The 288,358-nt window shown below is 45.2% G+C and overlaps 1 protein-coding gene across 2 annotated transcripts; it reads right to left on the reverse strand.

Annotated features, from left to right (window-relative positions):
- Positions 1-20,898: 20,898 nt before the first annotated feature.
- On the reverse strand, positions 20,899-210,282 carry ACSS1 (acyl-CoA synthetase short chain family member 1). Of its 2 annotated transcripts, XM_073557471.1 has the most exons (15): positions 209,716-210,282; positions 194,933-195,029; positions 150,991-151,190; positions 145,067-145,242; positions 137,982-138,134; positions 137,747-137,894; positions 124,370-124,507; positions 119,487-119,579; positions 63,742-63,854; positions 59,526-59,652; positions 55,324-55,451; positions 52,404-52,467; positions 28,058-28,179; positions 25,040-25,229; positions 20,899-22,014 (listed from the first exon to the last, which is right to left on the reverse strand). In XM_073557471.1, exons 1-14 carry the CDS (start codon positions 210,089-210,091, stop codon positions 25,053-25,055), a joined length of 2,112 nt encoding a protein of 703 aa, XP_073413572.1. In that variant the 5' UTR covers positions 210,092-210,282; the 3' UTR covers positions 20,899-22,014; positions 25,040-25,052. The 2 variants fall into 2 exon arrangements, with proteins under 2 accessions (XP_073413572.1, XP_073413571.1); XM_073557470.1 differs by having other exon boundaries at positions 20,899-25,229.
- Between the last annotated feature and the right edge of the window lie 78,076 nt (positions 210,283-288,358).

The raw sequence follows: 288,358 nt of genomic DNA on the forward strand, positions 1-288,358 counted from the left end.
GCAATGAGCGCCTGTACTTATTTTAAACATTCAGTTTGTGCTGAAAGTTTCTTTAAGGCTGTGTGCACAGGTTGCAGATTTTGATGCGGATCCGCAGCGTTTTTGGACTCACGGAATAGCACAAAATCTGCAATGTAGTGCACAAACAATGTTAATCTATGAGAATCCTGAATTTGTTGAGCACATGCTGTGGAAAAATACACGCGGATTTGCAACGTTTTATTTTCCACAGCATCTCAATTCTTTTTGCGGATCTGCGGCGTTTCTGCATCCATTGACTACCACTGAGTCAGGCAAATCCGCAGCAAAACTGCAGGTTTAAAAAGATCTACGGTTTTGCGGCAGAGTAGTCCAATCCGGCTATGCCTGCTACAGTGACCGCATTAGCTGATGATGGGACAGTAATAGTCCTTTCATCTGGCTACTGTGTTTAAGTGTAAAAAAAAAAAAAAAAAGCACATACAGTACACACTCACCATACAGCTAATCTCTGACACCATCGATCACCTGTAAAATAAAACAATAAACCAACAGTATACTCCCTGTTCTGACATAGTCCATTTAATAACGATTGTCCCACAAGATCTCCCATGTAGAGCTGCCATATCGTCAGATGTTACTGTTCTCCAGGAGCCTCCGGTGATACAATGACAGCAGGTATCCTCCCTCAGTGGATCGCTCTGCCGTCAGAGGTCACTGGAGTTCATGCTGTCACTTGCGGCACTGCTGCGTGGAAAGTTCTCATGCAGCAGTGCCGTAAAGTGAGAGCATGAACTCCAGTGAACCCTCAGTGATAACACTGCAGGAGCCATTATCTCCTGTCAGTGTGTCACTGGAGGCCCTGCAGAGCGGTCACATCTCTTGATGTGACAGCTCTGTATGGGAGATCGTTGTGGGACACTCGTTATTAAATGGATTACGTCAGAACATGGAGTATTTCTGTTAGTTTATTTTATTTTTTTACAGGTGATCGAGGGCGTCACAGGAATTAGGAGTACAATAAAGATGGGAAACTGTTTCGTGTTTTATTTCATTAAAATACTTTATTCTGTCTGTGTGTTTATTTAACCCCTTAACAACTCTAGAATTAGTAATGGATAGGTATCTTATTGATGCATCTCCATTACTAAGCCGGGCTTGATGTCACCTTACAATACAAATATTACATCAACCCCCCAACTTTTACCCCATATGCCAACGCTACAGGGCAGTGGGAAGAGAAAGTCTTAGTGCCGGAATTGGCGCATCTTAGAGATGCGCCCTTTCTGGAGCAGTTGTGAGATGGTATTTATAGCCAAGGGGGCCAAGATCCATGGCCCTTTCCTAGGCTATTAATATCAGCCCGCAGCTGTCTGCATAGCCTTTTCTGGCTATAAATTATAGGGGGATCCCACATAATTTTTTTTGGGGGGCCACCCATTTTAATAGCCAGTAAAGGTTATGCCGACCTCTGCGGGCTGATATTAATAGCCTGGGAAGATCCATGGGTAATACCTCCTTCCCAGGCTATAAACATCTGCCCCCAGTTGCTGGCTTTCCCTCTCTGGACTGGAAAATGGACTGGAGCCCAGGCAATTTTTTTTTCCATTTTTTTTCAAATTAAACAGCTATTACGTTTAAGGTCGGGGTCACACTTGCGAGAAACTCGCATGAGTCTCGCACCTCAATACCCAGCACTATAGATAGATATATCTTTCAAAAGATATATTATATTTACCTCTTTATATATCTATCGATAGATATATCTATCAATAAATATATTCTATCCATCTATTTATATACCTATCGATAGATATATAAATAGCTGAGCCCACATCTTTCCCAGCACATGTCAGCTGTTTTGAACAGCTGGCATGTGCCCCTAACAGCCGCGGGTGGATCTCAGACAGTGGCATTTAATGTGATCGCATGTCACTAATCCCGCCCATCAGTGACCTCGTCACATGATCGCGGGCCACCGATGGGTCGGCATGACAACCAGAGGTCTCCAGCAGATCTCTATGGTTGTCAGAGCCAGATTGCTATGAGCACCGCCGGGTGGTCGGCGGTCATAACAAGTGAGCGTTTCTGCTACACGCAGGCGATCTGATCATTGCCTGTGTGCAGCAGAGACGATCGGGGTATTGCAGTTTCTAGTCCCCCCTGGGAGACTATTGAAGCAAGTGAAAAGTGAAAAAAATGTTTGTAAAAATATTAAAAAAAATATAAAAGTTCAAATCACCCCCCATTCGCCCCTTTCAAAATAAAACAATTAAAAACAATAAAATATACACATTTGGTATCGCTGCGTTCAGAATTGCCCGATCTATCAAGCTATAAAAAGAATTAATCCGATCGGTAAACGGCGTAGCGGAAAAAAGATTAGAAGATCATATCTGCACCAAAATTGTATAATTAAAAACATCAGCAGCTCAGCACGCAAAAAATAAGATCTGACCCAGCCCCAGATCACGAAAATTGGAGACGCTATATGTCTGAGAAAATGATGCATGTTTGGTATCTATGAACTCATAATGACCTGGAGAATCACAATGGCAGATCAGTTTTAGCATTTGCTGAACAGGGTTAAAAAAATGTAAAAAAAAAAAAGTTGTGGAATTGCAATTTTTTGTCAATTTCACCGCACTTGGATTTTTCCCCGTTTACGAGTACACAACATTGTAAGACCAGTGGTGTTGTTCAAAAGTACAACTTGTCCCACAAAAAAACAAGCCCTCACATGACCATATCAATGGAAAAATAAAAAAAAGTTATGGCTCTGTCTAGCAAGAAGGGAAACGAAAAAAAAACACAAAAATGTAAAAGGGCAGCGGTGTGACCATTGTCAATTTTATAGCACAGGCGTCGACTCATACTCCTATTAGCTGAGCGTTTTCTCGCTGTTATCAGTGACAGCAGGCGTAGGCTGATGGGAGTAGTACTTTCTCATCAGCCGACACCTGTGACTAGAGGTAAACTTTTTACCGCTTGTCACAGCTGCTCGCTCACGCTGTCATCTGACAGCGTGGGAACCACAGCTCTCTGACAGGTGGTAATGAACTTACCACCAATCAGAGCAACCCATGACAGCGTGGGAAACACCCGATGTTTGGGGTTCCAAACCCGCACAGTAACATGGACTTCCTGAGGTTCACTAGCTGTTCGGTATGGACCCCAAACTTTACTGCTTGGCTCCGTCAATCACTATTTACCATTTTATTTATAAGGCAGAAAATATCAGATGCAGGACAGACGTAGTCCACCTAATCTGACGTAGTACAGTGAATCTGACAAAGTCCATGGAGCATTGTTCTGACACTCTATATACTTTGCCAACAGCCACTTCTGGGTGACCATGCACTTCTCGTGACTTGGCGACTCTAGACTAGATAGATAAATTGATAGATGATTGATAGATATAGAGATAATATATAGATTAATGATGGAGTAGATGGATAAATAATAGATAATAGCTGGATAGATCAAAAAGATGGATAGATGGATGGATAGATAACACCAGTCTGCAAGGGTAAAATTGTTTGAAAAGTAAAAGATGATTTTTATATAGCTTCAATTGCTGAACTCAGTAAAAATATCGAACAAATTCCATCTCATACAGTTTTTTCCACAAACACTGACTCCATAGGCTTTTTCTTTTACCATATTTTGACCCTTTTGCGCGACATTTGGTGGATGATTTTTGTGTCATTAGATTGGTTAGAAATGGGTTTTCATGGTACAAAAGCAGAGAAAAAGGAATTCCTTCCATATTTTTCTCAAGACAGTGCTTTAGTGTATTGCAGTGATGTTTCTGGGCTGATGGAAAAATGTAACAATAAGTACAATGTGATCGAGTTGGAGACTCTTTATTCATCTAAAAAGTCTGAAAGCTGTGCTACTTCATAATGGCAGCCATTATACTTCAGTGCATGTAGGGCATTCTGTGCACTTGAAGGAAAGCTATGAGAATTTAGACTTTATTCTCAAGAAACTTAACTATGAGGCTGTGTGCACACGCTGCGGATTTAGCTGCGGTTCCGCAGCGGATTTGGCCGCTGCGGACCCGCAGCAGTTTTTGCTGCGGTGTACAGTACCATGATTCCCTATGGGAATCAAAAAACGCAATGCAGACGGTGCAGAATTTTCCGCGCGGATTATCTGCGGTTTTCAATCCGCAGAAAGAATTGACATGTCAATTCTTTCTGCGGATTCTGCTGCGGTTTGCCATCTCCTCCATTGAGGAGATGAAAAACCACTGGGCAAAACTGCAGAGCAATCCGCAGGTAAAACCGCAGGTCTTTTGACCTGCGGTTTCACCTGCAGATTTTACAAAATCCGCGCGGATGAATCCGCACCTAATCCGCAGCGTGTGCACACAGCCTAAGGTGTCACGCTCACGCCCTAACTGGTGTGCGTGAGACAGGGGGTTGTGGCCTCACCGTGCTACAAAACAGACTACCCTGGAAGGGGCGTGACTAAGAGCTGCCTTGGTTTTCACTGGAGCCTCTAATGATGAGTTCAGGCTTGTGCGGCAGGCAGCTGCCAAGTGCCACTCCAGGGTGATGTCTGACTGTGGCTGCTGATCCCACTTGGGGAGACGGTACGGGCGACAGGCCCAAGTAGCAGACAGGCAAGAGAGCACAGCGGGCACTTCTGAGACACAGGCAGGCGGACATTGCTTAGATGGGCACGGCTGAGACACTGGCCGGCGGGCACGGCTGAGACACTGGATGGTGTGCAAGGCTGAGACACTGGCAGGCGGGCATGGCTGAGACACAGAGACAGGGGCCAACTTGGAAAGGCACAGGAACAAAGGTAGGAAGGAGTGGTGTATGGAATAGGTAGGGTCCTGTTCACACAGCAGGTGCTGGTACTGATAGGAAGGAAAGGTGTATGGAGGAACAAGTAGAGACCTGTTCACACAGCTGGTGCAGGTACGGGGACTGGCAGGAAGAAATGGAGTATGAAGGAACTGGTTTGGACCTGTTCACACAGTATAACCACAAGGCTGCAGAGAAGACCTGTAGAGCAGCAAGAGGTTCTGCAGCAGCAGAACCAGAACAAAGCAGAACCGCAAGAGTATGGAGCTCAGGCAGAGACGCAAGAGTAGAGAGCAGGCAGAGCCGCAAGAGTACGGCACACAGGCAGAGCTGCAAGAGTGTGGAACACAAGCAGAGCCACAAGAGTGCAGAGCACAAGCAGACAGAGAGGACACAAGGAAAGACAGCAGGGAAAGGAGCCACAAACAAGGAGACTGACAGGGGTAGGACAAAGTTCAGACAAGGTACAGGAACCAAGACACAGAGAGCCGGATATACTGCCACCTGGTGGGCAGAGAGGACACATGAAAGGTAAGGAACGATAGCACAGGGATCAGTATATTCTGCCTCCTGGAGGGCAGTCGGAAGTACAAGGCAAGGTAAAGAACTATAGCACAGGGATCAGGATATTCTGCCTCCTGGTGGGTGGACGGAGAAGTACAAGGCAAGGTAAAGAACTATAGCACAGGGATCAGGATATTCTGCCTCCTGGAGGGCGGACAGAGAGGTACTAGACAGAGCAATGAGCAAGGACACAGACTAGAATATTCTGCCTCCTAGAGGGCGGACAGACAGGCACAGACACAGAACTAGAAATCAAGCCTCCAGAGAAGGCGAAACATAGGACAGGACCTGGCAACTCAGCAGCAAGACACTAACTGAGTTAAGGCTTTGCACAGGCAAGTTCCACTGGATGGAGCTGCCCTAAATTCTAGAGGCCTTTTGGCAATTGGCCAGGGGCACATTAGACAGGCACCCCCTGATTCCATAAGAACCAGAGAGTTCTGGCACCGCCCCCCCTATGCACACAGCCAGGGAGCATGCAGAGAGCAGGCAGGAAGCAAGAGGCACACAGCATGGAGCCAGCCGCAGACAGAACTCACAGTATGGCCTGGAGCAGTGAGTTGGTGTGTGGGGGATGGTCGGCCATGCAGTGATGCCGGAAGGGATGTTACACAAGGATCATGGATGGTCAATATGTGGTGATCTGAAAGTTTTCTCTTTGCTTTTTGGGCAGCAAGGAGGATACACAAAGTACCCATGATTTTTGCGTGAATGGTACAGCTGGGATAGGTATCATCAGTGGAGCCAAAAAATTGGCCAGCGAGAACATCTTTGCAACCTGGACTGAAGAACATAGTTGCATTTAATTTTGTTGATCCCACTAAAGTTCTCCTGCCACCACTCCACATTAAGTTTGTACTGATGAAGTATTTTTTGAAAAGTCTACCGAAAGAAGGAGAGACTTTTAAGTGTACCAAGTTTCATTGACTGTTAGAAGCGAAACTTAATGAAGGCATTTTTGTGGGTTGGGATATTCGGAAACTCATGAAGGATGACGTGTTCAAAACAAAAATGAAAGCTGTTGAGAAAATGGTTTGGAATTCTTTTAACGAAGTTATGAAGGAATTTCTAGGTAACGACAAAGATCCAAAATTTAAGTCCATCTTGGAGAATATGCTGAAAAGTTTCGAAGCCTCGCGTTGTCTGATGAATTTGAAGTTACATTTTTTACATTTCCTTTTGGTATATTTTCCTGAAACCCTTAGTGCTGTTAGTGAAGAGCAAGGAATAAGATTTCATCAGGATATCAATGAGATGGAACAACGATACCAAGGTAGATTGAACGTGAACATAATGGGGGACTATTGCTGGATGCTTCACAGAGAAGATCCCTAGGACTTCCATAACAGAAGGTGCAGAAGATTCACAAGCTTGCAGACTTATAGAGTGACTGATGACTTGTAACTTAAAAGGAATGTGTCAGCAGGTTTTTGCTACCTCACCTGAGAGGAGCATAATGTAGGCAAAGGGAAGCTGAATCCAACGATGTATCACTTAGCTTATTGGGTGCAGGCGATCTGACACAATCAGATTTTTAGGTTTAGAAATGCAGCAGAGCTGAGGAAGTTTACCCCGCCCTCATCAGGCTCTCTATATACAATGTCCATAGACAATAAGGTGCTTATCACAGGAAGGAGCGTTGCTGGACCAGGAGGCACACACTATTGTGAGCAAGCAATGATAAACTCAAGTTGCTAAAACAATCATTGCAAGCAAGCAAGCAAAACCACAGAGCTTGATAAGAGACACATAGCTGATATCTGTGTCTTAACCCCTATCTCATGCTGTCTTCAGATTACATAGCAAAAACCAGATTCCTTTTAAGAACAAACAACCCTTTTAGGTGCAAAACTAGAAGCCTGAATAAATATTGTTGTAAACTATAGTGTTTTTAGCAATTTAGACCGTGTACAGTTTAGTCTGAATTGACACTCTACAATGCAGAGAGACAAACTTAGAATCAGCCCCATAAATACTGCTATTCTGTATGTAGAAGATGATTTCAAATTATAGTAGTTGCAGATTTTATACCATTTCCCTTAAACCTATTTACTTTGCTTCCAAATAAACTAGTCTATATACAGTAAAATTAACATGTGATTGTTTTTGTGTTATATTAATACATCTGTACATGTTCGTTACCCGATCTATCCTTCCGGTATTACAGAACATATGTTTCTTGTATTATATCATTAACATATTATACTTGACATTACAAACACTGTAAAACAGGAATATCTAGTCTGTAAAACAATCCCTGCATAGCAGTCAAACTTTCCATCTATCATCCCACTAGCTCCCTCTCCGTGTTGTGTAGCCTATTAATAGGGGCACAGAGATTTACAAAGAATCATTCCATAAACTTGGAGGGAAAATGAAAACTATTTTAAGTCTTGCTTCAGTAAAGCTTGAAGCCAAAAGAGGGGCAGCATATTGAAAGCTTGTGAAAAAAATGCAGAGTATTGTAGATTAATTGGACATTCATGGTGCTACATAAAGAATAAAAACTCCTGGTGCATGACAACGAAGAAATAATGTCCACGGCAAGCTCTTTATGAAATGCTTATATCAAATTATAGAGGTTCTCAGCACAAATAAATAAAGACCTACCCTTTATCATGATCCAGACCGGGTTTTAAGTCCTGTCTTTCCAAGTTCCCGGTCTGGTCATTCCTCAGCTTCAGTCTGGTTTCAGGTTTGCTATTTAGCTCCCCTGTGTCCTGCAGGCGGTGTCAGCTATAGTCTGCCTTCGGCATGTGTATCTGATTCTGGTATATCCAGATTAGTCCTGCTGTGATCCCTGACCAGTGCTGGCATTAGGGGCAAGCAGACAAGGCAGCTGCCTAGGGCCCCCACTCCGCCAGGAGCCTCCAGCTAGCGGCACATCATGCAGCCGCAATGGGGTCTGTGAGGCAGGGGGGGCCCGCCTGCAGCCAGCGGCGACTCCCCCGCCGCCGCTGCATTGAACTATACAGGCATCTGCCAGTACAGTTCAAAGCAATGATGGAGGAGAGCACGTCAGCTGACGCTCCCTCTCCCATCATTCCCCTCTGCCTCTGACACTCACTGTATGCCAGGCAGTGCAGCCGCTGAGACAGGAGCCGGGAGCAGTGCGGGGCACGAGGAGAGGTGAGGATTGTGTGGTTTTTTTAACCCCTTAACGACCAGGGGTATTTTTGGCTTTGCATTTTCATTTTTCCCTCCCCTTCTTTCCAGAGCCATAACTTTTATATTTTTCCATTTATATGGCCATGTGAGGGCTTATTTTTTGCGGGATGAGTTGTACTTTTAACCCCTTCATGACCCAGCCTATTTTGACCTTAATGACCTGGCCATTTTTTGCAATTCTGACCAGTGTCCCTTTATGAGGTAATAACTCTGGAACGCTTCAACGCATCCTAGCGATTCTGAGATTGTTTTTTCGTGACATATTGGGCTTCATGTTAGTGGTAAATATAGGTCAATAATTTTTGCGTTTATTTGTGAAAAAATCAGAAATTTGGTGAAAATTTTGAAAATTTCGCAATTTTCAAATTTTGAATTTTTATTCTGTTAAACTAGAGAGTTATGTGACACAAAATAGTTACTAAATAACATTTCCCACATGTCTACTTTACATCAGCACAATTTTGGAAGCAAAATATTTTTTTGTTAGGAAGTTATGAGGGTTAAAAGTTGACCAGTGATTTCTCATTTTTACAACAAAATTTACAAAACCATTTTTTTTAGGGACCACCTCACATTTGAACTCACTTTGAGGGGTCTATTTGGCAGAAAATACCCAAAAGTGACACCATTCTAAAAACTGCACCCCTCAAGCTACTCAAAACCACATTCAAGAAGATTATTAACCCTTCAGGTGTTTCACAGCAGCTAAGGCAATGTGGAAGGAAAAAATGGACATTTTAATTTTTCCAACACAAATTTCCTTTCAGCATCAATTTTTTCATTTTCACATGGGCAACAGGATAAAATGGATCATAAAATTTGTTGGGCAATTTCCCCTGAGTACACCGATACCTCATATGTGGTCATAAACCACTGTTTGGACGTACGGCAGGGCTCAGAAGGGAAGGAGCGCCATTTGACTTTTTGAATGGAAAATATGCTGGAATATTTAGCGCTTGCCATGTCGCGTTTGGAGAGTCGCTGTGTGCCTAAACACTGGAGCTCCCCCACAAGTGACCCCATTTTGGAAACTAGACCCCCCAAGGAACTTATCTAGATGCATAGTGATCACTTTGAACCCCCAGGTGCTTCTCAAATTGATCCGTAAAAAAAAAAAGTACTTTTTTTTCACAAAAATTATCTTTTAGCCTCAGTTTTTTCATTTTCACATGGGCAACAGGATAAAATGGATCCTAAAATTTGTTGGGCAATTTCTCCTGAGCACACCAATACCTCATATGTGGTCATAAACCACTGTTTGGGTGCACAGCAGGGCCCGGAAGGGAAGGAGAGCCATTTGACTTTTTGAATGGAAAATTAGCTCCAATCGTTATCGGACACCATGTCGCGTTTGGAGAGCCCCTGTGCACCTAAATATTGGAGCTCCCCCACAAGTGACACCATTTTGGAAACTAGACCCCTTAAGGAACTTATCTAGATGTATAGTGAGCACTTTGAACCCCCAAGTGCCTCACAAAAGTTTATAACATAGAGCAGTGAAAATAAAAATCATTTTTTTTCCCTCAAAAATGATTTTTTAGCACGCTATTTTTTATTTCACAAGGGTAACAGGAGAAATTGGACCCCAAAAGTTGTTGTCCAGATTGTCCTGAGTATGCTGGTACCCCATATGTGGGGGGGCACTGTTTGGGTGCACGGCAGGGCGCAGAAGGGAATGAGCGCCATTTGACTTTTTGAAATGAAAATTAGCTCCAATCGTTAGCGGACACCATGTTGTGTTTGGAGATCCCCTGTGTGCCTAAACTTTGGAGTTCCCCCATAAATGACCCCATTTTGGAAACTAGACCCCCTAAGGAACTTATCTAGATGCATAGTGAGCACTTTGAACCCCCAGGTGATTCACAGAAGTTTATAATGCAGATCAGTGAAAATAAAAAATCTTTTTTTTTTCCTAAAAAAAATTTTTTTAGTCTGCAATTTTTTATTTTCACAAGGGTACCAGGATAAATTGGACCCCAAGAGTTGTTTTCCAGTTTGTCCTGAGTATGCTGGTACCCCATATGTGGGGGCAGCGTCGGACTGGCCCACCGGGGAACCGGAGGATTCTCCGGTGGGCCCTGGCATCTGGTGGGCCCTGGCACCTGCAGGCATACAGGGCCAGCAGTTGCCTAGGGCCCCCGCTGCTCCAGGGGCCCCCAGCCAGTGGTGTGTCGCACACCATGCAGCTGCTATGGGGGCCCCTGCCAGCGGAGCAGCAGCGGGTGTCAGGAGGCAGGAGCCCCTGTCCCCGCTGCTAAAGAGAAATGAATATTCACCGCGAAGCAGTGAATATCATTTCAGGTCTCCACCCCCAGAGGCCCCGCCCCCAGCCCAGTAAGCCGCTCTGCATCTGTAAATCAGGGCCGGCGCCGCCCTCAGTCCTCTCTGCTCCTGGCTCACAGCCAGTGCGCGATGACGTCACTACATCGCGCACCCGCTGTGTGTCTGGCAGAGGGGGCAGCTCCTGACACTGAAGCCGGGATCAGCGTGGGAGCGAGGAGGAGAGGTGAGTATTGTGGTTTTTTTTTTTTTATATCTCTCTCGCTCTCTCTATCTGTCTCTCTCTATCTATCTCTATTTCTCAATATATATCTCTCTCTATCTCTCTTATATCTATCTTTCTATCTCTATCTATTATCTATATCTATCTATCTCTATATCTATCTCTATCTATTATCTATATCTATCGCTCTATCTTTATATCTATCTTTCTATCTCTACATCTATCTCTATATCTATCTATCTCTATATCTTTCTATATATATCTCTATATCTATCTATTATGTCTATCTATCTATCTCTATATCTATCTATCTTACTCTATCTATCTCTATATCTATTATCTCTATATTTATTATCTATCTAGCTACCATCTATATCTATCTATCTTTATCTATATATATCTCTATCTAATATCTATATCTATCTATCTCTATACCTATCTATCTATTTATCTATCCGTTATCTATCTCTATATCTTTTCTCTGTATCTATCTATCTCTATATCTATATCTCTCGCTATCTATCGCTCTATCTCTATATCTATCTTTATATCTATATATCTATCTCTATCTGTCTCTATATCTATCTATTTCTCTCTATATCTATCTCTATATCTCTATAGCTATCTATCTATATATCTCTGTCTATCTCTATATCTATCTATCTTTATCTATTTATCTCTATATCTTTTCTCTGTATCTATCTCTCTATATCTATATCTATCTATCTCTATATATATCTATTATCTCTATATCTATATCTATTTCTCTCTATATCTCTCTCTATATCTATCTATCTATTTATCTCTATCTCTATATCGATCCCTCTGTATATCTATCTATCTTTCTATCTCTATATCTATCTATCTATCTATCTATCTATCTATTTATCTCTATCTATTATCTATATCTATCTCTATCGCTCTATCTCTATATCTATCTTTCTATCTCTACATCTATCTCTATATCTATCTTTCTATCTATATCTATCTATATCTATCTATTATGTCTATCTAGCTATCTCTATTATCTATATCTACCTATCTCTATATCTTTCTATCTTACTCTATCTCTATATCTATCTGTTATCTCTATATTTATTATCTATCTTTATCTATCTATCTCTATCTATATCTATCTCTCTATTTATCGATCTCTGTATCTATCTCTCTATCTACCGCTCTCTCTATCTCTATCTATCTTTATATCTATATCTATCTATCTCTATATCTATTATCTCTATATCTATCTATCTCTATATCTATCTATATATATATATCTGTTTCTCTCTATATCTATCTCTATATCTCTCTCTATAGCTATCTATATATTATCTCTATATCTATCTATCTATCTATTATCTCTATATCTATCTATCTCTATATCTATCTATCTATCTCTATATCTGTTATCTCTATATCCATATCTATCTCTATATCTATCTATCTCTATATCTATCTTTCTATCTAACACTATATCTCTATATCTATCTCTATATCTCATTATCTATCAATCTCTATCTCTCTCTCTTTATCTATCTATCTATTGATCTATCCATCTATCTCTATATCTATCTCTATATCTATCTATCTATTATCTCTATTATCTATATCTATCTATCCATCTATCTAGCTATCTCTATCTATCTCTATATCTCTCTATATCTATCTTTCTAACTCTATATCTATCTATCTCTATACATATCTCTATATCTAGCTATTATCTCTATATCTATCTTTCTATATCTATCTGTCTCTATATCTATCTATCTATCTATCTCTATATCTATTATCTCTATATCTATCTATCTCTATATATCTCTATATCTATTTTTATTTATAGCCATCTATCTATATATATTTATCTCTATATCTATCTATATATGTCTATATTATTATTATTATATCTGTATATCTCTATCTATTATCTATCTCTATCTATTATCTTTCTCTATCTATATATCTATCTATCTCTATATCTTTCTATCTATAGCTATCTATCTCTATATCTATCTATCTATCTATCTATCCATTATCTATTTTCTATCTATCTCTATATCTATCTACCTATCGATCTATCTATCTATATTTCTTTCTATATCTATCTTTATATCTATCTCTATGAATCTTTCTATCTATATCTATCCATTATCTACTTTCTATCCATTATCTACTATCTATCTCTATATCTATCTATTTCTACATCTATCTTTCTATCTATTTCTATCTAACTCTATATCTATATATCTATATAGCATTATTCCCTATGAGGGGGCAGCATTATACCCTATGAGGAGGCAGCATTATACCCTATGAGGAGGCAGCATTATACCCTATGAGGAGGGCAGCATTATTCCCTATGAGGGGATGCATTATTCCCTATGAGGGGGGCAGTATTATACCCTATGAGGGGGGGCAGTATTATACCCTATGAGGGGGGCAGCATTATACCCTATGAGGGGGCAGCATTATTCCCTATGAGGGGATGCATTATTCCCTATGAGGGGGGCAGTATTATACCCTATGAGGAGGCAGCATTATACCCTATGAGGGGGTGCATTATTCCCTATGAGGGGGGCAGTATTATACCCTATGAGGGGGGCAGTATTATACCCTATGAGGGGGTGCATTATACCCTATGAGGGGATGCATTATTCCCTATGAGGGGGGCAGTATTATACCCTATGAGGAGGCAGTATTATACCCTATGAGGGGGGCAGCATTATTCCCTATGAGGGGGGCAGTATTATACCCTATGAGGGGGCAGCATTATACCCTATGAGGGGGCAGCGTTATACCCTATGAGGGGGGCAGTATTATACCCTATGAGGAGGCAGCATTATACCCTATGAGGGGGTGCATTATTCCCTATGAGGGGGGCAGTATTATACCCTATGAGGGGGCAGCATTATACCCTATGAGGCAGCATTATACCCTATGAGGAGGGCAGCATTATTCCCTATGAGGGGGTGCATTATACCCTATGAGGGGGTGCATTATACCCTATGAGGGGGGCAGTATTATACCCTATGAGGGGGCAGCATTATTCCCTATGAGGGGATGCATTATTCCCTATGAGGGGGGCAGTATTATACCCTATGAGGAGGCAGCATTATACCCTATGAGGGGGTGCATTATTCCCTATGAGGGGGGCAGTATTATACCCTATGAGGGGGGCAGTATTATACCCTATGAGGGGGCAGCATTATACCCTATGAGGGGGTGCATTATTCCCTATGAGGGGGTGCATTATTCCCTATGAGGGGGGCAGTATTATACCCTATGAGGGGGGCAGTATTATACCCTATGAGGGGGTGCATTATACCCTATGAGGGGGTGCATTATACCCTATGAGGGGGTGCATTATTCCCTATGAGGGGGGCAGTATTATACCCTATGAGGGGGGCAGTATTATATTCTATGAGATGGCTGCATTATATTCTATGAGATGGCTGCATTATACTATGTGAGGGGGCTGCTTTATATTCTATGAGGGGGCTACCCCAACTCCTGCTACATAATTAAGACATGTACAACCTTATATTATACCCGGATATTAGCGTGTTTTACCGCATAATTGGTGGTCTGGTATTTAACTCTATGCAGCTACATAGTGGGCCCCAAGAATGATTTTCTCTGGTGGGCCCAAGGTGTTCCAGTCCGACGCTGTGTGGGGGGTACCACTGTTTGGGAACACGTCGGGGCTCGGAAGGGAAGTAGTGACATTTTGAAATGCTGACTTTGATGGAATGGTCTGCGGGCGTCATGTTACATTTGCTGAGCCCCTGTGTGCCTAAACAGTAGAAACCCCCAAAAGTGACCCCATTTTGGAAACTAGACCCCCCAAGAAACTTATCTAGATGTATGGTGAGCACCTTGAACCCCCAAGTGCTTCACAGAAGTTTATAACGCAGAGCCGTGAAAATAAAAAATCATTTTTTTCCCTCAAAAAAAATGATTTTTAGCCCGCAATTTTTTTTTTCACAAGGGTAACAGGAGAAATTGGACCCCAAAAATTGCTGTGTAGTTTGTCCTGAGTACGCTGATACCCCATATGTGGGGCATGACCACTGTATGGGCACACGTCAGGGCTCGGAAGGGAAGTAGTGACGTTTTGGTATGCTGACTTTGTTGGAATGGTCTGCGGGCATCATGTTACATTTGCAGAGCCCTTGATGTTCCTAAACTGTGGAAACCCCCCACAAGTGACCCCATTTTGGAAACTAGACCCCATAAGGAACTTGCCTAGATGTGTGGTGAGCACCTTGAACCCCGAAGTGCTTCACAGAAGATTGTAACGCAGAGCCATGAAAATAAAAAATCTTTTTTTTCCTCAAAAAATGAATTTTTAGCTCGCAATTTTTTACTTTCACAAGGTTAACAGGAGAAATTGGACCCCAAAAGTTGTTGTCCAGTTTGTCCTGAGTACGCTGGTACCCCATATGTGGGGGGAAACCACTGTTTGGGCACACGTTGGGTCTCAGCAGGGAAGTAGTGACATTTTGAAATGCTGACTTTGATGGAATGGTCTGCGGGCGTCATGTTACATTTGCTGAGCCCCTGTGTGCCTAAACAGTAGAAACCTCCCACAAGTGACCCCATTTTGGAAACTAGACCCCCCAGGGAACTTATCTAGATGTGTGGTGAGCACCTTGAACCCCCAAGTGCTTCACAGAAGTTTATAACGCAGAGCCGTGAAAATAAAAAATCATTTTTTTCCCTAAAAAAAAAATGATTTTTAGCCCACAATTTTTTTTTTTCACAAGGGTAACAGGATAAATTGGACCCCAAAAGTTGTTGTCCAGTTTGTCCTGAGTACGCTGATACCCCATATGTGTGGGGGAACCATTGTTTGGGCACACGTCAGGGCTCGGAATGGAAGTAGTGACGTTTTGAAATGCAGACTTTGATGGAATAGTCTGCAGTCATCATTACGTTTGCAGAGCCCCTGATGTGCCTAAACAGTGGAAACCCCCCACAAGTGACCCCATTTTGGAAACTAGACCTTCCAAGGAACTTATGTAGATGTGTGGTGAGCACTTTCAACCCCCAAGTGCTTCACAGAAGTTTATAATGCAGAGACATGAAAATGAAAAAAACATTTTTTTTCCACAAAAATAATTTTTTAGCCCCCAATTTTTTATTTTCCCAAGGGTAACAGGAGAAATTAGACCCCAAAAGTTGTTGTGCAATTTTTCCTCAGTACGCTGATACCCCATATGTGGGGGTAAACCACTGTTTGGGCACACGTCGGGGCTTGGAAGGGAGTGAGCACCGTTTGACTTTTTGAACGCAAAATTGGCTGGAATCAAAGGTTGCACCATGTCGTGTTTGGAGACCCCCTGATGTGCCTAAACAGTGGAAACCCCTCAATTCTAACTCCAACCCTAACCCCAACACACCCCTAACCACAGCCCTAACCCCAACACATCCCTAATCCCAACCCTAACCATAACCCTAACACACCCCTAACCCCAACACTAACCATAACACTAACCACAAGCCTAACCCTAACCCTCTTTCCAACCCTAACCCTCTTTCCAACCCTAACCCTAATTCCAACCCTAACCCTCTTTCCAACCCTAACCCTAATTCCAACCCTAACCCTCTTTTCAACCCTAACCCTCTTTCCAACCCTAACCCTCTTTCCAACCCTAACCCTCTTTCCAACCCTAACCCTAACCTTAACCCTCTTTCCAACCCTAACCCTAACCCTGATGGAAAAATAAAAATATTTTCTTTATTTTATTAGTTCTGCCTACCTATGGGGGTGATAATCGGGGGGTTCATTTACTTTTTATTTCATTTTGATCACTGTGAGAGTGATCAAAATGAAATAATGGAATCTGCAGTCGGCAGATTCGGGCGGGCGCACTGCGCATGCGCCCGCCATTTTCTAAGATGGCGGCGCCCATGAACCAGACCCGCCGGACACCGGGAGCGACGGGGGGACTTAGAAGGTGCCGGGGGCGGTCAGAGTGGGTGAGGGGGTTATCGGATGCTGGCGGGGAGCGAAGGGAATGGCAGGGGGGGCAGATGATGACAGCGGCGGCAGATCGCCGCTGTCATTCAGTGGCGGGGGGGCGATCGCCGGTGGGGGGGGCAAATCGGTGTCTCCAGCCATGTCCGATGCTACAGCAGCATCGGGCATGGCTGGATTGTAATATTTCATCAATTTTCATTGATGAAATATTACTATCGCTCTGATTGGCTGTTTCACTTTTAACAGCCAATCAGAGCGATCGTAGCCACGTGGGGGCGAAGCCACGCCCCCTGTGGTGAATTACAAAGCCCCCTGTATCTGCGGGTCAGGTGACCTTTCATTGACCCCGGTCACCCGACCCGCAGGGGGGCTTTGAATTCATGGCACAGGGTATGCGTCATAGGTCGGATTGGCACCGACTTTCATGACGCATACGCTGTGTCACAGGTCGGGAAGGGGTTAAATGACACCATTGGTTTTACCATGTCGTGTACTCGAAAATGGGAAAAAAATTCCAAATGTGGTGAAATTGCAAAAAAAAGTGCAATCCCACACTTGTTTTTTGCTTGGCTTTTTTGCTGGTTCACTAGATGCTAAATCTGACCTGACATTATGATTCTCCAGGTCATTACAAGTTCATTGACACCAAACATGTCTATGTCCTCTTTTATCTAAGTGGTGAAAAAAAATTCCAAAGTTTGCTTAAAAAAAAAAAATGTGCGCAATTTTCCGAGACCCGTAGCGTCTCCATTTTTCATGATCTAGGGTCGGGTGAGGGCTTATTTTTTCTGTGCCGGGCTGACGTTTTTAATGATACCACTTTTGTGCAGATACGTTCTTTTGATCGCCCGTTATTGCATTTTAATGCAATGTCTTGGTGACCAAAAAAACGTAATCCTGGCGTTTTGAATTTTTTTTCTTGCTACGCCGTTTAGCGATCGAGTTAATGCATTTTTTTATTGATAGATCGGGCGATTCTGAACGCGGCGATACCTAATACAGTTGTGGCCAAAAGTATTGACACCCCTGCAATTCTGTCAGATAATACTCAGTTTCTTCCTGAAAATGATTGCAAACACAAATTCTTTGGTATTATTATCTTCATTTAATTTGTCTTAAATGAAAAAACACAAAAGAGAATGAAGAAAAAAGCAAAACATTGATCATTTCACACAAAACTCCAAAAATGGGCCAGACAAAAGTATTGGCACCCTCAGCCTAATACTTGGTTGCACAACCTTTAGCCAAAATAACTGCGACCAACCGCTTCCGGTAACCATCAATGAGTTTCTTACAATGCTCTGCTGGAATTTTAGACCATTCTTCTTTGGCAAACTGCTCCAGGTCCCTGATATTAGAAGGGTGCCTTCTCCAAACTGCCATTTTTAGATCTCTCCACAGGTGTTCTATGGGATTCAGGTCTGGACTCATTGCTGGCCACCTTAGAAGTCTCCAGTGCTTTCTCTCAAACCATTTTATAGTGCTTTTTGAAGTGTGTTTTGGGTCATTGTCCTGCTGGAAGACCCATGACCTCTGAGGGAGACCCAGCTTTCTCACACTGGGCCCTACATTATGCTGCAAAATTTATTGGTAGTCTTCAGACTTCATAATGCCATGCACACAGTCAAGCAGTCCAGTGCCAGAGGCAGCAAAGCAACCCCAAAACATCAGGGAACCTCCGCCATGTTTGACTGTAGGGACCGTGTTCTTTTCTTTGAATGCCTCTTTTTTTCTCCTGTAAACACTATGTTGATGCCTTTGCCCAAAAAGCTCTGCTCACCTGACCAGAGAACATTCTTCCAAAATGTTTAGGCTTTTTCAGGTAAGTTTTGGCAAACTCCAGCCTGGCTTTTTTATGTCTCGGGGTAAGAAGTGGGGTCTCCTACCATACAGTCCCTTTTCATTCAGATGCCGACGGATAGTACGGGTTGACACTGTTGTACCCTCGGACTGCAGGGCAACTTGAACTTGTTTGGATGTTAGTCGAGGTTCTTTATCCAACATCCGCACAATCTTGCGTTGAAATCTCTTGTCAATTTTTCTTTTCCGTCCACATCTAGGGAGGTTAGCCACAGTGCCATGAGCTTTAAACTTCTTGATGACACTGCGCACGGTAGACACAGGAACATTCAGGTCTTTGGAGATGGACTTGTAGCCTTGAGATTGCTCATGCTTCCTCACAATTTGGTTTCTCAAGTCCCCAGACAGTTCTTTAGTCTTCTTTCTTTTCTCCATGCTCAATGTGGTACACACAAGGACACAGGACAGAGGTTGAGTCAACTTTAATCCATGTCAACTGGCTGCAAGTGTGATATAGTTATTGCCAACACCTGTTAGGTGCCACAGGTAAGTTACAGGTGCTGTTAATTATACAAATTAGAGAAGCATCACATGATTTTTTGAACAGTGCCAATACTTTTTTCCACCCTCTTTTTTATGTTTGGTGTGTAATTATATCCAATTTGGCTTTAGGACAATTTGTTTTTTCATATAAGACAAATTAAATGAAGATAATAATAACAAAGAATTTGTGTTTGCAATCATTTTCAGGAAGAAACTGAGTATTATCTGACAAAATTGCAGGGGTGTCAATACTTTTGGCCACAACTGTATATTATGTGCGCTGTGTTATATAATATATGTGGGCTTTGTTATATACTATATGTGGGCTGTGTTATATACTATATGTGGGCTGTGTTATATACTATATGTGAGCTGTGTTATATATGTGGGCTATGTTACAGTATATGCTATATGTGGGCTGTGTTATATACTATATGTGAGCTGTGTTATATAATATATGTGGGCTGTGTTATATACTATATGTGAGCTGTGTTATATACTACTAGATTATGGCCCGATGCTATCGCATCGGGAGGATGCGATAGCATCACACCTCTTTCCATGTTAACCCTCAACACACACACTCCTCTCACCTTTCACCATCTCCACTCACTCTTTCACTCCACATACGACCCCTTCTCTCACTCCGTCTCTCATACTCATGCCGTCATCGCCGCTGCTCCACGATCCCCGACATCTTCCGCCGGCGCCATCCTGGATCCGGACGTTGTCCACGCCGGTGACATGTTCGCGAGTGTTCGCTGACGCCATTTTGGATCCCGACGTCGTCCTCACCGGCGACATGTTCTTGCGGCGACGCCATCTTGAGTATCGCGGGATTTCACCGATCCAAAATAGCATCGCCGCAGGAACATGTCGCCGGCGTGGATGCCGTCGGGATCCAAAATGGCGTCGGCGAAATCTCGCGAGATTTCGCCGGCGCCATTTTGGATCCCGACGTCCTCCATGCCGGCGACATGTTCTTGCGGCGACGCCATCTTGACTATCGCGGGATTTCGCCGATCCAAAATGGCGTCGCCGCAAGAACATGTCGCCGGCGTGGAGGACGTCTGGATCCAGGATGGCGCCGGCGGAAGATGTCGGGGATCGTGGATCAGCGGTGATGACGGCGTGAGTATGAGAGACGAAGTGAGAGAAAGGGTCATATGTGAAGTGAAAGAGTGAGTGGAGATGGTGAAAGGTGAGAGGAGTGTGTGTGTTGAGGGTTAACATGGAAAGAGGTGTGCGGTGATGTCACTGGTTACAACTGGACGGAAGTTGTTACAACCGGAAGCTGCTTAGGGCATTTATTATTATAGATATGTGGGCTGTGTTATATATTATGTGGGCTGTGTTATATAATATATGTGGGCTGTGTTATATACAATGTAGGCTGTGTTATATACTATTGGGGTATACAGTGCCTTGCGAAAGTATTCGGCCCCCTGGAACTTTTCAACCTTTTCCCACATATCATGTTTCAAACATAAAGATACCAAATGTAAATTTTTGATGAAGAATCAACAACAAGTGGGACACAATTGTGAAGTTGAACGAAATTTATTGGTTATTTTAAATTTTTGTGGAAATTCAAAAACTGAAAAGTGGGTCGTGCAATATTATTCGGCCCCTATACTTTCAGTGCAGCAAACTCACTCCAGAAGTTCATTGTGGATCTCTGAATGATTCAATGTTGTCCTAAATGACTAATGATGATAAATATAATCCACCTGTGTGTAACCAAGTCTCCGTATAAATGCACCTGCTCTGTGATAGTCTCAGGGTTCTGTTTGAAGCACAGAGAGCATCATGAAGACCAAGGAACACAACAGGCAGGTCCATGATACTGTGGTGGAGAAGTTTAAACACATAAATAATTACAGTAAATATACTTTATTGTAAATTCATTTTAACTGAACTCTCTGACCTGTCCGTCTGATAGAATACCTCATTTGTTGCAATAAAACAGAAACAAACATCTTATCAGCGTATTGTAAAAAAAATAAAAAGAGAAAACAAAATGATCCCTTCTTGTATCAGAAATAATGTGAACAGGAGGTGTATTTCTCTAACACAATATGAGGATATTCGTTTCTATCCAACCCATGTCACCCTAAATAGTTAGAAGGGGTTGATCTGATTGAATCCTCTTCGTTGCATTGCCCTAGGAAGAGCGAGCTTCATGTTATCACACCAAATGAGTTAATTCCATTAGAAATTCCTCTAAATGTGCATCTTTTATCACACAGCAGCCAAGAAGTATCATTTCTCCTTGCTGAGAAAGACATGCTAAGCATGTCGAGGTGAGGAGACTTAATTATCACACAGTATACACGCTGTGAAGCTGTGGAGACTCCAAGGGTGAACCCACAGGACCGCGACGACGAACCTACCCCCGGGCGAGCAGGCCAGGTGTACCACCCCCTATACAGGGAGTGTTAGGGGCAGGCCCGGAGGAGACTATCGCCACGGAAGCTGGTACTTGGGGACAACTGGAAGAGTAGACAGGCAAACACGGAGCTGGCCGGCAGGCTGGCGAGCACAGGGGAGACGGCTGCAGGACAGAACAGGGAGCAGGCAGGAGGAACAGGAGACGGCAGGAGCGGACCAGGAAGGCACACACGGGAGTTGGCAGGAACGGAGAGGAATGACGGACTCTGGAAGGGAATACAAGATGGAGAGAGGTCAGTGGAGCACACAAGGCGGGAAGGGCACAAGGCTGGGAGTTAGCGAGAGCAAACGCAGGAGCCGGAGGACCCGAGAATCTGTCGTGGGACACAATAGATAATCAGGCACGGGTCTGAAAGAGCAGCTCCCTTTTATAGGGGCAGGACTTCCAGGTCAGACCTCCAGGGTCGCGGGGGCGGAGAGAGGGGCTGAGCCAGACTGTGCTGAGGTCTGGGGGGAGGTGCGCATGCGTCCTGGGCTGGTCAGAGGAGCTGACCACGGGGCAGGACGCAGGAGAGCGGGAGCGCGTGCGCCTGTCACAGAACGCACCGGGAGCGGCGGACAGGCCGCGAAGCAGAGCGCAGGAAAGCCGGAGGGCGCGCGCCTGCCGCGGGAGCGCGCGGGGAGCGGCGGACGCGCGTGGAGTCCGTGGCCAGCGCGGAAGCAGCGGCAGGAGCCGCGGTAGGCATGACACACGCTATTATGAATTATCTTGAATATTTCCAACATTTTTTAATAAATTCATAAATCAGAAATGACCATTGTAGACATCCTCCGGTAATTATTTCACTATTTTGGTTTTACTAACAAAGGTATTGTCACTTTGGGTTTTTTGCAGCAGAGATTTTTACAAAACTAGCAGGGAATGCAGTCGTACTGATTGGTACTGTAGTTGTAAATTAAATGATAGAAAAAGTGTGCGAAGGAGAAACTAATACGAACTTCTAATCACCACCCGACTGCTGTCACAAAACAGAAAAAAATCAATAGCTTCGTTAGTAACTTTACCAATCACTCTGAATTCAGATTTTTCAATTAAAGGACATTTTATCTTCTGGCCATAAGTTCTTTTCTGTTTTAAATGATAATTTATTGACCATTTCCAATATGAAATACAATGTTCATGGTTGAAGGGTTGTGGATATAATTTAATAAAAAATGCTAATATACAGTAGAATCAATATGAACATTGCGCCTTTCACAATTTCATGCGCCAGTCCCTAAGTCTAGGAATTTCCATTTCCAAGTTTGTTCAGCCTCCCATCTCTCTATGTGGGTGACATGCATAAAAATGGTTTCAGTTCAATAGCTAAGCCAGCCTCTTCTATGCAACTCTGAATAAAAACAGTGTAAGGGGCCGTATTATCCTTTGAAGTGAACCAGACAGCCAGCCTCCTTCATCCCGTTCTAACACAGAGAGAAAGGAGCAGCTGAACAAATGTGGAAATCGAGCTTCCTTGGGCATCGGACTGGTTCTGAAATTGTGGCAATAGAACACTATTCATCCTTAAACTAAACTGTAAGTTTTATTATATACATTTAGAAACCAACAACATAACTGTTTTATGTCACTGAACAACTAATTTAGTAAGAAACACTTGTATATCTATAAGCTGAAACACTGTCTTGGTTCCTGAGCTATTGCGTCAATGGTCCAACTGGTCATTGTAAATTGTAATGCTGTAATCTTGCGCCGACATTGCTCTGGTGACAGCTACATTTAATCATTGGCTTCAGTAGCTTTAGCTGCAGCTGTCACAAAGGCACATCATCATTGAAGACCAATCAACAAAGTCTCTCGGAACTAGCGGAGCTGCCACACTGGAATGATGGAGGAATTACAAAGTAAGAAATTGGTTTTAGTTGTAAATCCTGGACAACCCCATTAAAGATTTGTTTAGATGAGCAGATAATAGTTCCAATGATTAACAATGAGATTGTAACTCAAGACGAGCTAATGATGTCAGACAAGAGTTTATATGGGACGAGGATCGTGAATGAAATGGTTGAATAATGATCATAACATTGGACATCTTGAACTATGTTCACATAGATGATCTGAAGATTGTGTGTGTGTGACGCTAGTTACTACTCACGGAAAAGCCATGAGGCAAGATAGTCAAACATTCCAAGGTCAGATACCTAGAGAGCAAGTAGTAAATTAAAGACAAAGGTGAAGTCAGGTCATGTTCCGAGGTCAGAATACCAGAGAAATAGGAGATCAGAGCCAAGGGTCTATTGGATAGTCAGAATGAGGTCCTAGATCAGGCAGCAATAGATCAACAAACTGAGCACAAGAATACAAGGCAAACCACTGAGCAAATGCTACATCTGGCAGAGAGCTGGGACTAACTTCCTAGCTAAGTACCTGGGTAATCACTTGGAACAGGAAACACCTGAAAGCTCAGCACCTGCCAGTCTCAGATTGGATGGCCGAGCTAGCAATCAAAATAGCGACAGCTCAGCACTCCCCTGCACTAGATTGGACGACTAAGCTGTCACTCACTGCATCCCAGACACACTTAGTAGAGGAGTTGTGACAGTGTATTCATCGTTCGAATCCCATAAGTGATACTATTTATGTTGAGTACATGAATTCATAAAGTATTGTACAAACATTTCCCTTGATACTGTACAAAGAGAATTAGAATTAGAGAAGCGAACACTCGTTCCAACGCTCCAACTGATACTGAACCCAATCACTGACAGCCGTACTTATTGAGGAATTACATATCTACTCCATTTTCCTGGTCAAATCGTAGAAAGAGCGAACAATCTCCATTTACATTACAACATTTCAAGAGTTGAACGAGAATGTGTTTGCTCTGCTAAATGATTTCATGCTCGATAAATGCTTTTGGACTCATAGTTCAGTCGCTCAACCCACTCACATTGCACAATCATCATGAAAAATGGATCATCAACGTTAGAATCTGAAGGATTATCGGCCAGTGGAAATACAGCTTAAGTGACAGCTTTCTCCCTCAGGTGTACATGCCTAAGCGCAGTCCTGTGCACAGTCCTAGACTGCATTTGTTATTGCTGATAAGGCACATGACAACTTTATCCTTATGTTCCTGCTTCTAGATTTAGAGACATTAATTTGGCACATTGTACAGAATTCTGTAATAGGTAGCTAATGATCTTATAGATTTTCTGTACCGTACAACTAAAATTCTTTAGTTTATATTTAAAATTGAATCTATATCTCTAATGTTTATTTCCAATGCTAACAGTTATCAACTGGTTATTTGGTGCTCTCTTCTGTCTTGTGTTTCTCATATGCCTCCAGAATTTCATCGATGATGCTTGGATCCTCCAGTGTGGTTATGTCTCCAAGATCTTCTGTGTGGCCAGTAGCAATTTTCCTCAGCACACGCCGCATTATCTTTCCTGAACGTGTTTTTGGAAGTCGCTTCACCATCTGGCGGAGAGAGAGAACATGCATGTTACATATGAATACTAGTCTATTTCATCATACAAAGGCAAACAAAATACCCATCTTCTTCATTTCAGATAAAGAAATGCAAAAACAAACATGGAATAAAGGAAAAAATATTGAGCAAGTTATTTGTTATAGTAAATATTGTTTGGTACTTTCTGTACTTTTTGGACTACAAAACCCACATTTTAGGAAGAATAAAATCTTGCTTAAACATCTTTGCATCCCCTTATAGTCTGAAGTAAGGGGAGCAGGCATTACCAGACTCCCTTGACCACTTCATTAATAATTGGGGAATGCTCTGCCTAGTATATGTTTACTACGAGCTCCATCACGTATATTACTCCATCTGATCACCTACAAGATGAACTGCCTCTCGCCAAATTCTGCAACAAAGCATCTTTGGGAGCTTTCCACCCCAATGGATGACTACACTGTCTTTTCCACGGTAGGCCCTCCTTGTCCCAGCTGCTTCTCCATGGATCTGCATCATCTGCAGCCACAGCCAGTGGAAACAATCCTGCCTAAACTAGTAGACAACTGTACAAGTAGCTGTTTTGAATGGCTACTCTGTGGTTTATAGCTTTATGCCCTCATATACCAGCCTGCAGTGGATGACCAATCAGTCTATAACATATCTTGAAGAAATTTATAGGCAGCATAGGCTTGCCCCTGTGATGGTAGTGCCTGGAGAGCATTGTTGTTAAAGATTCTCCACTGTTGGGTGACAACATATAACCTGCATGTAGCTTTTGTGGCCCTCAACCCAGTAAGAAGTAATAGACCCTACCATGAGCCCATAGCATTAGACGGTCAGATAATTAAGTTGTTTGTGCTGTGTACACCAGCCATTTCCCTGACCCACACACCAATAGTCTACATCAGACGTCTGTCTGAAATGGAGACCATTCCATAAAAGTTATCTATGGAGCTCTCTGCTCTCTAGAGGTAAAGCATTACCAATAGTTCTTTTCAGAGTCTCCCTCTAAAGCCTTTTTCTCTTGGTCTCTTTACAAAAATTCACATTATTGCACCATTCAAACATTTAACCTTGAATTATGAAGTTCTCAAAAAACATAAAACCCACTACCTGACAATCTGATACAGTCATATGTTAAAGTTTGGGCACCCCTATTAATGTTAACCTTTTTTCTTTATAACAATTTTGGTTTTTGCAACAGCTATTTCAGTTTCATATATCTAATAACTGATGGACTCAGTTATATTTCTGGATTCAAATGAGGTTTATTGTACTAACAGAAAATGTGCAATCTGCATTTAAACAAAATTTGACCGGTGCAAAAGTATGGGCACCCTTATCATTTTCTTGATTTGAACACTCCTAACTACTTTTTACTGACTTCCTGAAGCACTAAATTGGTTTTTTAACCTCATTGAGCTTTGAACTTCATAGCCAGGTGTATCAAATCATGAGAAAAGGTATTTAAGGTGGCCACTTGCAAGTAGTTCTCCTATTTGATTCTCCTATGAAGAGTGGCATCATGGGCTCCTCAAAACAACTCTCAAATGATCTGAAAACAAAGATTATTCAACATAGCTTTTCAGGGGAAGGATACAAAAAGTTGTCTCAGAGATTTAACCTGTCAGTTTCCACTGTGAGGAACATAGTAAGGAAATGGAAGAACACAGGTACAGTTCTTGTTAAGCCCAGAAGTGGCAGGCCAAGAAAAATATCAGAAAGGCAGAGAAGAAGAATGGTGAGAACAGTCAAGGACAATCCACAGACCACCTCCAAAGACCTGCAGCATCATCTTGCTGCAGATGGTGTCACTGTGCATCGGTCAACAATACAGCGCACTTTGCACAAGGAGAAGCTGTATGGGAGAGTGATGCGAAAGAAGCCGTTTCTGCAAGCACGCCACAAACAGAGTCGCCTGAGGTATGCAAAAGCACATTTGGACAAGCCAGTTACATTTTGGAAGAAGGTCCTGTGGACTGATGAAACAAAGATTGAGTTATTTGGTCATACAAAAAGGCGTTATGCATGGAGGCTAAAAAACACAGCATTCCAAGAAAAACACTTGCTACCCACAGTAAAATTTGGTGGAGGTTCCATCATGCTTTGGGGCTGTGTGGCCAATGCCGGCACCAGGAATCTTGTTAAAGTTGAGGGTCGCATGGATTCAACTCAGTATCAGCAGATTTTTGACAATAATGTGCAAGAATCAGTGACGAAGTTGAAGTTACGCAGGGGATGGATATTTCAGCAAGACAATGATCCAAAACACCACTCCAAATCTACTCAGGCATTCCTGCAGAGGAACAATTACAATGTTCTGGAAGGGCCATCCCAGTCCCCAGACCTGAATATCATTGAACATCTGTGGGATGATTTGAAGTGAGCTGTCCATGCTCGGCGACCATCAAACTTAACTGAACTGGAATTCTTTTGTAAACAGGAATGGTCACAAATACCTTCATCCAGGATCTCATTATTAGCTACAGGAAGCGACTAGAGGCTGTTATTTTTGCAAAAGGAGGATCTACGAAATATTAATGTCACTTTTATGTTGAGGTGCCCATACTTTTGCACTGGTCAAATTTTGTTTAAATGCAGATTGCACATTTTCTGTTAGTACAATAAAACTCATTTGAATCCAGAAATATAACTGAGTCCATCAGTTATTAGATATATGAAACTGAAATAGCTGTTGCAAAAACCAAAATTGTTATAAAGAAAAAAGGTTAACATTAATAGGGGTGCCCAAACTTTAACATATGACTATAAATCAACATTTCTTAGAATTCTGACCATCTAAACCAGAACTTCCTATGTAAATGTAACTTACCAGGATATGATCAGGTATGGCATACTTTGCTATTTTTGTGGCCACTATGGACTTCAGATCCCCTATTATAGCTTTTTCACTGACTGTAATACCTTCTTTTAATACAACAAAAGCAAATGCAGCTGAAAGAGAATGAGACAAAGGACACATTAATATTTCATTGGCATCAGGGGACTATCTATAGGGGAAACAAGGATAGCCGTTCACCTGGACCCTTGTGTCCCAGGGGCTAACAGGTGACAAGAGAAGAAAGTGAACATATAATCCCTATAAAAACGACTTTTAATTTCATATAATAATAAAAACCACCCGTTCCCAGTGAAAAAATGGCAAATGCCACAATATAGACCTAATCTGAGATGCTGCAAGGCCCTACAATAATCTCAACTGATACCTTCCTAACCGTGGAGGTTGGCACCCTAAGGATCCCTATTTTTTGGCGCCCCCACTCAGCGAGGACTGTCCCTCGCTGCCCTGTCAGTCCCTGATAACACAGGTATGAAAACAATGGCTGATAGTATAGAGATGAATAATAAGAATGCCCTAGAGCTTATGCAGAAATCCCAGACAATTAAGACAAGAAATACCACATCATGACATCAAGGTCCACCATATTAGAAAGCAATGCCTTTAAGATGAGGCATACATAAAGGATAAAAAAGTGGCCACTTATCATTTGTGGAGTCACCCCAACGCGTTTCCCCGCATCAGCGGTTCATCAGGAGGCAAAACAGATGTAGAGAGTGTCCATCGTGTCAGATATCAAGATGAGAAGGCCATCTCATCTTGATATCTGACACGATGGACACTCTCTACATCTGTTTTGCCTCCTGATGAACCGCTGATGCTGGGAAACGCGTTGGGGTGACTCCACAAATGATAAGTGGCCACTTTTTTATCCTTTATGTATGCCTCATCTTAAAGGCATTGCTTTCTAATATGGTGGACCTTGATGTCATGATGTGGTATTTCTTGTCTTAATTGTCTGAGATTTCTGCATAAGCTCTAGGGCACTCTTATTATTCATCTCTATACTATCAGCCATTGTTTTCATACCTGTGTTATCAGGGACTGACAGGGCAGCGAGGGACAGTCCTCGCTGAGTGGGGGCGCCAAAAAATAGGGATCCTTAGGGTGTCAACCTCCACGGTTAGGAAGGTATCAGTTGAGTTTATTGTAGGGCCTTGCAGCATCTCAGATTAGGTCTATATTGTGGCATTTGCCATTTTTTCACTGGGAACGGGTGGTTTTTATTATTATATGAAATTAAAAGTCGTTTTTATAGGGATTATATGTTCACTTTCTGCTATTGATAATTCCTGGAATATTGAATTTTTGCACTAAATTGACAAGAGAAGAAACCAATGTGATAAATAGAGCATGTAGCTTCAAATTACACCCCTATTTGACATACATAATAGCACCTCACAATTAGAACCCTCTAAAAAATTGTGGTAATGCAAGGACAGTTTTCATTACATTATAGAAGTTGCCTCATTCAAAGTCATCATTTTTTAGCTTATAAGGGAATCTGTTTTCAAGAAAGACATCTTTAAATACTTAAAACAGTAAAATGCGTTTACCCTCTTTCTTCACTTTTGGCATTTTCACTTTTTAGTACACTGGTCACTTTTAAAGAGAACCTGTCACCTTCTACATTCTGCCCAATCTTTGGGCAGCATGTATCAGGCACTGGCTGTACAATCACAGATGGGCATGTTTGATTCTTAAACGTTGCCCTGGATTGACAGATCTCTGCATAGGTGCACATATATGGAGATACTTGTCACTCAAGGACAGTGACTGGGGAGAAGATGTAGGGGACCTGCCTGTCCAACTAGTCTACAGTGCGAGAGTCAAACATACCTTGCCTAGATCATACAGCTAGTGCCCGATACATGTTGCCCACAGATCGGCTAGCATGTCTCAGGTTCACTTTAAGTCTCATCAGTCCCATCTTAAAGACCCCCATACCTATTAACCAACCATTGCCTCCCATCTCTTCTACCATAGATGATGTCAGGGAAAAGTAGGATTGGGCATGTAGACTTTCATTGCCTGATTCTTTTGTCTTCCTCAGAGATAAGCTGCTGACTAGAGGTGTCTGACGGTTACTAATAGCCCATTTAGAAAGGTTCATCTAGACTGTTAATGTAGTACAGATCGGCTGTATACAAGGTGATGGTTTGCTGGCTTGATTACACAAGATGACGAAACAGTGATGGGATCAGAACAATCAGTAATACAATGTATGTCATCATGTTATCGGCAACACATGTCCTAATATCAAGGGACGATGTGGCAATGTGCTACCGATAATGACTTTATACATGGATAGAAATCATCGCACCGGTGAATGACTTGTCTTAATTTCTTGTGTGATTGTTAGCCTATTTAGATGGGTCAATCCAGCATTCCTATGTATACTCATTCATTATTGGCTCTTCTTAATGGGCCATTACTCTCCGCACCTCATTTGAAACACATACACTTGGCTGAGCTGAGCACTAATGTACTGTATATAGAGGGATCAGTAAAGATAAATGTCAGGCAACTGAGCATTCGGCCATTAGTTGTCTAATACTAGTGCGTCAGAATAGATAAAACTATTATAGGAGTGATACAGTTATTGGCAAACCAGAAAATATATACCGGTACTTGTTGAGTGTGGAGGAGAGAAGCCCTTTGTTAAGCAAGATTATGAATGAATGGCTGAGACCTAGGCAAAAAAACATTAAAAAAATATTCCACCAAGTTTGTACATCATTAACATTAACCAAAGTAATAAAAGTGAAGCTTTGAAAGTTGTAAATCAAATTTTTCTGGTACATCTCATATAATATACATTTGTCTTTTTGACACAAATGTATATAACATTACTTTGATTTTTCTGGATAATATGGTATCACACGAGTTTTTCCAGCATAACGGAATCACAAAATTAAAATGTGATTGTTGGGCGTTGATCGCCAAGTACAAGGGAGGATCGGCAATTCTGATTAGTTTGTGGCTAAATTCCAAGAGACCGATTAAGACAGACTGAGAAAAAGCAATAAAGTGATGTTGGAAGGTGATCAAAACTGATAACCAGTTTATTGATTATGGACTGTCCCTACTATTAAAACGAATAATCTACAAAAGACTTTGGTCACAAATGACGCTTATCCTCGGCTCTAGCTGCATGATGTCATATATTTACGCAGGAAATTGTAACCTCAACATTCAGAAGAACCTTAAACTTTTATTAAATGATAGACTTCATAGGTCACGGACAACTAGGAGTGCTGCCAATCTTCTAGAAACATATTTTCTTTGTATCACTCAAAGTTTTAAAAACTTTTTATTTGCATGTTGGGATACCCCAATATCAACATCAAAAGACGGGATCTCGAGGTACTGCTACAAAATGGGCGGCACTAACAATAGTTTTGCAGGAGAAAAAAAAATTAAGAAATGCTTGGTGTTTTCTCTCTTCAGCTTAGGTGCATCATTGAAGTGTAAAAGGAGGACCTCGTGAGCAAATGATAGAAAAAGAAAGGGCAGGGACTATGCATTTAGGTGAAGCTTGGGTCACGCTTTGGCTAAAATAAGGCTATTCCTTCCTGAAACTAGCTATATGAAGGAAAGGTAAAAAGAATATAACTGACCTACTTATGGCCCCCATATACATTAGAGCAAAGTCAGCCAACTTCGCCAATTTTGACAAAACCAGTTGATTATCTAATATGACAGGGAGGCCTCATGACTTTCCTCCAACAGGTAATGTTGGAGGAGAGAAGGTTTGGGCAGTTTAATGTTGTCCTCCTAGAGATAAGCCTGGACAACAGTGTCTGGCAGGGGTTTGTCCCACTCTCGAGCTGAGTGCATGTGTATGGGGTAGAGGAGAGGTAGCTGTTGCCCTAATGAGTGGTCATCCAGCAGTTATCTGATGTATATGAACACCTTCAAAAAGTGACACTGTTCAGCTCAGCCAAGATGTGCTAAATTGCCTGTAAGTCATGTATAAAATGTTCTGCTTGGTGCAGTCAAAAACATAGATGGTTTTGCGAGTGGCTGAGAGTATATAAAGGTGTGCTACAGGAGATAAAAATATATTCTAATCTACATTTGGTTTAAAACTACAAATCTGCGTGTTCTTATATGTAACTACATATGACTCTACTCTACTTCAGACTGTGTGGGCCTTTAACTGCATTGTAATTGAACCCCTTCCCGCTGTGGGCAATTTCTTTTATGTGCTTTAGTTTTTCCTCCCCTTCTTCCAAGAGCCACATATTTTTCCAAGATATAGATACAGTAGCCACATGAGGGCTTGTTTTCTGCAGGACAAGTTGTAGATTTGAATGACACCATTCATTTTACTGTGTAATGTACTGAAAAAGTGAAAAAAATACAAGTGAGAAGAAATGATGACGAAACTACAACTTTGCCATTTTTTTGGAGGTAGGTTGATTTCATGGCATGCATTATGCAGTAAAAGTTACCTGGAAGCACGACTCTCCAGGTCAACTCAATTACAGTAATATCATGTATTTTCTCTGGCCTTCAAAAAATTCTGAACTTTTATGCATTTTCGAACTGTAGTTTTGAAAGGAAAGGGGTGGGATTCCACTTTATATCTATATATATAATTGCCTTGTAACGTTTTCATTTCATGTTCTGTCCAGATGTCACTGTATCCCAGAATTCCAAGCAGAGGAAGTTCACTGACCGCCATATAGGGACACCCAAGTGATGGGTGTCTCAATATGGAAACCGCTGCTGGTACCAACCTATTGCGCGGTACCACCAGCGGGACACCGTCGCACCACACACACACACACTCTATACGCCGTACGTACCCTACACACACAAACACACACACTCTCACATACTTTCACTCACACTCTCTTTCACACAGTCACACTCATACACTCAGACTCACACACGCTCAAACACTCACACAGCCTCTTGCGTCGTACCACCAGCGGAACACCATCGCTCTGCGCCTGCATGAATTCCGCGCAGTGAATCATTTAGCTGATCCCGGCGGCAGATGTGCAATGTGTCTACAGGCAGAGTTAGACGGTCACATTAAAGGGGTTTTCCCACAAACGAAAGTTCATTTAAAAATTGTCTGTGTCTGACCGTGTTTGGAGCATACCACATCTCCTGGCCAGGGGAGGAAGCAAAAGACAATACTGACATTACAGCAGGGGACCACAGAGGATTAATTTTGGGAGGTAAAATACTTCACTGACTGTTTTTAAACAATATTTTACCTCACAAAATGTATCCTCTGCGATCTCCTGCTGTAATGTCAGTATTGTCTTTTGCTTCCTCCCCTGCCCAGGAGCTGTGGTATGTTCTGTACATGGTCAGACATAGGGGTGAGAGAGACAGAGCACAGGAGGGAGACAGCTTAAACGGCTCAATCGGGACAGCACATGAGGGGAGAAACCAGCACAGGAAGGAGAGACAGCAGACAAGGGGGGGATAGCACATGGAGTAGACAGGTCAAAGAAGAGACGGGAGAAGTCAGCACACGGCGAAAGAAAGAGTGGACAGGTTTTGCGAGCACATAGGGAGGAGAGATTCTCAACGCTGCAAAGCCTGCCCTCACCGTGACATTACCGCCCTCCCGATGAAATAGCATCGGGCCTCCATCTAGTTAATATATAATATAATAATAATTTTATTTCTATAGCGCCAACATATTCCGCAGCACTTTACATTTTACAGGGGACTTGTACAGACAATAGACATTACAGCATAGCAATTAACACATAGATCAAAACAGATACCAAGAGGCGTGAGGGCCCTACTCGCAAGCTTACAATCTATAAGGAAAAAGGGGAGACACGAAAGGTGGGTGGTAACAATTGCTTTCATTGTTTGAACCAGCCATAGTGTAAGAATCGGGTGTTCCTGTTGCTGCATGAACCGGTTACCAGCCTAAGTATGTAACAGTACAGACACAGAGGGCTATTAAATGCATAAGGCATGTGAGACAATGATGCGAAGAGCCTGGTTATGGTAAAATATTTTGATTGGGTCACACAGTCAAGTACTGGTAGGCCAGTCTGAGCAAATGCATTTTTAGGGCACTCTTAAAACTGTGGGGAATAATCGTATTAACCTGGGTAGTGCATTCCAAAGAATTGGAGCAGCACGCAAAAAGTCTTGGAGACGGGAGTGGGAGGTTCTGATTATGGAAGATGTTAACCTCAGGTCATTAGCAGAACGGAGGGCACGGGTAGGGTGGTAGACTGAGATGAGGGAGGAGATGTAAGGTGGTGCTGAGCCATGGAGAGCTTTGTGGGTGAGGGTAATAAGTTTGTACTGGATTCTGGAGTGGATGGGTAGCCAGTGTAAGGACTGGCACAAAGTAGAGGCATCGGTATAACAATTGGCGAGGAATATGATCTTGGCTGCAGCATCCAAGACAGATTGTAGAGGGGAGAGTTTGGTAAGAGGGAGACCGATTAGTAGAGAGTTACAATAGTCCAGACGAGAATGAATAAGAGAAACAGTAAGAGTTTTTGCAGAGTCGAAAATAAGAAAGGGCCGAATTCTAGAAATGTTTTTGAGATGCAGATAACAAGAGCGAGGCAGTGATCAGATGTGGGGGGTGAATGAAAGCTCGGAATCAAGTAATTATATAATATATTATGATTTTTATTTTTAGTAATATACATAAAAAATATATTTATACTTTACACTGTATTTTTTAGTCTTCACAGGGAACATGACCTTTTAGTCCCCAAATTTGAGAGCTGGTACCCAATACTGTAATACTTAAATATTTAGTGAAAATCATGGTTTTCTATGATGCCAAACCTATGGTTGGACTTCAAACAAGTGCCAAAATGGCGGCGATGAAGGCTTTCAGCAGACCCCTGGCTGTAATGGCAACCCATCAGTCTCCCAAAATTACATTGCATGGTGATGGGGATTTTAATTGGAGTTAGACGCTAAAATCTGTGTTAAATAAAGTTAACCAAGAAGTATCATTTCTCCTTGCGGAGAATGACATGCTAAGCATGTCGAGATGAGGAGACTTAAAGCCGCAATGCTCCTGTGGGAAATATGCAAATTATGCAAATTGTCTCTTCTAGTCCTCTTCCTCTCTGAAGAGACAATTTGCATAATTAGCATATTTCCCAGAGGAGCATTGCGGCTTTAAGTCTCCTAATCTCAACATGCTTAGCATGTCATTCTCCGCAACCAGAAATGATACTTCTTGGATATTGGTCAGACGCCTCTCACAGCCAAACCAGATCTCACACTTTGCACTAACGAGGGGCAGTACCCCGAAACACAGTGTCTGCAAATTGAGATTCTGGCTTGGCTTTTATCCTAAGTCATGTAGCAAGGCTCGTTAAAGGGTCGACATTGACTTTTAGGATTGCTACTTCCAATAGGTGGCACTAGAGTTCTAGTCCTCTTCCTCTCTGAAGAGACAATTTGCATAAATAAAATTAAGAAATACCCTAATTCAAACCTGAAACTCTTCTTGCTGCTTAGAATATGGCCGCTATTGGTAAAAGTAAAAATATGGATCTCCTATTATTTTATATTTTTTGGCATCTGAGAGAAGTAAGTACATACAGTTGTGGCCAAAAGTATTGACACCCCTGCAATTTTGTCAGATAATACTCAGTTTCTTCCTGAAAATGATTGCAAACACAAATTCTTTGGTATTATTATCTTCATTTAATTTGTCTTAAATGAAAAAACACAAAAGAGAATGAAGCAAAAAGCCAAACATTGTTCATTTCACACAAAACTCCAGCCTAATACTTGGTTGCACAACCTTTTTCACACTTCGGTTTTTTGTGTCAGTTAAAATCCGGACAAGCGGATCCGTTCTTAACTGATGTGAACGGATGCCACAGGATCCGTTTTTTGACGGATCCGCAAAATGATAAAATTTAAAGGAACCGCTGGTCGGGAAGGAGAGAGAGAGAGAGAGAGAGAGAATATTTTTTTTTTGTCCGGCACCCAGACAGAATTTCAGGTTAAATCAGTGTCTGAAGGATCCGCCGGCCAAAAAAACGTTGCAAGCTCCGTTTGGAAATCTTTGAGGATGTTGACGGACAGCAACATTATGGCGGATCCGCACAAAAACGGATGCAATGGACGGCAATCCGTCAAGATCCGCCTATAATGAAAGTCAATGGGGAAAAAGACGGATCCGCAAAAAAAAATTGCGAATCCGTTTTTTTCAAAACCTGGCGGACTTTGACTGATTGTAAAAAACGGAAGTGTGAAAGAGGCCTTAACCAAAATAACTGCGACCAACCGCTTCCGGTAACCATCAATGAGTTTCTTACAATGCTCTGCTGGAATTTTAGAAAATTCTTCTTTGGCAAACTGCTCCAGGTCCCTGATATTAGAAGGGTGCCTTCTCCAAACTGCCATTTTTAGATCTCTCCACAGGTGTTCTATGGGATTCAGATCTGGACTCATTGCTGGCCACCTTAGAAGTCTCCAGTGCTTTCTCTCAAACCATTTTCTAGTGCTTTTTGAAGTGTGTTTTGGGTCATTGTCCTGCTGGAAGACCCATGACCTCTGAGGGAGACCCAGCTTTCTCACACTGGGCCCTACATTATGCTGCAAAATTTGTTGGTAGTCTTCTGACTTCATAATGGCATGCACACGGTCAAGCAGTCCAGTGCCAGAGGCAGCAAAGCAACCCCAAAACATCAGGGAACCTCCGCCATGTTTGACTGTAGGGACCGTGTTTTTTTCTTTGAATGCCTCTTTTTTTCTCCTGTAAACTCTATGGTGATGCCTTTGCCCTAAAAGCTCTACTTTTGTCTCATCTAACCAGAGAACATTCTTCCAAAACGTTTTAGGCTTTTTCAGGTAAGTTTTGGCAAACTCCAGTCTGGCTTTTTTATGTCTCGGGGTAAGAAGTGGGGTCTTTCTGGGTCTCCTACCATACAGTCCCTTTTCATTCAGACGCCGACGGATAGTATGGGTTGACACTGTTGTACCCTCGGACTGCAGGGCAACTTGAACTTGTTTGGATGTTAGTCGAGGTTCTTTATCCAAAATCCGCACAATCTTGCGTTGAAATCTCTTGTCAATTTTTCTTTTCCGTTCACATCTAGGGAGGTTAGCCACAGTGCCATGGGCTTTACACTTCTTGATGACACTGCGTACGGTAGACACAGGAACATTCAGGTCTTTGGAGATGGACTTGTAGCCTTGAGATTGCTCATGCTTCCTCACAATTTGGTTTCTCAAGTCCTCAGACAGTTCTTTGGTCTTCTTTCTTTTCTCCATGCTCAATGTTGTACACACAAGGACACAGGACAGCGGTTGAATCAACTTTAATCCATGTCAACTGGCTGCAAGTGTGATTTAGTTATTGCCAACACCTGTTAGGTGCCACAGGTAAGTTACAGGTGCTGTTAATTACACAAATTAGAGATGCATCACATGATTATTCAAACAGTGCCAATAATTTTGTCCACCCTCTTTTTTATGTTTGGTGTGGAATTATATCCAATTTGGCTTTAGGAAAATTCTCTTTGTGTTTTTTCATTTAAGACAAATTAAATGAAGATAATAATACCAAAGAATTTGTGTTTGCAATCATTTTCAGGAACAAACTGAGTATTATCTGACAAAATTGCAGGGGTGTCAATATTTTTGACCACAACTGTAGGTAGTTTTCTCTATTAACAGTGGTTTCTATTGCCTAATGGAGCTGTTCTATAAAGAACATTTATCAATTATCCACAGTACAGATAATAAATATTTGATTTCTGTGAGTCCAACTGCTGGAACCCTGCACCATTGACAAGATTGTGGGTCTCAAAGTTCCGCTATTCATCTCTATGGGAGCACTGGTCACACATGCTTATTACTATTCCCATAGAAGCGCTGTACTGATCTGTTAACACCGATGACTTTGGTACTCACTTCTATTGAGCCTATAAAGTCTCTACAATCGCATTGTCTTATATTATGTACCTAATTCGGTCCATGAGTTTTTGAGGCTCTTCATTGCCTCTTGACCCCAATAATGATGGTCTTGTTCGTGTGGTATTCCTTCTTTTTGTCCTGTGTTACTTTTCTGGCAAGCTTCTTGTCTGTCCAACTGGTTGCTTTTTGGGTAAAGTAGATGTGAATTGAGTCCTAGGACAAAGTCCAGCAGCCATGTTTGTAATCTGTGGTAACTGGACAGGTGGTTAAAAAAACCTCTTTATACTCCCAGCATCTGCGGATCTTCTTTTGATTAGACTGCATGACGCCCCTCATCATGTCGTTGATGAATATCTGACGGTGAGCCGCCAGGTCAGCTAATCAAAAAATGGCTGCAGATGCTGCAATGTAGGAGGCAGTTATCAGGATGCCAGTCTAGCACCCACACATCACTGGCGTGGCCGATGGACCAGGTCCTCCTAACTGATTTGACAAAATCTTTTTCTGGGTCATTTGGTTCTGCTTTTGACTCCTAATCTAACTCCTGGCTTAAAGTGAACCTGTTAGCAGGATTGTGCACAGTAACCTACAGAGAGTGTCAGGTCGGCGCTGTTGTTCTGGTTCGAATGATACCTGGGTGATGAAATCCGTCTTGTGGTTGTTGTTTAATGTTTATTTTCAGTTTTCAGCTGAGATTCTTGTGCTCCGGGGCGGGTCTGTGGGGGTTTTCATGTCGTGCTGTGATTAGGTATTCATATCTATGGCTTCTGATAGGTCACTGATCCCTCACTGACCTGCCCCGTATTTTACATAATGAATATTATATATAACGAAAAAAAATCACCTGCAGCAGGTAAGTGGGGGGGGGGGGGTGGACGCTGCAGCATGATCGCATGTGTAATGTAATTTAATTCTTTTATTTGATGCTATAAATAAATTCATAAAAAAGTCTCAATGGTGCCATCCCTGCGCAGTACCAGCTATCGGCAATCCGATAGATGCTACTGCGCATGCGCCGGCCGCGCCATCTTGCTAGAGAAAAAAAATTACCTCCTCCAAGATCGCCAAGATTTTTATGAATTTATTTATAGCATCAAACAAAATAATTAAATGTAAATTACACATGCGATCATGCTGCAGCGCTAACACCTGCCTGCTGAAGGTGATTTTTTTTTTCAATATATGTAATATTCATTATGTAAACTAGGGGGCAGGTCAGTGAGGGATCAGTGACCTGTCAGCAGTCTGTATTATGAATACCTAATCAGAGCACCACATGTAGACCCCCACAGGGCGCCCCGCAGCACGGGCATATCATTAACTCAAAACTGAAAATAAAGATTAAACAGCAATCACAAAACGGATTTCATCACCCAGGTATCATTTTAATCAGTATAACGACACCGGTCTGACACTGTCTGTAGTTTACTGTGCACAATCCTGCTGACAAGTTCCCTTGAATCTCCCATCTCTCACACTGTTCCTGATCCATATTCCGATTCTGTTCTTCTGAGAAGCCTCTTCTCTGCTATCTCAGCTTAGATACCACTTTAGTTGTACTCTTGGGATTTCCGACCAACAAATTCCATATAACTCTCATAGCACTAGGGATAAATGCCGGAGGAAATACCATACTTGAAGTTTGTTTTGGAAGCTTAGGAACTGTTATGTGAAGTTCTTTGGCAAATATAAAGTGGGGTAGACAAAATTAGCACTCTTTCATTCAACTTGTCTAAGGCTACTTTCACACATCAGGTTTTCGGCGTCAGGCGCGATCCGGCGTCGTGCCGGAATGCCGGATCCGGCAAATGTTTTGTAAAACCTGAAGTGCCGGATCCGGTTTTCTGCCGGATCCGTCTTGTTCTTGACAGACAAAACCGGATCCGTCTCATCCGGTTCATCCGTTTTTCTATCCGTTTTTCTATCCGTTTTTCTATCCGTTTTTCGACGGATTACGCCGGATCCGGTTTTTAAAATTGACCCTTGTGGCCTTCCGAACGGGATTGGCTACTGGAAAACTAGATATAGCATGTTCCTACAGCCCTTCTTTGACAGGTTGTAGAGAAGAAAGTGTAGGTTGGAGAGAAGAGCAAGTTACTGGCGAAGATGGATGTTGTCATTGGAAATATTACCACTAGAAGTTCTGTGACGGTTTCAGGGACAATTTTCCACTATACTTTATGTCACCTCAAGGCAGAGTACACTGGGATGACAGAGTGTGAAAGATTTGTGCCCTAAACTTGTGTACCTTCTGGACCAACAGTATATACCTTTGCCAACCAAAGTTGGCTATCTTGTCATGGTCTTACTATTTTTAGCTTTAGGCCACAGGTGTGTACCTGGTTGTGTTTTATGCAAAGTATTTCACCTTTTAACAAAAGTTGTGTACATTGATAGGAAATCACCAACAATAAACACAACTTTTTAGGTGAAATACTTTGCTTCAAACACAACCAGGAACACAACTGTGGCAAAAAGCTAAAATTTACCCACAGTTATATACCTGGTTTTGAATACCTTTTTACCTTTGAAATACCCTGTATTTAACCTTTTTTTAAAACATAGTTCGCCGCAGAAAGAAATGACAGACAACCATTGTGAAACGATAATTTAACTTTTATTTAAATTTTTTTTTTTTTTATGTTTTTAAAGTGCAAAAAACTTTTTTAATAAAGGTTTTAAACCCAATGGGCATTTTTATTACAACAAAAAAACATTATAAATCTGTGTACTGTGGGGTGGAAATACTGCTGGAGGGGCTGCGGGACACTTCGACACTGGGTGTGTGGAGAGAGGACTGGGATCGTGGTGGGGAAGGAACAGTTAGAGGTGAAGGTGTGGAAAAAGCTACAGAATGGGTGGACATGTGGGAGGCAGAAGAGGTGGTGGGCGGTGGAGTGGAGGGTTGGGCAGGGACTGTAGGAGCAGATGATGTTGATGGAAAGTTGTATGGGGAAGGAGTTTGGTACGGGGAAGGAGTTTGGTACGGGGAAGGAGTTTGGTACGGGGCAGGTTGCTGGAAGTGGGGAGATGTCTGGTACTGGTGAGGTTGCTGGTATGTAATAGGAGGGGGAGGATGGAAAGTGGCTGGAGGGGGTGCAGATGTAATAGGAGGGGGAGGATGGAAAGTGGCTGGAGGGGGTGCAGGTGGAGGAACTACAGTGGTGGGAGGTGGAGGTTGGGAGGTAACCTGCTGTAGAGCACCGTGGCACGAATGCATTACATGCATCTGCTGGGTAGGAGATAGTGTTGCCATGCGCTCCACAACAGACCTGAAAAAGGTGTGGTTTGGCGATGATCTTGCTTCTGAATGCATGGTTTGCAGAAGTGTCTTCACCTCCAGAATGCTGGAGTTGATCTGCTGAAAGCCTGCGGAGATTTGCTCTGACAAGACTTTGAGACAGTTCTGGAAAGATGCATTCAGATGCAATAACTCTTGCGCATAACTCTTTTCCTGACCCCTCTGCCGCTGCCGCCCAGTACCCGCAGGTGTACTAGAGGCGGCAGGGGCAGAAGGGTGGGGTAAAGGGAAAGCGATCTCCTCACCAGCAGCTTCATGTAATGTAGGCGGCCACGATGCTCCTGTGCTGGTGGATGGGACAGATGGGTCGAATGTGTGGGAAGGCTGGGAAGGTGCAGATGTACCGGGGCGGTCGAAGTGTCCCTCGGTGCCGGTCTCCTCAGGGATCGCCTCAGAAGGGTCCAATCGTGCAGGCTCCCGAGTGCTGCTCACCGTGCTGTGTAATAAAGAGAAAAAAAAACAATTAAAATACTGACATGGTATGGCCCTGGCTGAAAAAAAAAAGTTACATCTAACATTTTTTTCACATGTGGTGTGTAATATTTACCTTCTGGTGAGCATTGTTTCCCGGAGGAACGACAGGGCTTGTGCGTACTTGTACTTGCTCCTGCGTCCTCCAGATCCACTCGGGGCCCGCATCTCTTTATTGAACTCCTTCTTGAAACGATCCCTCACAGACCGCCACCGATTCACAATTCTGTTCCCTGAAACGAGAAAGGAGTGGTTAGTATACAACATCAGTGTTTCACAAACTCCAGTCCTCATGGTCCCCAGGGGTCATGTTTTCAGGATTTCCATAGTAAATAGAAATCCTGAACACATGATCCGTGGGGACCACGAGGACTGGAGTTCGGGAAACACTGGTTTACATCAAGCAACCGGTACTGTATATACTTACGCTCTTTAATCTGGGCCCGAGCTTCGAGGTCCTCCCAGCGGCCCACAAGGAGAGAACAGATTTCCTCCCAGAGTCGTCGGGTAATGATCAGGTCAGCGTGGCGGCGGTCAGGCATATTCCAGAGCGGCTCCCTTTCTCTGACGAGATCGATGAGGCGGTCCACATCAATCCCTCCATCCTCACCGTCAGAGTCGGGAGCACGCTGTGAAGGCTGTTAAAGAAAAAGACAAAAATAACATAATTAGCCTCCACAAAAGAAATGAAATAAAAAGTGCAAAAAAACAAAGCAAAAATATTTATACTTACACGCTGGTGACCGCCGCGTTGCTGTCGCCGACGACCCTGGGAGGCACTGCGAGGACCTCTTGGCCGATCACTAGATTGGGAAGACTAGAGAAGAAAACAAAAAATGTTATGTCTTTGGATGTAGGCATTTGTTTGCTGTGTGTGGTCTGCAGAACATTGTTTTCTATGTGTTGTGTGTAGTGTGATGTTGTGTTTCTGCGTTTGATGCAAAAAACTTACCAATTGTGAGCCCACTCCAGGTGTCTGTCCACCCCTTCCTTCTTCTTCTGGGAGCTCCTCTTCATCTTGTGATTCCTGTTTTGAAATAAAAGGCAATGAATAGACATATATTACAGGGAAGATGGATTTTGGAAATAAAAACTTACCGTCAAACGCTGACGATGCGAGGGAGGGCTCCCAGAAGAAGATGTGCTGTCCTGTTGATGGCCAGACTCCATGGCTGTGGGTATTGCTGCTGCCAGTGATGCCATTTCTGCTGCTGCTGCTGCATCTCTTTGGCGGCTGTTGAATAAAGAGAAACAAAGGGCCAATGAATATCTTGATATTCCATGGCCCTAGTTTGGAGGAATGGGGGATTTGATAATTACCGTCTCTCATCTGCTTCTGGACTCCCCTCCCGTTCAGCATGCTGCTCCATTTGGGGTGGTGCTGATGGTGCTGCTGCTGCAGATGTCTGCTGCCTTCTCCTGCTCCTGGTTCTTGGCTTGGGTGGCATGTTGGGTGTGGCTGAGGGTCCCATTGTCTTGCTTTTATATATCTCCTGTGGGCAGAGCTACTGAGCATGCTCAGACCAAAAAAACCGGATCCGGCGCATTGCGGCGCTCATAGGCTTTCATTGTGTGAAAAAGCCGGACGCGCCGGATCCGGCGGGTACGGCTTTTTCGCCGGAGACAAAAAACGTTACAGTAGACGTTTTTTCCAGACGCCGGATCGCGACACATTGCGACACATTGCCGGATCCGGAGAAAACCGGATGAAACGCATGGCCATCCGGCGCGATCCGGCGCAAATGCAAGTCAATGGGGGGGAAACCGGATCCGGCATTGTATTTCGCAGGATGCGGTTTCTGTCAAAAGCGCCGGATCGCGCCTGACGGCGAAAACCTGATGTGTGAAAGAGGCCTTATTGAAGGACACATTCCAGGCTTGTAAGTCACCATCATTCTCCAATACAGTGTGGCATACTGGCCTGCCATTCTCAGCTGCAATCATGAGTCCTTAGAGCAATAAACTCTGTGCTAATGGCAGAAAACTATCCACTGTGTAAAGTAAATGGACTGAGCAGTAAATGTGGGTAAATTGTTCAACACAAGGATGATTTAGATGAAAGATTAACAGACTTCTCACCTCAACAAATGCTGATTTCTTAGGCGCGCGCACACACAATTCCTGTTTTAAAAATATATTTTTGTGCATGTTATATGTTATAGGGGTTTTCCTAGATTAGAAAAAAGGGTTTACTTGTTTTCTATAAACAGTGCCACATGTAACCATGGTCTGTGTCTGGTATTGCAGCTCACCTCCAGTAAGGTTTATGAGGCTAAACATAGTGCAAGACAAAAAAAAGTTGGTGCTGTTCATGAAAGAAAAAAAAAATATTTTTCCTAGTCCTGGAGAATCCTCATACGAGGGGCTGCTGATAAGTCTTTGGCTTTGTGTTTTTTTTTGTTTCTATGGTAACAAATGTGCATGGTGGCTCAGTGGTTAGCACTGCAGCCTTGCAACGCTGGAGTCCTGGGTCTGAATACCACCAAGGACAACACCTGCAAGGAGTTTGTATGTTCTCCCGTGTTTGAGTGGGTTTCCTCCCACACTCCAAAGACATACTGATTGGGAATTTAGATTGTGAGCCCCATCGGGGACAGTGATGATAATTTGTGCAAACTATAAAGCGCTGCAGAATATATTAGTGCTATATAAAGATTATTATTATCACATGAAAGCTTTATGCATTTAATATATGTTTTTCAAAATTTTGCGTTTTTAGCTTATGGCAACAGTGTTCTACACACACGGGAAAACAAAATGGCGGAGTCTAATGCGATATTCACAGCAAATGAGAGCAGAGGAGTGATAAAATTCTTGTTTATGCCAGGAAAGTCCACGATGCATATTCATGATGGTATGTCGCAGACATTGGGAGATCAATGCCCTTCATATTCTACAGTTATCTGTCACCCCATTTTTCGAGTATCAGCTGCCGGCACCGCCATCAAGGGCTTATCTACAGCATTCGGTAATGCAGAGCAGAATACTGCAGTGCGCAGGCGCCAGACCAGGTCAGAGAGGTCCGGCGCCTGCGCACTGCAGTACTTTACCCTCAACAGGGCAGGTAAAGTACGCCTGCGCCGGAGCTGCGACGGGAAGCACAGAAGAGGACGTCACCGCTACAAGATGGGAGGCGTCGGACCGCAACACCCATCGGACCAAGACCGGATTACAACCCCGGTGAGTACAATATAACTCATTTTTCTTATCTTTCAGGTTACATCGAGGGCTTATCTACAGCATTACAGAATGCTATAGATAAGCCCCTAATGGCAGTGCCAGGGCTAAAATGGGGTGACAGATTCCCTTTAAGAACCGGGTTGCCAAATTTAAAACGGGCCACTTCAGCACCAACCATGAGGAACGTCCTGGACGACCTAGAGTGGCTGTTGTTCCGAAGATCGTCAATGCTGTGCACAACCTCATACAGGAGAATTGGCGAATTTCAGCTAAAGCAATAGCAGACATCATGGGGAATTCCTGTGAACGTGTTTGTGTAATTATCCATGAACATTTGAACATGAAGAAGCTATCTGCAAAGTGGGCCCCAAATGTTTGACAACAGATCAGAAAAACATGCGAGTGAGAACTTCCCGGTCCATTTGTCAGCATTTCCAGACTGATAAGAACTTCCTGGATCGACTGGTCACTATGGACGAGACCTGGATTTATTTGTATGACCCTGAAACCAAGGAGCAGTCAAAAGAGTGGAGGCACAGTGGTTCTCTCCCCATCCCTACTCCAAATCTCCCCACACATTAAATAACACCCATATCCCCACTCCAAATCCCCCACACACATTACGTATCCCCCCATCCCCACTCTAATTCTCCCCACACATTAAATAACACCACCATCCCTACTCCAAATCTCCCCCACACATTAAATAACACCCCATCCCCACTCCAAATCTCCCCACACATTAAATAACACCCCCATCCCCACTCCAAATCCCCCACACACATTAAATAACACCCCATCCCCACTCCAAATCTCCCCACACATTAAATAACACCACCATCCCTACTCCAAATCTCCCCCACACATTAAATAACACCCCATCCCCACTCCAAATCTCCCCACACATTAAATAACACCCCCATACCCACTCCAAATCCCCCCCACACACATTAAGTAACCCCCCATCCCCACTCCAAATCCCCCCTTAATCTTCAGTGGTTTCTTCAGCTCCAGAGTGGAGCACACTTACCACCGATGCTCTTCGCACTTCTGGGCACAGGCAAGTTACATCAGCAGCGTGATCACATGATCTGATCACGCTGCTGTCGTCACTGTGACTCGGTGGTACAGATGAGAATACAATTGATCCCTGGGAGCCAGTGTGGGGAGGAGGGCCCCCGAAGAGTGTCCGGGCCGGAACCAGGGGGACCGCCATCTAGGTTCCTAAGGAAACTGTACCCGGGGGGCGGAGGCAGAAGGTGGACGGCTGAGAGTGACAGAACAGCAAGGGGAGGGGCGAGTATAAAAGGGGCAGGGAGCGCGCAGGGGAGTGAGTTAGCAGAACGGCAGACAAGGAGCAAGAGACTGTGGGGGCGTGAGGGAGCCAGGGCGACAAACAGTGACCAGAGAGGACGCCAACAGCAGTGGGAAGATTTACAGCGGCCTTCGGGTAGGAGACGTCGAGCTTACCGACGAGACTGCCACTTCACTCCGATCTGGAGTCACGACCTGCCCACGGTCGTCCGCGGTGTTGCCGCTGTGCTCCAGCCCGTTGCGGCCTGTCCGCTGCCTCTCGCAGCCCTGCTGCCTCACTTCAGCCTGTGGTTGCGGCCTGCCCGCAGCCACCCGCGGACGCTGCCGCTCTGCTTCAGCCCGCAGCTGTGGCCTGTCCATCACCACCCGCAGCCGCCATCACCCCCGCTGCAGTCGGCAGTTGGGGCCTGCTCCTCGCCAACAGAGAAACTCTTTGCCCAGCCCCAGGGCGTGCACACGGAATATCAACTGCCACTCCTAGTAACTGTGACACGCCCCTGCTTGGGGACTGGAGTCTCCCCTCCTGGAACCCCACTGTCTTTACAGGGGGGTCATCTCATCAAAAGACTCACCCAGGGCCTGTTGTGCCCCAACCCCTCCTGGAACCCCGCTGTCTTTACAGGGGGTCACCTCATCAAAGGACTCAACCAGGGCCTGTTGTGCCCCGACCCCTCCTGGGTGCTGGGGCGCCCGAAGACTACGCCAGATCTTCAGCAGCTGTGCCCAGCGGCTTCGACGCCAAAGCAGCTTCTTCAGAGACGCCGAGGAACGTCAGAACGGAAAAGTGACACTATAGTAACTAAGGACCTGTAGTCGGCTACACCGCAGCCCTATAGTAACCGGCCTTTGCCGGGTTAGTCGTGTTCTCTTTTATAGTGTTTGGTTGTACTGAGTCCCTGCGAGGACAATTGCTGTTAATTTGTTTTGGTTGCTTAGAATAGCCCTAGCGGCTCCCATTTATAAAAGTTGCTTTCCAAGGTACACCTCAGTCTCGCGTCTTGTCACTGCATCCTGCGTACCTGCTGTTACCACACCAGCACCCTGCAGCTTCTCTGTGTCGGCAGTCAGCTTGACAGCCGACACAGAGAACAGCCAACTCCCAGTCTGGGAGGCGGCAGAATGCAGCCGCTGGGGGAGACACTGTGAACCGCCGCATTAAGTAGCCCAACTACTCCCAACTGCCAGCTGCGCCCGGGGCACATGCCCCGAATGCCCCCCTAGATAAGCCTCTGCACAGTGCACAAGCGACCAAGGCAAAACTGGCAGAGCTGGACTTCCAGCTGGTTGCCAACCCACCTTAATCACCAGATCTAGCTCCCTCTGACTATCATCTGTTTCCAAACCTGAAGAAACACCTCATCGGTACCAAATTTTACACCATTTCTGATGCCATGGCTGTTACGGATGCCTGGTTTGAGGCACAACCGAAATCCTTCTTTTTGCAAGGCTTACAGAACTTGGAATACCAATGTCTGATGTAAACATCAGTGGAGAGTATGTGGAATAAATGTAAAGTTTCATCTTCCTATCTCATTTCTTTCTGAGTAAAGCCAAAGACTTATCAGCAGCCCCTTGTAATGCTGTAATATCTCACCCCCCCCTTAATAACCACCAATGAAACCTTTTATAGTGGCAATCGAGGCAGCTATGGCTCTCTGAATGCAGCAACTTTGATGTGAAAAATGCAGAAAAAAAATCTAAAATCTATGCTACTTAGTCTAGAACAAAGTTATCTTGTTAGCTCATAGTAAACTGCAGAAAAAAATCCTAAGTTAATGAATAAATTATGTGTATGCCAAAATAATGCCACTGGAAAACACAACTTGTCCCATAAAAAACAAGCCACGGGGCTCTTGAAATACGACAATGAAAACAGCAAAAATCGGGGATTTTCTTTAAGGTCCAAACCATATTGAATGAAGTGCCTAATAAGAGAGCCATTGGTGAGATTGTTTGGAAAGTACGATTATATTCTGATTTCTTGCTATCAATGCTCTAGTATTTCCCTCCATTTCATTTGCCAAGTGGTCAGAAAGCTGTGAATAACAGCTTCCAAAGACGTAGATGTGATAATCATTTATGGCAGTAAATCTGAGGTAGACAGCGGGGTTATAGACCATGGCTGCTCTACTTTTATGAGGGTTACTCATTAACTTAGTCTTCGGTAAGGCGTTTCCATTAATCAGCGCCCTACATAACCCCCTATATGAGTCCTGCTAAGAACTCTTTGAACTGTCCTTGAGATGACTTCAGTAGGCCGTGTCTAACATTTCATACATGTTTTGACTGACAAAGTTATGCCAAGTTGATAAGTGGAGTGTTAAGCGAGGTAGGACATTGAGGAGTTCATGTCTGTCGTCACCTTCAGAGCGGTGCTTTGTGTAAGGAATAAAAGAATATTGCTGCCAACGCTCCGGCCTTAGCTTTGTTTTTGCTTATTGCTTTCTTTAACAATTAAATGAAGGTTGAGGGTGGATAACACTAAATTATAGGGCACCAGTCAAATTCCTGTGCCGGTTTTATTTTTCTTGAGACTGTCAAAAATGACAAGTGGATACCATTCCTTCCTTGTTTAGTTTTTGGAGAAGTTTTTTTTTTTTTGTTTATGGTTTTGAAGAGTTTTTCAAGCATTTTTGAGCGATTTTGTTCAGTCGTTTTTTGGATTGGATCTGCTCCAAAAGACTCTTCGAAAAAATTCCTTGTGTACATATCCTTAAACTGCCCTATGACTATGTAGACTTTTTTCAGGGATTCCAGCAATATATTTCTTGTTTTATGGAACTGCATAAAGTTGGGGAAGATCAGCTTATATACAGAAGCTTGCTGAATGCTAATGAACCATGACCAGTCTAGTGAAGCATTTATTCACTGAGATTAGTTAGGGTTCATAGGCTGCAGTCATGACCGTGAGCATGATTTACAGTCCCCACACTGTCAGTGTCTTCACAGTTTGCGGCTTCTCCTGCCACCTACCCTATCACAGTTCTGCTCTGCAGTGGACTTGCCAAGATGTCTGCTTTTGGATTGGAAAGCTATTAGAAGATTCAGGATGAACACAAATGTTGAAACCCGGGTGTACAGGGGCTGATAATCATGTCCACAGGGCTTGAGTCCAGCTACTGAACCCTGACTCATATCAGTAGGTGCCTCACCAGACTAGTCCTTATTCAATAGAAAACACATCATAACAGTATACACAGATTAGTTACTAGAAAAAAACTTTTTGCCAGTGAGAGTGATTAATGAGTAGAACACGCTGCCATGAGAGGTGGTGAGTTCTCCTTCAATGGAAGTCTTCAAACAGAGGCTGGACAGACATCTGTCTGAGATGGTTTAGTGAATTCTGCATTGCTGCATTGAGCAGGCGGTTGGACACAATGACCTTGAAGGTCACTTCCAACTCTAACATTCTAGGATTCTATGATTCTAGAGAGGTGCTGCATATAAATGTTTTTACTTTTTTCCTAAAATATGTGCAGTTGCATAAAACAAAAAACACAAACCTGGAATATCTGAAAACAGGTTGTGGGAGACAGTTTAATTGCATGTTCATGCTAAGTTTTACCACAATACCACAAGCATTGACTGAGGAGTTGAAAAGTTTTCTCAGCAATGGCCACTACACAGTAAATGCAGTTGTGCTGATCTGCTCCATACACTGTTTTGGCCTGGTACGTGCCCGTGCCCGTTGGGATAGTTGCCAGGAGAGGCACCAGCTAACTTCTCTGTCATAGATACGGTATGTATATACAGGGCTGGTGGAATTAATGACTCTAGGGGTATCATATCATTATGTAGGCTCCGGTATTTGTAGCCACTGCTATGGAAGCATCATTGGCCTGTAGCTGGCACATACTATGGGGCATCTGTAGCTTACCTTTGGGGACTTGGAGGCCAGAAAAATTGTTTCATGTGTAAAACTTGACATTCATCTTTTACTAGCAGACAGGGGCACAACGATCGTGGTCGCAGATAGCGTGACTGGAACCGGGCCCATGGGGGTGGGAGGCCCGCTGTCGCAAGCACAAACTCAACTGAAGTGTATTCCAGCACAAGGCACCCGCCGAGTTCGTGTGCTGAAATACATGCTGCCAGCCAATCACAGGCCAGCAGCTGACATCATCGTGCACGTGACTGGGGGCACATGGCAGTGATGTCATGCGCTCCCATCACTTGCACGCTGAAGTCAGCTGCTGGCAGTGGGGGAGCAGAAGGAAGATGAGTATAATCATTTATTTTTTTTTCTATGCATTAAAGAACAGTGGCAGAAAGGGAGACATATATACCAGAATGGGGGAAAACATACACCAGGAAGGAGGATATATATTTATAACAGGATGGGGAACATGTATATACCAGGATGGGGGATATAAATACCAGTATGGGGAATATATATCAGGATGTAGGGACCTAGGATACGGGACATATATACCAGGATGGGGAGCATATATACCAGGAAGGAGCCCAGGATGTGGGACATTACTACATAATGGGAAGGGGGGCAACTTGTATGTCCTTATAGAATTTAGAAGAAGCTGGATGCGAAACGCGCGTCAGGGTGAGGAGAGAAGTGTCATCACGGTGTTTCTGCTGCCTTCACCTGCAACCTGCTTTCCCTGGTAATGTGACCAGATTTCATTATACCTATGTTATAAGGATATATAGCGCTACATGGAGGACTTGATTCCATCATTAATTTGTAATGTGAATATATAGTGCTATATTGTGGACATGTTTCTATTGCACATATGTAATATGGATATATAGTGCCACGTTTTGGATTTGTTATTATTGGATATATGGAATGTGACTATATAGCGCTTTATTGTTAATCTAGTTTGGGATTATTATTACTAGTGGTGATGTATTAGCTGCAGGATACTTAAACACGTGTTGCACATCCCTCCTAGTTTGGGTGCTTTTTTGATGTTTTAATTTTTGTTGTTATTTTTAATTATGAATAAAATATTATGTGGTTTTAATTAAATTTCTGGAACTCTTCTTTTGGCAATGGTTTATGTAGGTCTGAATTCAGGTAAATAATGGGAAGGGGGGGCAACTTGTTTATCCTTTTAGAATTTAGAAAGTCAAAAAAACGGGGGGGGGGGGGGCACACAGGTCCAAATTTTTACAACGGGGCCTGTAGGCCTCTAGTAATGCCACTGCTAGGACAGCAATCAGGGTGCATCTGGATGGTTGCTTTAGAAGAAATACAAAAAAACTGATTGTTCTTTAATATTCATCGATATTACGATTGTCCCTTAATATTCAATTATTTCAAACACAAAGAAGTCCAGTGAAAAGTGATTTGGCACTTAGACCTGTGCTCAGTCTCCTGCTCCAACTGCCATCATGCATCTTATTGTGTGAACCCTACTTAGTTACCTAATTCACCACATCTAAGATTTATACTTATCCAAGACAGGGCCTTCCAAAAACACAACCAAATCCACACTGCCGACTACACACCATCTCAAACGTTCAGATTCTGGTACACGCCTTCAACTGGGTTACAAAATGTTTTGGGAACTGGTCACCTGGTTTATGCTGCCCTATCAGAGTATAACATAATGTCTGAGACCCTGATTCTATTTCTAGAGTAATTAGTAGAGGAGATTAATATCCACTACGTGTGCATAGTGCTGATGCCTCAATATTCATGAGCAAAGGCTCCACCCACTCATCTCTAATCTGTGATTGACAGCTGTCTCCCAATGTGCAGTATTGGGAGAAAACTGGCAACCAGTGGCAATGGTGGGAGCTGCAGCTTATGCATACCAAAACTCCAGTGCTGCCGAAAATAAATAGGAATTTTATGAGAGCGGCTACATGGGAAAAAGTAGAAGATACAACCAATGAGGGTCTCTTTCACTACTTAATTTTGCCCTCCGATAAAGCAGCATAATCCTGGTGACCGGTTCCCTTTAATAAAGACATTCTGACTTATAAATTAGCATCAGAATTATGAAATAGTCACCGCATTAATAGCATTTAATGAACCTGTAAGGTACAAATTGTACGCTGAAATAAAAAACTATAACATAGCAATAAAACATTATTATAGGATAGACTCCTCCATGTTCTATGTCCAGGTTAGTAGGAAATGATAGTAAATTACATTTTTATTAACCTACAAAAATTAGGATAATCAGGACATTGTACCTTCTCCTTTGATGTCATGCGGAAAACCAATGACAGCAGTTTCTGGAACATCTGGATGTTCATCCTAAAAGTGAAATGGGTGAATAAAATTCCATTAGTGCCACATATTAATAAAGAGGTTTTTTTAGGTAAGGAATAGGATATGGCTATGTCCTGTATGGTTTTTGCCATGTGTTTGGCATTGGAATTCTTTTGATAAAGCATATTACCAGATGTCTCATCATTCCTTTATAGAAATATCAATGCCATATTTAATACATACAGGAAGCCATAGCTATAACTACCAGGGTTGCTGGCTTTGCAGCTGCTATGCCTAAGGTCTACACTCAGATGTGAAGCAGTTTGTGAATACATTGGATGTTGGAAGCAAAGATTAGAAGACATTGGAAAAGACAACATTTTACAGAAATTATGGCCATAGGGCCATAATGCAGAAGGCACAACGAGTCAACATCTGGCCTTCTATTTACGACTTTATCAATATGTGCCTTACAAAACTATAATCTACCATGTTGTTAAAAAGTATCTTATATAGGAAGGTGTCATTAATGACTATGAGTAGCTGTGTGTGTCCATGCACCAGCAATGTGCATCTGTCCCCACTCACACTTTATAGTAAAGATATCGAAACCAGCAATATGCATGTCTCCACTTACACTTTCTAGTGAAGATATAGAAACCAGCAATGTACATCTGTCCCCACTCACACTTTATAGTAAAGATATAGAAACCAGCAATGTACGTCTGTCCCCATTCACACTTTATAGTAAAGATATAGAAACCAGCAATGTACATCTGTCCCCGCTCACATTTTATAATAAAGCTATGGAAACCAGCAATGTACGTCTGTCCCCACTCACACTTTATAGTAACGTTATAGAAACCAGCAATGTACATCTGTCCCCACTCACACTTCATAGTAAAGATATAGAAACCAGCAATGTACGTCTGTCCCCACTCACACTTTATAGTAAAGATATAGAAGCCAGCAATGTACATCTGTCCCCACTCACACTTCATGGTAAAGATATAGAAACCAGCAATGTACATCTGTCCTTGCTCACACTTCATGGTAAAGATATAGATCCCAGCAATGTGCATCTGTCCCCACTCACACTTTATAGTATAGAGCTAGAAACCAGCAATGTACATCTGTCCCCACTCACACTTTATAGTAAGGATATAGAAACCTGCAATGTACATCTGTCCCCACTCACACTTTAAAGTAAAGAGATAGAAACCAGCAATGTATGTCTGTCCCCACTCACACTTTATAGTAAAGATATAGAAGCCAGCAATGTACATCTGTCCCCACTCACACTTCATGGTAAAGATATAGAAACCAGCAATGTACATCTGTCCTTGCTCACACTTCATGGTAAAGATATAGATCCCAGCAATGTGCATCTGTCCCCACTCACACTTTATAGTATAGAGCTAGAAACCAGCAATGTACGTCTGTCCCCACTCACACTTTAAAGAGATAGAAACCAGCAATGTACATATGTCCCCACTCACACTTTATAGTAAAGAGATAGAAACCAGCAATGTACATCTGTCCCCCTCACACTTTATAGTAAAGCGATAGAAACCAGCAATGTACATCTGTCCCCACTCACACTTTATAGTAAAGAGATAGAAACCAGCAATATGCATCTGTCCCTACTCACACTTTATCGTAAAGCGATAGAAACCAGCAATGTACATCTGTCCCCACTCACACTTTAAAGTAAAGAGATAGAAACCAGCAATGCATGTCTGTCCCCACTCACATTTTATAGTAAAGAGATAGAAACCAGCAATGTACGTCTGTCCCCACTCACACTTTAAAGAGATAGAAACCAGCAATGTACATATGTCCCCACTCACACTTTATAGTAAAGAGATAGAAACCAGCAATGTACATCTGTCCCCACTCACACTTTATAGTAAAGCGATAGAAACCAGCAATGTATATCTGTCCCCACTCACACTTTATAGTAAAGAGATAGAAACCAGCAATGTACGTCTGTACCAGGGTTAACTAGTTAACTCTGTAGATATCAAATTGTATTGATCATTATGTAATATATTCATGGCACCACAGTTCAGGTCACATGTGCCATTTCCCGTGAGGAAAGATAAGGCAAGGTTACTCTTATCAATTAGACTTATATCTTCCTGTCACAATAATGCGGTGACCTTGATGCTTTGGAAAATGTACGCCCTTACTTGACGCAGTCTATGCACGCAGAGTGTGATACCTGTTCTGGCATCAATGACTAAGCTATAATATTATATATATATATATATATATATATATACACAGTATATATATATATATATATATATCAGACAGAGCAGAGCCATTATCCTCCACCATGGTAAGGCCAAGGTAAGGTTCTGCTTACATCTGCTTTATGGTGTTCATGTATAACAGACACCACATTGCAGTACCGGATTTTACTAAAAAATTGAGTTCTCCACAATCTGATTTTTTTCAGCTTCCGTTTTGCTGGATTACAGAAGGCGGAGAATGGGTTTAAGACTATATTCACCCAGCCATCACCTGTCCCACTGCTTAGCCCTGCGGGTCGATGCACCCGTGTGACTTTGTGTGAGGCCTAGTCGGCTGGAGGTGCCGAAGAGGCCTTTGAAAAGGCTGCACCAGTGATCAAATGAAAAAATACAACCGGACTGGAGCAGGGTTGCGCTGGTTTATTTTGCGTCACCTATGTTTATTATGCTTTGTGATCAGGATAGACTTCAGGGAATAATAATGCACAGTCTACATTGAATACATTTGATACAAATCAAATTTTCCAGCCTAATTCAAGCAAATCTGCCGAATTGAATGTTGGCAAAAGAGCTCATCGACATTTACCATTTTTAACTATTGTTTTAAGAAATAATTTTGCCAAAAAAAAAAAAACATACATACCAATGCATCTTCAATCTCTGCAGTGCCAAGTCTGTGCCCACTGATGTTTATGACATCATCCATTCGACCTGTTATCTGATAGTGGCCTTCATTTGACCTATAAGCTCCATCACCAGTAAAATAATAGCCTGAAACAGGTAGGTAAAATGTTATGTAAAGTGCATGAAATATACAAGTTATATTGTAATCACAGTTATGTAGAATAGAGAAGTGAGAAAGAATACACTGAAAATCTGCTAAATTATTTAGACTGCTGCTTCATAAGCCAGCCATAAACAAAAGCTCCCTTAAGTAAAGTGCACCATATTTTTGGAAAATCACGGACTATCGGAGGACCATAAAATTCAATCAATATCTGCTATAAGGTGGAGTAAGTATCCACTACAATTTACACCATTTTTGGCATAAAATTGTAGTAAATCTAATGGACTGTTTTGAGTCCCACACACATTTTTTTTAGAAACAACACAAACCAGCAAGAAGTCTAACATACCGTACTTCCACAACGTGGGTGTGTGCCAAAGTTTCTGTTTTTAGGCTCTAGTATCCTTGGTAATTACACAATAAACGATACAAGCTGCATATATTATTCAGTATATCTCTTAGACCTACAGAGGCTGTTGTTCTTACTTCAAATACATATCAGAATGGCCGTGTAATCCTGAATATTAAATGGATCTAGCTAAGTGAGAGAGTTCATAAGTCCAAGTGTATTGTAAGTTGGTGCAAGATTGGTCACTCTTTACATGGAAACACTAGGTACAAATAGTACTATCGGTATAGCCGTAGTCCACAAGTTCAGTTTTTGGGTACCAAATAACTGCAGAATTGATCATTTTTATAAACATTATTAATATGAAATGAGATGATGATGTATTTCAAGTATTATGGAATTAATTGCACTATAGAGAGTAAAATAAATATAAAATATAAAATCAGGAAGGTCCAGGAGATGTCTTAGCCATGGAGAATAAAAGTACTTATGAATTCCTACATTTTGACTCTGGGAACAAGGGGCTTGTTAAAGTTGGTGTTCACGCACAAAGAGTTTTTTGATGAGTCTTTTGAAGCGGGTCCACTCCAAAAGAAGCACGAAAAACCACTTGAAAGACACTTCTTACTCATTTCTATTATGAAAACACTTTTTCGTCTACTTCATGCTTTATAAAATGTGTGGTGGGAGAAAAGAGACTGTATGATTCAATAAAGTGTAAAACATGCTTTAGGAAAAAAATCCCTTGAAGTGGCGCTCGAAAAATGTTTCAAATCCAGGAAACGAAAATCTGCTACAAAAACTGCCCAAAGGAGCATTTCCTGAAGCTATTTCCATTTAACTCTTTTTTTTTTTACTACTTTTTATTTTATACCTAAGGGTATATGAACTAAACTTCTGCGATCATTTTTTTCATTGGTTTTTCAGGCAAAGACATGTGCACATGCGCTAAGGCCTATTTCACACTTCAGTTTTTTGTTTCAGTTAAAATCCGCCAAAAAGGCGGAAAGTGGATCCGTTCCTAACTGATGTGAACGGATGCCACCGGATCCGTTTTTTTTGACGGATCCGCAGAATGAAGAATTTTAAAGGAATCGCTGCCCGGGAAGGAGAGAGAGAGAGAGAGCGAGAAAAAAAACATTGCAGGGTCCATCCAGGCATGTCGGCGGACGCAAAAAATTTGGCAAAAAAACGGATCCAACGGATGGCCATCCGTCAAGATCCGCCGGTAATGCAACTCAATGGGGAAAAAAACGGATCCGCCAAAAAAAAATGGCGGATCTGTTTTTTTAAAAAACCGGCGGATTTTGACTGATGGTCAAAAACGGAAGTGTGAAACAGGCCTAAGGCTGATAAGCTTGTGGGAAAAATTCCCCATTTACAATTTTCCTCTGTCACTTTCCAAATGATTTTTTATCTACATTCACTATATTGCACTGCAAAAAATGAAAATATCCTAATAATCATCTCACAAACTACAACAATGGTGCAGATGGGTGGGTCCTTATTGGGTGAAAGACTATAACCTGGCATAATTTAATTCTAGTGTTGATTGCAATAAAGTGTTCTTATAAATGATCATCCTGGTAAATGTGGCTGCTCTAATATAAATTCAGTGTAGGCGTTCTACATTACTACCATAACACATCCGCAGAACATCTACAAGTCAAAAAGATGCAGCAGGGCATCTACAGTATGTACGTACAAAACTAGCAACTTAATACGCACAATTATTATTTGTGGAAGAAATTACGATAGTAATGTTTCCTAAACACAGAATTTATTTTCGAGAGTAGAGACTATTTTATGAATGGCTGTCTCCAACATTATCAGTAATTTCTGACTTACATTCTTATCAAACATGACTATGCTGTTCTCACGAATAACAGAGCAGCGGAATGTCAATTATGATACAAACTCAGCAGATTAACCTTTAACCAGAACAATAATCTTCTGATGTTATTACATAAGAACCACATACTTCCAATGAATGATTTAATGTGTTTGTGACAGTAAATGAAACACTTGCCTAACGTATAAGATACAAGTTCTTTGGTCTTTGTACAGCTACAAAAAAGAAGACTTTTGTCATAAAAATGATATTTAGGACGTGTTGTGTTGCAGAAAATGTTCTCTTCTTTATTGGGGTGTCTACAGAACCTTGAAAAGAAAGAGGGATGGAATGGAAAGGATACTCCCATCCTATGTAGAAAGTACAGGCTATTAAATGATCTTTTTTAGTAGTCAGATGTGAGGGCTCTTTTCCAGAGTTGCGTTGTGGCCTTTAACATATCTTGTGAGAATCCTGAGAAATCGTATAGACCATATTGTGTACTGAGGGGCAGAATGATAGACTTACAGACTGCGTGGGTCTCCAGTTAGTGGCAAGAAGGCCGAGGATTTATTTCATATTACAGTATATACTCGTGTATAAGTCGAGGCACCTAATTTTGCCACAAAAAACTGGGAAACGTATTGACTCAAGTATAAATGGGTATGAATTGTCTCCTCATCACTATCCTTGTATGCATGGCTCCTCATCCTTATCCTTGCAAGCATGGCTCCTTACCCCTGTCCTGCTATGCATGGCTCCTTATTCCTATCCTTGCATGCATGGCTCGCTATCTCAATCCTTGTCTGCAGGGCTCCTCATCCTTATCCTTGTATGCATGGCTCCTTGTACCTGTGCTTGTATGCATGGTTCCTCATCCCTGTGTTGGTATGCATAGCTCCTCATCCCTATCCTTGTTTGCATGGCTCCTTGTCCCTGTCCTTGTATGCATGGTTCCTCATCCCTGTGTTGGTATGCATAGCTCCTCATCCCTATCCTTGTATGCATGCTTCCTTGTCTCTGTCCTTCTATGCATGGTTCCTCATCCCCGTCCTTGTCTGCATGGTTCCTCATCCCTATCCTTGACTGCATGGCCCCCCCATGAGAAAAGCATACAAAAAAAACTCCTACTTACCTTCCCTGCGTGACCTCGCAGCATCTCCTTCCAGCGCCAGCAGCTCCTGAGGCCGAGCGATCATGTGTCCCCGCTCACTAGGATAATGAATATCACATGAATATCACATGATCGCCCGGCCGCAGGAGCTGCTGGTGCTAGAACAAGATGGTGCGAGGGTGCGCAGGGAAGGTAAGTAGGAGTTTTTTTGGTTTTTTTTTCACAGCAGCTGGAAGCCAGCGTCTGCGGCTGTAACTGTGCGCACTATAAGAGAAATGGATATTCATTGCCAGTGCAGTGTATTAATTCCACTTTAGCAGTGGGCACAGTTACAGCCACAGCCGCCGGCTTCTGCCTCCTGTGACCCGCTGCTCCCCCTCCCCCGCCGGCTTCTGGGTCAATGACTCATGTATAAGCCTTGGGGCGCATTTTCAGTCCTAAAAAATGTGCTGAAAAATTCGGCTTTTACATGAATATATACGGTATTATGTATTTGCTTTGCTGTCTATGAAGATAATACATCTTGTAACAGCAAGTATTGAACCTAATTCACTGTGTGGGGGTAAAGATACTTTTTGTGCAAACACCTTCCAAGAAGATGTTAATGTCAAGACTCAAGAGCAAATGTTTTCACAATACATTTACTATATCATGTTATACAAAAACATTTTATTGATTTCAGTATTGATCAAAGGTTTGGACAAAATATGCAGTATATGAGAGACACTAAAAATATATTTAACATACAAAACTGCACTTATTACCTGGATATGTCTTGAAATAAGCATCAATAAATCTCTGGTGGTCTCCATATATGGTTCGGGCCATACCAGGCCAAGGTTGGGCAATACAGAGTGCACCAGACACATCACCGCCTTCAATGACCTTGCCCTGTAACAGAAATGAAATGTGTTACAACTGATCAACCTCTATGATTGCATCTCATCTACTTGAAAATGTTACACTATGACCAAAAATGATTATGATGGCAAAAGATAAAAATTGTCTAACCATAAATATTATATAAATTCATTTAGATACCAACAGAAATATAATAATTGTCATGGGGCCCATTCCACACTACATTACATGATGATTCATGCCCAAAATAACATGGTTAAAGGGGCTTAACCCTGAACAAAGTACGTTTTAATTTATAGATCTTCAAATAATTATAAGTTCCACAATTGGATGTGTTAAAAAATGTTCCTGTGCTGAGATAATCCTATAAATGTGCCCCTATGCGAGATCCAGCTTTTTTTTGTAAAACCGGATCCGGCGAAATGCAATGCCGGATCTGGTTTTTCCCCATTGACTTGTATTAGTGCCGAATCGTGCCGGATGGCATTGCAGTTCGTCCATTTTTTGCCGGATCCGGCTATTTGACTCATTCCGGCGTCTGGAAAAAACAGCTACTGTAACGTTTTTTGTCTCCGGCGAAAAAGACGGAAGTGCCGGATCCGACGCTTCCGGCTTTTTGCCACAATGAAAGTCTATGGGCGCCAGAATGCGCCGGATCCAGAAAAAGACGGATCCAGCCACCGGATCCGCTTTTTGAAGTCTGCGCATGCTCTGATCCAATTGGCCAGCCCCCAGGAAACAGATATAACCTGCTAGACGGATCCGGCAGAATAAAGGATCCGTTTCTACAGTTGTCCAAAATTTACGCCGGATGTGTTTTTTCTAAAAATAGCCGGATCCTGCCTGACAGCAAAAAACTGATGTGTGAAAGTAGCCTTAGGGATCACCGCTGCTGGTTTCTGTAAGGAAAAACATTTCTCTTAGTCCTTAAAATCTTTTTTCAACTCACAAAAAGAATAAGCTATGATCCCATGCTGTCCTGTCTGTAGGGCCGGCAAAAAAGGCAGGTAGACAAGGCATCTGCATAGGGCCCCGCACCTCCAGGGAACCCAGCCAGTGGCCACCATGGGGCCCGTGACTAAGGGGGACCTGGCGTCAGTGCCACCCCCCGCATTCAACTTATCAGCATCATAGATGCCGATACAGTTAAAAGTAATGATGGAGGTGAGAGAGTCAGATGACACTCCCTTATACTCTATGAGGGGGTGCATGATACTCTGATGTGGCTGCATTATATTCTATGAGAGGGGCCTGCATTATACTCTATTTATGACTATGGGGTGCATACTACTATATGTACTATATGAGGGCTGCATTATACTCTCTCAAGGACTATGGGTAGTGAATTATTCTATATGTACTACTTGGGACCTACATTATACTGTATCGAGGACTTTGGGGAATGCATTATACTATATGAATAACTATGGGGTGCATTATACTATGAGGAGTGCATTGTATTATATGGAGGACTATGGGCGTGCATTATACAATATGGATGACTATGGGATGCATTATACTATATGTGGGAGTGCATTATCCTACAGGGAGGATATGTGGAGTGTATTAAAGTATAGGGATGGATATGGGGCACATTAAACTATATGAAGGACTATGGGGCAGATTGTACTGTATGGAGGACTATTGTGGTGTGCATTATACAGTATGGAGGACTATGGGATATACAGTCATATGTTAAAGTTTGGGCACCCCTATTAATGTTAACTTTTTTTCTTTATGGCAATTTTGGTTTTTGCAACAGCTATTTCAGTTTCATATATCTAATAACTGATGGACTCAGTTATATTTCTGGATTCAAATGAGGTTTATTGTACTAACAGAAAATGTGCAATCTGCATTTAAACAAAATTTGACCGGTGCAAAAATATGGGCACCCTTATCATTTTCTTGATTTGAACACTCCTAACTACTTTTTACTGACTTCCTGAAGCACTAAATTGGTTATGTAACCTCATTGAGCTTTGAACTTCATAGCCAGGTGTATCAAATCATGAGAAAAGGTATTTAAGGTGGTCACTTGCAAGTAGTTCTCCTATTTGATTCTCCTATGAAGAGTGGCATCATGGGCTCCTCAAAACAACTCTCAAATGATCTGAAAACAAAGATTATTCAACATAGCTTTTCAGGGGAAGGATACAAAAAGTTGTCTCAGAGATTTAACCTGTCAGTTTCCACTGTGAGGAACATAGTAAGGAAATGGAAGAACACAGGTACAGTTCTTGCTAAGCCTAGAAGTGGCAGGCCAAGAAAAATATCAGAAAGGCAGGGAAGAAGAATGGTGAGAACAGTCAAGGACAATCCACAGACCACCTCCAAAGACTTGCAGCATCATCTTGCTGCAGATGGTGTCACTATGTAACAGTCAACAATACAGCGCACTTTGCACAAGGAGAAGCTGTATGGGAGAGTGATGCAAAAGAAGCCGTTTCTGCAAGCACGCCACAAACAGAGTCGCCTGAGGTATGCAAAAGCACATTTGGACAAGCCAGTTACATTTTGGAAGAAGGTCCTGTGGACTGATGAAACAAAGATTGAGTTGTTTGGTCATACAAAAGGCGTTATGCATGGAGGCTAAAAAACACAGCATTCCAAGAAAAACACTTGCTACCCACAGTAAAATTTGGAGGAGGTTCCATCATGCTTTGGGGCTGTGTGGCCAATGCCGGCACCGGGAATCTTGTTATAGTTGAGGGTCGAATGGATTCAACTCAGTATCAGCAGATTCTTGACAATAATGTGCAAGAATCAGTGACGAAGTTGAATTTACGCAGGGGATGGATATTTCAGCAAGACAATGATCCAAAACACCGCTCCAAATCTACTCAGGCATTCATGCAGAGGAACAATTACAATGTTCTGGAATGGCCATCCCAGTCCCCAGACCTTAATATCATTGAACATCTGTGGGATGATTTGAAGCGGGCTGTCCATGCTCGGCGACCATCAAACTTAACTGAACTGGAATTGTTTTGTAAACAGGTATGGTCACAAATACCTTCATCCAGGATCCAAGAACTCATTAATAGCTACAGGAAGCGACTAGAGGCTGTTATTTTTGCAAAAGGAGGATCTACGAAATATTAATGTCACTTTTATGTCGAGGTGCCCATACTTTTGCACTGGTCAAATTTTGTTAAAATGCAGATTGCACATTTTCTGTTAGTACAATAAACCTCATTTGAATCCAGAAATATAACTGAGTCCATCAGTTATTAGATATATGAAACTGAAATAGCTGTTGGAAAAACCAAAATTGTTATAAAGAAAAGAGGTTAACATTAATAGGGGTGCCCAAACTTTAACATATGACTGTATTATACTATGTGGAGGACTATGAGATGCATTATACTATGTGGAGGACTATGGGGTGCATTATACTAAATAAGCAAAACGCTGCCTATTCATTGAGTGATTGGATTGTTTATGTCGGAACAAAAATTATTGTTCTCAGCAGCACATCGCCCGGTGAAAACTGCAGATATGCTGCTGATAACATGATAGTATATGGGAACAGATTGATCTACTTGTGATCGTTCTGTGCCCCTTATTCGTCCTCAGCCGGTGTAAAGAGGCTAGGAAACAAGAGTCAAATGACTTCAATATTGTCGATCACGCTCATTTAACAGCCTGAACAGCCTGCATGTAAATATAACCAAACTATATTTCTGTGTGATGGTGCAATTTGTTAGCATTTGGGGCCCCACTTTAAACTTTTGCCTAGGGCACCACTTTGTCTAAAATCGGCCCTGCCTGTCTGTATCCTCTCTTTTGCTTCCTCCCCTGCCCAGGAGCTGTAATATGATCAGGCCATGTCCCTGTACGGCCACACACAGAACACAGCAGGGGCACATTTATAAGATTATCTCAGCACAGGAACAATTTTTTAACACATCCAATTGTGGAAATTATTATTATTGTAAGATCTATTAAGTAAAATGATCTTGGTTTCTCGAACAACCCCTAGAGACATCTCCTTGAAGGCCAGTCTGCTGCATTAGGGATTAGGATAAGAGGAGCACGAAAAAAAGGAAACAAAAAACAGAACATCTAAAAAAAAGTTATATTTGTCACTGATAGTCTTGAAGACACATCACTTACATTTTCATTTAGAAGTGTAGGTCTTATCCCAAAAAAAGGTCTCATAGCCATTGCTGGGATGATCTCTGCATCATGCTCTGAAGGACGAGGTGAAATACAGATCCCACCAGTTTCTGTAAAATGATGAAGATGACTATTATTTGTTAATTTACTTATTTATTTCTCATGATGATGATCCCATTAACATTACAATGTGAAGATATGGTATATTCAATCTTACTACAGGACAGCTGATAACCAACTAGCAGTATTGTAGGAAAATATACCAACCCTAAAGTAAGGGTATGTGCACACGTTTACAATTTGCATAAGAAAATTCTGCTGTAAATGCTAATGTGTTGGCAGGAAAAGCAGTGTTTTTGATGCGCTTTTCCCATTTAATATATTTGGGTGAAATCTGCAGCAAAAATGATGAAAGAATTGACATGCTGCAGATTTAAACCTGCAAGGAAAAAATAAGCGCATGTGCACGAGACTTCAAGAATCTCATTTACATTGCTGGTACTAGGAAATCCTGCAGGCTATGTGACAAAGCTACGCAGAAAATAACACAGCAAAACTCAATGTGTGCGCAGACGCTAACTCTTCTTTAAAGTGAACAACGAAAGTGGTATCTAAGCTGAGATAGCAGAGAAGAGGCTTCTCAGAACAGAATCAGAATATGGATCAAGAACAGTGTGAGAGTTGGGAGATTAAAGCAGGATTGTGCTCAGTAACCTATCGACAGTGTCAGGTTCGCGCCGTTATACTGATTAAAATTATTCCCTGGTTCATGAAATCCGTCTTGTGGTTCTTGTTTAATCTTGATTTTCAGTTTTCAGTTAATGATATGTTCGTGCTCTGGGGCGACCTGTAGGGGGGTCTTTAGGTGGTGCTCTGCTTAGGCATTCATCTAGCTGCTACTGCGCAGGCGGCGCCATCTTGGAGGAGGCATTTTTTTAATGAATTTACTTATCATCAAATAAAACAATTTAATATACAGTACACATGTGATCATGCTGCAGTGCCGCCGCCGCCACATGCCTGCTGTAGGTGATTTTTGAAAAAAAAAATTTAATACAATATATACACTACCATTCAAAAGTTTGGGGTCTCCCAGACAATTTTGTGTTTTCCATGAAAACTCATACTTTTATTAATCAAATGAGTTGCCAAATGAATTTAAAATCTAGTCCAGACATTGAAAATGTTCGAAAAAAAGATTTTTATTTGAAATAATAATTTTCTCCTTCAAACTTTGCTTTTGTCAAAGAATGCTCCCTTTGCAGCAATTACAGTCTTGCAGACCTTTGGCATTATAGCAGTTAATTTGCTGAGGTAATCTGGAGAAATTTAACCCCATGCTTCCAGAAACCCCTCCCACAAGTTGGTTTGGCTTGATGGGCACTTTTTGCGCACCATTAGGTCAAGCTGCTCCCACAATAGCTCAATGGGGTTGAGATCTGGTGACTGCGCTGGCCACTTCTTAACAGATAGAATACCAGCTGCCTGCTTCTTCCCTAAATAGTTCTTGCATAATTTGGAGGTGTGCTTTGGGTCATTGTTCTGTTGTAGTATGAAATTGGCTCCAATCAAGCGCTGTCCACAGGGTATGGCATGGCATTGCAAAATGGAGTGATAGCCTTCCTTATTCAAAATCCCTTTTACCTTGTTCAAATCTCTCACTTTACCAGCACCAAAGCAACCCCAGACCATCACAATACCTCCACCATGCTTGACAGATGGCGTCCGGCACTCTTCCAGCATCTCTTCAGTTGTTCTGCGTCTCACAAATGTTCTTCTGTGTGATCCAAGCACCTCAAACTTGGATTCGTCTGTCCATAACACTTTTTACCAATCTTCCTCTGTGCAATGTCTGTGTTCCGTTGGCAATTTTTATCTTTTCCTTTTATTAGCCCGTTTCAGATATGGCTTTTTCTTTGCCACTCTGCCCTGAAGGCCAGCATCCCGGAGTCGCCTCTTCACTGTAGACTTTGACAATGGAGCTTTGCGTGTAACATTTAATGAAGCTGCTAGTTGAGGACCTTGTGAGGCGTCGATTTCTCAAACTTCAGACTCTAATGTACTTGTCTTGTTGCTCAGTTGTGCAGCGAGGCCTCCCATTTCGCTTTCTACTCTGGTTAAAGCCTGTTTGTGCTCTCCTCTGAAGGGAGTAGTACACACAGTTGTAGAAAATTTTCATTTTCTTAGCAATTTCTCACATGGAATAGCCTTCATTTGTAAGAACAAGAGTAGACAGTCAAGTTTCACATGAAAGTTATTTTTTTCTGGCCATTTTGAGAGTTTAATGGAACCAATAAATGTAATGCTCCAGATTCTCAACTAGCTCAAAGGAAGGTCAGGTTTATAGCTTCTCTAATCAGCCAAATTGTTTTCAGCTGTGCTAATATACTTGCACAAGGGTTTTCAAGGGTATTCTAACCATTGTGGTGTAGTGACCACTGTGTCCGCTAGGGGGCGCTGTGTGGGTGTCCCAGGAGGGAGGATGAGTGGTAGGATGCTGAATGATCATTATGTATCCCAAGGTAGGTGGCCTTGGGATGGAAGCTTGAATATGTGTGTTGATCAGCAGAGGTACTGCTGAGCTTTCATTACACTGTGTCAGGGAGAGCTTTCCAGGTAGCTGGTGAGATGGGCGGAACCAGCTACCTACAAACCCACCTAGGGGCGGTGTCTAGAACACCATAGTAAAGTATATGTGTGAATGATTGAAAGACCTATGATGAGGTCACACGAGTGAATGCTTGGACCCAGTTGGTCCGTATGAAAGGTCTCGTCTGGGCTGACGTGAGACCGAATGAGGAAGATGTGGCTGCCTTCCTAACAGCATGTGTGGACGCTGTGTTTAATGGCTGCAAGTGCCTGAGAGTTCCCAGGAGAGGGAATGGACATTTGCAGTGTGGTGAAGCAACCATGAGGTAACCCGGTCACGGGGTGAGGTAGGGACCCTGCGTATTGGACATTGCATAACCTGTGTGACTACAGGGTTAACAGAGTGGAGCTCTGTCATGGACACTTTGCTGTTGATATGAACTTTCTGTTGCTGATTCATGGTTTACGATGCTTAATAAACCGCATGGACTGCTGGAGTTATATGGGAAACCCGTGCCGCACCTGGTTATTTGGCGTCCTAGCGAGTGTCCCCTACCTTAATAACAAGCGCTACCTTACACCATCCATTAGCCTTCTTACACAGTTAGCAAACACAAAGTACCATAAGAACACTGGAGTGATGGTTGTTGGAAATGGGCTTCTATACACCTATGAAGATATTGCATTACAAACCAGACGTTTGCAGCTAGAATAGTCATTTACCACATTAACAATGTATAGAGTGTATTTCTGAATCATTTAATGTTAGCTTCATTGGAAAAAACTGCTTTTCTTTCAAAAATAAGGAAATATCTAAGTGACCCTAAACTTTTGAACGGTAGTGTATATTATTCATTATGTAAACTAGGAGGCAGGTCAGTGAGGGATCAGTGACCTGTCAGCAGGCTGCACTATGAATACCTAATCAGAGCACCACATGAAGACCCCCACAGGCCGCCCCGGAGCACAAGCATATCATTAACTCAAAACTGAAAATACAGATTAAATAACAACCACAAGACAGATTTCATCACCCAGGTATCATTTTAATCAGTATAACGGTGTCAACCTGACTCTTGTAGGTTACTGAGCACAATCATGCTGACAGGCAACCTTGATTTCGAGATGCTATTAAAATGACCCCTTCTATAACAATGACAATTTGAATTGCATCTTCGCTAAGTTTTTCAGCTTTACCAAGTTCTTAAAGGGTTTTTTATGCTATTTGGTCAGGAGTGCATGGCTCCTTGGCCTCCCAGCTTCCTTCTTGCTGGGGAAGGCAGTGCGCTTCTAATGACTGAGTGATTACAAGAGTGAAAAAAGGAAAGAGGCTGCCTATGATAGACTGCAGAGGTGGCCAATAACCCAGGTAGCAAGCAGTAAACTATAGAATTAAAAAAATTATCTGTTCTCAATGTTACCCATTTTACAAGATAAAGAAACCCCTTTATTCTGACACTCCAGTCTGTAATAAACAATTTTAGGATGCATATACTCACACTTCATATGCCCTCAGGCTACCATTCCCTAGGTATCAATTTCTAAATAACTAGTGGCTGGCTTATTAATGTTTATTCTCATCTTTATACCACTGATTTTACAGTTTTATGTAAAAATATAACGTTTCACAATTGTGTCTCTTGTGACGCCAATACAATTTTCTGATCCTCAGGGAAAAGAAGGACATTTTACTATTGGAAGTTGGTCACTCATATCTGCATTTATAAAAAAAAAAAAAAATTATCATGTATTCGATGTTACCTTTAGCACCAAATTAACAGATAAAGAGCTAAAAAAATTAATAAGCTAAAAAAATTAATAAACAAAAAAAAGTCTGAAGTAATGAAAAATTAAGTTACAATCATACAGAGGTGCTTTTTTTGCAAGGCTTTTAGATCAGATTCTGCTTCACAATCCACATGAAAACATTAAAAATAATCTTTAATTTTTAATCTAATTGATTTCAGTTAAAAATTCCCATCTATTTCTTTTCAGAGTGGAAAAAAAGCAGCATGTCAATGCTTTGGGCGATTTAGCCTGGGAAACAATACAAATTTTCTGAATGAAATAAGTAACAACTGAAAAAAATATGTAAGGCTGGAATCACACCAGCATCTGACAGCCGATGCGAGAAGTCAGAGGTCATATACAAATGACCCTCGGCTCCTGCTCTGCTGTGAGCATGATCCAAGTGTCATACTACTGTGTTCCGATCCTCTCGGATCTCTGATCCGTCAGTCACGGTCTATCGATATGGCAGCTGAATTAGGGCTCCGATTATTTTTTTGATAATCTCTATTTCCATGCAATTCAAGAGTTGTTACTAAGTGAGAGCAATCTAGTTGCTATATGGGCATGGCTTTCATGGTGGGTAGGTCAGAGATGGGCGGGACGCCAACCCACCATATCTCCACCTCCATGGTGTGGCTGGAGGGGTTAAATGTCTGGGCAGTTTTTTTTTCTCTGCCTATGTGTGTGGAGGAAAACAAGCCTCCGGATTTCTAGCTCCTACGAGGGCTGCCATATGTGTTGTCCCAGGGGATCTGGGCAGGACTGTATATGAACTGTTTATTTTCATTTGAGCCTGTTACCATTTTTTTTTTGTTTTTTTGTTTATGAGGTAATAAACCACCAAGAGACTTTAACCACCCGTGTGCCTGAGTCTACCTCGAAGAGCTGCTAAGCCTGTCAACCCCTCACAATATATACAGTGGGGAAAAAAAGTATTTAGTCAGCCACCAATTGTGCAAGTTCTCCCACTTAGAAAGATGAGAGAGGCCTGTAATTGACATCATAGGTAGACCACAAGTATGAGAGTCAAACTGAGAAAACAAATCCAGAAAATCATCTTGTCTAATTTTACAAGATTTATTTTGCAAATTATAGTGGAAAATAAGTATTTGGTCATTAACAAAAGTTCATCTCAATATTTTGTTATATATCCTTTGTTGGCAATGACAGAGGTCCATTCCTCTATGCAGGTCTCTTCTAGAGCAGTGATGTTTTGGGTATGTCGCTGGGCAACACGGACTTTCAAATCCCTCCAAAGGTATTCTATGGGGTTGAGATCTGGAGACTGGCTAGGCAACTCCAGGACCTTCATATGCATGATGTTGCCACCCCCATGCTTCACAGTAGGTTTGGTGTTCTTTGGATGCAACTCAGCATTCTGTCTCCTCCAAACACAATGAGATTTGTTTCTACCAAACAGTTCTACTTTGGTTTCATGAGACCATATGACATTCTCCCAATACTCTTCTGGATAATCCAAATGCTCTCTAGCAAACTTCAGACAGGCTCAGACGTGTACTGGCTTAAGCAGGGGGAAACGTCTGGCACTGCAGGATCTGAGTCCCTGGCGGTGTAGTGTGTTACTGATGGTAAGTGGTTACGGTAGTCCTCGCTCTATGCAGGTCATTCACTAGATCCCCCCGTGTGGTTATGGGATTTTTTGCTCACCGTTCGTATGATCATTTTGACCCCACGGGGTGAGATCTTGCGTGGAATCCCAGATCGAGGGAGATTATCAGTGGTCTTGTATGTCTTCCATTTTTTTATTATTGCTCCCATAGTTGATTTCATCACACCACGAAGCTTGCCTATTGCAGATTCAGTCTTCCCAACCTGGTGCAGGGCTACAATTTTGTTTCTGGTGTCCTTTGACAACTATTTTGTCTTCACCATGGAGTTAGGAGTGTGACTGTTTGAGGTTGTGGACAGGTGTCTTTTATACTGATAACAAGTTCAAACAGGTGCCATTACTACAGGTAATGACTGGAGGACAGAAGAGCCTCTTAAAGATGTTACAGGTCTGTGAAAGCGAGAAATCTTGCATGTTTTTAAGGTGACCAAATTCTTATTTTTCACCATAATTTGCAAAATAAATCTTGCCAAATCAGATAAGGTGATTTTCTGGTTTGTTTTCTCATTTTGATTCTCATAGTTGTGGTCTACCTATGATGTCAATTACAGGCCTCTCTCATCTTTTTAAGTGGGAGAACTTGCACAATTGGTGGCTGACTAAATACTTTTTACCCCACTGTATATAGAAACTGCAGTTCTAGTCTTAATTTAGAATTTGACAGGTGTATAAACTTAAAAAGAGGGGTTACTCAAGCTGGTTATTAACCAGAGCTCAGAGCATTGTTTGCAAGAAAAGCGTAAGGATATAATTACTTCCAGGACTTACGAATATACCCCTCATAAAAGTAATCTAGTTTGTTCAATTCAATATAGTCCCCAGTTTAATATGATTAAATCTTTGATTCTCAAAAATCTCCTGATCTTATATGAGGATGACATTCTTTCCCAAATCCTTTCATCTGGGTGTAATGTATTAGCTAAGAAAGCCGCTACAATAGGTAACATAATTTCTCCTAGTTTTTTTCAACCCTAAGGGAAAACAGCCCACTTGGTTGCATTATCCTGGATTTTATAAATGTGGTTCATCTAAGTGCAGTACTTGTGCACACTCTATTACAACTTCAGTTTTTTCTGACAGTGAAAATAAATCACAGCACAAAATACAACAGTACATTAATTGCAATACTAACAATGTTATTTATTTGATTATATGTTCAGAATGTAATTTGCTTTATGTGGAGTGTACTACCCGCAATTTGAAAAACAAAATTTCAGAACACATTACTGACATTATTTCTCTTAATAGTCTCAACCGAATGATGTCTTCTGCGTCTAGGCACTTTGTGTCCCACCATCAAAGTAACATTTCTGCACTTAAAGTCATTGGCATAGAGAGGGTTACTATGTCTCCATGAGGAGGAGATGTAAAGAGAAGCTTAATGACTCGTGAAGCCTTCTGGATACTTTGTTTTGGAATCTGCCATCCCGGTGGGCTTGAATGCGTGCTCCGAAATTATGTACCATTAGTAGAACTTATGTTAATGGTGTCATTTAATGTAATTTGTTGTTATTATATTTATACATTTTGTATGAATTGTTATGTTTTGTCATATCGTGGTTGTTCTCACATATGTTGTGATTTTAATCAGTGTTTGTCACATAACCTTTTGACTGATTTTCATTGGTCTTGGTGTAGTTAAATACTTGCCATTTCATCTATAGTATAGCTTTGACAAAGAACACTTAGTGCATTTGAAACGCGTAGCTGCTATACGCTGCTATTTAGTCATGTGAACTTGCCTTTAGTAGTCTGGTTTTATATGCAAGTAAATAAATCAATTTTTTTGGACTATTTGGAAGCTGGAACAATCTCTCTTTTTAACTATTGCAAATTCAGTCCTCCCTGCCTTGTGCAGGGCTACAATTTTGTTTCTGGTGTCCTTTGACAGCTCTTTTGTCTTCACCATAGTGGAGTTTGGAGTGTGACTGTTTAAGATTGTGGACAGGTGTCTTTTAGGGTACAGTTACACCTAGCGATGCACCAGCGATCCCGACCAGCGATATGACGCGGTCAGGATCGCTGGTGGTCGCTAGTGAGCTGCCACACAGGCAGATCTCACCAGCGACATCGCTGGGGACGGGGGTCGCTACTTACCTGTCAGACGCGGCGATCCTGACGTCCTCCCGCCCGGCTCCACGCGTCGCTCATCGGCGCCACAGGAAGCGCCGCAGGAAGTGGCCGACGAGGAATGGTCCAGCAGCTTCTCGCGCGATCAGCGATAACCAGCGGGGGAGACGGTCGGAGGTAAGTATCACATGCAGCGATATCGCTAGCAATATCGCTGCAACGTCACAAAATCGGAGACTTTACAGCAATATTGCTAGCGATATCGCAGTGTGTAACGGGGGCTTTATACTGATAACAAGCTCAAACAGGTGCCATTACTAAAGGTAAAAGTGGAAGACAAAAAAGCCTCTTAAAGAAGAAGCTACAGGTGAGAGCAAGAAATCTTGCATGTTTTTAGGTGACCAAATTCTTATTTTCCACCATAATTTGCAAAATATTTATTGCCAAATCAGACAAGATGATTTTCTGGTTTGTTTTCTCATTTTGACTCTCATAGTTGTCGTCTACCTATGATGTCAATTACAGGCCTCTCTCATCTTTTTAAGTGGGAGAACTTGCACAATTGGTGGCTGACTAAATACTTTTTACCCCACTGTATATAGAAACTGCAGTGATAGTTCTAGTCTTAATTTAGAATTTGACAGGTGTATAAACTTAAAAAGAGGGGTTACTCAAGCTGGTTATTAACCAGAGCTCAGAGCATTGTCTGCAAGAAAAGCATAAGGATTTAATTACTTCCAGGACTTACGAATATACCCCTCATAAAAGTAATCTAGTTTGTTCAATTCAATATAGCCCCTAGTTTAATATGATTAAATCATAGATTTTCAAAAATCTCCTGATCTTTTTAAGTGGGAGAACTTGCACAATTGGTGGCTAACTGGCTAACTAAATACTTTTTTTCCCCACTGTATATACATACACACACATACGCACACACACAGTATATATATATATATATATATATATATATATATATATATACACAGTACAGACCAAAAGTTTGGACACACCTCATTCAAAGAGTTTTCATGACTATGAAAGCTGTAGATTCATTTTGAAGACATCAAAACTATGAATTAACACATGTGGAATTATATGATTAACAAAAAAGTGTGAAACAGCTGAAAATATGTCTTATATTCTAGGTTCTTCAAAGTAGCCACCTTTTGCTTTGATTACTGCTTTGCACACTCTTGGCATTCTCTTGATGAGCTTGAAGAGGTAGTCACCGGAAATGGTTTTCACTTCACAGGTGTGCCCTGTCAGGTTTAATAAGTGGGATTTCTTGCCTTATAAATGGGGTTGGGACCATCAGTTGTGTTGTGCAGAAGTCTGGTGTATACACAGCTGATAGATCTACTGAATAGACTGTTAGAATTTGTATTATGGCAAGTATAAAACAGCTAAGTAAAGAAAAATGAGTGGCCATCATTAATTTAAGAAATGAAGGTCAGTCAGTCCGAAACATTGGGAAAACTTTGAAAGTGTCCCCAAGTGCAGTGGCAGAAGCCATCAAGCGCTACAAAGAAACTGGCTCACATGAGGACCGCCCCAGGAAAGGAAGACCAAGAGTCACCTCTGCTGCGGAGGATAAGTTCATCCTAGTCACCAGCCTCAGAAATCACAGGTTAACAGCAGCTCAGATTAGAGACCAGCTCAATGCCACACAGAGTTCTAGCAGCAGACACATCTCTACACCAACTGTTAAGAGGAGACTTTGTGCAGGAGGCCTTCATGGTAAAATAGCTGCTAGGAAACCACTGCTAAGGACAGGCAACAAGCAGAAGAGACTTGTTTGGGCTAAAGAACACTAGGAAAGGACATTAGACCAGTGGAAATCTGTGCTTTGGTCTGATGAGTCCAAAATTGAGATCTTTGATTCCAACGACCGTGTCTTTGTGCGACGCAGAAAAGGTGAACGGATGGACTCTACATGCCTTGTTTCCACCGTGAAGCATGGAGTAGGAGGTGTGATGGTGTAGGGGTGCTTTGCTGGTGACACTGTTGGGGATTAATTCAAAATTGAGGGCATACTGAACCAGCATGGCAACCACAGCATCTTGCAGCGGCATGCTATTCCATCCGGTTTGTGTTTAGTTGGACCATCATTTATTTTTCAACAGGACAATGACCCAAAACACACCTCCAGGCTGTGTAAGGGCTATTTGACCAAGAGGGAGAGTGATGGGGTGCTATGCCAGATGACCTGGCCTCCACAGTCACCAGACCTGAACACAATCGAGATGGTTTGGGGTGAGCTGGACCGCAGAGTGAAGGCAAAAGGGCCAACAAGTGCTAAGCATTTCTGGGAACTCCTTCATGACTATTGGAAGACCATTTCCGGTGACTACCTCTTGAAGCTCATCAAGAGAATGCCAAGAGTGTGCAAAGCAGTAATCAAAGAAAAAGGTGGCTACTTTGAAGAACCTAGAATATAAGACATATTTTCAGTTGTTTCACACTTTTTTGTTAATTATATAATTCCACATGTGTTAATTCATAGTTTTGATGACTTCAGAGTGAATCTACAATTTTCATAGTCATGAAAATAAAGAAAACTCTTCGAATGAGAAGGTGTGTCCAAACTTTTGGTCTGTACTGTATATGTATATAATGGGTACGGAAAGTATTCAGACCCCTTTAAATTTTTCACTTTTTGTTTCATTGCAGCCATTTGGTAAATTCAAAAAAGTTGACTGTTTTTTTCTCATTATGTACTCTCTGCACCCCATCTAGACTGAAAAAAACTGAAATGTAGAAATTTTTGCTAATTTATTAAAAAAGAAAAACTGAAATATCACATGGTCATAAGTATTCCGACCCTTTGCTCAGACACTCATATTTAACTCACATGCTGTCCATTTCCTTGTCATCCTCCTTGAGATGATTCTTCTCCTTCATTGGGACCCAGCTTTATTTAATTAAACTGATATGACTTGATTTGTAAAGGCGCACACCTGTCTATATAAGACCTCACAGCTCACAGTGCATGTCAGACCAAATGAGAATCATGAGGTCAAAGGAACTGGCCAAGGAGTTCAGAGACAGAATTGTATTAAGGCACAGTTGGGCCTTTATGGCAGAGAGGCCTGATGGAAGCCTCTCCTCAATGCCAGAAAAATGAAAACCTGCATAGAGTTTTCTAAAAAACACATGACGGACTCCCAGACTATGAGAAATAAGAGTCTCTGGTCTGATGAGACGAAGATAGAACATGTGGTGATAATTCTAAGTGGTATGTGTGGAGAAAACCAGGCACTACTCATCACCTGCCCAATACAATCCCAACAGTGAAACATGGTGGTGGCAGCATTATGCTATGGGGGTGTTTTTCAGGTGCAGGGACAGGATGACTGATTGCAATTGAAAGAAACATGAATGCAGCCAAGAACAGAAATATCCTGGATGAAAACCTCTTTCAGAGTGCTCTGGACCTCAGACTTGGTCGAAGATTCACCTTCCAACAAGACAATGACTCTAAGCACATAGCTAAAATAACAAAGGAGTGGCTTCAGAACAACTCTGTGACCATTCTTGACTGGCCAAGCCAGAGCCCTGACCTAAACCCAATTGAGCATCTCTGGAGAGACCGACCTGACAGAACTGGAGAAAATCTGCAAGGAAGAATGGCAGAGGATCCCCAAATCTAGGTGTGAAAAACTTTTTGCATCATTCCCAAGAAGTCTCATGGCTGTACTAGCTCAAAAGGGGCTTCTACTCAATACTGAGCAAAGGGTCTGAATACTTATGACCATGTGATATTTCAGTTTTTCTTTCTTAGTAAATTTGCAAAAATTTCTACATTTCTGTTTTTTTTACAGTCAAGATGGGGTGCAGAGTGTACATTAATGAGAGAAAAAATGAACTTTTTTGAATTTACCAAATGACTGAATGAAAAAATGAGTGAAGAATTTAAAGGGGTCTGAATACTTTCCATACCCAATGTGTGTGTATATATATATATATATATATATATATATATATATATATATATAGTGGGGAAAAAAAGTATTTAGTCAGTCAGCAATAGTGCAAGTTCCACCACTTAAAAAGATGAGAGGCGTCTGTAATTTACATCATAGGTAGACCTCAACTATGGGAGACAAACTGAGAAAAAAAAAATCCAGAAAATCACATTGTCTGTTTTTTTTTCATTTTATTTGCATATTATGGTGGAAAATAAGTATTTGGTCAGAAACAAAATTTCATCTCAATACTTTGTGATATATCCTTTGTTGGCAATGACAGAGGTCAAACGTTTTCTGTAAGTCTTCACAAGGTTGCCACACACTGTTGTTGGTATGTTGGCCCATTCCTCCATGCAGATCTCCTCTAGAGCAGTGATGTTTTTGGCTTTTCGCTTGGCAACACGGACTTTCAACTCCCTCCAAAGGTTTTCTATAGGGTTGAGATCTGGAGACTGGCTAGGCCACTCCAGGACCTTGAAATGCTTCTTACGAAGCCACTCCTTTGTTGCCCTGGCGGTGTGCTTTGGATCATTGTCATGTTGAAAGACCCAGCCACGTTTCATCTTCAATGCCCTTGCTGATGGAAGGAGGTTTGCACTCAAAATCTCACGATACATGGCCCCATTCATTCTTTCATGTACCCGGATCAGTCGTCCTGGCCCCTTTGCAGAGAAACAGCCCCAAAGCATGATGTTTCCACCACCATGCTTTACAGTAGGTATGGTGTTTGATGGATGCAACTCAGTATTCTTTTTCCTCCAAACAAGACAAGTTGTGTTTCTACCAAACAGTTCCAGTTTGGTTTCATCAGACCATAGGACATTCTCCCAAAACTCCTCTGGATCATCCAAATGCTCTCTAGCAATCTTCAGACGGGCCCGGACATGTACAGGCTTAAGAAGTGGGACACGTCTGGCACTGCAGGATCTGAGTCCATGGTGGCGTAGTGTGTTACTTATGGTAGGCCTTGTTACATTGGTCCCAGCTCTCTGCAGTTCATTCACTAGGTCCCCCCGCGTGGTTCTGGGATTTTTGCTCACCGTTCTTGTGATCATTCTGACCCCACGGGGTGGGATTTTGCGTGGAGCACCAGATCGAGGGAGATTATCAGTGGTCTTGTATGTCTTCCATTTTCTAATTATTGCTCCCACAGTTGATTTCTTCACTCCAAGCTGGTTGGCTATTGCAGATTCAGTCTTCCCAGCCTGGTGCAGGGCTACAATTTTGTTTCTGGTGTCCTTTGACAGCTCTTTGGTCTTCACCATAGTGGAGTTTGGAGTCAGACTGTTTGAAGGTGTGCACAGGTGTCTTTTTATACTGATAACAAGTTTAAACAGGTGCCATTACTACAGGTAATGAGTGGAGGAAAGAGGAGACTCTTAAAGAAGAAGTTACAGGTCTGTGAGAGCCAGAAATCTTGATTGCTTGTTTCTGACCAAATACTTATTTTCCACCATAATATGCAAATAACATGAAAAAAAAACAGACAATGTGATTTTCTGGATTTTTTTTTCTCAGTTTGTCTCCCATAGTTGAGGTCTACCTATGATGTAAATTACAGACGCCTCTCATCTTTTTAAGTGGTGGAACTTGCACTATTGCTGACTGACTAAATACTTTTTTTCCCCACTGTATATATATATATAAAAAGGAAAAAAATAGGCAGCACTCAAATTAAATGTGAAAAAAGTGGATACTTTACTGATCCACAGATGGCAAAGTTTCAACGGTGACCCGTCTTTGTCAAGCCAAAGCTTGACAAAGACGGGTCACCGTTGAAACGTTGCCATCTGAGGATCAGTAAAGTATCCACTTTTTTCACATTTAATTTGAGTGCTGCCTACTTTTTTTCCTTTTGTCATTTTGACTGTTTGGACACTGCTGAATAGGTTTTGCACCTGCTGTATTATTTTGGTAGTGCTGACCTTTTTTCTTGATTTATACATATATATACATACTGTATATACATGCAAAGTATATACAGGTGCTTCTCAATAGATTAGGATATCATCAAAAAGTTAAGTTATTTCAGTTCTTCAATACAAAAAGTGAAACACATATATTACATAGAGTCATTACACACAGAATGATCTATTTCAAGTGTTTATTTCTGTTAATGTTGATGATTATGGCTTACAGCCAATGAAAACCCAAAAGTCATTATCTCCAAGGCTTCCTAAGTATTTAAAAAGGCCTCTTAGTCTGTTTCAGTAGGCTCCACAATCATGGGGAAGACTGCTGATTTGACAAATGTCTAGAAGGCAGTCATTGACACACTCCACAAAGAGGGTAAGCCACAAAAAGTCATTGCTAAAGAAGCTGGCTGTTCACAGAGTGCTGTATCCAAGCATATTAATGGAAAGTTGAGTGGAAGGAAAAAGTGTGATAGAAAAAGGTGCACAAGCAACAGGGATAACCGCAGCCTTGACAGGATTGTTAAGAAAAGGCCATTCAAAAATTTGGGGGAGATTCACAAGGAGTGGACTGCTGCTTCAAGAGCCACCACACGCAGACGTATCCAGGACATGGCTATAAGTGTTGCATTCCTTGTGTCAAGCCACTCATGACCAATAGACAACCCCAGAAGCGTCTTACCTGGGCCAAGAAGAAAAAGAACTGGACTGTTACTCAGTGGTCCAAGATGTTGTTTTCAAATGAAAGTGAATTTTGCATTTCATTTGGAAATCAAGGTCCCAGAGTCTGGAGGAAGAGTGGAGAGACACACAATCCAAGCTGCTGGAGGTCTAGTATGAAGCTTCCACAATCAGTGATGGTTTGGGGAGCCATGTCATCTGCTGGTGTAGGTCCACTGTGTTTTATCAAGACCAAAGTCAGCACAGCCGTCTACCAGGAAATTTTAGAGCACTTCATGCTTCCCTCTGCCAACAAGCTTTTTGGAGATGGAAATTTCATTCTCCAGCAGGACTTGGCACCTGTCCACACTGCCAAAAGTAACAATTCCTGGTTTAAAAACAACAGTATCACTGTGTTTGATTGGCCAGCAAACTCCCCTGACCTTAACCACATAGAGAATCTATGGAGTACTGTCAAGAGGAAGATGAGAGACACCAGACCCAACAATGCAGACGAGCTGAAGGCTGCTATCAAATCAACCTGGGCTTCCATAACACCTCAGCAGTGCCACAGGCTGATCGCCTCCATGCCACGCCGCATTGATGCAGTAACTGATGCAAAAGGAGCCGCGACCAAGTATTGAGTGCATTTACTGAACATACATTTCAGTAGGCCAACCTTTCGGATTTTAAAATAATTTTTCAAGCAAGCTGGTATTACACAATATTCTAATTTACTGAGATAATGACTTTTGGGTTTTCATTGGCTGTAAGCCATAATCATCAACATTAACAGAAATAAACACTTGAAATAGATCACTCTGTAATGACTCCATATTATATATGAGTTTCACTTTTTGTATTGAAGAATTGAAATAAATTAACTTTTTGATGATATTCTAACTTTGTGAGAATCATCACTTGTGTGTGTATACACGCACACACACAGTATATATACAGTATGTATATATACACTCACTGGCCACTTTATTAGGTACACCTGTCCAACTGTGTGTTAAGACTTAATTTCTAATCAGCCAATCACATGGCGGCAACTCAGTGCATTTAGGCATGTAGACATGGTCAAGACAATCTCCTGCAGTTCAAACCGAGCATCAGTATGGGGAAGAAAGGTGATTTGAGTGCCTTTGAACGTGGCATGATTGTTGGTGCCAGAAGGGCTGGTCTGAGAATTTCAGAAACTGCTGATCTACTGGGATTTTCACGCACAACCATCTCTAGGGTTTACAGAGAATGGTCCGAAAAAGAAAAAAAATCCAGTAAGCGGCAGTTCTGTGGCCAGAAATGCCATGTTGATGCCAGAGGTCAGAGGAGAATGGGCAGACTGGTTCGAGCTGATAGAAAGGCAACAGTGACTCAAATTGCCACCCGTTACAACCAAGGTAGGCAGAAGAGCATCTCTGAACGCACAGTGCGTCGAACTTTGAGGCAGATGGGGTACAGCAGCAGAAGACCACACTGGGTACCACTCCTCTCAGCTAAGAACAGGAAACTGAAGCTACAATTTGCACAAGCTCATCGAAATTGGACAGTAGAAGATTGGAAAAACGTTGCCTGGTCTGATGAGTCTCGATTTCTGCTGCGACATTCGGATGGTAGGGTCAGAATTTGGCGTAAACAACATGAAAGCATGGATCCATCCTGCCTTGTATCAACGGTTCAGGCTGGTGGTGGTGGTGTCATGGTGTGGGGAATTTTTTCTGGGCACTCTTTGGGCCCCTTGGTACCAATTGAGCATCGTTGCAACGCCACAGCCTACCTGAGTATTGTTGCTGACCATGTCCATCCCTTTATGACCACAATGTACCCAACATCTGATGGCTACTTTCAGCAGGATAATGCGCCATGTCATAAAGCTCGAATCATCTCAGATTGGTTTCTTGAACATGACAATGAGTTTACTGTACTCAAATGGCCTCCTCAGTCACCAGATCTCAATCCAATAGAGCATCTTTGGGATGTGGTGGAACGGGAGATTCGCATCAGGGATGTGCAGCCGACAAATCTGCGCCAACTGTGTGATGCCATCATGTCAATATGGTCCAAAATCTCTGAGGAATGCTTCCAGCACCTTGTTGAATCTCTGCCACGAAGAATTGAGGCAGTTCTGAAGGCAAAAGGGGGTCCAACCCCTTACTAGCATGGTGTACCTAATAAAGTGGCCAGTGAGTGTATATGTGTGTGTGTGTGTCATTAGAAAATAGTTGATTTCCTGTAATAGTATTTCCAGGATTAGTGCCATGTCCAAGGCTTTGTCTTAGTCACAAATGAAATCACAAATCTCTCAGCCCTTTTATTAAGGAAAAAAAATGCACTGTTATATTGTAAGCAGCCATTTTTAACAATTAACTATGCCTCAGCAAAATGAACTCATTTATCCAGAGAAAGAATTATCCTCTGCCTTATCAGTAAAGAAGCAAAGTGAATATATAAAGAGCTTTAGGGCACCAAATTACTTTTATTACTCAGTATTAGGCTATGCTGCCCATTATCTGCATCCTGAGATTATGCCGTTGGTACCACCACAAATCTTAATCATTCTCATTCTGGATAGATCCGAATTAGATGCGTTCAGAGATTTTCAGCTGCAGGATCTAATTTAATTGGACCCTTAAATATTTGCTTTGGCCAAATAGCCAATATGACTGTGAGGAATAGAAACTAACAGAGTTTACAGATAGGAATGTGATGTTTGCAGCTAAAATTCATCGGGATCCACGAGGACCACTTAACAAATTAAAAAGATATTACACAAATCTCTGCAAATTAATTTGACTAAGTACATGCAAATGAGACCCCACTAATTACCGTAACTTAATCGCTTCAAATCTCCTTAAATGAAGCTCAACTGTAATTGGTACAGTAGGTCTCTTGGAAGGCAGCGATGCTTAATACGCATGAGGCTTATCCCTCTGCAATGACAATTAACCCCTTCTGGACAAATGTGGGTGACATTGCATTATGGGAACAAAAAAAATAATATCAGTCACAAAATCTGTCTCCTTCATTTCACGAGCAGCATAATTGGTGAGACAATTGTCCTTTTAGAATTGTGTTTATTTTATTCCTTGGTTTTTTATTGTTTTGTGTATTTTTTTTAAAGAAATCTAATAAATTACCGTAACCTGTTTTATAAATAAAAAAAATTACATTATTTTTGGACACTAATTGGTCTTTTATAACTTGCTTTGTTGAATAATCATTATATCTACTAACGATTACTGGAAAATGCACGTACCTGTAGAAAAGGAGTGCAAAAGTTGGAGGTACAGTCGTGGCTCCATGACCTATGATATGTGCAATACAGCTCTCCACCTGTCACTCGTCATTCACAGTATGTTGGTCAACCTTCCAGTACGAGGGCTTAGATGAGACTTCAACCCCCCTTCTTTCACTACACCACCCTTAGGATATGTTCACACAATAAAGACTTGTTGACAAAATTTCTGGAACTAAAAATGATTCCATGTCTGGAATGGGGTTGTTTCTGGGGTTAGGTCCTGAGCTTTGGGACGTGGGGGCATCATTAGTGTTGCATGCTTACATGTCCTTGTAGTGATTTATGTAAGGAGGTTTGTTCCCCATTAGTTTTTTTTTTATGCAGAACAGTAAGGCCAGGTTCACATAGCGTTAATGCAGTCCATTCGACGCATAGCGTTGGCGGACTGCGTTAACGCTACTGTCATATTGTGATCACGTTACCGATCATGCTAGCGCAGCTTCTCTATCTGCGCTAGCTGTGACGGACCCCCGAATGCTGCAGACCGCGTGCGAGGGTCCGTCCCAGCATGACGGCACATCGCTAACGCATGTCGATTTTGACATGCGTTAGCGATGCGCCACATTATGGCATTCTATGATAGCGTTAACAGATGCGCTACATTGCGTTAATGCCGCAATGTAACGCAATCCGTTTAACGGACTGCCATAATGTTATGTGAACCCAGACTAAGTAGTGTACAGGTTAGAGCCAACCACACAGCATGATGTAACAGTGAAGACTCCATGCTGGGAACAGAAAGATGATCAATTGGCTAGAGGGACTTGGTGATAGAGAGCTGGAGTCAAGAGTGAGGCTACCAACTGGGGCAACCTAAGAGGGGAAAACGACTATTGAGAGCAGGAAGTGCATGCACATCAGAGATAGGTTAAGGCCAGGACTTGCTTGGTTCTCAAAAAAGAGATTTATTGGGAAAGGGCAAGTGCCAAATGAAAGAGTGAGACATCCCTTTCCTGTAGAAGCTGGAGATGGAGATTATGATTTGGCATTGTTTTCTAGATCATGTAGCACCTCATATGTAAAGGGTGAATATTACCTTATAGCAGACCTAGGCAAAATGCAGTCTGCGGGCCACATCCAACTCTCTGGCTATTCCAGTCCAGCCCACAGACCTAGACAACTAAAAGGCTGAAAACCGTGGTCCATGGGCTGCGCCATGTCCTCCCCCACCCTGATATGACTGATATCTGGATCTTCAGGTGGAAGACATCTGCTGACTGCCAGAAGAGCGGTAGCAGAGAGTATGTGTTGTTTTTTGTAAAATACATATATATATACCATTCAAAAAAAAAAAGGGAACACTTCAACATAGGATGTGGTATTTTAGTGTTCCCTTTATTTTTTTGAGCATTATATGTATGTTGGGACTCATACTCTATATAGAGGGCCTATGTTGGAGCGCACAATGTATATAGGGTGCTATGTGGGGTCTCATACTGTATATAGGGGACTTTGTGTGGGCTCATACAGTATGTGAGGGGCTCCTACTGAATTTAGGGGTGGTATGTGGGGACTCATACTGTATATGGGAAGTCTACATGAGGGCTCAAAGTATATATAGGGGCTATGTGGGGTCTCATACTGCATATAGGAAGACTGTGTGGGGGCTAATTTTCTATAGAGCCGGGCTATATGGGGACTCAAACTGTATCTAGGGGGCTGTGTGGGGGTTCATACTGTATATAGGGAGCTGTGTGGGAGCTTATTCTGTATATAGGGGGCTGTATGCAGACTCGTACAATATATAGGGGGATGTCAGCAAACTTAATTATGCTCAACATTAAGTGATACAATTAATATAAAAGAATAATTATAGTTAATATTAATATTTAGCACAATTAATTTCAGCCTATTGGTTCAGCCCTTCGTGTTCACGGTTTCTCACGTGGCCCCTCAGGAAAATTAATTTCCCACCCCTGCCTTATATGATTGCTACTTCCAATAGATGGCATTAGAGTTCCTGTTCTTTTCCTCTGTCAAGAAGATATTTGCATATATTATTTCCCAGGAAGCATTTCATGATCTTTATGTCTGGAGTCACGCTACCGTAGAAAACGGGTGAGTGCTATGTGAGAAAACATCACATAGCACTCGGCCCAGTGTTACTCTATGAGGCAGCTCACATCAGCGTTTATTTTCTTAGCTGTATTCGGCGTGCGTTTAAAATCACAGCATGCTGCGATTGTCACCGAGACTCGACCAAGACTCGCCAATGCAAGCCTATGGGTAAGAGAAAAAACTGCACAGCACTCGGACCATGCAAGCGCTGTCTGATTTTTACGCACCAGTGTCTTTTGAAAAGCCGGCAATTCATGTACCGCATACAGTAAAATCACAGAGCGATAGGCTAGAATATAATAATATATACACATAAAATACATAGATAAATAGATGTCAGTGATATATATATATATATATATATATATACAAATTTCCTTTTCACCTCCCCACTGGGGGTGGTCTTTGTTGTCCTTTCTCATTCTCGGGTCCTCTACCAGAGGCCTGGGAGTTTGAAGGTTCTGTGCAGGATCATAGTTGCTCCCAGCATTGCGTTTTTCTGGACAGAAAGTTTAGATGTTGCTCCTGGGATCTGTTGTAGCCATTCTTCCAAATTAGGGGTCAGTGCTCCAAGTGCTCCTGTCACCACTGGAATCACTGGTGCCTTCACCTTCCACATCTTCTCCAGTTTTCCTTTGAGGCCCTGGTATTTCTCCAGCTTCTCATATTCCTTCTTTCTGATGTTGCTGTCACTTGGCACTGCCACATCTATTATCATTGCTGTCTTAATAATAATAATAATAATCTTTATTTATATAGCGCCAACATATTCCGCAGCGCTTTACAGTTGAACAGTTTCAAACACAAGTCATAAGTAGCAACGTTAACAATACAATAATTAAAGCGAAATAAGACGACCCTGCTTGTGGAGCTTACAATCTACAATGAGGTGGGGGAGATACAAAGCATAGGTTTGTATTTACAATGATGTATTTACAATGACGGTCCAGCCATCTTCAGGGGGTGGGGGTTAGATGGAGATAGTGAATGGGCTACACACACACAAACATAACATGACTTTGATTACTGAATGTGATAGGCCGCTCTGAACAAATGCGTTTTGAGCGAGCGCCTAAAACTATGCAAATTGTGGATGATCCTAATATCTTGGGGTAGAGCATTCCAGAGGATTGGCGCAGCACGGGAGAAGTCTTGGAGTCGGGAGTGGGAGGTACGGATTAGGGCAGAGGTTAGTCGAAAGTCATTTGCAGAGCGCAGCGGTCGGTTAGGCCGATAGACAGAAATGAGGGAGGAGATGTAAGGGGGTGCCGCACTGTGGAGAGCTTTGTGGGTGAGAACAAGTACTTTGAATTGTACCCTGTAATGAATTGGCAGCCAGTGTAACGCCTGGCGAAGAGCGGACGCGTCTGAGTAACGATTAGCCAGATGGACAACCCTGGCTGCTGCATTAAGGATAGACTGGAGAGGGGAGAGTCGAGTGAGAGGGAGGCCAATTAATAGAGCATTACAGTAGTCCAGGCAGGAGTGGATCAGGGCGACAGTGAGAGTTTTTGTTGTTTCCATGGTGAGAAAAGGGCGGATTCTAGAGATGTTCTTTAGGTGTAAGCGGCATGAGCGGGCTAGAGATTGTATATGGGAGGTGAAGGAGAGATCGGAGTCGAACATAACACCCAGACAGCGTGCCTGCTGTCGGGGTGTTATTATGGTGCCACCCACAGAGAGGGAAATGTCAGATTTAGGGAGGTTAGTAGATGGTGGGAGCAGAAGAAGTTCAGTTTTGGAGAGGTTGAGTTTCAGATAGAGAGCAGACATGATGTTGGAGACTGCAGACAGACAGTCAGTGGCATTCTGTAGTACAGCGGAGGTAAGGTCAGGGGATGATGTGTACAGTTGTGTGTCATCAGCATAAAGATGGTACTGAAAGCCAAATCTGCTGATGGTCTGTCCAATTGGGGCCATATAGAGAGAGAAGAGAAGGGGGCCAAGGACTGAGCCCTGAGGTACCCCAACAGTGAGAGGAAGAGGAGATGAAGTGGAGCCAGAAAACAGAACACTGAAGGAGCGGTCGGAAAGATAGGAGGAGAACCAGGAAAGAGCAGTGTCCTTAATGCCTAGTGACTGGAGCCTAGAGAGTAGGAGAGGATGGTCAACAGTGTCGAAAGCTGCAGAAAGGTCGAGAAGAATGAGCAGAGAGTGGTCACCATTACGTTTTGCTGTCAGAAGGTCATTGGTCACTTTGATGAGTGTAGTTTCTGTCGAATGTAGTTTCTGTCTTCTGATCCTTGTCTACTATGACAATGACTGGTTAGTTAGCCAACACCTGCTTATCCATCTGGAGCTTGGAGTCCCTCAGGATTTTTGCCTTTTCATTCTCCACTTTTTCTGGGGACTCCCACCTGGACTTAGGGGGACTTAGCCCATATGCTGTGCAGATGCTCCTGTACACAATTCCCGCTACTTGGTTGTGGCATTTGGTATACGCTGTTCCTGCTTGCATTTTGCATCCTGCCACTATGTGTTAGACGGTTACTGAAGTTTCTTTGCATAGTCTGCACCTTGGGTCTTGTCTTGTGTGGTAAATTACTGCTTCTATGGATCTGGTACTTAGTGCTTGTTCTTGTGCCGCCATGACTAGTGCCTCTGAGCTGTCTCAGAGTCCAGCTTTCTCCAGCCATTGGTAGCACTTCTCCCTGTCAGCCACCTCCATTATCTGTCGATGGTACATCCCATGCAGTGGCTTGTCTTGCCATGGAGCTTCATTTTCCTGTTCTTCATTCCAGATCTGTTGTTGTTGCTGCCCTAGTCTTTCTCTCAGCTTCTCATCTATTGGTGCCATTTTTCTGATGTATTCCTGGATTCTCCTTGTTTCATCCGTGATGGTGGCTTGGATACTTATCAAGCCTCGACCACCCTCTTTTCTGTTGGTATACAATCTTTGGGTGCTAGACTTACGTCTCCATGCATTGTGAGGAGCTTTCATGTTTTCACATCTGTAGCTTCCATCTCTTCTCTTGTCCAGCACACAATGCCAGCAGGGTATCTGATAACTGGCAGGACATATGTATTGATGGGGTGGATTGTATTCTTCCCATTGAGCTGGCTCTTCAGGACCTGTCTTACCTTTTGATGGTATTTAAATGTTAATGCTTTCCTTGCCTCCTCATCATGGTTACAGTATCCATGTGGGATGCCAAGGTACTTGTAGCATGTCTGTACATCTGCTATGTGCCCTGCTGGTAATTTCACTCCATAAGTCTTAACTACCTTGCCTCTCTTTATTACCGACTGACCACACTTCTCCAGTCCGAAGGCCATCCCGATGTCTTTGCTGTAGATTCTTGTCAGGTAGATCAGTGAATTGATTTCTGGTTTGTTTTTCACATACAGCTTGATGTCATCCATGTAGACGAGGTGGCTGATGGTGCTTCCACTCTTGAACTTGTATCCATAGCCAAACTCTGCAATTATCTGACTGAGGGGGTTCAAGCCTATGCAGAACAGCAATGGGGACAGTGCATCACCTTGGTATATGCTGCATTTGATGGCCACTTGTGCTAGTTGTCTTGAGTTGACTTCCAATGTTGTTCTCTATTGCCCCATTGAGTTTCTAAGGAAGGTTCTTAATTTCCTGTTGACATTGTAGAGAGCCAAGCATTCACAGATCCATGTGTGTGGCATTGAGTCATAGGCTTCCCAGGCTGTGCTGAGATTGGTCTGTCTGGATCTTGAGTCTTGAGCGACTGCTCTATCTACTAGGAGCTGGTGTTAGAGCCTCTGGTGTCAGTCTCAAAGTCATTCAGAGCTGAATTCATGTACTGGTTTATATGGTTCTGTAGCTTGGTGGCTATGATGCCTGACAGGAGTTTCCATGTTGTTGTAAGGCAGGTTATTGGGCAGTAGTTGGATAGAACTGTTCCTCTGTGAGGATCCTTCATGATCAGCACTCTTCTTCCTTGTGTTAGCCAAGCTGGGTGGTGGCCTGCTTCTAGCAGTGGGTTAATCTGCTTTGCCATGCGTTCATGTACTGCTGTTAATTTCTTTAGCCAGTAGGTGTGGATCATGTCTGGGTCTGCCAGCTCTTCATGTTCTTGACCCGCTGTTGGATGTCTGCTTCTGTAATGGTGACTGGTTCTTGCTCTAGGTGGTTGCTGTGCTTCATTCTCAGATTTTGCAGCCACATTGCACTGGTGTTGTGTGTTTTTTCCTTCTCCCATAGGTTCCTCCAGTATTGTTCAATCTATGCTATTGGTGGAGTTCTAGCCTTTGTGCTGTTACTCTGTAGTTGGGAGTACACCTTGGACGATTCTTTGGAGAAGAGGGCATTTATCTTTTTGGCCTCAGCTTCTCTAGTGTATCTCCCTAGTCTTGCAGCGAGTGCTGTGAGCCTTTGTTTATCAGTCTCTAGGACTTCAGTTGGGGTCATGCCTTTGTACTTGTCCAGCTTGATGTTATTCTTGATCTTTACACCCTTCTGTATTTCTGTTAGTTGGCTGACTTCCCTTCGTGTCACCTTGATCTTTGTCTCCAATCTTCTTTTCCAAGGGGGGCACATACTTCTGTTGTTCTTGCTGGTTGTATAGCCAAGCATTTCCATGATTGCTGAGGCAGTAGCATAGATCAGTCCATTAGTTTGAGTTATGGTGGTGGTAGGTATTGATGCAAGTGCTCCATTGACATCTTCTAGCATACTGTCTGGTGGTGTTTCTTTGCTGAACCTTGGCATTCGATCTCTGGTATTGATGGTATTTAGTTTATCTAGGATCTTCTTTTTCAGATCAGCTAAGGTGCTCTCTAGTTGCAGTGTTGGATCAGGATCTTCAGGGGGTTGCACATGTTCTTCCAGGTTTTCATGTGGGGTGGATCTGCAGTGCAGTTGATCCATCTCAATTTGTGATAATAGCTTTCTCTTTATGATATTGAAACGTTGGATGACTAGTTGTTTCTCAGTCAGTGGACATGCAGGTCTCCTATCCATCCAGAGTTTTCTCATACGCTTCAAATATCCTCTCTCATGGATACTGCCCCCCCAGGCTAAAAACATCAGCTCTATCTGCCCCAATTCTGGCACTTAGCCTCGCTCTTCCCACTTGCCCTGTAGTGTTGGCATCAGGTGACATTAATCCTCGAGGTTAGTAATGGAGAGGCGTCAATAAGACGCCCCCATTACTAACCACATAGTTACATTGTATGAAAACACAGACACCCAGAATAAAGTCCTTTAATTGAAAGAATGACACAGACTCCTTTAATAAATCTTAATTAAACCATACTTACGATCTCGCCCATTCCACAGATGCCCTTGTCATCTGCAAAAGAGTTAAAAATAGAAAACAATAATATTCCTCACCTCAGAGACGCTGCTAAACCATTTGCCCCACGACGAGTCTAGCTCTGCTACATCTAGATGGCAGGCTACATGGCTGCAACTTGTGCTCAGTGTCTCCCTGTGATCTCCTATTCCCTGTTTGAGGGCACCGCGAGTGTGAGAAAGATCTCCTGCTTGTGGTGCTGTCAGACAGGTCCTGCGAGTTTGTAAGAGGGTCACGGCCTAGCCCTGTAAATGTTGTTGCTACTAGTTACCTGTATATGATTGCCATATTTGTATGTGTCATGTATATATATAATTGTGACGTATTTACATATCTGTGTATTATATGTAAGTTAGGGACAGTGCAGTTAGGAAAAAGGCCACTAGATGGGGGCACTGAGTACACTGCACAGGAAAGCATAGTTGTAGGACACTTAAGAAGTTAATTGTTGGAGTGGTAGCTGGGGAATAAGGTAGACAGATTTCCTGGTTAAGTCAGTCGGGGTAGACCCCTGGTGCTGCTCAGATGGTTCTGTTCCTGAGCTGTTTAGCTGCCACACGAAGTGTGAAGTGGAGTATGGTATCTTCAGCAATGTGATAAAGAAGTCAGTGGAGGAGTAACTGAGGAAGTGTCAGCAGAAGTCTGTGTGCTGAAGAAATATTCGAGTGGTCCACCAGGGAGTGCTCGGGCAGGATAACCAAAAGGAGGTGGACGACCTAGTAAATGATTATTTCCGGGTCTGGACAGAAGTCAGTTCCAGGGAGATAGGTCGAAGTGTCGTTTTCACTGGCCTCCTCGTCCCTTTGTAACTTTGTGGTCCATTCTGGTGTAGCTGAAGAAGCTCTGAAGAAGCTAGGGAAAGCTGAAGAAAATGTATTGCTGGTACCGTATCAAGTGTGCTAAAGGTGTATTGGATGTGCTGTGTCCTGAAGAGAATAAATCTTTATTGTTTGAAGTTACCCTGGGCTCTGTCTCCAGTCCTGTGAACTCCAGGAAGAATGTGGGACGCACCAGGGAAGAAGCAGCGAACAGCACCGTGAATACGATTTGTGCTGAAGTGTCTACCCCCCGACGATGGTTTTACAAGTTCACAGCCACTAAACTCACTTAACCTATGTGAAGTCAGCGAGAGTGCCATGGGAAAATTTCTCACAGCGCTTGCACTGATGTCAGAAAGGTGAAGTGAGTGCACCAAGCGTCTGTGCTTGGTTTGAACAGTTAATTTATGTTGACAGTTTCCCATTAATGCCTTCCACAATCTGTTCAGTATTAATTATATTTCGGCTTCTAATGGCCCCATGCCCTTATATAATAACTTTCACTGTATGCTGAGGTGTTATGAAGTATCAAGTTAAAGAGAATCTGTCGGTAGGTTCAACCCTCCTAAATCATCTATATAGACATATAGGTCATAGAAAGTTGAATTAAATTGAGCCTTAATTTTTGCGATCTGATGTCTTTTGCCAGAGAAATTCACGTTTTCCTTAATATGTAAATGATCTGATAAGATTTATGGGACAGACATAGATCTCCCTGAGAATCTGCCTCCAGAGCTAATTAAAATGAAAGAGGGCGATACCAGTGAGACATGTAATGACTGACAGTCTGCTTTCCTGATGTACATGTCTCACACTGCTAATACCTCATTTCATCTACACTCACTGGCCACTTTATTAGGTACACCTGTCCAACTGTGTGTTAAGACTTAATTTCTAATCAGCCAATCACATGGCGGCAACTCAGTGCATTTAGGCATGTAGACATGGTCAAGACAATCTCCTGCAGTTCAAACCGAGCATCAGTATGGGGAAGAAAGGTGATTTGAGTGCCTTTGAACGTGGCATGATTGTTGGTGCCAGAAGGGCTGGTCTGAGTATTTCAGAAACTGCTGATCTCCTGGGATTTTCACGCACAACCATCTCTAGGGTTTACAGAGAATGGTCCGAAAAAGAAAAAAAATCCAGTGAGCGGCAGTTCTGTGGCCGGAAATGCCTTGTTGATGCCAGAGTTCAGAGGAGAATGGGCAGACTGGTTCGAGCTGATAGAAAGGCAACAGTGACTCAAATTGCCACCCGTTACAACCAAGGTAGGCAGAAGAGCATCTCTGAATGCACAGTGCGTCGAACTTTGAGGCAGATGGGCTACAGCAGCAGAAGACCACACTGGGTACCACTCCTCTCAGCTATGAACAGGAAACTGAGGCTACAATTTGCACAAGCTCATCGAAATTGGACAGTAGAAGATTGGAAAAACGTTGCCTGGTCTGATGAGTCTCGATTTCTGCTGCGACATTCGGATGGTAGGGTCAGAATTTGGCGTAAACAACATGAAAGCATGGATCCATCCTGCCTTGTATCAACGGTTCAGGCTGGTGGTGGTGGTGTCATGGTGTGGGGAATTTTTTCTTGGCACTCTTTGGGCCCCTTGGTACCAATTGAGCATCGTTGCAACGCCACAGCCTACCTGAGTATTGTTGCTGACCATGTCCATCCCTTTATGACCACAATGTACCCAACATCTGATGGCTACTTTCAGCAGGATAATGCGCCATGTCATAAAGCTCGAATCATCTCAGATTGGTTTCTTGAACATGACAATGAGTTCACTGTACTCAAATGGCCTCCTCAGTCACCAGATCTCAATCCAATAGAGCATCTTTGGGATGTGGTGGAACGGGAGATTCGCATCAGGGATGTGCAGCCGACAAATCTGCGCCAACTGTGTGATGCCATCATGTCAATATGGTCCAAAATCTCTGAGGAATGCTTCCAGCACCTTGTTGAATCTCTGCCACGAAGAATTGAGGCAGTTCTGAAGGCAAAAGGGGGTCCAACCCGTTACTAGCATGGTGTACCTAATAAAGTGGCCAGTGAGTGTATAATAATCTCTGCAGGCAAATTCTCAGGGTTATCTATGTCCATAGATCTTTACAGCTCATTTACATATAAGAAAAAAGTGTATTTCTTTGGAATAAAACATCGGATCGCATATATCAAAGTGTAATTTTATTCGATTTTCTATGACTTACATGCCCGCATAGATGGCTTGGGAGGGTTGATCCTCCCGACAGATTCCCTCTAATTTGTCCTCACATTTCTCCTTACATACACTGAATACCATTCAAAGCCATACACCATATCACCATATCACATTATCTTATTGCGTCTCTATCCAAACTATACTTTCCGATTCAGAGCACACATTGTATCCATGGCTGCTTCTGTTACACTGAAACATATTTTATTTGCTAAGATAACCGTTTTTAAAACTTCTATTTGTACATGAAAACGTAGAAAGCTCTACCTTGCTTGACATGCTACAATGATTTTCCTACGCACTGACGGAAGCAGTGTATGCATTATTCTTATCTTTTGTCAGAATAATAAACTTTTCACTTTCCTTATATCTACAGGGTACACACATTCTCATCACCTGACTTCTCTAAGTCAATATGGTTGGACCATAAACCTGATAAATAAATGGATTATTGTCATGACTAGAGTGACTTTGGTCGGATCGGGTTTCGTGAAACCCGACTGAAACAAAATTTGAGCCGGATGAAACTGGTCCGACTAGGGCAAAAAAAAGTCGGAGTTTCGTCCGAAACCCGACCCCAATGTAAGTCAATGTGGAATAAAAGTCAGCATTGAGTGGATGAATGTCATCCGCTCAATGCCGACTTTTATTCCCCATTGACTTGCATTGGGGTCGGGTTTCGGACGAAACTCCGACTTTTTTTACCCTAGTCAGACCAGTTTCATCCGACTCAAATTTTGTTTCAGTCGGGTTTCACGAAACCCGATCCGACCAAAGTCACTCAACTCTAGTCATGACACATCCTGTATAATGTAACGGCTCCAATACAGATTAGATGAAAACATGCTGACGAACGATCTCTCATTGGTCCATGATCCCAAACACATCACAGACTACAACGGCTAATATTGTCACTGCTGTTCATTGGTTGACAAAATTCAGGATGACCGACTGCTGTTGTGAATAATTACAAACGTTCATTATCAAAATTAACATTTTCATTTCTATGTTATATGATTTACATTACATTATCGTTAGCACCTAATCTTATGTATAAGGCTGCTTTTACACTTGCCGTGCTTTTGCGGGCCATTTTTGCAGCCCAAATAGATTTCTATGGGGCCGCAAAAACAGGCCGTAAAAATATGTCGGATCGCCGTACGGCCATGAGGGCCATATTTACGGCTGTGAAAAAATATGGAGCCTGCTAGATATTTTTCACGGCTTACGTACACAGACCCTATTGAAATCAATGGGGCCGCAAAAACAACGGAAGCTTGCCCAGTGTGTTGATTTTGCGGTACACTGTGAAGACCGTATTTGCAGAACGCGATATTTTTACTAGGACACTCCCATGTACTTCCTGTTTATCACTTCGAAGGCAGAAATTTGAGAAGTTTTAGCGGCAGACCGTGAAAATTACAGCAATACGGCCCGCAAAAACGGGCCACAAAAAACATGGCAAGTGTTAAAGAAGCCTAATGGTGGATGTGTCCTTCTGTCCGAAGCCAGGATGAGCGGCTCCTGCCCAATGTGGCGTCGGAGTGAGCGCATGCACATACCACACTATGGCACCATTTTATTGAAGACGCTGAGTATGCGAATTCGCAGACACAGTGTCATCCACCAAATGGTGTCAAAGATTTAGGTATTGCACGCGCTAGCTCCGGCGCCATTTTATTGGAGACATCTACTACAATGTCAACATAGCAGTGCAAATGCGCCGGCCATCGTCATTATCCCTATGTTGACATTGTAGTACATTACTTCAATAAAATGGCACCGGAGTCGACACGCACGCATACCACGATCTCCAGCAACATTTTATTGAAGACACTGTATACATGTACTAAATAAAAATGCTCACCACTTAGGTGTAGAACGTGTTCAATAGTGGTAATATAATGACTTCTAATAGGTCCTAGTAGGTCCTAGTCATGGTGTAAAGGCACCGTCTCACTAAGCGATCTCGGTAGCGAGATCGCTGCTGAGTCACAACTTTTGTGACGTAACAGCGATCTCACCAGCGAGATTGCGGTGTGTGACAGCGATCAGCGAGTGGCCCCCCTGCCGGTATCGCTGGAAGAAACCTCTGGACATTTCTTTGGTCGCTGGTCTCCCGCTGGCCAGCACGCATCGCTGTGTGTGACAGGCGGGAGACCAGCGATCAGGTGTAAAAAATAATAAAAAAAATAAAAAATATAGTTATTCTCACCTTCCGACGTTGCGTTCAGCCATCCTGCCTCTCTCCACGCTCCGGTCCCAGTGCTCCTTTGCACGAATGACCGCGAGACTTTGTTATCCCTCGAGACCGTGACATCTCGCGGTCGTTCTCGCAAAGGCTCACTGGGACCGGAGTGTGGAGAGAGGCAGGATGGCTGAACGGGATGTCGGAAGGTGAGAATAACTATATTTTTTATTTTGATTCTATTTTTTACAGCGATGGCCAGCGATGCCGGGCGCTCGGCATCCCTGCGCTGATCGCTGGTGAAGCGGTCTGTGTGACAGCTCACCAGCGATCACATAGCGACTTACTAGCGATCCTGACACCTTGATATCGGTGTCGGGATCGCTGGTAAGTCGCTTAGTGTGACGGGGTCTTTAGTTTACAGAGGTTTCTGAACTAATTTCTTCATTATGTTGCTGAAGTATGACCTTCAGATTAATGCTGCAAAATAAGCATTTGCTTTATGGCTACTGAATTGGGACGCAGACATACATTTATCCAGCTGATAGATCACTAAAGAACACATGTTTTTGTACTTTAGAAGATTAAAAATGTAAGAGTCATCAAACTTATGGGAATAGACAGGATTTATCCCTCCCCGAGAGGAGGAGATTGGGACAACAAATCTTAAAAAAAGAAACCAAGTGGATTTTTTTTTGCAAACCAAGAATCTGAAGGGGCTTAACAAACAACTTACCTTTTCTTACTTCCTGTAGTGATAGATGTTTACTAGGATCTATTACCATTAGGGAGAGCCGACGTCGAGTGGGGGTGCCAATGCGCAGGTTAATAGGGTGCCAACCTCCGCGTTAGGTAGTTTCAGAATAGTGTAGGGGCACGATAGGGAAATGTCTAGATCACATTCTTTTCTGTCCCATTCCAAGGGATCTGTCGTGTTACCAGTAGATTATATACCTCTCGTCACGCTCCGTGTTTTTTCAATCTTATCCCCATTTATCAGTGTGAAACTTATCCACGTCGACATTACTCTGTGTGGATACTCTGTTGCAATCGTCATTGGTATGTAAGGATTGTTTGTTTTGGTTATAATATAATGTTACTAGGTGGCCTGCACAAAGTCCTTAGGGCTATTGACAAGATTGTTTATTTTCTTGTTAAATACGTCTGTTACAAGGAGTAAAAATACGTCTTTTACAAGGAGTAATCATGCTGCAGTTTGACATGACACCATTGCGAGGCTCTGATTTTCTGGGTGAAGTTGGTGAAGTTGGTGTTTTATCCGCCACGTTACAAGTATTGAGCAACATGTATTGAGCAACATAGCACTCATGTCACTGCATCGCACTCCCGACCGGATGTGATGTAAGCGGCTATTACCGTATGTGACGTCTGTGTTCCACCCTGTACTTCCTGCGCTCCACAATCTGGAAGTTCGGCGCATGTGGTCCAAAGACCGGAAACAGGCTGCTTTTTTCAGAGTGCGACCATTTAAAGAGGCAACAAGGAACTATACAGGTAGCTAAACGGCGTAACGAGAAAAAAAGTCAAAACGCCAGAATTAGTTGGTTTTTTTCATCGCAACATTTCATTAAAATGCAATAACCGGCTATCAAAAGATCATATCTGCACCATAATATCATTAAAAATGTCAGCTCGGCATGCAAAAAATAAGCCCTCACCCAACCCGTGATCACGAAAAATGGAGAAGCTACTGGTATTGGAAAATGGCGCAATTTTTATTTTTTTAATTTTGAATCCATCTTGATCTATCTGGTTGACATAATTGTTCATGCAGCCACCTTCGAGCTTCATCTACAAAGACTACGACAAGTGCTGACCCGTCTACAGGTCACGGTGTGAAGTTGAAGCCCCAAAAGTGTCATTTGTTTCAGACAGAAATTGAATATCTAGGGCACATGGTGCCTTAGTGTGGAGTCATCCCGACTGGAAGTAAAATGGTAGCTGTAAAGAACTAGCCACTCCCATGGACTCTTCAAGAGCTGCGAATCTTCCTGGAACTAACAGTATATTATCGACGTTACATCTCAAAGTTTGCTAAGATAGTTCAATATGATTGTCCATTCATTTTATATACGGCGGAATTCTTCACAGATTGGGAGCAGTGCTGGCCCAGGAGCAGGGGGGACAGGAAAAAGTAATAGCGTACTGCAGTCGGTCTTTGAGAAACTCCTAATGAAACTAAGATAACTACAGTTCCTTTAAGCTGGAGATGTTGGCGCTCATCTGGGCCATGACTGAGAAGCTTGCCGAATACCTCATTGGAGCACAGGTCTTGGTTCGGACTTAGAATACTCCTTTGGCTCATCTGCAAAGTGCGAACCTGAGGGCACAGAAAGAGGTGGGTCGCCCGAATGGCGAAGTTTAATTATTTCATCAAGTACCATTCCAGCAAAGAGAATGCAAATGCTGATTTCGCAACCCACAAGGGTCAGTCCAGCGGACAGCACCACAAATACCAACAATGGCATGGAAAAAGGGAGAGGAAGGCCCTAACAGTAGTGAACAAGGGATGGGGCACCTCCTAACACAGTCTGTGCGTATCCCTAAGCTCCCATAATGCCATATTCAGGCCCTTCCATGCGCTGCGTCACGTGCCTAGTTCCTAGCTGTCACCTCACTAAACCCTGACTACTGCACTGGCAAGCGAGGATGTTAGCTTCACCACTGCAGATGGTGTAAACACAGGGGGTAGTGACAAGCACGAGACAGACAAGGAAAGAGAACAACGAAAACTTAGCTCATGCCTCTGCTGCAACGCTCCACAGCAGAGCATAAGGAACCAGGACCTCCAACTCCACCGAAGCAGCTGATACACTGCTAGCACCAGAGAGCTCCCAAATCCTAGGTTGGTTTTCAGAGACAAACTCTATTACAAACAGTCAGATGATGCATCATGTGACTATTTAAAGGATGGTGGAAGTGGTCACCATCTCCATCAGCTAACCAGCAACATAGCAGCTGCCAGCAAGGAAATTGACATTAACCCTTGCTGATCCAAAAGTAAAAATCATGTTTAAATTAAAGCAGAACCAGAGCTGTCATGACTCCAAAAAATGAGTTGTAACAGCTGATGCTTTGTCTCTGTCACGATACCCGGGTATTACTGCTGTTGGGAAGCAGTAAGGGAGTTGAACAAAGCACCGGGTAACTAACCAGGTAACGAATAGGACCTTAACCATGTGACAAAGTAGGAGGTGGTCAGGGGCAGAGCCAGACGCCGGGGTGCAGAGGCTACGATAAACACAGGAGAATAATCAAAACAAGCTAAGATCAGAACCAGGAGATCACGAGGTACCAATGGGGTGAGACAGGGGATTGTCAAAAGGGAAGCCAGAGGTCAAAAGCCAGAACGAGCAGTGCGGTACAATAGCGACAAACTGTAACGGCGTAACAATAGCCAAGCCAGGAAGTCAGAACCGGAGAAGACAATAGTACCAAAACGTGAGACAGAGAACAGAGTGAGCGGACAGACCAGGTCATACACGGGAGGCAATCAAGCAATGCAGTATACAAGCACACCAGGGAGTCAGACACACAATCAGAATAACAGTATAGCTGACAGGGACTCCTAGTCTGGAATGAGTATAAATACCCCTCCCAGATCCCAAGGGAGGCCAGCAAAAGTTAAACCTGAGAGAGCAGGACATTAACCATGTCCTATACCTTAACAGTCTCAAGTCACCCTCCCCATTTCCTACAGAGAGGTGGATGAAGAAGAAGAGACGGAGATATCGGACTTACGCAAAGTGAAACCTGTGGCCTCCATAGGCAAAATTAATGGAGTAACAGCAGGCCAGATGGTGTTGCTCAGAAGACAAAGGCGGAATGGGTGCAGTTTCAAGCCGGATGATCAAGAGCTGGCTACTTGAAGGGGAATGGCCTTCAGTGATGGCTCGGGGCAAATTGTCCTCAGATGGCTGGAAGATTCTGCATCAGTGGGAAAGACTCCATGTTAAAGATGGCATAATGTACCGGACAGTGTATTTGTCATCAGAGAGAGAAAAGAAATGGCAAGTCGAGATCCTTAGCAGCCTAGCTCGGAGTGTGGCTAAAAAGGGCCATTTGAAAAGTGCTCACTTCGGTTCAGAGAAAACATACAAATGGATTCAACGATTTGTGCACTGTCCTCAGCTGAAGCAGATCATCAGATAAGTCTGCCAGTAATGCAGAGCTTGCGAGCTGGCGAAGACACCGGACCAGAGGGCTCTGACTCAAGTTATCCGGTCAAATGCACCCCTGAAGATCTTGATGATCGATTGTCTACTTGACTGGCCTGCAAAAGGAGGACTCCAGTCCTTTTTAGTAATGACAGATAATTTTTCAAAGTTTGTGGTGGCAGTAACGAACCGTAAGCAAACTGCAGAGACAGTGGCTAGGGTCCTGTGTAGACACTTAATTCAGATATATGGATGTCTGAGGGAAACTCACTCTCACCAAGGAGCATGCTTTTAAGCATAAATCATGAAAAAGCTCTATGAGATCTATGGGATTCAGAGGTCCCAAACAACACTGTGTCACCCACAGGGAAATGGCGACTGTGAGCAATTTAATCGAACTTTGCTGCAGATGCTTTAAACCCTGGAAGGAGACAAGAAATTGTGGTGGCCAGATTATTTGCCTGAACTGTACTGGGCCTACAATAACCGAATGCATAGCACTACTGGTTACACTCTATACATTTTACTATTTGGACAGTCGGGAACAGAAGTGTCTGTACTTAAAATGAGTTAAGTGTTAAGGATTAATGACAGTTTACTGTATTGTTGGAAATTTGTGATTTAATAAATGATCTGGCCAGTAGAGGGCAGCAGCAAGAATCCGGAATTGAAGCGTGAGGGTTTTGTTGGTTGGCAAGAATCGAAGGAGAGTCCGGATGGAAGTGAAGCTGCGGATCCTTGGAGAAGGTCTGGATAGGACGGTGTGACTCTGGATCTGTTGTTGGTGACTCTGGAACGTGTTGTTTGGCTTGACATGAGTCGACTCGGTGAGGACAACCAAGTACACAGCAGCTTGGGCTAGGCCACATGAGGCGTTATCTCTAAGGACTTAGGGGAGCCCTGAATTGGAGAGATCGGCAATCCCTAAAGCTACAGTATGTGCACATGATGCATTTTGATGTGTTTTCGCAGCATTTTTTTCTGGGCAGAAATGGTCCAGAAACGTAATGGAATCCTTATACAAGGCAATTCAATGACAATTCTGAAGTGTTGCACACATGATCAGTAAATTTCCGTGCGTATTTGCCGTGCATTTTTCTCTGCAGCATGTCAATTCTGTGTGCGTTTCTGCAACATTTCTGCACCCATTGACTTCAACTGAGTCAGTCAAATCTGCAGCAAAAACGCAGGTATAAAAATGTTTGTGGATTTTCTGAGTTTTTGTTTTGCATTTAACCAGCTTCCTATAAGGTTTCCCATGCTGTCATCTGTGTGACAGCATGGGAAACACCGGTGTGGTGGATCTTATCGCGGTAACCCTACTGCCGGTAAGACCATTGGTCAGAGCGATGCGGGGTAACGCTGTCAGATGTCAGCGTAACCCCACAGCTATGATTGTGACCTGTAGGCGTGGGCTGATGAGACTACTGCGCACATTAGGCTATGTCTGATGTCTCTGATAACAGTGACAGCAGGAGCTGCTGATTTAGACTTTGTCTCATCTGCCGGCGCCTGTGCTCACACTTAAAAAACAAACAAACTATAATTACATACAAATTCACATAAAAATAAGAAAAACATTATACTCACCTAACACCAACTCCCTGATGCCCTCGTCTCCTAGAAATAATGTAAAATAATAAACATATACTCACCTGTCCGCCGTAGTCCAGGTAATCCCAAGTGTCCCACAGCAATCTCACGTGTAAAACAGTCACATCAGGATATGTGACCGCTCTACCCAGCCGCCAGCGATACACTGACAGTAGGTAATTGCTCCCGCAGTGTATCACTGAGCTACTGTGAGAGTTCACTGGAGTTCATCAGCTCCAGTGCTCTCACTTACGGCACCGCTGCGTTAGAACTTTCCCACACAGCAGTGGTGCCGTAAGGGAGATTACCGGAGCTGATCAACTAAAGAACTCTCACAGCAGCTCAGTGATACACTGCGGGAGCCATTGCCTCCTGTCAGTGTATTGCCAGCTGTCTTTGAGAGCAGTCACTGATGTGACTGCTCTCAAAGTGATCAGAATCATCATGGGACATTATGGATTATTGTGACGACTCCTGGAGTGGACCCTCTGGGTCGTGACACCAACCCTCCCAGGGCGAGCTGACCTAGTGAAGACCACCCCCTATACAGGGAGTGTCAGGGGCAAGCCCCAGGGGGTGAGGCACCACGACTGCTGGCACCAGGCGGCCGGCTCACAGGAGACACGAGTGGGTGAGAGTGTCTGCAGGAACGTGTAAAGTGTGGACACGGGAACACGTGGTATACAGAGACTTCGTCCGGGTGTGAGTGAAGCAGGAAGCGTGCAAGGAGCACGTCAGAGCACTGAGTCAGGCAGCAGGTGTGCCAGGAGGTGTAACAGAGTAAGAGACTGAGTACAGGATCAGAGTGTGTGCCCGGAGGCACAACTGAGTATAAGACAGAGCACGGAATCAGAGTGTGTGCCAGGAGGCACAACCGAGTACGAGACAGAACACAGGGTCAGAGCATGTGCCAGGAGGCACAACCGAGTACGAGACAGAACACAGGGTCAGAGCGTGTGCCAGGAGGCACAACCAAGTACAAAGCAGAGTGCAGATTCAGAGCGTGTGCCAAGAGGCACAACAGAGTGCAAGGCAGAGGACCTGAGTACAGCGCACAGCCAGGCAGGGACACGGCAGACCAAGCCAGGAAGCACAACAATAATCAGGCATCTCCCCTAGGGGGAGGTCGTCAGATATAGCACATGACTACTACTGGTTCCGGGTCAGGAACTAGCCAGAAAGCACATGACCACTACATGTTCCGGGTCAGGTCCTCCATTACCATAGAGAGGACCGAGCCCTATACAGCACTGACAGGAGCGCGCAAGCGCAAACGTGACATGTAGGAGGAGGCCCGGGGACGAGAGCTGCGCGTGCGCACCCTACGGGACCCCCGGAGTGACCGCAGCTCCGGAAGAGATGACGTCGGGACCGAGGTCCCGCCCCCAGGTGAGCACGGCGTGACAGTACCCCCCCTTTACGCCCCCTCTTTCTAAAACTGGAGAGGAACTTAGACAAAATCTGGGGTGCGTGGATATTCTCCCTGGGTTCCCATGACCTCTCCTCGGGGCCAAAACCCTTCCAATCGACCAGGAACATGGTTCTCCCTCTTACCTTCTTCATGGCCAAAATGTCATTCACCTCAAACTCATCCCCCAAGCCAACAGGCTGGGGTGTGTGGCCTGGAGAAGGATGAAATCGGTTAAGAACCACAGGTTTTAGGAGAGACACATGGAAGGAATTGGGAATACGGAGTGAAGGAGGCAGCTTCAATTTGTAAGCAACATCATTAATCCGCCTGAGGACCTCAAAAGGACCAATGTAACAGGGACCCAGTTTGTAAGATGGTACCTTAAGGCGGACGTATTTGGTGGAGAGCCACACCTTGTCACCAGGGAGAAATGGAGGAACGTCCAGGCGCCTCTTGTCAGCATGTAATTTCATTCTGTCCCGTGCTTTCTCGAGAGCGGTTTTGGTCTCCTGCCATACCCTGGAGAACTCCACAGACTGAGAATCGGCAGCAGGTACCCCCGAGACAGGAAGTACCGGTAGAGGCACATTGAGATGCTGTCCAAAGACGATGAAGAAAGGAGACTTGGTAGACGATTCACTGGAGTGATTATTGTAGGCGAACTCAGCCCAAGGAAGTAGACCGACCCAGTCATTCTGATGAGCATTAGAAAAATGCCGGAGATAGGATGTAAGGATCTGGTTGGTACGTTCCACCTGCCCATTGGTTTGGGGGTGATAGGCGGAAGAGAAATCCAATGACACTTTCATGAGTCCGCATAGAGCTCTCCAGAACCGGGAGGTGAATTGGACCCCTCTATCCGACACGATGTGCTGGGGGAAGCCGTGAATCCTGAAGATATGGGAAATGAAGATCTTCGCCAAGTCAGGAGCAGAGGGTAGTCCGGGAAGAGGAATGAAGTGAGCCATCTTTGAAAATCGGTCTACAACCACCAAGACCACAGTACAACTGGAAGAACAAGGCAGATCAGTAATGAAATCCATGGCTATGTGCTGCCATGGAGCCGACGGAATGGGAAGCGGGAACAGAAGACCGGAGGGTGGTTGTCTGGGTATCTTGTTCTGGGCACAGGACGGGCAAGATGCTACAAAGTCTTTAACATCCTGGGAGAGTGAAGGCCACCAATAATGGCGAGAGATTAAGTCCAAAGTCTTTTTGACACCAACGTGGCCGGCAATCTTGGACGAATGTCCCCAATTTAGCACTCGTTTTCGGTTATTCTCAGCCACAAAGGTTCTTCCCGGAGGTAACGTGGTTAACTTGACAGGAGCCACAGTAATTACTTTGGATAAATCAATGATATGAGAGGGTTCTTCCTCTGCATCAGAAATCGGTTAAGAACCACAGGTTTTAGGAGAGACACATGGAAGGAATTGGGAATACGGAGTGAAGGAGGCAGCTTCAATTTGTAAGCAACATCATTAATCCGCCTGAGGACCTCAAAAGGACCAATGTAACAGGGACCCAGTTTGTAAGATGGTACCTTAAGGCGGACGTATTTGGTGGAGAGCCACACCTTGTCACCAGGGAGAAATGGAGGAACGTCCAGGCGCCTCTTGTCAGCATGTAATTTCATTCTGTCCCGTGCTTTCTCGAGAGCGGTTTTGGTCTCCTGCCATACCCTGGAGAACTCCACAGACTGAGAATCGGCAGCAGGTACCCCCGAGACAGGAAGTACCGGTAGAGGCACATTGAGATGCTGTCCAAAGACGATGAAGAAAGGAGAATCATAGAATCATAGAATCATAGAATCGTAGAGTTGGAAGGGACCTCCTGGGCCATCTGGTCCAACCCCCTGCTCAAAGCAGGATTCGCTAAATCATCCCAGTCAGATGTCTGTCCAGCCTCTGTTTGAAGACTTCCATTGAAGGAGAACTCACCACTTCTCGTGGCAGCCTGTTCCACTCATTGATCACTCTAACTGTCAAAAAGTTTTTTCTAATATCTAATCTGTGTCTCTTCCCATTCAGTTTCATCCCATTGCTTCTAGTCTTTCCTTGTGCAAATGAGAATAAAGTTGATCCTTCTACAATGTGACAGCCCTTTAGATATTTGTAGACAGCTATTAAGTCTCCTCTCAGTCTTCTCTTTTGCAAACTAAACATTCCCAAATCCTGCAACCTTTCCTCATAAGACAGGGTTTGCAGACCGGTCACCATTCTGGTCGCTCTTTTCTGAACTTGCTCCAGTTTGTTGATGTCTTTTTTAAAATGTGGTGCCCAAAACTGGACACAATATTCCAGATGAGGTCTGACCAAAGAGGAGTAGAGGGAAATAATGACTTCACGTGATCTAGACTGTATGCTTCTGTTAATACATCCTAGAATTGCATTTGCCTTTTTTGCTGCTGCATCACACTGTTGACTCATATTCAGTCTGTGATCTATTAGTATACCCAAGTCTTTTTCACATGTGCTGTCACTTAGCCCTATTCCTCCCATTCTATATATGCTTTTTTCATTTTTATTGCCCAGATGTAGACTTGGTAGACGATTCACTGGAGTGATTATTGTAGGCGAACTCAGCCCAAGGAAGTAGACCGACCCAGTCATTCTGATGAGCATTAGAAAAATGCCGGAGATAGGATGTAAGGATCTGGTTGGTACGTTCCACCTGCCCATTGGTTTGGGGGTGATAGGCGGAAGAGAAATCCAATGACACTTTCATGAGTCCGCATAGAGCTCTCCAGAACCGGGAGGTGAATTGGACCCCTCTATCCGACACGATGTGCTGGGGGAAGCCGTGAATCCTGAAGATATGGGAAATGAAGATCTTCGCCAAGTCAGGAGCAGAGGGTAGTCCGGGAAGAGGAATGAAGTGAGCCATCTTTGAAAATCGGTCTACAACCACCAAGACCACAGTACAACTGGAAGAACAAGGCAGATCAGTAATGAAATCCATGGCTATGTGCTGCCATGGAGCCGACGGAATGGGAAGCGGGAACAGAAGACCGGAGGGTGGTTGTCTGGGTATCTTGTTCTGGGCACAGGACGGGCAAGATGCTACAAAGTCTTTAACATCCTGGGAGAGTGAAGGCCACCAATAATGGCGAGAGATTAAGTCCAAAGTCTTTTTGACACCAACGTGGCCGGCAATCTTGGACGAATGTCCCCAATTTAGCACTCGTTTTCGGTTATTCTCAGCCACAAAGGTTCTTCCCGGAGGTAACGTGGTTAACTTGACAGGAGCCACAGTAATTACTTTGGATAAATCAATGATATGAGAGGGTTCTTCCTCTGCATCAGACGACAGGAATGATCTTGACAACGCATCTGCTCTAACGTTCTTATCGCCGGGCCGAAAATGTAGCTCAAAGTCAAAGCGGGCGAAGAATAGGGGCCACCTGGCTTGCCGAGGATTGAGCCTCTGTGCGGACTGGATGTACGCCAGGTTCTTATGGTCTGTGAAGATCTTGAATGGATGTATGGCACCCTCCAGTAAGTACCTCCACTCCTCCAAGGCCAACTTAATGGCCAATAGCTCTTTGTCGCCAATGGAGTAGTTCTGCTCAGTGGAGGAAAATACTTTAGAAAAGAAGCCACAGGTGACAAAACGTCCAGAAGAGGATTTCTGCAGAAGGACGGCGCCAGCCCCAGTAGAGGATGCGTCTACCTCGAGAGTGAAAGGTCTACTAACCTCAGGTCGGTGAAGCGCCGGAGCAGCGGCGAAGGCTTGTTTCAACGACTGGAAGGCCTCTTCAGCCTCAGAGGGCCAAGCCTTTGGGTTAGCTCCCTTGCAGATAAGGGACGAGATGGGGCGAACCAACGAGGAAAAATGAGGAACGAACTGTCGGTAGTAGTTCGCAAAACCAAGGAAGCGTTGGATTGCCTTCACCCCATGGGGCTGTGGCCAATCGAGGACGGCGGACACTTTTGCCGGATCCATGCATAGACCTGATTCTGAGATAATGTACCCCAAGAATGGCAGGGACGTTTGCTCGAAGGCACATTTCTCGAGCTTGGCATAAAGGCGGTTCTCCCTCAGGCGCTGGAGGACTTGACGCACGTTCTTTCTGTGGGCGGAGAGGTCTGGAGAAAAAACGAGGATGTCATCCAGATAGACTACCACGCAGGAGTACAGCATATCCCGGAAGACGTCATTCACGAACTCCTGGAAAACCGCTGAGGCATTGCAGAGGCCGAAGGGCATGACCAAGTACTCGTAGTGACCGTCTCTGGTGTTAAAGGCGGTCTTCCACTCATCCCTGGAACGAATGCGGATCAAGTTGTAGGCCCCACGAAGATCCAGTTTGGTGAAAATTCGAGCTCCTCTAAGTCGGTCAAAGAGCTCCGGAATCAATGGCAATGGGTACTTGTTCTTGACCGTGATATTGTTCAGGCCTCGGTAGTCTATGCAAGGACGGAGGGAGCCGTCCTTCTTTTTTACAAAGAAAAATCCCGCTCCCGCGGGCGAGGAGGACTTACGGATGAAACCTCTAGCAAGGTTCTCCTGGATATAGTCAGACATAGCTTGGGTCTCAGCAGGGGATAGCGGGTATATCCTACCCCTGGGTGGCGTAGAACCAGGAATGAGGTCAATCGGACAGTCATATGGCCGATGGGGGGGCAGAGTCTCGGCCTCCTTCTTGTCGAAAACATCTGCAAAGGACCAGTAAGCCGACGGCAGACCTGTAGGTGCCGGGGATGGACCGGCAGAGTTCATCAGACGGACGGGCAACAGGCACTTCTCCTGACAGAACGGTCCCCACCGGAGTATCTCGCCCGACCGCCAGTCCAGGGTTGGCTCATGAGTCCGTAGCCAAGGGAGGCCTAGAAGAAGTGCGTGAGACATGGTGGACAAGACGAGGAAGGAGATCTTCTCCAGGTGCAGGGCTCCGATCTGCAGCTCGATCTCTTCGGTGGCCTGGGTAACGGACTCCAGCACGGACGTACTATTGACCGAAACAATCGACCGAGGAGTCTCCAGGGATCTGACAGGAATCCGGTATTTTTTAACCGCCTCGAGTGTGATAAAATTCCCCTCCGCGCCAGAATCCAGGAAAGCCTCCTCAGAATAACGCTTGGCACCGAGATTCAATAATACGGACACGAGCAGGGGAGGAGAGGAATCACGTACACCTAGGGAGGCCTCTCCTATCAACCCTAGGCGGAGAAGTTTCCCGGCTTCTTGGAGCAGGAACGGAGGAGGTGAGAGGAGCTCCTCTCTCTGGCTAATTCACGGGCACGTTCCTGAAACCACAGGTCGATGCGTGTCGCCAGTGAGATCAGATCCTCTAAAGAGGTGGGAGTATCCCGACCTGCCAGTACGTCTTTGATCCGACTGGACAGGCCACGCCAAAAGATCCCTACGAGAGCCTCGTTGTTCCAACCGAGTTCGGAGGCCAAGGTACGAAAACGAATGGCATACTGTCCTACCGGTAGCGTACCCTGATGGAGGTTAAAGAGGGACTCGGTGATAGAGGCCAGCCGACCCGGCTCGTCGAACACCTTGCGGAAGGTGTCCAAAAAGGTGGAAAGCCGAGAGACGAGTGGGTCATTGCGCTCCCAGAGGGGGTTCACCCATGCTAATGCCTCCCCCTCTAAGTGTGAAACAATAAAGGCAATTTGGGCGCGCTCAGTGGGATAGTGCTGCGGCAAAAGCTCAAAATGTAACCGGCATTGGTTCAGAAATCCTCGACAAAACTTAGGGTCCCCGCTATATCGGGGTGGCTTGCCGAGGCGCGGCATCGGGTGCGGGGCCGAGGACTGGGCAGAAACGGATTGTATGGCCGACAAACGAGACTCCATGGATTTCAAAAAGACCATAATCCTGGTCTGACTCTCCCGTAGGAACACCAGTTCCTTTTGGATGGAGGTGGTGGCACCAGCGGGGTCCATGGCCTGATTATACTGTGACGACTCCTGGAGTGGACCCTCTGGGTCGTGACACCAACCCTCCCAGGGTGAGCTGACCTAGTGAAGACCACCCCCTATACAGGGAGTGTCAGGGGCAAGCCCCAGGGGGTGAGGCACCACGACTGCTGGCACCAGGCGGCCGGCTCACAGGAGACACGAGTGGGTGAGAGTGTCTGCAGGAACGTGTAAAGTGTGGACACGGGAACACGTGGTATACAGAGACTTCGTTCGTCCGGGTGTGAGTGAAGCAGGAAGCGTGCAAGGAGCACGTCAGAGCACTGAGTCAGGCAGCAGGTGTGCCAGGAGGTGTAACAGAGTAAGAGACTGAGTACAGGATCAGAGTGTGTGCCCGGAGGCACAACTGAGTATAAGACAGAGCACGGAATCAGAGTGTGTGCCAGGAGGCACGACTGAGTATAAGACAGAGTACAGGGTAAGAGCGTGTGCCAGGAGGCACAACCGAGTATGAGACAGAGTACAGTGTCAGAGCATGTGCCAGGAGGCACAACCGAGTACGAGACAGAACACAGGGTCAGAGCGTGTGCCAGGAGGCACAACCAAGTACAAAGCAGAGTGCAGATTCAGAGCATGTGCCAAGAGGCACAACAGAGTGCAAAGCAGAGGACCTGAGTACAGCGCACAGCCAGGCAGGGACACGGCAGACCAAGCCAGGAAGCACAACAATAATCAGGCACCTCCCCTAGGGGGAGGTCGTCTGATATAGCACATGACTACTACTGGTTCCGGGTCAGGAACTAGCCAGAAAGCACATGACCACTACAGGTTCCGGGTCAGGTCCTCCATTACCATAGAGAGGACCGAGCCCTATACAGCACTGACAGGAGCGCGCAAGCGCAAACGTGACATGTAGGAGGAGGCCCGGGGACGAGAGCTGCGCGTGCGCACCCTACGGGACCCCCGGAGTGACCGCAGCTCCGGAAGAGATGACGTCGGGACCGAGGTCCCGCCCCCAGGTGAGCACGGCGTGACAGTTATCTTCTCTGCGGACAGGTGAGGAATATTGTGGTTTATTATTTTATTTTTGTTGCAGGAGACGTTGGTTTCGATGGATTAGGCATTCGGTAGGTATGATTTAATTAAGATTCAATAAAGGTGTCTGTGTCATTATTTCAAATAAAGGACTTTATTCTGGGTACCTGTTTTTATACATTATCACTTTGGGATTAGTAATGGGGGAGTCTTATAGACGCCTCTCCATTGCTAACCTGTGGGCTTGATGTCACATGACAATACAAAGGTGACATCAACCCCACAAATATGAACCCCACTTGCCACCGCTAACTTATAGATGCGCCTTTTCTGGGGCGGTTGGGGGCTGAGGTTTTTAGTCTGGGAGTAGCCAATATCCACGTCCCCTTCCTAGGCTATTAATATCAGCCCACAGCTGTTTGCATAGCTATTGCTGGTTATTAATTATAGGGGTACCCCATGTCATTTTTGGGGGGTCACCCATTTTAATAGCCAGTAAAGGCTAAATATACAGCAGTGAGCTGATATTAATTACCTTGGAAGCTCCATGGGTATTACCCCCTTCCTAGGCTACAAACATCTGCCCCATCCGTCGGCTTTCCCTCTGCTGGTTATTAAAATTACGTGGGAGCCCACGCCATTTTTTTTTCATTTTTTTCTTAAAATTAAAAGTTGCTGTCTGGTTACAGCCTATGTACGTTTGTTCTGTTAAGGCTCCAACATAGACTGGTGACAATGTATGTAGGTTTGTGCATATTTGTGTGTGAGTTTGTGTTTACTTATCAGCTTAGTAATGAGGGTGTCAGCGAAAGAGTTGGAAGCAATAGCTTCTAAACGAACGATTGGCCGAACTATTGTTTACCAAAAAACCATCTGTTGTGTAGGGTGCTCCTTATTCCCCTCTCCCAAGCATTATATATAGTTTATCTGTATAGGGGGAAGGCTCAAAGAGATAACTGTCAGCCGACAGCTATTCAATGTGTATGACCATGTCTTATTCCTGTATGTGTCAGATCAAATGTCATGTGCCTGTAACAGCCGCGGGTGGATCGAAACTCCACCTGCAGCTGTTGACTAGTTAAATCCTGGTGTCAATCTCCGCACTTGCACTTTTTTTTTGCAATTTCAATGCACCTGAAATTTTTTTCCTTTTTTCCACCAGTACACTATATGATAAAATCATTGATGCCATTCAAAAGTATAACTCGTCCAAAAAGCAAGCCCTTATATGGCTGTATTGACGTAAAAATAAAAAATATTGCTCTTGGAAGACGGTGAGGAAAAAATGAAAAAAAAATGGAAAATGGCCATGGCGTGAAGAGGTTAAGAGATGTTTGCAAGAAGCATAGAAAATACCAAGAAGAATTATTTGAAAAACTAAAGATATTAAAAACAATTGTCGCTGCAATAAAAAAAATTATCTGTGCTTTATGTAAATTCTTGCGTCTAATATAACATATGATAATAGATGCTACGTTACAATTTTAGCCATATGGAAAGAATACTCCGTAGTGGAAAATTCCTGTACTTGAGAAGATATTTGAGTAGGCATGTGAACTTCACAGACCAGCGATAAAGTAACAAGATTATTCTATATGGGGCTTGGGCATGTTAATTATCTACAGGGTGATGCTATAGCATTAGAGTAAGCACAGACGCAGGCCCATTTAAGACTGCTTTCACAATGCGTTTTGCAGTTTCGCCTATGTAAATCTCCTGCAGAAGTCAGATTATAACATTATAACATGATCTTTATTTGTAAAACAAAATAATATGATGCCACACAATACACTTTTTTTGTTGAATATCTCTGTTAGGAGTAGCTCAGCTAACTGTGCTATTTCATACAGTAAAACATAAGATATATGGACTTATAGCAGCCAACACTCTTTTGGCCTCCATTAGCCGCCAGTAGCTTTCTCGAAGCAAAAAGGAAACAGATCATGCAAAAGACAATGCAAAATCACCTTAACAAGAATCTAGGGCTCCATGTTGTCCAACACTCATTAATTCAAGAATGAAGGGATCATCATAAAACTTTTCCTTAGCAAATCATTCACCATTACGTCAATGTCCTTTGTGGTTTGTCCCCCACCCCAACAATAATCCTGAATTAATTATTTACATGCAGTCTAGAAGATGAAAGAAGCTGGGGTTTTTTTTATGCTCACTTATATAGCGCCATCATATGCCATAGCGCTTTACAGATATTATCAGTGTTCCCATTGGGGCTCACAATCTAAATTCCCTGTCAGTATATCTTTGGAATGTTGGAAGAAACTGGATGAAATCTGCACAAGCATGAGTAGAAAATATAAACTTCTTGCAGATGTTGGCCATGGTGGGATTTGAACCCAGGACACCAGCGCTGCAAAGCAACAGTGCAATTGGTCCAACAACTAGAATACCACACTACATACAGTGGGGAAAAAAAAAGTATTTAGTCAGTCAGCAATAGTGCAAGTTCCACCACTTAAAAAGATGAGAGGCGTCTGTAATTTACATCATAGGTAGACCTCAACTATGGGAGACAAACTGAGAAAAAAAAATCCAGAAAATCACATTGTCTGTTTTTTTTTTCATTTTATTTGCATATTATGGTGGAAAATAAGTATTTGGTCAGAAACAAAATTTCATCTCAATACTTTGTGATATATCCTTTGTTGGCAATGACAGAGGTCAAACGTTTTCTGTAAGTCTTCACAAGGTTGCCACACACTGTTGTTGGTATGTTGGCCCATTCCTCCATGCAGATCTCCTCTAGAGCAGTGATGTTTTTGGCTTTTCGCTTGGCAACACGGACTTTCAACTCCCTCCAAAGGTTTTCTATAGGGTTGAGATCTGGAGACTGGCTAGGCCACTCCAGGACCTTGAAATGCTTCTTACGAAGCCACTCCTTCGTTGCCCTGGCGGTGTGCTTTGGATCATTGTCATGTTGAAAGACCCAGCCACGTTTCATCTTCAATGCCCTTGCTGATGGAAGGAGGTTTGCACTCAAAATCTCACGATACATGGCCCCATTCATTCTTTCATGTACCCGGATCAGTCGTCCTGGCCCCTTTGCAGAGAAACAGCCCCAAAGCATGATGTTTCCACCACCATGCTTTACAGTAGGTATGGTGTTTGATGGATGCAACTCAGTATTCTTTTTCCTCCAAACACGACAAGTTGTGTTTCTACCAAACAGTTCCAGTTTGGTTTCATCAGACCATAGGACATTCTCCCAAAACTCCTCTGGATCATCCAAATGCTCTCTAGCAAACTTCAGACGGGCCCGGACATGTACAGGCTTAAGCAGTGGGACACGTCTGGCACTGCAGGATCTGAGTCCATGGTGGCGTAGTGTGTTACTTATGGTAGGCCTTGTTACATTGGTCCCAGCTCTCTGCAGTTCATTCACTAGGTCCCACTGCGTGGTTCTGGGATTTTTGCTCACCGTTCTTGTGATCATTCTGACCCCACGGGGTGGGATTTTGCGTGGAGCACCAGATCGAGGGAGATTATCAGTGGTCTTGTATGTCTTCCATTTTCTAATTATTGCTCCCACAGTTGATTTCTTCACTCCAAGCTGGTTGGCTATTGCAGATTCAGTCTTCCCAGCCTGGTGCAGGGCTACAATTTTGTTTCTGGTGTCCTTTGACAGCTCTTTGGTCTTCACCATAGTGGAGTTTGGAGTCAGACTGTTTGAGGGTGTGCACAGGTGTCTTTTTATACTGATAACAAGTTTAAACAGGTGCCATTACTACAGGTAATGAGTGGAGGAAAGAGGAGACTCTTAAAGAAGAAGTTACAGGTCTGTGAGAGCCAGAAATCTTGATTGCTTGTTTCTGACCAAATACTTATTTTCCACCATAATATGCAAATAAAATGAAAAAAAAACAGACAATGTGATTTTCTGGATTTTTTTTTCTCAATTTGTCTCCCATAGTTGAGGTCTACCTATGATGTAAATTACAGACGCCTCTCATCTTTTTAAGTGGTGGAACTTGCACTATTGCTGACTGACTAAATACTTTTTTTCCCCACTGTATCTGCATAATCCTACGCTTACATTAGTGGGATACATTTATAACCACCGAACCACCGTCCTGCAGATGGCAGTTGTCCCATTCGACTAGAATGCCGCTGCACATTTAGTTCAACCCTACGCTTACATTAGTGGGATACATTTTATTGTGCTGCTTTTCTTTTAATCTTCTTTTATATATATATATAAACTGTTGGATAGTGATTTACGGTAATTATTGAGATAAATTACAGACATTTATATTTGGAGAACTAACTGCAGAAACCTTCAGTTTTTATTCAAGTCCTTGACTGAAACAAGCAAAGGTGACCACAGGTATGGATCCACTTGCACTTAGAGGTAGAGAATGAAAAAACTAACTTAGGGTAGCCAAGTGGGAGGATGGTCAAAGATAGCATCTTCAGCCAAGGAGCAGAAGGTGTATGGTGCTCCCCTAAGTTTGTTTTTTCATTCTCTAGGTCTAAATGCAAGTGGATCCATACCTGTGGTCACCTTTGCTTGTTTCAAAGACTTGAATAAAAACTGAAGGTTGCTACAGCTAGTTCTCCGAATATAAATGTCTGTAATTTATTTAATTATTATTATTATTTATTTATATAGTACCATTGATTCCATGGTGCTGTACATGAGAAGGGGTTACATACAAATTATAGATATCACTTACAGTAAAAAAAACTAACAATAACAGACTGATATAGAAGTGAGAAGACCCTGCCCTTGCAGGTTTACATTCTACAGGGTGGTGGGTAAGGAGACAGTAGGTTGGGAGGTTGAAGCAGCTCCGGTGTTGGTGATGCGGTAGCTCCAGTAGTGGTGAGGAGGCAGTGGGGTCATTGCAGGCTATAAGCTTTGTTGAAGAGGTGGGTTTTCAGGTTCCTTCTGGAGGATCCGAATGTGGTTGATAGTCGGACGTGTTGGGTCACAGAATTCCAGAGGATGGGGGATATTCGAGAGAAGTCTTGGAGACGATTAGCGAGTAAGTGTGGAGTATGGAGGAGAGAAGGAGGTCTTTGGAGGAATGGAGATTACGTGTGGGAAGACATTGGGAGATTAGTTCAGAGATATATGGAGGAGACAGGTTAAGGATAGCTTTGTAGATCAGTATTAGTAATTTGAACTGGATACACTGTGTGAATGGGAGACGGTGAAGAGATTTGCAGAGGGGAGAAGTGTAGGAGTAGAGAGGAGAGAGATGAATTAATCGGGCAGCAGAGTGAAGGATGGACTGGAGAGGTGCGAGAGTGTTAGCAGGGAGGCCACGGAAAAGTATGTTGCAGTAGTCGAGGCGGGAGATGACGAGGGCATACACAAGCATTTTAGTAGATTGAGGGTTGAGGGAAGGATGGATTCTGGAAACATTTTTGAGCTGGAGGCGACAGGAGGTGGAAAGAGCTTGGATGTGCGGTTTGAAGGACAGTGCAGAGTCAAGGGTTACTCCCAGGCAGAGGATTTCCGGTACGGGGGAAAGCGTACTGTCGTTAATTGTGATAGATAGATCTGGTAAGGAAGAACTGTGACATGGAGGAAAGATGATGAGTTCAGATTTGTCCACATTGAGTTTGAGGAAACGAGATTAGAAGAAGGAGTATATGGCTGATAGACACTCCGGGATTCTGGACAGCAGACAGATGACGTCTGGGCCAGAGGGGTAGATCTGAGTGTCATCAGCATAAAGCTGGTGCTGGAATCCAGAGGACTTTATGAGTTGTCCCAGGCAAGTGTATAGATTGAGAAGAGTAGGGGTCCTAGAACAGAGCCTTGGGGGACTCCAACAGAGAGAGGGTGGGATAAAAAGGTAGTGTGGGAGTGGGAGACGCTGAATTTGTGGTTGGAAAGGTATGAGGAGATCCAGGATATGGCAAGGTCTTTGATGCAAAAGGAGGTGAGGATCTGTAGTAGGAGGCAGTGGTCAACTGTGTCGGAAGCACAGGACAGGTCTAGACGGAGGAGTATAGAGTATTGTCTGTTGGCTTTGGCTGCAAGTAGGTTGTTAGTAATTTTGGTCAGGGCAGTCTCAGTGAAATGATGGGGATGGAAAAAAGACTGTAGACTGTCAAAGACTAAGTTAGATGGGAGGTGGGAGGAAAATTCAGCGTGGATGTGCTGCTTCAGGAGTTTGGAAATGAATGGGATCAGCGATATTGGGTGATAGCTGGACATAGCAATTGGGTCGAGGGTTGGCTTTTTAAGGATAGGCGTGATTGTGGCATGTTTGAACGCAGAAAGGAAGGTACCAGAAATTAGTGGTAGGTTGAAAAGGTGGGTTAGGGATGGGATAAGTGTGGTGGTGAGGTTGGGGAGGAGGTGGGATGGGATGGGGTCGAGTGCACAGGTGGTGAGGTGTGATTTGGAGAGGAGACAATTAAGCTCTCCTTCAGTGATGTTGGAGAAGGAGGTTATGGCTGAAGCGCATTGGTCTGGTATGCAAAGGGGTTGTGTTGGTTGAACAATAAAGACTTGCCTTGTTTGGTCAATCTTATTTTTGAAGTGTGTGGCAAAGTCCTCAGCAGAGATGAGGGAGGTAGGAGGGGACAGTGGTGGGCGGGGGAGGGAGTTAAAAGTTTTGAATAACTGTTTGAGGTTGTAGGATAGGGAAGATACGAGGGTTGTGAAGTAGGCCTGCTCAGCAGAGGTGAGGGCAGATTTGAAAGTGAGTGTTTTCTGTTGGAATGCAGTGAAATCATCTTGCGAATTTGTTTACTTCCAACGTAGCTCTGCAACCCTGGAAACTTGCTGGAGCTTTTTAGTGATGTTATTGTGCCAGGGTTGTCTATTGATACGTCACACTCTGCCATGAATGAGAGGGGCGACTGTGTCAATAGCTTACCCTAAATAACTACACAACAGTTAGGATATATGAAATAAGCGTATGGTTGAACAGATATGTGCTGGGGAATTCTAGTCAAATGGATCAACTGCCATCTGCAGTACAATGGCTCAGTGGTCAGCTGTGTTGCTTTGTAGGACGGTGGCTCAGTGGTTATAAATGTATTCCACTAATGTAAGCGTAGGATTGCGCAGATACACTACTGTTCAAAAGTTTAGGGTCACTTCGAAATTTCCTTATTTTTGAAAGAAAAGCATTTTTTTCCAATGAAGCTAACATTAAATGATTCAGAAATACGCTCTAGACATTGTTAATGTGGTAAATGACTATTCTAGATGCAAATGTCTGGTTTGTAATGCAATATCTTTATAGATGTATAGAGGTCCATTTCCAACAACCATCACTCCAGTGTTTTTATGGTACTTTGTGCTTGCTAACTGTGCAAGAAGGCTAATGGATGGCTAGAATACCCTTGAAAACCCTTGTACAAGTATGTTAGCACAGCTGAAAACAGTTTGGCTGATTAAAGAAGCTGTAAACCCGACCTTCCATTGAGCTAGTTTAGAATCTGAAGCATTACATTTGCTGGTTCCTTTCAAAATGGTCAGAAAAAAAGAACTTCCATGTGAAACTCGACAGTCTATTCTTGTTCTTAGAAAAGAAGGCTATTCCATGCGAGAAACTGCCAAGAAACTGAAGATTTCCTACAACGGTGTGTACTACTCCCTACTACTCTGACTGGAGTAGAAAGAGAAGTGGGAGGACCAGCTGCACAACTGAGCAACAAGACAAGTACATTAGAGTCTGTAGTTTGAGAAATCGACGCCTCTCAGGTCCTCAACTGGCAGCTTCATTAAATAGTACACGCAAAACGCCAGTGTCAACGCCTACAGTGAAGAGGTGACTCCAGGATGCTGGCCTTCAGGGCAGAGTGTCAAAGAAAAAGCCATATCTGAGACTGGCTAATAAAAGGAAAAGATTAATATGGGCAAAAGAACGCAGACACTGGACAGAGGAAGATTGGAAAAAAAGTGTTATGGACAGACGAACCCAAGTTTGAGGTGTTTCAATCACACAGAAGAACATTCGTGAGATGCAGAACAACTGAAAAGATGCTGGAAGAGTGCCTGACGCCATCTGTCAAGCATGGTGGAGGTAATGTGATGGTCTGGGGTTGCTTTGGTGCTGGTAAAGTGGGAGATTTGTACAAGGTAAAAGGGATTTTGAATAAGGAAGGCTATCACTCCATTTTGCATTGCCATGCCATACCCTGTGAACAGCCCTTGATTGGAGCCAATTTCATCCTACAACAGGACAATGACCCAAAGCACACCTCCAAATTATGCAAGAACTATTTAGGGAAGAAGCAGGCACCTGGTTTTCTATCTGTAATGGAGTGGCCAGTGCAGTCAACAGATCTCAACCACATTGAGCTGTTGTGGGAGCAGCTTGATCGTATGGTACGCAAAAAGTGCCCATCAAGCCAAAACAGCTTGTGGGAGGGGCTTCTGGAAGCATGGGGTGACATTTCTCCAGATTACCTCAGCAAATTAACTGCTAGAATTTCAGAGGTCTGCAATTGCTGCAAAGGGAGCATTCTTTGACGAAAGCAAAGTTTGAAGGAGAAAATTATTATCTAATATATAAAGCTCAATGTGGGTGTGTATGTATGTGTGTGTGTATGTCCGGGATTGGCATCCGCACCGTCGCAGCTACAGTCACAAAATTTGGCACAGTCACACGTCTGGACCCCGAGAGCGTCATAGGCTATGTTGTGAGGCGAAATTTTAACCCCACGCGTTCCAATTCACTAAACAATTTTGCCCCTATCTACATAATGGGGAAAAAGTGTGTGTGTATCAAGCCCCGACCCCTCATTATGATGTCATAATGGTTGCCATGGCGACGCTGATGTCATCATAGGTTGCAAGCCCCGCCCCTCATTATGATGTCATAATGGTTGCCATGGTGACGCTAATGTCATAATAGGTTGCAATGGCGAAGATGCTGTCACAATGGTTGCCATGGTGACAATGATGTCTTAATAGGTTGCAATGGTGACGGTTATGTCATAACGGTTGCCATGGTGATGATGATGTCATAATGGATATATGGGCACGGGTCTATGGGATGGAGGATGTGTTTGGTATATGGGCACTGGACTATGGGAAGGAGGCTATGTATGATGGTTATATGGGCATGGGACTATGAGATGAAGGATGTGTGATGGGTATATGGGCACTCGACTATGGGATGGCGAATATGTATGATGGGTATATGGGCATGGGACTATGGGATGGAGGATGTGTGATGGGTATATGGGCACTCGACTATGGGTTGGAGGATATGTATGATGGGTATATGGGCACGGGCTTATGGGATGGTGGATATGTATGATGGGTATATGGGCATGGGCCTATGGGATGGAGGATAATTATAATTTGTTATAACTAACCACAGTTAGTTACTATGCCCGGGCAGCGCGGGGTCTTTAGCTAGTTTAAAATAAAAATCTTTTTTTCGAACCTTGTCAATGCCTGGACTAGATTTTAAATTCATTTGGCAACTCATTTGATTAATAAAAGTATGAGTTTTCATGGAAAACACAAAATTGTCTGGTAGACCCCAAACTTTTGAACGGTAGTGTGTGTGGTGGGGTATTCTAGTCGAATGGACTAATTGCCATCTGCAGGACATTGGCTCAATGGTTATAATGTATCCAACTAATGTAAGCGTAGGATTGCGCAGATATGTGGTGGGGTATTCTAGTCAAATTGAATAATTGCCATCTGCAGGACGGTGGCTCAGTGGTTATAAATGTATCCCACTAGTGTAAGGGTACGATTGCGCAGATATGTGTTGGGGTATTTTAGTAAACTGGACCAACTGCCATATGCAGCACGGAGGCTCAGTGGTTAACAGTGTTGCTTTGCAGCGCTGGTGTCCTGGGTTCCCACCAAGGACAACATATGTTTGTTTATATGTTCTGCTCATGTTTGTGTGAATTTCATCCAGTTTCTTCCAACACTCTAAAGACATACGGACAGGGAATTTAGATTGTGAGCCCCAATGGGAACATTGATGAAAATATCTGTAAAGCGCTATGGAATATGATGGTGCTATGTAAATGAGCATAAAAAAGAAAAAAAAACGACTTCATTTGTCTTCAACATTGCATGTACAGTAAATAATTAATTCAGGATAATTGTTGGGGGGGGGGACAAACCACAAAGGACATTGACGTAATGATGAATGACTTGCTAAGGAAAAGTTTTATGATGATCTCTTCATTCTTGAAAAATGAGTGTTGGACATCACGGGGCCTTAGACTCTTGTTAGGGTGATTTTGCACTGTCTTTTGCAGCATCTACCGTATTTCCCTTATGCTTCGAGAAAGTCAAGGGGCTATTCACATATTCAAAGACTGGTATAATTGGAAAGTGCTTGTAAAATCATGCAACTTTCCAAATTAATAATTAATAAAATCCACATCCCTATAATTAAAATTGTATCTTCTATTGCTACTCACCGGCCACCTCAGCACACAAGCAGCGGTGGGCAAACATGCAAAGTGCTTACAAGCTCTTTTTTCAGCTTATAAACACTGCACTGAAGCTTTGCTGCAGTGCTTACCAGCTAAAAAAATAAATAAATAAATAACGTGTACGCACTGTCATGTTTGGCTATCGATGCTTGTCTGCAGAGGTGGCCTGTAATCTAGGTAAAAGGTAGTAATACAAGATACAATTTTAAATATCTGATGTTCAAAAGGCACCTATGCCACATATATTAGCAACAGAGATTACAATTTGTGCCAGCGAAAAAAATGGCACCAATAGGACTTCATTATGACCAGTATTATTGTGCATTTAGATTGGTCAATGGTGAAGAAGTATTCATAAAAATGCTTTTTACCTACTATTGGCCTGCATAAACATGATGATGATCACCTAACAAACAATAAAATGCTCCTTCATCGTGGAATCAGATTCAAGCATAAAAATCATTGGTATCGGCAGCACACCATCCTCTGTGTTATCGGTAGCACATCATAAACAGAAGATGTGCTGCAGATGACAAGATGCTATACGAGGACAGAGCGATCATACTAACAATTGCTCTGTTCCTATCAGTATTCGTCGACCTGTAGAAGAGTATGCAAGCTAATAGCCTTGGACATACTCGATCAGTTCTCGTTACGGTGCATTTATGGGTCAAAATTGGCATGTTTCAATGTTCCATTTTATATATATTTCATATCTGTTTGCACAGTCTTCATGTACTGTAAGTTTTGAAGGTAGTCTCACTTATCAGAATGATTTACCTGTTTGCCACCATGTGTCCACAAGATCGCACCTTCTATCCCCGACCACATTGTAAAACCATTCCCAAGCTTCATGATTTATTGGTTCACCCACTGAAATGATAGAAGAAGGTTAATGAAGCCAAAGCTGCTACCACATATTGCACTGTTTAGATTAATGGCAGTGACCTAGTGGAACTTGACAAGGAGAAACAAGTTCAGACAGGGCAACTTTTTCCGGAGCATGTGACAATATCACAGGACTCAACCAGGTCCCAGTAATGTGTTTGTTTCTCTAGTGTTTTGAGAATGACAGCAGGAATTTCTGTCCCTTGTTAAGTGTGACATATAATACTACCAACTACTAAACCCGATTAACCTGCATGTGAATCCTGATGTGCTGCTGTCTCGTGAATGTGCCTTATTTAACCAGATGCTTTATTTTGCTTCTTTTTGCTTTTTACAATCTGAGAAATTTAAAATTTTATGCGACACATAGAAGGCATACTGTGACTCATAAAAATAATACTTTTTGTTGACTGTTCTAATACGTCCTTCCATCAATGTTAGGCCGGGATCACACACAGCGTAATATGGCCGAGTCTCGCAGATTAAAACCAAGCTCTGGCGCCGGCACTCCGGAGCGGAGTGTGCAGCCGCACAGCAATACATGGAGCTGCACGCTCCGCTCCAGAGTCCTGGTGCCAGAGCTTGGTTTTAACCTGTGAGACTCGGCCGTATCTCACTGTAGTGTGACTCCGGCCTTACAGATAGAAATAATGAAGGAAACTTATGTTGTTCTTTGTGAACTTCATAAAAAAAGACATCCTGCATAATCTACAGCATATATTATACGTTTATCATGTAAGTAACCTTTCTCTGTGTGTAGTGTCAAACTTACAGAAGTAAAAAGGTACAAGGTCACGAATGAACTATGGTAGGCTGAGTTCCTACCTGTGATATAAATTCTGCTTTTTCTGTTCCAAAATAGGAACCGCCTCCCGTTGCCCGATAAATTTTCTGGGGATGGCGCCTCCTGTAGGGGTTTCATCAGCCAGTGCTCTATTCATCTGGAGCTGCTGGCTGAGCAATTCCCTACGGAACAGGCCAAGGTGGCATTTATTGTTTCCCTACTGTCGGGCAAGGTGTTGGAATGGGCTACGCCTTTATGGGAGCGTGGTGACTCAGAGATTCGGATCGCTGCTCACTTGCTTACAGCCATCAAGCAGGTCTTTCTCGGTCCACGGGTCACGCACGACACCTCTCTTCAGCTGCTTGCTTTGTCCCAGGGATCCTTCTCAGTTACTCAGTACGCCGTCCGTTTTCGGACACTGGCTTCCGAGTTGGAGTGGTCCGATAAGGCCCTTATCCCTGTGTTTTGGAGAGGTTTAGTAGACCACGTTAAGGATGCTCTCTCTACTAGAGAGATTCCTACCAGTTTGGAAGAGCTAATTTCCATTTCCACCCATATTGACCTCTGTTTTTCGGAGCGCGGTATGGAGCGTGCTCACTCCAAACGGAGAGTTACTCCGGCTCCCAACTTGTTTGAGCCTCTAGAGCTGCCCGAGCCGGAGGTTCTATCCCCAGAGCCCATGGAGGTGTCTCGCGCCATTCTTGAGACGCGCCCGGCTCAAGATTCCATTTTTGGTTGTCACCGTCTACACGCTGTTTCTCAGGATGACAGCGCCTCGCAATGGTCAGATTTTGAGCCGGTTAGCGAGACCTTTGTTCCTCCTCGCCTTAGGCCTAAGATTCTCGCGTGGGCACACGCGTCCAATGCGGATGGCCACCGTGGCTATATGCAGACCACGAAGCTTCTGGCTGGGTCGCATTAGTGGCCACACAGGGCTTGGGACGTTAAAAGATTTATTCGGGCATGCACCTCATGTGCTCAGGATAGCCTTCCCAGACGGAGTGTGGCGACTGCCGCCGACACACGGCGGCGTTCCACTGTAACTCCCGCTCCCATCGTCTCCCGGGTGTCCCTTCTGAAACCTGGCGACCTTGCCTCCTCTGATGCCTTTCGTGTGTCCCGGTTTTCTGTGTCACCTACCAGGACATCAGGCTCGCCTTCGGACGAGTCTGAGGCCTATGCCACTGTCGGGCACAGGCTGGTGGGTCGGAATGTTCAGGGAGGGGGGGGGCCCTAGGAGGGGGGGTAATGTTAGGAGTCAGATTTCTGCCATTACTAGGCAGGAATCAAGACCCTCACATTCTGCAGTCTCCTGCTCATTGTCTACTGTAGAGGAGATTGCAGAGGAGATTGCTTTGCAGCAACTCTCTACAGAGGCTAAGTCCTTCTTTCCATCCTCTGAGCATGCTCATGGGACGATCTTCCATTGGAGTTCGGGAGTCAGGTGCTCAGCTCCTGCTCCAGATTCCATTGGTCCAGCTCAGAGATCTGGAGACTTCCGGAAGGTCCCATTTGCTATAAAAAGCGCGCATGACTCATTTGAAACCCCTATCCTTGGATATTACGATTGTGTGCTCCTTAGGCACACTTGCTAGCGTCCTACATCGCACATGCATTACAGCGGTGTCACTCTGCGGCACTATCCACACCGCGCTGCAGTAGCAGCCTTTTGCGTGTTCGCGGTTGCGACACTATTCACACGGTTGTCACGGTAGGTCTAGTCGGATGTAGAAACGCCATCTTGGGCTAGTCCTGTGACCGTTTACCGCGTGTGTTTCGCTGAGCTCCTGTGATTCTAACAGGCTCAGCGTTATTGTGTTTTTTTCCCTTTTGTTGTTGCAGCTCTGTGAGTTCAACAGAGATTGCTCTGTGTACCTGGGTGTCGTCTGAACCCTGTGCACACTACCGCCTTATTGCTCTGTCACCATCTAGCTGCGGTTTTTCCATCTACCGCACGGTGGACCCCGAGCGGCGAACGCACTTTATTTATGTTTTTATTTAGTGCGTTCCGCCGTTCCTAACACTTCTGCTATGCTACGTACTGCGTAATGGCTGCGTCTGACCATGCAGGAACATTGTTAGCTCATCGTAGCTGATTCTTTCTGTGAGATAACATATTTCCCTGCCTCTTTTGTCACAGGAGCAAGTGTTTCTACTGTGTCTCCAGCACTCTCAGCTCATCATAAGTCAAGTCAAAGACATGTGGAGCCAGAGCTCCTACCTCACTAACTTGATTTATGATGAGCATTGGGAACTGGAGACTCGGCAGAAGAACTCACTCCTATGATAAAATAGGCAGGGAAATGTTTTACCTCACCGAAAGCAGTTGCTGCAAGCCACTGCTATGTCATTTGTATAGTCACTTATTCTTTCTCCCCTGCCCAAGAGCTGTAGTATGATCAGACCATGTCCCTGAAGGGTCAGACACAGCCATTACACAGTACACAGCAGGGGCACATTTATAAGATTATCTCAGCACAGGAACATTTCTGATTAATACATTTAATTGTGGAACTTATCTTTATTCCAAGATGTATTGATTAACATATGCTCTGTCTCTGCACAACCCCTTTAAGTCTGTCTTCGGTGTGCACAGACACTGTATCAATAGGCCAATCATGTACACAACTAAAAGGTCTATAACAATGGGGGTAATTGAAAACATCTCTGCACCACTTTTGTAGTATAACCTTTTTTATGTTGTTCATGTCATATTTGTAATAAAATTTGTGACTTTTTATTCCTGGGTTTTGATCTGCATGCAATGATTCTACAATCTGTAACTTCGAATCCAACTTTTGCTTGAAATTTGGCACCTTGAGGGGTCCATTAGGGACACTTGCCATCATTTTTTAATAGATGTTAATTGGTAAATTCAGCAATCTGTGTCTGTCCATTGTTTTCTTACATGGAAAGCAAGGAAAACTATAGGTACTCTTTAAGTTTCACCTCTATTATGGTATGAAAAATGTTGCATCTGTTAAAAATGCTACTGTTTTTGCTTTTCCAACTAGCGGCATTTCGCATTTCTCATAACTTCTTACGCAGAAACAAGTTTTGTCATGTTTATTAAACCATCAAGGGGTTTGTGACTGCAGGGGGGCTCCACTTATTAAGGCTAATTTCACACATCAGGTTTTTTCTGACAGGCAGGATCCGGCGTCAAGTGTGAAAAACTGATGAAACGGATCCGTTTTTCCGCCGGATCCGTCTAGCGGATCCGGCAAAAATCCGGATCCATTTCATCAGTTTTCCATCCGTTTCTTCCATTTTTTATCCATTTTAAGACGGATATGTTTTTTTAAAAAGCCCATGGGAGGCTCCCAAACGTCCTGGGGGCTGGCCAATTGGATCTGAGCATGCTCAGACTTAAAAACCGAATCCGGGGGCCGGATCAGGCTATTTTGGATCAGGCGCATTCCAGCGCCCATAGACTTCCATTATAGCAAAAAGCCGGAAGCGCCGTTTTTTCGCCGCAGACAAAAAATGTTACTAGAGATGTTTTTTCCAGATGCCGGAATCAAAAATTTAGCCGGATCCGACGAAAACTGGAAGAAACGGAAGGCCATGCGACGCGATCCAGCGCTAATACAATTCAATGAGAGAAAACCGGTTCCAGCGGCAGATTTTGCTGGATCTGTTTTTTAAAAAAATAGCCGGATCCTGCCTGTCGGAAACAACCTGATGTGTGAAAGTAGCCTAAGACAACTAAAGTCCCCTATGAGAATGGAGTGGTAATGGGTATGCGCGACCACTAAGCAACATATAGTTAGTGGAGTAGTGGTCGCACATGCTCACCAATGCTTTATTCCCAAAGGAAACTTTGAGATCCCATTTCTTGTGAATTTTGGGGTTTCTAGAGTTTGGACCTTCACAGATCATACATTTATCTTGCAGGAAACTGATTTTTGTGTTTTTTTGGGACAACCTATTTATAAGGAATTCTACAACATATGCAAATGTAGGCATTTAACCAGTCCTTATCTCCTACCTGAGCCCAGCATTTTCAAAGATGACCTATCGTATTTCTTCACCCATTCATCCCCATATTTGAGCAGGAGGCGTATTGCAGTTGGTGCGCCATAAAGCTGATTAATCCTCAACCTTTCCACTGTCTCCCAATAGCGACCTAAGGAACATTATCAACAACCTTTATAAGAGATGTAATCTTAATCATCCACATGTTACAATTCATGGCAGAACATTTCAGCTCACTTGTAAATGTCATGCTTTCATATTAAAGCACAATATACAGTAATAAAAGTCACAAGAGCTTTTGTCCGAATGTCACCTACGTACCTGCCGGACATAAAACTAATTCTGTGATGAACCCCCATTCGAAATCACGAGAATATTCTTATAAAAGTTTTACCACTCAACAACATCACTAAAATGGCAGCTATCCAATCTCATAAATTCTGCAAAGTCAATATGTTTTGAAAAAAATGGTTTGTACTTGCAGAGAGTTCCTCCGCCTCATTCTACACCTCTGTGATTAATTAGAAATAGTGCTGAACTATAGTTTAATGCTTAGCTGCAGGAGGTTCTGCTGCGTGCACCTGTACTCGGAGTGTTCAGGTAATTGTTTAGTGGTCATAGCAAGTAACATGGGTAAATTACCACCAGCCATTGTTTTTACATCCAGTCCATAGGGAGCAGGGGGCCTTAAACTGCTCATATATATGGGCAGAGATCTGTCAATCCAGGGCAGCGGGGGGGGGGGGGCGGGGTAGAAGCCACCAGAGACCTTTCTGTCCGACTAGTCTGCCATGCTGCTTGATCTACGGCGGCTACTAAAAGTATGTTTTTTCTGAAATACGGCAGCACTTCAGAGCCAAACAGACCTGGCTGTGATCACGCAGCCAGTATCTTATAGATGTAGCTTACTGATTGGGCGGCATGTATCAGCTGTCAGGTTCTGGTCAGAGAAAATAAGTTCATTTTTTTCCAACCACCATTTAAACCTATGTATAATTCTAACATATATTTGCTTACTTACATTTATTTAAAACTAGCTGAAGAGCCCGGCGTTGCCCGGGCATAGTAACTAACTGTGGTTAGTTATAAGAAATTATAATGATTGTTGAAGCAAATTTTTTTTTAATACAATATTAACCCCTTAATGACTGCCGATACAACTTTTAACGGCGGCAGTTAAGGAGTACTTCATGCTCCTGCTTTTTACACAGCCTCCTCCTGCACCTCACGCTCCTCCTTTACACAAAGCATTTTTCTGCAGCACAGATTTTCTCCTTTATAGTTGCCTCCTCTGGCAGCACCTCACACTCCTCTTCCATATACAATTGGAAACACTTGACCCCAAGAGAAATTGCACTAATTGCAATAAAGCATATCGTATACACAGCCTACTTCTTCAGCAGCACCACACAGCAACTTCCTGTTATGAGCACAGTGGTGTTATCCATGAGGCTCCTCCCTTTCCCTTGACATCATGCCTCACAGGAGCAACTCCATTCTAGACACGACGGAGCCAGATGTGGCCTGTGCCTGCTGCACACTGTTACTCTGAAGGCGGCAGCCCTGATTGTAGCTCGCAGTGGCTGGGACGTTGCAGCTGGTGAGTTTTCCAGGGTGGCTTTCGAGGTGAATGTGTCTCCGCCCATGTGCGCTAACAACGTGGGCCTTGTGGATGGGGCTTTGCATGTGGAGTAAGTGAGGCTATGCGTGGAGTGGGCATGACTTGATGCATACACAGACACACATAGATACACTCAGCTTTATATATATAGATAGTAACCCTGCATATAACCTAATGGAGGGCCTCACATTTAATAATATTGCGGCATTTAAACAGAATATGTCATAAAATTCTAATCTGTGTGTGTGTCGTGTGGGGATTTTTCAAGAAACATAGCCATTTCAACAGTTCTGGTGCACAGTGATGCTCCCAGACACCCGCTGTACAGGATATTGCAACACAACTCTATTAAAGTGACGTAATTGAAACCGCATCATGGCAGAGAGTGGCTGTGTAGGGAACATCATTGAAGGATCTAATAATTAGCGCTGTGGACCTTTTATTTTGAAGATTTGAGGGGTTTTTAACATGTCCCCCACCAATTAGGAAGTAGCGGTATACTCATTATGCCATGACTTCCAAGAGTGGATGCAAATTAGCCCTCTAAAAAGAAAAAAAGCTGTCTCTCTAGTGCCACTTACTGGAGATAGCGAGCCAATATCAGACTCAATAAAGGGAACCTGATTGGTCCCTCATGCCCTCCAACCAACAAGCAATTGTATATTCCAATATACATATCCTGCCTAACAAGCCCTTTAACCTGGATGATGTTAACAAATGTTTACAAAAAGTATTTTTAAAGTCTATTTTTAAGGTGCAGATAATCTTTTGACTAGATGATGGGGGATAGTCTCCCCAGACTAGTCGTCCAACTCAGAATGTTATCACAAACCTGTGGGCATTAAACATGATTTGCAAGAGCCGGCGTCTGGCGCATGTGCACAACTTTCTTTCCTACACATCACTGCACCTCTAAAGCAAAGCATATGCTTCCTGGCATTAGAGGTGCACTGTGCATGTCCGGAAGAGAAGAAGACGGCAGACGTCCAAGGAGGAGCAGTAGATTAGTTGGTGATTCGCTATAAGCTCTGTCCTGCTGACGTCAGGCTTCTTCTTTGCTTCTGGACATGCGCTGTGCGCCTCTCAAGCAAAGTGTACCCTTCCCGGCTTCAGAGGTTCACTGTGCTTGTTCAGCGGCGAAGAAGATGGCTGACGTCCAAAGAGGAGCAGTATACCAGTTGGCAATTCACTATCAGCTCTGTTCTGCTGACGTCAGGTTTCTTCTTTGTTTCCGGACATTTGCTGGGTGCCTCTGAAGCCGGCGAGTGTACACTCAGCTTTAAAGGCGCAATGACATGTAGGAAAGAAATTCAGGCCAGGTCTTGCAAATCATGTTATCATGCCCACAGAGGTGTGATTACATGGTATGTGGGATGACTAGTCTGGGGAAACAAACACCTCATTGACTAATCCAAAAATTATTTGCATATTGAAAATGACTATGACTATGACTAAAGGATAGAAATCAAACCAGAATGTCCTCTAAAAAACAGAGACATATGGATCACCCTCCCAGGGCCGTGGGGTACTCGGTACTGGGCCGGTATCAGTGGGATGTGTCACAGCAGCGGTGACCCGGACCGTGGCCCTGCGCACCCAAGTAATAGGAAGATGTGAATAGTGGAATTTAGTTAGATGAATAGTTCGTGACGCCACCTGTGGTGTTCGGCAAGGGAGGTGTTAAGCCGACGCTGCAGACAGATCCTCCGGGACAGATGGTGTGGTGCAGCACTGATGGTATAGCCCTCCACAGGCAGGGCTGTTGTCCCAGGGCAGTGAAGATGTGGAGACAGTTAGATGGTGTAGTGTTTGGCGCAGGAGATGTAGCAGTGCCAGGCGGACGGGCGCAGGAAGGAATGGAGGACACCAGGGCATGTAGTTCCAAAGCTTTACTCACAGTCTGTAGTGCCCGCTTCTGTGCCGTGTCCTCCGGGTCAGGGACTCAGTCAACCTCCAGGCAAGATGGAATGCTCCCTTCCACACCCCGCCAACTTATGTGCCTTTTCCGAACGTCTCCTCTATAGCGCCTTTAAGTGTGATGATCTCCTAGTACTGAGTTACACTGGAGTTCCTCCTGACAGATGTTCCCAAGAACTCTACTTGTACGGCAGACAGCTGTAGCCTGCTTCGGGGACTCTCTACTCCTGAGTCCCGGCTCTCTATCCGTGTTGCTGTTGTGCCCCCAAGTCTTAGATGGGAGTAGTGCATTTACAGCCCACTACTCCACCGGTGTCTGCTGCAGAAACATTAGTGTCCATACAACCTCGGGGACCGGGCCCCGACCCTGCGCTTAGAACTTCTATGCAGGGTTCTTCCTCTAACCCACGTCCTCTGTGTTCTCTTTTACTCTTACGTTCCGTACTTGTCTTTCCCCTCTATGGAAGCTCAGGCTTCGGTTCAATGTCTTTCTCCTTCTTTCCTTTCCCGTGCCAGCTGGCTCAGATCACTGAGGCAGCTGCAGCACTCCTTCCTCCATCCCTCCTCCAGGGATCCCCAGTCCTCTCCGAGTGGCTCTCTCTCACTGACCTTCCTCAGACTGAACTGAACTCCAATCCTGGAAGTGTCCCGCTCTTTTATATCTAGTCTAAACTCCACCCACCTCCCAGCACGTCTAGTGTTCCAAGCAGGGAACCACCAAAGGTGCTCTGCTTCTCTCTAAGCAAGGAGCCGCAATGTGGTTTTGCTGAACTACTCTATTGTGTGGGGTGCGAGTGTTGGAGCGTGGTCAGGAGCCTCCAACTTACCTGGATGGTGGGGCACCACACCTTAGGAAAAGGTGCAGTACCTCTGTGGCGACCGAGCCTCTGGGGTGCCACATACCCCTTCGTTAAACACAGCCCATCCGTGGGCTGCAAGGCAAACAAAGTTGACAATACTGGAACATACAAATTTCTTTAATGCTAAACAAACATTTCCTATGCTAAACTTCCCAATGTGAGAGGCACTCATTCTTGAACGTTGCAAACAGTTATTAACCATCTAAAATTCTAAGTCAAAAGTGAAATTTTCCATACAATACTTAATTCAAAGTGCTATTGTCTGTTCTCTCTATCACTTCAGTATTCTTCATCTTTCCATCTCTAGTACACATTTCTTTTCTCTCTAGTGCACATTTTCTACTTTCTTTCAACTCTGAGTGACAAGCGTGATGCCTGGTTCATCATATACATTTTCAATTCTTTATTCAAATCTTTCATTTCTGTATTAAAACATTCCTAATTCTATATAAAATCCATTTCCTAGTTACCAATACTCTCATAAGATACATCATTATCAAATATTTCACATTAAAACTTTCAACAATTCTTGTAAGTGCTGAACACTGCTCCCAGCCGGGATCTCTTGCAGTGTCCTTTGATTGGACTCATGCTCCAAATGAGGTAGACGTAATCTTCGCAAAGTGTCCTATGTAAAACCAAGAGAGGGCACTGTGATAAAACACTCCGGGATCGCCTTTGCTGGGGTCAAAGGTCACGTGCATTCAGCATGAAACTCAGGCGCAGAGCTGGGATTCGGGTGTAACTGACCCTGGGTCAGGTTTATTAACGGTGAAAGCAATGCAAAAAGGAAATAAAACATAAAACAAATCCTTGCCTGTCCGGCACTAACTAAACAATGGACAACCTAACTACCAACTGGCGGGCTTCTCCCATCCAGCCAAACCACAGTTGCAGTGGGCACTGCTTCCACTCAGATGTGTCTCTCACACAGACAGGCTCTCTGTGTTCCCAGGCTGAGACACTCACACAACCACCTGGCATCCTTTTATATCCACCTCCCATTATTCATTAGCAAGCAGGTGCGATACTGACCAGACTAGGCCACATAGGAAAGGAATCTGGGCGAGATATACCTGCCCTCATCCACTATTCCCACATGATTCTCACATATCCCCCCCTTCTGCTCAGACCACTCCGGTCGAGCAATGACACCCGCCAAACAGTGCACTCGGGACAGGGCATCGGCATTTCCCATCTGTACCCCTGGGTGGTGCTCCACCGTAAAAGTGTAGGCCTGCAGGGAAAGGAACCACAGGGTCACCCGGCTATTCCGTTCCTTGTTCAAGTGCATCCACTTGAGAGGGGCATGGTCAGTGATCAGCCTGAACTTTCGGCCCACCAGGTAATATTTGAGGGCCTCTAGAGCCCACTTAATGGCGAGGCACTCTTTTTCTACGACTGCATACCTTTGCTCGTGTTTATTCAGCTTCCTGCTGAGATAGAGGACTGGGTGTTCCACTCCGTCCCTCACTTGTGAGAGTACGGCCCCGATACCGGTATCAGAGGCATCTGTTTGTACCACAAACTCGCTGCAGAAGTCCGGAGTCACCAGTACGGGCTGAGAGCAAAGTGCCCGTTTTAGGCTATGGAAGGCTTCTTAAGCCGCTAAACTCCATTTAATCATGACGGAGTCTTTCCCTTTTGTAAGATCTGTCAGGGGGGTAGCGATGGCTGCAAAATTGGGTATGAACCGGCGATAATAGCCGGCGATCCCCAGGAAGGCTTGCACCTTGTTGACAGGTTGTGGCCAGTCCTGAACCGCCTGAATCTTATCAACCTGGGGTTTAACAACACCCCTCCCAATTACATACCCCAAATACCAGGCTTCTTCTAGCCCGATGTGACATTTCTTGGGGTTCGCGGTTAGACCTGCCTCCCACAGGTCGTCAATCACAGCTTGTACTTTCTGGAGATGAGTCTCCCAGTCCAAGCTGTAAATGACAATGTCATCCAAATAGGCCGAAGCGTACCGCCTATGTGGCCTCAAGACTCGATCCATCAGTCTCTGGAAGGTCGCCGGTGCCCCGTGCAGTCCAAACTGCATATACACATACTGAAATAAACCTTCCGGCGTAGCAAATGCCGTCTTTTCTCTGGCAGCCTCAGCCAGAGGGATCTGCCAATACCCCTTTGTTAGATCTAGGGTCGTAATATACCGGGCTTTTCCTAACCGATCTATTAACTCGTCGACCCGGGGCATAGGATAGGCATCAAATTTTGAGACCGCATTCAGTTTCCTGAAGTCATTGCAGAACCGGATGGTGCCGTCCGGTTTAGGAATTAGCACAATCGGGCTGGACCACGCACTGTGCGATTCCTCAATGACTCCTAACTCTAACATTGCCTTTACTTCTCGGGAAACGGCTTCACGGCGCGCTCACGGGATTCGGAAGGGCTTTACGTGAACTGTGACACCAGGTTCCGTTACGATGTCATGTTTCATTAGCATAGTCTGCCCGGGTTTTTCTGAGAAAAACTTTTGGTTGTGAAGTAGAAACTGCCTGACCTCAGTCTTTTGCCGCTCCGAGAGAGTCTCTGCAACCCGTACCTCCGGTACAGTATGCGAGCAGACAGGACGGGCCAGCTCCGCTGACAAGGCAGACCGATCCTTCCAGGGCTTTATCAGATTTACATGATAAATCTGTTCAGGTTTCCATTTACCTGCCTGGTATACTTTGTAGTTTACTTCACCAACTCTTTCCTTGATCTCAAAGGGGCCCCGCCACTTTGCCAGGAACTTACTGTCCACCGTGGGGACCAGGATCAACACCCTACCTCCGGGTGCAAACGTACGGATCTTGGCGCCCCTATCATAGATTCTTTTTTGGGCTCCTTGAGCCTGTATCATGTGTTCTTTGACGATAGGCATAACAGCCGCAATACGGTCCTGCATTTGTGTGACGTGATCTATCACTGTTTTAAATGGAGTGACCTGACCCTCCCAGGTTTCTTTTGCAACGTCTAACAGTCCGCGAGGACGTCGGGCGTACAATAACTCGAAAGACGAGAATCCCGTGGAAGACTGGGGTACTTCCCTGATGGCAAAAAGCAAATATGGAAGTAAATAGTCCCAGTTCTTCCCATCCTTGTCTATCACCTTTCTCAGCATCTGCTTCAGAGTTTTATTGAACCGTTCAACCAACCCGTCTGTTTGAGGGTGATACACGGAGGTGCGTAACGGTTCGATTTGTAACAATCGGCAGAGCTCCTTCATTATCCTGGACATAAAGGGGGTCCCCTGGTCGGTGAGTATCTGTTTTGGTATACCGACCCGACTAAACACATGCACCAGTTCCTTGGCAATCGTCTTGGTGGCCGTGTTACGCAAAGGGATGGCCTCCGGGTAACGAGTGGCATAATCCAAGATGACCAGGATATGTTGGTGTCCACGTGCAGACCGTGGAAGGGGCCCAACTAAATCCATCCCAATCCTCTCAAACGGGACTTCAATAATAGGTAGGGGTACCAAAGGGCTACAGAACCGGGGCTTAGGTGCAGAGGCTTGGCAGTCAGGACAAGACTCACAATATACACGAACATCGTGATGCATGCCTGGCCAAACAAAACAGTGTAATATCCTTTCGGTGGTTTTCTGGACTCCCAGGTGACCTCCCATCACATGTCCGTGGGCCAGGTCCAGCACCTGCCGCCGGTAGAGTTTTGGCACGACTAACAGTTGCACCGTATCTTCCCCCTTTTTCTCTATCTGATAGAGTAAATCATTCTCCAGAACCATGTAAGGATATGCCAGCCTAGAGCCAGGTTCTACGGGTACCCCATTTATCACTTTTACATTTGTCCTAGCCTGAGAAAGGGTAGGATCCTTTATTTGCTCGCTTTGGAAGTCATCTTTCTGAACTTCTAAATCCGGCAAACGGGGAGGTGGACGGCTGTCGGCCTCCTCCTCTTCCCCGGTCTCCTCTGTATCACCCGCCATGACTGAAAACGGGAACTGCAGGTCATTTCCCGCAAACTCTTCCCCCAAGTCTTTCGGGGAGACCTCTTCCAGGGGTTCGGGACCCACACGCGGCCTGGGAGAAGAATCATGTACACGATTACCCGAGGGCATCAACTGACTCTCCCACAATTGCCAGAAGTGGGGAAAATCCCGGCCCAGGATAACATCATGCAATAACGCCGGGACGAGTCCCACTTTATGTTGCACAGACCCATAGGAAGTAGTAATGCATATGACCGTGGTGAGGTACGAACAGGTGTCTCCATGCACACACGTTACAGAAAATTTGTCTGATGGTCCAGTCGGGGCTGACACCAGACTGGCCTTCACCAGAGTCACCACACTTCCCGAGTCTAACAATGCCACCACATTTTTGCCATCAACAGTTAAATCACACAAGTGTTTTTCCACATCCTTTTGACCGGCATTCACACTCACTACCCGTGCAACCATAGACATGCGGTTTTTAGAGTCTGTGACGTCGCACTGCATGGGTTCAGTAGTGACCGGACAGTTCGCAGCAATATGTCCCATCTCTCGGCAGCGGAAACACCTAACGGGCCCCTTGCTTAGACCATAGTTCGTTACTCTCGGCCTAGCAGTGCGGGTAGTCCCGTTTTCCTCCCCCACTGTCTTAGGGATTTTTCCATCTCCCCTACTCCCTGGAACAGTCTTACCGGTTCCACGTGGAGATGATGAAGAACGAGGTGGGGTAGCGTCGTCTCGGAGTCCTTCCGCCACGGAGTAACGTTCAACCAGATCCACCAGTTGATCTGCCGTCGTAGGATTTCCATGGCTTACCCACTTCCTCAGGGCTGGCGGTAGAGCTCTCAGGTACTTGTCCAGGACGACTCTCTGGATTATCTCTGGCGCTGTCAACACCTCGGGTTGTAGCCACTTCTTCGTCACGTGGATCAGGTTGAACATCTGTGACCGCGGTGGTTTATCCGGCTGATAAGTCCATTGATGCACTCTCTGTGCCCGGACAGCGGTAGTCACTCCCAGCCGGGCCAAGATCTCGGCTTTCAATTTGTCAAAGTCCTGCGGAGCTTCAGGTTCCAAGTCATAATACGCCTTTTGGGCCTCACCGGAAAGAAACGGGGCAATCAGGCCGGCCCATCGTGCCTTCGGCCATTTTTCTCGCACCGCCGTCCGTTCAAACGTGGTCAGGTATGCCTCGACGTCATCTTCGGTCGTCATTTTCTGCCAGTACCGACTCACGTGAATCACTCTCGACTCGGCTTCCAGGTTAAGCTCAGGTAAGCTTGCCAAGCGCTGCGCCACCTGCTGGAGAAGCGAACGATCGGCAACTGTCATGTCCACCAACTCCTTCAGCTGGGCCATCATCACCCGATTAGCTTCTTGCTGGACGGCGGTGGACTGTACCAGCGCTTTCACCACGTCCTCCATGCTCATGCTTGCAGCGTGATGCCCGCGTTCTCCACCACAATGTGATAAAACACTCCGGGATCGCCTTTGCTGGGGTCAAAGGTCACGTGCATTCAGCATGAAACTCAGGCGCAGAGCTGGGATTCGGGTGTAACTGACCCTGGGTCAGGTTTATTAATGGTGAAAGCAATGCAAAAAGGAAATAAAACATAAAACAAATCCTTGCCTGTCCGGCACTAACTAAACAATGGACAACCTAACTACCAACTGGTGGGCTTCTCCCGTCCAGCCAAACCACAGTTGCAGTGGGCACTGCTTCCACTCACGTGTGTCTCTCACACAGACAGGCTCTCTGTGTTCCCAGGCTGAGACACTCACACAACCACCTGGCATCCTTTTATATCCACCTCCCATTATTCATTAGCAAGCAGGTGCGATACTGACCAGACTAGGCCACATAGGAAAGGAATCTGGGCGAGATATACCTGCCCTCATCCACTATTCCCACATGATTCTCACAGCACCTAAAGAGGTGCAACTATTTACAAACACAGTTTTTGGATCACTCCAAGTTCATGATCGCTAAGTTCAAATGTAAAGGCTGCCAACAACACAGGGCAACTCTGGAAAAAAACAAAACTAAACCATGATGGTCAAAAATAGAACAAAAGGCACAACGGTGCAAATAAACCCTCCTGGGTAACGATAGTTAGTGTAAGTTACTAGTGCTGGTCCCCTCCTGGGGTTCTGGAAGCTGGTGATTGGGTACTGCTACCAGATGTAACACCTTGGGTATCTTCATCCTGCTGTTGGTTGCTTGCTAGTTCCGGTGCTCTGGTGCGTGGCCTAGCTCCGAGGGATGCTGCAGCTTGTTGGCGCTGATAGGCGACGACATGGGGACTCGGCAGCCAAGGGATCCCGAGGTCACTATCCCAAAGCGACCTAGACTCATCCAATCCCCGAAGATGCCGAATCGTACGCGCCTGCTCCAGCCGTACCCTTCTCAGTAGGGACCTCCTCCACCTCCCCATTTCCGACAGTCTAGTGCCCTCAGCTGACTCTTCCAACTGCCCCATTTTGAGTTCCTGCAAGCCTGCCTCTGATAACGTGAATTCGGGGGGGCAACCCATTAGGAGGGCCGGGGTATAAACCTGGTGCCTCCCGGCGGTGCGGTCTCTGCTCCGGTTCAGGCGTAGTGGCAGTGGACGCTGCTCGGTGGGATACCAGGGACGGCGGTGGAGCTAACGGCGGCTCTGGGTCCGCGGGGGTTTCTGTAGGGACCTGTGCAGCCACGTCAGGTCCGGACGGGGGCTTCTCTTCCTCCGCCTCAGCTCCCTGTGCTGTGTATGACTCCCCCGGTAGTAGCGGCAGGGAGGGAACAAAGTACGCTGCCGGTGGCATGGCAGCGGTTCCAGGCTCCACAGGGTCTGCCTGGAAGAGGTCCAGTGCAGCAGCGGCGGGTACCGGTGTCGCGGGTACCGCAGGTGTAGGCCCCTCCTGGGCGCGCTGCAGGTTCAAAGTCCATAGCGCTTCCTGCCACAGTTGCAGGCGGCGCGTCAGCTGGGCAATTTCGTCCTCCAGTTGCTGATGGTTCATCTCTGCTACGGGATTGGAGCCTTCAGCCATGGTGCTGGGGAGATCCGCTTCCCCGCGCTCCGCAGGCCTCCTTCCCTCTTCCTCCAAGATGGCGTTCTGGCGTTCTTCTCCCTCCTCTCTCGGCCCCTTTCCTGCCATTGGCTTCTGCCCCTCCTTCTTGGGGCAGCGTCTTCTTCCAGCGCCTCCATACCAAGCCAGTATACGAACCCCTCGAGGGGTGGGCCATGCTGCTGTCACATAGCAATTCAGGCAGGGGAGGCCCAAGACTGTTCGTGGTCTTTTCCTAGGACCTCCCATCTCTTCACGCCCTTCTTCTCCACACCAATGGCCATTTTTAATGTTCATTTTACAGTATATTAAATTGGGTCTTCGGCACATTCTCAAAAGTTATAAGTCCAACAAATCCTAGGCACACAGAACCCGATGGCATCGGGTCTCGTCATCCTGTTCGTGACGCCAAGTTGGATCGCCCTCCCAGGGCCGTGGGGTACTCGGTACCGGGCCGGTATCAGTGGTATGTGTCACAGCAGCGGTGACCCGGACCGTGGCCCTGGGCGCCAAAGTAATAGGAAGATGTGAATGGTGGAAAGTAGTTAGCTGAATAGCTCGTGACGCCACCTGTGGTGTTCGGCAAGGGAGGTGTTAAGCCGACGCTGCAGACAGATCCTCCTGGACAGATGGTGTGGTGCAGCACTGATGGTATAGCCCTCCACAGGCAGGGCTGTTGTCCCAGGGCAGTGAAGATGTGGAGACACTTAGATGGTGCAGAACCATTAGTGTCCATACAACCTCGGGGACCGGGGCCCGGCCTTGCGCTTAGAACTTCTAGGCAGGGTTCTTCCTCTAACCCAAGTCCTCTGTGTTCCCTTTTACTCCTACTTTCCGTACTTGTCTTTCCCTTCTATGGAAGCTCAGGCTTCGGTTCAATGTCTTTCTCCTTCTTTCCTTTCCCGTGCCAGCTGGCTCATATCACTGAGGCAGCTGCAGCACTCCTTCCTCCATGCCTCCTCCAGGGATCCCCACTCCTCTCCAAGTGGCTCTCTCTCACTGACCTTCCTCCGACTGAACTGAACTCCAATGCTGGATCTGTCCCGCTCTTTTATATCTAGTCTAAACTCCACCCACCTCCCAGCACGTCTAGTGTTCCAAGCAGGGAACCACCAAAGGTGCTCTGCTTCTCTCTAAGCAAGGAGCCGCAATGTGGTTTTGCTGAACTACTCTATTGTGTGGGGTGTGAGTGTTGGAGCTTGGTCAGGAGCCTCCAACTTACCTGGATGGTGGTGCACCACACCTTAGGAGGAGGTGCAGTACCTCTGTGGCGACCGAGCCTCAGGGGCGCCACACATACATCTGCAGACACGGTACCACTAATTTATAGGGTAGCTACCCAAAGGTGGCACTAGAGAGTAGATTTCTTTCCTGTTAATGAAAGCTCATTTGCATACCTTCTTTCCCAAAAAGCAGCTGATGAGTAGCAAGAACCATGTGAAGATTGGTGTCTCTTTCATTTCGAGGGGACTCTGGTTTTGCTTATATCCTTAGTCATATTGCATGGCTTGTCACTACAGGTCGGACAGTGGCTTACAGGATAGCTACCTTCAATAGCTGGCACTTATAAAACAGCTTTCTTTCCTCTGAAAGAGAACTAATTAGCATATTATTTCCCATGGAGCACACATGCTTTCTTATCAAGGAGAAACATTAGCCCCTTACTCCTATATGGGATAAAACAGCCTTTTTAGATGGCCACACGTGCAGCGTTTGTTGTGTACCTAGTAACTATCGCTATAAAAAGATCACATCAATTCATAGAAAAATGATTGCAGCCAGAACTACATGTCTGTAGGACATCTGGAAATGATCCTTCCTCTTTGCCACTTGTATAAATGAATATACTGCTTATCTCGCAGCTTACATATGGTCTCATTATCTTATGTTGCTATTGGAGGCACTAATCACTGCAGATAACACGTTTACCTAAGCTAATAAAAAGTCATTTCAATAACAGAAGGAAATACGCTCATAAACCTCATCTCATCTCTTCACCTGGATCTGGATATATTGGAGTGCTTTCGAACAGGACGGTGGTGGCTCCATTGCAGAGTGGTCCATAGACGACGTAGCTATGCCCAGTAATCCAGCCGATGTCAGCAACACATCCAAACACATCCCCTTGTTTGTAGTCAAAGACGTACTAACGGGAAAACAGCTATTAGTGATAATAAACTTTGTGTGATATTACAGAATAAAAAACAAAGCCACATTGCTGGCAAACACTTACCTTGTGTGTCAGGGAAGCAAACAGCAAATACCCAGCCTGTGTGTGCACAATTCCCTTTGGCTTCCCGGTGCTGCCAGACGTATACAGCATAAATAGCATATCTTCACTGTCCATAGTTTCTGGAGGGCACACTGGTTCTGTTTTGGCCATTTCCTGCCAAAACATATGCAAACTGAGATCTGTAATCACAGAAAAAGTTGCAAACTTGGTGCACTAAAGAGGTCTTCCACTTTCCAGAAAGTGGACCTCAAAATCTCCAAAATGCCTAAAATAACAAATACAGCAGTTACTCACCACCCCTCACCCCCGAGTCCAGAACTTGGCCCCTGCCCCTGCTCAGGTCTCAGTGTTTTGACTTCACGTCGATTCAGTGCATCAACGTTGTAGCCAATCATTGAGCTCAGCAGTAATGCCAAGCTCAGTGATTGGCAACAGCGGTGATGTGAGCTGTCAAAGTGACTTCACTGGTGAAGCCAAAACACTGAAACCTGACCAGCGGCAGGTAGCCTACACTGGATCTGGGGTGGGTATGTACCTCCCGTTTGTTGGCTTAAGTATTACAGAGTTTTTGGAATCTAAGTTCTGAAAGTGGAAAACCTTTTTTATATAAAGAACCAAAGTAACCGTGACTTGGTTCATACACCGAATGGCCACTTTATTAGAGACACTTGTCTTATCACGATTGGAGCTTTCTTCTTTGAAAATTAGAAAAGGGACCCTAGAAAGCAGTGAGCAAGTTTTCACGAACCTGCGTTAGCGAAAATCCATACTAGAATGCGAAAATAAGTGCAACGGTTTCAAGAGTATATCAAGAATTATGGAATCAATGAAAAGCATCCAAAGAACGAGATCCTGTGACTGTACAGAACTCAACAACGAAAGGGGCCCAGTGGAAAATGTAAAGAAACATTCTGAGAAATAGGTTGTGTACAATCCTATAAATTGTAGCCGAAAACACTGGTGCTCCAACTATTGTGCCGGGATGCACAACTCATTTTGCTTTAAAACAGATAGGAGATGATCAGTGATCAATATGAAGGAAGCAGAAAGACAAGACTCCAGGTAGCCAAAAAGCAAAAAAAAACATTAGATCATTGAGCAGTGGCTACACATATCTCATCAGATGAATCCAAATATGTTAGCACAGGCTAGGAGAGTCAGAATTTAGCACAAGCAGAATAAATCGAAGCAGGCTTATTATCTTGTGTCAACAGTTCAGGCAGGATGAAGTGAAGCAACAGTATCATGGGCATCTTGGGTCTTTGTGGATAGACGTATAACCAATAGGACTTACCTAAGTATTAGAGCCAACCAAGTTCATCCCTTCATGAACGCTATTTGCCCAATCTCAGAAGGACACTTTCACATGGATTATGCACCATGGCCGAAGGTATAGTTATGAATTTTTTGTAGAGACGGGACAAAGTGTTTCATGCTTCCCTGGCCTTCACAGTCCCCAAAAGCTCAATCCTATAGAATAGAGCACCTCTAAACAAGGTACAATAGGACTGTCCACAAGTATGTCACTACTTCCATCTGATTTTTGGCAACCGTGAGAAGCCATTCTGCTAGCATGGGCCAATATGCCTGCAGAACGATTTCAACATCTAATAGAATTTACAGATGGGTGTCTCTAAACAAAGTGGCCATTCAGTATGTATATATATATACATACTGAATGGCCACTTTGTTTAGAGATACTGTATATATAGATATATTCTACATCAGAGTGTTGTACAGAGCTCACTCTCTTAGAGCTTTATATTACGTTATTCCTCACTACTCCTGGAAATTTATGAATAAGTTGGCAATAATTTTCCTCTATACACTGATGCTGTATAATCAGTGCAGACTGATCAGTGGAATGATAAATTATTACATTACACAGTACTCCATACAGTACTCTGGTGCTTGCATAGGGTCACGTCCAACCCCTTCCAATACAATAGAAAAAAATCAACATCTTGCAAATTAGATGAGTTTATTGTTGCACAATCCAAAGATCTAATAAGTTGATGGTTTGGGCGCCTCACCTGATCTTCATCAAACATAAGATTGCAGGATGACTGACGGTATGTCAGTCTTAGCGCACGTGGGATAGTAACACGATGGTATCCAGCCATTTCTATACATTCTGTAAAGAATGTGAGTCAGCATAGTTTGGATAGAAATGTGTACCCAAGTATGCGGTGTACACACAGTGTACATAATGGGAGTTGTATAACATGGCAGTCATAGAACATTGCACTGTTTCTTTTTTAGGGTACGTTCCCAAGTTCAGGATTTGCTGCGGTTTAGATGCTGCCTATTTATACAGCGTCAAAAATGCAGCAGCCAGATGTTACAGCATAGTGGAAGGAATTTCTAGAAATCCCATGTCCACTGTGAATCTATGTGCACCTGCAGATCACCCATGGAAACTGACATGTGGCGTGTCTCTCAGATCTGCAGCATGCCAATTTCTCTTGCGGATATGCATGTAGATTTTCCTCATAGACTTGCATTAATGAGGAAAATTTGCATGTGTAAAAAACGCAAATGTGTGTCCGCTAATAGGTAGGTGCAGAAATGGTGTCAATATTGTCAAAACCGCAGATCATGAAAGTGGAATGTACCCTTACAGTTACAGTTATCAATTATTAAACACCTGAGCAATTCAAACATTGAGTAGAGTGCAGGATATCAGAAGGTACAGGAGCATCTCACAAGCCCACATGCGCTAATACCGACATACGTACCAGCAATCAATCTGCAGTCCGGTGTCTGATGAAGGTCAAGTGAGAAGACCGAAATAACACATATTATATCTCTCTATAAAACTAATCAAATTTGCAAGTGATAATTGAGTGGCGAGTACTTTTTACTGTAGTGGAATGATAACGCTCAGCGGTCATTTTCATTAGGAACAGAAGAACCAACACATTTTTTGGGAGAATATACAGAAACATACGGGAGGAGCAGCTTCTATGTAATGGCTCCTACAAAGATTGTCTTCAAATATTGTATAAAAACAGTGCACTCTTAAAATCAAAAACTCTGAACATTAAAAAAGTTGCCTGACTTAAAAAAAACAACAAAAAGAGCAGCAAATACTTTAACTCTTTACTGATTCAACATAGAAGTTACAGCAGTTCCCAGGTTTTTTTTTTGCAAGCATTCCGCACACGACCGCTGCAGCCAGTCCTTGGCCTCAGCAGTCACATGCCCCTCAGTGATGCCAATAGTTAAGTTAGATGACAGCCAAAGGCCCATATACACATCAAAATATAGTGGGGGTGTCCTAATTTTTCAGGGGAGAAAAGGATCAGGCAGACTGAATTTTAAAACCCAACCCTTTTGTTCTCCTAAGAGATAAGCCACTGCAAGCCATCTGGCAGCAACTTTCTCCTCTCTTCCTGTTGATAATAAATGAGTGCTCAGCTGAGCTGAAGTTCATGTGAATGGGAAATTTGGAAGAGATAGCCGAGAGCCACTCACTGACTGTGGAGGTTTTCTAAACAAAGACTGACAGATCCTTCAAAGCAAACCGATATCTACTGCAGGTTAATGTGCCTACTTTTATCTTAGTTCATATACACATTATAATAACGTCAGTCAAACCTGCCCATATCAGTATGCTCAGCCTAATCTTTATTCGGGCCTTATGATAAGGAACCGCCTGTCCAATTTGACTGCTTTTTTTTTGCATTCTTTAGTTCTTGGAGAGATAAACTGCCATCAGAGGAGTCTGGCATTAGTTCTATCATAGCCAAGCACTACTGTGTATGGAGTAGTCAGGAGAGATTGTGGTCAGCCAAACCATTGTTCCACTGAAAGTCATCTAATGTGTATGAGGCCACCGTAGAATTAAGAGTGATTCCTCCCTGCACTAACCTACCTACTGTATGCCCGATATTGCCATCTCTACCATGGTTGTACCATTACTCCCCAGCAACATGCCCGGTGTCTTGGGGTCATACGTGATTCAGATCTTTCCTTCACTCACCACATCCGATCACTCGCTCACTCGTGTCATTTGCACCTCAAAAACATTTCTAGAATTCGACCTTTTCTTACCTTTGACTCAGAAAAAACTTTTACTGTTGCTCTTATTCATTCTTGTCTGGACTATTACAGCTCTCTACTAATCGGACTCCATTGATAAACTCTCTTCTCTCCAATATGTTATGAATCCAGAAGCCAGGATCATGTTCCTCACCAACTGCTACACTGAGGCCTCTACCCTGTACCAGTCGCTGCACTGGTTGCCCATCCGATATAAACTGTGTTCCAAATTATTATGCAAAAAGAGTTTAGGAGTGATAAGGTTAGAATCTTTTTGTTTGTCATTTAAACTCATTGATGGTGATGTGTGTCAGTGCTCTTTATATCACTGAAAGCAATTGCAGATACCGTTGCAAATTAGTTTGGCAGGTGTGTCCAAATAAAGGCAAGACTACTTAAGAAGGCTGTTCCACATTATTAAGCAGCCTACATTTTTTGCCAAAATGGGAAAGAAAAAGGATGTGTCGGCTGCTGAGAAGCCACAAATTGTGGAGTATTTAGGTCAAGGCATGACTACAATCAACATTGCCAAGACACTTAATCGTGATCATCGCACAATCAAGAAGTATGTAGCTGATTCCCAGCACACACGTGTGCGTGCTGATAAGGAAAAATTGAGGACTCTTTCCAACAGGCAATTGCGTCAGGTTAAAAGAGCAGCAACAAAAATGCCTTGTCATAGCAGCAGACAAGTTTTTGAAGCTGCTGGTGCCTCCAACGTCCCCCAAACAACAAGATGCAGGGTCCTTCAGAGGTTTGCAGCTGTGCATAAGCCATCCTGTCGACCACCTCTATCCACTGCACGCAAGCAGAAACGGCTCCAGTGGGCCAAACGATACATGAAGACTGACTTCCAAACTGTTTTGTTCACCGATGAGTGCCGTGCAATGCTCGATGGTCCAGATGGATGGAGAGGAGGATGGCTGGTTGATTGAAACCCCATGAAAACACGGCTAAGGCACCAACAAGGAGGAGGTGGAGTAATGTTTTTGGCTGGAATCATGGGGAGAGAGATTGTTGACCTCTTTAGGATCCCTGAAGGGGTAAAGATGAACTCCATAATCTATGTGGAGTTTCTAAAACAGCACTTCCTGCCATGGTTCAAGAGGAAGAACCATGCTTTCCGCAGCAAGATCATTTTCATGCATGATAATGCACCGTCTCATGCTGCAAATAACACATCTGCATCTCTGGCTGCTATGGGCATAAAAGAAGACAAACTTATGGTGTGGCCACCATCTTCCCCTGACCTCAACCCCATTGATAACCTCTGGAACATCATCAAAAGGAGTGTCTATGATGGCGGGTGGCAGTTCACATCTAAGCAACAGCTCTGGGAGGGTATTCTGTCCACATGCAGAACAATTGAAGCACAAACCATCCAAAAACTGACAAATTCAATGGACGAGAGAGTTCAGAAGCTTCTTTCGAACAAGGCGTCCTATGTGCAAATGTAACATCACCTAGAATAAAGTTTTGAATTGAAAACTGTTTGATTTCATTTTGTAATAAGCTGATAATGCTTATAATTTCACAATTGACCATTTTTTGTTCAAAATAGAAATAAAAAGTTTGAAAACTCTGCTGTGCATAATAATTTGGAACATGCATTTTGAGTGTTTCTTATTTTTAAAAATATACTGTTTTCATAGGCAGTTTGTTCAAAAACATTGCAATTATACTAGAATATTAGATGACTGGAAAATAACAATGACTGCAATTCATATAGGTAATTTAGAGAAAATATGAGGAAATATTTTTTGCATAATAATTTGGAACACAGTGTAGAGTTCAATATCAACACTTTCACCCACAAAGCGTTCCACCCTTCAGCACCACCCTACATTTCCTTCCTCATCTCAGTCTACCACTCTACCCGTGCCCTCTGTTCTGCTAATGACCTAAAATTAACATCATCAATAATATGAATCTTACATTCCAGTCTCCAGGACTTCCCACGAGCTGCACCAATTTTTGGAATGCATTACCCAGGACAATTCAATGAATCCCCAATACCCACAGCTTTAAGTGTGGCCTAAAAACTCATTTCTTTAGACTGGCCTATCGCCTCAACATACTTATCTAACAATCCCTGTTTTGTCCATACAAAATTTTCTTTAAAACCCTTGTATCATCTGTTCACACACCCTCTATGCACTTACTGGTCCTCTGTGTCTGTACACATATTGGTAGGTGACCGGTTCATTACGTGAACACCCTATTTATTACATTGATGGCTGGACCATACATTACAAACAATTGTTACCATCCATCTTTCGTGTCTCCCCTAATTCCTCATAGATTGTAAGCTTGGAGCAAGGCCCTCACTCCTCTTGGTATCTAATTTATGTGATTATTGTTATTCTGTAATGTCTATTGTCTGTACAAGTCCCCTCTAAAATGTAAAGTGCTGTGGAACATGTTGGCGCTATAGAAATGAAATTATTATTACTATTATTACTATTATTATTAATAAGAGGTCATCACTCATCACCATATTCAAGTACAAGGTTGCAGGTCCCACTCCAAGTTGATTTCTAAATATCAGTAAATTCTTCATAATACACCTGGTGTGGTCTAAACTGGTTGAAGATCAAATACTAGACTAAAGCTGACCATACACATGAGATTGAAACCTGCCAATTGGACTTCCAGCTGATCGCTAGCTCAATAGTTTCACCCACACATAAACACTTGGCTCAACAGAGCATTAATGTCTTTTTGACAGGAAGAGATGAGAAAGCCAGAACTGCCAGACTCCTTTGGCAGCAGCTTATTTCCTATGAAAGAAAAATACAATTCACCCAATCCTTCTACCGATATTCCCCAATATCACCTGTTGAAAGAGAGTCAGGAGACCCCTATGCACACCACATGACAACTTTCATCTAATGAGTATAATGGCCAATGGTCCTGTAAAGGCAGATTCTCATCTTATCCTATGTAGAACCATCTATAATACATATGATAAGACGTCTTCCATACAGAATATTTGCCATGTGCGCCACATTATGTAGTACAGGCACACGTGTAAGACGTACTTCTTCCAGAGGTATGTCAAGATTACCCATGTGGACTTTGTTGTCCGTCCTCTGAGCAACAAAGACATGTTTAATTGACGGACAGCTCTTGACAGCTTCATCCACGGTCTTCTTGAGCTCTGTCACTCGTCCACCCCGCACTCCTTGGTTGAAGGTGATGACAGCTTTGCAGTTAGCTATTAAAATAATGTAAAGATAATTCATGTATCCATTTATTGATTGGGAAAAAAATCACATTCTCGTAGACACAAGTGTACCTTATCTGACTGTACAGTTTATATACAATTTACGGTATAAATTTATAAAATATTAAGGATAATTTGGGGAAAATAACATTTTCAAAGGAAATATGCAGCTATTTAATGTTCCAGAAACAGATGTATTTCTTCCATCTTCTTCTCCACCTAAACCCTACGCCTCTGTCTATATAACATCAACCTCCCTAGACAGCAGGCCAGAGTTTTGAATTGATTTTGATCAATGCTTTCTCCCACATCTCTTGTGTTTGTCTGTTCCTCCTACTGACACTGTTGTAACACTAATTCAGGCCATAATCATTTCTAAACCTGAATACTATAAGTCAGGGGTGGGGAATCTTTTTTCGGCCAAGGGCCATTTGGATATTTATACCATCCTTCGGGGGCCGTTCAAACTCCGCCCACAAAGTACATCCTGACTCTCGCACTGGTTTCATGACTTAATCTTTCATTGCATGCCCTTCAATGTTCAGTAGTGAACACTGCGTGTGTGTGCTAACAGAGCAAGAATAAATTAATGAGCTTGTGGCAAACAAAATACAGCTCCCTGCCCAAGAATACGATCCCTGAGAATCTGCTCGGGGGGCCTGATAAAATGTCATCGAGGGCCGTAAATGGCCCTGGGGCCTGAGGTTCCCCAGCCCTGCTATAAGTCATTACAAGCAGGCATTCCACTAACCAGAGTGGCTGGTCTTTCTGCTTGTGGCTCATTCCCCCCAGTTACCAGTTTCTTGTACAATTCAAGTCTGGAGATTCTTAAAGGGCACCCGTCAGTAGGCTCAACCCTCCTATGCCATCTACATGGACAGGTATATCAAAGAAAGATGAATCAAATGATACTTTGATATCTGCAATCCAATGAATGGTTCCTAAGAAATCTATGTTTATCTTACATGTAAATTAGCTGAAAAGATGTCATGAAGCAGACTAGGGAAGATCCTATTCTGGAACAGAGATAGTTTCTGCTCATTTACATATTTGAAAAATGTGGATTTCTCAGCAACAATTCATCAGATTAGAGATATCAAGGTATCAATATATTCAGCTTCCTATGACCTGCGTGCCCATATAGATGGCTTAAGTAGGTTCATTCTACTGACAGATGCCCTTTAAGCCAGTTCATAGAAAAAGATAGCTGTGAGGATCTGCACCAAATTTAATAAATGTTGCAAAGTCAGAAAATCACTGAAATTTGAAAAAAATTTTCTGTTGAGTTCGGTTTTTGAGCCGATTTATACTAAAATTGGCATGCTGATTCCAAAAATGTAGTCAGTTTTTTTCTATCACGTCAAGTTTTTCCTCCTCAACTTACCTGCCATAGAAGCACAATTGCACTGATTTCTGTAATAAGACTTGTTATCTGAGTACAATTTGACTCATATAGAGCTACATGGCAACTTGTAAGAGTAGTCACAACTGAGACAGTGTGGTGAGAGGTGTGTACAGCTCCCAATACGTCATAATTATCAATATCTTTACACAAAAAATGTATCATAGTAGGAATAAATAGGATTTGTGATAGCTTTTCTCTTTACATTGGGCGCTTAGTTGTAATTTATATATCTTTTATGATTTTTTTCTTTGTTAGTTTTCAAAGCTTGTAACTTTCCATCTCAGTGTTTTATTTTCTTATGTACATATTTCCTTTGTTTCAGATCATGTCTGCTCCTTCTTCCTCTCGTCGTAAATGCCTAAACAACCCTGACTCCTTCTGCTATATTTGTGGTGTTTTCACCATTCCAGTTCAAAGGGCAAACATCAGTGCATTTGTCAAACAAGCATATTATGCATATTTTAAAGTAAAACTCGGTGATCAAGATAAGTCATGGGCCCCTCACATAGTGTGCAAGCAGTGTGTCGAGAGTTTACGGATGTGGACCAAAGGAACACGTGAAAAGTTGGCATTTGGTATCCCCATGGTGTGGAGAAAGCAAAAAAGTCATTCCAGAGACTGTTACTTCTGTTTAGTGAAAACATCAGGATTTAACAGGAAAAATAAAAGTAAAATAGAATATCCAAATCTACCGTCAGCTATCAGACCAATGCCTCATTCAGCTGAAATTCCAGTGCCAGTTTTCGAACAGCTACCATCTCTAGAAGTTCTGAGTGATGTTGACGAACACAGTGACAGCAATGATGCAGAATTTGAAAGTCACAAGGATTCAGTTCATAAGGGATTTGATCAGCACGAGTTAAATGATTTAGCACGTGAATTGGGCTTATCAAAAAAAGCTTCAGAATTACTAGCATCAAGGCTGAATGATAAACAGTTATTTGAACAAGGAGCGAAGGTATCATACTTTCGTACTAGAGAAAGTACATTTTTGCAGTACTTTCGGTGTGACAGCGGTTTTGTGTTTTGCCATAATATTCCTGGTTTACTACAAGAATTAGGGCTTTCAATGTACAATCCAAATGAATGGCGACTGTTTATTGATAGCTCAAAGCGGAGACTTAAGTGTGTCCTTCTACACAATGGCAATTTATTTGGTGCAGTCCCTATTGGGCATTCTGTCTCTCTTCGTGAAGAACATTTAGATGTAAAGAGAGTTATTGAGTTATTGAAATATGACACACACAATTGGATCATCTGTGTTGACCTTAAAATGGTTTGCTTCCTTCTTGGTCAGCAACGTGGGTACACAAAGTATCCCTGCTTTCTCTGTATGTGGGATAGCAGAGCTCGAGAAAAGCATTGGGTTGAGTCGAATTGGCCTCCAAGATCTGGTCTTAAACCTGGAGATCCTAACATTCTACATCAGCCACTTGTTGACAGGAAGAATATACTATTCCCACCTCTGCACATAAAACTAGGTCTCATAAAGCAATTTGTAAAAGCAATGCCAACTGACGGCGACTGTTTTAAGTACATCATGTTGTCACTTCCTGGACTGTCCATTGTAAAAATCAAGGCTGGTGTGTTTGATGGTCCACAAATTCGACAGCTCATCAAAGATGAACATTTCACCGGGACTATATCAGATCTTGAGAAGAATGCTTGGTTATCATTCAAAGACGTCGTCAAGAACTTTCTTGGAAATACACGTGCAAGTAATTACAAAGAAATTGTTCAGAAACTATTGGAGAGCTACAGAGCGCTTGGTTGCAACATGAGTATTAAACTACATTTTCTGCATTGCCATCTTGCCAACTTTCCGGAAAATCTTGGTGCTGTTAGCGATGAGCAAGGTGAACGATTTCACCAAGATTTGAAGGTTATGGAAGACCGTTACCAGGGTAGATGGGATGTACATATGATGGCTGACTATTCCTGGAGCATCAAACGTGATTGTCCTCAAGTTAAACACTCCAGAAAAAGCTATAAATGTACATTTTTACCTTAAATACTTGCATATATATATATATATATATCTCCTTTGTAAAAAAACATGATAGTGTTAAAAAACATATTTGTCATGCCTATTTCTTATATATTTCATTTTTTGCTCATATTTGTACTATTTAAAAAAAAAAAACTTTTTAGGTACAGTAGTTTACATATTTTTGAGAAGACAAAAATCCTATAGTTCAAAAACTTGACGTGATAGAGAAAAACTGAGATCATTTCTGGATTCAGCATCCAAAAATTAATTAAGAACAGTTGTCTGACCTAACTCCTAAAAAATTGCGCTCCCCAGTTAAATAGATTTTATGCCTGCTAAGAGTTGATGTAGATTTGCGCAACATTTGCATTACTTTCTGGCTTTCTTACTAATAAGTCAATCTGAAATATGATAACCACGACCCCTTGTTGAAAATGTGCATCATGATTTTTGTCTGATTATAGTTCAGCTTACTCTGCAAAACTGGAGTAAACTGATTAGTAAATGAGGGCCTATCTACCTATTGTCACTCTCCTCCCATTCTATTCAGATTGTAAGCTCTTGTGTACAAGGACCTCTCTATTTTGTTTCATTGATCATCACTCCCCTAATTATAAAGCTTGATAGAATATATTTGTGATAGATAGATAGATAGATAGATAGATAGATAGATAGATAGATGAGGTTAATGATTTATACAGTATGCCTTAGAAAGTTTAGGGTTACTTCATGGAATGATTGTGCCCTGATATTTATACTTGGAGCCCGGTCAGCATAAGAGGTGCACAGTAGCTGGGACCGTCTCGTTGACTTGAATTACTCTGCATGGCCTGATATGATGATGGAACACATTCATGAACCTAAATAGAATCATGACTAATCATCGACCAGGAACTTGAGAAGCAGTGAACGATAGCACAGGCGAGTGTTCCTCTGTCGTATTGACAGGACAGAATCTATAAATCATATTCATTTATTCATATTCATTCCACATTTGCCTCTGGAGCACAACTTGGTCACATTTCTCTGTGTTGGGACTTCATCATTGCAGTAGAAGTAGAGACTATCAGAATATTGTGTAGTGGAAACTGCAGGGAATTTTTATTTGCCAGACAATTCCTTTTGAAAGCAAGTGAATTCTATGAAGTCGTGGGGATAAGAACCTGCTAGACACATCTGGTGCTGGTTATTAGAAAGACAGAAGAACTGGATGGTGGAACAAGTGGGTTTTTACCAGTTCACTAATCTAGTTGTTCCAATCACAACCGTAGACCAGGGTTTCTATAGTCACTGTGTGACACTACGCCTTATGACACTGTTTGGTTCTGCTTATCTTGGCACTGCAAAGCGTTTTATAATCGGGCAATAAAGGTAACATGGCAATTCACTATAAACATGAACAGCTTAACTTTTGGACATGTGGCCTTTAGTTTTAAGAGCTTTATAGGGCAAATACATGGTATTGACCATTATATACACAAATTATTCATTTGAGGTTCCTAATAATAGATAGGGTATTTGCAAAATGTAGGGAGGTGCCTGTACAACATCTGTGTTTAGTTAGTCAAAATACAACCTGCTAATCCGTTGTCAAGCCCCTGTCACTGAACCAGAATCCTGAACCTAAACCGACCTATAGATACCTGAACCAGAATCCTGAACCTGAAACAACCTGTCAGTACCCGAACCAGAATCCTGAACCACCGTCGGTACCTGAACCAAAAAACGTTCTCTCTGTACCTGAACCTGAAATCGTCCTGTCTGTACCTGTCTGTACCTGAACCTGACTCCGTCCTGTCTCTACCTGGACCTGGAAATGTCCTGTCTGTTCCTGAACCTTAAAACGTTCAGTCTGTACCTAAATCCGTCCTGTCTGTGCTTGAACCTGAATCCGTCCAGTCTGTACCTGAAATCCTGAACCTGAATCCATCCTGTCTAAATCTGAACCATCATCTGAATATTACCCGTCCTGTCAAGCGTTCCTGCCTTGGGCTCCGAGTCCGTACCTGAGTTCCTGACCCTTGGGGTCAGCTGCTGTAGTGTCGGGGACTGCCCTGGAGTAGCACCTGACGGCTACCTGCAGTGCAAGCCTAACCCACCATCAGGGGCTCTAGTCAAAACCAGGTAGCTGCCCAGCCATTGATCCCACAGGCTAAGCCCAGCCCGTGGCGCAGTGGGTCCACGATACACCAACGTAACAGGCAAACCCTATCCCAATGAACTCTTGCTAATCAACTAAAAATTACAATTTAGGGAATCCCACCAAGAAGTCCTAATGTGGTTATGCTCCAAGTTTATAAAGCATTTTGGAATAATGTGTTAGTAAAATACCACTAGTACTTACCATCATTAATTCGCCCAGCCAAAGACTCAGCACTGAAACCAGCAAAGACAACAGTATGAACAGCTCCAATCCTTGCACAAGCCAACATGGAAGCCACAGCCAGAGGTGAAACCGGCATGTAGATGGCCACTCTGTCACCTTTTTTAATCCCATACTTTTTTAATGTGTTGGCAATTCGACATGTGGTGTCAAGAAGCTCCCTGCAGAGGAATAGAGACAAATTAATTTAATCATAAAAATACCTGAAATTGAAATAGTATTTTACAAAGTATGAGACCTTTGTAAGCTCTCACCCAGTAAATGAGATCTCATACTTTGTACTGACTGACTAGGGGTAATACATTGAATCACAGTGTCTGCAAATTGAGAATCTGATTTGGCTTTCATCTTAAGTCATATTGCAAGGCTCGTTAAAGGGTTGATAATGACGTTTAGGATTGCTCCTTCCAATAGATGACACTATACTTCAAGTTCTCTTCCTCTCTGAAGAGACAATATGCATATTTAATTTCCCAGCAGAGCATGCAAAGCCTTTAAGTCTCCTCGAGCTGGCGTGCCAGACCTGGCAAGTCACTCTCCACAAGCAGAAACCTTACCACTTAGATCCCAGTCTTAGCCTCTCACCCAACCAAATCAGATCTCATACTTTGTACTGATGTGGGTCAATACCCCGAAACACCGTGTCTGCAAATTGACATACTGATTTGGATTTTATCCTAAGTCATAATGCAAGGCTCGTTAAAGAGTCAGTAATGACTTGTAGGATTGCTACTTCCAGTAGCTGGTATTTCCTGATGAAGGGGGCATGAGACCCCCGAAACGTGTAGAATAAACCACTGTGAATCTTTGACATTGACCACCTGGAATACTTTCTTGCGGCAGCGCGGAATATAACTACAAATTCCCCTGAATACGTGATTACTTCCAATAGCTGGCACTAGAGTTCAAGTCCTTTTCATCTTTGAATTGACAGTTTGCATATTTAATTTCCCAGCGGAGCATGAAAGTTGTTTAAGTCTCCTCATACTCATGTGCCAGACCTGGCATATCACTCTCCACAAGGAGAAACCTTACCCCTTAGATTGCTGTGCAGTAGAAATGCTAAAGAACCCTTTGATCTTGTGATTGCTGAGGTCCCAGAACTTGAACCCCTCTAATGATGTATGATGATGTATGTTCAAGATGCTTGATAACATTATCAGAGGAGTATAGCCCTTTAAACAGGTATTTGATTAAGCATAAATTATCACCTAAATCATGTTTGGGCGATGATTGTCAAATTGGGACCCCCACCATTCACCAGAAGACATGGAATGAAGTGTTCGGCACTCACGAGGATAGCCATGCACTACACTTGGCCGTAATCATCTATTGTTTTTTCTGGCAATCACTGCAGCATCAGGGGTCAAGTATGACTGGCCTCTTGAAACACATTATAACCTTCTCTTGGCCATGGTCTTGCAATGATGGGTTTAATTTGTTTGACTGGATAAATTATCATTGTTGCAGACTGGAATAAACCTTCAGGCTTGGTTCACAGTCTTCATATGGACCACAATATCCAAACTGATAGCAGGTCTGTCTCCTGACCCGAACTTATAGTCTCACAGACATACATAAAGCTGTGAATTCTGGTTGGGAGACCCGCTGCCATATCTGGCATTGCAGTCTGTTTACATACAGGGATATATGCCTGTGTGAATCCAGCCTTAAAGTAGCAGGATATAATCAACCTGAGTTCTGCCTTATCTCAGTAATTACCTATTTGCTCTCTTGGTCATACTGACTTAGGGTCCCATTTCACTTAGCGATGCACCAGCGATCCTGAAAATGATACGATCTGGTAGGGATCGCTGGTGCATCGCTAAATGATCGCTAGTAAGCTGCCAAACAGGCAGATCTCTTCAACAACGCAGCAATGATCCAGTGATCAAACACAGTGATGCATGCTGGCCAGCGGGACACCGACGACGAAAAAATGGCCCAGGACATTAATGCACGATCAGTGATATCCAGCAGGGGGGCCGGTCGCTGCTGCGTGTCACATGTAGCGAGATCGCTGTTGCGTCACAATATCGGTGACTCGCTAGCGATCTTGCTATGTGAGATGGGGCCTTTAGGACCCTTTCATAGTAACACACATTGCTGCTTACTAACCTTGCAAACATGAGTAGCCATTGATCGACAGACCAATTGACTTACCACATTGTTTAGGCTAAGGCCACACAGTGACTCTGGTAAGGCAACAGCTGTCGAGGCCAAAGTTTGCTCTGTGCCACTGCTACACCGCAGCGCAATACAAATGATAAGGGTCGCATTGTAATCCTGAGGAGACTGCAACAAGCAAGTCACAAAAAATTGAACGAACTTGGACTTGGACCCTCGGGGTCGCAATCTGACCCCATTCTCTTGTATTGTGCTGTGATGTAGCATCGAGCCTTAGGCAGACACACAAATTATCAGTTATCAGCAGCACATCATACCAACAATAAGAAAATGTATAGAGATGAACAATGGTAGTAATGATTATTTGTCCCCATACAGTTTGCACAGTGCCGATGATTGCTCTGATGTAAATGTAGATAAACAAACGCCCATCGATTTGTTAAATCATTGATCAATGTTTGTTTCAGGCAGAAAATCTTGGCACGTAAAAGTACCCTTACTACAAGGTGGGTATGCTCATGGCATAATAATACTACCACTGATGTGACACCTGTAACTAATTGTACCTTTCTCATTATCGTAACAAGTTATTGATATAGGAATGTCTGGTATTTTCGAGTCTATGACTACAAGTAACACATACACTGTCCAAACATTGCAATGACAAGTCAGATTAATGATAAGAAGGCTCCATATAATGGCTCCACCTGTGCGCACAGTGTCAGTAATGTTGCTTTATCTCTGTGTGCACAGTGTCTGTAATGTTGCTCTACCTGTGCGCACAGTGTTCGTAATGTTGCTCTACCTGTGCGCAGTGTCCGTAATGTTGCTCTACCTGTGCACACAGTGTCCGTAATGTTGTGCAATTAACAGGCAGCACAATATAATTCAACACTAAATAACGAAAAAAATCTTGTTGTTACCCTTGAAGGTTAGAATATTAAAATCCAGACCTTATCTAGAAGAACTGTGCACAAAGTCGGCCCCTCTGCTGTTCTAGAGTCCCCCCTAATATAATAGCTGTCTGATATTTAATTCCCCTGTAGACCTGAAGGCTCCGAGTATACAAGATCAGATGTTACAAAGCCAAATTGTCATGTGTCCTGATGTACACTCACTGGCCACTTTATTAGGTACACCTGTCCAACTGTGTGTTAAGACTTAATTTCTAATCAGCCAATCACATGGCGGCAACTCAGTGCATTTAAGCATGTAGACATGGTCAAGACAATCTCCTGCAGTTCAAACCGAGCATCAGTATGGGGAAGAAAGGTGATTTGAGTGCCTTTGAACGTGGCATGATTGTTGGTGCCAGAAGGGCTGGTCTGAGTATTTCAGAAACTGCTGATCTACTGGGATTTTCACGCACAACCATCTCTAGGGTTTACAGAGAATGGTCCGAAAAAGAAAAAAAATCCAGTGAGCGGCAGTTCTGTGGCCGGAAATGCCTTGTTAATGCCAGAGGTCAGAGGAGAATGGGCATACTGGTTCGAGCTGATAGAAAGGCAACAGTGACTCAAATTGCCACCCGTTACAACCAAGGTAGGCAGAAGAGCATCTCTGAACGCACAGTGCGTCGAACTTTGAGGCAGATGGGCTACAGCAGCAGAAGACCACACTGGGTACCACTCCTCTCAGCTAAGAACAGGAAACTGAGGCTACAATTTGCACAAGCTCATCGAAATTGGACAGTAGAAGATTGGAAAAACGTTGCCTGGTCTGATGAGTCTCGATTTCTGCTGCGACATTCGGATGGTAGGGTCAGAATTTGGCGTAAACAACATGAAAGCATGGATCCATCCAGCCTTGTATCAACGGTTCAGGCTGGTGGTGGTGGTGTCATGGTGTGGGGAATTTTTTCTTGGCACTCTTTGGGCCCCTTGGTACCAATTGAGCATCGTTGCAACGCAACAGCCTACCTGAGTATTGTTGCTGACCATGTCCATCCCTTTATGACCACAATGTACCCAACATCTGATGGCTACTTTCAGCAGGATAATGCGCCATGTCATAAAGCTCGAATCATCTCAGATTGGTTTCTTGAACATGACAATGAGTTCACTGTACTCAAATGGCCTCCTCAGTCACCAGATCTCAATCCAATAGAGCATCTTTGGGATGTGGTGGAACGGGAGATTCGCATCAGGGATGTGCAGCCGACAAATCTGCGCCAACTGTGTGATGCCATCATGTCAATATGGTCCAAAATCTCTGAGGAATGCTTCCAGCACCTTGTTGAATCTCTGCCACGAAGAATTGAGGCAGTTCTGAAGGCAAAAGGGGGTCCAACCCGTTACTAGCATGGTGTACCTAATAAAGTGGCCAGTGAGTGTATATCTGACGTACAGTAACAAGGAACGCTGTGAGAATGTACTTGTGTACAATGCCTGCCTCCATTTTCAGGACGACTCTTTTTAAAGTATTGGTTTTGATATTTTTATCTATGTTTTTTTAATTTTCAAGAGATTTTCCACTGCTTATAATGACTGTCAAGTTCCTCCACTTATTTGCCTTAGGGCTTGTGACTACGACTGTATTATTGGCCCCAGTGCGATCTGCCAAAGCATCGGATCGCACCAGGACCAGTGTTATTCTATGGAGTCATGCACATCTACCACATTACCAATTCTTGCCTCGCACAGAGGCGGTACAGAGGAAAAAATGCTGCATGCCCGAGTTTGATCTGAGATTCGGATCACACTCGGCCATGCATGTCAATGAGTCCGTGGAAATCATCAGACTGCATTCGGATGACATCAGATCACTGCCCATTTATAGTTATATTAGCTCTTGTGAACTCCTGTGTTTCCAGTGTTTTTTCTGATTCAGATGTCGGCCCATTTATTGACCATTCTCCTGTCTGTCTATTTTATCCTTATTCGTTCCTCCTGTTTCAGATCCGGCTACCTGACCATTCTTACTGCCCGCCTGCACCACTAGCCAGTGGCTACTCTGAGGACTTCACCCAGGGTCCCTGTAGACCTGAGCCTGAGGAAGGCTGGGTACAGCCGAAACACGTAGTGTTTTTAATCATTTTTTATTTTTGTGAATTCCAGTGAATGATTAATTTTTGCCTTTGTGAGTGCCGGTTACCTGGATTTTCTTTATCTGCCATTTTTCCCAAATAAGTAATGAAACCAAATCAGTGACGTAACCAGCCACCAGCTTTCCTTTGCTCTCATTTATAAATGCAGCATTGTTCTTATGAATGGATGCCGTAACGAGAGGACACAGGCCAGTAATGAATACTGTGGTCGCTCCTGATGACAAGCCTCATATGTCACATAGTTACTGGGACACATACCTGTCATCTGAAGGGCGGCCTGTCTCCTACTGTATTCATGAATACCTAGTACTGTACTGGAACGCTCTTGCTCCATGCAAACGTTTCTAGAAACGGACCTTCTATTCTCGGCTGATGACTACCTGCATACACAAGATTACAGAATCGCTGTACATACCGCTCACAGAAGTGCAGCCCGGCTATTATGGCTCTGACTGATTTCAGGATGGTGAATGTCACTTATTATCACAGTGCATTGTGAGTGCTGATTGTACGTGTGACACATAACATTATCTTGACTTTCTTTTAGGCCACAGGAAAACAAACAGAAATGAATCCTGAATTCTATTTGTATTTGGTTCACAGTAACAACCCGCGATGACATTTCCAGCTCACTGATAACTGTCCATTCATTTCTATGTTATCAGGTACCGTAATATTTGACTAAAGTCTCATACATTAGTTCTGTTTCCCCTTCATAGGCTCCAAAATCATCACAAATCACCCAGCTGATGCCACCAACTGCGCTGTTATCCTTCATCCTTCATAGAGCTGTGGGGCTTTTCATGCATATAAAGTTGATCAATAGTGGAACAATCAGAGGAAAAGTCTAAGGTCACGTTCACACGTTCAGTATTTGGTCAGTATTTTACCACAGTATTTGTAACCCAAAACCAGGAGTGGAACAATCAGAGGAAAATTATAATAGAAACACGTCACCACTTCTGTATTTATCACCCACTCCTAGTTTCGGCTTACAAATACTGAGGTAAAATACTGACCAAATATTGAATGTGTGAACAAGGCCTAGAAAGAGATAACCTGAGCCCTTGGCCAGGAACCAAAAGTTTTTGTATGCTATAACCATGAGTGTCTCCAAAACACAGAACAGGTGACAATCTTTCAATTATACTTTATTTTTCTCTGTAAGTTCCCCTCCTGGTTTTTGGTATAAAAACACTGCTGCAAAACACCGACGAAATACTGATATGTGAATGAGGCCTAACATCCTTTTCTGACTACAAACAACTAAACCAAGACCTGTATGCTTATTTCCAGCTGGCCATGACATAATGATGATTTTTTTTTTTAATTGAATGAATGGTAATGACTAGGGTTGAGCGAAACGGGTCGGTCAAATTGATAAGTCTCCGACCATAGCGTGAGGTCGGCCATGAGGTCGTCGACTCGCGCCAGAGTCGCGTTTCCCATGATGCTTCCAGTGCCTTTTCTCATCCAATCATCAAGGACGCACACTGTGGGCAACGCGATGACATCTGCAGCGGCCACCACCATCTTAGGCCTCTTTCACACTTCAGTTTTTTTCCAATCAGTCACAATCCGCCAGGTTTTGAAAAAAACGGATCCGCAATTTTCTTTTGAGGATCCGTTTTTTTCCCCATTGACTTCCATTAATGGCGGATTGTGACGGATTGCCGTCCGTTGCATCGTTTTTTTTTGCGGATCCGCCAAAAGTTGCTGCCCGTCACCATCCTCTAAGATTTCAAAACGGAGCTTGCAACGTTTTTTTCTCTGGCGGATCCTCAAGAGACTGATTTAACCCGACATTCTTTCTGGGTGCCGGACAAAAAAATCTCTCTCTCTCTCTCTCCTGCAATTCCTATAAAATTCTTCATTTGTCGGATCCGTCAAAAAAACGGACGGGAGGCATCCGTTGTCATCAGTACTAAAACGGATCCGCCATCAGTCCTTTTGGCGGATTTTGACTGATGCAAAAAACTGAAGTGTGAAAGAGGCCTTAGAGAATGGCATTCGTGTGATTGGCTTGCTTTGTGTGGCGTCACAGTGACTATAAAAGCCCTGACTGCCGACCGCCATTTTACTTCTGCCGATCTTAGCATAGGGAGAGGTTGCTGCTGCTGATTCTCAATAGGGAGAGCGTTAGGCAACAAAGAGAAAAAAAACTGTGCTTCTTCTGATAGCAATTTCAACTGTACAGTTAGTGTGCAGTGACAGGGGAGGATTTTTGTGTGTGCAGCAGCTCTGGTGGTTATTAGGCTGCCTTATAAGGCTACCTGAATGCTACATTGCTGTGTGCACACTGCTGTGCAGACTGCTTTTTTAAAGCAAAAAAAACTTTTATTCTGATTTTCTGCACAGTTACAGAGCGTTCATTCTTTCACACACCGTATAGAGGTGTACGCTCCTCACACACTACTGTGTACCGGCTGGTATCACGGACATATAAATGCTATCTGTGTGTGACTCCGTAAAAAAATAAACAGAGATTTTAAATAGAGGGAGATTTAAAATTTTCCATACATACATCGTATAGAGCTGTCCGCTTCTCAAACAGTATCGTATATCTGGTGTTTGTCTTACGGTCAAATCTATACAGAGACAGCGTGTGTGTGACTCCGTAAAAAAATAGACGGGGATTTAAAAATTTCCATACATACATCATATAGAGCTGTATGCTCCTCACACACTACCGTGTACCGGCTGGTATCACAGACAAATACATGCTATCTGTGTGTGACTCCGTAAAAAAATAGACAGAGATTTAAAATTTTCCATACATACACCATATAGAGCTTTCCGCTTGTCAAACAGTATTGTATATCTGCTGTTTGATTACGGTCAAATCTATACAGAGACAGCGTGTGTGTGTGACTCCGTAAAAAAATAGATGGAGATATGGAGATTTAAAATTTTCCATACATACACCATATACAGCTGTCCACTTGTCAAACAGTATTGTATATCTGCTGTTTGGATTACGGTCCAATCTATACAGAGACAGCGTGTGTGTGTGTGAGTGCGTAAATACATAGATGGACATTTTCATATTTCCATACACTGTATAGAGCTGTCCACTTCTCTAAAAGTATCGTATATCTGCTGTTGACTCCAACAAAAAATAGATGGAGATTTAAAATTTTCCATACATCGTATAGAGCTGTCCGCTTCTCAAACAGTATCGTATATCTGGTGTTTGTCTTACGGTCAAATCTATACAGAGACAGCGTGTGTGTGTGACTCTGTAAAAAAATAGACGGAGATTTAAAAATTTCCATACATACACCGTATAGAGCTGTACGCTCCTCACACACTACCATGTACCGGCTGGTATCACGGACAAACACATGCTATCTGTGTTTGACTCCGTAAAAAAAACAGACGGAGATTTAAAATTTTCCTTACATACACCATATACAGCTGTCCGCTTGTCAAACAGTATTGTATATCTGCTGTTTGGATTACGGTCCAATCTATACAGAGACAGCACGTGTGTGTGTGAGTGCGTAAATACATAGACGGACATTTCCATTTTTTCATACACCGTAAAGAGCTGTCTGCTTCTCTAACAGTATCGTATATCTGCTGTTGACTCCATCAAAAAATAGACAGAGATTTAAAATTTTCCATACATACATCGTATAGAGCTGTCCGTTTCTCAAACATTATAGTATATCTGGCATTTGTCTTACGGTCAAATCTATACAGAGACAGCATGTGTGTGTGACTCTGTAAAAAAAAATAGATGGAGATTTAAAATTTTCCATACATACACCGTATAGAGCTGTACGCTCCTCACACACTACCGTGTACCGGCTGGTATCACGGACAAATACATGCTATCTGGGTGTGACGCCGTTAAAAAATAGACGGAGATTTTCATTTTTCCATACATACACCATATAGAGCTGTCCGCTTCTGATACAGTACCGTATATCTGCTGGTTGGATTACAGTCAAATACATATTGGGAGAGCATCTGTGACTAAGGAAATATATAAGGAGATTTAAATTTTTACCTACACCTTATACAGCTGTACGCTCCTCATACAGTACCATATATCTGCTGGTATTTTTGTTACATTTTCACAAACATGAGGAAGTATGGTGGAAGAGGCCACAAACGTGGGCGGGGGGGCAGCTGGTACTGATGGTGGTGGTGATGCATCTGCTGGTAATGCAAAAAGCACAAAAGCAGCTAAGGCAGGAGGTGTTGAGCCTGCATCATCGTTTGGCACAAGAAGGCCTGTAAGGTTCCCTTTTCTGGGAGTAGGAAAACCGATTTTAAAGCCGGAGCATCAGGAACAGGTTTTGGCTTACTTTGCCGAAACAGCCACCAGCTCTATTGCCTCCTCTTCTGAACTTTCAAAACCTGCAAGCACTGAGTCGTCAGTGCAGGGTTCTGGTCATCAAAAACACTTTTCCTTGTGTCCTTCACCCCCACCAAAAGTGAAGGATGCGGAAGCCCACACTTCAGATTACTCCATGGAGCTCTTTTCACATACCATGCCTGGGTTATCCAGTCAAATCCTGAATTTCCCAGTCCAAGATGAATCTGACATGGTGTGCACTGATGCACAGCCACTGCTAGATGATTCTGCTGGTACATTGACCCACAGCACTACATTGCCCTCGCAGTCTACTGAGCCAGAATCTGACCCTGGTGAAACTCAGGTGCCCCTTCCCGCATACTACACCACCTTACACGGTGACACAGAGGAAGGTGCAGATGAAATTGAAGAGGAGGTGATGGATGACCCAGTTGATGACCCGGATTGGCATCCATTGGGGGAAGAGGGTGCCGCTGGCAATAGCTCAGATGAGGAGAAGGGTGCCGCTGGCAATTACTCAGATGAGGAGAAGGATCCGCAGCAGGCATCGACATCGCAGCAGCAGTTACCTGGCAGGCCCGTAGCTGTCCAAAAACGTGGAACAAAAACCAAAAGCGGTGCAGGACAGCTTGGCCACACGGTCAAATTAGCACAGCCTGCAAGCCCTGAAAATTTATACCATAGTAGGAAGAGTGCAGTGTGGCACTTCTTTGTCCAAAATCCTACTGATGAGGCAAAGGTTATCTGTAAGAAGTGTGGAAGGACCTTTAGCCGAGGGAAAAATCTCAGAAATTTGAATACCAGTTGCATGCTAAGACATTTAACCACCATGCACTTGCAAGCGTGGACGGACAACAAAACCTCAGGTACCACATGTGCACCTGCTCCGACTGAAGGTAGCCAGCAACGCTCCATCGGTTTCCCCACTGTAAGATCACCGCCACCGGTAAGCACACCACCAGCAATAAATGTTGAGGTGTCGTCGCAAGGCCAAAACAGTCAGGGAATCACAATGGTTTTGCAATGAAACACTGAATCTAGGCCATCACCACCAACACATCACTATCACCAACCCCCTCTCAGTCTGTCCGGTCCACCGCTCGTTCCCCCATATGCAGCTCTCAAGTCCAGCTCACCCTAGCAGACACTCTGAGTAGGACAAGAAAGTACTCATCCTCTCATCCGCGTACACTGGCTTTGAACGCCTACATTGCCAACTGATCTCATTAGAGATGATGCCCGTCCATTTAGTTGAAAGCGAAGCTTTCCGAGAGCTCTTGGCCTACGCTGTCCCACGCAATGACCTACCCAGTCGTCACTTCTTATCTCAAAAAGCCATCCCTGCCCTCCACCTGCATGTGAAAGACCGCATTGTCCATGCACTCAAACAATCAGTGAGTGGAAAAGTGCACCTCACAACAGATGCATTCTAAATGGGGCAGATCAGACACTGGAGCAGCATCTATGGGGCCCATTATACACTGGAGCATTAGAAATGGGGCCCATTATATATGGAGCATTATTTGGGCCCATAACACAATGGAGCATCATCCATGGAGACCATCATATACTGTAGCATTATGTGGAGCTCATCATATACTGTATGGAACATTATATGGGACCAATTATTCTGTATGGAGAAATATATGCGGCTCATTATTCTGTATGGTTCACCATGTGGTGGCCATAATACTGTATGGAGTAATATACTGTCTATTTTTTGAGCTATTGTAGAATTTAAAATAGATATATCAGTCATGTCATGTAAGAAGAAGTATTTTTCATTGTACTACACCTATATTTCTGTGCCGCATCGGAGCATCATGAATTGTGGTATGTGTTAAAGGGGTGCACTGACACTCTTTGGCCCGGGGCACACGAAAACCTGGAGCCAGCCATACCCCCCCACAACTTTAGCCAAATAACCCCCAGTTTTCAATGCGTAACTATTATTATAAAGTAAAGTAAGGTTGACAAGCTTAAGTAATAAGAATTGATGTTGTTGGCATTGAAATGGGCACTGTAGGTGTGTTTACTGTCCTCCACTTCCTGCCGACTTTGCTTCCTCATTGACTTGCATTGGATTTTGTGTTTCAGTCGGACCCCCGACTTTTCACTATAGTTGGCCGATTTCGTTCGACTCGACTTTTGAGAAAGTCGGGTTTCATGAAACCCGACTCGACCCTAAAAAAGGTAAAGTCACTCATCTCTATTAATGACAATATGCGATTCCATCATTTAATTTAAATCCTGCAAAGAATTTGAAAAATCTATTAAGTTGAACAATAAAATGACCACAGATCTTAGCTCATAATTGTGAAATGATGAAATGTACTTGGCAAACAGATGAATGATTTGGATGTACTAAGTATATGTTATTGGGTATGTTACTTATTGTTTGTACTGTACATCATGTGTTGCTCATAAAACATCACCTTGCTACATTTAAAACACAGAGAAACTTTCCTCCTTCTACATAAGTATGCAAGATTACATGATGGGCAGAGCAAGGTGTCGTGAAGGAAGCCGTCAAATAATGTCACGCAGGTGATAGAAAGCTGAGCTCCCTTATGTTCTTGTGAGTAAAATTATTAAAGTTTAAAGACAATGTATTGTTCCATAGAGTTTGGTGATGGCATGAACTTCTTGGCAATTCACCTACATCACATTGAATAAACCCCAGGTCAGTAAGGATCATCACATGGCCCTACCATCAAGGGGTCTATGAGATTAGAAAAATATGCATCTGGTACTGCAACTCAGGTTTGGGCTTCATGTGCCCAACTGAGCCGATGAGAATTGTTCTGCAGATATGGCATCTGATAACGCATGCCACATTTTTTTTCTTTATGGGATTAGTACAAACTCTGAAAGAAAATCCATATGGGCCCAATTCACTTAGGCCCCTTTCACACGTCCGTGTCTCCGGGACGTGGGGTGACAGTTTTCACACATACCAGAGACACGTACACACACACGTCACACATGTCAGTGTGTTTCCATGGACCGTGTCTCCGTGGGCAAAACACGCTGACATGTCCATTTTTTGCCATCATCACGGACGGTAAAACGTCCCGCACACATGCACATGGAGAACAAACTTTGATGTCCTCTATGTGACACGGCGGCCACTGGGGAAGAAGCGCTACATTAAGCGCTGTTCCCCTGCGGCTGGTGCTGAAGCCACCTGTCATCATTCTCCCTTGCTCTGCCAGCGAGCAGAGGAGAATGATGAGCGTTATAGTTAAGTCCGAACGACAGCAGGTGGTGGGACTGTTACCCCCATAATCCGACATCTGCTGCCGCTAATAATAGTGACAGTAAGTGCAAATGATCGAGGTATTCCACAGCCCCCATCTGCTGTTGTTCTGACTTCAATATAACACTCATCATTCTCCTCTGCTCGCCAGTAGAGCAGGGGAGAATGATGACAGCCGGCTTCAGCACCTGCCGCCGGGGAACAGCACTACAGTCCATGGCTGTCCATGTGGTAGTGATGCGGCACATGGGTGGCACACGGTTGCCACACGTAGTAAACACACGGTCACGGATATCTCCGGTACCAATTTTTCCGGTATTGGAAATATACAGACGTGTGAAAGAGGGTGTGCGCACACAATGTCTTTTTCAGTTGGATTCCACTACGGAACGCAAATAAGCATTTCCATGCAGAAGGCGACTTGTTCTGCATATATTCAGGCTTTTAAATGTCTTTTAATCACTTCAGATTTCTAAAATTGACCTTAATGCCCAGGTGACTTTTGGAGTGTTTTGCTACAGCTTTTGTTTTTTAAAAAAGCTAGCGGTTTCTCCATTAGTCAATGGAATGAAAAAACAACTGGAAAAAGACAGTAAAAAAAATTATTAATTTATTAACCTTATTAATTTTTTTTCAGAACCAGACACAGTCCATATACAGCACTTGCACTGTTTTTTGAAGAAAGCAGCCATGTTTTTAGTCTCCTACATACTTTTTAATAGTTTCAAGGGAAGTTCATAATGCCAATGGATTACAGCTATATAAGAACTTTTTAGTAAGCCAGAGGTCTGATCCAGTTGCAATTTAGCATATATCACCTTGTGCCGACATTGTGTATGTATCGTGCATAGCCACTTCTGTTTAGATATTTGCTTGAGGGAAATGGAAAATAGATATGGTAGGACTAGTCTGATCCGGCCTCGAGCTGTGTATACACAGAAACCATTAGTTTCAGCCCACAGTATACAATAGATCACTATTGTTCCCAACAGATTTCCACAAATAAGCAGACGACATGTATAATGAATCTTCCACAAAAAGCCCACCTCCATAAAAAACCTCATTTATGCAGGTCAGATTTCCCATGACGGAGCTTAGGTTCCAGAAGGGGAATAGGCGCAGCTCAATGGAGGCACCACATGACTGTGTTGGCAAAAAGGTTTTTTTTCAAATAATGCTAGTTATGCTGCAGATTGGTGGACGGGGTTTTGTTTTTTTCAAATAATGCTAGTTGTGCTGCGGATTGGTGGAAGGGGTTTTGGGAGGGAGGAGGAGTGGGTGTGGGGCAGGATCTTATCCAGAGAAAAAAGTGCGGGAAAAGGGGCATTATTTTCTGGAACCTGGAGAAGACAGAATTATAAACTATGTATTCTTCGTCTAAAAAAGGAAGCTTCCTTGAGTTGATCACTGATTTTTTTTCTACACTGGTTTTACCAGTTCAAAGAAAATTATGTACTGTACATTTTGTGGAGGCAGTCCATGCACATATACTGGCGTCTGACACCATTCACTTTTCTACAATGGATGAGGTCAACACTGGAATCTACACAATCAAACCAATATTAGCGCACAAGGGAAGGAAGAGAAATCAAACAGTTTATTCTACTCCTTCTGTCCAACAATTAGTGTGAGCCGGTTGAAGACAACAAGTCCTTCGGTTCTAGGATGAAAAATTGTGGCATAAATCATCTGCTAAAAGGCGCCCCATTTTTTACATTAACATAGAAAATATAAGCATAGATAGCTAGTTCTTATGATATATCAAATTATATGATATATCAATTAAGTAAAACTACCGGTATATTACATAATACTTTAAAAGTGCCTCCTTCTTTAGTCGTACAGACTTTTCAAACACACGTGGGCCTTAAATATTACATGCATTAGCATTCTAGTGGCATACATTCTTTCCTACACAAACTCTCATTGCTACGAAGAACACAAAACCCCCTGACACTGGAAACTTGGCACCAAGTTCTGCTTTTCAAAATAGCTCCACGGCTTTGTCCTCAGTCCCAGCAGGCAGCTCTGAATCAGGCACTGAGCACGGGCAGAGCACTTTACCGAAGCATATGAGCTTTGTTACATATAGTCTTGTACATAACCCAGTATGAAAGTTTCAAAAGATTTCAAAAACCCCAAGTTTCCCTCTTAGACTAGAAATTCTACACAGATCAGCATTGTTTTCAAGGCAGATACCAGTCAAACCAGACCATGATATCTCAAAAGAAGATCAGTGCGTAGTAATGACAAAAAAACATAATGCAATATACTTTTATTAGTTTATACAAACATGAATTCTATTACAAAAATACCATATTAGTACAAAAATATGCTAACAGGCACACAGCCAAAATACAGCCACAAAAATTCAAGTAATGTAAGGCCACTGAAAAGGGATCGTGAATATAAAATCAATCACTAATCAGAATAAGTCACAGCACATGGCAACACACATTACTAGAGTTTCGTTCATCACTGCCCATTTGAAGATGTCCTGGTTCCATCACATTGAAAAGCTGTGGGATGTCCCACCGCTGCAGCTTCTAACTGTGAAACAAGACTTCGTCAGGGAGAGGAGATAGAAGCAGGGTGAGTGACGCCAGTGCCACCCTACAACATCTATCACTGTGGTGCTGGTGTCACTCACTCTGCTTCTATTACCGCCGCTTAATATAAAGATTCTAGTTTACAATAATGTAATTCCACCAATTCCAGAGATAAGTATGTAAGGGGAAAAGTGCTTAGTGCATAAATTAGTAATTCTAGAAAATGAATTGAACTAAAAATAAGAAGTATAACACTACATAAAGATATCAAATATAATGAAAGAGGTTATAGAAAACAAGTATGCAAAAAGTGACTGCAAAGTGCAAACTGAGTTCTACATATAATATGTTGCATACTATGGCATAAATGGCCTGAAGAATCCAAATCAGAGACATGCCACAGGAAAAAAGATAAGAAACAGTTAACATGGTAAGACTGGATCAAGCAAACACATCTCCTCAAGTGTTTACGCCTGATGTGGTTTCACCGTCGCTTCATCAGGGGGCAAATACGTTTGTCCCTGTGTGGTCCATCCAATGTTTTGGTGGGAAAATTATATTGCTTGTTGAGCTTTTATTCTTGCCAAAAATAATGGAGTCTGCTACAGCTGTTCCTATTGAAGCCTAACATGAACAACCTTACCTACAGTGATTCATTCAGAAAGTTGACAGGTATTATGTGTTGTTTCTTTTTATGGAAACAATACTGCAGCATGATATGTTATTCTGACCACCAACACACAACTTGAGTATGAAAGAAAAGAACTAACGCAAGTATGAACAGAGCCTAACCTGAATTACACTCAAAGGTATAAATGGCACTTATTCAAATAGAGGAAACCACTTGTATGAGAGGCACAAGTCACAAACAAGTCTCGCTCATCATTATGTCTCACTATTAGATAGACAAAAAGTAATGGCTCTTGTCACCCACCAAGTGATTTATCAAACAATGCAAAATTCTTCTTTACTAATCACTGTAAAAAATGTTAACCTTGGTGACATCACCTCATCTAACTTGATATACTGTATAATGAAGAGTAGAATTATAAATGACAGAAGTGCTCAAGGGCAAGGTGTCATAGAAAAATCTCACAGAGAATTGTAACATTTATATGGGTCGCCCTCCCAGGGTGGTGGGGTACTCGGTCCCGGCCTGGTATCAGTGAGATGTGTCACAGCAGCGGTGACCCGGACCATGGCCCTGGGCGCCCAAGTAATAGGAAAAAGATGTGAATGGTGGAATGTAGTTAAATGAATAGTTTGTGACGCCACCTGTGGTGTTCGGCAAGGGAGGTGTTAAGCCGACGCTGCATGCAGATCCTCCAGGACAGATGGTGTGGTGCAGCAATGGTGGTATAGCCCTCCACAGGCAGGACTGTTGTCCCAGGGCAGTGTAGATGTGGAGACACTTAGGTGATTTAGTGTCTGGCGCAGGGGATGTAGCAGTGTCAGGCGGACGGACGCAGGAGGGTATGGAGGACACCAGGGCATGTAGTTCCAAAGCTTTACTCACAGTCTGTAGTGCCCGCTTCTGTGCCGTGTTGTCCGGGTCAGGGACTCAGTCAACCTCCAGGCAAGATGGAAAGCTCCCTTCCACACTCCGCCAACTTATGTGCCTTTCCTGAACGTCTCCTCTATAGCGCTTTTAAGTGTGAAGATCTCCAGTACTGTGGTACACTGGAGTTCCTCCTGACAGATGTTCCCAAGAACTCTACTTGCACGGCAGACAGCTGTAGCCTGCTTTGGGGACTCTTTACTCCTGAGTCCTGGCTCTCTATCCGTGTTGCTGTTGTGCCCTCAAGTCTTAGATGGGAGTAGTGCATTTACAGCCCACTACTCCACCGGTGTCTGCTGCAGAACCATTAGTGTTCATACAACCTCGGGGACCGGGCCCCGACCTTGCGCTTAGAACTTCTAGGCAGGGTTCTTCCTCTAACCCACGTCCTCTGTGTTCCCTTTTACTCCTACGTTCCGTACTTGTCCTTTCTCTTCTATGGAAGCTCAGGCTTCAGGTCAACGTCCTTCTCCTTCTTTCCTTTCCTTTCCCGTGCCAGCTGGCTCAGGTCACTGAGGCAGCTGCAGCACTCCTTCCTCCATCCCTTCTTCCAGGGATCCCCACTCCTCCCGAGTGGCTTCCTTCCTCAATGACCTCCGGTCAGACTGACCTTCTATCCTAAACCATCCCGCTCATATATATATTCTGAACTCCACCCACCTCCCAGCACGTCTAGTGTTCCAAGCAGGGAACCACCAAAGGTGCTCTGCTTCTCTCTAAGCAAGGAGCCGCAATGTGGTTATGCTGAACTACTCTATTGTGTGGGGTGCGAGTGTTGGAGCGTGGTCAGGAGCCTCCAACTTACCTGGATGGTGGGGCACCACATCTTAGGAGAGAAGAAGGTGCAGTACCTCTGTGGCGACAGAGCCTCAGGGGTGCCACATATATAAACTAGTTCCTTTAGTTTGAATTTCCTGAAAAATCTGCAATCAGAAAACGTGTCAAATCATCTATAAAGCAAACATCTCAGTGTGTTAGCTCATTAACTTCATTCTTGCCAAACTGCTTGAGCTTGTTCCTAGTTTTGAACTTCAATGAGCTCTTAAAAGGATAGGATAACACAATACGAGATAAAGGAATGAAGCTTTAGGCTGTGTGCCCATGTTGCGTTTTTTAAGCGTTAAAAAATGCTAGTTAAATCGCATCCCATGCAATCCTATGGGATTCCACAGTTGCTGTGTCCATACTGCGGATTTTTCCACTGCTGAATCGCATTGCGGGAAAATCCGCAGCATGTCCACTAATTTGGCGGAATCGCAGCGATTCCGCCGCCATAGGATTGTATTGAAACGCTCACTTTACGCATGTGGGCATGCCTACCATATGTAAAGTGAGCGTTTCATGTGCGGATGGTACCCAGGGTCTGGAGGAGAGAAGACTCTCCTTCATGCCCTGGGTACCATATTCCTGTAAAAAATAGAATTAAAATAAAAAAAATAAAAAATAGGGATATACTTGCCCTCTGTTGGCCCCCGGAGTTCTCCCGGGCCTCAGCGGTGCACGCGGCGGCTTTGTTCCCAGGCGTGCTTAGTGCCAAAATGACCCTTGTGACGACACAGTTGCGTGACCACCACATCAACAGAGGTCATCCTTGCAATGAATCACTGGGAACGGAGCGTCGCTGAGGACCGGGAGCGCCACTGAGGAGATTGGGGGCCGACAGGAGATGAGTATATCCATATTTTTTTTATTTTTTTTTTTAATTATATTTAACATTCTATCTTTTACTATTGATGCTGCATAGGCAGCATCAATAGTAAAAATTTGGTCACACTTGTCAAGCACTATGCTTGACAAGTGTGACCAACCTGTCAATCACTTTTCCAAGCGATGCTTCAAATCGCTTGAAAACGCTTGAATTCAGCAAGCTAAAAGCGCTTGCAAAACGCTTGTGTTTTGCAGGAAAACGCATGCATTTCTGCAACGTGGGCACATAGCCTTACTGTCTACACAACCATTAATCATTTAAAAAGTAAGAAGTAAGTAAGGATTGTCGATTTTTTTTTCTTTTATGTTGTTATTTGATATATGTTATTCTATACCTATTTGTGGGTTCTCTAATTTTTAAATTTTTTTTCCGTACCTGTACAAGGTTGTTTACTCCCCACTCCCTTCCCTCCCTTCCTACCTTCCTTTCCCTATCCTGTTTATTTCTAAAAAAAACAATAAAATTATTTGAAAAAAAAAGTAAGAAGTCAAACAACTGGACTTTTCAACCATTTATCTAATATATAAAGCTCAAGTGTGTGTATGTACAGTATGTATGTATGTATGTATGTATGTATGTATGTATGTATGTGTGTTTGTCTGGGATTGGCATCCGCACCGTCGCAGCTACAGCCACAAAATTTGGCACAGTCACACGTCTGGACCCCGAGAGTGTCCTAGGCTATGTTGTGAGGTGAAATTTTAACCCCGCGCATTCCAATTCACCAAACAATTTTGCCCCTATCTACATAATGGGAAAAAAGTGTGTGTATCAAGCCCCACCCCTCATTATGATGTCATAATGGTTGCCATGGCGATGCTGATGTCATCATAGGTTGCAAGCCCCACCGCTCATTATGATGTCATAATGGTTGACTATGGGATGGAGGATGTGTGATGGGTATATGGGCACTGGACTATGGGATGGAGGATATGTATGATGGGTAGATGGGCACGGGACTATGGGATGGCAGATATGTATGATGGGTATATGGGCACAGGACTATGGGATGGAGGATATGTATGATGGGTATATGGGCATGGGACTATGAGATGAAGGATGTGTGATGGGTATATGGGCACTCGACTATGGGATGGCGAATATGTATGATGGGTATATGGGCATGAGACTATGGGATGGAGGATGTGTGATGGGTATATGGGCATGGGACTATGGGATGGAGGATGTGTGATGGGTATATGGGCATGGGACTATGGGATGGAGGATGTGTGATGGGTATATGGGCACTCGACTATGGGATGGAGGATATGTATGATGGGTATATGGGCACGGGCCTATGGGATCGTGGATATGTATGATGGGTATATGGGCACCGGACTATGGGATGGAGGATAATTATAATTTGCTATAACTAACCACAGTTAGTTACTATGCCCGGGCAGCGCCGGGCTCTTCAGCTAGTGTTATATATAATGTGTCCCCTTCAAATAGCAATCTACAAATCATGCAGACGACAGATTGATGCCAATATTGTCACATTCTTTCCATCACCTGCAATATTTATGTAGGTTCAAGGCCACCATAAAAAAATCATCTCCATACAGTCAAACAGTGACTACCCTCAGTGCCACATCACAAATCTCAATCTTATGCCTCATTGTTATTTACACATTTTCCACATCGGCTTCACCATTACTGTTAACATCAAGTTGGATCTATCAGAGGTAGTATGAAAGTGATGTGGAGCTCTAGGCACCTGTGTACAAATAAATCATGGGGCTCCATAGCAAAAATCCAAATTGGGCCACCCTAAAAAAAACAAATTCATCAGGGTCAAGGCACAGTATTCACTCTCTACAATACTCTTTTCATGGGGCTTGTATGTGTGGCGCCCCTGAGGATTCAGTTGCCACAGAGGTACTGCACCTCCTCCTGAGGTGTGGTGCCCCACCATCCAGGTAAGGTGGGAACTCCTAACCACGCTCCAACACCTGCATCCCTCACCACAAAGTAGTGTAGCAAAGCCCCATTGCGGCTCCTTGCTTAGAGAGTAGCAGAGCACCTTTGGTGGTTCCCTGCTTGGAAACACGAAACGTGCTGGGAGGTGGGTGGAGTTTAGAATACATAAAAGAGGGGGAAGGTATAGGATTTGAGGTCAGTCAGTGAGTGAGAGAGAGCGAGTCACTCGGAGAGTAGTAGAGATCCCTGGAAGAGGGATGGAGGAAGGAGTGCTGCAGCTGCCTCAGTGATCTGAGCCAGCTGGCACGGGAAAGGAAAGAAGGAGAAAGACATGGAACTGAAGCCTGAGCTTCCATAAGAAAGAAAGACAAGTACGGAACGTAGGAGCAAAAGGGAACACAGAGGACGTGGGTTAGAGAAAGAACCCTGCCTAGAAGTTCTAAGCACAAGGCCGGGGCCCGGTCCCCGAGGTTGTATGGACACTAATGGTTCTGCAGCAGACACTGGAGGAGTAGTGGGCTGTAAATGTACAACTCCCATCTAAGACTTGGGGCACAACAGCAACTTGGATAGTGAGCCGGGACTCAGGAGTAAGGAGTCCCCGAAGCAGGCTACAGCTGTCTGCCGTACAAGTAGAGTTCTTGGGAACATCTGTCAGGAGGCACTCCAGTGTAACTCAGTACTAGGAGTACTTCACTTAAAGGCGCTATAGAGGAGACGTTCAGAAAGGTACATGTTGGCGGAGTGTTGGAAGGGAGAATCCTATCTTGCCTGGAGGTTGACTGAGCCCAGGACCCAGAGGACACAGCACGGAGGCAGGCATCTGTGTGAACTGCAGACTGTGAGTAAAGCTTTGGAACTACATGCCCTGGTGTCCTCCACTTATTCCCGCACCACTACACCCCACACTACTACATTTGGGCACCGGTCTCTACACCGCCTGTGCCTCTCCTCTATTGCTACATCTACGCTGCCCTGGGACTACAGCTCCACCTGTGGGGAGCTTCACCATCTTGGCTGCAACCCACCATCAGTCCCAGAGGATCTGCATGCAGCATCGGCCTAACACCTCACTTGCCAAACACCACAGGTGGCGTCACGAACTATTCATAAACTTTATTTCATAGTTCATTCATCCCCTTTTTTGCCATGGAGCCCCAGGGCCACAGACAGGGTCACAGCTTCCGTGACAACTCCCATTGAGATCAACGGTCCCGGTACCGAGTACCCCGATAGGCCCTGGTGGGGCGCTCCATATGTGCATTGAGTATGATTCCCCAAAAATGCCCCCACACACAGTATAATACCCCAATAGTGAATTCCCCACAGTACCTCCCACATGCACGTTATGATTACCCCAGTGCACCTTTCAAATTATAATGTCCTCACAGTGCCCCAGCACAGTATAATATTGCCACAGTGCTCTCAAAACATTATGATATTCTGACAGAGCCCACACAGTATGATGTACCCAAAACTCCCTCACACACATTATGAGGCCCCCACAGTGACCTCTCCTCTATAGTATGATGCCCCAACAGACATTATGAGACCCCAAATTTAACACCAATGTAGTAAGGTGGCCCAGCTTGGGTGGTTGTCCATTCTTTACCGCGAACAGACGTCACAGACACAAGACGGAGGCAGATTTCGGGTACAACAGGTCCAAGTTTATTGGCCGTCCTCCTGACGAGCTCAGCAATACACCGCAGCACTTCCAGAGCTCTTCGTATTCAGACCCAGGTACACACACCTTTCTTCTGTCGTAGTGACGTTTCTCACGGCTCTGTCACTGGGGCCGTCCTAGGCCTATCTACCGCCAGCGCTTCACCGGTCAGAGGTCGTCGCCAATTTGGTTCCTCCGGGGCCTCGTCTGTTATGCAGTTCTTCGTGTTGGGGCCACCCGCCTGACTTCTTTTCTCCTCAGTCCCCTAGTTGAGCTCCTCACACTGTCCGTACTCCTTCACTGACTCCTCTCCTACTGAGCTCCTCCCAGGACTGGAACTTTCTGGAACCCTCCTGTCCTATTTATAACCTTCCCGGTTCCTTGTATCCCCGCCCCCCATAACTAACGGTTTCTAGAGCCATAAGCTGCTATCAAGTCCTGTACTCACACTCCCCCCTGCCATCTTGTGGTCAAACCAGGGTACTGCACCCATTCTACATTTTTTCCCAGTTGTTTCCCTTCTGTCATTACTAACATCTGTCTAAAGTGCACAAACCGTCCCTTCTTCCTTCTGACAAGTCCGTTCGTCCGGTCACCTTCCCCACACCAACACATTGTGATACACCAAAAGCCCTGATACAGTAAGATGGCCCCCACAGCCAAAATGCAGTATGATGGGCCATATACAATATGAAACCTCTGTGGGGTTTCAAGATATGCTGTTTAAACTCTTTTGAAAAAGTAAGAAATAATCAATGTTGAGAACTGTTTATGCAGTGGTCAGCCGAAGAAACTAAGTGCAGCCAATGAAAGACATGCCATAGTTAGTTTCCTTTTGAAATTGGAAGATGTCAAGCAGTGCTATCAGCTAAGAATTGGCAGCAACCAGTGGTTGGACCTAGCTACATTCATCTACTTTTCAGAGAAGAAGTAGATGTCCAAAACATATATACACACGTGGTCAAAATTGTTGAAACCCCTCGTTTAATGACAGAAAAAACCACTTACTTCCATATGTAGTAATTTTTTCAATAAGGATTGTGTGAGACATAGTATAAAGCTAATTCATTTAACACATGTGCTGTAGGCTGAATTTACAGTGACACCATCCCAACATACATAGAGAGACTTACCCATAATCAGTCATATGTGATGACACGCGAACAGCCCCAAAGCGCGTTTTGTGTTGGCTTTCTCAGGGGGCCTGAGGTAACTATAAAGTTTACATAGCACTATGCACTTTTTATAAATTATACCCCTTCCAATCAGTGATGTAAATGCTTGTTTCTACCTGACCTTTGCTTTAAAAGACTCTGTAATTGATTTACCTGTTTGTTATATGTATGTAAATGCCTATTGTGAGGTTAATAAATGATTGTTTTTATATGTACATATATATTGGACATCTACTCCTTGCCTTCAGTTTCTAGTCCAGTTTTGGAGAGTCCTTATTCTGTGATTCATTAGCTACATTTATATAAGCACAGGGTCCTGTTATATAGTTATATACTGATATGGTTTCTGTTCTGGTGATAATATTTCTACTTTCCGGAGAAGTCTGACCGGAAGTGGTCTTCATGGAAGAAATGCGGTCAAAAAGCCATACCTTCGACAAGGAAACCAAGGCATGCATCTCTAATATTCCAAAAAATTAGGAACTGGATTGAAGAAAAATGACTCTGGGCTAAAGCATTAAAATGTGAAATATTTAGTAGTAACAGAAGGCAGTTTGTTCGCGAAAGGGCTAAAGAGCAGTAAAATAATGAATATCTGCATGAACAGTGTCTGCAGTACTTAGTAAGTTTAGAGGCTGAATTTCAGCAAATGAGGTTTGGAATTTGGTCAGGATTAATGTCATGAATGCTGAGAAATACAGGCAGATACTTACCCATTATGCAATACCATCAGGGAAGCGTCTAACTGGCTCCAGCAGGACAACAACACCAAACATACAATCAGTGTCATTATTAACTAGCTTCAGAGTAAGGAAAAACAAGGACTTCTGGGAGTGATGATATGGCCCCACAGAGCCCTGATCTCAACATCATCGAATCTGTCTAGACTTACATGAAGAGACAAAAGGAATTGTGCAAACCTACATCCACAGAAGATCTGTGGTTAGTTCTTTAAGTTGTTTGGAACAACCTCATTGCTGAGTTCTTTCAATAACTGTATGTAAGTATACCTAGAAGAATTGATGCTTTGATACTGCTTTGAAGGTGAAGTGAGACCACATCAATATTGATTTGATTTAGATTTCTCATTTTTTCTTTCACTTTATATTTTGTTAATTGATAAAAATAAACTATTTTGGAAAGCGTTTTAACTGAGTAGCATTTCTTTCACACCTGCCTAAAACATATATACTGGCTATATACTTATGTACTATATATAAAAAAAAAAGTAAATACATTTAGCTTTAGGCAACAAGTCAGATAGATAATGTCTGATTTGCCTTAACAAGTTCAAATGTATAAATTAGCCATAAATGATTCCACTATGCAAGAATTATATAACCTTGACAAGAAAAATTTTAATGAAAAGCATGCAGAATCATAAAAGTTCAAAGGACTGTTTCTACAGATATAATAAAGGGATAAAGATGTCAAAATGTAATGAAACAAAATCCCAACTATCTACAAAATCTCTTTCATTGTTCATTCGTTGACAGTTCTAACAATTGGTAGTTGCCAAACTGGTTTATTTAAAGGAGGCGTTATGCCCAGAAAGTTGTGGCACAACATGCCCTGCACTCAATGACGAAGATTTCTTACTTACTAATAACAGTTGTTACTTTCCCATACACTGTGACCAGGATATAACCTTGTAAGAGTAAACTCAAGAGTTCTGCTATCTGTTGGAAGCCTTGGTTTAATAAGAGTCGTTTCAATGCTATAGCATAGTGCTCATTTTGCTCCATTTACATTCTGCAATCATTGTCAATTTACTGACCTAACTAGCATTAAATTGGTTATTCAGGAGTAATTTATTGTTTTACTGTGGTCCTCAGATCTAAAAGGCAGGCAGTTGCTATTGTTTATTATTTTGTTTTTTTTTACAGGGGACAATGGCTTCAATGGAAAGGGAGTAAGGTGAGTATAAGGTGAGTATAACTTTGTTCCTTATTTTTAAATAAATTTGTAAAACAAGGTGTGGATTTATATTTCAAATAAATGACTTTATTCAGGGTGTAATTTATTTATATCTCAACAAAAATCGTCATGGGAGGTACCATGAAGACTCAAGAAGTGAAGACAATGAATAAATGTAAAAATACAATTTTTATTAGTTATCAATTAAAATTAACATAATTATATTAAAAAGACAGGACTAATTGGTCTCCAACATGGGAGATTAGAATAACCAGCATGAAAACATTATTGCGTCTTCATAAAGTGCAAACTGCATAGGATAATCGAAAATCTGATTTGGTTCAAAATTATGTACCTCCAGAGATCAAATAAATGCCTCCAAAGCAAAAGTAGTATATTGAGGCCTATATTTCAATAGCAGTTGCAAAAAAATGCTAAACTTACCAAAAAGGCGCTATAAGTAGAGTTGAGCGAAACGGGTCGAAAAAATTCAAAAGTCGCCGACTTTTGGCAAAGTCGGGTTTCATGAAACGAAACCCGACCCTAGGATGAGGTCGGCCACGAAGTCGGCGACTTACACGCCAAAGTCGCGTTTCAAAAGTTTGTTTTGCGCTCTTTTTCAGCCAATCAGGATCCACGGACACTGTGGGCAACGTGATGACATAGGCACGGGTCACCACCATCTTTCAGAAGGGCATGCAAGTGATTGGCTTGCTTTGGTGGGCGTCACAGGGGGTATAAAAGGGCGTGCACGCCGACCGCCATCTTACTTCTGCCGATCTTAGTATAGGGAGAGGTTGCTGCTGATTCTGTAGGGAGAGCGTTAGGCAGGGAAGAAGACAAAAAAACTGCTTCTGCTGCTAGCGATTTGGCCTGCACAACACACAAGTCACTGTGTGTGCAGTGCAAGGGGAGGCTATATTGTGGTGTATCAGTGGTGTTGGTTGTTGGGCTGCCTTTTAAGGCTTCCTGACACGCTGGCATTGCTGTTTACCCACTGCTCCGCAAACTGCTTTTTTAAAAGCAATCCAATCTCCCTTATCCTCTCGTCACTTTGGTCACAGGCAGCTGTGCCATCGAGCGTGTCACATAGCGCTCAGATATCAGTGGGCCGCACACAATCCACAAGTGTCCAGTGTCCAAAAGTGTACGCAGAGATTCAAAATCTCCATTATCCTCTCGTCACTTTGGTCACAGGCAGCTGTGCCATCGAGCGTGTCACATAGCGCTCAGATATCAGTGGGCCGCACACAATCCACAAGTGTCCAGTGTCCAAAAGTGTACGCAGAGATTCAAAATCTCCATTATCCTCTCGTCACTTTGGTCACAGGCAGCTGTGCCATCGAGCGTGTCACATAGCGCTCAGATATCAGTGGGCCGCACACAATCCACAAGTGTCCAGTGTCCAAAAGTGTACGCAGAGATTCAAAATCTCCATTATCCTCTCGTCACTTTGGTCACAGGCAGCTGTGCCATCGAGCGTGTCACATAGCGCTCAGATATCAGTGGGCCGCACACAATCCACAAGTGTCCACTGTCCACAAGTGTATGCAGAGATTCAAAATCTCCATTATCCTCTCGTCACTTTGGTCACAGGCAGCTGTGCCATCGAGCGTGTCACATAGCGCTCAGATATCAGTGGGCCGCACACAATCCACAAGTGTCCAGTGTCCAAAAGTGTACGCAGAGATTCAAAATCTCCATTATCCTCTCGTCACTTTGGTCACAGGCAGCTGTGCCATCGAACGTGTCACATAGCGCTCAGATATCAGTGGGCCGCACACAATCCACAAGTGTCCACTGTCCACAAGTGTACGCAGAGATTCAAAATCTCCATTATCCTCTCGTCACTTTGGTCACAGGCAGCTGTGCCATCGAGCGTGTCACATAGCGCTCAGATATCAGTGGGCCGCACACAATCCACAAGTGTCCAGTGTCCAAAAGTGTACGCAGAGATTCAAAATCTCCATTATCCTCTCGTCACTTTGGTCACAGGCAGCTGTGCCATCGAGCGTGTCACATAGCGCTCAGATATCAGTGGGCCGCACACAATCCACAAGTGTCCACTGTCCACAAGTGTACGCAGAGATTCAAAATCTCCATTATCCTCTCGTCACTTTGGTCACAGGCAGCTGTGCCATCGAGCGTGTCACATAGCGCTCAGATATCAGTGGGCCGCACACAATCCACAAGTGTCCAGTGTCCAAAAGTGTACGCAGAGATTCAAAATCTCCATTATCCTCTCGTCACTTTGGTCACAGGCAGCTGTGCCATCGAGCGTGTCACATAGCGCTCAGATATCAGTGGGCCGCACACAATCCACAAGTGTCCACTGTCCACAAGTGTACGCAGAGATTCAAAATCTCCATTATCCTCTCGTCACTTTGGTCACAGGCAGCTGTGCCATCGAGCGTGTCACATAGCGCTCAGATATCAGTGGGCCGCACACAATCCACAAGTGTCCACTGTCCACAAGTGTACACAGAGATTCAAAATCTCCATTATCCTCTCGTCACTTTGGTCACAGGCAGCTGTGCCATCGAGCGTGTCACATAGCGCTCAGATATCAGTGGGCCGCACACAATCCACAAGTGTCCACTGTCCACAAGTGTACGCAGAGATTCAAAATCTCCATTATCCTCTCGTCACTTTGGTCACAGGCAGCTGTGCCATCGAGCGTGTCACATAGCGCTCAGATATCAGTGGGCCGCACACAATCCACAAGTGTCCAGTGTCCAAAAGTGTACGCAGAGATTCAAAATCTCCATTATCCTCTCGTCACTTTGGTCACAGGCAGCTGTGCCATCGAGCGTGTCACATAGCGCTCAGATATCAGTGGGCCGCACACAATCCACAAGTGTCCACTGTCCACAAGTGTACGCAGAGATTCAAAATCTCCATTATCCTCTCGTCACTTTGGTCACAGGCAGCTGTGCCATCGAGTGTGTCACATAGCGCTCAGATATCAGTGGGCCGCACACAATCCACAAGTGTCCACTGTCCACAAGTGTACACAGAGATTCAAAATCTCCATTATCCTCTCGTCACTTTGGTCACAGGCAGCTGTGCCATCGAGCGTGTCACATAGCGCTCAGATATCAGTGGGCCGCACACAATCCACAAGTGTCCAGTGTCCAAAAGTGTACGCGGAGATTCAAAATCTCCATTATCCTCTCGTCACTTTGGTCACAGGCAGCTGTGCCATCGAGCGTGTCACATAGCGCTCAGATATCAGTGGGCCGCACACAATCCACAAGTGTCCAGTGTCCAAAAGTGTACGCAGAGATTCAAAATCTCCATTATCCTCTCGTCACTTTGGTCACAGGCAGCTGTGCCATCGAGCGTGTCACAAAGCGCTCAGATATCAGTGGGCCGCACACAATCCACAAGTGTCCAGTGTCCAAAAGTGTACGCAGAGATTCAAAATCTCCATTATCCTCTCGTCACTTTGGTCACAGGCAGCTGTGCCATCGAGCGTGTCACATAGCGCTCAGATATCAGTGGGCCGCACACAATCCACAAGTGTCCACTGTCCACAAGTGTACGCAGAGATTCAAAATCTCCATTATCCTCTCGTCACTTTGGTCACAGGCAGCTGTGCCATCGAGCGTGTCACATAGCGCTCAGATATCAGTGGGCCGCACACAATCCACAAGTGTCCAGTGTCCAAAAGTGTACGCAGAGATTCAAAATCTCCATTATCCTCTCGTCACTTTGGTCACAGGCAGCTGTGCCATCGAGCGTGTCACATAGCGCTCAGATATCAGTGGGCCGCACACAATCCACAAGTGTCCACTGTCCACAAGTGTACGCAGAGATTCAAAATCTCCATTATCCTCTCGTCACTTTGGTCACAGGCAGCTGTGCCATCGAGCGTGTCACATAGCGCTCAGATATCAGTGGGCCGCACACAATCCACAAGTGTCCACTGTCCACAAGTGTACGCAGAGATTCAAAATCTCCATTATCCTCTCGTCACTTTGGTCACAGGCAGCTGTGCCATCGAGCGTGTCACATAGCGCTCAGATATCAGTGGGCCGCACACAATCCACAAGTGTCCAGTGTCCAAAAGTGTACGCAGAGATTCAAAATCTCCATTATCCTCTCGTCACTTTGGTCACAGGCAGCTGTGCCATCGAGCGTGTCACATAGCGCTCAGATATCAGTGGGCCGCACACAATCCACAAGTGTCCAGTGTCCAAAAGTGTACGCAGAGATTCAAAATCTCCATTATCCTCTCGTCACTTTGGTCACAGGCAGCTGTGCCATCGAGCGTGTCACATAGCGCTCAGATATCAGTGGGCCGCACACAATCCACAAGTGTCCACTGTCCACAAGTGTGTGCAGAAATTCTAAAACTCCCCTGTCCTATAGACACCTTGTACCTTGTTTTACATTACTATATAGTTTGTTGGATTTTGTCTACATTTCTACCAAAAATGAGGAAGGCTGGTGGAAGAGGCCGTGGAATTAGGCGGGGGTTGGCAGCTGGTAATGATGGTGTTGGTGGTGGATCTGATGGTAGTGGCAAGAGCAAAATAGGACCGAATGCAGGAGGTGCTGACCCTGCGTCATTGTCTGGCTACATAAGGACTCGAACGCTTAGTTTTCTAGGAGTTGGCAAACCGCTTTTAAAGGCAGAGCATCAGGAAAAAGTTTTGTCTTACATTGCTGACTCAGCCTCCAGCTCTATCGCCTCCTCTTCTTCAGTTGTAAAAAGTAAAAGCACTGAGTTGTCATTGGAGGCTCATGTTCATGAACCACACCTTTCCTTGTGTCCTTCACCCCAACCAAGATTGAAGGATGACGCAGGCCATACTACTGATTACTCCATGGAGCTGTTTTCACATACCATGCCAGGATTATCAAGTCAAATGGTGAATTACCCAGGCCAAGATGAATCTGACATGGAGTGCACTGATGCACAGCCGCTGATGGATGATTCTGCTGGTACATTCACTCAGAGCACTACATTGTCCTCGCAGTGTACAGAGCCAGATTTTGACCCTGATGAGACTCAGGTGCCCCTTCCCGCACACTATACCACCATACACGGTGACACAGAGAAAGGTGCACATGACATAGAAGAGGAGGTGATGGATGACCCAGTTGTTGACCCAGATTGGCATCCATTGGGGGAAGAGGGTGCTGCTTCCAATAGCTCAGATGAGGAGCATCCACAGCAGACATCGACATCGCAACAGCTGTTATCTGGCAGGCCCGGAGCACTCCAAAGACAGGTTCCAAACATCAAAAGAGTTGCTGGACAGCTTGTCCAGAGGGTCAAAAGATCACAGCGTGCTAGGCCGCAAAATGTCTGACAAAGTAGGAAGAGTGCAGTGTGGCAGTTTTTTGAACAAAATCCTCATGATCAGGCCAAGGTTATCTGTAAGAAGTGCGCAAAGACCTTTAGCCGAGGGAAAAATCTGAAAAATTTGAATACCAGTTGCATGCTTAGACATTTAACCAGCATGCACTTGCAAGCGTGGACACAACACCAAACCTCAAGTGCCACATGTGCAACTGATCACAACGAAGGTAGTCAGCAACGCTACATTGTTTCCCCCACTGTAAGCCCACCGGTTAGCACAGCAGCAAATGTTGAGGTGTCGTTGCAAGGCCACAGCAGTCAGGGAATCCCACTGTTATATCAACGAAAGACTGATTCTAGGCCATCAGAAAGAACAACAACTCCATCACCATCATCAACCCTCTCTCAGTCCGCCCTGTCCACCGCTACTTCCACCATATGCAGCTCTCAAGTCCAGCTCACCCTCCCAGACACTATGAGTAGGTCAAGAAAGTACTCAGTCTCTCATCCGCGTACACTGGGTTTGAACGCCCACATTGCCAAACTAATCTCGTTTGAGATGATGCCCTTTCGGTTGGTGGAAAGCACAGCTTTCCGCGAACTCATGGCCTATGCAGTACCACGCTATGACCTACCCAGTCGCCACTTCTTCTCTCGCAAAGCCATCCCAGCCCTCCACCATCATGTGAAAGACCGCATTGTCCATGCACTCAAGCAGTCAGTGAGCGGAAAGGTGCACCTCACAACTGATGCATGGTCCAGTCGGCATGGCCAGGGCCGTTACGTGTCCATCACTGCGCACTGGGTTAATGTGGTGGATGCAGGGTCCACAGGGGACAGCGGTGGTGGGACAGTGCTGCCTAGCCCACGGTATAGGAAACAGTTGGCTGTAGGCGTTCGACCCTCCTCCTCCTCCTCCTCCTCCAGAAGCGACAGCTCGTCCACAGAGCGCAGTCGTACGAGCACTCCATCTGCAGCTGCCACTGCTAGTGGAAAGCGTCAGCAGGCTGTGTTGCAGATGATGTGTTTGGGCGACAGACACACCGCCGAGGTGCTGGCCGAGTACTTGAAGCGACAAACTGAGTCATGGCTGGGCAGTGTACATCTTGAGGCAGGCAAGGTAGTTAGTGATAACGGCCGTAATTTTGTGGCAGCCATAGCCCTTTCAAAACTCAGCCACATACCTTGCTTGGCTCACACCTTGAACCTGGTGGTGCAGTGCTTCCTCAAAAATTATCCGGAGTTAACAGCCCTGCTCCAGAAGGTGCGAAGACTGTGCGCACACATCCGCCGGTCGCCTGTACACTCCGTTCGTATGCAGAAGCTGCAGCGATTGCTCCACCTTCCCAACCACCGCCTCATTATCGACATTGCAACAAGGTGGAACTCCACCCTGCACATGGTGGAGCGGCTGTGCGAGCAGAGGCAGGCCATAATGCATTTGTGGGAGGATACACGGCCAGGCACTTTGAGAGCAGACATGGAGTTGACAGGCGTGCAGTGGTCGAAGCTGAAAGACCTTTGTAAAGTCCTTCAGTGTTTTGAGGAATGCACACGGCTGGTAAGCGCAGACGACGCCATCCTAAGCATGGGCATCCCACTTATGCGTCTGCTCATGCAAACTTTGACGCACCTTAAGGAGCAGGCATCTGCAGCCAATGTTGATGAGGAGGAAGAGGAGGAGGGAATCCTTGATGACATTCAGCCATTGTCTGCTCAGGGACCGCTCCTGGACGAGGTGGAGGAAGAAGAGGAGGAGGAGGAGGAGGATGATGGGGATGATTACTTAGGGGAGGAGGATGCATCTCGTGGGGCAAGTGAAAATGTTGGCGTGGCAAGGTCTGGTACAGGGTTTGTGCGTGACTGGAGGGATGTGGATTTGCCAGAAAGTGCTCCTCCACCCAGCACTCGCAGTGCATCATTGACACCGGGAACATTGGCCCACATGTCAGATTATGCCTTGCGGATCCTAAAAAGGGACCCCCGCATTGCCAAAATGATGAACGATGATGACTACTGGTTGGCCAGCATCCTGGATCCACGCTATAAAGGCAAATTACAAAACATCATGCCACAGGAGAACCTTGACCTAATATTGGCTAATAAACAAGCAACTCTGGTAAATCGGTTGCTTGAGGCATTCCCAGCACACAGCAGCGGTGATGGTTCTCACACGAGCCGTACGGGCCGGGGGCAGCTTGGCAGAGGTGTTCGTGGTGCACACAGCAGAAGTGGCGTTGGAGACAGGGGTTTCAGGGGCAGCTTGGCAGAGGTGTTCGTGGTGCACACAGCAGAAGTGGCGTTGGAGACAGGGGTTTCATGACAATGTTGTGGACTGATTTTTCAAATACCGCTCACACAACTGGTAATACTGCATCGATGGAAAGTGACAGGAGACAGCAGTTGTCAACTATGGTTACAAACTACTTTTCCTCCCATATCGATGTTCTCCCACACAGGTCATTCCCCTTTGACTATTGGGCCGCCAAACTGGACACCTGGCCTGAATTGGCACAATATGCCTTACAGGAGCTCGCTTGCCCAGCTGCAAGTGTGCTATCGGAAAGAGTCTTCAGTGCAGCTGGATCAATCCTGACAGAAAAAAGGACCCGTCTGTCAACCCAAAATGTGGATGATCTAACCTTCATTAAAATGAACCACGCATGGGTTTCCAAGGATTTTGTCCCACCTTCCCCTGATGACACATAGGGTGACAGAAAAATGGCTTGCTTTGGTCCACCTCTTCCTGGTACTTCACCTATTTCGCCTTTTGCATCAGTTGAATGTCCAACATCAACATATGCCACTTTCTAAAACTCCCTAACTGTGCTGCCTCCCCCCCCATGGCCGGGGTCACCATCTAGCGCACGACACCGTGCGAGTGCCGTTGCCCTGGACAGGTGGGTAGGCCGACTCTTGGGCGCGGGCACTGGCACAGGGTCCCTCATAGTGCAATCAAGTGTCTCTGACGGTGGTGGTGCACACCCGCCGTCAGACACACCGCTGTACTATGAGGGGCCCAGTGCCAGTACCGACGCCCATGAGTGGGCCCCCCTTGCTTGGCCAGGGCCCCAGCATTTGCAATCTTTACCTCTCCCTGCTCCTCCGCTGTGTAATCTGGGCCGTCAAATCCATACTGTGCCTGACACCGTCTGAGCCTGCCTCCTGAGACATATATTTTGAATGTGTACGCTATCCATACATGTTATCCAGGGATACGGTACCCTTTCTAACCTTTGTGCAATCACGTGCAATCCATACTGGGCCTAACACCGTCTGAGCCTGCCTCATGCTGTGTAGACATATATTTTGAATGTGTACGCTATCCATACATGTTATCCGGGGATACGGTACCCCTTCTAACCTTTGTGCAATGACGTGCAATCCATACTGGGCCTAACACCGTCTGAGCCTGCCTCATGCTGTATAGACATATATTTTGAATGTGTACGCTATCCATACATGTTATCCGGGGATACGGTACCCTTTCTAACCTTTGTGCAATGACGTGCAATCCATACTGGGCCTAACACCGTCTGAGCCTGCCTCATGCTGTATAGACATATATTTTGAATGTGTACGCTATCCATACATGTTATCCGGGGATACGGTACCCCTTCTAACCTTTGTGCAATGACGTGCAATCCATACTGGGCCTAACACCGTCTGAGCCTGCCTCATGCTGTATAGACATATATTTTGAATGTGTACGCTATCCATACATGTTATCCGGGGATACGGTACCCCTTCTAACCTTTGTGCAATGACGTGCAATCCATACTGGGCCTAACACCGTCTGAGCCTGCCTCATGCTGTATAGACATATATTTTGAATGTGTACGCTATCCATACATGTTATCCAGGGATACGGTACCCTTTCTAACCTTTGTGCAATCACGTGCAATCCATACTGGGCCTAACACCGTCTGAGCCTGCCTCATGCTGTATAGACATATATTTTGAATGTGTACACTATCCATACATGTTATCCGGGGATACGGTACCCCTTCTAACCTTTGTGCAATGACGTGCAATCCATACTGGGCCTAATACCGTCTGAGCCTGCCTCATGCTGTATAGACATATATTTTGAATGTGTACGCTATCCATACATGTTATCCGGGGATACGGTACCCCTTCTAACCTTTGTGCAATGACGTGCAATCCATACTGGGCCTAACACCGTCTGAGCCTGCCTCATGCTGTATAGACATATATTTTGAATGTGTACGCTATCCATACATGTTATCCGGGGATACGGTACCCTTTCTAACCTTTGTGCAATCACGTGCAATCCATACTGGGCCTAACACTGTCTGAGCCTGCCTCATGCTGTATAGACATATATTTTGAATGTGTACGCTATCCATACATGTTATCCGGGATTACGGTACCCCTTCTAACCTTTGTGCAATGACGTGCAATCCATACTGGGCCTAACACCGTCTGAGCCTGCCTCATGCTGTATAGACATATATTTTGAATGTGTACGCTATCCATACATGTTATCCAGGGATACGGTACCCTTTCTAACCTTTGTGCAATCACGTGCAATCCATACTGGGCGTGAGAACGGCTGGCGAGCTGTTAAGCAAGCTACAGCACCTGTCCAGACAAGTACAGGGATTCCCTAGCGAGGAGACTTATTTGATTGTTTTCTATGTTGGGACAGCAATTTTTGGGGAGCACTATACTCTGGAGAATGATAGATGGGGCCCACCATACACTGGAACATTCCAAAGGTGGACATCAGACACTGGAGCAGCATTTACAGGGCCCATTATACACTAGAGCATTAGAAATGGGGCCCATTATGTTTGGAGCATTATTTGGGCCCATAAGACAGTGGAGCTTCATCCATGGGGACCAACATATACTGTAGCATTATGTGGAGCTCATCATATACTGTTTCAAACATTATATGGGACCAATGATTTTGTATGGAGAAATAGATGGGCCTCGTCATGAGATGTAAAAAGTGAGGTATTTTTCATTGTACTATACCGCTATTTCTCTGCCGTATCGGAGCATGATGAGTTGTGGTATGTGTTAAAGGGGCGCTCTTTCGCCCAGGGCACATGAAAACCTGCAGCCAGCCCTCCCCCCCACAAATTTAGCCAAATAACCCCCATTTTTCAGTGCGTAACTTGTATTATGAAGTTAATTAAGGTTGACAAGCTTAAGTAAGAAGAATTGATGCTTTTGGCATTCAAATGGGCACTGTAGGTGTGTTTCCTGTCCTCCTCTCACTGCCGACTTTTATTCCCCATTGACTTACATTGGGTTTCGTGTTTCGGGACGACCCCGACTTTTCCCTATAATCGGACGATCTTGCTCGACCCGACTTTTGGAAAAGTCGGGTTTCACGAAACGAAACACGACCCTAAAAAACCAAAAGTCGCTCAACTCTAGCTATAAGCACTAAGGAGAAAGTTGCCTATTCAATATAGAGAAGATAGATGGCCAAGGAGAGGAATTGCACCTCGGAAAAATATATCCAAAAGACCCCAGGGCACAGCAAGGAACATATCAAGAATAATAAAGTGCAAAGCAATTTTAAGATTAGGATTTTACCTGTAGCTGGCCGCTGGAAAAAATGAGCTGATGTAAAGGCTAAATGCTGGTAAAACTTCTCCCCCACCGCCGCCCAAGGGAGAAGTTTTACCAGCATTTAGCCCCTGATAGGCAGGACCTATGGTCGGATAATCCACCGTAAGAAGCTCCAGAGGTGATGATGTTACAATCGTTTGCACCGGGGCTTGCTGCGCAGGGGGTTTAGCGGCAGGTTCGACAAGCTTCTTCTACGGCAGCGTGCAAGCGTGGGTGGTACACTATCTGCTGCAACCATTGTAAAGTCTTTTGAGCACCAAAGTGAGCCCCCTTTTCATGGGCTTCCAGGGCCAGTTGGTTGAGATGGACTCCGGGCACGATCACCTGCCATATCGTAGCTGACGTTGTTCGTGACATGGCCTTTCGATATAAAAGTCCCTTTTTGATGACTAGTTTTTCCCACTGGCACAGCATCAGCAACATATCCTGGGTCAAAGTCTGTCTCTGTGAGCCCAGGGGCAATTTACCGGTGGCCACCCATCGGCGCAGGAGTCCAATTTCTGCATCTTCTTGTTGCTGCTGGATCCAGTTGTCGCGGGGTTGTCCCAGCATCCCTCCTAGGAGTCCCGGATGAGGCACTTCTTGCGTGTTGACTGTAAGCGCGGCGGTGGTGAGGGCGACCAGCATCTCTCTCATCTGCTTCTAATTCGTCATCTCGGTTTCTCCCTGGGGTGGTGTGTCGGATTCTGGAGAGCGCATCGGCGTGCACATTTTCCGCTCCTCATTTGTAGATGATCTTATAATTGAATTTGGCCATCCGAGCCACCCACCGCTGCTCGAGGGCCCCCAGTTTGGCATTCTCCAAATGGGCTAACGGGTTGTTATCGGTCCGCACTACTACTTCGGAGCCCGCCAGATACTCTGCGAATCGCTCCGTCATTGCCCACACTACCACGAGGAGCTTGAGCTTAAAGGAGCTGTAATTGTCCGGGTTGCGTTCTGAGTCGTGCAGCGACTGGCTACCATAGGCGATCACTTTCTCCCGGCCATCCTGCACCTGTGACAACACAGCTCCTAGTCCCTGGAGGCTCCCGTAGGTATGCAGGATAAACGGTTGCAAAAAATCCGCATATGCCAGTACTGGGGCGTCCGAGAGAGCAGTTTTGAGGTCTTGAAATGCATCCTCTTGCGGTTGCTGCCACTGGATCTTCCGTCCATTCGCCCCGGCGGGAGCCCCCTTCAGCAGGTCCTGCAGGGCTCGGGCTCGGCATGCAAAATTCTTCACGAACCGACGGTAGTAGCCGGCCAACCACAAGAAGGCCCGCACGTCCTTCACCGTCTAGGGGGTAGGCCACCCCTGGATGGCAGCGACCTTTTCCAGGGATGGTCGAACGCCCTCTGCCTAGACGGTATTCCCCACGTACACGATCTGGGTGCGGAACAGGTGGCATTTCTGGGGCTTTACCTTTAACACGTACTTCTGCAGCCGGCCGAGCACCTGCCCCAATCGCCTCAGGTGGTCCTCGAACGTGGCGGAATAGATAATGATATTGTCCAGGTATATCAACGTGGCTTCAAAGTTGAGGTCTCCTAGACACCGCTCCATCAACCGCTGAAAAGTTCCGGGGGCGTTGGCCAGCCCAAACGGCATCCGATTGAACTCGAACAATCCCATGGGAAGGATGAATGCCGTCTTTGCTCTGTCTTCCTCCGACATCGGCACTTGCCAGTCCCCGCTGGCCAGGTCAAGGGTCGAAAAGTACATTGCGTTCCCCAGGGTGGACAGAGACTCTTCTATGTGGGGCAGTGGATACGAATCCTTGATGGTGCAGGCGTTCAACTTCCGGTAATCCACGCAAAAACGTAGAGTGCCATCTTTCTTCTCAACCAGGACAATAGGGGCCGCCCAAGGGCTTTGGCTTTCTCGTATGACCCCCTTCCGGAGCATTTGGGCTAATAGAATTTTCACTTCCTGATATAGCTGCGGTGGTATTTGCCGATACTGCTCCCGGATGGGGGCCGCTCCTGCTGTGGGGATCCCATTCGTGATGGCCATGGTTCTTCCGAAGTCGTCCTCGTGGCTGGCGAAGACACTGTAATATTGCCCAAGGAGTGTCTCTACTTGGAGAAGCTGGGCTGACGCTAGGCCAGAAAGTTCAGCCCGCATTCTCTCCAGAATGACTCAACCTTTATCTTGGGCCGCGGACGCGGCAGCCTGTTGGGTTCATACCGTTACTGCCCAGGGGTCTTCGGGTTGCACCCGCAACTGGACTGCGGGGTCCGGCAGCAGCTCCTCCAATGGCCTTACTAGTTTGGCCATTTCGGCCTGGGGCTTCAGGGTGATATCCTGTTCTTCCAGGTTGACACAACGTACCAAGACGGTCCCCTCCGCAACTGTGGCCAGAGAGTGGGCCACCAGGATGCCAGGCAGCAGGCGCTCTGAGTAACATGGTTCCACCTGCACCTCCACGCCCTCCAGTGGTATCTGGGTGCGGATCGGCAGAGCCATCACCGTCTGCCCCGGAGGAAGCATGAGCGGGGGGGCCGCCGGTGAGATGACCTTGCCCAGTGCCTCACCCTCCTGACACTGCTTACGGAGGACTCCATGCTCCGGTCCTTCCCCACAGGAGCCGTCATCCCCTGCTCTTGCTCTCGCACCCAGGCCTGACTCCCCACTTCAGAAAAGGCTAACCGTGGGTTCACGCAAACCTGTTCCCACAATGCCTGCTTAATTAGCGGGTCCTGGAGCCCAGTCACTAGCAGGTCACGCAGGGTAATGTCGATGGGCCCTACCCCTATTCCGTCCTTCCTTTCTATGGCGGTGTGTAGCTCCTGGAGGGCATTCATATACTGGGTGATGGTCTCCCCCTCCCCCTGCATCCGACTGAACAACCGGGTTCTCAACTCTCCCACGTCTGTTGGATACACGTGGGTCTCTTCCAGGATCTGTAGGACCCTGGCGAAGGTGTTACGACGCCCTGGGGGTCTCAACATTACCGACTTCCGGGCCTCCCCATCTAGCACCATAAGGGTCACCTCACCCTCTAAATCGGGGGTCATGGGGTGCATGCGGAAAAGGCCCCGCATACGTTCTGTCCAGCTCCACAACAGCGTATCAGAGCCAGAAAACCGGAGCAGGTTACTCAGCATAGCCCCCAGGGAGATGCTGGAGCGGGGACCCCCATCATCCGCAGTGCCCGCAGCCCTATTCTGATCAGGCGCACCGCCCTCTGTGCTCGGAGACTGCATCCTGCTGACTGCGCCAAATGTGGTATTTGCAGGTACGCAGGATGCAGTGACGAGTCGGGAGACAACCTGATGCTTTCTAAAATAACTTTTATAAGACTGGGGGAACTTTTCTCAGTCACGGCTTGAACACAAAAAGGGGTAACACGTGTTGCCCTCGCAGGGGCTCTAAACAAGCAAACACCAATGAGTAGAACACGACTACTTCCGGCAATAGCCGGTCACTATAGGGCCGCGGTTTGGCCGACTACGGGTCCTTAATTGAAAAGTCAACTTAGCTGCTGTCCCCCACAGGGCCCGGCAAGTACTTGGATGGGTGGGCCGCAGCTCCCGGACTGGGGCCAGCGGCAGCTATGTGCGGTGGCGGATGACAGGCCACCTGTGCAGCTAACGGCTGCAATGGTGAGTCCGCGGTGAGCAGACGCCCAGCCCCTGCTGGGGGCCGGAGCAGGGTGGTGGTGGCCGCCGATGGCGCGGTACTTGCCGCGGCCACGGCCGAGGACGGGGCGGCTGCGGGTGGCAGGGAGCAGCCTGCAGCCGTGGACTGAGGAGAGGCGGCAGCAGTTGCGGGTGACCGTGGGTAGGCCGCAGCCACGGGCTGAGAGGAGGCGGCAACGGCCGCGGGTTGAACTGGGGCCGCAGTGGCCGCGGGCTGGAGCAGGGCAGCAAGTCTCGGATGACCGCCTTGGCACCTTCCCTCTGGAGTTCTCAGTGAGCGTCCTCTCTCTCCTGCAGTCTCTGTCCCGGTCAGCTGACTCATCGTCCGGGGAATTCCCTGCCTCCTTTATACTGGTCCCTTCCCCAGCCCATCTGTCTGTCAGAACGATCCGTCCCCGAATTCTGTCCCCCGGGAACAGTTTCCCCCGGAACCCGGATGACGGCTCCTTTGGTTCCGGCCCGGACACTCGACGGGGGCCGTTCCTCCCACACACAAACACTACACTACATGTACATATACACAGATTTAAATTTAATACAAAATTCATGAGAGTGCTTCTGTAATGTGATCATTCATTCTCATACAATTTCATGTTTACAATAATATTAATTTTTGCATAAAACATGGAATCAAAAGTCAAAGGAACATTTGCTTGTAAGCCCTTTGCTTGGCAGAAATATTTACATGTATTGACGATAGAGAAAATCATTCCTAGGAACATTTGTCTGCCCGATCATTTGCTTGTGTGAAAAAGACCGTAGAAATGATTAGATGCCAAAAAAAATGATGGTGGTTGCTTTATGGAGACAATGGATGAGGCAGGTCCTTCCGAATATACAGTACAACAAGAAATGTACAGCTAAAGTGATCCATGAATGAAAGGGTTTTCTCTTTCTGACACTAAGTGTTCGCACATAGCGGTTTTGCCATTTTTTTGTGTGCATTTTTCCAGTGGAAAAATTCAACGTTTTACAGTACCTCCCAGCAAAATGAATGAGATTTCTGAAATCTGCACACATTTATTTTTTCTTGCAGATTTGAATCAAAGTGTTTTTTTGCAGCATGTCAATTTTTCAGGCGGTTTTGCAGTTTTTCACCTAATCAAATGAATGGTTAAAAAAGTATGTAAAAATGCATGAAAAATGTGTGTTTTTCCTGCCCGAACTCTGGTTTTCGCAGCAGAAAATTATGTAATGCAAATACTGAACGTGTGCACATACATTAATGGGTGTTACTTTTGGCTACTTAAAATACTTATACTGTATAGAAGTTGTAGAACATGGCAGGTTCTCCACCATCCCCGTGGTCTGTATTTTAGATGTTGAAGGTTACTCGTTGCCCTGGACTTACTTCATTCTGTGTCTTTGCTGACAAGGCTTCAGGCTGTGACAACCTCCACCCAGTGCTGCGTCTGCTCACTACACAATAATACAGTTCTGCACACCATTGATAACAGGCATGATGATCGTTTCAGTCCAAAGACAATTTCTCCAGTAAGAAAGTGTTAGCTGATAGCAAAGTGTATTTTATATTATATTACTATATGTCATCAAACTGCAGAAGGAACAAACTGAACAATTGTCCATGGACTGGTCCATGGACTGGTCCATTTCTATGCTGTCTGAACATACAGCATATAGAATAGATGAATCCAAGGCACAGCACCTTCATTGTTACATAAAATAAGTATGTCCGATGAGATCTCAATGCATAATCCAAACCTTTATACTGTACATGGGCTTCATTTGTGATTACTGCACTGAAGATTGGATCCGTATATGGTAATTGTGGACATTTTACCAGATATTTTCCATCATGAATGCTTATGGCAGATATAGCAAACATAGGAAAAAATTCAAAAAAACACACATATATGAAAGGTAGACTCATCAAACCCTGACTAGTGCCCTAGCAGGATGCAGCAGACGTCCACTGATAAAGGCTGGGGCAGCACAGGTGCAACCCACTGATGAAGACAGCCAGTAACCCAGCAGGTCTGCTGCATCCTGCCAGTGCACTAGTCAGGATTTGGTGAGTCTACCTTTCATATATGGGTGTTTTTTTTAATTTTTTCCTGTTCGCTGTTTAGATTTAGCGTTAGGGAATCTTTATGTTGGCTTGATTTTTTCTGTGTGATGCATATATATAGTTAGTGCTGAGCAGCCTGCCTGCTAATACTATGGGCGAAATTAATAGGCTGTTCAGACACTTTGCACCACACTTATCTGTATATCTGTGTGACTGATGTCTTATGCAAGCCTTATTTTTGTGCATTTTTCCCACTAGGCAGTCAGCCCCTCTTTTGTTGGGTTACTGGCTGTCTTCATCAGTGGGTTGCACCTGTGCCTTTATCAGTGGAGGTCTACTGCATCCTGCTAGTGCACTAGTAAGGGTTTGGTGAGTCTACCTTTCATATATGTGTGTTTTTTATGGCAGATATATGTCAAACATAAGTGAGGAATGTTAGCTGAAACACTGCACCAAAACTGGACAATAAGGAAGGCTGAAATAGTCCACTCAAAAACCAGATGTTCTTCTGATATAATAATAATAAACCCCACAGGTCCTATAAGAGAAACCCTTAAAGTGATTGTCTAGATTTTTCATGAAAGTCTGCAGTCACTCTGTTACATTGTGCACTGTGCCATCAGCGAGACCGGGCGGACATGTGACTGCAAGTATGCAATATGTATAGTTCTGACCATATTCCAACTGGGTGAGTGCGGCCTCACTCGAAGCAAGTGACTTAGAGTGTTTCTGGGGGTATGCTTATGGCATCCTTGTGCTCGCTCCATTCACCGGTACTGGAGAGTCCTCACAGCATGCGCTGTGATGAGTCACAAGTCTGAGATACCATAGGGTGACTGTGGCCTTTCATAATAAACTTGGAATCCCCTTTAACTGAGATGCAGCCCCTTCACTACAGCTAGGGTCAACAACTAAATGAAAATGTATAACGATATACTAATGGTATGACACGTGTATAATGATAATATCATTATTTAGGATGTAGACATATACGTTTTGTATACATAGCTCAAATTCTATCATTCTTATTCTCAGTAAAAGAGAAGTGTTAGGTGTCGGGTTCCTGCAGCTGCACAGCAGGAATCCAGAGCCATGCAGCCAGCAGTCTCCCATTCCCCTCCGACCTCTCAGGGACCTGCACAGCAATCTCAGCGATCCAGACGCCCTGCTCAGACCAGTTCTCTGGGTCGGCTTGCTGCTGTCACCTCTGGACCAGCAAAAGTAGCGCAGCCTGCTCTGCAGCAAGCCACTCCAGGGGCTAAGTCCTCTCGCCGCGCTACTGGGCATGCTCACGAGATGATCTTCCAGTGGAGATCGGGAGTCACGTGCTCAGGTCCTTCTCCTGATCTGATTGGTCCATCTCAGAGATCTGGGAGGTCCCGGAAGCGCACGGCTATAAAAGGCCCGCATAGCCACTCGGCCATTCGCTAGTATAGACACTAGATGCTAACTGTGTGTATGATGATGGATGTATGGACTTGCAAATGACTTATTATGATTCCCCTCCCTCTGATATTACGTATGTGGACAGGGAACTAGTGTTAGAGTCAGCGCCAGTCAGTGGCACGTTACAGGCCACGGTCTCCATCTTCACAGTGCTAGCGTCCGACGGTGCACCTGTCCGGGCATTGTCATATTGCGGCTAGTTTAATCGCCGCGCTGCAGTCAGCAGCAGTTGGGGTGTTCGCGGCAGCGACGCCGCACGCACAGTAGGTCAAGACGGACTTTGACCCAGAGTCTAGGGCCTAGTCCTGTGACCGATTACCGTGTGTGCACACCGCCGAGTCCTGTGAGGTCAACAGGCTCGGTATAAATGTCTATGTTTAAAGCATCTCTGTGATTCAACAGAGTACGCTCCGCGCACAACGGGTGACGTTCAACCAGCGTGCGTTATACCGCCATATAGCGCGTCTGCCATTAGCTAGCAGCGGTGTAACACCTACTGCACGATGGACCCCGGGCGGCAAACGCACTTATTATTTATTTAGTGCGTTCCGCCGTCCCTAACAAGAAGAACATGGAAGAAACATGAAGGATATTTAGTAAAAATAGAACACAAAATCTGTATGTGTCCTACCTGTATGTGATGTTTACATGCGTCCCCGGCTCATCCCTTTCCCAGATCAATGCCACTCTCTCTGGACACTGATGGACATGCTTGTCGAGACAGTTCACTAGCAATGGAGAAAAGGTTTAGAATTAGAAATTCGGAAATAATGTACAAATATAAAATGAATATGTCAGTGTCAATCACCACAAAGCATTACCAATTATAGGGAACCTGTCACCTGGTTTTTCCAAAATAACCTACGGCCACCACCTTTCAGCCCCATGTTACAGCATTCTATAATGCTGCACATATGACTCCAATTTGCTCTGCAAGGCAAAAAAAAAAGACCCATGGCATGGTCCGGTCCGATGGGCGTCACTGTTTTTCATCCGGCACCTCCTCACTTCCACAGTGTTCCCCTTCGCACTCCTGCACAAGCGCACTTCTTTCTGCGCTACCTAGAGCAGAGCAAAGTATTGTAATGTGCATTCACAGGCGCTCTTTGGACTTTCCCTGCACATGCTCAGAACAGCACTTTGCTCTGCCCTCGGCAGGACAGGAAGAAGTACGCATGCGCAGGAGCGCGAAGGGGAACACTGTGTGGATGATGTAGACCACGTCATCCGCATGAGGCAGAGAAGAAGGATGGCATCGCAAGAAGAGAGGAGGCGCCGCATGAAGAATAGCAATGCCCATCAGACCAGAGAGCCCTGTAGGTGAGTATAAAGTCTTTTTCTTTTGCTTTGCAGGGCAAATTGAAGTCACAACTACAACATTATAGAATGCTGTCAGATGGGGCTGAAAGATGGTGGCCATAGGTCATATTAGAAAAACCTGGTGACATTTTCCCTTTAAGACATATATATGCAGTACAATGCGTCTGAACTTTGTTACACAGTTTTATCCTAACATGATATAAAGTTTCCACTACATGTTACATGGCAGGAACATAAAAGTAAGTTATATGAATGGCACAATGAGCAGTAGGCATAAGCCGGCCAGTATTGTATGGTGCACATAATGGGTATTACATGGAAAATGAATCATTCACAGTATTATATAACATAATGCCTTTCCATTGTGACATGTTCCTATGGTTTATGCCCAATAAATACTGCATAAAATTTCTATACTATTTAGAACAAAAGCACTCATAAAATGAGTCATAAAAAACATCACTAACAGCTTAAATAAAGAATTTATAAAAAAAAAACAAAAAAAAAAAAAAACATCACTAACAGGACACGATTTGTATCTTTCTTTAATAGGGTACTTCAATGTGGACTCATCTTGCCAAGGCAGCATGAAATAATGGCAGGGCTGGCGTGCTATCAGATTTATACCAAACAGGAAGAGACCCGTTGATCAAGTAGAGCCAGCAAAGACAAGCGTCCCAGCAGACATTTTTACTGATACCCAATTCTTTTTTAAACTATGGCCTCTATTCATGATTTGCAGGTTTTTATTTAAGTGACTTTTCTTTTTTGTCTTGTGGTATTTATTAATATTTTGTGCCCCAAATTCTGCGAAATGGTGCACAAAGTTCAAGAATTTTGCCCAAAGTCAAAAATGGTGTTTATTTTTGTCTTTAATCTTTTTATGCCAGTTTTTAGTGCAAAAAGTCACACAAAAAATTGCACCAAAAATGTAGGCATAGATAAAAACATTCCAGGGTAAAACTTTTGAAAAAGTTGCAAATGATGAATCAGGGAAAACATATAGAAGTCCTGAACTTCTCCCACAATGGAAAACATAAAACAAGGAGAACACATAATATAGACTTTAAAAGGGGTGCAAATTGAAGGAAGAATTAGACACAAATGAAAACCAGGTAAAAAATGTCAAAAACAAGACTAAACAAAAACCCCAATTACAATAATGAATCGGATCCTATGTCATTTCTGAAATACCATATTGTAATTAGGAATCTTGTCGCCTGTGAATAGCATAGAATAATTCTCATGGAAGTGTAAAGGGGTTATCCGAGAATTAAAGAAGTTGTCCACTACTTGGACAACTTCTTGTCATACCTCTCGCTAGACCACCATAAAATAATAAAGCTTGTACTCACCTCCTGAGCTGGCGCCGTTCCCACGGTGTTGACACTCTCTCCCAGGGCTCCCGTGCTGTTGTTGTGACATGTGACGCTGGCGTCCAACCAGAGCTGTCGTCACTGTTCCCACCCTTGTCGAATTGAGCATGAAGTGGAAGTCCGAGATCAGCGGCCTGGACTTCTTCTTCATGTTTGATTTGTCCAGGAGGTGAGTATAAGCTTTATTATTTTAGGGGAACCAAACATTTTGATCAAGAAGGGATTGTCCTAGTAGTGGACAACCTGTTTAATTTTTTTTCGTATATAGCAGTTGCTAACTGCCTGTCTGTTCTTCCCAGCACTGATCTCTGCCAGCTCATATCTCTGCTAGAGATTCTAATGCTGGAGATTCCCATTTCCGCTGACGTCACATTGACAAAGCAGCATCTTATCTTCCGGTCTCCTCTGTTGACGGGGCTTCACTGCTTCACTGCCAGGGCTTCACTACTGATGTCATACTGATTGACAGCTGACTCTCAGCCCAATAACTGCAGGGAGCCGACTGTTAATCAATATGACATCTGCAGTGAATCACCATCAACAGGGCAGACCAGAAAAGAAGGTGCTGTCCTGACAACGAGAGGTGAAATGAATCAGTTGAAGGAGCAACTGAGCCGGAACAGATAGACCCCCCCCCCCCCGACAGAGCAGGCATTAAGTTATCAGCTATCTGCTTGTTAGTTCTTACCCCTATAGACAAATATATTGTAAGTTCTGAATTATCCCTTTAAATCTTTAAGGTTTTGTCAAGCTTTCTTCCTGCATAAATATTCTTGATTTTAAAGGTGCTGCAAACCTAATGAGCTCCATTAAAGGCAATGAAGTCTTTGTCAATGTTTACTTGGATCCATTGGAAGCTGGATCTATTGCAGTGACATGGCTCAGTTATAACTCATCAGTTAGAAATATGCCCACAATGACCATAATGTGCAGACAGGGACACCAGATAGCAGCTTCTTCCAGTCCTTTGACATGATTTCACACATTTTATTACAAACGTTTCATTAGTATTTGCTTAAAATCTTTACAGACTAAGGTACTGTATATAAGGAGGTGCCTTATGAGAGGTATGTTAGTGGATTAGAAGTGACGAACCAAGTTTTGCATATTTCTAAAAGCCCATTCTGGAGTTTAATAGGATTGTCTGGTCCCCTCCAGCTCACTCCTGGTTGCTTCTATAAGCTGCTTGTTGTTGGTCCCTTGCATTCCACAATGCCCATTGGGGCCTCCAACAGGTCATGTTGTTGTTCTGGCAGGCGGCCTTTTGAGCCATGACAACCTAACCATCTGCCAACCATGCAAGACCCAGGGAAGCAGTCACAGCTAAGTTCTGCAACTGCAGAACCCAATCTCTCCCACAATACATTTTCAGAAATTGCATTTGGAAAAAAGGAAAACTTCATACTGTTTAGTCCAAAGAATTTTTCTCTGGCATTTCCTTTCTTTTGACAACAGGAAAGACTAATGATTTAGATCGTTTCTTTTCCAAGTAGTTCCAATAACAATTATCAAGGATACAAAAAACATCATTTTTCAATTATTCAGAAGCATCAGAAGTGTTTGAAAGTGATTTTGCAAATAATTTGTGAATTTCAGGTGCTTTTACCCTGTAGTGTCAGTGTATACAGGTGGAATACCCTGGAAGGTTTTCATGGCATGTGCCTCCAACACATGCCTCCAAAATATGTCAACAATCTGCCTTTCACTGGCATATCTCATCCATAGGACAGCATGCATATATAGGCTGTTTTTACAGTCTATGTTGTTTGCCTCTATATGAAATAGTGAATAGATTGTGGTATTCTGTGCAGCAGAAAAAAAGATATACAAATGTAACAGTGCTTTTTGTAGAACTGCGCTTCATTCCTTCATTGTTAAGCACCATGATTAAAGAAGGTGCTTAATACCAGAAACGTTCCATACTTGAAGCCTATTTGTGGATAATGTTATTACTCTGTCACTCCAGCTCTATTCTATTGTCTCCTACTGCTTGACTGACAGGGTTTATGTTGTATGACTTATATGACAGGTAAAGGAGCCATCAGTCCGGTAGAAGGAGACAGCACTATTCGGGGAATAGAGCTGGAGTGACAGAGATTTCAGATCTACCATAGTCCTTCAGCCTCATTTGCATATCAAATCAAATGCTGATATCTCATTAGTGAAAGGATGGATTGGCCATGTTAAGGTATTGCTGAACTTGTCTTTGGATGAGTTACATATGGATATAAAAAGTTTAGGAACTGAAATTCTGCTGAAAGGTTCCCTTTAAGTGATTAGGAAAGTGTGCTGCTTCATGAAAGGGGAAGAAGCCTCCCAAGGTTCCACAGATTTTTGATAATTTTAATAAGAAATTGTCCTAAATTGAGTGCAAATCTTTATCTGCTCATACCTCATACAGATTTATCTTTCTGGTGCGAGCAGAGATGTGCCAAATTGATTAAGAGCCATATGTTTCTTAAAAAAAAATGGCAAAGTATGGTTCAGATTCTAGTAAATTCCTTGAAAATTGTGGCATAGTGCACATTCTAAATTCTTTAAACTATGAAAAAGAATTTCCCAAAGATGCTATTTTTAATCGATGATTTATCTGAGGTATGCCAGATCTATACAGGAACAACAGAAAAGAAGAACACGGTATCAGGCGCAGATTTCACCAGGACAACATGATCTATACAACAGATCGCTGTGTACGTCCGGCTTCAGTTTGATAAGAGAGATGTTTTGTCTATTTATACTCCTGCTCCTAAAATGGAGCGGTAATGTCTTTCAATACATATCGTATCGTATTATTTATATCAGTTTATTGAGATTATCTTCGAAAATTTCCTCCTTATGTAAGATTCAGCAAAATAGCTATAAACAACTTGACTTATTGGTATCTAGTATCCATCTAAAAACTGGAGTACTAGATTACTACAGGGAATCTGAAGCGCAGCACTTACATTTTATAGGCAGAACCCTTCTACATTCCCCTTTAATACAACCTTAATATGCATTTGGACATTGATGCCCAGTATGATGAATAAACATCAACTTGGTGCCATGTACATGAAATTGTCATGGTGGCTCAGTGGTTAGCACTGGTGCTTTGCAGCACTGGGGTCCTGGGTACAAATCTCACCAAGGACATCTGTAAGGAGTTTGTGCATTTCCTCTGGGTACTGTCACATCTTCATGCAAAGTTCTGGATGTAAAACTTCACCAATTAGTACATCTTAAAAGGTTTCAATATCAAGGCAAAGAACATCTCCTACAGGACCTGCTTCTGCGTTGTCATATGTCACTAGGCACCGCCTTATTCATTCCAGTGGTATTAGCTATGTAAGAGACATTAGAACTAGAAGCTCTGAGCGGCATCATCCACCTGAAGTAATCAATTCTCTGTTTTGGCCATTTGGACAGTACCACACCTGACATATACTCCCAGCCTATGGCCGAGAGCTGTAAGATATAGTTAATTGTACGCTAGTTCAGTCCTGTGATAGCTGCTCCTGTGTGATTGCTATATTCCTGTTGTATGACAATAGACTGTTTGCTGACCATTCTTTTTGCCTTCTGATTTTGTACCTTGCCTGCCCTCTTTGTTCTGACCTGACTACTGTACCGTACCAGACAGTCTGCACCAACGCCAGCGGTTGACTTTGTGGTCCCAACCCAGGAGCCCCTGAGAAAGTCCAGAGCCCTGTACAGAGATTAATGATGGATGGAGACAAGGACAACCCCTGGGATCTGGTAAACTAATTGGCTTGTGCCAAACCTGTCCATGACAGCCATATTAGTGCTGCCAGATGACCCCTGTAACAGGTACTCTGGTTAACTCCCACACCCTCAAGACATACTGATAGCAAATATATATAGTGACCAATTGGGACAATGATAATGATGTCTGTATAGAGCTGGAAAATATAATGGGCGAACATATTAAATAAACCTTCAGGAAGCACTGCTCATTGAGTGACTTTTGTGGAGCACAAGAGATTTGCCAACTGGTCGGGAGATCTCTCCTCTTTGTGGGAGCCTTCTGGACTTTCCAGGACAGTTGGCCAATATAATATTCAATTTAGCATATCTGGTGATATTAAGTAGAATACTTTCTAAAGAGATGGCATAAATTATTATCTTAATGAAAGTAATCATGAACAATACTATACTCTACCTCTCCATTCAGGTCCAGCACATCTGCTCCAACACTAAGCACTAGGCTGAGGCTCTATCAGAGAGTCTGTAAAGCATTGCTGGGAAAGGGTAACTAGTTCCAGCATCAGGGCAGGAATATAGTATATAAAATGTAAGATGGTGAAATAGTCTCTAACTCAATATATGTATACATGATGTAGTTTTCTTGTATGAACTTGTACAGCCCAATCTTCATACAATAAGCAACCAATTAAGGTGAGGTGGAGGTGAGTGATCCAAAAGGAGTGTACAAGTTAGGCTAAGTATTAAGACCTGCGGTGAATGTGTGTCGCCATGCAGGGGTATTGTTGTAGTTTATGGGCTGGGTTACAAAATCCCTGAAGTTTATCAGCCACTAAAATAACTGTTTGAAATTTAGGGAATTGTGCTGATAAGACCTGAGATATTAGTTACGATTTGAGATTAAAAAATTGAGATTTGGGGCAATGTCATCATATACGTAGTGTGGAATCAGAATCTGGGCATCCACTAAAACACAGTGAAGATGATTCTGGGAAAAAGCGATAGAACATTGTATCAGCCAAGCAGGTCCTATGTTACGGTATATCCTGACGGAAGATGCATTCAGTCGACTGCCTTTAGTAATAGTGGTACAGCAATGCTGACAGTGCTAAAGTGGCATGGGAGGCTCAGATCCTGATCTCTTCGCAGCATGAACAGTAATCTAGTATAACCTGGGACTTGATGCATATACTGTATATTATAATGTGGCCTGGAACAATTGGTGAAAGTTATCAAAAAACTCAAATGAAGTAGAGTTGGGAGCTCCTCTGTGTTTATGAGAGAACGAGCAAGATGAAGAATCCGGTGTGTCCTATAATGCTCAGCATTGGGAGGTTTGTATTATTCGATAAGTTTCCGGGCAATTATGATTTTGCTGGATGACGTTAAGTGTCTTACAAAGACTAAACGCTTGCCTATCATCCAACTAAAGTGACAGGGGTGGTAGTTCAGGGGGAACTTGGAGTCAGGGAGTATTCTAGTGTGTGGTAAATGGTTGCTAATAAAAAGAAAACAATGTCTCAGGTGCCTCTCCTGTATGATGGAGTGGTGTGAAATGGGGCTGGGTGTTTTTACATTAGGTTGTAGGGATTGTTAGACAAGAAAAGAGATTGAATATTTAAAAGCTTAAGTACAGAGGTCTCTATATTTACCAGCAGGGAGACCTCCAATGTGGCATATAAAAGTATGAGCTGAGCTACATTATGTGGCCTATAAAACTAGAAGCTGAGCTATATTATAATAGCGGTAAAGGAATGGAACTGATAATCTTCCTTGTCTTTTGTGGTAGTACGTGGGCTTTTCTTTGATTTGAGGTATTTCATTGGCTGATATAACTTTGGCATTAGCAGCTTGTAGTGTCTTAACATCTCAGGTGCATAATCGAACAAAGATGCAGAAAAATAAATACATTTTAGGTAAAGTAGTACTTTTGACAGAATTTGTACATTTAATCCAAGAGAGGGATTTATGGTCTCATGTGTATAGTTCATCCATTGGTTGTTTGATAAGAGGTTGAGGGAGTAAGTTTTTATCCTCAGAAATATGCTTTACCTTGCGCTTTAAACTTATAGAGCAAAAGGAATCCAAGCCTGGCTGTATATGATGCGGTGTTTGCTCTGACATTTCAGATGATAACATGCAGAGAACTGTCAATCACTGATAGCACTTCCTACACAATCAAAGATCCCAGGCGTTTACTTGATGAAAACACAGTTTATACAGAATCTTTTCTCAGAAAACTATGCATCAATCTGCTCAGTATTCCCTCCTCTAATAACATGATGCCTGCAGATTATACTGCATTTTCATGGTGACAAGTCCCCTTTATATAATGCAGCAAAGCTTTGCCCAGAGGAGAATTCCAATGAGAATGGTGATGCAATGCTTAACAAAGCAGTGATTTAGGCACACCAGTAATAGAGCCTCTAAAGACAACACTATAACTGTGAGCAAGTACACAAAAGTAAGAGTGTCCTTAGATAACCTTTATAAAGAAATACAAGTCTGTCTCTGGAATCACACTACTGCTGCAAAATTCCATCTTGGAGCACAATTATGGAGGATGTGGAATGTAAGAATACCCATAATCTAAAGCATGTGTAGTCATTTAACTCTACGCTGCACAGCCAAGCAATTACCATCACCATCACTTTGCAGGAGCTCAATTTGCCCTGATGGACTTCTTATAAGAACCAGCCCAGCACAAAATTCACCAGGAATTATAGTGACTAGATTCAATTAACAAAGTACAGCAATAATAGCAATGAGAGTTAAAAGGGAGATGTCTTCAGAAAATGGCCTATTTACATCAGGATTTTCTGTCCCATGTTTTTATTCAAAATTTCGGGCTGTTTTTTGTTGCATCACAATCATTATTAAAAGCAAAACTCGTAATCTTGCAATTATCACTGATTTTTTTAGACTCCTACCTCCTTTCAGGAAGAGTTTTCTGCATGCTCCTTATCATCAGAGGCAGGATTGCAATCACAGATAACACCTCTATACACTGCTGATAACGAAGGACCAATCAATCACAATAGGTGGTGTCATAGCTGACCCAACTCTCCCCCACTCTCATTAGGTGCTTAAACATAAAAGATAGGGTCAGTGTTTGTTCAATGAGGCTATTTACATGTGTTGTTTCCTGAAACAGGAAGTTACAGTCTAAAAAATCCCTAGTGGCCAGTGTGAGCATTGCCCAAAAAAATTATAAAGATACATGACACAAAAATCTGATTTAAACAATGTGTCATTTTCTGATAATTATGCAATTTTAAAGGGGAAAGATAATATACAACTCAATGTATGTCTACGGACTGCAGTTAAATCTGAAAAGCTCCAATAAATGAGTTGCTTCTCTTAGGTTTTTTTAAATCATTCTAAGCATTTTACACTCCATTCTTTTTAAAGAAGCAATAATTAAGGCACTCGATTTGCGCCATATTTATGCCGTTTGAAGACCCATAACATTTTATCTTAAAGGGGTTGTGTAGCTTTCAGGGATAACAGCCGAGAGATCATGATCCCACAGTTGCCATGAATTTGTCAAGGATCACTGCCAATTGTCTTGATAATTAGGCAATTGACTGACAAGTGATGGATGAGGCCGCTCTGTCCTCATTACTTGGCCAGTTATTGGGGATCTCACAGTGATCGTATAGTTTATACACCTCCGATTGCAATACAGGGAACAGATATATATACCCCAATATGGGCACTGCCAAACTCAACAATAACAAAAGGAACTAGCTGCCACCACCAATCGTTTATACAGGCCGATTGGACACCCGTTACAAATAGTGTATTGCTTCAGGGGTGCGAGTTATAGAGCATGGCGAACAGAGCTGTTAAATTTTAGATATTTCATCCAATAGGTAGGCAGTGTTTATAAAAATATACACAGATGTTACACAATGGTAAAAACAATATAGTATAAATAATTACATAAAATAAAAAGGATAAACATAACAAATGTACTAAACCTGATTTCAAAGGTTTGGTTCAGGATTTTCTGAAGGGGAGCTCTTTGTTTGTGGACAGAACTACAGTGAACTCTATCTCCCAGAACTGACACTGATCACAATTTGATATTTGCTTTTCTTAACAAAAGTCACGGCCTCATAGCTCCCATCTGGTGACTTATAGCAGGGCTGGTCAGGGATGTGACCATTCTTTTCAGAAAATTATGGGATCCCCAACTTCAATATTATCTTCGCCCCTGGGGTCCCAAGCAGGAGATAATACTGTTTTGTATCACGATTTTATCTATCCATATAGAGGAAACATGGCATACATATCGCCATCCATCTGCCAGATATTAATTTGCAAGTTGCTGTCGCAAACCAACCAGTGATGTAAGGCAATACATTACCTTCGTCTGTTCTGGGTCTGTACCGAACACCTGCTGTTCCGGCATGAACCCAAAACATGGACTTCACGAGGAAATCTGTGTTACTGTTCGGGTTTGGCACCCCGAACACCAAGTGTTTTCATGTTGTCATGTGCATGACAGCGCGCCGCAAACACTGCCCCTGATCAGTAGTAAAATCATTATTAAAATCATCTATTTTTGATAACCAGCCTTGCTAAAGCTGACAGCTGAGGGTTGCAGCCCACAGCTGTCAGTTTTGCCTGGCTGGTTATCAAAAATACAAGGGAACCTATGCCATGTTTTTTCTTTTCATTATTTTGCGTGTAGGCGCCGGCTGATGAATACTCCCGATTAACAGCAGCAAGCATAGACTGATGGGAGTAGTAGTCCCATCAGCTGATGCCAGTGATCGGAGATAAACTTTTTACCTCCGATCGCAGCTGCAGATTCACGCTGTCATTTGACAGCGTGAGATACGTGGCTGTCTGACCGATCAGCGGCAGTGTTTGACAGCGTGGCAAACACTGGATGTTTGGGCCCCTCAATCCAAGTGAATGGGGTCCGGGTACAGGTTCTGTTCTGGTACCCAAACATTTTTTAACTGTTCAGCTGAACCTGCCCGACCCTAACATTCAGGGATCTGCCCATTTCAAGTCACGACTTTGAAAATATGTCTTTCATAACTGAGGAACCATTGCTGTTCATAAAAAAATGAAATATTCATAACAAGTATGGAAACAAAGCAGCTTAATGTAGTTTGTCTGCCAGTTCTAGTCACGCTGAGGCTAAGGCTGTGCTCACACACAGCGCTTTTTTTAGCAGTTTTTACTGCGGTTTTCACTATAAAACCGCTAAAAATAAGCTTCCCAGTCATTTCTATGCATTTTGCACGTTTTGTGCACATTGATGCGTTTTTTTACTGCGAAAAAACACATCGCGGTAAAACCGCAGCATGCTAATTAATTTTGCGGATTTTTCCGCGGCTTTGGCTTCTTCCATGCGGTTTGAAACCGCTGCGGAAAAAAATGCATCAAAACTGCGCAAAAACCGCCGTGGAAAAATAGGTGCGGTTTCTGGGAAGGGATTCAGGTTTTTGAGCAGAAATTTTCTGCAACGTGTGCACTAAGCCTTAGGCAATTAATGTCACCTCCCCATTCTTTGGCAGCTGAGGTTATAGGTTATCTCTACTGACCACAAACTTGTGGTATCCCACAATTCTTCAGCCCAGCCTGGTCTGCATCCATCAGCTAATCTTTAATTACCTGTTCACAACAGGGGGGTCCACTTGCACCGGAGTCATATGGAGGTCATAGCCTTGCTTCAATTTGCATCTAAGAAATGGCTTAAAATAATAACACTTAGGGCAGGGTGTATTTGCTCTCTCAGTGTTATAGAACAAAACATTGGAACACAATTGGATCAATGTTATTCCATGGGGCTGTGAACATGTCCGATTTTTCCCTCGGACCATGTGTGTCCGAGGAAAAAAATCACTGCATGCCTCAGTTTGATCCGATATGTGGATTGCACTTGGCCATAAAAGTCAGTGAGTACGTGGGAAACATCAGACTGCACTCGGATCACATGCAGCGTCATGCGCCCATTGGCGGAGCTGACCGGCGGAGGCGCGGCAGGGGGCGGAGCTTCACGCCAAGCATACGCTGCGCCTCCTAACGCAAGTGTGAAAGTAGCCTTAGTTTTTTATTATAAATATGGATCTGCATCTTATTAAAGGTTGTTTTTTTTTTTACATGAACATTTTAATTAATAGATCTTGGAATAATAAGTTCCACAACTGGATGTGTTAAAGAAAAATGTTCCTGTGCTGAGATAATCTTATAAATATGCCGCTGCTGTGCACTGTGTTATGGCTGTGTCTGACCATACAGGAACATGGTCTGATCATACCACAGCTCCTGGGCAGGGGAGGAAGCAAAAGAGAGTATACTGATTCTTTCTGTGAGGTAAAATATTTCAAATCCTTTTTAAAAACATGTTTTACCTCACAGAAAGAATCAGCACCAGCACTGGATGGTCATGTGACTGCAAGCATGTGATCTGTATACTTCTGGCCACATTCTGACTAGACATAACCCAATACACAAGCATTGAGCGAAGCCACGCACGCCTAGTCGGCACATGCGTGCACACTGTAAGGGTTCACAAAGCTGTGGTCACACAGAAGGACTGCAGGGTACATGCCCACAGCGGCTGTAATGGCGCCACCGGCCCTGGCGACACTCGCTCTGCATTAGGGGCTGTTTTTCAGTCCAGGCCGGGGGTGCGGATACAGCTGTCGCGCTCTATACTCGAGCGGTGACTGAACCGGCGTAGCCTCCACGACTGAAATCCAGACACGGGGTGTGTGTTAAAGTTTGTTTTCCACTAAAGCCCCATTACACACTGCGATATCGCTAGCAATATCGCTGTAGTCACCGATTTTGTGACGTTACAGCAATATTACTAGCGATATCGCTGCATGTGATACTTACCTCCGACCGGCTCCCCCGCTGGTTATCGCTGATCGCGCAAGAAGCTGCTGGCCCATTCCTCGTCGGCCACTTCCTGCTGGGCTTCCTGCTGTGACGACGAGCGAACCGTGGAGCCGGGCGGGAGGACGCAGGATCGCCGCGTCTGACAGGTAAGTAGCGACCCCCGTCCCCAGCGATGTCGCTGGTGAGATCTGCCTGTGTGGCAGCTCACTAGCGACCACCTAGCGATGTACCAGCGATCCTGACCGCGTCATATCGCTAGTCGGGATCGCTGGTGCATCGCTACGTGTAACGGTACCCTAAGTGCAGGCGCCGGGCTGGTTACTAACGCCGGTAACCTGCAGATTATTAGTTTTCTTGGTGACAGGTTCCCTTTAAAGTCTGAATCTCATTGTGTGACTTTGTACCAGCTGGGCACACACCCCTGTAATGGCACGTGATTGCCACACCCTGCCGTGCCCCTTCACTGGGACAAATTTGCATAGCGTACCTAACCAGGACAGTGACGCCCACTACAGACACTGCACCCAGCCCTGCCCGCAGCTGTACCCAGGCGGTATCACTCATGTTGTACCCCTGTCTGATCCGGGTATAACGCGTGAGCTTATATAGGACTGATTTCCTGACGGGAAGTAACAATGCCGGTGTCCCGGGCTGCGCCGTCCCCTCACACTGCTGCGGGCGGGAGGGCGGGAAACACACACACTACACCAGCAGCACGTGACACGGGCAGACGCGTCTCAGAATGAGCTCTGGAACACGCCCACTCTTCTGTGATCTTAACCAATCAGCTGCAGGATCCGAGCCCATCCCTCCTGGTGAGCGCATCACAAGCGGTGTCACTGTTGTGGAGGCCAAGACAAACCCAAGACACTTTTAACCCTTTCGGCTCCCACAAACTTCTGAAATCTGCTGCAGAAAACGGAAACTTTGTAAAAGTGAACAAATCCCTTGAAGTTTTACCCAGCAGCAGACGGAATGGCCCTGGTGACCGGTGTGTGCACATAACTAAGCTAGTGTCATCTAGATCCGTCACTGTATGCCATATGGAGACCCAGCAAGGCATCTCTAGGGTTAAAGGGTATTGGAAATATCAGATCCTCACTGTACAAGTGACTGCCATGAACTGATCATTACAGCTGCAAGTGCAATAAGATCCCGCCACCATCCCATACGAAGGATCGCTTTTAACTCTTTCAGCTCCAGAGATAACATTGTTACATTTAAAACCATGCAGATCTAATGATATCACGTGATTTTTTTCAGCCCCTCTACTCCCCATCCTTGATCCCCTCTACTCCCCATCCTTGATCCGCTCTACTCCCCATCCTTATCCCCTCTACTCCCCATCTTTATCCCCACTACTCCCCATCCTTATCCCCTCTACTCCCCATCCTTATCCCCTCTACTCCCCATCCTTGACCCTCTCTACTCCCCATCATTAATCCCCTCTACTCCCCATCATTAATCCCCTCTACTCCCCATCCTTGATCCCCTCTACTCCCCATCCTTGATCCCCTCTACTCCCCATCCTTGATCCCCTCTACTGCCCATCCTTGATCCCCTCTACTCCCCATCATTAATCCCCTCTACTCCCCATCCTTGATCCCCTCTACTCCCCATCCTTATCCCCTCTACTCCCCATCCTTGACCCTCTCTACTCCCCATCATTAATCCCCTCTACTCCCCATCATTAATCCCCTCTACTCCCCATCCTTGATCCCCTCTACTCCCCATCCTGGATCCCCTCTACTCCCCATCCTTGATCCCCTCTACTGCCCATCCTTGATCCCCTCTACTCCCCATCATTAATCCCCTCTACTCCCTATCCTTGATCCCCTCTACTCCCCATCATTAATCCCCTCTACTCCCCATCCTTGATCCCCTCTACTCCCTATCCTTGATCCCCGCTACTCCCCATCATTAATCCCCTCTACTCCCCATCCTTGATCCCCTCTACTCCCTATCCTTGATCCCCGCTACTCCCCATCATTAATCCCCTCTACTCCCCATCCTTGATCCCCTCTACTCCCCATCCTTGATCCCCTCTACTGCCCATCCTTGATCCCCTCTGCTCCCCATCCTTGATTCCATACATTACTTATCACCCCACCATCACCCCTGCACTCACAATTTTGAGATTAACACTCACCAGATACATTCAGCTGTCCACCAAGGAACCATTGTACTCGGCCTTCATTAAAGTCACAGTCTTTAACTGTCTGGTGGGGCTTTACCCATGTCAGCCTTTCTCTGGCAAGAACACCCCAAAATGTCTCAGGGTCTTCATGTGAGAACTGCACCAGATCCTGGAAGGTCTGCACCCTGGGCAGGGCAGTGGATTCTGGCATGTAGGAATGGACATCCCATTGGGGTCCTGGATTTTGGCAGGATGGCTGCACCTTCTGTTTGTGGTATGAGGCACAGGATCTCACCCCAAGTCTTCTCCAGAGGCAGATTCTTGCAGGTCCCTGCTGCTTGATAAGTAGCTGGTGCAAAAGTAGTCTGCTGGTTAGATTTGCTGCCATAATGATTGCGTACGAGTTAGAGAGATGGATTATAATAACATCATAACTTTGGAGGAGGAGAGATTAAAAAAGTTGCATCAGGTTCCCAGATGGAAGAGTTTCTGTGCTGATGATAACGCAACTGCAAAACCATCTGCTGTGGCTGTGCTGCTAGAATGACATGAGCCCAGAGCTCCTCCTTATTTCATATCCAGGAAATGTACATGAAACTTCTTCTGCACCTCTGCTGCAGTTCATTGCCCTTGTATAATCCATGTGCAAATGACAAATGTGGTTCAGAATCTTCAGAGCTTCTTTCTGGCGGGCTCGTCTTGGGATTCCTGCCATCGTAGGGTTTTTTTTATCTGAACACAGATGCCTCCATAGCAGTTTTCATGATCTGGAGTAAAGATCTGACTATTGTCAGCACAGGCACAAAATATAGAATATTCATGGAATATATGTAGCAATATGTTATATGTTGATGTGGCCTCTAAAACAGAACAATATAGTTGTATGAAAACCTACTATGTGGATTTCTGAATCTATGATTTTACAACTACTTTTTATTTTAGAATTTTAAGAAATTAATTTTTTATTGAATATGATTAAAAGGTATTTAAAAGGAATAGTAAGACTCAGGATAGACAAGGCTGGAGAGCATAACGATAAAAAAACATGATACATGTGTATTGCTGATGTAGACTACGGAGAACCATACATACATATATAATAGTAATAGTAGTGCAATAGTAAGTATGGTAATCAGAGAGTCAAAATATCCCACATAGGAAATAGATAATGGTAAGTAATAACATGAACCTAATCCCAATATCGTAGACGGATGAATGTCTTGAATTAATACAAATAAATCAGGGTGAGTACAAAAAAGGGTATCATAAAAGTTGACATCATGAATCCCACAGAGAATATAATACATGTATACAATGGGAAAGGGAGAACTCACCAGTGAAAAGAACCGTACCCGACGCGAGTTTCGTACCTAGCTTCATCAAGGGGTAATGGGTAGTCCTTTTAGATACCTTTTAATCATATTCAATAAAAAAATATTTTTTTTATTAAAGATATTGGCACCTTGCTCTCATTTTTCTGTAGGCTATCTCTAATTCGTGTGCTAATTTGCATGCTTACTTTGTGCCAATAATATCCATATAGGTCTATATACTTTTTATTTTAATGGTCCTTTGGATCAAGCTCAAGAGTTGTGTTTCCCGAAATGGTAGCTTTAGAGCCACATCTGGCTCTCAGGAATCTGCATGTGGCTCCTCAGCTCTAGACAGTATCAGATGCGGTTGGACACTAGTGGCATACTAGCATAGAAATCATGGGGCCCCATAGGAGAAGCCCTAAATTCCACCCACCCACACACATCAAAAGTAATAATAACATTCAGCGGGGTACCAAAAAAGCAACATTGCAGCCATTATGAAGTAATTTTGCACATATTGAAGCCTCTCAGTGTTTCCACTCACTAAGATACCCCTTGCATGGCCCTCATAAAGTATGATGCCAACAAAATCCTAACAGTATCCTAAACACGCACAGTATCCCTCCACAAAGTATGATATCCACAAAGTGAGCTAAACACAGTACGACAGCCCACATTGTACCCCCAGACACAGTAAAATGGCCCGCGACACAGTCATCTCACACAATATAAGGCCCCATACACCGCCCTCAATAGAGTATTAGGAGATCCCTCCATACAGTATGATGGCCCTCCACACAACCTTCAACACTGTATAATAACATGTACACAGACTAATAGCCCCAACTAGCCATACTAACAGTAGAATGGCCCCCAACATAGCCCTCTAAACAGTAAAATGGCCCTCACACTGCCATCCAAACAGTGTCACGGCCCCAACATAGCACTACAAACACTATAATGACCGCTACATGGCCCTACAAACACTATAATGGCTCCCATATGGCTCCCCAATCCCACCACTGCTCAGGTCTCTGCGTGGTCTAAAGCTTTCATGGCTGGAGAGATGTAGTGTAGGGTTTTCATTGCATTTGCTGCTCATAGGCGTCAGATCTCAGCTGCACAGAGAAAATGATGAAGGCTGCTGATGGCTCACTGCTCCATCGTTTCTTTCAACTGTATCAGCATCCAGGATGCCGATACAGTTGAAAGTGTGATGCCTGGTAGGGGGGGCCCAGTGCCGCCGCTGGTATTGAGCCCTCCTGTTTCACTGGCTCCACAGCGGCTGAGTGGTGTGCCGCTATTAGCGGTACACTACTGCATATTTTATATCATGACAAAACTAGAACTTAGCACACTGGGTCATTTTGCTCAGGCAAATAAACTGCCCAATATGCTAGTTGATTAATAACTTGTAGAAGAATGCACAGTATATGCACAGCCACAACATTAAAACTTCTGACTTAATAAGTTGTAGTCAAAACTGATCTGACCCACTGAGGCAAGAAATCTACAAGACCTCTAATGGTGTTCTGCCATGGGGCCTTCATGGATGATCAGCTGATTCCACATATTACTATGGGACTGAAATTTGGGAGATTTGGCGGTCAAGTCAAAATGGTGAACGTTTTGTCATGTTACGCAAACCATTAGTGAAGAAGTTTTGTAGTAGGACTGGGGACACTTCCCTGCTGCAACAGTCCATTTCTATGAGGGAATGCCATGTTATTAAGGGTCTTGATCTGAAATGATGTTTATGTATTTGATGCATGTCAACGTAGCATTCATATCAAAGCCATTAGAACTGGTGCTGTAAAAGAAGGGGGAACAAATTGGGCAATAACCTGGGGCTCCCGACCCCAAAAAATTCCTTGGCGAGTCCCCAACACAACTGCAAATTTTGTGGGCCAGTCAGTCTATGGGCTGCCTACCTTAAAGGGAATCTGTCACCCCATTTTAGCTCTATAAGCTGCGGCCACCGCCATCAGGGGCTTATCTACAGCATTCTGTAATTCTGTAGATAAGCCCCCAATTAAACCTGAAAGATAAGAAAAACACGTTAGATTATACTCACCAGGGGGGCGTGGTAGGGTGCGGTGGGTGTCACGGTCCGGCGCCTCCCATCTTCATACGATGACTCCCTTCTCCTTGCTTCTCCCTCGGCTCCTGCGCTTGCATACTTTCTCTGCCCTATTGAGGGCAGAGTAAAGTACTGCAGTGCGCAGGCGCCGGGAAATGTCAGACAGGTCCGGCGCTTGCGCACTGCAGTACTCTGCTCTGCCGTCAACAGGGCAGATAAAGTACGCGTCACGTGCACAGGAGCTGAGGGAGAAGCAAGGAGGAGAACATCATCGTATGAAGATGGGAGGGACCGGATGAGATGGCGACACCCATCGGACCGGACCGAATGCCGGGGTGAGTATAATCTAACTCTTTTTTCTTATCTGTCAGGTTACATCAGGGGCTTAGCTACAGCATTACAGAATGCTGTAGCTAAGCCCCTGATGGCAGTGGCCACAGCTGATAGGGCTAAAATGGGGTGACAGATCCCCTTTAACAAACCAGACACTATTGATAAGTTTTTGATTTTACAAGGATATAAATTGGTAGGAGGGTCTATGGTGACATCATGGTCACATGTCCTAAAGCCTTTACTCAGCAGGAGTCTAGAGGAACTGCAGAAGAGGAGAGAGAGAGGCTGGTATGACTCCTAGAATGAGATTACAGTGCAGTTGCTAGAAGTAGGTCCTCCCTCTGAAGTCAGTATTCTAATCAGTTCATTACATCTACACCCTTCTAGCTTCCACCATGACCCCTTAGTGACAGAGGCATTTTGCAGCTCAATGACACGGCCAATTTTTACAATTCTGACCACTGTCACTTTATGAGGTTATAACGCTGGAATGCTTTAACCCCTTCACCCCCAAGGGTGGTTTGCACGTTCATGACCGGGCCAATTTTTACAATTCTGACCACTGTACCTTTATGAGGTCATAACTCTGGAACGCTTCCATGGATCCCAGTGATTCTGACACTGTTTTCTCGTGACATATTGTACTTCATGTTAGTGGTAAAATTTCATTCAAATAACTTGCGTTTATTTGTGAGAAAAATGGAAATTTGGCAAAAATTTTGAAAATTTCACAATTTTCCAACTTTGAATTTTTATGCCCTTAATTCACAGAGATACGGCACACAAAAAACTTGACAACTAACATTTCCCACATGTTTAATTTACATCAGCACAATTTTGGAACCAACATTTTTTTTTGTTAGGAAGTTATAAGGGTTAAAAGTTGACCAGTGATTTCTCATTTTTACAACACCATTTTATTTTTAGGACCACATCACATTTGAAGCCACTTTGAGGGGTCTATATGATAGAAAATACCCAAAAGTGACACCATTCTAAAAACTGCACCCCTTAAGGTGCTCAAAACCACATTCAAGAAGATTATTAACCCTTTAGGTGCGTCACAGGAATTTTTTTGAATATTTAAAAAAAAATGAACATCTAACTTTTTTTCACAAAAAAAATACTTCAGGTTCAATTTTTTTATTTTACCAAGGGTAACAGGAGAAATTGGACTGCAAAAGTTATTGTGCAATTTGTCCTGAGTACGCTGATACCTGATATGTGGGGGGGGAACGACTGTTTCGGCGCATGGCAGAGCTCAGAATGGAAGGAGCGCCGTTTGACTTTTTCAATGCAAAATTGGCTGGAATTCAGATCGGATGCCATGTCACGTTTGGAGAGTCCCTGATGTACCTAAACAGTGGAAACCCCCCACAAGTGACCCTATGTTGGAAACTAGACCCCCCCAAGGAACTTGTCTAGATATGTGGTGAGAACTTTGAACCCACAAGGGCTTTACAGAAGTTTATAACATACAGCGGTACAATTAAAAAATCATATTTTTTCCACAAAAATGATCTTTTCACCCCAATTTTTATTTTCCCAAGGGTAACAGGACCCTAAAAGTTATTGTGCAATTTGTCCTGAGTACGCTGATACCCCACATGTGGGGGTAAACCACTATTTGGGCACATGGCAAAGCTCGGAAGGGAAGCAGCGCCATTTGATGTTTTTGGCTGGAATTGAGATCGGACATCATGTCGCGATTGGAAAACCCCTGATGTACCAAAACAGCGGAAACCCCCCACAAATGACACCATTTTGGAAACTAGACCCCCTAAGGAACTTATCTAGATGTGTGGTGAGAACTTTGAACCCCCAAGGGCTTCACAGAAGTTTATAACATACAGCCGTACAATTAAAAAATCATATTTTTTCCACAAAAATGATCTTTTCACCCTCAATTCTTATTTTTCCAAGGATAACAGGACCCTAAAAGTTATTGTGCAATTTGTCCTGAGTATGCTGATACCCCACATGTGGGGGTAAACTACTATTTGGGCGCATGGCAGAGCTCGGAAGGGAAGCAGCGCCATTTGACGTTTTTGGCTGGAATTGAGATCGGACACCATGTCGCGATTGGAAAACCCCTGATGTACCTAAACAGTGGAAACTCCCCACAAATGACACCATTTTGTAAACTAGACCCCCTAAGGAACTTATCTAGATGTGTGGTGAGCACTTTGAACCCCCCAGTGCTTCACAGAAGTTTATAACGCCCGGGTGTGAAAATAAAAAATTCGTATTTCTTCCACAAACATGATCTTTTAGTCACCAATTTTTCATTTTCCCAAGGGTACCAGGAGAAATTGGACCCCAAAAGTTGTTGTCCAATTTGTCCTGAGTTTGCTGATACCCCATATGTGGGAGAAAACTACTGTATGGGCACACGTCGGGGCTCGGAAGGGAAGTAGTGACATTTTGGAATGCAGACTTTGATGGAATGGTCTGCGGGTGTCATGTTGCCTTTGGAGAGCCCCTAATGTACCTAAACAGTGGAAACCTCACAAATGACCCCATTTTGGAAACGAGACCCCCTAAGGAACTTATCTAGATGTGTGGTGAGCACTTTGAACCCCCAAGGGCTTCACAGAAGTTTATAATGCCTGGGCATGAAAATAAAAAAATCGTATTTTTTCCACAAACATGATCAATTAGTCCCCAATTTTTTTATTTTCCCAAGGGTAACAGGAGAAATTGAACCCCAAAAGTTGTTGTCCAATTTGTCCTGAGTTTTCTGATACCCCATATGTGGGAGAAAACTACTGTATGGACACACGTCGGGGCTCGGAAGGGAAGCAGTGATGTTTTGGAATGCAGACTTTGATGGAATGTTCTGCGGGTGTCATGTGCGTTTGGAGAGCCCCTGATGTACCTAAACTATTAAAAACTCCCCACAAGTGACCCCATTTTGGACACTAGACCCCCCCCACGGAACTTATCTAGATGTGTGGTGAGCACTTTGAACCCCCAAGTGCTTCACAGAAGTTTATAACGCTCAGACGTGAAAATAAAAAAATCATTTTTTTCCACAAAAATGATATTTTTGCCCCCAATTTTTTATTTTCCTAAGGGTAACAGGAGAAATTGGACCCCAAAAATTGTTTTTCAATTTGTCCTGAGTAGGCTGATACCCTACATGTGGGGGTAAAACACTGTTTGGGCGCATGGCAGAGCTTGGAAGGGAAGGAGCACCATTTGACTTTTTCAACTCAGAATTGGCTGAAATTGAGATCAGACGCCATGTTGCATTTGGAGAGCCCCAATTCTAACTCCAACCTGAACCCCAACACACCCCTAACCCTAATCTCAGCCCTAACCCTAACCCTAGCCCTAACCCTAACCCTAGCCCTAACCCTAACCCTAATGGAAAAATGGAAATAAATACATTTTTTTTATTTTATTATTTTTCCCTAACTAAGCGGGTGATAACGGGGGGTTTGATTAACTATTTATGGCGGTTTTTATATTTGGCAGCTGTCGCACGCTAAAAGACGCTTTTTATTGTAAAAATAGTTTTTGCATCACCACATATTGAGAGCTATAATTTTTCCGTCTTTTGACCCACCGAGTCATGTGAGGTCTTATTTTTTTGCGGGACGAGTTGACGTTTATATTGGTACCATTTTCAGGCACGTGACATTTTTTGATCGCTTTTTATTCCGATTTTTGGGACGCAGAATGAACAAAAACCAGCGTTTCATGAATTTCTTTTGGGGGGGTGCGCTTACACCGTTCCGCGTGCGGTAAAATTGATAAAGCGGTTTTATTCTTCTGGTCAGTACGGTTACAGTGATACCTCATTTAGGTCGTTTTTTTATGTTTTGTCGGTTTTATGCAATGAAAACTATTTTATATAAAAAATAATTATTTTTGCATCGCTTTATTCTGCGAGTTATAACTTTTTTATTTTTTCGCTCATGATGCTGTGTGGCAGCTTGTTTTTTGCGGGACAAGATGACGTTTTCAGCAGTACCATGGATATTTATATGCGTCTTTTTGATCGCGCGTTATTACACTTTTTGTTTGGCGATATGATAATAAATCATTATTTTTTGCTTCGTTTTTTATTTTTATTTTTTAAGGGGTTCGCTAAAGGGGTTAACTAATGGGACAGTTTTATAGGGCGGGTCGTTACGGACGCGGCGATACCTAATATGTGTACTTTTATTTATTTATTTTTTTTAATTCCAAAAAATGGATTTATTTGGGGGAATATTTTTTTTTTTTTTTTTTCTAATTTATTTGGCGATTTTTTTAAAATTATTTTAACACTTTTTTTAATTTTTTTTAACTTTATTAAATAGTCCCAGGTGGGACATCACTGTCCTGTGACAGATCGATGTGACAGATCAGCGATCTGTCACAGGCAGTGCAGAAGGATTCCTCATGCCTGCGCTTTGCAGGCACTGAGGAAGCCAGCTTCCTGCAGGCCCCCGAAGGCCCCCGTCGCCATCTTGGATTCGGGGGCCTGCAGGAAAGGAGCCCCCCGCAGCAGTGCTGCACATTGCGCTGCCGTGGGGGGCTCAGGGAAGCACGGAGGGAGCCCCCCTCCCTGCCGATGCTTCCCTTTAACCCCCGGTACACCACGATCATGTTTGATCGCGGTGTGCAAGGGGTTCACGTGTCGGGGGTGGTCTGTGACCACCCCTGACACATTGTGCCGGGTGTCAGCTGTGATAATTAGCTGACACCTGGCCGCGATCAGCGGCGCTCACCACGTGGGCGCCACTGATCGCGGTAGACGTACTATCCCGTCCATGGGCATAGGGGCCCGGGTCTCATGGACGGGATAGTACGTCGGATGTCAGGAAGGGGTTAAAGGGAACCTGTCACCCCCCAGGCGTTTTTAAGTAAAAGAGCCACCTTGTGCAGCACTAATACTGCATTCTGTCAAGGCGTCTCTGTTACTTAGCTTCCGTTCCACCGCAGAAATAATCGTTCATAAAATTGTTCAAAAATACCTGAAATTTCACAGGGGGGCAGATCTTTCTCCCTTTGACAGACGCATTGCATCCATCAGTCATTTCGTATTTGGTGCCGCCTCCTCAGTTTTCTTTTGAAATGCTGACGCTTGCACTGTACTATAGTTTCGTGGGCATGCGCAGTTAGCGCTGCCCGACGTGCCCGTGCTCTCAGATCACATCCTGGCCTTCATATCGTGCGGCCACAGATCCCGTCCCGCAGTCGCTTATGATTTATTCACACTGCGGGGCTGGGAATCTCAGGCATGCACAGTAGTTATCTGTGGCTCTCATGACCGAGATTCCCAGCCCCGCAGTGTGAATAAATCATAAGCGACTGCGGGACGGGATCTGTGGCCGCACGATATGAAGGCCAGGATGTGATCTGAGAGCACGGGCACGTCGGGCAGCGCTAACTGCGCATGCCCACGAAACTATAGTACAGCGCAGGCACCAGCATTTCAAAAGAAAACTGAGGAGGTGGCGCCAAATACGAAATGACTGATGGATGCGAGGCATCTGTCCGAGGGGGAAAGACCTGCCCCCCTGTCAAATTTCAGGTATTTTTGAACAATTTTATAAACTATTATATCTGCGTGGAACAGGAGCTAAGTAACAGAGCCACCTTGACAGAATGCAGCATTATTGCTGCACAAGGTGGCTCTTTTACTTAAAAACGCCTGGGGGGTGATAGGTTCCCTTTAAAGGATCCCGGTGATTCTGAGATTGTTTTTTTTGTGACATACTGTACTTCATGTTTGTGGTAAAATTTCTTCGATGTGACATGTTTATTTATGAAAAAAACGGAAATATGGCAAAAATTTTGAAAATTTAGGAATTTTCAAACGAAATTTTTATGCCCTTAAATCAGAGAGATATGTCACACAAATTTCTTATTAAATAACATTTCCCACATGTCTATTTTACATCAGCACAATTTTGGAAACAAATTTCTTTTTGGTTAGGAAGTTATACAGCTGTGGCCAAAAGTATTGACACCCCTGCAATTTTGTCAGATAATACTCAGTTTCTTCCTGAAAATTATTGCAAACACAAATTCTTTGGTATTATTATCTTCATTTAATTTGTCTTAAATGAAAAAACACAAAAAGAATTGTCCTAAAGCCAAATTGGATATAATTCCACACTAAACATAAAAAAGAGGGTGGACAAAAGTATTGGCACTGTTCGAAAAATCATGTGATGCTTCTCTAATTTGTGTAATTAACAGCACCTGTAACTTACCTGTGGCACCTAACAGGTGTTGGCAATAACTAAATCACACTTGCAGCCAGTTGACATGGATTAAAGTTGACTCATCCTCTGTCCTGTGTCCTTGTGTGTACCACATTGAGCATGGAGAAAAGAAAGAAGACCTAAGAACTGTCTGAGGACTTGAGAAACCAAATTGTGAGGAAGCATGAACAATCTCAAGGCTACAAGTCCATCTCCAAAGACCTGAATGTTCCTGTGTCTACCGTGCGCAGTGTCATCAAGAAGTTTAAAGCCCATGGCACTGTGGCTAACCTCCCTAGATGTGGACTGAAAAGAAAAATTGACAAGAGATTTCAACGCAAGATTGTGCGGATGTTGGATAAAGAACCTCGACTAACATCCAAACAAGTTCAAGCTGCCCTGCAGTCCGAGGGTACAACAGTGTCAACCCGTGCTATCCGTCGGCGTCTGAATGAAAAGGGACTGCATGGTAGGAGACCCAGGAAGACCCCACTTCTTTCCCCGAGACATAAAAAAGCCAGGCTGGAGTGTGCCAAAACTTACCTGAAAAGCCTAAAACGTTTTGGAAGAACGTTCTCTGGTCAGATGAGACAAAAGTAGAGCTTTTTGGGCAAAGGCATCAACATAGAGTTTACAGGAGAAAAAAAGAGGCATTCAAAGAAATGAACACGGTCCCTACAGTCAAACATGGCGGAGGTTCCCTGATGTTTTGAGGTTGCTTTGCTGCCTCTGGCACTGGACTGCCTGACCGTGTGCATGGCATTATGAAGTCTGAAGACTACCAACAAATTTTGCAGCATAATGTAGGGCCCAGTGTGAGAAAGCTGAGTCTCCCTCAGAGGTCATGGATCTTCCAGCAGGACAATGACCCAAAACACACTTCAAAAAGCACTAGAAAATGGTTTGAGAGAAAGCACTGGAGACTTGTAAGGTGGCCAGCAATGAGTCCAGACCTGAATCCCATAGAACACCTGTGGAGAGATCTAAAAATGGCAGTTTGGAGAAGGCACCCTTCAAATATCAGGGACCTGGAGCAGTTTTCCAAAGAAGAATGGTCTAAAATTCCAGCAGAACATTGTAAGAAACTCATTGATGGTTACCGGAAGCGGTTGGTCGCAGTTATTTTGGCGAAAGGTTTTGCAATCAAGTATTAGGCTGAGGGTGCCAATACTTTTGTCTGGCCCATTTTTGGAGTTTTGTGTGAAATGATCAATGTTTTGTTTTTGCTTCATTCTCTTTTGTGTTTTTTCATTTAAGACAAATTAAATGAAAATAATAATACCAAAGAATTTGTGTTTGCAATCAATTTCAGGAAGAAACTGAGTATTATCTGACAGAATTGCAGGGGTGTCAATACTTTTGGTCACAACTGTAACCAGCGGTTTCTCATTTTTACAGCAAAATTTACAAAGCAATTTTTTTATGGACCACATCATATTTAAAGTCAATTTGAGGGGTGTACATGACAGAAAATACCCAAAAGTGATACAATTCTAAACACTAGACCCCCTCAAGGTGCTCAAAACCACATTCAAGAAGTTTATTAACCCTTTACGTGCTTCACAGGATCTGAAGCAATGTGGAAGGAAAAAAACTTAACATTTTTTTTTTTTAAAAAAAATTTACTTTAGAACCAATTTTTTTTTATTTTCACAAGTGTTAAAAGAGAAAATCAACCACAAAATTTGCTGTGCATTTTCTCCTGAATACGCCGATACCCAATATGTGGGGGTAAACCACTTTTTGGGCGCAAGGCAGAGTTCGCAAGGGAAAGAGCGCCGTTTGACTTTTTCAGTACAGAATTGGCTGGAATTGAGATCGGACGCCATGTTGCATTTGGAGAGCTCCTGATGTGCCTAAACAGTGGAAACCCCCAGCAAGTGACCCCATTTTGGAAACTAGACCCCATAAGGAACCTATCTAGATGTGTGGTGAGTACTTTAAACCTCCAAGTGCTTCACAGAAGTTTATAATGTAGAGCCGCGAAAATAAAAAATATTTTTTTTCCACAAAAATTATCTTTTCGCCCATATGTGGGAGTAAACCACTGTTTGAGCGCACGGCAGAGCTCAGAAGGGAAGGAGCACCGTTTGACTTTTTCAATGCAGAATTGGATGTAATTGAGATTGGACGGAATGTCGTGTTTGGAGAGCCCCTGACGTGCCTAAACAATTAAAAAAAAACACAAGTGACACCATTTTGGAAACTAGACCCTTTAAGGAACTTATCTAGATGTGTGGTGAGCACTTTGAACCCCTAAGTGCTTCACAGAAGTTTATAACGCAGAGCAGTGAAAATAAAAAACATTTTTTTTCCTCAAAAATGATGTTTTAGCCCGCTATTTTTTATTTTCATAAGGCTAACAGGAGAAATTGGACCACAAAAGTTGTTGTGCAATTTGTCCTGAGTACGCTGATACCCCATATGTGGGGGTGAACGACTGTTTGGGTACATGGGAGAGCTCATGCACTTTTTTTGTTTACTTTACTTTATATATAAAACAGTATTTTTAGTAGCAAAATATATCTTCATGCTTTATTTTTATTTATTTTTTTTAATTAAAAAAAAAAAATTCCCGGTCCCCATCTTGTAGCAATGCCTCATCCTGGTCCTTATCTTGGAGTAATGCCCCATCCTGATCCTTGTAGTGATGCCCCATCCTGGTACCTTTCTTGTACTAATGCCCAATCTTAGTCCTCTTCTTATAGTAATGTAACCTCGTCTTTATCTTGTGATGCTGACTAATTATAAACCCCATATTGTAGTTATGTCCCCATCCTGGTCCCTAAATTGTAGTTATGTTCCCATCTAGGTCCCTATATGGTAGTTACAGTGGGTACGGAAAGTATTCAGACCCCTTTAAATTTTTCACTCTTTGTTTCTTTGCAGCCATTTGGTAAATTCAAAAAACTTAATTTTTTTCTCAGTAATGTATAAATTTTTGCAAATTTATTAAAAAAGAAAAACTGAAATATCACATGGTCATAAGTATTCAGACCCTTTGCTCAAACACTCATATTTAAGTCACATGCTGTCTTTTTCCTTGTGATCCTCCTTGAGATGGTTCTACTCATTCACTGGAGTCCAGCTGCGTTTAATTAAACTGATAGGACATGATTTGTAAAGGCACACACCTGTCTATATAAGACTTCATAGCTCACAGTGCATGTCAGACCAAATGAGAATCATGAGGTCAAAGGACCTGGCCATGGATCTCAGAGACAGAATTGTGGCAAGGTACAGATCTTGCCAAGGTTACAGAAGAATTTCTGCAGTACTCAAGGTTCCTAAGCTCACAGTGGCCTCCATAATCACTAAATGGAAGAAGTTTGGGACCACCAGAAGTCTTCCAAGACCTGGCCATCCAGCAAAACTGAGCAATCGTGAGAGAAGAACCTTGGTGAGAGAGGTAAAGAAGAACCTCAAGATCACTGTGGCTGAACTCCACAGATGTAGTAGGGAGATGGGAGAAAGTTCCACAAAGTCAACTATCACTGCAACCCTCCACCAGTTGGGCCTTTATGGCAGCCTCTCCTCAGTGCAAGACATATGAAAGCCCACATAGAGTTTGCTAAAAAACACATGAAGTACTCCTGTACTATGAGAAATAAGATTCTCTGGTCTGATGAGACAAAGATAGAACTTTTTGGTGATAATTGTAAGCAGTATGTGTAGAGAAAACCAGGCACTGCTCATCATCTGCCCAATACAATTCCAAAAGTGAAACATGGTGGTGGTAGCGTCATGCTATGGGAGTGTTTTTCAGCTGCAGGGACAGGACGACTGGTTGCAATTGAAGGAAACATGAATGTGTCCAAATACAGAGATATCCTGGATGAAAACTTCTTCCAGAGTGCTCTGGACCTCAGACTTGGCTGAAGGTTCACCTTCCAACAAGACAATGACCCTAAGCACACAGCTAAAATAACAAAGGAGTAGCTTCAGAACACCTCTGTGACCATTCTTGACTGACCCAGACAGAGCCCTGACCTAAACCCAATTGAGCATTTCTGGAGAGACCTAAAAATGGCTGTCCACCAATGTTCACCATTTAGCCTGACGGAACTGGAGAGGATCTGCAAGGAAGAATGGCAGCGGATACCCAAATCCAGGTATGAAAATTGTTGCATCATTCTCAAGAAGACTCATGGTTGTATTAGCTCAAAAAGTTGCTTCTACTCAGTACTGAGCAAGGGGTCTGAAAACTAATGACCATGTGATATTTCAGTTTTTCTTTTTTAATAAATTTGAAAAAATTTCTACATTTGGTTTTTTTCAGTCAAGATGGGGTGCAGAGTGTACATTTAATGAGGAAAAAAATGAACTTTTTTGAATTTACCAAATGGCTGTAATGAAACAAAGAGTGAAAAATTTGGGGTCTGAATCCTTTCCGTACCCACTGTGTATATATAAACATAAAAGATGGAAAATGGGACAATGCAAACGTTTGCGACCCTTAGAGATTTGTGTGCTCAGATAACTTTGGCAAAGATTACAGACCTTAATTAGCCTGTTAGGCTTGTTCACTTTCATCGTTAGGAAAGGTCAGGTGATGCAAATCTCCCAGCTTTATAAAAACCCAGTCTTCTCTAACCTTGTGCCAAAAAACAACATCCATGGTTTCTTCTAAGCAGCTGCCTAGTACTCTGACAATGAAAATGGTGAAGGCCTACAAAGTAGGAGAAGGCTATAGGAAGATAGAAAAGCATTTTCAAGTTGCCTTTTCCTCAGTTCGAAATGTAATTAGGAAATTAAAGTTAGCAGGAAGAGTGGTGGCCAAAATAAGTTCAGGATGACCACGCAAAATTTCAGTGAGAGCTGCTCTTCGGATTGCTAGAGAGACAAATTGCTTGATTGTAAAAGACCATCAGAAACATTTAGCAAAGTCTGGACTTGTTGTACATTGTTCTACTGTTCAGAGACACCTGCACAAATATGGCCGTCATAGAAGAGTCATCAGAAGAAAACCTCTCCTGCATCCTCACCATAAAATTCAGCATCAGAAGTATGCAAAAGAACATCTAAGCAAGTCTGATGCATTTTGGAAACAAGTCCTGTGAACCGATGAGGTTAAAATAGATCTTTTTGGCCACATTGATCAAAACTTTGTGTGGAGAAAAAAGGGCACAGAATTTCTTGCCAACAACTAAGCATGAGGGTGGATCAATAATGCTTTGGGGTTGTGTTGCAGTCACTGGTATGTGGAACATTTCACACATAGAGGAAAGTATGGATTCAATGACATTTCAACAAATTCTTGATGCAAACGTAACATTATCTGTAAAAAACTTTAGTTGAAAAGAGGATGGTTTCTACAAATGGATAATGATACTAAACATACATCAAAATCCACAATAGGCTACTGCAAAAAGCACAAGCTGAAGGTTTTACAATAGTCGTCACAGTCCCTTGATCTGAAATTGTTAAGAAATTGTTAAGACGCTGAAAATGACTAAGTGAAAATGATAATGACTAGGTAAGAGTACCATAGCTATGTAATTAATGAGCACTAGCAGCATAAATCATTATGGCAAGTCATTCTTTATTCAAAGGGATATTAGTGCAACTTTAATGACATATTGGAAGTGAAAGGTGAAAGGTTCTCAGGTGATCTGCAATACATTGCAGGTTCATAGCTTTGATGGGAGCCATTCAAAGTTTCTCCAAAGAGAGCTCTGTTTTGTGTCCATAAAAGTGCTAATCTAAAGTGCCTCCATAACATTGTAACACACTTCGGAAAAAAAACTACCTGTGTCCACATATGAGTGTGAGTCAAATTTCTCCCAAGCATTGTTATGCACAGTGCTGCACTTACAGTGCTTGTAAGAGTGTGCACAAAGCGGTGCTATGCCATAGTGGTCCCCTGACAAAGTATCCATGAAAAAAGTATGAGTATCACCCTTCAGGATTGGGAATCATACCTTTTGTGGAATAGTAAAAAGTTCACAGTGACACTGATAAGAGGTAATGTAATTAACATTATCCTAAATCAAGTCTTAATCAAGTTTGGATATAATAAAGAAGAAACTCCTGAGAAATGTAATTAACAAAAGAAAATTGGAGTGATAAGCTTCATAAAATAAACATGATTTTATTATTACAACAGTGCATAACATACGACTAAAATATATCAAACATGAAAACAGAGGCAGATAGTAATTATTCCCCTCTACTCCTCCTTGGTCAGACCTCATCAGGAATATTGTGTCCAGTCCAGGGCCCAACATTTTAAAAAAGATATTAAAAAATTGAAACAAGTTCAGAGGCAGTGAGCAAACTATATCCTACAAGGAATAGTTAAAGGATCTTGCTAAAAAGAAGGCTAAGAGGAGACTTAATAACACAAGAGGCAAGGGAATGAAACTGAAAGGGAGAATATACAGATTAGATATTAGAAAAAAAATTGGCAGTGAGGATGATCAATTAGTGGAACAGGCAACCACAAGAGGTGGTGAGTTCTCCTTCAATGTACAGTCATATGTTAAAGTTTGGGCACCCCTATTAATGTTAACCTTTTTTCTTTATAACAATTTTGGTTTTTGCAACAGCTATTTCAGTTTCATATATCTAATAACTGATGGACTCAGTTATATTTCTGGATTCAAATGAGGTTTATTGTACTAAAAGAAAATGTGCAATCTGCATTTTAACAAAATTTGACCGGTGCAAAAGTATGGGCACCTCAACATAAAAGTGACATTAATATTTCATAGATCCTCCTTTTGCAAAAATAACAGCCTCTAGTCGCTTCCTGAAGCTATTAATGAGTTCCTGGATCCTGGATGAAGGTATTTGTGACCATTCCTGTTTACAAAACAATTCCAGTTCAGTTAAGTTTGATGGTCGCCGAGCATGGACAGCCCGCTTCAAATCATCCCACAGATGTTCAATGATATTCAGGTCTGGGGACTGGGATGGCCATTCCAGAACATTGTAATTGTTCCTCTGCATGAATGCCTGAGTAGATTTGGAGCGGTGTTTTGGATCATTGTCTTGCTGAAATATCCATCCCCTGCGTAACTTCAACTTCGTCACTGATTCTTGCACATTATTGTCCAGAATCTGCTGATACTGAGTTGAATTCATGCCACCCTCAACTTTAACAAGATTCCCGGTGCCGGCATTGGCCACAAAGCCCCAAAGCATGATGTAACCTCCACCAAATTTTACTGTGGGTAGCAAGTGTTTTTCTTGGAATGCTGTGTTTTTTAGCCTCCATTCATAACGCCTTTTTGTATGACCAAACAACTCAATCTTTGTTTCATCAGTCCACAGGACCTTCTTCCAAAATGTAACTGGCTTGTCCAAATGTGCTTTTGCATACCTCAGGCGACTCTGTTTGTGGCGTGCTTGCAGAAACGGCTTCTTTCGCATCACTCTCCCATACAGCTTCTCCTTGTGCAAAGTGCGCTGTATTGTTGACCGATGCACAGTGACACCATCTGCAGCAAGATGATGCTGCAGGTCTTTGGAGGTGGTCTGTGGATTGTCCTTGACTGTTCTCACCATTCTTCTTCTCTGCCTTTCTGATATTTTTCTTGGCCTGCCACTTCTGGACTTAACAATAACTGTACCTGTGTTCTTTCATTTCCTTACTATGTTCCTCACAGTGGAAACTGACACGTTAAATCTCTGAGACAACTTTTTGTATCCTTCCCCTGAAAAGCTATGTTGAATAATCTTTGTTTTCAGATCATTTGAGAGTTGTTTTGAGGAGCCCATGATGCCACTCTTCGTAGGAGAATCAAATAGAACTACTTGCAAGTGGCCATCTTAAATACCTTTTCTCATGATTTGATACACCTGGCTATGAAGTTCAAAGCTCAATGAGGTTACGAAACCAATTTAGTGCTTCAGGAAGTCAGTAAAAACTAGTTAGGAGTGTTCAAATCAAGAAAATGATAAGGGTGCCCATACTTTTGCACCGGTCAAATTTAGTTTAAATGCAGATTGCACATTTTCTGTTAGTACAATAAACCTCATTTGAATCCAGAAATATAACTGAGTCCATCAGTTATTAGATATATGAAACTGAAATAGCTGTTGCAAAAACCAAAATTGTTAAAAAGTAAAAAGGTTAACATTAATAGGGGTGCCCAAACTTTAACATATGACTGTAAGTCTTCAAACAGAGGCAGGACAGATATCTGTCTGAGATGGTTTAGTAAATCCTGGGTTGAGCAGGAGGTTGGACATGATGACCCTGGAGGTCCCTTCCAACTTTCTATGATTCTATGATCTCATGGAAGGTGCCCAGTCTATGGTAATAATATATATGGAATGTAAGAATTTGACCTTTCTGCAGACCGCCCAACAGTTAAATTCTTGCCAGGCAAGGTGGACACTCTTATTCATCCATTTTGACTTTGAGTTCCACTTCTGTCCTGCGGAGAAGAATGTCAAAGCAGATGCCTTGTCTCGATCTTTTGACGTGTCTGATTCTGAGAAGGAGTTGCAGCACACATCATTAAGCCGCTAGGATTGTTGAAGTGGCTCCTGTTCTTGTAAAAGACATTCCCCCGGGGAAAACCTTTGTTCTTACTGATAGGAGGAGAGGAATTCTGTCCTGCTGACACGAGTCCAAGCTGGCCAGCCTTGTGGTCATATGTAAAATCCACTGAGCAGATTGCTCCATGCTCCTGGTGGCCCTCGATGGCCAAGGATGTTTCGAGACTTTTTAACCGCCTGTCCACAGTGCGCCAGAAGCAAGGTCTCCAGGAAAAGCCTGCTGGTCTCCTTCATCCTCTGCCTGTTCCTTCCATCCCCTGGCAACAGATTGCCATGGATTTCATCATGGACCTGCCCCTCTCTGAGTGATACAACACTATGTGGGTCGTGGTGGACTGGTTCTGCAAGATAGCTCACTTCATTCCCCTAGATGGTCTTCCCTCCACTCCCTAGCTCGAAACGCAGCTCTTTGCAGCTTGATTTCTCCTCCATGTACCATCCTCAGACTAAGTGGAGCAGGTCAATCAGATTCTTGAGAACTACCTGCTCTACTTTATCTTTGCCCACCAGGTGGAGTTTTTCTACAACAACCACACTGGAGAGACTTCCGGAGCATCTCCATTTTTCGTGTATACTCCCAGCATCCTCAAGTGCCCTCTCATATGTCTGCTTCCTCTTGGATAGCCTCACCTGACTCCTTTTATGGCAAGTTCCTCCAGATATGGCAACAGACTCAAGCCTCCCTCCTTAAGGCCGTTTCCTAGATGAGGTCTCATGCAGACAAGAAGAGAAGTCCTCCGCCTATCTACTGATTCGGAGATAAAGTCTGGTTATCTTCCCAAAACATTGTCCATTCAAAATCCTCAAACTAATCAATCCAGTGACCTACAGTCTTCAGGTCCAGGTGAATCTACAGCTTTTGATCTCGTTCCACTTCTCATTCTTGAAGCCAGTGGTCTTGAATTCTTTTATAAACCCCATACTCCTGCTTCTACTTCTTTTCATGAGGGTCCCTCGGATGTGCTGGAGGTATAGATCATTCTGAATTCTAAGATGGTTCAGGGGAGAATCTTCTACTTTGGTCCTGAGGAGAGATTTTGGAAGGTTTCTCCATCAGCCTGGCCAAAAAGGGGGCTTAAGGGGTGGAGGTACTGTTACGCCAATAATTTGCACGCCATCTTACTCACTCCGATCATTGCTCTGCTTCGCCTCGTGTCAGGCCGTTTTGCTGAGTTTACCTATTGCAGCACTCCCCAGCACTGTTGCATCTTACTGCTGTTTACCCCTGGCTATAGGGAAGCATGACCAGTCTTTTCAGGAATTTAACCCTGCTGTGTCTTGTAGACATTAACTTCGCTGGCCTATCCCCTGCCAGCAGGGGCTATATTAGGCAACTCCTCCTATGTCTCTGCCTTGTACCCTCTGTACCTCGTTGTTGTGAGTTCATTTTCCCCTTCACCATTGAGGTCTGATGAACTCCCTCTTCTGGTGAAGGAAGGTAGTGAGGCTGATTACAAAGCACCTGAGCAGAATGATGATGACTGGGTGACTGGGATTGCTGACTGGATATAAGGCAGCCGACACCATTCTGCCTTGCGGGTGACTTCTCTGAGGGATTCTAGGAGACCAGTCTGATTCTTGCTCCTCAAAAGCTAAGTTTTCTGCTCTGTTTTTTTGCATTTGTGTTTTGGTTTTGTTTTGCCTTGTTTTTCTGGATTTCTGCCTTCCCCTGCTGGGTGAGCTGAATTCCTTTTTGCCCTGTCTTCAGAAAATATCTGAGTACTGATTTAGTCTTTTTGAAGCCTAGCGTCTTCAGGGCTTTTTTCCCTATCAGTCTGTTGGCTCTTGTTTTTGAGAGGGTTTTGGCGGATTGCAGACAGCAGCTTTTCTATTCTGTCCTATTTAGTTAGCTTGGGCCCCATCATTTGCTCAGTCTATCGTTCTATCTGTGTGAGTGTTTTTTCATCTTGCTTCACCGTCATTATATGTTGGGGGCTGCCTATTGCTTTGGGGTCTGCTCTGGGGCAGTTTAGATTTCCCTTTCTGTCTTTAGACTATGTAGTTCTCAGGCTGTGATCGAGGGGTCTAGGGCACCGTAGGAACCCCCCACGGCTACTGCTAGTTGTTGTTGTTAGGTTCAGGGGTCTGCAATCCGATAGCTGCCAACTTCTCTGGTTTTCTGGACTTAGCTAGTATTTCTGTTTTTGCCTCCTACGGTGACTCATTCATAACAGAATCACCCGCCATAGCGCAGATCCTAGGGTACTCAATAGCAGGAAAGAAATGTAAAAAAAAAAAAAAAAAAGTGTGTATATTTTTTCCTCTATATCTCTGAGGCCGTAGGGGAATTTTTTTTTTCTCTCAATGGAGATAAAGCAATTGTCTGACCGTGTGGAGCAGCTCGCTGCGGAAGTGCGGGGAATTTCCGCCTACCTTGCTCATTCACATGCTGCTGAACCAAAGATTCCTACTCCTGATGTGTTTTTTGGGGATCGGTCTAAATTTTTGAATTTCAAAAATAATTGTAAATTATTTTTTGCCTTGAAGCCTAACTCGTCAGGGAGCTCCGCGCAGCAGGTTAAAATTGTCATCTCTTTGCTGCGTGGCGATCCCCAGGATTCGGCGTGAAACCAGATGATCCTATTCTGTCTAATGTGAATGCATTTTTTCAAGCTTTGGGGTTGTTCTATGACGAACCTAATTGATCAGGCTGAAAAGACCCTGTTAGCATTGAACCAGGGTCGAGATTCTGCAGAATTGTACTGTCAAAAATTCTGAAAGTGGGCGGTCCTTACTACCTGGAATGATAATGCCTTGGCAGCTCTCTTTTGGAAGGGTTTGTCAGAAGCCGTAAAAGATACTATGGTGGGATTTCCTGTTCCCTCTGGTCTTGACGATTCTATGTCATTAGCCATTCAGGTTGATCGGCGTTTACGTGAACGCAGGACTGCACGAGAGGTGTTGCCACCTGTTGAACAAGTGTCTGAACCTATGCAATGTGATAGCGTTTTGTCCAGGGAGCAATGTCAGGAGTTCAGAAGGCGTAATAAGCTGTGTTTTTTTTGTGGAGATGCCTTGCATATTATTTCTGTCTGTCCTAAATGAGAGAATCGTTTTGCACATATATTTTCTGTGGGTGGTGTTCAACCTAAGTTTCTTCTGGCAATTACTCTGATCTGCTCCCTGTCCACATTTTCCGCCAAGGTTTTTGTGGATTCGGGAGCAGCCCTGAACCTAATGGACTTGGATTTTGCTAAACGTTGTGGATTTCCGATGACACCTCTGCGGACGCCTATCCCTTTGAGGGGGATTGATGCTACTCCTTTGGCGAAAAATAAACCTCAGTTTTGGACCCAGGTGGTAATGCGGGTCGCCCCAGACCATCAAGAAAATTGCAGATTTTTGGTGTTGCATAATTTGCATGATACCATTGTTCTGGGGTTTCCCTGGTTGCAAATTTATAATCCAGTTTTGGATTGGAAATCTGTGTCTGTGGTGAGTTGGGGTTGTTGGTGTGCCCTTAGTGAGGTTCCGGTTTTTTCCACCTCTCCTCAGTCGCATGATGTTCCTGACTATTTGGCCGACTTTTATGATGTATTTAGTGAGAATGAGTCTGCGTCTTTGCCTCCTCATAGGAGTTATGACTGTGCAATTGAACTGAGCCCGGGGTGTAAATTTCCCAAGGGTCGGCTCTTCAATTTATCTGTACCCGAGCACGAGGCTATGCGATCCTATATTAAGGAGGCGTTCGAGAAGGGTCATATTAGACCATCCTCTTCACCCTTAGGTGCCGGTTTTTTTTTGTGGCCAAAAAGGATGGTTCATTAAGGCGTTGTATTGATTATTGTGCCCTCAACAAAATTACTATTAAATATCAGTATCCGTTACCCCTGATTTCGGATCTATTCTCCAGAGTTAAAGGTGCTTGCTGGTTTACCAAGCTTGACCTCAGGGGGGCGTATAATCTTATCCGCATTAAGCATGGGGATGAATGGAAGACGGCGTTTAATACTCCAGAGGGACATTTTGAGTACCTGGTGATGCCTTTTGGGCTCACTAATGCCCCTTCTGTCTTCCAGTGCTTCATGAACGACATTTTCCGAGACTTTGTGGATAAATTTTTGATTATCTATCTGGATGATATTTTGATCTTCTCCAAGGATTGGGATTCTCATATGGAACATGTTCGGACTGTGTTCCGGATCTTGAGGGAGAATTCCCTGTATGTCAAAGGATCGAAATGCCTTTTTGGGGTGCAGAGGATTTCATTTTTGGGATTCATTTTGTCTCCATCAACTATTGAAATGGACCCGGCCAAGGTACAGACCATTTATGATTGGGTTCAGCCCACTTCTTTGAAGGCCCTCCAGAAGTTTTTGGGTTTTGCTAATTTTTATCGGAAATTTATAGCAAAATTTTCTAGTATTGCCAAGCCATTGACTGATCTGACTAAGAAGGGTGCTGATGTGTTGAATTGGTCTCCGGAGGCTGTTTCTTCCTTTCAGGAGCTGAAGCGAATATTCACTTCTGCCCCGGTTTTGTGGCAACCTGATGTCTCACTCCCGTTCCAGGTAGAGGTGGACGCTTCTGAGATTGGTGCAGGAGCTGTTTTGTCCCAAAAGGATCCTGTAACATCTAAAATGAATCCCTGTGCTTTCTTTTCCCGAAAGTTCTCTCCATCTGAACGTAACTATGATGTGGGGAATCGGGAACTGTTAGCCATGAAATGGGCATTTGAGGAGTGGAGACATTGGTTGGAGGGAGCTAAACATCAAGTCGTGGTCCTCACTGACCGCAAGAATTTGATTTACCTGGAGTCGGCCAAACGCTTGAACCCTAGACAGGCTAGGTGGGCCTTGTTTTTTTACACGTTTTGATTTTGTGGTCTCTTTTCTTCCTGGCACTAAGAATGTCAAGGCAGACGCCCTCTCTAGGAGCTTCTTTACTGATTCTCCTGTGGTGACCAAGCCTGCTACCATCTTAGGTGAAGGGGTAGTTCTTTCTGCCATCTCGCCCGATTTGAGACGTGCTCTGGAGGAGTTTCAGGAGGACAAACCTGAGCGTTGTCCCAGTGGAAAGTTGTATGTTCCTGACCAGTGGAAGAAGAGAGTGATGTCTGAAGTTCATTGCTCTGCATTGGCTGGTCATCCAGGTATTTTTGGTACTAGAGATCTGGTGAGTCGGTCTTTTGGTGGCCCGCCTTGTCTCGTGATGTCAGAAATTTTGTGCAGTCCTGTGGGACTTGCTCCCGGTCTAAACCTTGTTCTCGCTCTAGTGGGTTGTTGATGCCTTTGCCGGTCCCCAGGAGGCCATGGACCCATATTTCATTGGATTTCATATCTGATATGCCTGTCTCTCAGAGAATGACTGTTATTTGGGTGATTTGTGATAGGTTCTCTAAGATGGTTCATCTTGTACCACTCCCTAAGTTGCCATCTTCCTCTGAGTTGGTGCCCCTGTTTTTGCAACAGGTAGTTCGCTTGCACGGGATTCCTCAGAACATTGTATCTGACAGAGGAGTTCAGTTTGTGTCTAGATTTTGGAGGACTTTCTGTTCCAAGCTGGGAATTCAGTTGTCCTTCTCCTCTGCTTTTCACCCTCAGACCAATGGGCAGACGGCGAGAACAAACCAGACCTTGGAGTCGTATTTGAGATGTTTTATTTCCGCTGATCAGGATGATTGGGTTTCATTTTTGCCCTTGGCCGAATTTGCTTTAAATAATAGAGCTAGTTCTGCCACTTTGATGTCACCTTTTTTTTGTAACTTTGGGTTTCATCCTCGATTTTCTTCAGGGCAGGTGGAGCCTTCTGCCTGCCCAGGTGTTGACACTGTGGTGGAGAGAATGCACCAGATCTGGGACCAAGTGGTGGATAAGTTGTCTCTCTCTCAGGAAAAGGCCCAGCGGTTTTCCAACCGACATAGGACCATTGGTCCCCAGTTTAAGGTTGGTGATATGGTGTGGTTATCATCAAAAAATATCGCTATGAAGGTGGCTTCTCCTAAGTTTAAGCCTAGATTTATTGGACCTTACAAGATTTTGGAGATTATTAATCCGGTCTCTTTTCGTTTGGCTCTTCATGTCACATTTAAAATTCATAATGTGTTTCATAAGTCCTTGTTGAAGAGGTTTGTTGAACCAGTTGTTCCTGGGGTGGCACCTCCGGACCCTGTATTAGTTGAAGGTAACATGGAATATGAGGTAGACAAGATACTGGATTCCCGTCTGGCTAGACGGAGACTCCAGTATTTGGTTAAGTGGAAGGGTTATGGTCAGGAGTAGAGTTGAGCGACTTTTGGTTTTCTAGGGTCGCGTTTCGTTTCGTGAAACCCGACTTTTCCAAAAGTCGGGTCGAGCAAGATCGTCCGATTATAGGGAAAAGTCGGGGTCGTCCCGAAACACGAAACCCAATGTAAGTCAATGGGGAATAAAAGTCGGCAGTGAGAGGAGGACAGGAAACACACCTCCAGTGCCCATTTGAATGCCAAAAGCATCAATTCTTCTTACTTAAGCTTGTCAACCTTAATTAACTTCATAATACAAGTTACGCACTGAAAAATGGGGGTTATTTGGCTAAAGTTGTGGGGGGGGAGGGCTGGCTGCAGGTTTTCATGTGCCCTGGGCGAAAGAGCGCCCCTTTAACACATACCACAACTCATCATGCTCCGATACGGCAGATAAATAGCGGTATAGTACAATGAAAAATACCTCACTTTTTACATCTCATGACGAGGCCCATCTATTTCTCCATACAGAATCATTGGTCCCATATAATGTTTGAAACAGTATATGATGAGCTCCACATAATGCTACAGTATATGTTGGTCCCCATGGATGAAGCTCCACTGTCTTATGGGCCCAAATAATGCTCCAAACATAATGGGCCCCATTTCTAATGCTCTAGTGTATAATGGGCCCTGTAAATGCTGCTCCAGTGTCTGATGTCCACCTTTGGAATGTTCCAGTGTATGGTGGGCCCCATCTATCATTCTCCAGAGTATAGTGCTCCCCAAAAATTGCTGTCCCAACATTGAAAACAATCAAATAAGTCTCCTCGCTAGGGAATCCCTGTACTTGTCTGGACAGGTGCTGTAGCTTGCTTAACAGCTTGCCAGCCGTTCTCACGCCCAGTATGGATTGCACGTGATTGCACAAAGGTTAGAAAGGGTACCGTATCCCTGGATAACATGTATGGATAGCGTACACATTCAAAATATATGTCTCAGGAGGCAGGCTCAGACGGTGTTAGGCCCAGTATGGATTGCACGTGATTGCACAAAGGTTAGAAAGGGTACCGTATCCCCGGATAACATGCATGGATAGCGTACACATTCAAAATATATGTCTCAGGAGGCAGGCTCAGACGGTGTTAGGCCCAGTATGGATTGCACGTGATTGCACAAAGGTTAGAAAGGGTACCGTATCCCCGGATAACATGTATGGATAGCGTACACATTCAAAATATATGTCTCAGGAGGCAGGCTCAGACGGTGTCAGGCCCAGTATGGATTGCACGTGATTGCACAAAGGTTTGAAAGGGTACCGTATCCCCAGATAACATGTATGGATAGCGTACACATTCAAAATATATGTCTCAGGAGGCAGGCTCAGACGGTGTCAGGCCCAGTATGGATTGCACGTGATTGCACAAAGGTTAGAAAGAGTACCGTATCCCTGGATAACATGTATGGATAGCGTACACATTCAAAATATATGTCTCAGGAGGCAGGCTCAGACGGTGTCAGGCACAGTATGGATTTGACGGCCCAGATTACACAGCGGAGGAGCAGGGAGAGGTAAAGATTGCAAATGCTGGGGCCCTGCCCAAGCAAGGGGGGCCCACTCGTGGGCGTCGGTACTGGCACTGGGCCCCTCATAGTACAGCAGTGTGTCTAACGGCGGGTGTGCACCACCACCGTCAGAGACACTTGATTGCACTATGAGGGACCCTGTGCCAGTGCCCGCGCCCAAGAGTCGGCCTACCCACCTGTCCAGGGCAACGGCACTCGCACGGTGTCGTGCGGTAGGTGGTGACCCCGGCCATGGGGGGGGAGGCAGCACAGTTAGGGAGTTTTAGAAAGTGGCATATGTTGATGTTGGACATTCAGCTGATGCAAAAGGCGAAATAGGTGAAGTACCAGGAAGAGGTGAACCAAAGCAAGCCATTTTTCTGTCACCCTATGTGTCATCAGGGGAAGGTGGGACAAAATCCTTGGAAACCCATGCGTGGTTCATTTTAATGAAGGTTAGATCATCCACATTTTGGGTTGACAGACGGGTCCTTTTTTCTGTCAGGATTGATCCAGCTGCACTGAAGACTCTTTCCGATAGCACACTTGCAGCTGGGCAAGCGAGCTCCTGTAAGGCATATTGGGCCAATTCAGGCCAGGTGTCCAGTTTAGCGGCCCAATAGTCAAAGGGGAATGACCTGTGTGGGAGAACATCGATATGGGAGGAAAAGTAGTTTGTAACCATAGTTGACAACTGCTGTCTCCTGTCACTTTCCATCGATGCAGTATTACCAGTTGTGTGAGCGGTATTTGAAAAATCAGTCCACAACATTGTCATGAAACCCCTGTCTCCAACGCCACTTCTGCTGTGTGCACCACGAACACCTCTGCCAAGCTGCCCCCGGCCCGTACGGCTCGTGTGAGAACCATCACCGCTGCTGTGTGCTGGGAATGCCTCAAGCAACCGATTTACCAGAGTTGCTTGTTTATTAGCCAATATTAGGTCAAGGTTCTCCTGTGGCATGATGTTTTGTAATTTGCCTTTATAGCGTGGATCCAGGATGCTGGCCAACCAGTAGTCGTCATCGTTCATCATTTTGGCAATGCGGGGGTCCCTTTTTAGGATCCGCAAGGCATAATCTGACATGTGGGCCAATGTTCCCGGTGTCAATGATGCACTGCGAGTGCTGGGTGGAGGAGCACTTTCTGGCAAATCCACATCCCTCCAGTCACGCACAAACCCTGTACCAGACCTTGCCACGCCAACATTTTCACTTGCCCCACGAGATGCATCCTCCTCCCCTAAGTAATCATCCCCATCATCCTCCTCCTCCTCCTCTTCTTCCTCCACCTCGTCCAGGAGAGGTCCCTGAGCAGACAATGGCTGAATGTCATCAAGGATTCCCTCCTCCTCTTCCACCTCATCAACATTGGCTGCAGACGCCTGCTCCTTAAGGTGCGTCAAAGTTTGCATGAGCAGACGCATAAGTGGGATGCTCATGCTTAGGGTGGCGTCGTCTGTGCTTACCAGCCGTGTGCATTCCTCAAAACACTGAAGGACTTTACAAAGGTCTTTCAGCTTCGACCACTGCACGCCTGTCAACTCCATGTCTGCTCTCAAAGTGCCTGGCCGTGTATCCTCCCACAAATGCATTATGGCCTGCCTCTGCTCGCACAGCCGCTCCACCATGTGCAGGGTGGAGTTCCACCTTGTTGCAATGTCGATAATGAGGCGGTGGTTGGGAAGGTGGAGCAATCGCTGCAGCTTCTGCATACGAACGGAGTGTACAGGCGACCGGCGGATGTGCGCGCACAGTCTTCGCACCTTCTGGAGCAGGGCTGTTAACTCCGGATAATTTTTGAGGAAGCACTGCACCACCAGGTTCAAGGTGTGAGCCAAGCAAGGTATGTGGCTGAGTTTTGAAAGGGCTATGGCTGCCACAAAATTACGGCTGTTATCACTAACTACCTTGCCTGCCTCAAGATGTACACTGCCCAGCCATGACTCAGTTTGTCGCTTCAAGTACTCGGCCAGCACCTCGGCGGTGTGTCTGTCGCCCAAACACATCATCTGCAACACAGCCTGCTGACGCTTTCCACTAGCTGCTCGATAGGGGGACACATCGTGTGCAACAGTGGCAGCTGCAGATGGAGTGCTCGTACGACTGCGCTCTGTGGACGAGCTTTCGCTTCTGGAGGAGGAGGAGGAGGAGGAGGGTCGAACGCCTACAGCCAACTGTTTCCTATACCGTGGGCTAGGCAGCACTGTCCCACCACCGCTTTCCCCTGTGGACCCTGCATCCACCACATTAACCCAGTGCGCAGTGATGGACACGTAACGGCCCTGGCCATGCCGACTGGACCATGCATCAGTTGTGAGGTGCACCTTTCCGCTCATTGACTGCTTGAGTGCATGGACAATGCGGTCTTTCACATGATGGTGGAGGGCTGGGATGGCTTTGCGAGAGAAGAAGTGGCGACTGGGTAGGTCATAGCGTGGTACTGCATAGGCCATGAGTTCGCGGAAAGCTGTGCTTTCCACCAACCGAAAGGGCATCATCTCAAACGAGATTAGTTTGGCAATGTGGGCGTTCAAACCCAGTGTACGCGGATGAGAGACTGAGTACTTTCTTGACCTACTCATAGTGTCTGGGAGGGTGAGCTGGACTTGAGAGCTGCATATGGAGGAAGTAGCGGTGGACAGGGCGGACTGAGAGAGGGTTGATGATGGTGATGGAGTTGGTGTTCTTTCTGATGGCCTAGAATCAGTCTTTCGTTGATATAACAGTGTGATTCCCTGACTGCTGTGGTCTTGCAACGACACCTCAACATTTGCTGCTGTGCTAACCGGTGGGCTTACAGTGGGGGAAACAATGTAGCGTTGCTGACTACCTTCGTTGTGATCAGTTGCACATGTGGCACTTGAGGTTTGGTGTTGTGTCCACGCTTGCAAGTGCATGCTGGTTAAATGTCTAAGCATGCAACTGGTTTTTCAGATTTTTCCCTCGGCTAAAGGTCTTTGCGCACTTCTTACAGATAACCTTGGCCTGATCATGAGGATTTTGTTCAAAAAAGTGCCACACTGCACTCTTCCTACTTTGTCAGACATTTTGCGGCCTAGCACGCTGTGATCTTTTGACCCTCTGGACAAGCTGTCCAGCAACTCTTTAGATGTTTGGAACCTGTCTTTGGAGTGCTCCGGGCCTGCCAGATAACAGCTGTTGCGATGTCGATGTCTGCTGTGGATGCTCCTCATCTGAGCTATTGGAAGCAGCACCCTCTTCCCCCAATGGATGCCAATCTGGGTCAACAACTGGGTCATCCATCACCTCCTCTTCTATGTCATGTGCACCTTTCTCTGTGTCACCGTGTATGGTGGTATAGTGTGCGGGAAGGGGCACCTGAGTCTCATCAGGGTCAAAATCTGGCTCTGTACACTGCGAGGACAATGTAGTGCTCTGAGTGAATGTACCAGCAGAATCATCCATCAGCGGCTGTGCATCAGTGCACTCCATGTCAGATTCATCTTGGCCTAGGTAATTCACCATTTCACTTGATAATCCAGGCATGGTATGTGAAAACAGCTCCATGGAGTAATCAGTAGTATGGCCTGCGTCATCCTTCAATCTTGGTTGGGGTGAAGGACACAAGGAAAGGTGTGGTTCATGAACATGAGCCTCCAATGACGACTCAGTGCTTTTACTTTTTACAACTGAAGAAGAGGAGGCGATAGAGCTGGAGGCTGAGTCAGCAATGTAAGACAAAACTTTTTCCTGATGCTCTGCCTTTAAAAGCGGTTTGCCAACTCCTAGAAAACTAAGCGTTCGAGGCCTTATGTAGCCAGACGATGACGCAGGGTCAGCACCTCCTGCATTCGGTCCTATTTTGCTCTTGCCACTACCATCAGATCCACCACCAACACCATCATTACCAGCTGCCAACCCCCGCCCAATTCCGCGGCCTCTTCCACCAGCCTTCCTCATTTTTGGTAGAAATGTAGACAAAATCCAACAAACTATATAGTAATGTAAAACAAGGTACAAGGTGTCTATAGGACAGGGGAGATTTAGAATTTCTGCACACACTTGTGGACAGTGGACACTTTTGGATTGTGTGAGGCCCACTGATATCTGAGCGCTATGTGACAGGCTCGATGGCACAGCTGCCTGTGACCAAAGTGACGAGAGGATAATGGAGATTTTGAATCTCTGCGCACACTTTTGGACACTGGACACTTGTGGATTGTGTGAGGCCCACTGATATCTGAGCGCTATGTGACAGGCTCGATGGCACAGCTGCCTGTGACCAAAGTGACGAGAGGATAATGGAGATTTTGAATCTCTGCGCACACTTTTGGACACTGGACACTTGTGGATTGTGTGAGGCTCACTGATATCTGAGCGCTATGTGACAGGCTCGATGGCACAGCTGCCTGTGACCAAAGTGACGAGAGGATAATGGAGATTTTGAATCTCTGCGCACACTTTTGGACACTGGACACTTGTGGATTGTGTGAGGCCCACTGATATCTGAGCGCTATGTGACACGCTCGATGGCACAGCTGCCTGTGACCAAAGTGACGAGAGGATAATGGAGATTTTGAATCTCTGCGCATACTTTTGGACACTGGACACTTGTGGATTGTGTGAGGCCCACTGATATCTGAGCGCTATGTGACAAGCTCGATGGCACAGCTGCCTGTGACCAAAGTGACGAGAGGATAATGGAGATTTTGAATCTCTGTGCACACTTTTGGACACTGGACACTTGTGGATTGTGTGAGGCCCACTGATATCTGAGCGCTATGTGACACGCTCGATGGCACAGCTGCCTGTGACCAAAGTGACGAGAGGATAATGGAGATTTTGAATCTCTGCGCACACTTTTGTACACTGGACACTTGTGGATTGTGTGAGGCCCACTGATATCTGAGCGCTATGTGACAGGCTCGATGGCACAGCTGTGACAAAAGTGACTAGAGGATAAGGGAGATTGGATTGCTTTTAAAAAAGCAGTTTGCGGAGCAGTGGGTAAACAGCAATGCCAGCGTGTCAGGAAGCCTTAAAAGGCAGCCCAACAACCAACACCACTGATACACCACAATATAGCCTCCCCTTGCACTGCACACACAGTGACTTGTGTGTTGTGCAGGCCAAATCGCTAGCAGCAGAAGCAGTTTTTTTGTCTTCTTCCCTGCCTAACGCTCTCCCTACAGAATCAGCAGCAACCTCTCCCTATACTAAGATCGGCAGAAGTAAGATGGCGGTCGGCGTGCACGCCCTTTTATACCCCCTGTGACGCCCACCAAAGCAAGCCAATCACTTGCATGCCCTTCTGAAAGATGGTGGTGACCCGTGCCTAGGTCATCACGTTGCCCACAGTGTCCGTGGATCCTGATTGGCTGAAAAAGAGCGCAAAACAAACTTTTGAAACGCGACTTTGGCGCGTAAGTCGCCGACCTCGTGGCCGACCTCATCCTAGGGTCGGGTTTCGTTTAATGAAACCCGACTTTGCCAAAAGTCGGCGACTTTTGAATTTTTTCGACCCGTTTCGCTCAACTCTAGTCAGGAGGATAATTCCTGGGTCTCTGCCTCTGATATTCATGCCAAAAGATTGGTGCGTGCCTTTCATCGGGCTCACCCTGATCGCCCTGGTGGCGTGGATGAGGGTTCAGTGACCCCTCCTCAAGGGGGAGGTACTGTTGTGATTTCATTTTCCCCTTCACCATTGAGGTCTGTTGAACTCCCTCTTCTGGTGAAGGAAGGTAGTGAGGCTGATTACAAAGCACCTGAGCAGAATGATGATGACTGGGATTGCTGACTGTATATAAGGCAGCCGACACCCTTCTGCCTTGCGGGTGACTTCTCTGAGGGATTCTAGGAGACCAGTCTGATTCCTGCTCCTCAAAAGCTAAGTTTTCTGCTCTGTTTTTTGCATTTGTGTTTTGGTTTTGTTTTGCCTTGTTTTTCTGGATTTCTGCCTTCCCCTGCTGGGTGAGCTGAATTCCTTTTTGCCCTGTCTTCAGAAAATACCTGAGTACTGATTTAGTCTTTTTGAAGCCTAGCGTCTTCAGGGCTTTTTTCCCTATCAGTCTGTTGGCTCTTGTTTTTGAGAGGGTTTTGGCGGATTGCAGACAGCAGCTTTTCTATTCTGTCCTATTTAGTTAGCTTGGGCCCCATCATTTGCTCAGCCTATCGTTCTATCTGTGTGAGTGTTTTTTCATCTTGCTTCACCGTCATTATATGTTGGGGGCTGCCTATTGCTTTGGGGTCTGCTCTGGGGCAGTTTAGATTTCCCTTTCTGTCTTTAGGCTATGTAGTTCTCCGGCTGTGATCGAGGGGTCTAGGGCACCGTAGGAACCCCCTACGGCTACTGCTAGTTGTTGTTGTTAGGTTCAGGGGTCTGCAATCCGATAGCTGCCAACTTCTCTGGTTTTCTGGACTTGGCTAGTATTTCTGTTTTTGCCTCCTACGGTGACTCATTCATAACACCTCGTATTCCTGCTGTAGTGCAGCAGGGTTTGTGCAGTGTGACAAACAGGCAGTGAACACAGGAAAGTTCTCAGCAAAACGTATTTACCGTCCAAACCCACACAGTGCACAGCACGTGGTATCCGCCAGATCGCAGCCGGGAAAACAAAGACAGTCCTTGAGCGGTTGACGTGGGCGACTACACCGCTGTGTACGCTGAGGGTGCCAGGCCTTTTGGCTTTGCTTAGCCCTGTGTTGCCTCACACAGGTTGCGCTCTGCAAAGTATTCTGCTCTGCCTGCTTGCAAGACCAAAACTGACACGGCCAACCTATTTAATGCAGGGTTTTTGCAACAGAAACTGTGGTCATAGGCCACATGGAAAACCTGGGGCTGGGGGAGGAAATGGACTGCCCCAATACCATCCTGTAGTCCATTTAAAAAATACAATCCCATAGCAGGTCTTCTTAAATCCACCTTAGACAAAAAGCTTGTGGGAGGAACGGCCCCCCGTCGAGTGTCCGGGCAGGAACCAAGGGAGCCGTCATCTGGGTTCCGGGGGAAACTGTCCCCAGGGGACAGAATTCGGGGACGGACCATTGTGACAGACAGATGGGCTGGGGGAGGGACCAGTATAAAGGAGGCGGGGAATTCCCGGGACGATGAGTCAGCAGACCGGGACAGAGGCAGCAGGAGATCGTGGGAGCAACTGAAAGCTAGAGCGACTGACCAGTGCCAGGGAAGACGCTCACAGAGGACTCCAGAGAGACGGTGCCAAGGCGATCATCCGAGACTTGCTGCCCCGCTCCAGCCCACGGCCACTGCGGCCTCAGTTCAACCCACGGCTGCTGCCGCCTCCCCTCAGCCCGTGGCTGCGGCCTACCCACGGTCGCCCACGGCCACTGCCGTCTCGCTCCAGCCCGCGGCTGCGGCCTGCTCCTCGCCACCCGCAGCCGCCCTGCTCTCACCAGTGGCCGCGGCAAGTACAGTGCCGTCGGCAGCCACCACTGTCCCGCTCCGGTCTGCAGCATGGGCCGGGCCTCTGCTGACCGCGGACTTCCCGTCGCAGCCGTTAGCTGCACAGGTGGCCTGTCATTCGCCATCACACATCGCTGCCGCTTGTCCCAGTCCAGGGGGCTGCGGCCCATCCGTCCAAGGACTCCGCCGGGGCCTGTGGGGCTCCAGTGTCATCAGCGCAACGGAGCGCGCGAAGACTTCGTCAACTCCTCAGCAACTGGGCCCAGCAACTACTACACCAAAAGACCACCATCCCGAATGGCGAGGGACATCTGGACAGCTAAGTTGACTATATAATTAAAGACCCGTAGTCGGCCATACCGCGGCCCTATAGTGACCGGCTATTGCCGGAAGTAGTCGTGTTCTACCCGTTTTGTGTTTCCTTGTATAGAGCCCCAGTGAGGGCAACCCATGTTACCCCTTTTGGTGATCAGGCTGTGACTGAGGAAAATTTCCTCTAGTCTTATAAACATTATTATAGAAAGCACCAAATTGTCTTGCGACTTGTCACTGCATCCTGCGTACCTGCAAACACCTCATTTGGCGTAGTCGGCAGGATGCAGTCTCCGAGCGCAGACGGCGGTGTGCCTGATCAGAGCAGGGGATGACGGCTCCTGTGGGGAAGGCCTGGAGCATGGAGTCTTCCGTAAGCATTGTTGAAGAACCTCAATGGATTGAGGAAATGAGACAAGAACTCAAGAGTACCCGGGGTGAGCTGGCTGAAGTGATGAAAAGAACGGAGCCCGCGCCCGGCCGACCTGGCTACAATTCCGGGGCCTCACAATACCCGGGGTGGCCGAGCCTCACCGCCCCGGTGTTATGAGTGTGGAGAACTGGGCCACTTCACACGGGAGTGTCCACGGCATGGGAAATACCGACCACGGTGGACATTAAACTAGAGGGCTTCGGGCATGGGGGACGCCGCTCGGAGCCAGAAGCCACAACGAGGGGTGGTGGAAGTCCCGAAGAACTTGTCGCTAAGTGCCCAATAGTATGGGCCGAAGTCGAGGGTCGTGCTGTGCGGTGCCTAGTGGATACAGGGTCGCAGGTAATGACCGTGCCGGCAACGTACTTCCGGCAGCATTTCCCGGAAGCGGCAAGGCCCCAGTGGGGGCCCATGATACGACTAGTGGCCGCAAACCAACTGCCAATACCTGTCGCCGGAGTGGTGTGGCTTCAGATGACATTGTGTGGTAAATCCCTCGGCGGCCAGGGAGTGGTCCTAACCCAAGGAGAGACTAACGACCGTCATCCGATCATCTTGGGCATGAACATACTGCGGGAGTTCAGCAATCTACTCCTCAACGATTCCACGCAGGAGACCCTAAGTCAGTGGGGTTCTCGCATGGCCCAGGGGCAGGTCTTCCAGCGGTTGGTGCGGGAGGCGCGAGTGCTCCAGCCAGGAGGGTGAGGCGCTGGGCAAGGTCATGACGCCGGCGGCCCCCCCGCTCGTGCTTCCTCCGGGGCAGACAGTGGTGGCTCTGCCGATCCGCGCCCTGATACCACTGGAGGGCATGGAGGTGCAGGTGGAACAATGTTACTCGGCGCGCCTGCACCCTGGCATCCTGGTGGCCCGCTCCCTGGCCACAGTGCGGGAAGGGACCGTCTTGGTACGTTGTGTCAACTTGGAAGATCAGGATATCGCCCTGAAGACCCGGGCCGAAATGGCCAAACTAGTAAGGCCATTGGAGGAGATGCTGCCGGACCCCGAAGTGCAGATGAGGGTGCAACCCGAAGATCCCTGGGCAGTAACGGTACGAACCCAACAGGCAGCCGCATCCTCGGCCCAAGAGAAAGGTCGAGTCATCCTGGAGAGAATGCGGGCTGAACTTTCCGGCCGAGCGCCAGCCAAGCTTCTCCAAGTAGTGAAACTTCTTGGACAATTTTACAGTGTCTTCGCCAGCCACGAGGACGACTTCGAATGTACCACGGCCATCACGCATGGGATCCCCACGGCAGGAGCGGCCCCCATCCGGGAGCGATATCGGCAAATACCACCGCAGCTATACCAGGACGTGAAAACTCTGTTAGCCCAAATGCTCCGGAAGGGGGTCAAACGAGAAAGCCAAAGCCCTTGGGCGGCCCCTATTGTCCTGGTTTGGAAAAAGATGGCACTCTGCGTTTTTGCGTTTATTATCGGAAGTTGAACGCCTGCACCATCAAGCATTCGTATCCACTGCCTCGCATAGAAGAGTCTCTGTCAGCCCTGGGGAACGCAACGTACTTTTCAACCCTTGGCCTGGCCAGTGGGTACTGGCAGGTACCGATGTCGGAGGAAGACAGAGCCAAGACGGCATTCATCCTTCCCATGGGACTGTTTGAGTTCAATCGGATGCCGTTTGGGCTGGCCAACGCCCCAGGAACTTTCCAGCAGTTGATGGAGCGGTGTCTAGGAGACCTCAACTTTGAAGCCACGTTGATATACCTGGACAATATTATCATCTATTCCGCCACATTCGAGGACCACCTGAGGTGGTTGGGGCAGGTGCTTGGCCGGCTGCAGAAGTACGGGTTAAAGGTAAAGCCCCAGAAATGCCACCTGTTCCGCACCCAAATCGAGTACCTGGCTCATACCGTATCGGCAGAGGGTGTCTGACCATCCCTGGAAAAGGTCGCTGCCATCCAGGGGTGGCCTACCCCCGAGACGGTGAAGGACATGCGGGCCTTCTTGGGGTTGGCCGGCTACTACCGTCGGTTCGTGAAGAATTTTGCACGCCTAGCTCGAGCCCTGCAAGACCTGCTGAATGGGGCTTCCGCCGGGGCGAATGGACAGAAGATCCAGTGGCAGCAACCGCAAGAGGATGCATTTCAAGATCTCAAAGCTGCTCTCTCAGACGCCCAAGTATTAGCATATGCGGATTTCTCACAACCGTTCATCCTGCATACCGACGGGAGCCTCCAGGGACTAGGAGCTGTGTTGTCACAGGTGCAGGACGGCCGGGAGAAAGCGATCGCCTACGGTAGCCAGTCGCTGCACGACTCAGGACGCAACCTGGACAATTACAGCTCCTTTAAGCTCGAGCTCCTCGCGGTAGTGTGGGCAATGACGGAGCGATTCGCAGAGTACCAGGCAGGCTCCGAAGCAGTAGTGTGGACCGATAACAACCCGTTAGCCCATTTGGAGAGTGCCAAACTGGGGGCCCTCGAGCAGCAGTGGGTGGCTCGGATGGCCAAATTCAATTATAAGATCATCTACAAATGGGGAGCTGAAAACGTGCACACCAACGCGCTCTCCAGAATCCGACACACTACCCCAGGGAGAAGTCAAGACAACAATTTAGAAGCAGACGAGATGCCGTTCGCCCTCACCACCACCGTGCTTACAGTCAACACGCAAGAAGCGCCTCATCTGGGACGCCTAGGAGGGATGCTGGAACAGCCCCGCGACAACTGGATCCAGCAGCAACAAGAAGATACAGAAATTGGACTCCTGCGCCGATGGGTGGCCACCGATAAATTGCTCCCGGGCTCACAGAGACAGACTTTGACCCAAGATATGTTGCTGATGTTGTGCCAGTGGGAAAAACTAGTCATCAAAAAAGGGACTTTTGTTATGAATGAGTCACCGAGGAGGAAAAACAAAAACAAGCTAAGCCACAGAAAACCAGAGAGGTTGGTAACTAAGCGGATTGCAGACCCCTTATCCTATCCACACAACTAGCAGTAGCCGTGGAACGTACCTACGATGATCCTAGACGCCTCATCACAGCCAGAGAACTAAATAAGCCTAAAGCAAGAAAAGGGGAAATCTAAACTGCCCCAGAGCAGACCCCAAAACAATGGACAGCCCCCAAACATGTAATGTCGGTGAGACAAGATGAAAACACAAACACAGATAGAAATATAGGCTGAGCAAATGATGGGGCCCACACTAACTAGAAAGGACAGGAAAGGAAAGATGCTGTCTGCAATCACGCACAAGACCCTGGCAAAAAGTGTCCAACACTTTCTGATAAAAAAAACCCTGAAGTCGCTAGACTTCAATTCCCTATATCAGCACTCTGGTCTCTTTTTGCTCTGTCTTCAGAATATACCAATCTGATCAGGGACAAAAAGAAAACTGGCATAAACAGAGACATAAGAATGGAAATTCAGCACAGCCCCAGCAGGGGCTGGCTGACCACAAAAACTGAGTAAAACAGACCAAATCTCATGTGAAAAAATAGCAGAGCACACTTAGCTTGAGAAGGCAGGAACAGAACTGGAAACCAGAACCTCAGGGCAGGAAAAAATCACCAGCACAAAATTAGGGAGTTGGCTGTCTTAAATCCAGTCAGAGACTCCTGATGTCCACTCACAGTCCTCCTCCTCAGGTGGCAGGTCTCTGCCATTTAGATCAGCTTCATTACCTACTGTCACCACTAGAGGGAGCCCGGATGGAGAACTCACGACTAGTGTTGAGCATTCTGATACCGCAAGTACCGGGTATCGGCCGATATTAGCTGTATCGGAATTCTGATACTGACTTCCGATACTTTTTTCATATCGGATACCGGATACCGGAATCGGAAGTTCCCATAATGCTATGAGCCTGCTCGCTTTGATTCAGCCAATGGGAATCCTCAGAAGTGTGGGCACATCCTGTTAGGCATGTAGGCATGTTAACTATTGGCATGGCTGTGATTGGCTGCTGAAATGATGTCATGATGCACTATAAAAGCCGCTGCCGCCATTTCTGGTCACTCTGCTGTGAATTCAGTTAGGGACAGGCTGCTGTTGAAGACTGTGAGGGACAGTTAGAAATATCGATTCTACCAAACATATTGTGCTTTAACCAGGCTACATAAACCACCACTGTAGCTTTCTTTTCCCTAGCAGCAGTGTTCACAGCTGTCTGCAAGGGCTGTGTGAGTGCAGCTCACGCTGTGGAGTGAGTCCTGCAGCCACGTCTGGTTGTAGGCCGCCCAGCGTGCCTCACTGCTGCCTCATACATATTTTTCTTTTTGAGCTGTTTATTTTTCAAAAATTATATCTAGTGTGCTTCCATCCGTATCCATATACGTTGGTTGCAAACACTAGTAGTAGACAGCGGAGCCTTTCTGCAGCCTTTCAGTGCTAGTGCCCACTTAGCTGCACTGTTCACGGCTGTCTGAGAGGTCTCTGACTGTGTGTGAGTGCAGTTCACGCTGAGTAGTGTGTCCTGCGGCTACATCTGGCTGTAGGCCGCTCAGCGTGCGTCACTGCCTCACACATATTTTTCTTTAATTGCAGCTCATTTTTTCTTCTCCTATTAGTGTGCATCCATCCGTATCCATTTACATTGGTTGGTTGCAAACACTATATAGGAGTAGATAGAGGAGCCTTTTTTCAGGCTTGTGCCCTTCATCTGCAGCCAGATTAGTATTACCCAATTTTTTTGGAGCCTCATCTTTTGCATTGTAGGATACCTGCCTGCATTGTAATAGCTCCAAAAAGTTGGTGATACTATCACTTTCAAATCTTTTTCACAAAAAAAAACAATAAAATTCACCAAACACTACATTTGAAAGTTGTGTAGGCCACATTATCTCCTATTAAAGTGTAGTCCACACACACACTTCATAAAATTAGTGTTTCTTCTACCTGTAACCAGCTGTTCAGGAATAAGCACACTAAGCCCCCCTTTGTACTTTTCTGCCTATCTTTATCAGTCTAGCAAGATGAAGAAGGTGGGGAGTAAGGCACGTGGGCGTGGAGTTTCAGCAGGGAGAGGACGTGGGGATTCTGCAGGGAGAGGACTTGGGGATTCTGCAGGGAGAGGACGTGGGGATTCTGTGCCTGCTGCGGGCACCAGTGAGTCAGCAGCCCCCAGTTTTAGAGACTCTGTGACATTCCACCCACAGCACCACGTTCCCAGTCATCCTCACACTCCCAGGCCACTCGACAGCCATCGGTAGCACAGGCATGGGATAAAAGGCAGCCATATTCAGCAAACCATCCCTGAGCACAGGCTCTGAATGCTGGCATTGCCAAACTACTGGCACTTGAAATGCTCTCATTCAGGCTGATGGAGACTGACACCTTCCGGGACTTCATGGCATTGGCAGTCCCACAATACACCGTGCCCAGCCGCTTTTATTTCAGCAGGCGAGCCGTCCCTGCCCTGCAGAAACATGTGGAGGGAAAAATAAAACATGTGCTACTAAACGCCATTAGTAGCAAGGTCCACCTGACCACCGATGCGTGGACCAGTAACCATGGACAGGGACGATACCGTTCCCTCACTGCCCATTGGGTCAATGTTGTGGAGCCTGGTACAGATCTGGAGAGTGGCACTGTACATGTTCTGCCAACTCCATGGATTGCAGGAATTCAGTCTGTACACATAGACTCCTCCTCCTACTCAAGTTCCTCAGAAACAGCACAGCAGGAGCCTGTTACGACCGATATGAGCACAGTCGTGGCCAAACGTCAACAGGCCGTACTAAAATTAATTTCTTTGGGGAATCGAAGCCACACAGCGCAGGAGCTCTGGAATGCCATCAAGCAGGAGAGCGACGTGTGGTTTGTGCCAGCGAATCTCCAGCCGGGCTTGGTAGTGTGTTACAATGGACGAAATCTGGTGGCAGCTCTTGGCCTAGGCAACCTCACTCACATCCCATGTCTGGCACATGTGCTGAACTTGGTCGTGCAGAGCTTTCTGAGGGACTATCCGGATCTTGATGCACTGCTGCACAAGGTCCGCATAGAGTGCGCTCACCTGCGGTGTTCCAGCACGGCAAGATCGCGCCTTGCTTCTCTGCAGCGCCGATTACGCCTTCCGGAACATCGCATCATATGTGACCTACCCACCAGGTGGAATTCAACATTACATATGTTGGAGCGGTTGTGTGAGCAGCAGGCAGCAGTCATTACTAGTAGTAGGAATGTGGACAGAGCAGGAGACCTTGCCGGACACAGATCAGGGGATCCACTGATGTGACAGAGCCCCTGTAACCCAGGAACAAGTGTGGAATGTGCTGACACCACTTCAGAGCTGTAACTGGCAGGGTTGGAGGCCAGGGGAAATACTAGAGACAGTGGAGCCAGAGGCCTAAGTGGAGCATGGTTACAATCAGTTGTAGTCTACAACCTCTATAAAACCAGCTGCAAGTTGGCCTCCGCCTGCTGCATGCCTCATCCTGGGCTCCAACAATGCCAGTTGGTGTTCAGAAGTGCCGTCTTCACAGAGAAAAACACACTAGCTCCTGTGTTAGTGGGGTTCAGTAACGCCAGCTGTTCCCCTGCTGTGTAGACGGCAATGTCTCCTGCTGACTCCACATGCCCAAAACATCAGGCCTCAGCCTGCTCCATGCCTCAACCTTGGCTCCAACAACGCCAGATGGTGTTCAGAAGTGTCGTCTTCCCAGAGAAAAACACACTAGCTCCTGTGTGAGTGGGGTTCAGTAATGCCAGCTATTCCCCTGCTGTGTAGACGGCAAAGTCTCCTTCTGCCTCCACATGCCAACAACATCAGGCCTCAGCCTGTTCCATGCCTCATCCTGGGCTCCAACAACGCCAGTTGGTGTTCAGAAGTGTCGTCTCCCAGAGAACAACACACTATCTCCTGTGTTAGTGGGGTTCAGAAACGCCAGATGTTCTCCTGCTGTGTAGATGGCAATGTCTCCTGCTGACTCCACATGCCCAAAACATCAGGCCTCAGCCTGCTCCATGCCTCAACCTGGGCTCCAACAACGCCAGTTGGTGTTCAGAAGTGTCGTCTTCCCAGAGAACAACACACTAGCTCCTGTGTTAGTGGGGTTCAGAAACGCCAGCTGTTCCCCTGCTGTGTAGACGGCAAAGTCTCCTGCTGCCTCCACATGCCAACAACATCAGGCCTCGGCATGCTCCATGCCTCAACCTGGGCTCCAACAATGCTAGTTGGAGTTCAGAAGAGCTGTCTTCACAGAGAAAAATACACTATCTCCTGTGTTAGTGGGGTTCAGTAATGCCAGCTGTTCCCCTGCTGTGTAGATGGCAAAGTCTCCTGCTCCATCCACATTCAAACTACTACTGATTTTTAACCATGCTCCACTTAGGCCTCTGGCTCCACTGTCTCTAGTTTTTCCCCTGGCCTCCAACCCCACCAGTTGCTGCTCTGAAGTGGCGTCTGCACAATCCACACTTGTTCCTGAGTTACTGGGGCTCAGCCACGTCAGTTGATCCCCTGATGAGTGTCCGGCAAGGTCTCCTGCTCTGTCCACATTCCCATTACTAGTAGTGGGAATGTGGACAGAGCAGGAGACCTTGCCGGACACACATCAGGGGATCCACTGACGTGACAGAGCCCCTGTAACCCAGAAACAAGTGTGGATTGTGCTGACGCCACTTCAGAGCTGTAACTGGCGGGGTTGGAGGCCAGGGGAAATACTAGAGACAGTGTAACCAGAGGCCTAAGTGGAGCATGGTTACAATCAGTTGTAGTCTACAACCTCTATAAAACCAGCTGCAAGTTGGCCTCCGCCTGCTGCATGCCTCATCCTGGGCTCCAACAACACCAGTTGGTGTTCAGAAGTGCCGTCTTCACAGATAAAAACACACTAGCTCCTATGCTAGTGGGGTTCAGTAACGCCAGCTGTTCCCCTGCTGTGTAGATGGCAATGTCTCCTGCTGACTCCACATGCCCAAAACATCAGGCCTCAGCCTGCTCCATGCATCAACCTGGGCTCCAACAACGCCAGATGGTGTTCAGAAGTGTCGTCTTCCCAGAGAACAACACACTAGCTCCTGTGTTAGTGGGGTTCAGAAACGCTAGCTGTTCCCCTGCTGTGTAGACGGCAAAGTCTCCTGCTGCCTCCACATGCCAACAACATCAGGCCTCAGCCTGCTCCATGCCTCATCCTGGGCTCCAACAACGCCAGTTGGTGTTCAGAAGTGCCGTCTTCCCAGAGAAAAACACACTAGCTCCTGTGTGAGTGGGGTTCAGTAATGCCAGCTATTCCCCTGCTGTGTAGACAGCAAAGTCTCCTTCTGCCTCCACATGCCAACAACATCAGGCCTCAGCCTGTTCCATGCCTCATCCTGGGCTCCAACAACGCCAGTTGGTGTTCAGAAGTGTCGTCTCCCAGAGAACAACACACTATCTCCTGTGTTAGTGGGGTTCAGAAACGCCAGCTGTTCTCCTGCTGTGTAGACGGCAATGTCTCCTGCTGACTCCACATGCCCAAAACATCAGGCCTCAGCCTGCTCCATGCCTCAACCTGGGCTCCAACAATGCCAGTTGGTGTTCAGAAGTGTCGTCTTCCCAGAGAACAACACACTAGCTCCTGTGTTAGTGGGGTTCAGAAACGCCAGCTGTTCCCCTGCTGTGTAGACGGCAAAGTCTCCTGCTGCCTCCACATGCCAACAACATCAGGCCTCAGCCTGCTCCATGCCTCAACCTGGGCTCCAACAATGCTAGTTGGAGTTCAGAAGTGCCGTCCTCACAGAGAAAAGCACACTAGCTCCTGTGTTAGTGGGGTTCAGTAATGCCAGCTGTTCCCCTGCTGTGTAGATGGCAAAGTCTCCAGCTCCATCCACATGCCAACAACATCAGGCCTCAGCCTGCTCCATGCCTCAACCTGGGCTCCAATAACGCTAGTTGGTGTTCAGAAATGCCGTCTTCACAGAGAAAAGCACACTAGCTCCTGTGTTAGTGGGGTTCAGTAATGCCAGCTGTTCCCCTGCTGTGTAGACGGCAAAGTCTCCTGCTCTATCCACATTCAAACTACTACTGATTTTTAACCGTGCTCCACTTAGGCCTCTGGCTCCACTGTCTCTAGTTTTTCCCCTATCCTCTCACCCCGCCAGTTGCTGCTCTGTAGTGGCGTCTGCACAATCCACACTTGTTTCGGAGTTACTGGGGCTCAGTCACGTCAGTTGATCCCCTGATGTGTGTCCGGCAATGTCTCCTGCTCTGTCCACATTCCCATTACTAGTAGTGTGAATGAGGACTGAGCAGGAAACCTTGCCAGACACACATCAGGGGATCAACTGACGTGACTAAGCCCCTGTAACCCAGGAACAAGTGTGGATTGTGCAGACACCACTTCAGAGCTGTAACTGGCGGGGTTGGAGGCCAGGGGAAATACTAGAGACAGTGGAGCCGGAGGCCATAGTGGAGCAAGGTTACAATCAGTAGTAGTCTACAACCTCTATAAAACCAGCTGCAAGTTGGTCTCCGCCTGCTGCATGCTTCATCCTGGGCTCCAACACAGCCAGTTGTAGCTTGGAAGTGCCGTCTGCACAGATAGAAACACTCGCTCCGGTGTCAGTGGGGTTCAGTAACGCCAGCTGCTCCCCTGCTGTGTGGATGGCAAAGTCTCCTGCTGCCTACACAGTCACACTACTACTGATTTTTAACCATGCTCCACTTAGGCCTCTGGCTCTACTGTCTCTAGTATTTCCCCTGGCCTCCAACCCCGCCAGTTGCTGCTCTGAAGTGGCGTCTGCACAATCCACACTTGTTCCTGGGTTACAGGGGCTCTGTCATGTCAGTGGATCCCCTGATGTGTGTCCGGCAATGTCTCCTGCTCTGTCCACATTCCCATTACTAGTAGTGTGAATCAGGACTGAGCAGGAAACCTTGCCGGACACACATCAGGGGATCCACTGACGTGACTGAGCCCCTGTAACCCAGGAACAAGTGTGGATTGTGCAGACGCCACTTCAGAGCAGCAACTTGTGGGGTTGGAGGCCAGGGGAAATACTAGAGACAGTAGAGCCAGAGGCCTAAGTGGAGCACGGTTACAATCAGTTGTAGTGTACAACCGATCTAAAACTTGCTCCAAGTAGGCCTCATCCTGCTCCGTGATTGATCCTGGGCTCCAACATCGCCAGTTGCTTCTCAGAAGTGTCTTTGGCACGGGTACTCCCTCCTGCCCAGCCTGGTTCCACGCGCCTGCTTTTTCCGGGTAGTGTCAATGTCACTTTGCCACCAATACTTTGTCCTGTCGTGTTGCGGTCGGGTTAGCCGAGTCTAAGGTGCCTGCAGTTCCGGTGCTTCCTATGTGGGCTGCGGGTTCTGGTAATAAAGGCTGGTTCCATAGTGCCAATAGGACAAGCACCCCCTGTAGGACTGTGGGTTTCGGTAACTGCGGCCGGCTCACGGCCTTGCAACTTTGTTTTTTTCATGGGTACCTTCTGCTACCCATCAGGGTTCCAGCACCATCAGCTGGTTCTCGGCAGTGCCTTTGACCTAGGTGCCTCCTTCTTGGTATCCGAGTTCCAGCAACGTCTGCTGGTCCTTGGTAGTGCTTTGTAGCACAGGTACCTCCTGCTTAGTAACCGTGTTCCAGAACCGTCAGCTGTTCCACGGTTGTGCCATTGGCTGTTGTTCCTTCTGCTGCCACTCTGGGTTTCAGCACCGTCAGCTGGTTCTCGGTAGTTCCATTGACTCTTGTAGCTAATGCTACCCATCGGGGTTCCAGCACCGTCAGCTGGTTCTCGGAAGTGTCTTTGGCACGGGCACTCCCTCCTGCCCAGCCTGGTTGCAGCACACCTGCTGTTTCCGGGTAGTGTCAACGTCACTTTGCCACCAATACGTTGTCCTGTCGTGTTGCGGTCGGGTTAGCCGAGTCTATGATGCCTGCAGTTTCGGTGCTTCCTATGTGGGCTGCGGATTCTGGTAATAAAGGCTGGTTCCATAGTGCCAATAGGACAAGCACCCCCTGTAGGACTGTGGGTTTCGGTAACTGCGGCCGGCTCACGGCCTTGCAACTTTGTTTTTTTCATGGGTACCTTCTGCTACCCATCCAGCTTCCAGCACCGTCAGTTGGTTCTCGGCAGTGCCTTTGGCCTAGGTGCCTCCTTCTTGGTATCCAAGTTCCAGCAACGTCTGCTGGTCCTTCGTAGTGCTTTGTAGCACAGGTACCTCCTGCTTAGTAACTGTGTTCCAGCACCGTCAGCTGGTCCACAGTTGTGCCATTGGCTCTTGTTCCTTCTGCTGCCCCTCCGGGTTCCAGCACCGTCAGCTGGTCCTCGCTAGTTCCATTTGCTATTGTTCCTTCTACTACCCATCCGGGTTCAAGCACCGTCAGCTGGTTCTCGGCAGTTCCTCAGCCTTCTTGTACCTTCTGCTACTTTTCCAAGTTCAAGCTTGTGGAAATGGGTTTTGATTCTCACTCTGGATCTCCCTGACAATGACCCTGAAGACGACGACCCTGAAGACCACACAGAAGAATACCTAAAAGATGACCCTGAAGAAGATGACCAAGAGGACAAAGAACATGAAGACAACCACCAAGATGCAGAACAACAAGAGACAGAAGAACAAGAATCATAAAAACCAAAAGCAGAAGAACATTAAGCATAAGACTAAAAATCTGAGCAAATGATATTATCTAATTTATAAGCAGAAGAAGACTAAGCAGTGTATGGGGGTGAGTCCGTTCCTCCTCGTGGTGCCCCTGGAAAAGGCCTGCTGCTGCAGGCCAAACTGAACGCGGACAAATCCTGTTGTAAATCTTTTGTGACAGGCTGAACGGAAGGTGTAATCTTCAAACTTTTATAGATTACAACTACAGGAATGCCTGACACAAATAAGAATATGATGAAGAAGAAGAATAGGAAGAAGATGAAGACGTAGAATATGAAGAAGAAGAATAATAGTTGAAGAAGAAGAATATGAAGAATGTAAAAAAAAAATAGGAAGAAGGTGAAGAAGAAGAAGAAGAAGATGAATAAGGTGAAGAAGAAGTTGATGAAAAAGATGCTGCTGAGGATGATGAAGGAGAAAGTGTGGGAGAAGTAAAAAAGAAGGTGAAGAGCATGGAAGTAGTGAAACATACATATCTGACAAAATATTAAAGACTTTAACATAGTGAATATTTTTGTAACTACGAACGTCTTTAAAAAAAAAAAATTACTGCTATTCCATTTGATTGGGCTAAACCTCTATGGCTTTAATGTCTCCTACACCTCCCACAATACATTCTACATTATTATTAGTTGTTTTTCTTCATGTAGAATTAACCTACAGGGAAAAAAAGTTGTTTTTTTTTAATTCCGATATTTCTGTTCCACTGACTTGAATGGGACTTCTGGGATCGGAATCGGCGATACCCAATACTTCTTTTAGATCGGCCGATCCATTCCAATCCGATATTTTTCAGTATCGGGTGGTATCGCTCAACACTACTCACGACTCCTCTGTCAACCCAGCCAGCTCCTCCACCCCACCAGAAGCCAGAGGAAAACCAGAAAATGAGTTCACAACAGACTTTTATATCGAAAAGCCATGTCACGAACCACGTCAGCTACGATATGGCAGGTGATTGTGCCCGGAGCCCATCTCGACCAACTGGCCCAGGAAGCCCATTAGAAGGGGGCTCATTTTGGTGCTAAAAAGACTTTACAATGGTTGCAGCAGATAGTGTACTACCCAGGCTTGCATGCTTGTTATGAATGGGTCACCGAGGAGGAAAAAAAACAACAAGCTAAGTCTCAGAAAACCAGAGAAGTTGGTAACTATGCAGATTGCAGATCCCTGATCTTAACGACACAACTAGCAGCAGTCGTGCAGCGCTCCTACGATGGTCCTAGACGCCTCGTCACAACCGGAGAGCTACATAAGCCTAAAGCAGGAAAAGAGGAAAACTAACTGCCCCAGAGCAGACCCCAAAGGGAAGACAGCCCCCCACATGTATTGACGGTGAAACAAGATGAAAATATAAACAAAGGCATGAAAATAGGCTGAGCAAACGATGGGGCCCGACTAAATAGAAAGGACAGGAAAGGAAAGATACTGTCTGCAATCTGCCAAAAAAAACCTACCAAAATAATGTCCAACACTTCTGATAGCAAAATTAACCCTGAAGTCACTAGACTTCTCCCACTATATCAGCACTCTGAAATATTCTGAGACAGAGCAAAAAGAGGCCAATCTAATAAGGGACAAAAAAGGCAGATTGGCAAATACAGATAAACAGGAATGGAAATTCAGCATAGCCCCAGCAGAGGCAGGCTGATCACACAAGAAACTGAATTGACCAACAAGCGCAAGTGTGAACATTAGCAAAAAACAAACTTAACTTGAGAAGACTGGAAGAGAGCTGAAGTCCAAGACCTGAGAAGAAGACTGAATCACCAGCACCAGGATAGGGCATCGGCTGTCTTTTATCCAGTCTGGTACTCCAGAGATCCAATCGTTACCCTCCTCATCAGGTGGCAGATCACTACCACTTAAACCAACCTCACTACCTCCTGTCACCACCAGAGGGAGAACGGAAGGAGAACTCTCAACTGGTGGAGCATAAAATGAGTTCATAACAAATGCTGTTGTAGAAGAAGTTTGCCAAACCTGCCGCCCATGCGAGCTCGCTAAACCCCCCGCGCAACAAGACCCTGTGCAAACTATAACATCAGCCCCTCTGGAACTTTTTACAGTGGACTATCTGACCATAGGTCCTGCCTATCAGGGGTATGAACATTGTCTCGTTATGGTGGACCATTTCACCAAGTTCGCCGTGGTCACCCCCACCCGAGACTAAACAGCGGAGTCAGCTGCCTATGTGATTTGTAAGAACTTTATTCACGTGTACGGCTGTCCACAGTGAATACATTCGGACCAAGGAGCGTGCTTCCTAGGAAAAGTCATGGAAGAGCTACACCATCTTTACGGTATCGATAAATCACGGACTAAATCGTACCACCCGCAGGGAAACGGAGCCTGCGAACGATTCAATCGTACGCTAATCCAAATGCTGCGCACCCTGGAGAGCGACCGCAATGCCCGCTGGCCTGAATATGTCCCTGAGCTGGTGTGGGTATATAACAATCAGGTGCATCGAGTGACTCATTGCTGTTCGGACGGGAAGGTAAAGGAATTACGGAGGTGGAATTGAACCCGGAGGAACCCTAACCCTGGACCGGGGTATCCTCGTGGGTCTGAAACCACCAGCACCGGCTGCAGACCCTCCACCGAATTGTCCATACAAAGCTGCAGGATCTAGAACACCAGGGGGGAGCACTGCCCCCACCCATTGACTTTCAGACTGGGGATCAGGTACTCGTACTATATCAACGTCCCCAAAACAAGTTAGAACCATGGTGGGAGGTGAACCCGTACCAAGTGTTGCGCCGAATAAGCCCCGACGGGCCTGTGTACGAAATACAATCTGAAGGAAACAACGCGCCTCTCACTCGGGTTGTGCACCGTAACATGTTACGACCTTGTACCTCTACCGATCCCCCGCAGCTCGAACCAACCCTCCAGGTCCCCGACCCCCTGCCCACGGTCTGGGACATGGATGACGAAGAGGACTTCCCCGTCGCATCTGTGGTCGCCCCAGTAGTGGCACTACAGTAGACCCGGGCATCCCACCAGAACCAACTATTCGACCACCTTCCACCACCCGAGAAGACTCCACTACACCCGAGCTTCGACGCTCCGAGCGGTCAACAGCTGGCAAACCCCCTGAACATTACGAACAGGACCAGTTCGTATGGCGACAAGCACTGTATCCCAGAAAACTAACCCGAGTCTACAAAATCCCTCGCCCGAGGACTGGCGAGCATACAGAGCAGGGGAGTGTGGGAGGAACGGCCCTCGTCGAGTGTCCGGGCCGGAACCAAGGGAACCGTCATCTGGGTCCCGGGGGAAACTGTCCCCGGGGGACAGAATTCAGGGACAGACCGTTGTGACAGACAGATGGGCTGGGGGAGGGACCAGTATAAAGGAGGCGGGGAATTCCCGGGACGATGAGTCAGCTGACCAGGACAGAGGCAGCAGGAGACCGTGGGAGCGACTGAAAGCTAGAGCGACTGACCAGTGCCAGGGAAGATGCTCACAGAGGACTTCAGAGGGACGGTGCCAAGGCGATCATCCGAGACTTGCTGCCCCACTCCAGTCCGCGGCCACTGCGGCCTCAGTTCAACCCGCGGCCGCTACCGCCTCCCCTCAGCCCGTGGCTGCGGCCTACCCGCGGTCGACTGCGGCCACTGCCGTCTCGCTCCAGCCCGCGGCTGCGGCCTGTTCCCCGCCACCTGCAGCTGTCCTGCTCTCACCAGTGGCAGCGGCAAGTACAGTGCCGTCGGCAGCCACCACTGTCCCACTCAGGTCCGCAGCAGGGGCCGGGCCTCTGCTGACCGCGGACTCCCTGTCGCAACCGTTAGCTGCACAGGTGGCCTGTCATTCGCAACCACACATCGCTGCCGCTTGCCCCAGTCCAGGGGCTGTGGCCTATCCATCCAAGGACTCCGCCGGAGCCTGTGGGGCTCCAGTGTCATCAGCGCGACGGAGCGTGCGAAGACTTCGTCAATGTCTCAGCAACTGGGCCCAGCAACCGGCTATTGCTGGAAGTAGTCATGTTCTACCCGTTTGTGTTTGCTTGTATAGAGCCCCTGCGAGGGCAACCCGTGTTACCCCTTTTGGTGATCAGGCCGTGACTGAGGAAAGTTCCCTCTAGTCTTATAAACGTTATTATAGAAAGCACCAAATTGTCTTGCGACTCGTCACTGCATCCTGCGTACCTGCAAACACCACAAGCTTGCCCAAGGTCAACACTTCTATTCTGCCTTGCAATCACAGCTATGCCTTTGACTGCAATGCACTCCCACTGCCTCCATATGCTTCTTTGTACATCCTGGGGGACACATAGCAACCCTCACATATGACACTGGTCACTGCATCACACTGCCTTGACCCGTTGGACAGCTGCTGCAGGTCCGTGGAGTGGCACATTGTGGCTACCCCAATAGCCCAAGCATAACCTCACCATCAGAGGCTCTAGTGAAGACCTGGTAGCCACTTAGTCATGCCCCTCCAGGTTAAGCCTGGCCAGTGGTGCAGTGGGTCCACATCCACTGCCATCACCGTGAGCTATGACCAACAAGGAACGAGAACCAAGTTCAACTCTGACAAAACTGTGTGTGAAACACGTGTTGGGTTTAGTTGGTGAGCCTTTAGCTGTTGGTGGACACTGGTTTTCAGCATTCTGCTTATCTCACGCAAATACCTTCATTTTTTTACATTTCAATCTCTCTTTTTTCATGGTGCCTTATTGTTGCTTATTATTACTGAATACAGGCAATTTTTAGATAACATTTGTATGTGTACCAAGAGATAAACTAAATACGTTTTGGTCGCATACTACAAGGTCAGTCCTAGATTTCGCATTTGTTTATTGTGTACTTGTGAGTTTTTAACTTTGGTCATGTTTTCTTATTTGTTAATATTTTATATATTTTTAGATCTCCTTAATGTCTTAGCAGGGTTTCTTCTGTTATATGTTTCATTTTCTGTACTTTTGAAAAACTCTACTTCTACTAAGGTGATAATATACTTATTCACAAGAAAATATAGCCAAAAGTAAATAAATGAAAATAAATATTTATTTAGAATATAATAAAAATTGATAAAAAGGCAGTGAGCTAACACTAAGGCGACACACAAACAGCAGGAGGAGATGAAAAATGTATTTGATGATAACAAATATAGCAAGATTTAAAAAAATAAATAACCAAACTGAAGCAAATATTGGGCCCTCTGATGAAGGCTGTACGCTGAAACACATGTTGTGACCTGGCGCCATTCCAGCAGGAGGAGATGAATACAGTTATTCGTATGTTATTTTCTTGTTGATTTATTACATTGTTTATTCACAATGGCTATAATGTGTGGTGCAGCATGGTGGCTCAGTGGTTAGCCTTGCAGCGCTGGAGTCCTGGGTTCAATTCCAACCAATGACAACATCTGTAAGGAGTTTGTATGTTCTCCCCGTGTTTGCGTGGGTTTCCTCCGGGCACTCCAGTTTCCTCCTACATTACAAAGACATACTGATAGGGAGTTTAGATTGTGAGCCCCATCAGTGACATTGTTGATAATGTGTGCAAACTGTAAAGCGATGCGGAATATGTTAGCGCTATATAAAAATAAAGATTATTATAATATACTTGGCCGATTGCCTTCTGTTTAGATTTTTTTGTTTGCAAATCTTGCCATATTTATTATCAGAAAATAATTTTTTCATCTCCTCCTGCTGTTTATGTGTTGCTTTAGTCTTAGCTCACTGTGCCTTTTACCAATTCTTTGTATATTCTAAAGATTTATATTGATTTATTTACTTTGGGATATATTTTTTGTGAATAGGCATATTATTGCTACTTTATATAGCTGTATCTGTACATATCTTGATAGATACCGTATTTTTCAGACTATAAGACGCACCGGACAATAAGATGCACCTAGGTTGTAGAGGAGGAAATTAGGAAAAAGAATTGAAGCGAAAAATGTAGTCAATTCTGTACCTAATTTCCCCTATACTGGTATATATGATCCCCTCATCCCCATCCTGATTAATATGGCCCCTCATCCCTATCCTGGTATGCATGGGCCCCCTCATCCCTATACTGTTATGCATGGCCCTCTCATCCCTATCCTGGTATGCATGGCCTGGGCCACCATCAGGGCATTACTGCACTGACTGGCATATGGGGCCCGGTGGGCCGAGAGGGCCTGCATCGGGCCCCGTCTCTTCTGCTGATCGGGCCCCAGTGGCAGAATTCTCCGGTGCAGTAACTGAACCTGCATCCGAGACGCAGGTTCAGTTGCTCTATTTCCTTGAGGGCCTGTGTGGGCCCGCACGGCAATACTGTAGTTAAAGCCGCCAGCCAATCGGAGGCTGGCAGTGACGTCAGTGCACATGTCGCCAGCGTATGACGCCATTGTCATTCGCCGGCAAGTGCACGCTTGAAACGCTGGGAGAGATCATCACTGCAGGAGCATGGCCAGGTAAGAAAAAAGTTTTTTTTTTTTTTTTTATTAAAAGCAGCAAGTTGCACTATGTTTCACCAGCAGGATGGAGTGACATGGACCATATGTCTCCATCATGCCCGGGGCAGAATGGAGACACGGGGGAAGAATGGAGACAAGGGGGCAGAATGGATGCAAGGGGACAGGATGGGAGACATGGGGGCAGAATGGAGACAGGGGGCAGAATTAGAGACATGGGGGCAGGATTGGGGACACGAGTAGAATGGAGACAAGGGCAGGATTGGAGACTCGGGGCAGGATGGTAGACATGGAGGCGGATGGTAGACATGGGGCAGAATGGTGACATGGGGCAGAATGGAGACACGGGACAGGATGGGAGACACGGGGGCAGGATGGGAGACACGGGGGCAGGATGGGAGACACGGGCAGGATTGGAGACACAGGTGGCAGGATGGAGACATGGTGCAAGATTGAAACAGATGGGGCAGGAATATAGGGCAGGATGGAGACAGATGGTGCAGGATCATGGGGCAAGATGGAGACAGATGGTGCAGGATCATGGGACAGGATGGAGACAGATGGTGCAGGATCATGGGGCCGGATGGAGTCAGATGGTGCAGGATCATGTGGTAGGATGGATACCATGGAGACAGATGTGGCAGGATCATGGGACAGATGGGGCAGGATCATGGGGCAGGATGGAGACAGATGGTGTAGGATTATGGGCAGGATGGATATGATGGAGACAGATGGGGCAGTATCATGAGACAGATGGGGCAGGATTATGGGGCAGATGGGGCAGGATCATGGGACAGATGTGGCAGGATCAAGGAACAGATGGGGCAGGATCATGGGACAGATGAGGCAGGAACATGGGACAGATGGGGCAGGATGGGACCTCACTTGGGGGCAGGATAGGAGAACATATGACTAGAGCCAGGAATGAGACACACGGGGGCCAGGATGGGGGATATTATTACCATAGGGGCTAATTAAGAGATATTATTACTGCAGTGATGTATTTATTTTATTTTTTGAGGATACTGTTTTAAATGGGGGGCGGTCCTGTTACTGTGCAGAGCAACACTGTCGCCTTTTTTTCTTCATCTGGTGTAGCTCAGAATTTCGGGAAAAATAAGTAATGTGTACTGCAAGCAGTGCTCTAGATGACTGTGTTATTTCCTGCAGAGATGAGCCCTGGCTGGAAGAAGTGACGTCGGTCTGTGCTGGATGAAGATTAAAAGTGAAGATGAAGGACTTCACCTAGAGACGTCACTGGTGAGTCAGTGTGTTACCTGTACACTGACACTATACACTGTATACTATATACAGCGGTCCTGTGTACAATGTCACCAGTGATCACTGTATTACCTTTACATTATACACTATATACAGAGCTCCTGTGTATAATGTCACTGGTGATCACTGTATTACCTGTACAGACACTGTATGCTAAGTACAGATCTGTTGTGTATAATGGCACTTATGGTGATGGTAATGTGTTGTCCAGCCATGATGTGGTGATATTTGCTCCTTGTATGTGCTATTATTTGGTCACTATGTGGTCTGGTCATGGTGTGGAGGTATTTGTTCCTTGTATGTGGTATTATTGGTCACAATGTGGTGGTGTTATGTGGTTTGGACATGGTGCGGTGGTATTTGTCCCTTGTATTTGATATTATTCGGTCACTGTGGTGGTAATATGTGGTCTGGACATGGTGTGGCGGTTAGGGATGAGCGATATTGCCCAATATCGTATCAGAATTCCGATTTCTGATATTATCAATGCAAGTCAATGGGAGAAAAAAATTGGAATTACAAAATGACCACTACAGTGCTATATAATGGATAAAATGGAGGGGAAACACCTCAGGATAATGGAGAAGGAGTTTGCAGAGGCAGAGGAGCAAAAAAAATTGCTAGAAAAATGCTGCAGTGAAAGCTGTAGCAGGAAAACTGGTCGCCATCTTCTTAACAGTGGTGTTTTTTCTTTGGGTTAGGATTAGTTGGGGTAGGGTTAGGGTTTATGGTTAGTAAGGTAAGGGTTAGGGGTTAGGGTTAGTAGGGTTAGGGTTAGTTAGGGTTATGGTTAGGGTTAGTAGGGTTAGGGTTAGTTAGGGTTAGGGTTATGCTTATGGTTAGTAGGGTTAGGGTTGGGGGTTAGGGTTATTAGGGTTAGGGGTTATGGTTAGTAGGGTTAGGGGTTAGGGTTAGTAGGGTTATAGTTAGGGGTTAGGGTTTAGGGTTAGGATAAGGGTTAGGGTTAGTGGTTAGGGTTAGTTAGGGTTAGTGGTAAGGGTTAAGGGTTAGGGGTTAGGGATAGTTAGGGTTAGTGATTTTACATTATTAAATTAAAATTACCGGTGGTGGTGTCAATATGCCCTTTGACTGACAAGTGTCCGTGTTCAGCTCACCTTACTTTGCAGGGAGTTTCCAGGAGCACCACGTGGAGGAACGGATACACTCCCTTCAAACCATGCTTAGTCTTCTTCTGCTGATTATATTACTGTTATTCAGTAATTCTGCATATTGATATTCTGCTTTTGGTTCATGTACATCTGCTCCTACTGCTTCCTAAACCTCCGTCTATGGTTATTCTGCTATTGGCTGGTCGCAGAATGTCCCAAACCCAGAGGAAATACGCAGAAGTAACAGTAGGCACAGGAACTTGAGAGAACCAGCTGGTGAGTCTGGAACCCGTATAGGCAGCAGAAATCAGCACAAGAGCCAATGGAACTAACGGGCACCAGCTGACGTTACCGGAGCCCGTTAACTAAGCAGGAGGTACCTGTGCCAGAATGCACTACCAAGGACCAGCAGACATTACTGGAACTCGGATACCACAAAGGAGGGACCTAAGCCATTGACTCTACTGAGAACCAGCTGACGTTACTGGAACCCAGATAAGCAGCAGAAGGTACAAGTGCCAGTGGCTGTACTGGGCAACAGCTGACATTACTGTAGCCCGGATACCACAATGTAGTAGTGACATAATCCAAAAGCACTGCCGAGAAGCCCAAAAAACCCCCACAAAGACGCAAGTTCAAGAGCAAAAAGACAGGAGTCCGGGGACATCTCCATCTGTCTTCTTGTCTTGGGTCTTCTGCATCTGTATTCCTGTCTTGGGTCTTCTGCATCTGTCTTCCTGTCTTGGGTCTTCTGCATCTGTCTTCCTGTCTTGGGTCTTCTACCGGAGTAATGTCTTCTCGGCAGAAGGTGCAAGAGCCACATTTGCCCCCGCAACCCGGACATAGTCTTCTTTACTCCGCAGTCGCAGCAGGGGAGGAGCAGGGCCTACTGGCACTGTCGAGACCAGCCTGGAGCGCCAGGTCCCGGAGTCCACGTAGGGGGCTCCTACACTGCCAACACCACGGATAACAGCAAACTGAGCCGGAATGATGTACGGCGGGGCGTGGAACAGTGCGGCGGACACAACCGTGTAACAACAAGCGTTGATGAAATACGGTTTGGAGCAGGAGGTACCTGTGCCCTTGGGCACTCCCGAGAACCAGCTGGCGATGCTGGAACTCAGTTTACCCTCGGGGGAGGCACCTGTGTCCGCACTTCACTGCCAGGAAACAGCCGGCGTGGCTGGATCCCGCCTCTTGTGCTTCTGCCTATAGGTGTTTGGCATCTGTCGTCCTTTTTTTCCACTTTGGTCTAACGAGGTACAGCTGGCGGTACTGTTGCCCAGAAACAGAGGATGCTGTGAAAGTGGCAGTCACGGAAATGGGCACTAGTTGGCAGTTCTAGAGCCCAGAAACACGGCATGCTGTGAAAGTGGCAGTCACGGAAATGGGCACTAGCTGGCGGTACTAGAGCCCAGAAACATGGCATGCTGTGAAATCAGCAGTCACGGATATGGGCACTTGCTGGAGGTACTAGAGCCCAGAAACACGGCATGCTGTGAAAGTGGCAGTCACAGAAATGGGCACTAGCTGGCAGTACTAGAGCCCAGAAACACGGCATGCTGAGAAATCGGCAGTCACAGAAATGGGCACTAGCTGGTGGTACTAGAGCCCATGGAAAACAGTATGAGGTGAAAGAGTCAGTCACAGAACCAGGTGCTAGATGTTGGTTGTAGAGGCCAGAGCACGGGCATAATAGATGATGCTGTGTGCAACATAGGCACATGACAGAGCATGTATACTGCTACCAACCATGCATGTAACCTGTCTACTCTGGCCCAGGGCAGCAAAAGTCACCAGAAATCCAGGTCTGGTTCATTTTTACGAATGTAAGCCCGTCCACATTTGCAGCGGATAGTCTGGCACGTTGGTCTGTTAGTATATTGCCAGCTGCACTAAAGACGCGTTCAGAAATCACACTGGCACCAGGACAAGCCAGGACCTCCAAGGCATACTGGCTAAGCTCGGGCCATGTATCCAACTTGGAGACCAAAAACTTGAAGGGGGCAGATCCATCCTGAAGCATACTGACAGGGGTGGAGAGGTATTGTGCCACCATGTCACGGTAACGTTGCCTCCTAGTGCATTGCTGTTATGAATAAGTCACCGGAGGAGGAGAAAACAAAAATACAAGCTAAGTCCAGAAAACCGGAGAGGTTGGTAGCTATCGGATTGCAGACCCCTGATCCTATTCACCACAAGTAACAGTAGCCGTGGGGGGTTCCTACGGTGCCCTAGACCCCTCGTCACAGCTGGAGAACTACATAAGCCTAAAGAAGGAAAGGGGAAATCTAAACTGCCCCAGAGCAGACCCCAAAGCAATAGACAGCCCCCAACATGTATTTTCGGTGAAAAACAGATGAAAACACAAACACAGACAGAAAGACAGGCTGAGCAAACGATGGGGCCCAACTAACTAGGTAGGACAGGACAGAAAAGATGCTGGCTGCAATCCACAAAAAAACCCTACAAAAATGTCCCAACCGTCTGATAGGAAAAAAGGCCCTGAAGTCGCTAGATCTGAAAACAGAGCAAAGAGATCAAGTGATCAGAGACAAAAATGGAATTCAGCCAGTCCCAACCAGGACTGGCTGAATACAAACACTAAGGAAACCAGACAAAATCTCATGGAATAATAGCAGGGCAAAAAATTAGCTTTTAGTAGACAGGAACTAAAACTGGATGCCAGAGCTCAGAGCAGAAAGGATCACCAGCAAACCCTGCAGGGCGTCGGCTGCCTTATATCCACTCAGAAATTCCAGATGTCCAATCACACTCAGATAACAGGTTCTTCCCATCCCAATTAATTTCACTATCTCTTTACCAGCAGAGGGAGTTCATCAGACATCAAAGGTGAAGGGGAAAATGAACTCACAACACGTTGCACTGTCTGTGCTGATGGTGCCCGAACTGTTTGCGGGTTCAGAAACCATTGGAACAGGTTGGGTATACTGAACCTGTCAGTAGCAGATGTACTGCTTCTGTTACCGTCTTCTGAACGGATTCCGCTGGGCCCAGGACGCACTGAGGTGGCTGCTAGTGCACGCGCATCACTGCTATGCGGTGGAAAAAAGTACATGAGTGAATTAACCAGTGCGTCTTGGTACTCCTGCATTTTACGCGCCCGGTTCAACGGTGTAATTAGGCTTTGGAGGCTGTCCCGGTAACGTGGATCTAAGAGGGTGGCCACCCAGTAGTCATTTGTGTGGAGAATACGAGCCACGCGTGGGTCGTTTCTCAGACACTGCAGCATGAAGTCACTCATGTGCTGAAGGCTGCCAACTGGCCATGCATCGCTGTCACCAGCTGGAGGAATGTGCTCTGGCTGCTCTGCATCACCTCATCCACGCTCTATCTGGTGACTACTAGTAGAGCGCTGTGTACTTTCCTCCTCTGGCTCATCCTCATAGTCCTCCTCATCCTCCTCGCTTGCTGTGACCTGCCTGGACCTTTGTGAGGCACCCACAGAGCTTTGTACCAACCGGACCGATGAAGATTGCCTGGTTGGTGCAAGTGTCTCATCATACTCCTCCTCCTCCTGAGAAACCTCATCCCTTAGTCCTTTAAGTGATGATTCTATAAGGCATATAAGGGGAATAGTCAGGCTGAGTAGGGCAGCATCCGTGCTCACCATCAGAGTGGAGTCCTCGAAGCACTTCAAAATGGTGCATATGTCCTTCATGGATGCCCACTCTGTGGTTGTAAAGTGGGAGGGCTGAGATGTGTGTCGCCTACTTTGTGACTGATGCAGCTGCAACTCCATAATTGCAGGTTGCTGCTCACACAACCTCCGCAGCATATGCAAAGTCGAATTCCACCTGGTGGGGAGGTCAACAATGATGCGGTGCTCGGGCAGGCCCAATCTGCGCTGCATGGCTGAAAGGCGAGATGCAGTCATGCTTGAACGCCGCAAATGAGAGCACTCGTATCTGACTTTGGGCAGCAGCTACTCAAGGTCAGGATAGTTCCTAAGGAAACTCTGCACCACCAAGTTTAGGACATGGGCAAGGCATGGAATGTGAGTCAGACCACCTAGGCCCAGAGCCGCGACCAGGTTTCGGCCGTTGTCACACACCACCATACCTGCCTGGAGGTTGAGCGGCGGAAGCCAAATGTCGCTCTGCTCCTTGAGCGTGTTCCACAGCTCGGTTGCAGTGTGCCTAACATCACCCAGATAAACCAATTTCAACATGGCCTGTTGATGTTTGGCCGATGCAGTGCTGAAATCGGTTGTTGTGGTACGTCTGGGTGCAGGCGAGTCTGACGAGGAGTATGAGGAGGAGTCAATTTGTACGGAGGAGAGGCCTGCAATCTGTGGAGTTGGCAGGACCCGCGCACTTGCACTGTCTACTTCAGTTCCAGGATAAACTACATTTACCCAATGGGCGGTGATGGAAATGTAGCGTCTCTGACCATGCTGACTGGTCCACGCGTCGGTGGTCAGGTGGACCTTGCTACTAACTGCATTTTGTAGCGCATGCTTAATTTTACGCTCCACATGCTGTTGCAGGGCAGGGACGGCTTGCCTGCTGAAGTAGAAGCGGCTGGGAACGCTGTATTGTGGGATTGCAAACCCCAACATATCGATAAAAGCTGGCTTGCTCAAGAGCCAGAATGGTAGCATTTCCACTGCAAGCAGTTTGGCAATGAGAGAATTCATGCCCTGTGCTCGTGGGTGGTTTGCCGCACCTGTGTGACAGATGGCTGCACACTGGATTGGGAGTGTGAGGATGCCAGCGATTGGGATGTTGATGCTGACGAAGTACAGATAGTGTGCCGCCGTACAACACTGCCTGCAGATGCACCCTGGCATTCTGGCGAGGAAGCGGGAGCAGCTGTTTGCGAGCTGGAGGAAGAGGTGGCCGCTGTGGCTGAAGAGGTGGAAGGTGGGAGACCGGCTGCAGGTGGCGAATCATCTTGTTTGTGATGCTGCCACTCCACAGGGTGCCTCTTCCTGACATGTGTCAACATATTAGTGGTATTAAGGTTGCTGACGTTCTTCCCTCTCCGCAGTTTCTCGACAATGCTTGCATCTGACTACTGTAACGTCATCTGCAACTTGGTCGAAAAAGGCCCATGCACCACAACTCTTGGGCGCACCCCTTGTGCTCTTTAAAAGAGCCCTGCTCCTAACAGGTGCTGAAGTTGAGGGAGCCGACAACTAATTTTTCCCTCTTCCTCTCCCACGTGGACGGCCATGCTGCACCACACCTGCAAGCTCTTCCTCTGAGCTATCCCCACTTGCTTGCTGCCTCTCAGCATGCCATGATGGGTCAAGGACCTCGTCATCCAATACACTTTCGTCAGCAGAAACTGGCAGCTGAGTTTCATCATCATCTGCTGACTGGGGTCTGGTCACTGTGGGCACTGGCCCACCCTCCACTTCTTCCTCAGATGCACACAGTGGTTGCGCATCTGTGCACACTACCTCTTCTTCAGCTGCAGGAATGCTGTCTGGCTGGCACACAGTTTCCAAGCCAACAGATTCTGAGAAGAGGATTAAGGTTGGCTCCTGGCCCTCTGAATGTCTGGGCAGTTTAGTGGGCTGTGAAGAAGCAGATGGGTGCTGCTCTTCAGTGGCCTGACCCGATGTGGTGGAGAGGTCCTGGGAGGATGCTGCGCTCATTGCCTCAGCTGCCATCCAAACAACAACGGTTTCTTCTTGATCCTCTCTTATCAGCCTATGGCCCTGCGCTCCTAACAAGCTGCGCATAAATGACTGCTGCCGAGTGAAAGTAGGTGCTGAGTGACTAGGGCCTGCTGCTTGCTCTGGATGTGCACCATATCTAGCTGCTGATGCACCTCTTCCGCGGCTGCCGCGGGGACGTTCCTTACTCCCTGCCTTCTTCATCTCTATCGATGGATTCAGAACGGCAAGAAAGTAATTATTAGGGATTAGTGTGCTTATTCCTGTAGGACTACAAACAGGTATAAGAAACACTAATGGCACTGTATGATGGTGTGTCTGCTACCTTTATTTGAATCTAGTGTGGCCTACACAAAGAGTAACATGTGTTTGTGGTGTTGGTGTACACGTTACGGTCAGATGTCGCAGAGCAGTAAATGACACTGCTGTGATACCTAAAAAAAAAAGATTCTCCGGGACAGGGCCAGGTGCTGTGTGGCACCAGCCACAGAGGTTGTTTGGGCCCTCACAGTCAGGGCTGCCATCAGTGCATGACAGCCCTTACTGCTGTATGGGGCCCGGTGAACAGCCGTACAGAAGGGGGCCCCCAGATCAGGGGCCCTGCTCCTGTGCTTCCAGTCATCGGGCCCCAAGTGCTGTGTGTCATCGGGCGCCGGGCGGGCCCCACAGTGGCCGACATCGGAAAGCTGCAGAAGTGATAAAGGACCTGTGGTGACGTCATCATTATCACAGGCCTTCAGCATTGATCAGCTCCGCCCCCTGATCACATGATGATGACGTCACCACAGGTCCTTTCAGCTCACACAGCAGCAGCTCTATCTTCATCGCAGGAGCGCGGTCAGGTAAGAAGAAAGTTTTTATTTTATTATTGAAAGGGGCAGAATGGAGACACACAGAGGCAGAATGGAGACCTGGGGGCAGGATTGGAGACACAGAGGGGCAAATATGTAGACACGGGGGTAGAATACAAGACATGGGGGCAGAATGCAGACATGGGGGCAGAATGCGAGACATGGGGGCAGAATGCGAGACATGGGGGCAGAATGCAGACATGGGGCAGAATGCAGACATGGGGGCAGAATGCAGACATGGGGGCAGAATGCAGACATGGGGGCAGAATGCAGACATGGGGGCAGAATGCGAGACATGGGGGCAGAATGCAGACATTGGGGCAGAATGCGAGCCATGGGGGCAGAATGCGAGCCATGGGGGCAGAATGCAAGACATGGGGCAGAATGTGAGACATCGGGGTAAAATGCAGGACGTGGGGACAGAATGCAAAACATGGGGGCAGAATGCAAGACATGGGGGCAGAATGCAGACATGGGGGCAGAATGCAGACATGGGGGCAGAATGTGACAGTAAGACACAGGAGGGGGCAGAATGTGAGACATGGGGGCAGAATGCAAGACATGGGGCAGAATGTGACCGTGAGACTCAGGAGGGGGCAGAAAGTGACAGTGAGACACAGGAGGGGGCAGAATGCGAGACACAGGGGCAGAATGTGACTCACAGGAGCGAGCAGAATGTGACCGTGAGACACAGGAGGGGGCAGAATGTGACAGTGAGACACAGGAGGGGGCAGAGTGTGAGGCATGGGAGCAGAATGTGACAGTGAGACACAGGATGGGGCAGAATGTGACAGTGAGACACAGGAGGGGGCAGAATGTGACAGACACAGGAGGGGCAGAATGTGACAGTGAGACACAGGAGGGGGCAGAATGTGACAGTGAGACACAGGGGGCAAGAAGGGAGACATGGTGCAGGATCATGGGGCAGGATGGATACGATGTAGACAGATGGGGCAGGATCGGGAGATCATATGGGGGCAGAATGGATACGCATGAGGGCAGGATGAGAGAAAATATGGCTGGAGCCAGGAATGAGACACACAGGGGTCAGGATAAGGGATATTATTACCATAGGGGCTAATTAAGGGATATTATTACTGCAGTGATGTATTTATTTTATTTTTTTGAGGATACTGTTTGTTAGCGTGGGTAGTCTGGAGCCGGAAACTCCAGGAGTGGACCCTCTGGACCGTGGCACCGAGGGGCCCCGGGCGAGCTGCCAGATGGAACCGACCCCTATACAGGGACCGTTAGGAGCAGGCCCAGGGGTTCGAGTACCACGGTAGCCGGTACCGAGAGGGGCGGCTCAGGATGGACCGGAGTAGGACTGTGGGACAGAAGTATAGATGACGGAACAGGAACACTGGAGGCAGGACTGGAGTAGGACGGCAGGACTGGAGTAGGATGGAACAGGAACACTGGAGGCAGGACTGGAGTAGGACGGCAGGACTGGAGCAGGATGGAACAGGACCACTGGAGGCAGGACTGGAGTAGGACGACAGGACTGGAGTAGGATGGAACAGGAACACTGGAGACAGGACTGGAGTAGGATGGCAGGACTGGAGCAGGATGGAACAGGACCACTGGAGGCAGGACTGGAGTAGGACGGCAGGACTGGAGTAGGATGGAACAGGAACACTGGAGACAGGACTGGAGTAGGATGGCAGGAACACCGGAGACAGGACTGAGAGGCTGCTGCGGAGAGAAGGCAAGAATGGAACTGCAGGAGCTGAGAGCACACGAAGCAGCGAGGCCAGTGTGCTTGGAAACACAACAATCAGGCACCTCCGACAGGGGGAAGCGGCCTGATATGCTCCTGTCTGGTCTGCCATTGGTCAGGGAGGTGATTCCAGGTCAGGGCATAGCCAGAGCACAAGAAGCTGGAGGGAGGCACGGACGCGGCCTATGGCGCATGCGCATTGCATGCAGGGACGCCGCCGACCGCGCACCTGCCAGAGGCGACCTCCGTGGATGTCGGGCGGCGGGGGGCTGCGGCGTGGGAGCGATGGCCGGGTGAGTACGCAGGGACAGTGTAACAGTACCCCCTCCCCTAAGCCGCCCTCCCCGGACATTAGCAAGAAATCTCTTGAGGATACTGGGAGCATTGATATTCTCCTGAGGCTCCCAGGATCTCTCCTCAGGACCAAAGCCCTTCCAGTCAACAAGGAAAAATGTCCTACCTCTAACCTTCTTCATGGCGATAATGTCCTCCACTTCAAAGACATCATCGGCACCCACCGGCTGAGGACCAGAAGCAGGCAAGGAATGGAAGCGATTCAGCACCACAGGTATCAGGAGAGAGACATGGAAGGTGTTCGGGACCCGGAGCGAAGCAGGCAACCTCAATTTGTAGGCGAATTCATTGATACGTCCAAGAATTTCAAACGGACCGATGTAGCGTGGCCCCAACTTGTAAGAAGGCAGTTTCAACCAGATGAATTTGGATGAGAGCCAGACCTTGTCCCCAACACGATAGGGTGGAGGATCCAATCTCTTCTTGTCGGCAAAGTTCTTCATCCGATCAGCGGATTTCTTGAGTGACGTGTTGGTCTCGGCCCAGATCTTGGAAAACTCGGAGGACAAAGCGTTGGCCGCGGGTACCTCGGAGGCAGGAGTTATCGGAAGAGGAACACCAGGATGTCTGCCGAACACAATGAAAAACGGAGACTTGGCCGAGGACTCACCGGCATGGTTGTTGTAAGCGAACTCTGCCCAGGGAAGTAAGTCAACCCAATCGCTCTGGTGTGCGTTGGAGAAATGACGTAGGTACCCAGTCAACGTCTGGTTGGTGCGCTCCACCTGCCCATTGGACTGTGGATGGTAGGCTGAGGAGAAGTCAAGGGAAATGTTCATGAGCTTACAAAGCGATCGCCAGAACTTGGAGGTAAACTGAACCCCTCGGTCCGACACTATGCGTTGAGGTAGTCCATGGAGTCTGAAGATTTGGTGGACAAAGACTTTAGCCAGCTCCGGAGCCGAGGGGATACCGGGCAGAGGGACGAAGTGGGCCATCTTGGAAAAACGATCCACCACCACCAACATGACTGTGCAGCCAGAAGAACAGGGGAGGTCGGTGATGAAATCCATGGCAATGTTTTCCCAAGAGACCGCAGGAACGGGCAACGGCAGCAACAAGCCGGACGGAGGTCTTCGTGGCACTTTGTTTTTTGCACAGGATGGACAAGAGGCCACAAAATCGAGTACATCTTGGCGAATTGTGGGCCACCAATAGTGACGCGAGATAAGATCCAGGGTCTTTTTGATCCCGGCATGGCCAGCCAGTTTGGAGGAGTGCCCCCATAGGAGGACTTTTCGCTTGAGGTTATCAGGCACAAGCGTCTTGCCAGGAGGAGGAGCAAGCCAGTTCATTGGAGCCACTGTGATGATCCTAGTGGGGTCAATGATATGCGAGGGTTCCTCCGTGGTTTCGTGTGGCTGAAAGACCCTGGACAGGGTGTCGGCTTTGGTATTTTTGTTGCCAGGACGGAAACGGAGCTCAAAGTCAAATCGGGCGAAAAACAAGGACCATCTGGCCTGACGAGGGTTAAGTCTCTGGGCAGACTGGAGATAGGCCAGATTCTTGTGATCCGAGAAGATGACAAAGGGATGGACAGCTCCTTCCAGGAGGTGACGCCACTCCTCCAATGCCAACTTGATGGCCAGGAGTTCCCGGTCGCCGATTGAGTAGTTACACTCGGATGGAGAAAAGGCCTTCGAGAAAAAGCCACAAGGGTGCAGACGACCGGAGGCGGATCTCTGGTACAATACTGCCCCGGCACCGGTCGAGGAAGCGTCCACCTCGAGTACAAAAGGTTGGTTGCTTTCGGGGCGATGCAGAACCGGAGCTGTGGAGAAGGCCCGTTTTAGGGTCAGAAAGGCCTCTTCAGCCTCCGGAGGCCAATCCTTGGGAGTAGCCCCTTTACGGGTGAGAGCAGAAATAGGTCTTGTGATGGCGGAAAAGTGAGAGATGAATTGCCGGTAATAATTGGTGAATCCGAGAAATCGTTGAATTGCCCTTACTCCAACGGGGCGAGGCCACTTGAGAATGGCAGACAGCTTCTCGGGATCCATCCTTAGTCCAGCGTCGGAGATAATGTTTCCCAGAAACGGCAGGGAGGTCTGTTCGAAGAGACATTTCTCAATCTTCGCATACAGGCGGTTCTCCCGAAGACGCTGTAACACCAAGCGGACACTCTTTCTGTGGGACAAGATATCCGGCGAGAAGACAAGGATGTCGTCCAAGTATACGACCACACAGCAGTACAAGAGGTCCCGGAAGATCTCATTGACGAACTCTTGAAACCCCGCAGGAGCATTGCAGAGACCAAAGGGCATGACCAGGTACTCATAATGGCCGTCTCGAGTGTTGAAAGCCGTCTTCCACTCGTCTCCAGCCCAGATGCAGACCAGATTATAGGCTCCTCTGAGGTCCAGCTTGAAGACCCGGGCTCCTCTAAGACGATCAAACAGCTCCGGAATGAGTGGAAGGGGGTACCTGTTCTTAATGGTAATTTCATTCAGACCCCTATAGTCAATGCACGGCAGTAGAGCTCCGTCCTTCTTTTTGACGAAGAAAAAACCGGCTCCCGCGGGTGACGAGGATTTCCGTATAAAACCCTTGGCGAGGTTCTCTCGAACGTATTCGGACATAGCTGTGGTCTCAGCGGGAGACAGGGGGTAGATTCTGCCCCTTGGGGGAGTTGAACCAGGAACAAGTTCAATTGGGCAGTCAAAAGGCCGGTGTGGAGGAAGGACCTCCGCTTCCTTCTTATCAAAGACATCGGCGTAGGAACTGTAGGCTGGAGGAAGAACCAGAAGGTCTGGGAGCGGCCGAGGAGCGGCCACCAGGTGGACAGGAATCAGACAGCGAGCTTGGCACTGGTGCCCCCAGCGGAGTATCTCCCCAGAAGATCAATCGAGGACAGGCTGATGAGTCCTTAACCATGGGAGACCGAGTAGAATGGCATGGGAGAGCTTAGGCAAAACGTAAAAGGCTATCTTCTCTCGATGTAAGGCACCAACTTGCAACTCCACTTCCTCAGTGACCAAGGTGACGGTCACCTGTAGCGGTTTGCCATCCACCGTGGCAATCTGGAGAGGGTTAAATAGGGCAACCACGGGAATTTGGTATTTGTCCACCTCTTCTGGCCGAATGAAGTTACCTGCCGAACCCGAATCCACGTAGGCCACCTCGGACCCACGTCTCTCTCCTGAAACCAGAAGCACAGAAATAGTAAGAGGTTGAGAGGGACCATCGTCGCCTAGGGAGGCCTCTCTTACCTGACCTAGGCGGAGGAGTTTCCCTGTCTCTTAGGACAGGTGCGGATATAGTGCGATGAAGCTCCGCAATAGAGGCACAGACCTTGTGCCCGCCTCTCTTGCTGACGTAACTCGGTCAAGTTGAGACGGTCAATCTGCATGGGCTTGACTGACCGAAGACTGGCAGAACGGATGCAAAAGGGGACTGGCCTGGTGAATCTCCTCTCTCTCGCTGACTCCCGAGCGCGCTCCTGGAAGCGTAGGTCAATGCGGGTAGCCAGCGAAATAAGGTCCTCTAAGGAGTTCGGGGTCTCTCGACCTGCGAGTTCATCTTTTATTCTGCCTGAAAGACCGCGCCAGAATGCCCCTACCAAAGCCGTGTTATTCCAGCCGAGCTCGGAGGAGATAGTGCGAAAGCGAATAGCGTACTGACCGACCGTGAGAGAACCCTGATGTAGATTGAAGAGTGATTCAGTAAAGACAGCTAACCGACCCGGCTCATCGAAGACCCTGCGAAAAGTATCCAAGAAAACCGGAAGACTCGAGACAACGGGATCGTCACGTTCCCAGAGGGGATTCAACCAGGACAGGGCCTCTCCCTCCAGATGGGACATAATGAAGGCTACTTTGGCCCGGTCAGAGGGATATTGCTGCGGCAACCATTCAAAGTGGAGACTACACTGATTTAAGAACCCCTTGCAGCGCTTAGGATCCCCAGTGAAGCGAGGCGGTTTGGCGAGGCGGGGTGTTGGGAGAGCTGTAGGAGCGGGGGGAGGAGTCAGAGCTGCGGCGGCAGAACATAGGGCCGACAGGCGGCTATCAAAGGAGGCCATGTGAGACAAAATATGGGCTTGGGTATCTTGTTGCTGGACCAACTCCTGTTGAAGACTGGTCAGTAACGTGGCAGTTCCAGGATCGGTCACCTGCAGGGCCGACAAACGGGTGTCCATGGACTTCATGATGGACATAATGCGTCCCTGATTTTCCCGCAGGAAGAGTAACTCTTTCTGGGTGGCAGCTGTGGTACCGGCGGGATCCATGGCCTGATTGTACTGTTAGCGTGGGTAGTCTGGAGCCGGAAACTCCAGGAGTGGACCCTCTGGACCGTGGCACCGAGGGGCCCCAGGCGAGCTGCCAGATGGAACCGACCCCTATACAGGGACCGTTAGGAGCAGGCCCAGGGGTTCGAGTACCACGGTAGCCGGTACCGAGAGGGGCGGCTCAGGATGGACCGGAGTAGGACTGTGGGACAGAAGTATAGATGACGGAACAGGAACACTGGAGGCAGGACTGGAGTAGGACGGCAGGACTGGAGTAGGATGGAACAGGAACACTGGAGGCAGGACTGGAGCAGGATGGAACAGGACCACTGGAGGCAGGACTGGAGTAGGATGGCAGGACTGGAGTAGGATGGAACAGGAACACTGGAGACAGGACTGGAGTAGGATAGCAGGAACACCGGAGACAGGACTGAGAGGCTGCTGCGGAGAGCAGGCAAGAACGGAACTGCAGGAGCTGAGAGCACACGATGCAGCGAGGCCAGTGTGCTTGGAAACACAACAATCAGGCACCTCCCACAGGGGGAAGCGGCCTATGCTCCTGTCTGGTCTGCCATTGGTCAGGGAGGTGCTTCCAGGTCAGGGCATAGCCAGAGCACAAGAAGCTGGAGGGAGGCGCGGCCGCGGCCTATGGCGCATGCGCATTGCATGCAGGGACGCCGCCAACCGCGCACCTGCCAGAGGCGACCTCCGTGGATGTCGGGCGGCGGGGGGCTGCGGCGTGGGAGCGATGGCCGGGTGAGTACGCAGGGACGGTGTAACACTGTTAAATGGGGGGAGGTTCTGTTACTGTGCAGAGGGATACTATATCACCTTTTTTTCTTCATCTGGTGTAGTGTAGAAGTTGGGAAAAAATTAAGTAAGTGTTCTGCAAGTGGAGCTCTAGATAACTGTGTTATTTCCTGCAGAGACGAGTCCTGGCTGGAAGACGTGATGGCGGTCTGTGCTGGATGAAAGATGAAAAGCAAAGATGAAGGACTTTACCTAGAGACATCACTGGTGAGTCAGTGTGTTACCTGTACAATGACACTATACACAGAGTGCCTTTGTACAATGTCACCAGTGAACACTGTATTACCTGTACACTGACACTATATACAGAGGTCCTGTGCATAATGTCACCTGTGATCACTGTGTTACCTATACACAGACACTACATACTAAGTACAGATCTCCTGTGTATAATGGCCCTTATGGTGATAGTATTATTTTTTTTTATTAATGATCAGTATTGTAGTATTCAGTCACCATGTGCTGGTAATATGTGGTCTGGGCATGGCGCGGTGATATTTGTCCCTTGTATGTGCTATTATTCTGTCACTGGTGGTAATATGTGGTCTGGTCATGGTGTGGCTGTATTTGTTCCTTGTATGTGGTATTATAGGTCACTATGTGGTGGTAATATGTGGATTGGACATGGTGCGGTGGTATTTGTCCCTTTGGATGTGATATTATTGGTCATTTTAAAAATTGAAAAATGAATAAAAATATACCTAAATTGTATTGGCTATTTTAACAAATGTTTAATAGCTTAGAGTAGAGTAGGGCCCGGCCAAAAGAATCTACCTTGTCATGGTGGCAAATTTAAAAAATCTTTTGGCCAAAACAATAGCTGCTGGCTATGTGTGTGATCTGGAGATGGGAACTGTTAATGTGTGATTGGTGAGAAGTGGTGTTTTTCCAAGAGAGAGCGGCGGGGCTGTGGACAGTTCAAGGGGTGGAGGGCGAGGCTGCGGACAGTTCAACGGGTGGAGGGCGGGGCTGTGGACAGTTCAACGGGTGGAGGGCGGGGCTGGGTGGAGCCTGGGCGGAGTCTCAAAGGGGCCCAAAAGATTTTCCCAGTATGGGGCCCCGAAATTCCTAGTGGCAGCCCTGCTCACAGTACAATCCCTATATAGTGTTTAACTGTAACCTCAATAGATGCTGTGAGGTAAAGTAGCACTTATAGGGGCACTGAGAGTGTATTTACTGGTGAAAAATTTGGGGGTGCGCGATAGAACAGGCCGCACTAGGGGTCCTGCAGTCTGATGTGACTGCAAAGACTGACCGAGTGGGTACAGCACTCCACAAAAAATAGCACACAGGTGGCGTACACAGCAGAGGTTACTAACTGTGCAAAGCGCACCAGGGAACAGGGGGGTGGTTTGGGTCCCTCACAGCACAATCCCTATATAGTGTTTAACTTTAACCTCAATAGATGCTGTGAGGTAAAGTAACACTTATAGGGGCACTGAGAGTGAATTTACTGGTGAAAAATGTGGGGGTGCGAGATAGAACAGGCCGCAATAGGGGTCCTGCAGTCTGATATGACTACAAAGACTGACCTAGTGGGTGCTGCACTCCCCAAAAAAAGGCACACAGGCGGTCTGCGCAGCGGAGGTGACCAAACTGTGCAAAGCGCACCCGAGCACCAGGAAAATTGAGGGATAAATGGGGGTAAGGGATTGGGGGGGGAACCCCTCACTGAAAAATCCCTATATAACGTTCACTAAAATGTACTGGATGGTGAAGCTACACTTTTAGGAAAAAATAGGGGAAGTGGACTTAAGGGATGAAAAGAAAAGGCTGTGAAAAGGCAGTGAGACACACACCACACAGTGCTGCAGCAAGAGGAGCTGCAGCAGCTGCAGTGAATGTGCGCTGCACTGTCTCACTAAGCACCTCACTGAGAGCCTGCACAGCACAAAAAATGAAACTGAGCAGGGTCAGTGAGGAAAAAGACTGCTTCTATAACACACAGGGGCTGCTACAGTCGCTGAAAAACAATTTCTATCGCTATTAGATCTGAGATCTCTCCCTATCTCCAACAGCAACCTATCCCTATCTGCTTTCACATTAGAGTGAGGCTAAAATGGCAGGCGCAGCCTTTTATACTGCGTGATCACACCATCCAGCCAGCCAATCGCAGTGCAGCCCTTAGCTAGCAAGTTTGGACGCCTCCTACCAAGCTTAGGGGAGTTACACAATGTTGTCAGCAATTCTTCAGCTCCTGATTGGCTCCACGGAGCGCTCAGAGGCTGAAGGATTATGGGATTTCTGATTTCCGATGTGAATAAAATATCAGAATCGGAAATTGGAATTCCGATATCGCAAATATCGGGCCGATTTCCGATATTTCAATATCTGAAAGCTCATCCCTTGTGGCAGTATTTGTTCCTTGCATGTGGTATTATAGGTCACTATGTGGTGGTAATATGGTGTCTGGTCATGGTGCAGTGGTATTTGTCCCCTGTATGTGATATTATTGGTCATTTTAAAAATTGAAAAATAAAAATAAACCTACCGTATATACTTGCGTATAAGCCAAGATTTTCAGCCCATTTTTTTGGGCTGAAAGTCCCCCTCTCGGCTTATACGCGAGTCATATATGCCAGGGGGTCAGCGGGGGGGGAGCGGGGGTGTCAGATCATATTTAACCCCCCTAGCACGGTCTCTGCAGCCCCCCTGCTTCTCCCACGGTCTCAGGCTCCTTCTTTTAGCGGTCAGGTGATACCGCTCATTAAAGATATGAATATGCGCATATTCATGTCTTTAATGAATGGTACCACGTGACCGCTGAAGGAAGGAAGGGAGACCGTGGGAGAAGCGGGGCTGCAGAGACCACGCCAGGAGGGGTTAAGTATTAGCGATATTCACCTGTCCCCAGTCCAACTCTGCTCGCCGCTGTCTGCTGCACCCCCTCTGTCAGTGACATTCAGGCAGCGGAGGGCATGATGACGTGGTAGTGCGTGCCGCACCCTCTGCTGACTGAATATCACTGACAGAGGATGTGGCAGACAGCGGTGAGCAGCGAGGAACCGGGACACTGACAGGTGAATATCTCAGGTGCCGGGTCCTGAACCAGCGGTGGCATCGGCACCTGTCCTTGCCTGCTCAGGACACAGACACCTGGCCCCCAGCGACAGAGAGGTGAGTATGTCTTTTTTTTATTTTCAGCAGCAGCTGCAGCATATGGGGGCATAATCAATGGAGCATCTTATGGGGGGCAGCCTATGGGGGCATAATCTATGGAGCATCTTATGGGGGCAGCATATGGGGGCATAATCTATGGAGCATCTTATGGGGGCAGCATATGGGGGCATACTATATGGAGCATTTTATGGGGGCAGCATATGGGGGCATAATCTATGGAGCATCTTATGGGGGCAGCATATGGGAGCATAATTTTTGTAGCATTTTATGGGGCCATAACCTATATGGAGCAGCATATGGGGCATATTATTCTATGGAGCATCTTATGGGGCCATTATTAACCTTTGTGCAGCATTATATGGGGTGTATTTTGTATGGAGCATCTTATGGGGCCATCATGAACTGTATGGAGCATTATATGGGGCTCCTGATTCAATATGGATATTCAAAAACATTTAGCCTACTGATGTTTCAATTAATTTTACTTTTATTGGTATCTACCATATTTTTATTATTGAAATTTACTAGTAGCTGCTGCATTTTCCACAGTTTTTTGTGACAAAATTAGGGGGTCGGTTTATATTCGAGTCGGCTTATACACGAGTATATACGGTAAATTGTATTGGATATTTTAACAAATGTTTAATAGGTTAGAGCAGAGTAGGGCCCAGCCAAAAGAGTTTACCTTGTCATGGTGGCGGCTTAAAAACTCTTTTGGCCAAAAAAAAGCTGCTGGCTATATGTGTGATTTGGTGATGGGAACTGTTAATGTGTGATTGGTGAGAAGTGGAGTTTTTCCTAGAGAGAGCGGTGGGACTATGGACAGATTGAGGGGTGGAGGCGGGGCTGGGGTGGAGCCTGGGCAGAGTCTCAAGGAGGCCCCAAAAATTTTGCCAGTATGGGACCCCGAAATTCCTAGTGGCAGCCCAGATCAGCTCACCCTGTCTACATATCTTTTAATCCAATAAGAGTGCAGTGCACGACAAAGACCACGGGCCTGCTCCCGGATGAAAGAATCAGGTAGCAGGCAGGAACACATCCAGCAACCACAATGGAAAGAACTATAAAAAAAATTTATTACTAACTATTAAAATATCAAAAGGGAAAAAATAAAATTTAACATACTAGGCCCAAGCATTTGGAGCACTAAGGCTCTTAATCATAGCCCTATTCCTTTAGGGATGTATGACATATAAGTATGGACCGACAACATAATAATCCCATACTCCATACACACCATCAATAAAGCGGGATAAAAGTAATACAAAAAAGAGGCAAACAAGCATTATTACCAAAATAATAATAATAAATGTAACAACATAATGCCCTATTACTGTAATCAGGTCGCATTATCTGAATAAAAGTACAGTATATTTGTTACGGCGGCAACCTGCATGTCTCCTCAGTGACGCTCCACTCACCATGTGGTTTATCCTTGCGACAGGCCGTTCCGCTAAAGTTTGTTTCATCTTGTACTGCTGCACTTGCATGTGGTGTTCATATAGCCTTAGGTGTGCATGGCAGAGATTAAAGAGGATACCCAGCACTTTAGAAAAAATGCATGTACTGTAATTGCAAACAGAGGTAACTACCTGCCTGCTGTACCTGATGACAGTCAATGTCTGCTCCTGCCAGAGATTCGACTACTACCTGTCAATACAGCAGGAGTTTCTCTTCCTGATGACAAGGCGGGACTACTGGTGTCATGCTGACTGACAGTTGGCTCCCGCTGCTTAACTGGGGGAAGCTGGCAGTCAGTCAGCATGACACCAGTAGTGCCTCATCTGCCACCAGTCGGCTGTCCCCATCACTGTTGCAGGTGATTGACATGTTTCTTCCTATGTACACTCGAGGAATAGACTTGTCAATCACCTGCAGAGCAGAAGCAGACTATTTTAGTCGACAGCTATGGTCCTTGGCCGGTTTTTATAAGTATATTTTGCCTGAAACGCTTCAGAGCTTCAGATAAAAATTTACCTGGCTGCAGTCATTTAGCCAGGCTCTAATTCTTGCTGCCTGTGGTTTGAGCAGCATGAATCAGATGGCAGGTTTCATTAAAAACAGAACTGTCAATAGTTTTCACAATACAAATTGATAAATAATTAACTAGATGTCTTAGATCTGATAAGTCTGGTGTATTTATTTTGAAAATTCATGTCAGAATATCTATATAATCATGATATTTGGATTAGTGACCTTGGTGGAAATTCAAGTGGCCCATGATGACCAATCCACTTTCCGGGAAAATGTTCATGTAGGAATGCTCGGACCTGACACGCATAATGTGGTGGTGCACCATCATGTAGGTGCATTCCTACTTGAACAGTTTCCTGGAAAGTGGATTGGTCGTCGTGGGCCAGTAGAATGGCCACCAAGGTCTTCTGATCTGACCCCCTTAGACTTTTATCTTTGGGGTCATCTGAAGGCAATTGTCTATGCTGTGAAGATGCGAGATGTGCAGCATCTGAAACAACGGATATTGGAAGCCTGTGCTAGTGTAAGGGGCTGGCGTTGCTATGGACCGTAGGGACAAGCTGCCACTTTAAGAGATAGCACCCCCTTGGTTAGAGCAGTGGGACATTCTGCGCTTCCCTGCTGTAAAGACTGTTTGGTTTCTTCTGCCAACACTGGAGAGGGGAGGGGCTGCTTTTCTGTGTCTGAGGAGAGAGCCGAGATTTCTGCAGGAAGGAGACGTGCCTGAGCTGTGAAGGAAAGACTTTGTAAACTATTCTGGGGATAACAAGGTGGCTTTTCTGTGTTGCCGTGAGGAGCCACAAAGAAAAGACAAGAAAGGAATCCAGAGGAGGGAATCCACTGTTTCTAGGAGCATCACTGGACCTGCACACAATTGGAGATCTGGGGAGATCTGAATTTAAGACAGCTGACTCCCTCTATCCCTGCTGGTGATTTTTTCCTGCCTCCTGAGGTCTTAGTTTCTAGCTCAGTCCCTGCATGCTCAGCTAAGTGTTCTTCTGCTATTGTTCACTTTTGATCTAGTTTTGTCTATTTCAGTTTTGTGTGGGTCAGCCATCTCCGGCTGGGGCTGTGCTGAATCACCATCCGTATGTTACTGCTTGTGACAGTTTGTTTTTGTCCCTTATTAGATTGGCCTCTTTTTGATCTGCTTTCAGAATATACCAGAGTGCTGATATAGTGGGCGAAGTCGTGCGACTTCAGTATTTTTTCTATTAGACGTGTTGGACATTTTTGCAGGGTTTTTTGCGTGATTGCAGTGTCTTTCCTTTCCTGTCCTGTCTAGTCAGTGTGGGCCCCATCGTTTGCTCAGTCTATTTTTCTACCTGCGTTTGTGTTTTCATATATATATATATATATATATATATATATAAATATATATATATATATAGTGTTTTCAATATATGTTTGGGGGCTATCTATTCCTTTGGGGTCTGCTCTGGGGCAGTTTAGATTTCCCCTTTCTTTCTTTAGGCTTATTTAGCTCTCCGGCTGTGCCGAGGCATCTAGGATCATCGTAGGCACGCTCCACGGCTACTGCTAGTTGTGTGGATAGGATCAGGGGTCTGCAATCTGCTTAGTTACCAACTTCTCTGGTTTTCAGTGGCATAGCCTGGTCTTGCTCTCCTCCTCAGTGACCCAATCATAATAGGAAAGAGCACGTTGCACAGAGCTTCCAGGAAGAAGTGCGCACCATCTTGCAAAGCTGCAGGGGCCCCCGGGATTGGACTGAGATATCAACGCTACTGTGAATGTTAACCCCTTCTGTGCACATGCTAGGGTTTAGGATAGGCTGCAATAGATAGAGCATGGCAACTGTGTGGCCTGATTAGCAAAGGCCAGATAGGTTATAGTTAGTGTAGCATCATATATTATTTTACTGTGCTATCTTGCCAGTTGGATAAATACACTGAGCTGTGATAGTTGGTGCTCTGTGCTATTTGACAGTCCAGCTAGAGAATATTATTCTTGCAAATTGTCTGTTTCCATAGCATGCCCCTGTTTCTGCATTTTCCTAAACACTGCATTCCTTGCCTGTAAATAAATTAACCCTTTGTTGTTTGCAACTCATCTTGTGTACTGTAGTCTCCCTGCACGGTGGTGGCTTCCCCGGCCATCGCTTCACTAGCATTTCTTCTGCGATGTTGCTATCAGTGTGTCAAGAGTGGGAGAAGAGGTTTGCATTGACAATCCAACACAATGGGAAGCACCTTGAACACATTTTATAAGTGGTCATAAACTTGTAAATAACTCATGAAGGAATAAAGTTACGTTAAAACCAAGCACATCATTGTTTTTCTTGTGAAATTCTCAATAAGTTTGATGTGTCACGTGACCCTCTTCTCATTGGAAAAATAAAGTTGGATCCAAAATTGCCAACTTCAAAATGGCCACCATGGTCACCACCCATCTTGAAAAGTTTTCCCCCACCCATATACTAATGTGCCACAAACAGGAAGTTGATATCACCAACCATTCCCATTTTATTTAGGTGTAACCATATAAATGGCCCACCCTGTATAATGGGCCCCATATATTGCTCCATACAAAATGGGCCCCATATAATGCTCCATAAAGCATAGTCCACATATAATTCTCCATATACAATGGACCCCATATAATGCTGCATATATAATAGGCCCCATATGATGCTCCATTTGTAATGGGCCCCATATGATGCTCCATTTGTAATGGGCCCCATATGATGCTCCATATATAATGGGCCCTATATGATGCTCCATGAGGAGCCTCATATAATGCTCCATATATAATGGGCCCCATATATGATGCTCCAGTGTATGATGGCCCTATATAATGTTCCATATATAATGGGCCTCATATAATGCTTCATACAGAATAGTCCCCATATATGATGCTCCAGTGTATGATGGGCCCATATAATGTTATATATAATATAGGCCCCATATATGATGCTCCAGTGTATGATGGTCCCCATATAATGCTTGATATAATGGGCCCCATATATGATGCTCCAGTGTTTGATGGGCCCCATATATGATGCTCCAGTGTATGTTGAGCCCCATATATGATGGACCCCATACATGATGCTCCAGGGTATAATGGGCCCCATATATCATGTTCCAGTGTATAATGGGCCTCATATATGATGGACCCCGTATATGATGCTCCAGTGTATAATGGGCCCCATATATAATGTTCCATATATGATGTGCTAGGAATCTGTGTCCTGCCATACTTATGCAGCGATCCAGATCCTCACATTTGTCTCCAGAGGCTAAGTCCTTTCAGCCAGCTTCTGAGCATGCTCCTGGAATGAGCTCCCATTGGAGTTCAGGAGTCAGGTGCTCAGGTCCTGCCCCTGATTCCATTGGCTTAGCTCAGGGCTCTGGAGATTTCTGTCAGGTCCCGTACGCTATAAAAAGTGTGCATGGTCGCTATGCCATGCGCTAGTATTTTCATACTGCTGCTGTATGTATGGTGACGGATGCTTGGATTGGTGACTGACTTATTAAGAAACCCCTTCCCTCTGATAATACGATTGTGTGAGTGATTGGGCAGCCGCCAGTAGCAGCGCCAGCGCGCTCCAGCTATTCCTTTCTCAGGAGCTAGCGTCCTGCATCGCGCCAGCGATATCGCGGTGTCTCCGCTGAGGCTCCCTTCACACCGCGCTGCGATTGCAGTTCCTCGAGCGTTCGCAGTTGCGGCGTCTCGCACCTCTTTTTCACGGTAGGTCTTGTCTGAGTAGTTCTGACATTTAAGACTGCTCCTGTGACCCTTTATTACCATGTCGCTGTTGTTCTGTGGCTTAAACAGACACAGCGATTTTGTGTGCTTTAAGGCTGCGGCTCTGTGTCTTTAACAGAGCTTGCTTCAGTGCACTCCGGGTGCAGTTAACCCCGTGCACATTAATACCATAGTGCTCTGCCTCTCTAGCAACGGTCATATCACCTGCCGCACGGTGGACCCCGAGTGGCAAAGGCACTTTAGTTTTTTGTTTTTTTTTAGTGCCTTCCGCCACTCCTAACATGATGGGTCCCATATATGATGTTCCAGTGTATGATGGGCCCCATATATTGCTCCAAACACTACAAAAAAATGAACTCCCCACCTTTCCTTGCTGGCCGCTGCTCTGCTCTGGACTCCTCAGCGTTGGCGTCTTCTGGCTCTCTGCACTGTGACTGCTCAGGCAGAGGGTGCACAGACGTGACATCATCATGCCCTCCGATCTGAACATCACAGTCAGAAGACACACAAGACACTGCAGCACAAGAAGGGAGAGAAGTAAGTATCGCAAATGCCGGGGCCCAGAGCAAGCAGCGGGGGAGCCCACTCATGGGGGCCAGCACTAGTGTAGGTGCGTGTGCCGACTGGTGGGTGGTCCTTTTTCGCCGCCACGAACAGACTTGAGGCAGAGACTGATGTGCGTTCAACAGGTCCTCTTTATTGGCTGTCCTCTCGACGACCGCAGCACCACACAGCAGCTGCACGCAGCACTGCACAGCAGCTGCATGACACTTTCCACGCAAAGGCCCGGGTACCTTTCACTTTTCTTCTATTTCCTCTTACAGTGACGTCACTCGCGGTTCTTTCACTGTGGTTGCATTAGGCCCACGGCCACAGTGCTTCCCCTGTCCGAGTCCGTCCATCTGGTACCCCCGGGCTTCCTCTGTCCTGCGGCTGTCCTGTCAGGGCCACCATGACTCTGCGGTTTCTAAAACATTAGCTGTTGTTAGTCCTTTCCTCACTATTCCCTGCCTCCATATTGTGGCCAAACTTTAGTACTGCACCGTCTCCTTTTTCTGCTGTCCTTGGTCTCCCCCGAGTGGCCAAACCTAGTACTTCACCATCCTCCTTTGTCTCTAGCTGTCTCCCCACATACATACACAGCAGTCCATGTCAAGTACTTTGACATTTTGCATTTACCTTCTTGCTGCAGACAGGTCCATAGGTCAGTCCACTTCCCTACATACCCACTTCCTTTTACCATTGTCGTCCTCGACAATCCCATCCTCTTTTTTTTTTTTTTTTCCTTTTTTCTCCTCAAGCTTTCCCACCTCCTGTTGTCTGGCTGGTCGTTAAGCAAGGCCCATGACACATGGGGAGCCAAAAAGGACCGGGAACAATTACGCTCCGAGTAGCTTATGACTACCCGTCAGTGCGTACACCTCTAAGACAATTGCCGTTCATTGGGGCAGGACCATCCGGATTTCTCAACGGATGGTCTCCCTCCCACTTTTCTCACTTTCAGGACCATTTTCAATTTTTTGGAGTGCAGCGACCGAGGCTCTGGCCTACCAGATCACCACATGCTTCCTTCTTTT

This window comes from Dendrobates tinctorius, unplaced genomic scaffold, assembly GCF_039654945.1.
Source record: "Dendrobates tinctorius isolate UK_male_01 unplaced genomic scaffold, ASM3965494v1 ptg000250l, whole genome shotgun sequence".
NCBI classification, from domain to species: Eukaryota; Metazoa; Chordata; class Amphibia; order Anura; family Dendrobatidae; genus Dendrobates; species Dendrobates tinctorius.

Bases quoted from the DNA above. Each gene is read 5' to 3' on its own strand.
- ACSS1 (XM_073557471.1), bottom strand. From the start codon at position 210,091: ATGGCAGCAAATCTAACCAGCAGACTACTTTTGCACCAGCTACTTATC. The intron at 138,135-145,066 runs GTACGTCTTACA...ATGTTTTGGCAG, and splicing joins TTGACATACCTCTGGAAGAA to GAAATGGCCAAAACAGAACC. The intron at 59,653-63,741 runs GTAAGTGATGTG...TTTCTGTTACAG, and splicing joins CTACACTTCTAAATGAAAAT to GGCAAGGTCATTGAAGGCGG.